Here is a 278,660-nt window from a genome sequence, read left to right as displayed (position 1 = left end):
ATTTTATTTTATTTTATTTTATTTTATTTTATTTTATTTTATTTTATTTTATTTTATTTCGAGACAGAGTTTTGCTCTTGTTACCCAGGCTGGAGTGCAATGGCACGATCTTGGTTCACTGCAACCTCTGCCTCCCAGGTTCAAGTGATTCTCCTGCTGGGATTACAGACATGCACCTGGGATTACAGGCATGCAGCTGGGATTACAGCTCCTGAGTAACTGGGATTACAGGCATGCACCACCAGGCCCAGCTCATTTTGTATTTTTAGTAGAGATGGGGTTTCTCCACATTGGTCAGACCGATCTCGAACTCCCGACCTCAGGTCATCCGTCCGCCTTGGCCTCCCAAAGTGCTGGGATTACAGGCGTGAGCTGCCGCGCCCAGCCTGGTAATTTTAAAAAGTCATCTGTTAACACTGAAGTATTTATGAATGAAATAAAATGACATCTGGGATTTGCTTTACAATACTGCAGACAAAAAAGGAAAAACATCAGGAAGATTTATGAAATAAGATTGGCAAGTATTAATATTAATAACTCGTGAAACTGGGAGATGATCTATCACCCAGTTCATTTTACCATTTTCTCAACTTTTTGTATGTTTAAAATTTTTCATACTACAAAGTTAAAAATAATGAAATGAAAAAAGACAGAGGACTGTGGGGGAAGGGGAGGCACAGTGAGCGAATGAGGGAGAGAATCCTGCTTCCTGGCACGGCGGCCACATTCTTTTCTCTGACAGTGAAGGAAGAAGGCGGGAAGCAGGCTGCAGCCCACATATATGAACCTTTACTAGCAACCAGATCCATGAAAATGGAGTGACAGCATTTGGGCTGGAAGTAAAGGACTAATGAAACCTTCTCCAGCTGACAGTATGGCTATTTTGATATGGACTGTTCCAACCCTCCCTTCTGTAAGGAAGCATTCCTGGAATAATGAAAGGGTTCTTGAGACAGACAGCTGATCTCCAAGGTAGCTCTTTTCCATATGATTTTTAAAGTTAGGAGATAGCTCAGGCAACAAAAAAAGGTATATGTGACCAGCCCGGCCAACATGGTGAAACCACATCTCTACTAAAAATTCAATGATTAGCTGGGCATGGTGCACATGCCTGTAATCCCAGCTACTCGGGAGGCTGAGGCAGGAGAATCACTGGAACCCAGGAGGTGGAGCTTGCAGTGAGCTGAGATAGCACCACTGCACTCCAGCTTGGGTGACAGAGCGAGACCCCATCTCAAAAACAAAAAAAGTTTATGTATGTACCTATCACTCACCTTGTCAAATCTTAGCATTTTGCCACCTTTGCTTCCAACCTTTAAAACCAATTTTTTTAATTTTAATTTTTGTGAGTACATAGTAGGTGTGTATATTTATGGGGTGCATGAAATGTTTTGATATAGGCATGCAATGTGTATTAATTGCATCATGTAGAATGGGATATCTATTATCTCAAGCATTTATCCTTTGTGTCACAATCCAATTATACTCTTTCAGTTATTTTTAAGTGTACAATTAAATTGTTATTCACTACAGTTACTCTATTGTGCTATCAAATACTAGGTCTTACTCATTTTTTCTACCTTTTGGTACCCATTAACCAACTCCACTTTCCCCCAACCCTCCCTATCCTTCCCAGCCTCTGGCCACCATTCTTCTACTCTCTATCTCCATGAGTTCAATTGTTTTGAATTTTAGATCCCACAAATAAGTGAGAATATGTCATGTGTCTTTCTGTGCCTGGCTTATTTCACTTAACATAATGACCTCCAGTTCCATCCATCTTGTTGCAAATAACAGAATCTTATTCTTTTTTATGGCTGAATAGTACTCTATTGTGTGAAGTACCACATTTTCTTTATCCACGCAGCTTCTGACCCTTTTATTTATAAATTGAAATAAAATATTACAGATACAGTTGAAGCCCTTATAAACCAGTCTGCAATTCTCTTCTCTTTGCCCTCAGAGATAACCACTAGCTTGAATTTAGTGTTCATCATTCCTACCCAAACTACATGTGTAGGTATCTATCAATAATATATAGCATTGTGTTGCATATTTTTAAACTTTATATAAATTGTATCATACTTAAGTGCCCCATAATTTTATCTTTTCACTCACATTTTTTGAATATTTTTCTGTGTTGATCCTAATTATATCACAATTTATTTATTCATTCATTCTCTTATTGATGGACATTTAGGTTGATTCCAATATTTTTCTATTGTAAACTATACTGACATGAAAATTTTGTACATGTTTTCTCATGTATAAGTATGACAGTTCCTATTTAGCTGGTAGTAATTAATTGTTGATTTCTAGTGTATATAATCTTATATTTAGTAGCTCCTCTCCAAATTGGTTGTATGAGAGTCCATGTGGCACCACAGTTATTAATTTTTGCCAGTCTGTTGAGTGTGAAATGGTATATCATATTCTCTTAATTTTGCGTATCTGACTGCTTATGCAGCTGTGCAGTTTTTCTCTCTTACTGGCCACTTAGATTTTCCTTTTCTGTGAATTCCTTGTTTGACCATATTTTCTCCTTTGCATTGTTAGTTTTTTCCTCAATGCTTCATAGTTCTTTATATATTCTACATACTGACCCTTTGTAGGTTTAATGCAGTGCATAGATCATCTCCCAATCAATAACTTGACTTCTCAATTGTGATTTTTTTGTACAAACTTTTTTTTTTTGAGACAAAGTCTCACTCTGTTGCCCAGGCTGGCATGTAGAGGTGCGATCTCAGCTCACTACAACCTCTACCTCCTGGGTTCAAGTGATTCTCCTGCGTCAGCCTCCCGAGTGGCTGGGATAACAGGCACGCACCACCCCATCCGGCTAATTTTTGTATTTTTGAAGAGACAGGCTTTCGCCATGTTGGCAGGGCTGGTCTTGAACTCCTGACCTCAGGTGATCCACCCACCTTGTCCTCCCAAAGTGCTGGGGTTACAGGCGTGAGCCACCGTGCCCAGCCCATACAAACTTTTTATTTTTAATGTAGTTGAATTTATTTTCCATTGTTGTTGATGTTTTTTTCCTTAATTTAAGACATCCTTTCCTACTCCAAGGTCATATAAATATGCTCTTATATTTTCCTCTAAAAGGTTTTAAGTTTTGCTTTTTCATAATTAGTTCTTCAATCCTTCCAGAATTTATTTCGTGTGTGGCATGAGCTACAGATCTAATTTTTTATGTGTGAATAACCAACGTTTTCAGCATTTCTTACTTCTGACTCAAAATTCTACCTCTATCATGTGTCAGACATCCATATAGACTTACACACGTTTGTGGCCTCTCTACCCATTAGGTTTTTCTATTTGTCAATGTTTATTCGAATAACACACTCCCTTAGCTACAATAACTTTATATGAAATTTTGATATCTGGCTGGAGAGTCTCTCCTCCTATCATCTTCAAAATTGTCTTGGCAGTTTTTAATTCTTCACTATTCCATATGAACGTTAGGATCAAATTGTTCATTTCCACAAAAACCCTATTGCCCAAAACTATACTGATTTCATATGTTAATCTGGAGATAACTGCCATAGTTACAATTTTGGGTTTCATCACATATGAATCTAAGAGATATATAAAATCCACACTTACTTAGATCTGTTTTAAAATCTTTCAATAGTGTCGTGTAATTTTCTCCATTAAATTTTCTCCTGGGATATGTTGGTTGGGTTTATTCTTAGTGAACTTAAGCTTTATTTTGTTTTGCTATTTTGACAGTATTTTAAATTATATTTTACAAGTATTTATTGTTGCTGTATATGAATGCAATTAATGTTTTCACCTTCTCCTACTCTTTGTTTTAATAATTTTACTATAGATTATTTTGGATTTTTCTATGCATTGTTGTACAAATAATGATAGTTTACTTTATTTCCAATACATTTTTTGACATCTGTGTACTAATTGATTTATGCTTTAATAGAGATATGTATGCTTTTTTTTGTTTGTTTGTTTGAGATGGAGTTTTGCTCTTGTCGCCCAGGTTGGAGTGCAATGGCACAATCTCGGCTCACTGCAACCTCTGCCTCCCAGGTTCAAGCCATTCTCTTGCCTCAGCCTCCTGAGTAGCTGGGATTACAGGCGCCCCCTCACCACGCCAGGCTGATTTTTGTATTTTTAGTAGAGACAGGGTTTCACCGTGATGGCCAGGCCGGTCTCGATCTCTTGACCTCAGATGATCCACCCGCCTCAGCCTCCCAAAGTGCTGGGATTACAGGTGTGAGCCACTGCACCCAGCCTGTTTTTGTTTGTTTGCTTGTTTGTTTACCAGTATCTTTTTTTCCCTAGCATGGCTAGGCTCTCCCTTAGCTTATTGAAAAGAAGCGCCATTGTCTTATTCTGGACTTTAAAGAGAATAGGAGGATGCTAATAGTATTTTATTTTTATTTTTTATTATGAACGGATATTGAATTAACTGCATTTTCTGCATCTCTGAAGGTCTCCTTTAGTGTGTTGATGTTTCTGAGTTTTGGCATCAACTCGTAGGGCAGGCTGGATTTATCTAGAGAGGCTGTCACAGAGTGGCCACCACTACTGGTAGAACCGGGTGCATTTGCTCTGTGTCCAGCTGAGTCAGAATCCCTGGTGATGGCAATCAGGCCCCAGTAAGGCAGTGTCCTTAGGCTTTGCAGCTGCTTCTCCAATGAGCCATTTTCCCTCTCACTCAGAAAAATGGAAGAATTTCTCTGAGGAACATTCACACAAGCAGAAAACTCTCATCCGAGAGTCTTCCTGCAAGTGGAGGATGCTACTATGTCATGGCAGCATCTACCTCTGAGACATTAGGGAAAATTGAATTGGAGAAAAGCTAGAATGGCACAAGAGTGGTGTCGAAAGATAGGATCACTGTGATGGGTAAATCAGTAGCCCACCAAGAACAGCAGTGCAGGAGAGGTAGGGAGGACTGGCAATGGACAGCAAAAGATGCAAGAACAATATTAACCACATAGGGCTAAGGACCAGGCCGCAGGGATCTAAGTATGACTCAGTAGTGGGGGAAAAGGAACAAAGTACTGGCGTGGAAGGTCAGGGCTGCTTTATATGTTAAAGGGTCAGGGTTCTCAGAGCTGATCTATTTTGGCCTACAAAGATAATGTGAAATTCCTACAACTGAGGGATTATGGCTGTCATTCATACCTCTCTCTATACGGGCACAAATGTTCGTGTCCTTTCTTCACCTAGAAACCAGCCTGATACTCAAAAAGTATTGTACCTTTCCAATATTTGTTAAATGAGTATTTGTTGACTGTTGAACCCACACACAAAACAATTAGCACAGGGCCTGCCACACAGTGATGTGGAAAACACAATGCTGGCTCTGAATGTTGGTCGGAGAGATGCTGGGTGAATAGAGGCCTTCATGGACTTACAACCCAAGTCTCAGACAGACAGTGTCTCCCTGACCAAGCCTGGAATGAGAGAGCAGAATGAAAGGGTACCTCTAGCCTCCCTCGTCTTCCCTGGACCCCTCTCTAAAGTGCAGTGGAGCCAGACAAAAGAAAAATGACCCAAGCATGTCAACTCGCAGAGGCTGCTCCCCTTGGTATGTCTTCCTCAGCTCATCGTTGTCTGCCTACTTCACTAAGAGAATGAGACACATATGAGCATGTGGTCTGCTTTACTCCTTCCCCAGGAGCTGTCAGCATGCCTGTCAGAATTTATATTTGCAAAACCATCAGTGATCAGAAAATACTATGGTTGATTTTCTATCCTTGCTGCCTCCAACAGGACCACAGGAAAGGTACAGGTTCCATCTTTTCCTCCCTCCCCTTCTATTATCCATCTCCTCTCCTCTCCATGTCCCTACTGCAAAAATTGGCCTCTCAACCTCCATTCTACCTTCTCCTAGTTAGAGGCATTGAAAAGCTAAACACTAGGTTTCTCATATTCCTTTGCAGCTAGGCTTCTGGATTCAAAGCAGCTTTTACCAAATAAACGCTCAAGTGGCATTTGGAAGTAAGAAGTGAGAAGAAGGCCATCTTCCTGCTATTGCTGGTAAACAAAGTAAAGAGTATGAAGGCTGTGGCAGCATCTGGACTCCGAGTTCCAATGTCTAGTGTCTTGCTTTGTGGGTTGAGAGTCAGCTGTGGTGTTCTCAGAGGTAGTAGCAGCAGTGGGTTCCTGACAGTTTTAGTGGTATAATTATATATTTGATAGCCTGGTTGCAGAACCTTGACTTCCACACCACAAATTTCTTCCAAAAATTTTTTGTATTACATCCCTTTCTGCATAAAATAATTAGAGTGATTTCTGCTTACTTCAGTAAACTGATTGATGCATCTATCCTCTGCTGGGTCACCTAAATAGATAACAGTTTGCCCAGGAGGGAATCCATTTCGGTTCAGGTAAACCCAGTTGGTACTGACCTCCACTATATGCATAGTTCATTTTCTAGGGTTTTGCCTTCAAGAAGTTCCTAGTCTGTCTGGGTAAATGGACTCACACAAAGGGGTCTGTAATCATAGATACTATTTATTGAACAACCACCAAGCACCAAGGTAATATTGAGACTTTACATTTGCTGTCTTTCTCATCATAACCCTGTACGTATGTGTATCAAGAATGCTTTTGGTCATAAGCATTAGAAAATCCTATCACATACTTAAACAAGTAAGGGGCTTATTTTTCTCACATAAACAGGTGTTCAGGCTAGGAAATTCAGAACTGTATGGCTTGCCAAAGCCATTATGAAGAACTGGGCTTCTTTTATCTACCTGCCTTGCCATCGTTAGTGTGTTTTTACTTCTACAATAGAATAGAATAGAACAGACTAGAATAGAATAGATGCTGTACCTCCAGACATGTCATCCAAGTTCAAGGCAGAAAGAAAGAAGACTGAGGAAGGCAAAAAGCAAATAGCAGGCTGGGCATGGTGGCTCATACCTGTAATCCCAGCACTTTGGGAGGCTGAGGCAGGCAGATCGCTTGAGGCCAAAAGTTCGAGACCAGCCTGGCCAACATGGTGAGACCCCATCTCTACTAAAAATACAAAAATTAACCGGGCATGGTGGCACATGTCTGTAGTTCCAGCTACTTGAGAGTGGGAGGCTGAGTGAGGCACAAAAATTACTTGAACCCAGGAGGCAGAGGTTGCCATGAGACAAGATCGCACCACTGCACTCCAGCCTGGGTGACAGAGTGAGACCCTGCCTCAAAAAAAAAAAAAAAAAAAAAGCAAATAGCAACATTCAGTAGCCTCTTCCTTGTCAGACATTGACTTTTTATTCTGGAATGGAAGGCCTCCCTGGGGTCTTCTGTCTGCATCTGATTCATTAGATGTGTGGTTTCATGGCCACCTTTTTCTACAAGAGAGAGTGGAGATGTGAGCATGTCACTTGCCAGCCTTTTTTAAAGTAAGGCAGTAGACAATATGGTTGAAATAGAGGCTAAATCATCTAATCTACAGAATCTGCCAAGGCAAGTGTTATCTCAGTTTTACAGATGAGGAATCTAAGGTTGAGAGAAGTCACACGATGTGCCTGAGTTAACTAAGGGAATGTGGACCACAGATAATTTGGCAGTCCATCCTGTGGAGCATCTATGCATTGCACTGAGGTGAAGGGGTGCTTTTCCTCAGTGTCCATCACAGTCTCCTTGGCCTCAATGCCTGTTACAGATGTCCCCTGATCTTGGACAAGGAGTGTAGACTTGGGGAAGTATAGAGTTTTTGACACCATTAAACCTAGAGATTGAGAAACCTACCTTAACATGTTAGGAGCATTTCTAGAGCTGAAGCATTACCATGGGGATGTACAGGCTATTGTGAGAAGAGAGGACTCAAGGGAAGGTTCCACAGCAAGAACCACCAACTCATGAAGGCCACTTGCCAGCAATTTGTGTGGCACCAACGGGGAGCATCAGGGCTAACAGGGAGCTGTGTTCACTGTCAGGTTGATATAGAGGTGAGTAGTAACATTTGAGATAGCTTAAAAAAGAAATGGTGAACAGGCTTAGGGAGGTAAAGGTGGAGGTCTCTGTCCCCTTGAATTGGTGTAGGCTTGAAGAGAAAGTGGAATTGTGGACAGGGAGATCTGGGTGAATGGTGGCACCAGAGAGAAGCACTGAGAAGGTCCTGAGGGCAGTGGCTGCTGTGAATGGTCTAATTTCAAGATCTCAATAAGGGTGACTATAAAATTGGAGAGATTTAACGAAGGCCAAAAAAAAAAATGATATACCATGTTCATGGATCAGAAGCCAATATTGTAAATATGTAAAATTTCTCTAAATTGATCCATAGACTCAATACAGTCTCAATTAAAATCACAAGATTCTTTTAGGAAACAAATGAGCTGATTTTAAAATTTATATGGAAATGTAAAAGATAAAGCTTATCCAAGGTAAAAGAAGAGGTAAGAGGACTTGTTCTAGCAGATATCACTATTTACTATGAAGTAGAGTAACTAAGTCAGTGTGATATTGGTATAAAGATAAAAAATTAAACCATTGAACTGATGGAATAGAATAGAGAATCTAGAAATAAATTGTGCATAGATAGACACTCGATATATGACAAAAAACAATGCTGTACACTGGGAAAAGATTGTCTTTCTAATAAGAGGTTATCAATGTGGAAAAAAATGACTCTTATTCTCATACCATCAACAAAAATCAAATTTTAGATGGATTCGAAAATTCTCAATAGATTGGAGTCCTAAAAATTAAAGACAGAATAGTAAGAAATGTATAAGAGAAGATAGGGGAATAGTTTCATGACCTTAAGATAGGTAAAGATTTCATAAGATGCACAACAGTACCAACCATAAAAAAGACGATTGTTCTACATTAAGACTTTTGTTTTTAATTAAGACCTTTGTTCAAAAGATACTATTAAGAGAGTAAAAAGATAAGCCACAGAATGAGGCAAGATGTGTTCCACACATATAACCGAAAAGAAAGAGCACCTAGAAATCAATAAGAAAAAGACAACATAATTTAAATAATGGTTAAGTACTTGAACAGACACATCACAAAAAGGGAAGTCCAAATGGTGAATACATTTAAGGAAAGTCGTTCCGTTTTATTAATTAAGGAGAAGTACAATAAGATTCTATTACATACCCATCAGATGGGTAAAATTTTCCTTAAACATCTGGCAGCACTAGGCATTGGCTAGGGTGTGGTGCAAGGGGAACTCTCTTATACTGTTGATGGGAGTGTAAATTGACATAACCATCTTGGAAAAATGGCATTTGTTAGTAAAGTTTAAGATATGCATACTCATATCATAACCCAGAAATTCCTGTACAAGAACGTACATGGGCAAGAATGTTCATAGCAGTATTGTCCACAATAGCCTCAAACTAGAAACAATCCACATATCCATCAACCATAGTTTATTTATTCATATAATAGATTATATGGCAACAAAAATGAACCCAGCTACGTGCAGCAACATAAACAAATCTCACAAATACAATTTTGAGCAAAGAAGTCATATACAAAAGAATAAACACTACATGATTCCATCTATATGATATTTAAGAAATGAGCAGCCAAACTACCTAGCCTAGACTTGCATACTTAGGTAGGATGTGACTACTATCATTTTCAGCATAGTGTATTCCTCTTGGGGAGGAAGAGGGCTGTGACTAGGAAGAGGCACCTGGGGGTGCTTCAGTGGTGCTAGAAATAATCTCTTTCTGGCCAGGCACGGTGGCTCACACCTGTAAACCCAGCACTTTGGGAGGCCAGGAGGCTGAGAGGCCGAGGCAGGTGGATCAAGAGGTCATTAGTTCAAGACCATCCTGGCTAACACAGTGAAACCCCATCTCTACTAAAAATACAAAAAAAAAAAAAAAATTAACCAGGCGTGGTGGCACACGCCTGTAGTCCCAGCTACTCGGGAGGCTGAGGCAGGAGAATAGCTTGAATCCCGGAGGCGGAGGTTGCAGTGAGCCAAGATCGCGCCACTGCTCTCCAGCCTGGGCAACAGAGTGAGAGTCCGCCATCTCAAAATAAAATAATAATAATAATAATAATAATAATAATAATAATCTCTTTCTTGAGCTATGCTGATTACCCAGGTGGTCAGTAAGAAGGATTAAACTCTACATTCATCTGGAACCATCAGTTTTATGTACTTTCCTGGATATAATATTGCAGAATAAAAAGATGAAATATAATATATATTAGATCTGGAAATAAATTCAAGAGGCCCTCTGGTTTAGGTCCACTCCATCAAGCAGATCAGATGTCCTTTATCCCCATTTTCAGGTGAGCCAATTGAATCTGAGAGCTTTAAATGACTTGTCCGAAGCCATTCAATGGTAATGAATCAAAACCAGAAATAGAACCCAGGCCTCCTGCCTCCCAGGTTAAGACTCTCTCCGGTCTACTTTACATTTCTCTCAACCTAAACAGCAGTAGTTAAGTTCACAAAGAGTTAAGCAACATCATTAAGGGAAGAATTTCCCAGGTGGCCTGGATCATCCTGAATCCTGGCCTCCTTTTCCCCAGGGTCCTAGCCCTACCTTGATGACCCAGGCAGTGTGAGGAGCTGGGACTGGAGGGTTAACCCTGAAGCCTCCAACAGCTGCTTGGGTGCATCTGAGGCTTTGCATTGCTCTTATTTCCCTGTTCTGCTCCACATTTCCTGGCTGGCCCTTCTGGACCTACAAGCCCTGGCTGATGTGACCAGCTCTTTGGGATTTGTATGTTTTATTGCCTCTCAGTCAAGAAGAGAACTACCTAAAAGATATACAGTTTGAGCTCTGTGAGGGCAAGAACCATATGGGCACAGGCACTATACTCCCAGAGAGGTGGAGCTGAATAAAGGTCTGGTTCCTTATCCAAGGAAGTCGGTGACCAATCCATGGACTTTGTAAGTCATTGATGGTTGGTGAAGGGAGAGATCAATGTGGGCTAACTGGTCCAAGAGGTGACATTTGTACTGAGTCTTGAGTGATAAATGGAAATTGATACATTTAAAAAGAATGGAGGATGTTCCAGCATGGGCAGTGATGGGAAACTTCAGGCCAGTTTTGAGGAGGGTGATCAAGTTGACCACAGCAAATCGTTCATGTGGGAGTGTAGGGTTTGATCAGTTTGTTTCACTGCCCTTTCGGTTATAGCATTCTGCAGGGCTTTGTCATCAAACTTGTGAAGCTATTTTGTGGCCCATGGCTCTTCTTCATCACAGTGGAGGCTCCTGCAGGGCAGGCCTATGCCTCCCCTATGGGGCTCAGCCAGAGTGCCACGCTCTGCAGCTTTGCCAAATCCCCTTCTGACCATCAGGCTAGCAGCAGTGTTCCTCCCGTGACCATCTGGGTTCCAGGTGATGGTTCTCCCAGACGTTCTGGTTTGCATTTTTTACAGGTTGAAGTAAGTGCATTATTTCATTCTGGCTGTCCCACAGCCCCAACCCTTATGCAGTTGTCCCCCCGGTCCCCCATATTTTTAGCAACCAATGTAATTAATATGCTGTGTAATGTGTTTTCCTGGAACTATGATTATGCTCAAGGTATCTCAAACCTTTTTACAGTAATTACTGAGAAAAGGCTTGGAGAGTATTAACCATGCATGTGGAGTGAGCTATAATCTGACCCTTGGACACTTAGATATTAAAAATCTCTCTGACTGTGTCTGCCTTCATTTGCATTTCCAAATTTTCAGGTTAGAGGGCCTTTCAGTTGATTGAATAATGGGTTAATGGAATCCTCTTTCTAATTAAATCCAGATTGTCTCTTTGTGAAAGTGCACACTTGACAGTCTATCTGGATCATTCTAATTGCATTCTAAAGTTGCCATGGGGGCTGCCTTGAAGAAGCTACTGTCCTGTCTGAGGGTAGAAACTGCACACAGGAGAGTAGCAGGTCCAGGAACACTCAGAGGCTATCCAGTTCCACACAGTGCTGTAATATAAGATTTGGGAGAATAGGGACCCACTTTGCCTTGTTGACCATCATGTGTGCTGTGCCTAGAGCAATTATGGCCACTGTTCTCAATGCTAGGCTCTTGATGCTGGATAACTATTGCTTGAACACATGAATGAATGAATGATTTGCAGCTGTGTCGTCATACTGACAACCCAGTGGGGCGGGCTGACTGGCCCCTTGGATATAGTTTTAATCCCATGTTTTAAATTATGGGACTAGGCTATATTGAACCCAGAGCATGAGAAGATTCTGAATACAAGAGAAGCTAGGCTTGAGCAATTCCCATATCTCCCCAATATATGCCCCCATAATGAGCCTTCTGCAGGGACTGGGTGGCCCATCTCTTTAACAAACTCTATGACTTGCTAATAGCCATCTAATTTCTATGTCAGTTATGCCATATGATAAAAACTTTAATATGACATGTTCTTCTAATACCAATCCTAGCTAATCTAAAACATACTGCTTCCTCTAGCCATGGATTTCTATGCTTAATTCTAATCTTATTTTTATTTTATTTTTTATTTTTTTGAGACAGAGTCTTGCTCTGTCACCCAGACTGGGGTGCAGTGGCACAATCTCAGCTCACTGCAACCTCCATCTCCCAAGTTCAAGCGATTTTCATGTCTCAGCCTCCTGAGTAGCTGGGATTACAGGCATGCACCACCAGGCCCAGCTAATTTTTGTGTTTTTAGTACAGACGGGGTTTCGCCATGTTGGCCAGGCTGGTCTCGAACTCCTGACCTCAAGTGATCTGCCCACCTTGGCCTCCCAAAGTGCTGGGATTACAGATGTGAGCCGCCTGGCCAATTCTAATCTTTTAAAAACTCAATATTAATCCTTGATTGCAGAGAAAGTAGTGGGGAAAGTAGTCTGGGTCTGCCTACTACAAACAGTAATATAACCAGCCTTTTTTTTTTTTTTTTTAAATGCATGGTTGGCTGGGTGTGGTGGCTCACACCTGTAATCCCAGCACTTTGAGAGGCTGGGCAGGCAGATCACTTGAGCCCAGGAGTTCAAGACCAGCCTGGGCAACATGGTGAAACCCCATCTGTACAAAAAATATTAAAGAAAAGTAGCCAGGCGTGGTGTCTCAGACCTGTAGTTCCAGCTACTCAAGAGGCTGAGGTGAAAGGATTGCTTGAGCTCAGGAGGTAGAGGCTGCAGTAAGCCCTGTTTGCACCACTGTACTCCAGCCTGAGCAAAAGATTGAGACCCTGTCTCAAATAAACAAATAAATAAAAATTTAAAAATAAAGTGCATGGTTAAGCTTACAAGAAATAAAAGTGAATCTTTCATTGGCCACCAGGAAAATTAAAATCTAAACCACTATGAGATACCATGTTACACCCATTAGGACAGGTGTAATAATTAAAAACTAAAAAAAAAAACATAAAATAACCAATGTTGGTGAGGGTGTGAAGAAATTGAAACCTTTCTACATGACTGGTAATAATTTAAAATTGTTTAAAAAAAGAAACAAACTCCAGGCCGGGTATGGAGGGTCATGCCTGTAATCCTAGCACTTTGGGAGGCCGAGGCGGACAGGTCACTTGAGGTCAAGAGTTTTGAGACCAGCCTGGCCAACATGGTGAAACCCTGTCTCTACTAAATATACAAAAATTAGCCAAGTGTGGTGGCAGGCACCTGTAATCCCAGTTATTCCAGAGGCTGAGGCAGGATAATCGCTTGAATCTGGAATGCAGAAGTTGCAGTAAGCTGAGATCTTGCCATTGAACTTCAGCCTGGGCGACAGAGAGAGACTCTCTCAAAAAAAAATTTTTTTAACTCCAAAAAGTTTTTTTTTTTCTTTTTTTTCTTTTTTTTTTTTTTGAGATAGGGTCTTGCACTATTGCCCAGGCTGGAACACAGTGGTGTGGTCATGGGTCACTACAGCCTCGACCTTACCAGGTTCAAGTGATCCTCCCACGTCAGTCTCCCAAGTAATGGGGGCTACACGCGTGAGCCACCATTCCTTGCTAAGTTTTGTATTTTTGGTAGAGACGGGGTTTCACCATGTTGCCCAGGCTGGTTTTGAACTCTTGGGCTCAAGAAATCCACCCACCTTGGTCTCCCAAAGTGCTGGGATTATAGACGTGAGCCACCATGCCTCGCCCAAAAAGTTAAACATAGTATTATCATATGATCCAGCAATTCCACACAAGAGAATTAAAAACTTGTACATAAACATTTATAACAGCATTATTTATACAGTTGGTTCTCCATATCCACAGGTCCCACATCCTTGGATTCAGCCAACTGTGGCTGAATAAAAAAGTATTTTTTGGGCTGGGCATGGTGACTCACGCCTGTAATCCCAGCACTTTGGGAGGCCGAGGCGGGTGGATCACAAGGTCCAGAGATCGAGACCATCCTGGCCAACGTGGTGAAACCCCGTCTCTACTAAAAACACAAAAATTAGTTGGGCAAGGTGGCGCATGCCTGTAATCCCACCTACTCAGGAGGCTGAGGCAGGAGAATCCCTTGAACCAGGGAGTCGGAGTTTGCAGTGAGCCGAGATCGTGCCACCGCACTCCAGCCTGGTGACAGAGTGAGACTCCATCTCAAAAAATATATATGTATATATATTTTTAAGAAATATATATTTTAAAAAACAATAATACAACAATTAAAATAATACAAATAAAAAACAACACAGAACTACCGTTTACATAGCATTTACATTGCATTAGGTATTATAAGTAATCTACAGATGATTTAAAGTATGCAGGAGGATGTATATGCAAATACTGTGTCATTTTATATCAGAGACTTGAGCATGTGGATTTTGGTATGGGTGGGTATCTTGGAACAAATCCCCCTTGGATACTGAAGGACAAGTGTAATAGTGCATATCTTGGTATAAACAACCCAAGTGTCTATCAACTGATGAATGGATAAATAAAAGGTAGTATAGCCATACAATGGAACATTAATACACTTATCCCAGGCCACTTTTCCCTCCACAAGAGTTGATGGCCAGATATCCTACATAGAGCTCTGCCTTCCAGGAGGATCACAGCCGTGGGTGGAGTTGTAGTGGGGCGGCAGACCATTTTTGACACACAGCAACAAATCAAGGCATTCCATTCATGGACCAGACCCAGTTTTTTCCTGCTCGCAGTAGCTGGTTGTATGGAACTTTCCACGAGGCCTTAGGTTTGAGCTGAGACAAAGGTATTGGTACGACAGAGGTAGGCGGCATGGGGATTTGGGATACCTGACAGTGTAAATTATTTGAGCTCTCCAGTTGTATTTGGGCCTAATCTCAAATATACCAGTTCCACCATATGATGGATTGCTACTGTGTTCTCAAATTTGTGACTTGGTGGATGTGACAGGACCCAACTTATAAGGTTAGCTCCACTCAAACAGTCACCTAGTACCGCATGGCCATGCACTCACTTTCAACCAGGGTTCTGGTCTACCAGGGACTGATGTTTAAATAATGACTATCTCTGTGCTGCAGGACCTTAGGGATTTGTGCTATGACTCTCCTAAAATAATTTGTCAGAGATGCCACGTAGCACTCTTATCTATCACAGATACCTATAACCCCATTGTGCTGGATTATATGACCTCCCCCCACCCTCTGCCCCACGGCAGGGCTGCTTTTGCTGAAGCCTGGACCTGCTGAAGAACTCACTTTTACCCTAGGCCCAATTCAAAATCAGCTGCCTTCCAATGCATCTGATAAATGGGACTGAATAATATTCCCAGCCATGGTATGTGCTATCTCCAAAATTCAAAGAGAGCTTCCAAGTACTCTGCCACTTTTTCAGTGCTAGGAGGTACAAGGTACAATCCTTTGTCTTTTACTTGAAGATATTCCAGCATACCCCAGACCACTGGGCCCCTGAAAACTTCACTGGTATGGTATTCTCCCTAAATTTTTATGAGATTTATCTGTTACCCTCTGGCCCTCAAGTGTCTTGCCGGGGCTTCCAGAATACTTATCGCTTCCTCCTTACCAAGTCTGACTAGTGTGATTTGATCAATATCGTAAATCAGCATGAAGTTCTTCAGAATATCAAGATAATCAAGGTCCCTTTGGACTATATTGTAACGGGGAGCAGGAGAGTTAATCAAGCTCTGAGCAAGACCAGTGAATGTGTACAGCTCTGTGTCTTAGGTAAATGCAAACTACTACTAACCTCTTTTCTTAATGGAGGTTAAAAATAACACATTCACCAGCTTAATAGATGCAGACCCAGTATCACACACTGTGTTGATCTAATCAGTAAAGATAGCAAATTTCATATAGTAGCTGGGATTGGGACTACCACTTGCTTAAATTTATGGGAATCCACCATCATTTGTCTTGGTCAATCTGATTTGTAGGTCCTTAAGAAAGAATGGTGGTAATTTCTGCTATTCCACCCAGGATGCAGTACAGCTACTTCTAATTTACTATCTTGGTTGGCCGAAGGAATAGTTTAAGGGGCTTCCGTCTGGCCTTTTGTATTACAGTGACTCTTACCCCACAGGCCAGGGAACCAGCTACTAAGTATATCTATCTCAATAATGCAATCAGGACTGAGAAAATTGACATACCAGGACTCCATGTAATACCCAGCCTGCATATACCCCTACTGTAAGTATAGGGACCATGATGACATTTTCGTTCTTCATGGTATCAAATGTCAGCTCATTTAAAGGCTCTATATCCAATAGCCTTTAAAAGATCTGGACAGCCCTGTGCACGATTACTGTGATAAATGACTCTAGCTCCCTTTGGGATAAGGATCGAGGGAACACCTACCTGCATACACTTGATGTGACATTATAGGGTCCTTCTTCAAGGGAGTACAGCCCCCTTCAAGCAAGTGCTCTAAAAATTGGCTCATGTCTGGAAAACAGTGAGAGATCATGATATTTTCCCATTGCAGTCAACCTTGTGCTCACCCTCTCTTGATCTATTTTGATCTTGTAAGTTGAGCCACATCCTCATTGGCCCTCCATTTATCTTGTGCCTAGAAACATCATTGTTTATTAGCCATTGCTCTGAAGCCATGTGGGTTAGGACTCTTGATTTTCTTCTGGCATTGCTGTTCATTATGGTAATTACACCCACATTTTCTCTGACAGTTAAGTGCTGCCCCATGGCCTGTGCTATTCCAGAATGCTATCATCTCATTCATATTAGGGACTCCAGTTCCATAGCACATCTTTTACCTTTAACCCTGGCCCACACAGGACAGCCACCAGGGAACCCCTCACTAGCTTATTCCTTATTATTTTAATGAAGAAAGTGTCTTCTTGGCCTTTCTAGGGAATATAGTCAGCTGGAGTGTTCTCTAAAATTGCATAATAAATGCGTTCTAACACACTCATTTTTCTGAGGCTTTTTTTTTTTTTTTTTGACAAGAGTGCAGTGGCACAATTATAACTCACTGCAACCTCGAACTCCCGGGCTCAAGCTATCCTCTTGCCTCAACCTCTAGAGTAGCTGGGACTATAGGTGCATGCCACCTCACCCAGCTATTTTTTTTTAAGAGTCGGGGTCTTGCTATGTTGCCCAGGCTGGTCTTGAATCTCTGGCCTCAAGTGATCTTCCTACCTCAGCCTCCCAAAGTGCTGGGATTACAGGCATGAGCCACTGTGTTTGGCTTTTCTGAGGCGTTTGACCTCCTCCTCAGTACTCTGCTAAGCCATCTCCCCTTTCTTTCCTACAGACTATCACTGATTCCAAGATTCAAAGAGCCATTCCATATTGGGATCAGCTCCAGGCATCCTCATTGGGATGTTAAATCCAAAGCCACAAGTGTGTCTCCATATCATTAAATCTTCCATATCCAGCCTTATCTTTCAACCTCATTAGTCCAGCAATCTTGGAATCTATTCCCACATGTGTTTTCCCACAGCTCTTTTGGTGAATAATCCCTTTTATTTCATGGCAAGAGGCATACTTTTTAACTGAAAGCACGCTGAGACCTGACCGTACTTATCAATCTAGAAGTGGCCTGGTGCGGTGACTCATGCCTGTAATCACAGCACTTTGGGAGGCTGAGGTGGGTGATCACTTGAGGTCAGGAGTTTGAGACCAGCCTGGCCAACACAGTGAAACCCTGTCTCTACCAAAAATACAAAAATTAACTGGGTGTGGTGGCATGGCCTTGTAATCCCAGCTACTCAGGAGGCTGAGGCAGGAGAATCACTTGAACCCGGGAGGTGGAGGTTACGGTTAGCCAAGATCATGCCACTGCACTGAGCCTAGGCAACAGAGCGAGACTCTGCCAAAAAAAAAAAAGAAAAAAAGAAAGAAACGAAGGAAGGAAGAAGGAAGGAAGGAAGGAAGGAAGGAAGGAAGGAAGGAAGGAAGGAAGGAAGGAAAGAAAGAAAGAAGGAAGGAAGGAAGGAAAGAAAGAAAGAAGAAAAAGAAAGAAAGAAAGAAAGAAAGAAAGAAAGAAAGAAAGAAAGAAAGAAAAAGAAAATAGAGAAGCAAGGAGAGTGGCAATGGGAGGTTGCCCTCCTAACAAGTGGTGGTGGAGGTGAGAAGGGCACACCTACTGGATCAGAAGGGTCTAGATTCTTAAAGGCATCTACCCAAATATCCCATGTATCGGGGTCCTGACCTCACCTTATCAGTGCTGTGATTTTGGCATAGGAGACTTGTTAGGGCTATTAATTCATCTTCCTCTGTAACTCCACCACCCTTGCAATCAAATCTTGTCCTGATTTTTAGTACAATTGTCTTTCAGCTGCAGGAGATGCAGGTCACTAACATTGCCACCATGCCGTGTGCTCTTCACATTGTATCCAGATTTAACAGGAGGCTGACATGAACTTGGTATTTTCTTCCCCTGCTGAGCTTTTATTTTATTTCGAGACAGGGTCTCGCTCTGTTGCCCAGGCTGGAGTGCAAGTGTTGCAATCTCTGCTCACTGCAACCTCCGCCTCCCGGGCTCAGGTGATTCTCCCACCTCAGCCTCCCGAGTAGCTGGGACTACAGGTGCACGCCACCATGACTGGGTAATTTTTTTATTTTTTGTAGACACAGGCTGTCATTATGTTCCCCAGGCTGGTCTCAAACTCCTGAGCTCAAGTGACGCACCTGCCTTAGTCTCCCAAAGTGCTGGGATTACAGGCATGAGCCACCGCACTGGGCCCTCTCTGGGTTTTTATGGCAGTTAACAATAGCCAACCAATTCTGCCATTTCTGTAATTACCATTGCCCTCTTATCTTTCAAGTGCCAGAGCTATTGAATAAGCATTGCATTCCATTCCACCTGTATTCCGTCCCAATCTATAGGCAAGTTTTATTCATTGTGGCTAGCATGAGAGCTAGTATTACCACCTCAGTTGCTTCTTTTTTTTTTTTTTTTTTTTTTTTGAGATACAGTCTTGCTCTGTCACCCAGGCTGGAGTGCAGTGGCGCGATCTCGGCTCACTGAAAGCTCCGCCTCCCTGGTTTGAGCAATTCTTCTGCCTCAGCCTCCGGAGTAGCTGGGACTACAGGCGCCTGCCACCATGCCTGGCTAATTTTTTTGTATTTTTTAGTTGAGAGAGAGTTTCACCGTGTTAGCCGGGTTGGTCTAGTTCTCCTGACCTCAAGATCCACCCACCTCGACCTCCCACAGTCCTGGGATTACAGGCATAAGCCACCGTGCCTGGGCCACCCCAGTCACTTCTTACTGATATCTGGTTGGCAAGTGATACAATTTCAGAACCCCATAGTAAGGTTCTGCTTCCTAGGATCACTTTTGGCACCACCCTTCTTAGGATGAGAAAAGGATTTGAATGCAAGGAGCTTATTTGGAAGGTATTCCCAGACAGCACTGGTATGAAGCTAGAGAAGAGAGACAAGTAGAAGAAGGAAGTCAAGAAAGCTGTATTAATGAGCAGATTTTCACCATGGACACCTTCTCCTCCCATTCATCACTGACTAAGAATCATTCTCCAGGATTTGCACTTCCCGACACTTCTGGTTCACCCCATGGCACGGACCATGTAAAAGCTCTCAGGTAGAGAATTACAGGTTTACAATGGGATACTATTAGTGTGTATGGTAATGATGAATGCTGGTGGGGTATGTGTGTGTCCTTAACTGTATATACTACAGTAGGCTAGAAAAAAAATTGTCCACCTTAACCACCTCACACAAAGGGAGATATCAAGAAAGCTTATCTTTTTTTTTTTTTTGCTTGGGCAAATGTGTGTGTTTGTGTGTGTGTGTGTATGTGTGTGTCCCCTTTGAGAATTTGTAACCATAGATCTTTACCTGACATAGGCTTGCTGGTTGAATTTATACTCCTTGATGGCCCAGAAACCCAAAGTAAGAAATTAATGTAAAATTTATCCCTGGCTAACTGATACCCATGGAATGCTCAGCAAATGTGCGTGAAAAATAAAAAAAATTATATGACTTAAAACACCCAATAAAAGGAGAAATGATTTTTTATAAAGCCAAATGATGTTACATAATGCAACCATTAAAATGATGCTTAGAACCAGGAGCTTGGGGGAGAGAGATAAAGAGAAGTTGTATAATAGTTGCAGAGTTTCCGTTCTGCAAGATGCAAAAGTTCTGGAGATCTGTTCCACAGGAATGTGAATATACTTAACACTACTGAAGTGGACACTTAATAATGGCTAAGATGGTGAATTTAATGTTATGTGTTTTTATTTTACCGCACAGGAAAAAAGAGAAACAAAGAATTCTTAATGGTGAGGAGAAATGCTTATGGTAGAATGCTAGAGAGAAGGGGGACACAAAATTGTATAGACCATCTTATCCATCTTATCTCATCTGTGAACAATTACATATATATATGTATATATCTACAGTGGAGGGAAAAGGTTTAAGAAAATATTTTAAAATACTAATAAAACTGCCTGGCAGAATTATGGGTGATTAATTTCATTTTCTCTTCCTTTCTAAAAAAAATCTATTTCAGTAATGTATCACTTGGGATGCTTTCAGTTGCAAGAAATGGAAAATCCAATTTGAAATGACTTAAAAAATGAAGGGGATTTATTGGCTTATGTAACTGAAAAGGCCAGAGGTGGGATGAACTTCAGGGCTGATTTGGTTCAGAGGTTCTAGTGATGTCATCAGCAACCCATTTCCTTCCCTCTTTCTGCCCTGCCATCTCTGGCTCCAGCTTTACCCCAAGGCTGACTCCCTTCATGGTACCAGAATAGCTGTAGCTGTCACAGGCTGTGCACCCACACACCATGCTGTCCCAGGGAAAGGACCCCTCTCCTGGAGGCTTTCAAAAGAAGAGGAAATTTCTTTCTCATAAGCCACAGATAACTGATGCTTAAGTCTCTTTGGCCATATTGCATCACATTTCCAACTCCGATCATATTATCCTGATTGATCTTAGCTTAAGCAGATAGGCTACAAGGTGGAGAATATACCTGAAAAAATGTCTGGGCATTGTTAGGAAGGGAAGAGAAGAGAATGAATGCTGGCTGGACAGCTAACAAATACATGTATTTAAGCCTATTCCAAAATTTTAGAATAAATTTGTATTCCTCTGGGAAGTTCGAAAACCACAAGTGTAAAAATGCTCTTTTATAGAATATTATATATAGTATACTATAGTATGTATTACATAAGTTTATATAATATAAACATATATAAGTAAGTTATAAGTTTGTATTAAATATATATTTATTATAAAATATGATATATATTGTATTTTGTACATATGTATCATGTAAGTTTCTATAATACATACTATAGTATACTATACATAATATATTTATATATATACTATAATAGACTATTATATTACAAATATAATATAAATACCATAATAATAATGTTCTTTATGCAGAAAAAGTAACAAACCACCTTTACTGGCCTTTTATATAGACTCTATAGAACAAGGCCAGCATTCTGAAATCAGCTTTAACCTGACATTACAATTAAGGGTGATATTAAAAATATTTAATGAGCAGTATGGCACAGTTATCTATCAATCTGAGTGGGCACCCAAACAATGGGGGAGAGGGTGTCACTGGCCATTCCTCTGCGTTAGTGACCTCAGCCACAATCACAGTCATTATTACTTAGCAGTCACCATCAGCTCAGAGTGTGACATAAAACTGCCCAGTTTACCTTCAGCCACCAGTGCTGGACACCCACTAGCCAAGGGATTCTCACTCACACCCAGTCCAACACTGTGCCAGGACAGAGGGATCCCCATCACCAGACACACAGTTTCAAGGGAGATTAGGATTATCATTGTCAAAGACCAACGGAAGCATCGGCTAAAGACAACAAAAATAAAATCCAGCAAAAGCCTCCCTAGTCTTCTGTTGCATTTAATGAAGAGATACGGCATTGAAGTCAAGACAAACCAATGTCAAAATGAGCTCGATCATTTATAGCTGTGTCTACTCCACCTGGCCAAGCTTCAATGTTCACATCTACAAAAATGAGTAATACAAGAATTACCTCCAAAATTGGTTATGAACACGTAGAGGTAGTGTAAATAAAGTCATTAATGCAGGGCGTGGCACATAGTAGGGAGTTAATCAATGATACCATCTCAAGAGGCTGGTTGAAAAACCTCAGACAACTGAGTGGCTTACAAATGCCGTTGTAGGGATATTAGCTCTCTGATTTCTGAAGTAAGGAAACAGCCACTGGCCTCCCCATAATTTCACCCTCATTTTGGGCTTGAACCATCCATTCATCCACACTGCCCCTGTCTCTATAAACATAATGGGCTGACAGCCTCTAGTGCTGGAAACAGCTCTTCCTGAGCTGGGATTTCTGACAGCTCAACTTCCACAAGCTGTTCATGAGTTATTTCAAGGGACATTTTACTGTCAATCATTTAGCCCTGAAGTGGACTGCACAGTCCTGCCATGTGACCAGGATTCTGAAAGGGGTGAGAACAACATTTGCTTCCTGGAAATCAGCATACTGGTTCACGACCCATAAAAGGAAGCTGAGAAAAGGAATGTGATGCTAAACAAGGAAAGGAAGCTATTCTTACCAAGACCTCCATATATGTCAGCCACTGTGCTATCTTGCTGAATCCCCACAAGAACCCCAGGAGGCAGGTGTTAGATGCCCACCTTACAGGTGAACAAACTAAGGCTTAAAGATGCCAACTAACTTGCCCAGGCTGGTATGGGGAGGAGCTGAGTTTCACATCTAGGGCTCTTTGACCGCAAATTTCTTTCAGAATTTCTCAGAGGTGACGCTGTTGACATTTTGGGCAGAGCAGTTTTTTTTTATTATATGATGTTTAGCAACTCTGGTTCGTGAGCATTAAAGGTCAACAGCATGCCCAGGTCATTGTAACAGCTAAACTGCCTCCACACAGTTTCAAACCTTCTATATCTATAATAAATAGATCTTTTAGATCTATAATAAATCTATTTGTAATAGATAGATAGAAAAACATCTTATTTCAGAACAGGATTCTGGCACAGAGTAAGAAGAGAAAAGGAGGCTGGGCATGGTGGCTCATGCTTGTAGTCCCAGCACTTTGGGAGGCCGAGGTGGGTGGATCCCTTGAGCCCAGGAGTTTGAGACCAGCCTGGGCAACGTGACAAAACCCTGTCTCTACAAAAATACAAAAATTAGCCAGCCATAGTGGCACACACCTGTGGTCCCAGCTACTCAGGAGGCTGAGGTGGGAGGATTGCTTGAGCTGGGAGGGTTGAGCTGCAGTGAGCTGCGATTGCACTACTGCACTTCAGCCTGGGCGACAGAGTGAGACCATGTCTCAGAAAAATAAAAATAATTTAAAAATAAAAATAAATAAAAATAAAAAAATTTAAAAATAAATAAAAAAGAAGAGAAAAGGAGCTTTACAGATGTGGCCATGGGTGATATTGGAAATGCATTTGTGAATCCGAGTATGTGTATTCCTGTCTAGAGTTAATAATGCATCTCTGTGCATAGAATGTGTATGCCACACTATGACTGCACACGTGTATGAGATGTGTTCTTGTGTATGCACAGGCATGCAAGGCCCTAAGTCATCTGGGACCCTTTCTTCTCAATCAGCTCCCACATTCAATCAGTCTCTTCAGTCCTGTTGATTCCCCCTCCTAGATATATCTCACACCCATTTCTGCTCTCCATCACTGCTACATTGGTCTATATCAAACTTCTTCATCTCTCGTCTGGACCACTGCACTGACCCTATATCTGATCACAGGTACTACCAATTCATTCTCCACACCACTGACCACCAGCATGATCTGTCTATAAGGCAAATCAGACCACATCTCCCTCTAGCTCAAAATTCCTCAGTCATTGTCATTGCCTATAGCAATTTTAGAAGCAGAACCTTGTATCTAAATGAAGTCTTCAAACACAAGTGCAATATGTAAAGCAGATAAATGTAGAACTGCTCTTTTGGATTATGTAGACTCCTTAGCAAGGCATACAAGGTCTTTTATGGTCTGTCCTCCAGCCAACTACTACAGCAACATCTCTGGCTTGGTGGTCATGTTTGAGGGCTCTAGAATTGCCTACCTGCATTCAAATTCTTTGCCACTTACTAACTGTGCAACTTGGGCACATTGCTTTACTTCTCTGTGCCTGGGTTTCTTGTAGATAAAGTGGGACTAACTGCACTTAATGGAGTTCTTTTGAAGATTAGATTCATTCATATTTGTGAATCACTTGGAACAGTTCCTGTGGTTCCCAAAGGAATCTGTGGCGGGATTGACCCCCACTAGAGTTGCCTACAATGTGACCAGCTAAATACACATCCTTGGATTAGCTTTCCTCTTTCTCTCTTTCATTTATTTTTTTATTATTATTTTTTTTTTCAGATCGACTCTGGCTCTGTCGCCCAGGCTGGAAGCAGTGGTGTGATCTCAGCTCACTGCAATCCCTGCCTCCCGGGTTCAAGCAATTCTCCTGCCTCAGCCTCCCAAGTAGCTGGGACTCCAGGCGTAGGCCACAATACCCAGTTTTGTATATTTAGTAGAGACAGGGTTTCACTATGTTGACCAGGCTGGTCTCGAACTCTTGACCTCAAGTAATCCACCCACCTCAGCCTCCCAAATTTCAGGGATTACAGGCATGAGCCACCGTGCCAGGCCCTCTCTTTCACTCTTTAGTCCCCCCACCTCTATTTCCTCAGGCCACTTCCCCAAATAAACTATTTGCACACAAGATCCTGTCTTGACCTCTGCTTTTGTAGGGAATCTAAGCTAAGACAAAAAAGGTTCCCAAATTTTTCACTATTACAAAAAAATCCTGCTTTATGTTTTTATGTTTCCTTGTGACCATGTGTGAGTTATTCTCTAAGGTGTAAATCTAAAAGTAGAACTGCTGAGTTACATGATGTGTGCATTTTCAATTTTATTAGAAATTGCCAAGTTACTTTCCCATATGGTGGAACTAATTTACATTGTTGTCCACACTGTTGAAAATTCCCATTTTCCCACATTCTCTTCAATATTAATGTTGTCTGGTTTTAATTTTTGCCAGTAACATAGAGCCTCATTATTGTTTTTAATATGTTTCTCCTTGACCACTAACGAAGTTGAGCATCTCTTCATAAGTTCATTGCTCGTTTTGTTTTCCTTTTATGTATTTTGCTAATTCACATCTTTTGCCCATTTTCTATTGGGTTTCTTTGTCTTTTTGTTATTGACTTACAGAACTTCTTCATATATTCTAGATGCAAATCCTTTATCTGTTTACTAGGTTGTGAATATTTTCTCTGAATGTTTTACTTGTCTTCAAATTTTGCCTATGATACTTAGTTTTTACTTTTAACGTAATCAAATATATTTTGCCCTTTATTGTTTGTAATTTTTTGTGCCTTATTTTAAAAAATCTTCTTTCTATGTTACTTTATGATAATATTTACTTCTTTCATAATTTTACATTTTGGTTTATGTTTAGGGCTTTAATACATCTGGAATTTATTTTTATACATGGTATAAAGAATAACTCTTTTTGAGCTAACAGGCATTGAGAAGTTTTACTTTGCATTAAAAAATGTTTCTTGCAGAGACATCTTGGCATTTTGCATAATGTATATCTGACAGGCCTAGAAATGGCAGAAAGGTAGAAAAGGAGGGGAAAGCACTGAGAAACTAGGGATGGTAAAGAAATTTCAATTTCACATTTTATCCAAGGTGAGTACTGTGACCTTGTTTGGGCAAAGCAACCACATAAAAACCACTTTGAAAAGGTTTACATTGGTTCTTAATTATCTACAGGTGTCACATTAGTGAACATTTTTTGATTCCCTCACTTCCATTAGTCAGCTGGAATATGCTCAGAGAAATTGCAAAAGCTATGAAGTGGGAAAATAAGTAGCTTCAGTCTGAACCAAACACAACGAGAAAAGGAGGTCTGCAGGAAGAAAATTACAGTTCAAAGCCTAAGCTAAAAAGTTTGGGGATTTTCTGCTATTTTGGAATAGTTACTTACTTTATATTCATTCATTCGGCAAGCATGTATTAAGCATCTACTCCACTCCAAGGACTATCCTGCGTGTAGGGAGCTATAGAGACAAATAAGTCCCTCCCCTTGCTCTCAACAATTTCTCTTTTGGGCAAAAAGACAATTATGTAAGAAAATAAATTTTCATTATGTATGACAAACATATGAAATGGCTACCATACACCATTTAAACATAACACCGAGCAGGAGGAATTAGTTATCTGGATTGAGGAGGAGGAGGTGGTCAAGGAGATGTTCCTGGAGCTAACATGTGAGGAACTATTCAGGGGTGAACAATGGTTGACCAGGTAGACAAGGAGGTAGGTATGAGATGGCTTCAAAGGACATTCCAATCAGAGGGAGTAGAGAAAGCAGACATGTGAGAGGCAGTTGTGCCTGTAGGTGGTGGGAAGGGTCTAAAAATGTCACACAAACAGGATCTATTTTCCCAATTTTCTATTTCTCCTTTTCAGTTTGAGCTTGTCTTAGTTCTGAAGAAAAGCCCCATTTCATCAAAGTAAACAAATACAGGCTGAAATTCTTTTGCATATATACCTAGATTTATTTATCTAATAATTTTTGTCCAGCACCTACTACAGGTGCTAGCAATACTTAAGGAATTATTGTGAAAAGACACACAGAAATACAGACATTAATAAGACAGATCTGCTAATGGAAGGTTGTACCCAGGTCCTGGATATGAAAACAGGGCACCTAATTCTGCCTGGGAGAGTCAGGGAAGAGAGACAGAGGAAGCGGTCCTTGAGTTGAAATCTGACGGTAAATAAAGTTTGCCAGGCAGAGAAGTAGGAAGGAGACAATTCTAGGTGGAGGCTGCAGGATGTTATGGTACCAGCGTGGTCACCACACCCCTTTCAGCTGCAACTGTTTCGCCCACAATGCCCTGCTCAAGGAAGAGAAGCAAAGCCATCCTTTGAAGGATGGTGGCTGCTGATTGGACCTCCTCACAGGCAGACAGTGTCCTATGAAGTATCGAGATGCAAGGGCTTTACCCAATTAGGAGGCATTGGTAACTGGTCAATCAGGCTGCATCCCCTAAGAATTTAGAGAATACAAATTGGACTGTCTGGTGACAGCAGAAGGATGATGAAGCCAGCTCTCAGAGAAAAGAAGAAACCTGGCTAGAGCACCAATTGTCTGTGATTATTTCCCCCAAGGACAGAAGATTAATTCATTTATCCATAGGCTCCCAGCTTCCAGTCATCAAAGATTGCCCCATGGGATGTTAACTCCCTCACGTTTCCAGGTTGCCTGTAGGTCAGAATGGCTGAGTAGGACCCTACTGGAGTTCCCAGATTGTTATGTTTTCTTTCATGGGCTCTGTCTCTTTGGCCTTTTGTTCCCCTTCCTCCCTCCCTACCTCCCTCCCTCCCTCCTTTCCTCCCTCCCTCCTTTCCTCCTTTCCTCCTTCCTTCCTTCCTTCCTTTTCTTTCTCTTTCTTTCTCTCTCTCTGTCTCTCTCTCTCTCTCTTTCTTTTTTAGACGGAGTTTTGCTCTCGTCACCCAGTCTGGAGTGCAATGGCGCAATCTCGGCTCACTGCAACCTCTGCCTCCCAGGTTCACAAGCGATTCTCCTGCCTCAGCCTCCCGAGTAGCTGGGATTACAGGTGCCCACTACCATGCCCAGCCAATTTTCGTATTTTTAGTAGAGACAGGGTTTCGCCATGTTAGCCAGGCTGGTCTCGAACTCCTGACCTCAGGTGATCGGCCTGCCTTGGCCTGCCAAGGTGCTGGGATTACAGGCGTTAACCACTGCACCTGGCCGACCTTGTGTTCTACTTTCTAGGAGAGCTCCTCAACTTTATTTTTCAACTCCTGTGCTTTCTTTTGTATTTGTCCAGCATATTTTAAAATTTTTAGCGCACTTTTTTCTCCAATTATTTGTCTTTTGTGTAGCAACCTGTTCTTATTTTATAGATATAATAGCTTCTCAAGTCTCTCTGGGGATTTTAATTATCTTCTTCTTCTCTCTATGTCATCTCTGTTCTCTCTGGTTATTTATCCTTTCTTCTACTCTCTTTTATATGTTGGAGATTTTTCTCAGAAGTCTGGTAATTGCTGGTTTTTATTTAAGAGTGAGGTAACTAAAAAGCTGATTGGAACTATAATATTCTGATTGGGCTTTAGAATTGGGGAAATTTGCTTTAGGTAAGTTAGGAAATAAGAAATTTCCTTCTATTCTGAGTGGCCCCCAAATGCCAGATAAATGGAAGTTACTCCATTTCTCTATGGAAGAACCCTCTGCCTGGGGGGAGATGTCCTGTGGGTAGGTGTTTTACACTCAAGTTTTGAGAGTGTGTTCCACTAATAGACTTTCTTTCTTTCTTTTTTTTTTTTTTGAGACAGAGTCTTGCTCTGTCGCCCATGCTGGAGTGCAGTGGCGCGATCTCGGCTCACTGCAGCCTCGGCCTCCTGGGTTCAGGCGATTCTCCTGCCTCAGCCTCCTGAGTAGCTAGGATTATAGGTGCCTGCCGCCACACCCAGCTAATTTTTGTATTTTTAGTAGAGACAGGATTTTACCATGTTGGCCAGGCTGGTCTTGAAATCCTGATCTAGTGATCTGCCCGCCTTGGCCTCCCAAAGTGATGGGATTACAGGTGTGAGCCACTGCACCTGGCTGTGCAGACTTTCAATTAGTCCATCTATTTGCAGCCTCACGTCTCAGTCACGTGTACCCTCTGGGGACACATGCCATCACTGCCAGACATGATGGCTTTCTTCTATTTTACATCCTCCTAGCATGCTCCAGGCTGCAACTTCCCCTGCCCTACTAACAGTTACCCTTCCTTCCGCAGTTTTTTCCTCCTTAGAAACTTGTTGAAATCTCTCCTTCACCTTGCTTTTTGATCATAGTCTTTTTTTCTAGTCATCTACATTTATTAATATGACAGTACATTTGGTCTTCTTAGTTATTCCTTGGTTTTTAATACTTTTTTGATGTTCTGTTATATTAATGTTTCACTTTATAATCTGTGATTACTTTTCTGGGATGTGCACGCTGTTTTTGTCTGATAATAAGGATTTTTTTTATAGTCTGATATTTTTCTAGTTGATCACTTTTTAGCTATTATTTTGAATAACATAATTGATTCTAGCATACAGCTAGATTTAAAAGTCCAATCTGATAATTTATCTTTTTAATTTGTGAGTACAGTTTATTTACATTTTTGTAAGTATATATATATTTGAAGTTTTAGGACCACCTTATGCATGATTTCTGCTCATTATTCTTTCTTTATTCCTTCTCTTTGTTGATGGACTTTTCTTTATCCCAACACTCTTTTTTAGTGTACTCATTTGGAAGCTATAGATTGTTCTATATTTTTAGTGGTTTCTTTCATTTTTTGACATATGCACACTTAACTCCTCATTTTCTAACAAAACTACTGTTATTAAATATTTCAATCCTAACTTTGGACATTGTCACAATTTAACTACTTGTTGAATACCTCTCTCCCTCCATCTTTTTACTCTTTAGAGTTTTAAAAATAGTCAATAGTTTTTTTGATAGTCAATAATTAAGTTTCTCTACATTTAAAACCAATTTCTGTGCTATCATTAAATACATCCTCTAATAGTTATTTTAGTGAGTGTCTAGAAGTATCAATTCTCAGTTATTACACTGAAAATTCATTGTTTAAATTTTTAAATGGGCAACTTTTTAATTGAAGTGTAATATACATAAAGAAACCTACAAAAATTATATATAATTGATTCTCATTATTTGTGAAAATTATCTTCCATAAAATCACCATGAACACTGAATTAATGAATACTGAACCATTGCTCCCAGGGGAAATACAGAGTTAGGCTCCCATGAGCCTCTGGTCACAACATTTTCGTCAGCCGATCAATGTATAATCTTGTTTTATGTGTGTTTCTATTGAAAGACACCTTATTTAATATGTATGGTTGATTCATTAACATTGAACTTAACTGCCAACAGCACTGCAACTCATACCTGAATGAAGCTTACTAACACATGTATTTTCTCTATAAGGCATACCACAGGCTTATGATAACACTAGGTAACACTTCAGCTGTATGCTTCCAGGCCATTTTAAACAGCAAAATCACCATCAGAAAGCACGAAAATGCAGAAAAATGTGCACTAAGTAGCCTGTGAAAAGGACACTTGAGGCCAGGCGCAGTGGCTCACGCCTGTAATCCCAGCACTTTGGGAGGCCGAGGCGGGAGGATCACAACGTCAGGAGATCGAGATCATCCTGGCTAACACGGTGAAACCCCGTCTCTACTAAAAATGCAAAAAAAAAAAAAAAAAAAAAAAAAAAAAAAGCCCGGGCGTGGTGGCGGGCGCCTGTAGTCCCAGCTACTCAGGAGGCTGAGGTAGGAGAACGGCGTGAACCTGGGAGGCGGAGCTTGCAGTGAGCCGAGATCGCGCCACTGCACTCCAGCCTGGGTGACAGAGGGAGACTCCGTCTGAAAAAAAAAGAAAAGAAAAGAAAAGAAAAGAACAGAAGAGGACACTTGCTTCTAACATGAGAGCTGAAACAAGTAAGCAGAGAGTTGCTTTGTCCGACTTCAGCTTGGAACATGTGCATCCAGTGACTCAAATTTTTCCCCTCAATGCGTATATCTGCAAAAGACCACAAAGCTCAGCAAGTATTGATTTTGGGGTTGCAAATAAATTTGAGTCAGTGGGTAAATTAACAAATACAGAATCAGTGAATAAATGAGGATGGATTGTATGGACACACAATGACTTTTCATAAAGTGAAAGCACCCGTGTAACAAGCATCTGAGTCAAGAAATAAAACATTTCCAGCATCCTCTTTGGCCTTTTTCCAAGGGTAACCATTTTTCTGGCTTCTGACACCATAGATTGGTTTGCCTGCTTTTTCACATTCCATCATGTAAGCACGTGTTATGTACTTTTTTGTGTCTAGCTTCTTTTGTTCAATATTATGTTATTCATCCATGTCACAGGTTGTAATAAATAGTATTGATTATTCTAAAGCATTTTTATCAGTCTATTCTATACAATTAGTTTTGTCAGAAGTGAGTTTGTATCCCTAGTGTTGATTTTGTTGATCGTCTTTCCTAGAATTGTATTCCCTGATGTGTTTTAGACTTTTGATTTTCAGGGTCATTTTAAGCAAGAAGCTTCTTGCTTTTCTTCATGCTTCTCTTGCTTTCTAGTAATTGAGTGGTGTGCTACTGCCTTCCCTTGGTCCCCCAGGCTCCAGTCCAAAACTAAGTCTTACAGTGATGTTGATGTGCTGCAACATTGGAGATATCCATTTCCAGAGTGTGCACGAGCCTTGGCTCAGGTCTTGCTCATGAGGCTGTGTCTGCCCACCTGCCTTCTTTGGGCCCCATGTTGCTGGAAACAGTTACACCGGGCAGCAGAATGGCAGTCTTTTTGAGCCCCTTTCAAAGGAGTAGCATCCCACTCCAGATCCTGGCTTCATGCAGGGAGCCTGACTCTATTCTGTGCCTTGTGTGGAGGTGTTTGGTCCTGATTCCCTGTACCACTGTCTGGGGCCAGACCTGGAGCCCAGCATGCCCTGGCTTTATCCTTGCTCACTGCTGGAGATTTATGGTCCCAGAGATGCTTGTCTTCTCATTGATCCCAGCTATCCATTTTCAGTCATCTCTCCTTATATTTGACCTGTCATTACTGTGTCTGGAGATGGGTGAAGTTGTCGAGGAGTGAATTTAACTGTACTATGCTGCCTGGGAGTCTGTATTGTTTGTTTTATCAGAGAATTAACAAGCCATTTTTATCTTGAAATACATAAAGTATTCAAGAGTTTCTTCTCAGGTGGAAACAACTCAAATATCTGTCAACTGATGAGTGGATAAACAACATAGGTATATCTATACAATGGAATATTAGTCATCCATTAAAAAGAATGAAGTATTCATACATGCTATAACATGGATGAATCTTGAAAACATTATGCCAAGTAAAAGAAGCCAAAATAAAAGGCCATATATTGTATAATTTCATTTATATCAAATATAAAGAATAGACAAATTCATAGAGACAAAGAGTGGATTGGTGCTTTCCAGCAGCTCGGGGGAGGGGAGCGTGGAGATAACTAATGAGTATGGGGTTTCCTTTTGGGGTGATGAGAATGTTCTGGAACTAAAGAGTGGTGATGGTTGCACAACACATGCCTTCTAACTGCTCTCATTTGAAGGTATCACTCCTTTGCACCAACACAAGGCCAGGTCCTGTCTTTATTGAACATCTTTCAGAATATATTGTGAATTACTTGTCTTTGGGTCTGTCCCTCTACCAGACTATAAACATTTTCAAGAGAAGCGTTTTTTCCTATTCAGATTTTTACCTCTGTTACTTTGCTTAGTGCCTGGCACAGAGTAAATCCAAGAAACACTGCTGAATAAATGAATGAACAAATTAGTTGAACTGACATGACCACTTCAAAAAAAGTCATTCTTTTTCTGGGTCCCTCAATTTATTGTTAGAATCATCTCCCAGGGAAAGATTTTCATTCAGAGATACTGTGATACCCTCAGAGTTAAAGCGTTTGATGTGAGGAAGCAGTGCAAGCAGCCCTTACCATTCCCAGGGTCCCCCTAAAACTTTGACCTCCCAGCCTCATCCAGTCCTAACCTAACATCTGCTGGAGGTGCAGTTGCAATGGCTGAATTATTCAAAATATTCCCAACAACTAAGCACAAAAATGCTGTTGCTGAGTCACTCCCAGCACAAAGCATTTTCTTTATGATGTCTGCCCTCTGAGGTGTGAATTGCAAGTCTCACAGCCTCACTCTATAGAGGTGAGCTAAATGACTTCTCCAAGGTCAGAACAAATGATGGAATAAGTGATGCATCAAATTGGAAGAGATTTCTAGGGATCTATGTTTCTGTATTTGAGTATGTATATGTAGGTGTCAGGGTTAGAAAGTCCCCAAATACATCACCTATTAGATTAAGATCTTGAGATACAAAAATTTATTCTTTAATGTTAGCGCCAATTCTTCATGATGTGGTTGAAGGTGATTTCTTCTTGTTCCAACAGTGTGGAGGTAAGGAAGGGAAAGGGTTATTAACCATTTCCCCCCATGTTAACCCTTTATACACTCAAAGTGATTTTTAAATTGTCCCTTTCTTCCATATTAAAATTTGCAGTCCATTCATTAAAAAAAATTAAGAACCTACTATGTGCCAGCAATTCTGGATTCCAACATAAATTATAGTCCCTCTCTTTAAGGTCTGAGTTCATAGTCTTCCTTTAGGGTTTGCTTTAAATTCTTATTTCTGACGCTAATCCAGCTTTGTAAAATACGCTCCCAAATCTACCACCTGGCAAACATTTTGTAGTAATTTATTATTCTCTGTGCTTTTAACACATGGGAAAATCAGTGTTAATCTCTCTCCATGTTATGCCAATGACCAGCAGCCTGTAGACAAGTTGGGATTGTCCGCGCCTGGTCACATAGAAATACTTTCAATTACCTGCAATGGAGGAGTTGATTTTTGCTTGTGAAAGATACAGAGTAGCAACTTGAAAATAATTGCTTTTTAGCAGTGAGGGTAAAGTACCATGGGAACATCCCCTTCTTACACAGTATACACAGATCTGTCATAATGTAGACAGTTCATCTGGCTTGACTGATTCAGATAGGGCTTTTCTAGGAAACCCCACAGCCATCAACATTATTCTGCAGTTCTCAATCACTTTGTGTGGTCCCCAGAGCTGTTGCTGAGGGACACAGCAGGCAGAGTAGAGGTGCAGCTTTTCCTGTCATCTTGTCATCTAGGGGACCCAAGGAGACTGAAGCCATCATTTCCTTTGCTGACTCAATATCCTGGGCAAAAGGGATGTATGGGGTCCCTGGTCTGCTCTGAAAGAGACATGCTAGGGTTCCAAAACCAGTCCTTCAGCCTGCCTCCAACAATGATGCTGACTTACTCACACAGCACCTCCCTGTGCTATTTATGCCACCTGCAAAATAGAGTTACACAGTAAAATAATTTGGAATGAAAACACTGTTCAGTGAAATAAATGACTTTTTCTCTTTTTTTTTTAAACTTCAGGGGCTAGGTTTTTCTGACTGGTAATAGTCTTCTAAGAGGGGGATGTAGGGATCCAGTGGCTCATGCGTGTATCCCCAGAGGCTGAGACAGAAGAATTGCTTGAAGCCAGGAGTTTGAGACCAGCTTGGGCAACAAAGCGGGACCCCATCTCTACAGAAAAAAAAAAGAAGGGGATGTTTTAACTCATAGTAACCTGTCATTTATTAGTTCTGCCTTCAAATGCTGTCATTCTGCTGCTTCTAGTCAGCGAGACATTGGAGGGTCTACTTTGCATCTGAGAATGACTTCTCCCTCCTCTGAATGCCGGTTGTACCATCTTCCTGTATGCAACTATATTAAAGCTAAATACATGAGGGTAGGGATCGTCTATCTTGTTTGTTACTGTCTTGGTTTGAGTTTCCACAGAAGCAGACCCTGGGATAAGCAGACCCTCAAGTGCAAGCAATTAATTTGAGAGGCGATCCCAGGAAACACTGATAGCGGAGGGAGACAGGGTAGGGAAGTTAGCCCAAAATGAATCATTGCTAAACAAGTTAGCATCATGGGTAAGTGGAACTTAATTCCACTGGAAAACTTAGGGAACAGGGTATTACACACATCTCAGAGCTGTCCCAACTGAGGAGTAAGGGAACTTGGGTATTTATATGACAGTTTCCATTAGTCATTGGTTTAGGGCTGCCCCCATTTAACATAATGGTACATCCACACGGAAGAGAATGATCCTTAATCCCTACTTCGCTTCACACAAACAATATAATGCAAGAAGGATCATATACCTAGTTGTAGAAGTTAGAACCATAAAGTTTCTGGAAGAAAACGTGGGAGGATATGTGTGCAACCTTAGGATGAGCAAAGTTTTCTTAGGCAGGACATAGAAAACACTATTAAAAACACCTGAAAAATTAATTAAAACGTACTTAATCAAAATTAAATACATCTGCTCTTTACAAAAACATTGGTAAGAAAATGAAAAGGCAAGTAATGGAATGGGAAAATATTTTCATTACGTATATCTGACAAAGGACTGGTGCCCAGAATATATAAAGAACTCCTACGAATCAACAACGTTCAATGATTTGAACAGACACTTCACACATAATGTATACAAATGGCCAATAAGCCAATATCATTCATCATCAGGGAAATGCAAATTAAAATCCCAATGAGAAACCACTAGACATCCACCAGAATGGCTCAAACTAAACACTTGGTAAGGTGAATGTCAGCAAGGATGTGGTCGTGTCAGCAACTGGAACTCTTATATTTTGCTGATGGGAGTGCAAAGTGGCACAATCACTACGGATAACTCTTTGGCAGTTTTTTACAAAGTTAAACATACATCTCTCTAAGACCCAGAAATTATATTTCTAGGTATTTATTTATTTATTACTATTTTTTGAGATGGAGTCTCGCTCTGTCACCCAGGCTGGAGTGCAGTGGTGTGATCTTGGCTCACTGCAACCTCCGCCTCCCAGTTTCAAGTGATTCTCCTGCCTCAGCCTCCCGAGTAACTGGGATTACAGGTGCCCACCACCACGCCCAGCTAATTTTTGTATTTTTAGTAGAGAGAGGGTTTCACTATGTTGGCCAGGCTGGTCTCGAACTCCTGACCTCAGGTGATCCACACGCCTCGGCCTTCCAAAGCACTGGGATTACAGATGTGAGCTACTGCGCCTGGCCCTCTGGGTATTTATTATTGAAGATAAATGGCAACGCACATCTACAAAAAAAAAAAAAGCTTGTACAAAAATGTTCATAACAGCAAAAACAAACAAAAAACTAGAAAGTATCCCAAATGTCCACCAACAGGTGAAAAAAAGCAAGCTGTGAAGTAGTCATATAATAGAATGCTATTAGCACTAAAAAGGAATGAATTATTGGTACGTGCAACAACATGGATGGAGCTAAAAAAACAAAATTACACTGAATGAAATAAGCATATATAAAAGAATATATTCTGTGTGATTTCATGTATATAAAGTCCGGGAACAGGAGAGCGAAGGTGATAAATCGACCAGTGGTTGCCCTTGCAGGGTGGTCTGATTTGAGTAATGGAAAGGAGGCACTCACAAGGGAACCTGGTGGTTTTGAAAGTGTTCTATATTTTGTTTTGGATGGTGGTTACATGAGTGTATATAGGTGTCAAAACTCACCTAATTGGATATGTGAGATCTGTGCTTTTTATTATCTAAAATTATACCTTAATAAAGATTACAGCCTTATCTTTTAAAAAGAAAACACATTAGCCATTAACAATAGTGGGTGATTTGCTCAGTGTTCTGCCCTCTACTAGATTGTGAGCTTCAAGAGAGCAGAAGCCCCATTTGTTTTGCTGTCTACTATATGCTCAGCACCTAGCATAACACCTGGGACCACTTGAGTGCTCAAGTCATATTTGTTAATATTATAAGTTTGTAAGAGCCTCTGTGCATTGAGCTGTGGCTTTAGCATATCTCCCTTTGCAGACATGATCTGTTCTTGGCAGACGCTGGTGGCCCCAGAAGCTCGAGCACAGGTGCATTGTCTAGGAAGGGAGCTTGCAGGTGGGAACCCAGCAGGGCCCTGGGTGTCCTTGGGCACTGACAGGGTCCCAACTGTGAGCACCATCTGCTCCTGTGAAGGGTGTCTGACGGTAATAGCCGCAGCCCTGGACCTGGAAGGTGAGTACCTCTGAGACCCAAAGTCAGGCTCCCATTCCCATCCTCCCTGCCTGTAGGGAGTCCACGGAAAGTCACTTTAACCCTGGAAATAGAAAGCACCAACATATGTACCACTTTGTAATTTACCAAGTGTTTTCCCACATATGTTCTTATTTTATCTTCTCGATGACCCTGTAAAGTAGTTGTCTAATAACCTCATTTTACAGAGAGGTTAACTGACTTCAACAAGCTCACGCAGCTGGCAACTGACAAACCTGGGATTCAAACCAAGTTTTTAACCATTTATTGCTGTATTAAATGCAGTACTGCTGTGTCATTTATGGACCTTCAGAAGCAATTTCTGAAACCTGACCCCTTCAGTAAGCTTTACCAGACTGCTGGAAAGATAAGTAGCAGGCCCCTCTTGCCTTTTATCCAATTTATCCCATGTGCTTCCGAGATATTAACCTGCCTGGACGTCTACTACGATAGTGTCATTCTCCTATGCAAATTTTTCATATTCCTCATCACCTACCAAGTAAAATTCACATTCCTTAGCTGCTGTTCAATGCTCTTTTGCCCCAACTCACCTCTGTAGCCTCATTTTCCTTAAAAAAACAACTTTGCATTCTAGCTGGTCATGTCATTGTCCTCATTTCCACAACTTTACTCCTCAACTTCTCCTTCATATGGAACAACAGTTCCTTCCATCTTCCCTTGGGAAATTTTTCTCACCCTTCAAGTCCTCACTCGAATACCACTGCCACTCCCTATTGAGAAGATTTTTACTTCATTTGAACCCTGAGAGCACATGGTTTGTACCTCTCCTGTGGCATTAACTGTCAGGTGTCATGGGTATATTTGCACCTTGCTTGTCTTCCTTATTAGATCCTGTGATCCCAGAAGGTTAGATACAGGCCTTATCCGTTTCTGTAGCCCCTATAGGGACTAGCATAGCTGTTTGCACACTGTAGATATTTAAATGATACTTTGTAGAGTGAATACATTACCACCTCTCCAACCATTGTCTATGAATTGAATATCCTTTGGTATGCATAGCTTTAAACATTGTTTGCGTTTTAATTCTATTTTATGTATTTGGTTAGCATAGTCTCTACCCTCTGTATACTTTGCTTCTAACTTGACATAGATTGTGTGAATATCTAAATTCTTTGCAAATGAGGTGGACACGTGGAGATTGTGGAGTCCACAGCTCTACTCTGGCTCTGCCGTTCACTGCCTGTGTAACCTTGGACAAACCACATCTACTCTCTGGATTATTTTTATTTATTTTATTTTATTTTATGAGACGGAGTCTTACTCTGTAGCCGCAGCTGGAGTGCAGTGCGACAGTCTCGGCTCACTGCAACCTCCGCCTCCGGGGCTCAAGCAATTCTTGTGCCTCAGCCTCCCGAGTAGCTGGGGTTACAGGCGCCTGCCACCATGCCTGGCTAATTTTTTGTATTTTAGTAGAGATGGGGTTCACCATGTTGCCCACGGTGGTCTTGAACTCCTGAGCTCAGGCGACCAACCCACATAGGCGTCCCAAAGTGCTGGAATTACAGGCATGAGACACTGCGCCCAGTCACTGGACCTTATTTTGCCTCCGTCTATTAGATGGGGGTAATAATCCCTGCTTTGCTTCTTTAATTCACTACAAGGTTGTTGGGAGGACAAAGGAAATAACAGATGTGTAAGTGCTTTGCCGACTGTAAATCACCCAGAAATGTCGTTTCACTGCATCTGCTTTTGAATGCAGGCACATCTTTTGCTGCTGGCAGCCCCCACCCATCTGCTCCTCTTTCGGTGAAAAATTGACTGTCGGGTGGCAGGGAACGTCGAGAGGGCCGCAGGATGGATGATGAGGAAGTAACCATGTCTCCTGAATGGCGTGTGGCACTCGGGCTTTGTTGTGGTGGGTGTTAGGTGAAGCGGGGACACTGTCTTCTGAAAGGCCGCTATGAGGAAGGGAAACGCCTGTGTCCAGGCAGCCTCGACTACCAGCCTAGTCCCAGGGTGTAGGTTACAGGCAGTCAGGCAGTTTGGGAAACTTCTCAGACTCAGAGCTGCAGAAGTTGACATGGGCTGCCTGAGGGAAGGAAGGTGTGGGCCCGAATGCTGTGCAAGCGCGACATCAACTTCCACTAATAAGGGTCACAACCGCCCTTCAATGTCGAAGCGACCATCTCAGCGGCCCCAGGTCAAGAGAGACCCCGAAGCCCGGAAATGCCCTAGGCAGGAATCTTCAGAGCCTGCCCATTGGCTTCCGCTGAACAGGAGGTGGGCCCTGCAGCGCTCCGCTTACTGATTGGTTCGATGCCGGATTGGCAGGTCCCCGCCCGCAGTGCGTGTGGTGAGGCAGGACATGGCGGAGGCAGGAAAAGTGCCCTTGAGCCTCGGGCTTACCGGTGGAGAAGCGACAGAGTGGCCTCTGCAGCGGTACGCCCGCTGCATACCCTCAAACACCAGAGACCCACCTGGGCCGTGCCTGGAAGCTGGGACAGCCCCCTGCCCGACATGGAAGGTGAGGCCCGAAGGCAGAAATATCCCTGAGGTGCCCACAGCCCTCAGGAGGGGAGGCTCCGCATATACACGGGGCCAGTGCCCCGAAGGCGATGCCAAGGGGACACCGAGTGACGACTGCCAGGCATGTTGGGGAATGGACAGGCCGACAACTAAGATAGGAAATACATACATAGCAGTAGGAGACATGGTTGGAACCCTTTACGGTCTCAAAATAATTATGCGGGGGAGTAGTAAACATTCATATATTCAATGTGTATTTATTGAGCGTCAAGTATGTGCTAGACTCTATTCAGGGTGCTAGGGATGGAGCAGTGAGCAAGATATAAACTCTCCCCACCCTTATTGATGTTTTTAGTGGAGGATACACTATTTAACCAAATAACTAATTACAGAAGGGACAACTGAGTCATCCCATAACCAAGCATTCACACAGGACTAAATTTGAATCCTCGTGTTGCCAGTGAATTTCTGTGACCTTGCTTCAGTTTCTTAACCTCTCTGTACCTTATTTACTTTGTCTTAAAATAGAGATAATAATATAATGGTACAGGCCCTCAGAAATATTGGGATTCGGTTCCAGACCATCACAATAAAGCAAGTTACGAACTTTTTGGCTTCTCAGTGCATATAAAACCTATGTTTGCACTATATTGTAGTCTATTAACTTGTCTAAAAGAATTATGTCTAAAAGAACAATATACACACCTTGATTCGAGGATACTTTATTGCTAAAAAATGCCAACACTCACCTGAGCCTTCAGCAGGTCAGTCTTTTTGCTGCTGGAGGGTCTTGCTTCATGCTGGTGGCTGCTGTCTGATCAGAGTGGTGGTTTCCCAAGGTTGGGATTGCTGTGGCAATTTCTTAAAATAAGACAACAATGCAGTTTGTCACATGGATTGCCTCTAACTTTCAGGAAAGATTGCTCTGTAGCATGCAATGCTGTTTAATGGCATTTTTACCCACAGTAGAACTTCTTTCAAAATTGAAGTTAATCCTCTCAAATTTTGCTGCTGCTTTATCAACTAAGTTTATGTGATATTCTAAATACTTTGCTGTCGTTTCAGCAATGTTCACAGCATCTTCACCAGGAGTAGATGCCATCTTAGGAAACCACTTTCTTTGCTCGTCCATAAAAAGCAACTCCTCATCTCTTCAAGTTTTATCGTAAGATTTTAGCAATTCAGTCCCATCTTCAGGCTTCACTTCCAATTCTAGTTCTCTTGCCCTTTCTACACATCTGCAGTTCCGTCCTCCATTGAAATCTTGAACACCTCAAAAGTCATCCGTGAGGGTTGGAATCAACTTCTTCCAAATTCCTGTTAATGTTGATATGTTGACCTCCTCCCATGAATCACAAATGTTCTTAATGGTATCTAGAATGGTGAATCCTTTTCAGATGTTTTTAATTAACTGCCCAGCTCCGTCAGAGGAATCACTATCTACAGAAGCTATAGCCTTATAAAATGTATTTCTTAAATAATAAGACTTGAAAGCTGACAATTACTCCTTGATCATAGGCTGCAGAATGAATGTTGTGTTAGCAGGCATGAAAACAACATTCATCTCTTTGTACATCTCTATCCAAGCTCTTGGGTGACCAGGTGCCTTGTCAATGAACAGTAATATTTTGACAGGAATCTTTTTTTCTGAGGAGTTGGTCTCAACAGTGAGCTTAAAATATTCAGTAAACCATGCCATAAACAAGTGTGCTATCATCCAGGCTTTGTTATTCTATTTATAGAGCACAGGCAGAGTAGATTTAGTACAGTTCCTAAGGGCCCTAGGACTTTCAGAATGGTAAATGAGCATTGGCTTCAATTTAGAGTCACCAGTGGGATTAGCCCCTAATGCAAGAGTCAGCCTGCCCTTTGAAGCTTTGAAGGCAGGCATTGACTTCTCCTCTTTAGCTATGAACGTCCTAGATGGCCTCTTCTTCTAAAAAAAGGCTGTTTTGAATAGTTAAAAAATCGGATCAGGCTTTGGCTTAAGGGAATGTTGTAACTGGTTTGATCTTCTATGCAGACCATTACAAATTTTTCCATTTCAGCAATAAGGCTGTTCCACTTACCATTCCTGTGTTCACTGGAATAGCATTTTTAATTTCCTTTAAGAACTTTTCCTTTGCCTTTACAACCTTGCTAACTGGCGTAAGAGGTCTAGCTTTTGACATTTTGGCTTTCAACATGCCTTCCTCACTAAGCTTAATCATTTCTAGCTTTTGATTTAAAACGAGAGATATGTGATTTTTCCTTTCACCTTAACACTTTGAGGCCATTGTAGGGTTATTAATTGGCTGGATTTCAATATTGTTGTGTCTCAGAATAGTGAGGACCAAGGAGAGGGAGAGAGACAGAGCGAAGGCTAGTGGATGGAGCAGTTGGACTATACATATCATTTATTGATTAAGTTCACTGTCTTCTATGGGCATGGTTTGTGGCACTCCAGAACAATTACAATAGTAACATCAGAGATCACTGATCACAAATCACCATCAGATATAATAATAATAATAATAATAATGAAAAAGCTTGAAATATTGTGAAAATTACCAAAATGTGATACAGAGACATGAAGTGAACACATGCTGTTAGAAAAATGGCACTGAGAGACTTGATTGATGTGGGGTTGCCACAAACCTTCAATGTGTAAAAAATGTAATATCTGTGAAGTGCAATAAAGCAAAGTGCAGTAAAGGGAAGTGTGCCTGTACTTACTTCATAGGATTATTTTGACCATTGCATAAGCTAATACATATCAATCACCTAAAATAGTGCCTAGTATATGTTAAGTTAAGGGTTTGCTCTTATTATCATTTTGTTCTAGTGGTATGCTTTAACACCATGGGTTGCCAGTCATTCAGTTCCCTTTTGTCTGGTTTGACTATTGGATGAGGAACCTGGGATTTTGGATTATACACATACATGTACATCACATGTGTGCACACATGCATACATGTTTGTGTATTTTGGGCAGCAGTAGATAGAAGAAGAATTAAAGAGAATAAGGGTCCCAGGTAGCTGGGTGTGGTGGCTCATGCCTGTAATCCCAGCACTTTGGGAGGCTGAGGCGGGCGGATCACCTGAGGTCAGAAGTTTGAGGCCAGCCTGGCCAACATGGCAAAACCCTGTCTCTACTAAAAATGCAAAAATTAGCCAGGTGTAGTGGTGCCGCCTGTAGTCCCAGCTACTCAGGAGGCTGAGGTGGGAGAATTGCTTAAACCTGGGAGGCTGAGGTTGCAGTGGGTTGAGATCATGGCACTGCACTCCAACCTGAGTGACAGAGCAAGACTCTGTCTCAAAAAAAAAAAAAAAAAATTCCCACAACATGTACAGAGGCCACAACATATCTGAAAAAACCTCAGCATGTAATGTATAGTGAGAAGGCTAGCAAATCTGATGCTTAGAGAATAAGGGAAATGGTAGCTTGAGATAAGCCTGTCTGAAGAGGTAGGCAGGTGCCTTGTGAACATTATTATAAATCCAGTGGGAAGCCACTGAACAGTTTTAAGCAGAGGCATTTTCATCTTTGAAAGATCACTCTGGCTGTGGTGTGAAGATGGAATTGGAGGGGAATATGAGTGGATTCAGAAAGATCATTTAGAATGCTATTGCAGTGTTATAGGCAAGAGATGATGATGGCTTAGACTCAGGGCATGGCAGTAGAGATAGGGATATTGGGAATATATTTTGGAGACCAAAATGAAAAGACTTGGTGATTGATTGTATATGAGTGGCGAGAGTAAAGGACTTCTGGGTTTCTAGCAGAAGCAACTGAGTAGATGGTTGAAGAATGGGAAACACTGGAGGAGGAACAGTGAGGGAAAAATCCAAGATTTCAGTTTTGGATGTATTGAATTTCATAAGATTGTGAAGCATCCAGGTGGAGATATTGAATAGGTGGTTGGGTATATTGGTCTAGACTCAGAAGGAAGATCTGGCTGGAGATATAAAGGTGTGAGTCATCAGCATAAAGGTCATATTTATAGTCATGGGATTAGGTGAGATTCGGGACCAAGCTTAAAGGCAATCCAACATTTGTAAGTTGGGTAGAGGGGACAGAGCCCCAAAGAAGATTGACAAGAGGCCTGGCACAGTGGCTCATCCCTGTAATCCCAGCACTTTGGGAGGCCAAGATGGGTGGATCACTTGAGGTCAGGAGTTCAGACCAGACTGGCCAACATGGTGAAACCCGAGGCTACTTGGGAGGCTGAGGCAGGAGAATCCCTTGAACCTAGGAGACAGAGGTTGCAGTGAGCCAAGATTGTGCCACTGCACTCCAGCCTGGGCAACAGAGTGAGACTCCGTCTCAAAATAAATAAATAAATAGGAAAACACAACAAGATAGCCAAATAGGAACAGCTCCTATCTGCAGCTCCCAGCAAGATCAACACAGAAGGCGGATGATTTCTGCATTTCCAACTGAGGTACCTGGTTCGTCTCATTGGGACTGGTTGGACAGTGGGTGCAGCCCGTGGAGGGTGAGCTGAAGCAGGGTGGGGCATCACCTCACCTGGGAAGCACAGGGGGTCAGGGGATCTCCCTCCCCCAGCCAAGGGAAGCCGCGAGAGTCTGTACTGGGAGGAACGGTGCACAGATACTGCGCTTTTCCCATGGTCTTCACAATCAGCAGACCAGGAGATTCCTTCTCATGCCTACGCCACCGAGGGCCCTGGGTTTCAAGCACAAAACTGGGTGGCCATTTGGGCAGACACCGAGCTAGCTGCAGGAGTTTTTTTTTTTTCGTACCCCAGTGGCTACTGGAATGCCAGTGAGACAGAACTGTTCACTCCCCTGGAAAGGGCACTGAAGCCAGGGAGCCAAGTGGTCTGGCTCAGCGGGTCCCACCCCCACAGAGCCCAGCAAGTTAAGATCCACTGGCTTGAAATTCTCACTGCTAGCACAGCAGTCTGAGGTTGACCTGGGATGCTCTATCTTGGTGGGGGGAAGGGCATCCACCATTGCTGAGGCTTGAGTAGGCGGTTTTACCCTCACAGTGTAAACAAAGTCACCAGGAAGTTTGAACTGGGTGGAGCCCACGACAGCTCAGCAAGGCTGCTGCAGCCAGACTGCCTCTCTACATTCCTCCTCTTTGGGCAGGGCATCTCTGAAAAAAAGGCAGCAGCCCAGTCAGGGACTTATAGATAAAACCCACATCTCCCTGGGACAGAGCACCTGGGGGAAGGGGTGGCTGTGGGCACAGCTTCAGCAGACTTAAATGTCCCTGCCTGACAGCTCTGAAGAGAGCAGTGGATCTCCCAGCACAGTGTTCGAGCTCTGATAAGGGACAGACTGCCTCCTAAAGTGGGTCCCTGACCCTTGTGTCTCCTGAGTGGGAGACACCTCCCAGTAGGGGCCGACAGACACCTCATATAGGAGAGCTGTGGCTGGCATCTGGTGGGTGCCCCTCTGGGACAAACCCTCCAGAGTAAGGAACAGGCAGCAGCCTGTTCTGCAGCCTCTGCTGGTGATACCCAGGCAAACAGGGTCTGGAGTGGACCTCCAGCAAACTCCAGCAGACCTGCAGAAGAGGGGCCTGACTGTTAGAAGGAAAACAAACAAACAGAAAGGAATAGTATCAACATCAACAAAAAGGGTGTCCACTCAGACCCCATCTGAAGGTCACCAACATCAAAGACCAAAGATAGATAAATCCACGAAGATGAGGAGAAACAGGCACAAAAAGGCTGAAAAATTCCAAAAACCAGAACACCTCTTCACCTCCAAAAGATCACAACTCCTTGCAAGCAAGGGAACGAAACTGGACGGACAATGAGTTTGATGAACTGACAGAAGCAGGCTTCAGAAGGTGGGTAATAACAAACTCCTCCGAGCTAAAGGAGCATGTTCTAACCCAATGCAAGGAAGCTAAGAACCTTGAAAAAAGGTTAGATGAATTGCTAACTAGAATAACCTGTTTAGAGAAGAACACAAGTGACCTGATGGAGCTGAAAAACACAGCACCAGAACTTCATGAAGCATACACAAGTATCAATAGCTGCATCGATCAAGCAGAAGAAAGGATATCAGAGATTGAAGATCAATTCAAAGAAATAAAGCGAGAAGACAAGGTTAGAGAAAAAAGAGTGAAAAGAAATGAACAAAGCCTCCAAGAAACATGGGACTATGTGAAAAGACCAAATCTATGTTTGATTGGTGTACCTGAAAGTGATGGGAAGAATGGAACCAAGTTGGAAAACACTCTTCAGGATATTATCCAGGAGAACTTCCCCAACCTAGCAAGGTAGGCCAGCATTCAAATTCAGGAAATACAGAGAACACAAATTCAGGAAATACAGAGAACACCAGAAAGATACTCCTCGAGAAGAGCAACCCTAAGACATATAATCGTCAGATACACCAAGGTTGAAATGAAGGAAAAAATGTTAAGGGCAGCCAGAGAGAAAGGTTGGGTTACCCACAAAGCGAAGCACATCAGACTAACAGTGGATCTCTTGGCAGAAACCCTGCGAGCCAGAAGAAAGTGAGGGACAGTATTCAATATTCTTAAAGAGAAGAATTTTCAATCCACAATTTCATATCCAGCCAAACTAAGCTTCATAAGCAAAGGAGAAATAAAATCCTTTACAGACAAGCAAATGCTGAGAGATCTTCTCACCACCAGGCCTGCCTTACAAGAGCTCCTGAAGGAAGCACTAAACATGAACCAGTACCAGCCACTGCAAAAACATACCAAATTGTGAAGACCATCTATGCTATGAAGAAACTGCATCAACTAACAGGCAAAATAACCAGCTAACATCATAAAGACAGGATCAAATTCATGCATAACAATATTAACCTTAAATGTAAATGGGCTAAATGCCCCAATTAAAAGACACAGACTGGCAAATTGGATAAAGAATCAAGACCCATCAGTGTGCTGTATTCAGGAGACCCATCTCATGTGCAAGGACACACATAGGCTCAAAATAAAGGGATGGAGGAATATTTACCAAGCAAATGGAAAGCAAAAAAAAAAAAAAAAAAAAGCAGGAGTTGCAATCCTAGTTTCTGATAAAACAGACTTTAAGCCAGGCGCGGTGGCTCACGCTTGTAATCCCAGCACTTTGGGAGGCCGAGGCGGGCGGATCACGAGGTCAGGAGATCGAGACCACGGTGAAACCCCGTCTCTACTAAAAAAAAAAACAGACTTTAAACCAGCAAAGATAAAAAGAGACAAGGGCATTACATAATGGTAAAGGGATCAAAGCAATAAGAAGAGCTAACTATCCTAAATATATATGCACCCAATACAGGAGCATCCAGATTCATAAAGCAAGTTCTTAGAGACCTACAAAGAGACTTAGACTCCCACACAATAATAGTGGGAGACTTTAACACCCCACTGTCAATATTAGACAGATCGATGAGACAGAAAATTAACAAGGATATCCAGGACTTGAACTCAGCTCTGGACCAAGCGAACCTAATAGACATCTACAGAACTCTCCATCCCAAATCGACAGAATATACATTCTTCTCAGTACCACATCACACTTATTCTAAAATTGACCACATAATTGGAAGTAAAACACTCCTTAGCAAATGCAAAAGAACGGAAATCATAACAAACAGTCTCTCAGACCACAGTGCAATAAAACTAGAACTCAGGATTAAGAAACTCAAAACCGCGCAACTACATGGAAACTGAACAACCTGCTCTTGAGTGACTATTGGGTAAAGAAAGAAATGAAGGCAGAAATAAAGATGTTCTTTGAAAGCAATGAAAACAAAGACACAACGTACCAGAATCTCTGGGACACATTTAAAGCAGTGTGTAGAGGGAAATTTATAGCACTAAATGCCCACAAGAGAAAGCAGGAAAGATCTAAGGTTGGCACCCTAACATCACAATTAAAAGAACTAGAGAAGCAAGAGCAAACAAATTCAAAAGCTAGCAGAAGACAAGAAGTAACTAAGATCAGAGCAGAACTAAAGGAGACAGAGTCTCGAAAAACCCTTCAAAAATCAGTGAATCTGGGAGCTGGTTTTTTGAAAAGATCAACAAAATAGATAGACTGCTAGCCAGACTAATAAAAAAGAAAAAAGAGAAGAATTAAATAGATGCAATAAAAAATGATAAAGGGGCTATCATCACTGATCCCTCAGAAATGCAAACTGCCATCAGAGAATACTATAAACACCTCTATGCAAATAAACTAGAAAATCTAGAAGAAATGAATAAATTCCTGGACACATACACCCTCCCAAGACTAAACCAGGAAGAAGTTGAATCCCTGAATAGACCAATAATAAGTTCTGAAATTGAGGCAGTAATTAATAGCCTACCAACCAAAAAAAGTCCAGGACCAGACGGATTCACAGCTGAATTATACCAGAGGTACAAAGAGGATCTGGTACCATTCCTTGTGAAACTATTCCAAACAGTATAAAAAGAGGGAATCCTCCCTAACTCATTTTAGAAGGCCAGCATCATCCTGATATCAAAACCTGCAGAGACACAACAAAAAAAAGAAAATTTCAGGCCAATATCCCTGATGAACACTAATGTGAAAATCCTCAATAAAATGCTGGCAAACCAAATTCAGCAGTACATCAAAAAGCTTATCCACCACGATCAAGTCAGCTTCATCCCTGGCATGCAAGTCTGGTTCAATGTACACAAATCAATAAACGTAGTCCATCACATAAACAGAACCAATGACAAAAACCACGATTATCTCAATAGATGCAGAAAGGGCCTTCGACAAAATTCAACAGCCCTTCATGCTAAAAACTCTCAATAAACTAGGTATTGATAGAATGCATCTCAAAATAATAAGAGCTATTTATGATAAACCCACAGCCAATATCATACTGAATGGGCAAAAACTGGAAGCGTTCCCTTCGATAACCGGCACAAGACAAGGATGCCCTGTCTCACCACCCCTATTCAACATAGTATTGGAAGTTCTGGCCAGGGCAATCAGGCAAGAGAAAGAAAAAAAGAGTATTCGGATAGGAAAAAAGGAAGTCAAATTGTCTCTGTTTGCAGATGACATGATTGTGTATTTAGAAAACCCCATTGTCTCAGCCCAAAATCTCCTTAAGCTGATAGGCAACTTCAGCAAAGTCTCAGGATACAAAATCAGTGTGTAAAAATCACAAGCATTCCTATGCACCAATAACAGACAAACAGAGGGCCAAATCATGAGTGAACTCCCATTCAGAATTGCTACAAAGAGAATAAAATACCTAGGAATCCAACTTATAAGAGATGTGAAGGACCTCTTCAAGGAGAACTACAAACCACTGCTCAAGGAAATAAGAGAGGACAAAAACAAATGGGAAAACATTCCATGCTCATGGATAGGCAGAATCAATATCATGAAAATGGCCATTCTGCCCAAAGTAATTTACAGATTCAATGCTATCCCCATCAAGCTACCATGACTTTCTTCACGGAATTGGAAAAAACTACTTTAAAGTTCATATGGAACCAAAAAAGAGCCTGCATAGCCAAGACAATCCTAAACAAAAAGAACAAAGCTGGAGGCATCATGCTACCTGACTTCAAACTATACTACAAGGCTACAGTAACCAAAACAGCATGGTACTGGTACCAAAACAGATATATAGACCAATGGAACAGAACAGAGGCCTCAGAAATAACACCACACATCTACAACCATCTGATCTTTGACAAGCCTGACAAAAACAAGCAATGGGAAAAGGATTCCCTATTTAATAGATGGTGTTGGGAAAACTGGCTTAGCCATATGCAGAAAGCTGAATCTGGATCGCTTCCTTACATCTTATACAAAAATCAGCTCAAGATGGATTAAAGACTTAAATGTAAGACCTAAAACTGTGAAAACCCTAGAAGAAGACCTAGGCAATACCATTCAGGACATAGGCATGGGCAAAGATTTCATGACTAAAACACCAAAAGCAATGGCAACAAAAGCCAAAATTGACAAATGGGATCTAATTAAACTAAAGAGCTTCTGCACAGCAAAAGAAACTATCATCAGAGTGAACAGGCAACCTACAGTATGGGAGAAAATTTTTGCAATCTGTCCATCTGACGGAGGGCTAATATCCAGAATCTACAAAGAATTTAAACAAATTTATAAGAAAAAGTTAACCCCATCAAAAAGTGGGTGAAGGATATGTACAAAAGAAGACATTTATGCCGCCAACAAATATGTGAAAAAAAGCTCGTCATCACTGGTCATTAGAGAAATGCAAATCAAAACCACAATGAGATACCATCTCATGCCTGTTAGAATGGTGATCATTAAAAAGTCAGGAAACAACAGGTGCTGGAGAGGATGTGGAGAAATAGGAACGCTTTTACACTGTTGGTAGGAGTGTAAATTAGTTCAACCATTGTGGAAGACAGTGTGGCAATTCCTCAAGGATCTAGAACTAGAAATGCCATTTGACCCAGCAATCCCATTGCTGGGTATATACCCAAAGGATTATAAATCATTGTACTATAAAGACAAATGCACATGTATGTTTATTGCAGCACTGTTCACAATAGCAAAGACTTGGAACCAACCCAAATGCCCATCAATGATAGACTGGATAAAGAAAATGTGGCACATATATATCATGGAATACTATGCAGCCATAAAAAAGGATGAATTCATGTCCTTTGCAGGGACATGGATGAAGCTGGAAACCATCATTCTCAGCAAACTAACACAAGAACAGAAAACCAAACACCGCATGTTCTCACTTATAAGTGGGAGTTGAACAATGAGAACACATGGACATGGGCGTGGGGCATCACACACCGGGGCCTGTAGGGGAGTGGGGGGCTGGGGGAGGGATAGCATTAGGAGAAATACCTGATGTAGACGACAGGTTGATGGGTGCAGCAAACCACCATGGCAAGTGTATACCTATGTAACAAACCTGCATATTCTGCACATGTACCCCAGAACTTAAAGTATGGTGAAGAAAATAAAACACAAACAAAAATAAATAAATGAATAAATAAATAAAAGATTGACAAGGGACAGAGAGTTGAGAAGCACCCAAGGGAATGAAGGTTTATCAGTGCTAAAGAGAGTTATTTCCAGGGGAAAGAGTGATTAACTTTGTTGAATGATGCTGCAAAATGAAGAAACATGATGACTAAGGGATATCTATTCCGTTCAGCAGCATGAACGTCCTTAATGGTCTTTACCAAGAGAAATTTAAGTGGAGTGAAGGGAGTGGAAGCCAGATAGGAGTAGGGTAAAGAATGGCTGATAGGTGAGGAAGTGGAGCCAATGTGCACAGACAGTTCTTCCGAGAGGCTTGGCTGTGAATGTGATTAGAGAAAGGGCACAATGAATTATTCACCACATTCTAGAATATTAGAGCCAGGGGCACTCCTTTAAGATTGAAATCAGTATATCTACCACCATAAAAAAGGCATTAAATTCCTAGTTGTACTGTTTTGAAACCCTGTATCCTGAGAAATGATATAGGCTGAAATACAAAATGAGGCGAAGAAAGAGTTAAATATAAGGATGACTGACCTATAATTGGATCTTATAAAAAGCTAGGAATGTTTGATGACATATTTAATTTTTGAGACTGCTCCACAGGTTCCTTGATACCTTCTCATAACACACTTTAAACCTTTTCTCCTAAAGCATCTGTGTTGGGTGCAGCTGAATAATTCTTAAATTCTTATCCTGCAACCCAGAGGCCGGGACATTTGACCATTCTAAGGAGTTGGTTGTTATTACAATTTTTTTACTTCTCTTTGCAAAGCTCTTCATAATTGCTTATAAGGAACAGTGCTTTTAACAGTTTTCAAATGTTTGGCATAAAGCCACAGCTACAGTGACAAGAGATGAGGTTGGCTTTTGCAGTGCTTTTGAAAACTGAACATTTGTACCTTCCTTTGAATCTGTGCCGAACCATCCTACCCGCTGTGATCAGTTTCAGCCTAGGTCTGTCATTTTTTTTTTGGAAAAAACGAAAGAGAAAACAAGATTTGTTCTATTTTATGGGCACTAGGACTATTGTGCAATAATAATAATAAAAGATGAGCCATCTAAAGAACTGTACTCTCTAAGTCTCATGTGAATTTTTTATTTTAAAAATATGTGGTACCTGCAGTAAAAAAAAGAGGTTAGGTAAAGCATAAAAATACATTACTGTGGAGGATAGAGTCATTCTAGTTGTTTTTTCTTTAGGGAACTTTCGAATTCAATCTTGGTTGAACCTATTTTGAGTTCTTTGATTTTTTCTGATTATGGGAGAATCTGTTCTCCTGGTACTGTTCTCTATAGCTGTTTAATTACAGAGAAAACGTTCATCACAATGGTTCTGTATGCTGAGACAAAAATGTCAACTCAAGAGAAAAAATGAATAGTACAACAAGACTCCTAAGACTCGACGTCCTAGTTGAGAGGGAAGATCAATTCTGAGACAGAAAGAATGTTATATATAAAATATCTAACATTTTATAGAATAATATACTTCATTATGTATACTGATTTGATTTACTTCTTTGAATTGATCTTGTTAAAAGACACTATCTAGAGATAAACACAATTTGGAAGCAAATAAACTTTGTAAAACACACGCATGCACACTGAAAACCCAATGGTTTAGAGCTATGCTACCCAGACCTTAATGTGCATAGAAATCATCTGGGGGTTTTGTTAAAAATGCAAATTCTGATTCAGTCAGAATAGGTCTGGTATGGGGAATGAGATTCTAGTTCTAACAAGCTCCCAGGTGACACAGATGCTGTTGGTTCAAGGACCACACTTCGAGAGGCAGGGGTTTAGAATATCTTGAATGAAATGATAGCCATATAGTACAATTGATAAAATGAATTTATAGAATTATGAGGTAAGGCAATCAGATTCATAATAACTATGCAAATGTTTTATTAATAGGGTTAATATTTAAGCCATCTGTCATCATTTAAGTGGAATGAGCAAACGTTAGTTCCTTACATCTGTTGGCTCAGTCTTTCTGAAAAGATATAATAACAGATTGGTCCATTTTATGTATTTTATGTCTGAATATAATTTAGTCTGCTAATAAGTAGACTAATTTGAAAGGTGATGTTAATTGCAGGTTGCTTTTAAAGTTTTACCATGTTTTTCAGATTTCAAGGATTTCTCAGACATGCCCTAATTGGTTGAACCTGACAACTTCTTAGTTTTTTTTTTTTTCCTTTCAAAGGGAAAACAAATCCTTTTTTATAGGAGGAACTTAAAATAATTGCCCTACTTAGAAATTAAGAAATAGAATGTGAAGTTTGTACTTGAAATGAACTTTTAAATGTGGATTCAACATAAGATATATTTTGGATCTTCTCAACAGTGTTCTTTTTTTTTTTGTATTCCTAGTGCCTACATAATACCAAGTATATGATAGGTGCTCAGTAAATGTTTGAATGTATGATGTGGTAATTTTCCTTATAATAATGTGATAATTATTAAATGATAGCTATTATTTATCATTTGCTTTGGTATATTTTTTACAGGAGCCCTATGAAGCAAATATTATTATACCCATTTTATAGATAAGTGAACTGAAACAGGTTCAGTGGCTTTCCCAGGAACACAAAGTTGAAAAGAAAGAATTTAGACCCTCCTTTTCTTGTCTCTAAAATCTGTGCTTCTAAGCTCTATGCTGTTTGCCTTAAAAGTATTAATGTCTTATGTGGAGTGTAGCAATTCAATTATGTGGATGAAGAATTTTGAGATTAACACACAGGATAAAAATGACAAAAATAACAGGTTTTTTGTTTGTTTTTAAGGAAAATTTAAAATAGTAAAATAGTTCTTTGTATGCTTGATAATTTTTTATTGCAGGCCTAATGTTGTGAATTTTACTTTGTTGGGTACAGGGTATTTTTGTATTTCTGTATTTCTGAGCTTTTTTTTTTTTTTCCTTTCAGATAAGTTATTTGGAAACAGTTTGATCCTTTCAAGTCTTGCTTTTAAGCTTTGTCAGCTGGGACCAGAGTGGCTGGGACTAGGGCTAATTTTTCCCACTTGTGAGGCAAAGCTCTTGAGTATTCTACTCAATGTAAATTGTTTTCTCTACTAAGAACAGGCACTATTCCCTGTCCTGTGTGAGCTCTGGGGATTACTCCCTTAAATTCTTTCAGGTGGTCCTTTCCCCGCCCTCTGGCAGTTTCCTTACGCATATATATATATATGTTGATCAGTACTCAGCTGAAGCAGAGGAGGAAGTTCTGCAAGTGTCTGGCGTTCTCCCTTTGTACAGGTCTCTCTTCTCTGGTGTTTTGTCTTGCAAACTGTAGCTGCGCTGACCTCCTAGGACTCCAAGCTTCATCTCCTCAACTCAATGAGACCTCACCAGGCTCTGCCTGGGTTTATCATCCTCGCACTCTGACCTGGAAACTCACGCCAAGAAGTAATCTGGGGCAGTGGTAAGGGCTCACTTCCTTCATTTTCTGTCATTTCTCAGGAATTACATCCTTTGTTACGTGATACCTATTGACTTGAGAGCTGTTGCTTCCTTTGATTTGTTCAGTTTTTTATTTCAGTTAGGAGGTATGAAATAACCTGTTAAGGAGGTACTTGTTAATTCCTGTTGGCCAGAAGAGGAAGTCCATAGTGAGTCTTTTGATTCAGTTCCACTTTGTTTTTCTACTGCAGGTCATCAAACAAAGCGTTATTAAATTATCTGCTAAGTACTTGACATTCAACTAGGCATTAGAGATGCTATGGAACTGTGTGCTTCACATAGTCGTAAAATATTATGTTACTTGAGTACAGGATTACAAGGATAGGTGGGGCTTGATCACTGGAGCCAAGATTCCTTCTGGTGAGCAGACAACTTTCGTCAGTCCTTTGGGGTGCTTCTTGAAAATGCAGCTTCATTGTTCCTGTGCTAGGCCTACTGAATCAACTTCTGGGGTGGCTCTCTAATTGATTCTATGAGTTGTAATCAGTCTTCATGGCCCAATTCTGAAGAAAGGGTGGTAGGGAAGAGGGGACAATTGACAAAGTGGTACTGATACTACATGGAACTTTCAATTTACAAAGTATTTTCATAAACCTCTTTCCATTTAATTCTCACATTAAGACTTCCTGGGTCTCATTACCATCTTATAGACAAAAAGCTGAGGCCTAATTAGGGTAAATAGTTTGCCAAAGGGTAACATAGGAAGTGTAGGAAGTGGAAGAATGAATTCTAAAACTCAGGTTTTCCTCAAGCCATTGCTTCTTCTGCCATACACTAACACTTACTACATTAGTTATCTTCTCATATGCAGATATAGGAGTATCATCAAGAGTTATTATTCTTTCATGTAGCATGCTTTTTTTGAAGAGTTAACAGGTAATATTTTGCATTAGGATTAAGATAGGCTCTGAGTGACATGTAACAGTGGATTAAATAAGATGAAAGTTTATGATTTTCCACATAGAAGTCCACCGCTGGTGTGGCACTGTAGTGATAGGTACTGAGGCTCCTTCTTTGTTCTCTGCATGGCCATGGTCTCACAGTCTGAGATAGAATCAGTATCCTAGACAGCTTGTGGAGGAGGGGATAAAGAAATGGACAAAGCTATATGATTGCTATCTCTTAAGGAAGATTCCTGTAAGCCACCACGACACTTTCCTAGAACACAGTGGCCAGAACTTAAGACCTGTGGCCATCCTAGCTGCACGGGCAGCTGGTATATATGGTCTGTATTCCACAAGTTCATATGTCTAGCTAAAAAACTAAGGGTTCTATTACGCCATAAGAAGGAAAAATGGATATTGGAGGGTAACTGGCAGTCTGCCACACAGTTCTCTTCTGAATCTAGAGACTGCTAAGAAATGAAGACTTATTCTTTGAGTCCCTGGTTGGAATAACAAAAACAACTATTTAATGAGTAATTATTGTATGTTAATACCTAGAACACTGCTTGGCAGATGCCCCCAAAATATTAATTGAAGGAATGAAGGCCAGACATTCTGCTAAGCATCTGATCTCACATACCATTTAATCTTTCAGATGATCCTATAAGGTAGCATTACAATTTTTATTTTACATTTTACAGATGCGGTAATTATACTTTTTCTTTCTTTTTTTTTTTTTTTTTTTTTGGAGACAGTCTCACTCTGGCACTCAGACTGGAGTGCAGTGGTGCAATCTTGGCTCACCACAATCTCCACCTCGCAGGGTCAAGCAGTTCTCCTGCCCCAGCCTCCTGAGTAGCTGAGATTACAGTTGCCTGCCACTACCGCCTGGCTAATATTTGTGTTTTTTCAGTAGAGACGGTTTCACCATGTTGGCCAGGCTGTTTTTGAGCTCCTGACCTCAAACGATCCATCCGCCTCTGCCTCCCAAAGTGTTGGGATTACAGGCATGAGCCACCGTGCCCAGCCCTAATTAAATATGCTTCTAAATGGCAAAACTGGAATTTGATCCTAGCTGTAATTCCAGATATTTTATAAAGTAGTAGTCGTTAGTGCTGTTCACCAAATATGCTCAGATTGTATATTCCTGGCCTCTTGAAGTTAAGTTTTATATATGACTGGTTTTGGCCAATGAAATGTGAGTAGAACCAACTGTCATGGGCAGAAGCTTTAAGAGCCAGTGCATGATTCATCTTATTCTTTTTCTTTGCCAGTGTTGCAGATATTGGCTTCTCTCTTAGCCTAGGTCCTACAGTGAAAACATAGGTGGTGTGAGGTAGAGTATGAAGACAGATAGAATAAGGGTGGATAGGTAATGTAAGTGAGAAATAAACCTTCGCTTTTGGGGGTTGTTAATTTCTGCAGCATACTGTAAGCTACACCTGACTGATATGGAAATTTTTTTTACTTTCGATTATGTTTAATTGAATTATGTCATGTACATTGTAGAGTGCATGGGCTTTTGAGGAAGAATCTTATAACTGATGTTCTAACATTTTTTTTTCTATGACAAAATTATTGGTTGTTCCAAAGCATTAGTTTATAAATGTTTCCAACTTGGGACCAGTCTTTGTTCTCTTTCTTCAGTAAACAAAATCTTAATTTTATTGTGTAACAGACATAGTTTTCATAGAGGCTATGGCTTGTTTATGAAACATGATTTAAAGTAGAATTTATCTGGACAAATAACTGAAGTTTTTTTCAGCTTAGTGGTTTAAGGAGTCTAAGAAGTTAGTTTAGAATGAGGCCCAAGAGTATTAAAATTCATTCATTTTTAGGATTTATTCTCTACCCAGTATGTGCCAGACACTATGCAAGGCTCTGTTTAGAGATGGTTAAAGCATCTCTACTCAAAGAGCTAGCCAATTAAGCTCAAGTACCTGCTTATTTCAATATAGGGTGTTTTTGACTTCACAAATGACAGCACTGTATCTGAGAAATAAAGTAAGGTGTTTCGTTAACTCAAATTTGAAATATAATTTGAATATTGGAACTGTTATGAGCTTAAGTGGGCTTTGTGAGTGAATAGAAGAGCATGCCTATGAAGATACCAAAGGTGAGTGTGAGAGTTGCAGAGACCTAGGATAGGTTTGGTAATGGGAAGTACCACTTTCTGGTATAGTTAGTGATTTTTATCAGATTTAGTAGTCTGGGAAATGTTTAAAGGATATTTTAAACATGTTGGAGAAATGTTGTGGGAGTATTTGTTATAGAAATAACCAGAGTGGCCTTGACTGGTAATTTCAAAGACATAAGGAACTTATTCTTCTGTTACATGGAAAGTGTTTTGAGTAAATGTAGTCTATTTATAGCTACTGATAGAGGTGATCAAGTTAATTCTAGTAATTGTGTTTAAAAAGACTGGATAATTTCATGACCAGTAATCTTAGGGATATGTGGTAAAAGTAGGGGAATTACATCTCATGCTTTGATACGTGAGATAATTTTTGTACATTGTAAAAGAAAAAATTCATATATATATGATTACATTTTGGTGGTGGGAAGGTCTGCGTGTTATTGCTATTGTTTTTTTATTGTTACAGTTAAAACTTTGTATTTCTGTGAAACACCAAAAAATGCTGAATTTTATTGTTTGGTAATTGGTATTTGGCAGGACCATTCTTATTAGCATAATACACTCTGCAAGTTTGTTGAAATAATTTATGAGACTCTTGCTACCAAGAGTCAGTGGGAAGGCAGTTGATAGCCTACTTAGCAATTTTGCACATTTTTCATATTTTATAGTGCATAAAATAGCAACTTGAGCCAATAAAGCTGTGACACTTTTTGAGGGGTCTTAAAAGCCGAAACCAAAACCCTTAATCTAGTACATAATTTAATTCATCACAATCTGAATAATACTATTTTCACCTTTCATGTAGATATAATTTAGGGTAAGTACATTTGGAATACTTTTCTGTATTTTCATACTCTTTTGACTTTTTTCTACCTAATTTTAGATTTTTCTTATTTACACATGCATGTAAATTTTGAGAAGATTCTCTGTTTAACCAATATGTAGGTTGTGCTATTGTTGTTTAACTGATGTATCAGCTTGTGATAGGGAGGTTCCAAATAAAGCTGTGTGTGCTGCTGTGTTGATGGCAACATACTGCCATAGGCAGAGGTCATGTTGATGTCAATGTTAAGCTACGTTTAGATTGGCAACTGGAACAAAGAGAAGATATAAACTTTATGTATGTTCTCTGTGACCCCTTAACATTAATCTCTTCTGTTATGATTTGGTCATTAGAGATAACATTTTTCTTTTTCTTTCTTTTTTTTTTTTTTTTTAAAGACAGAGTCTTGCTCTGTCACCCAGGCTGGAGTGCAGTGGTGCGATCTCGGCTCACCGCAACCTCTGCCGCCTGAGTTCAAGCGATTCTCCTGCCTCAGCCTCCTTAGTAGCTGGGATTACAGGCACCTGCCACTGTGCCCGACTAATTTTTGTATTTTTTGTAGAGATGGGGTTTCACCATCTTGGCCAGGATGGTCTTGAACTCCTGACCTTGTGATCCACCCACCTCAGCCTCCCAAAATTCTGGGATTACAGGTATGAGCCATCGCGCCTGGCCAACATTTTTCTTTAAGCTTTCCATATTGTGTTAATGTGAACATGCCAGTAGCATAAAGTTATCAGTCATTAAAGGTATTTCCCAAGGGCCAGAAATAAGCAATTTTTTTTCTCAGATACCTGGATTATGTTAGGTGTTATGATATTGGAATGTCTCGGTAGAATTAGGACATTATATTCAAATCCTAAATACAGTATCATTGTCCTTTGTGGTAAGCTGAATGCTTTTCTTAACCTTGATTCTAACTAGTCGACAAAGAACATGGGAGCCTCTAACAATTTGTATTCTAAAGCATTTCAAGCGTAATCAAAGGTAGACAGAATAATATAGCGATACAAGTATGCATCATCTAGCTTTAAGAATTACCAATTCGGGCCAGGTGCGGTGGCTCACGCCTGAAATCCCAGCACTTTGGGAGGCTGAGGCGGGCGGATCATGAGGTCAGGAGATCGAGACCATCCTGGCTAACACGATGAAACCCCATCTCCACTAAAAATACAAAAAATTAGCCGGGCGTGGTAGCAGGCGCCTGTAGTCCCAGCTACTCAAGCGGCTGAGGCAGGAGAATGGCGTGGACCTGGGAGGCGGAGCTTGCCCTAAGCCGAGATCATTCCTCTGCACTCCAGCCTGGGAGGCAGAGTGAGACTCAGTCTCAAAAAAAAAAAAAAAAAAATTACCACTTACAGCTAGTCTAATTTCATCTATACCCTATCTACTTCTTCTCATCATGTTATTTTGAAGCAAATCCCAGACATGATATCATTTTCATCAGTAATTATTTCAGTTCATATCTCTAAAAGAAAAAGGACTTTAAAAAAGCATAACCATAATACCCCAAAATTAACAATTCCGTAATATTATCAGTGTTCTTCAAATTTCAAGTAGTCTTATAAGTGTCATAATTCTTTTAAACATGGCCAAAAATTGTGATTGATTGGTGTATCTTTTAATTTTTAGGTTTCCCTGCAGTATTTCCCTGACCTCACCTCTCTCTCTTCCTTGCAGTTTAAGAAATCAGGTTGTTCTACAGAGTTTCTCAGTCTGGATTTTGCTGACCGCCATCTCTGTGGTACAGTTTAATGTGATCCTTTGTGCTCTGTGTTTCTTGTGAACTGGTCATTGAATCTAGAGGCTTTGTCAAATTCAGGTTGGATTTTCTTGTATTTTCTTTATATATCATCTGGAATATTTCTGTAAAGAAAAACATCCCCTTATCTATTAGAGGTTACCTGGTGGTTGGTTTTTATAGCAGAGCTAGGATAAATTCTTGATTCTTTCTCTTCATTTACCACTTAAAAAATGAGTTAAGCTGGGCGCTGTGGTTCACACCTGTAATTCTAGCACTTTGGGAGGCCCAGGTGGGTGAATCACTTGAGGTCAAGAGTTTGAGACCAGCTTGGCCGACATAGTGAAACCCCATCTCTACTAAAAATACAAAAATTAGCTGGGTATGGTGGCGCATGCCTGTACTTGGGAGGCTGAGGCAGGAGAATCACTTCAACCCACGAGACAGAGGTTTCAGTGAGCCAAGATCGTGCCACTGCACTCCAGCCTCGGTGACAGGAAAAGAAAAAAAAAAAAAAGGAGTTGGTTCCCTAGATTCCTTCGGTGTTGAAGGAGGATGTTTTTGTTTTTAACTAGAAGCTTTTAAGATCTTCTTCTATCCATGGAATTCAGGAATTTAATCCGGATATGTCTAGTTATTGATTTTTTAAAAACCCCCATCCCCATTAACGCCTGGAACTTAAACCCTTTCTGTCTTCAGTCTCACTTCTTTCTGCAGTTGTAGAATATTTCATTCTATTATTTTTTCAATCGGTTCCTTTCCTCAGTCTTTTCTTCTCCCTCTACTTTAGCCCCTCTCACTAACGTTTTTTCTCCTGGATCTGAATCTTTGCTCCATGTATCTTATATTGTTACACATGATTTCTTTCTCCTAGTTTTGCTCTATTTTTCTCCCACTTGCTCTTTTAAACTATTAATTTGGCCTCAATAGTGTCCATCCAATTCTTCAATTAGCTATTGAATTTTTGTATTCATAAAATAGTTTTAGCTTCGAGATTCTCCTTGTGTGAATAATAATTATATTTATTATTTAATAAGAAATATAGAAATATATATTTATTATTATTATTATTATAGTTATTATTTGGTTCAAGCTATTGTCAGTCTCCTCTAGCAGTTTGTTCCCCCAGGAGCCTCGTGTGTTGGGTTTTCTGTTGTTCTTCATTGCTTTAGCCCATTGGGTATGTAGCTATTTTCCTTTGTCTAACTTATGGCTCTTTTCACTCCTGGGTCTCACCTCCAAGAGTGGACACTTTCAGTGGTGAGTGTTGGGAGATGCAGAAGTCACAGTGCTGTGGGCCTCCTGTAGAGAAGTAGGAAGGACTCAGTTAACTTGGCCAACTCCTTTGTGACTCCTTGGAGGTTGAGAGACCACTAGGAACTTCAGAGCACACAGTCTGGTCTGCCCATCTCCATGAGGTCCACAAATTTCTAGGGACTAGGCTCTCTCACAAGAACTGCAGCATTGTCTTTGCTTCAGGGCTCCTTGCTTAGTACCTCCTTTCTCCTGTAGGGGGAAAACATCCTACTAGCTCTTTTTTTTGTGGACCCTGAGACCTCAGTCCACCCTTCTGGCTCTCTTGGATGATGTTTTTTTTTTTTTTTTTTTGAGATGGAGTCTCGCTGTGTTGCCCAGTCTGGATTGCAATGGTGCAATCTCAGCTCACTGCAACCTCTGCCTCCCGGGTTCAAGAGATTAACCTGCCTCAGCCTCCTGAGTAGCTGGGATTACAGGCACCTACCACCATGCCCAGCTAATTTTTGTATTTTTAGTAGAGACAGGGTTTCGCCATCTTGGCCAGACTGGTTTCGAACTCCTGACCTCATGTGATCTGCCTGCTTCGGCCTCCCAAAGTGCTGGGCTTACAGGTGTGAGTCACTGTCCCCTGCCAGATGCTGGTCTTAATTGCTTAAGGAAAGGTAATTGGCATTTGGATTAGATTTGGAAAGAGAAGACTTCAGGGATGCAATGAAGCTACCATTTTTTCTTGAACCCCTTGGAAGTTCTTAAAATGGATATTTTCTAACTATATGAGCACATTACGTAGACCTTTTGGATGAGGGATTGCAACAGACGTCTGAAAAATCATAAGCCTGGAATTCTCCTCCCCCAGATAGCTGGTTAACTCTCATACCTTTGGTCTTTGCTCAAGCCTCACCTTCTCAGATGCCTACCTTAACCTCTCTATTTATATTGTAATATCTGTGTCCTGTCTTTGCACTTTGATTCCACTTGCCCTGCTCTATTTCTTCCCTAGCTCTTAGCATTATCTCATATACTAGATAATTTATTTACTATGTTCAGTGATGTGTCTAGAACGTCTGACACCTAGAATGAATATTTTTTTAACATCTTCTTCCCCTGAATGATGAAATTATTTTCAGAAATAATCATTAAGTTAAATGAAAAATATTATGCAGCGGACATTTTCTCTTACTGAATTTTGTTATAATAATTATGCCAAATAAATAAGAAAAATACAGTATAAGGCAGGAAAAAAATCCACAACTAGCCCATTGTTTTTATTTTATGTTATGTTATTTTATTTTATTTTGAGATGGAGTCTTGCTCTGTCACCCAGGCTGGAGTGCAGTGGTGCGATCTCAGCTCATTGCAACCTCCGCCTCCCGGGTTCAAGCGATTCTTCTGCCTCAGCCTCCTGAGTAGCTGGGACTACAGGCACGCACCACCATGCCTGGCTAATTTTTTCATTTTTTTAGTAGAGACGGGGTTTCACCAGTTGGTCAGGCTGGTCTCAATCTCTTGACCTCATGATCCGCCCACCTCGGCCTCCTGAAGTTCTGGGATTACAGGCATGAGCCACTGCACCCGGCCACCAATTGTTTTTATATCTAGTTAATTGTTTGAACTTGGATTCTGCAGTTACAGACTGATATTTTATGTAATTGTTCATTAACTAATAAGTGAAGTTTTTTTAAGTAAAACTAAGCATTTCCAGCTGGGTTCGGTGGCTCATGCCTGTAATCCCAGCACTTTGGGAGTCCGAGGCAGATGGATCACGAGGTCAGGAGTTTGAGACCAGCCTGGCCAACATAGTGAAACCCCATCTCTACCGAAAATACAAAAAATTAGCCGAGTGTGGTGGTATGTGCCTGTAATCCCAGCTACTCAGGAGGCTGAGGCAGGACAATCGCTTGAACCTGGGAGGCAGAGGTTGCAGTGAGCCAAGATGGTGCCATTGCATTCTAGCCTGGGCGACAGAGCAAGACTCCCTCTGGGGGAAGGAAAACAACAACAACAACAACAAAAACCTAAGCATTTCCAAAAGGTACAATTTACGCAACTATTAATAAAATTGCTGATATGTTTTATCCCCTCTTAATGTTCTTCAGTTTCAAAACACTTAATTTGAAGAGAATAAATTTCAATGTTAAAGATATCGTTCAAATTTAGTAAAATATTTTGTGAACTAAAATTTGCACTTATTAAATAAGTTACATCTTGCTATTCACACTTGTAACAGTGTTTTAAATTTTAGACACAAATACCAAAAGGTCCCATAAAAATGACAGAATTGGAGTGCCTCAAGTTGTTTCTTGGTCTTTACAATCACTGTGCTATCTTTGTTTTATTTTGAATCTATCATTTAAATGCACAAGAATGTAGTACCACAGGGATGGAAAAGCCAACTGCATCCTAAGAAAGGGTTGGAATTAAGAACTTCATGTTAAGCAGTCTTCAGGTTTAACAAAGCATGGTGCACCAATTTTGAAACAAATGTATGTGCCTAAGTTTGCATGGATGGGGGTTAGCTGTAACTGGGAGTTTCCCCAGTGAACTTATATGTAGACAACAATTTAAGAATAAATAATAAATCTGATAATTTGAAGCTTACATATATATTATTTAAACTCAGCAGTAACTGCAGTAATTATTTGGAACTTAGACCAACAAAATTTTTTTCAGGAAGGAGTATTTTTATCACTAACATTGATTAGAATTACTGGCACATGGTGGTAATAAACTGATTTTAGTCAGCTTTTTAATTGTTTATAAATTCTCTACAGACCAAGCATTCCTTTATTGCCAGCACCTGCAGTGTACTGCTCCCAACATCCCACCTTTGATATGTCACTAATTATATTTGTTGTTTATTGTCTGTATCCTTGCTCTGCATCACCATTTCATGCTTGCTCCATTAGGATGAGGATTTGTGTTTTGTTCAGTGATACTGCAATCATATTTGTTGAATGGAAGAAATGAATTAATGAAGTTAAAGTTCAGAGACTTTCTATGTCTTTTTTCTTCTCCAAATTATAAGAGGGATCAGTACATAGTGGATACTTTGCTATTGTTAACTCACTGACTTAAATGCTTGGCATATAGTCTCTTTGGACTCTTGCATTTCTTGAAAAATTTGGAATTTTGATTGGGATTGGATAGATCAACTTGGAGAATTGGCGTCTGTACTAATTTCTTACTGCTGCTGTAACAAGCTATAAACTTAGTGGCTTAAAACAACGCAAACATTAGCTTATAGTTCTAGAGGTCAGAAATTTTAAATGGGTTTATTGAGCTAAAATCAAGGTGTCAGGAGGACTGCATTCCTTCTGGAGGCTCAAGAATCCTTTTTTTTTTTTTTCCTGGCCTTCTCTAACACATAGAGGTTGCCTGCATTCCTTAGTTTGTTACCCACCTTCCATCCTCAATGCCAGCAATCACATTCCTTCTCTTTCTGCCTCCTTCTTTCCCTTATAAGGATGCTTCTGATTACAATAGGTTCACCTGGATAATTCAGGGCTATGTCTCCAGCTCAAGATATTTTAACTTAATCACATATGCAACATCCCTTTGCTATGTAAGATAACATATTACAGGTTCCAGGTATTGGGACGTAGACATCATTAGGGGGACCATTGTTCTGCCTATTACAGCATTTTAATAATATTAAATCTTCCTATCTGTGAACAAAATATTTCTCTCCATATATTTAAGTGTTCTTAAATTTCTCTCAATTTTCAATGTGCTGGTCTTCTTTTGTCATATTTATCCCTTAGTATTTTGTATTTTTGATGTTGTAAATTTTGATGCTTTTAAAATTTCAGGTTCTAGTTCTTCATTAGTGTATGTAAATACAATTGGTTTTTATTTATTGATCTTATGTAACCTTTCTAAAATTCACTTATTAGTTCTAGTAAAATCAACTGGATTTTCTCCAATCTGGATGCTTTTTCATTCTTTTTCCTGTCTGATTACAGTGGTAAGAACTTCTGTTAACAATGTTGAATAGAAGTGGTGAAAGTGGACATCTTGTCTTGTTTCGTAGGGAGAAAGCTTTCAGTATGAAGTTAACTGTAGGGTTTTTTTTTTTTTTATATATACATGCCCTCTATCAGCTTGAGGAAGTTACTTCTATTCCTGGTTTGCTGAGTTTTAAAATCAGGAATAGATGTTGGATTTTGTCAAATGTTTTTTCTACATTCTCTTGTATTGAGGTGATCATATGTTTTTTTTTTTTTTTTTAAATATGTTAACATGGTGAATTACTTTGAGTTCACAATATTTCTGATTTCCCTTTTAATTTCTTATTTACCCATGAGTAAATAAGAATATTTGGGGTTTTTTTTTTCAGACCTTTCTGTTATTGATTTCTAATTTAATTCATCTGCGCTCAGGTAACATTCTCTTAAATCAACCCGGCCGGGCGCGGTGGCTCACGCTTGTAATCCCAGCACTTTGGGAGGCCGAGGCGGGCGGATCATGAGGTCAGGAGATCGAGACCACGGTGAAACCCCATCTCTACTAAAAATACAAAAAAAAAAAATTAGCCGGGCGTGGTGGCGGGCGCCTGTAGTCCCAGCTACTCGGAGAGGCTGAGGCAGGAGAATGGCGTGAACCCCGGGAGGCGGAGCTTGCAGTGAGCCGAGATTGCGCCACTGCACTCCAGCCTGGGCGACAGAGCAAGACTCTGTCTCAAAAAAAAAAAAAAAAAAAATCAACCCAAACTTGTTCTGTGGCTCAGAATATAGTCTTTGTGAATGCTCTGTGTATACTTGAGAAGAATGTGTTTTGTGTTGGTGTTAGATGGAGTGTTGAATAAATGTCGATCAATCATGTTGGTTGACAGTTGCTCAAGTCTACTATATACTTGGTGATTTGCTATGTGCTTTTTCTATCAGTTATTGAGAGAGGGGTATTAAAATCTGACTGTAATTGTGAACTTGTCTATTTCCCCTTACAGTTCTATCACTTACTGCTTCGTGTATTTTTAAGCTCTTTATTGGAGGAATACATGTTTGGGATGATTATCTTTCTTGATTAATTGACCCTTTTATTATTTGAAATGACCTTCTTTGTAACCTTTTGATATTCTTGTCTAATATTAATAAAACCACTCCAGTTTTTATTTTTTATTTTTATCTTTTTAGTGAAAGAGTCTCACTGTGTTACCCAGGCCTCTGGGTGCAGTGTGCAGAGTGCAGTGGTGCAATCATAGCTTACAGCAGCCTCAAACTCCTGAGCTCAAGTGATCCTTCTCCTTCAGCCTCCCAAGCAGCTGGGACTACAGGCGTGTATCACCATGCCTGGCTAATTTTTAAAATTTCTGTAGAAATTGAGTCTTGCCATGTTGCCCAGGCTGATCTCAAATTCCTGGCCTTAGGCAAGCCTTAGACTCTTTTTTTTTTTTTTTTAAAGACTGTCTCCCTCTGTTGTCCAGGCTGGAGTGCAGTGGCGCGATCTTGGCTCACTGCAAGCTCCACCTCCCGGGTTCACGCCATTCTCCTGCCGCAGCCTCCCGAGTAGCTGGGACTACAGGTGCCCGCCACCATGCCTGGCTAATTTTTTGTATTTTTAGTAGAGATGGGGTTTCACCGTGTTAGCCAGGGCAAGCCTGTGCTGAGATTGTAGGAGTGAGCCGCTGTGCCTGGCCTTACTCCAGCTTTCTTTTGACTAGCATTAGCTTGGTATATATTTTTTCTATCCTTTTGTTTTTAACCTGTTTGTTTTTATATTTAAAGTGCATTTCTTGTAGGCATCATATGGTTTGTTTTGTCTTTTTATCCAATCTGACAACCTCTGCCTTTAATTGAGGTATTTACATTTAAATGTACTATTACATTTAATATGATTATTGATAGGGTTGGGTTTAAGTCTGTTATCTTGCTATTTGTTTTATAATTTTCCCATCTGTTCTTTGTTCCCTTTTAATTTTGATCCTGCCTTTTGTTTGGATTAATTGAATATTGTTTATCAATATAATCCCATTTATCAGTTATCTTTTAAAGATAGATAAAATTTTTATGTATTTGCCCATGTAATTACTATTTCCAGCACTCTTTATTCTTTTGTGGAGATCTTAGTTTTTATCTGGTATAATTTTCTTTCTTCCTGAAGGACTTCCTTTCACATTTCTTTCAGTGCAGATCTGCTGGTGATGAATTCTTTCTGAAGACATCTTTATTTCGTTTGAAAATTTTGCATTTTAATATGGTACCTTCATTTAGAAGTTAATATTTACTTAACCATCCAACAAAATATTGGGTGTCTCTTGTGTGCCAGGTACTATCCTAGGCATTTGAATATAACAGTGTCCAAAACGGGGAAAAAAATTCTGTATCTTCGTGGAGCTTGATTTCTGCTCAGGGAAAACTGGTAACAAGTAAATATAACAAAGTGGTAAGAGCTATGGATAAAAATAAAGCTGGAGAAGGCAATAGGAGTGGTGTGGTTTAGGTAACATGGGGGAGTTTTCAGTTGGATGGTTAGGAAAAGTTTTACCTGAAAACATGATATTTAAGCCAAGGTTTGAAGATGGAGTGAGTCATATGGTATCTAGGAGAAGAGAATTTCAGATAGAACAGCAATTGTGAAAGCCCTGAGGTTTATAATAATCAGTGTGCCTTAGTGGGTTCAGGGAGCAGGAAGGAGGCTAGTGTGGCTGATCAGAGTGCACAGTGGGTGGGTGCTAGAGGACAAGAGCAGACAGGCAGTGGAGGGCCTAGACCATGGAGTACATTGCAGGAGCTTCTGAATGAGATAGGGAGCTATTGCAGGGCTGTAAGCTGGAAATGACATGATCTGACTTATATTTTTAAAGGATCACTGTGGCTACTGTATAGAGAATAAACTCTGTGTTGGAGAAGGGAAGCAAGAACAGAAATGGAAAAGTCAGTTAGGAGATTATTATAATAATCCAACTAGAGAGAATGATAATTTAGACAAGGCCTGTAAGAAGTGATTGAATTATGGGTATTTTGAAGATAGACATGAAGGATTTGCTGATGGATTGGATATGGGTGTGAGAAAAGGAGTCAAGAATGATTCCATGGTTTAGCTGAAGAAATGGAAGGAAAGAATTAATGTCTTCAGTGTTGCATATAGAAACCTGAAAAAGAAGAAAATTATTTTCTGAGGTGAAAATATTGTGGGGTCAAATGTCTACAACAGCCTAGCACAGGGTAGGTACTTTGTAAATAATGAATGAGAAGGTTAGGAGTTCAAGTTAGGGACTGTTAATTTTGAGATAACTATTAAACCTTTACATGGAGATGTTGATTGGTTGATTAAATGTAGCAATTTGGAGGGCAAGAGAGTAGTCTAAACTGGGGCTCTCCTGGAAGTTGTTGGCCATGATTTGAAAAAAATAAAATAATTTGGGAAAAATAGAAATCTTTATAATGAGTGTTTCTATCCAACAAGAGACATATGTAAGAATGTTCGTAACAGCATTATTTGTAGTGAACCTAAACTGGAAAAAATACCCATCAGCAAAAAAAAAAAAAAAAAAAAAGGTGGTATCGTCATAGAATGTATTCAAGAATAATGAAAATGAATACACATGCAACAACATTGATGAAGCCAAATGTCAAATAATTCTTTATGATTCCACTCATATAATTAAAACTAAAGTATAGTGTTAGAAGTCAGGATGGGAGATTATTTTAAGGGAAAAAGAAGCAGATAGTGATTTTAAGACGGCAAACACTAGAGGACCTTCTGGAAATCTGGTAATGTTCTATTTCTTCATCTGGGTGATGTGTTTGCTTTGTCATCGTTCATTGAGCTGTACACTTATATTTTGATGCTTTTTGGTATATATGTTACATTTCTTAAAACATTAAACTATCGTGTAACACATTGCCTTCCAAAGAATTCGTTGACCAGACTGTAGTTGCGAAAGCTATACTTGACTCCTAGCTATGCTTCTGGTTCTAACTAGTCATAAAACACACAGGATAATTCATTTAAACTGTGACAGGAAGAGTGTTGTGCCACTGACCAAGTTCCAAATACTGGGAAAGAGGGAGAATTACAACCACTGAAGGAATTAGTGCAGGTCTTATTGTATCCCCTTTGATATCTAAAATGTTATTCACTTTTTAAGTTTGGAATTTAAAATGAATTAGAGAAAACACAGTAGAAATCTTGGATTTAAAAATAGCATTAAAACTCCAAACCCCACATATGAAACTATAAGAGCATTATTAGTAGAATGCAGTAACCTCATAAAAACATATCTAAGTTGAATTAGGTATGTGTTAATTATTTTGAACTTTGGGCATTAAGATGAGTCTATAACTTATTGTTTATATAAGGATGTTTACCTTACAGTGTTAATTAAGGATATGAAAGCCACCTACATAGTATAGTCACTTAAGACCCAGATCCCACTCTAATGTATCTATCAGTCATGTCCTTCCTGACATTTTGATTTAATTTCTTCGGTTCCTCACTACATCTCAATAGGTTGGAACTATAGATCAAATCTAACAAGATAAAATATAATGGGGCTAATCCAAGGTTTTATGTTGAGGTTCAAGATGAATAAAGGGAAGTATCATTTACCAACATAGGTAATGAAGTGTCAGGAGGTTATATTGATTTAAGATCAAACTCTTCAGTGTACTACCCTCTCAAAAAGTTAATGTGATTATAGGCAACACTATTGCAAGTAATGGGAGATAATTAGACTACACCAAGCAGATTACGGTAAGTTTATGGCACCATAATTTAAGAGTGACACTGACAAACTAGAGCTCATCCAAAGGAAAGCACCAGATGTTAAGGGGTTAATGAAAAATGGATGGCCGGGTGCGATGGCTCATGCCTGTAATCCCAGCACTTTGGGAGGCTGTGGGCAGATACTTGAGGTCAGGAGTTCGAGACCAGCCTGACGAACATGGTGAAACCCCATCTGCACTAAAAATACAAAAATTAACTGGGCATGGTGGCGCATGCCTGTAATCCCAGCTGCTCAGGAGGCTGAGGCAGGAGAATCGCTTGAACACATAAGGCAGAGGTTGCTGTGAGCCGAGATCACACCATTGCACTCCAGCCTGGGCAACAAGAGCAAAACTCTGTCTCAAAAAAAGAAAAAAGAAAAGAAAAATGGATTACATGGCGGAAGAAATTGGGACTGTGAAGTCTTACAGCAACTCTTTAAGGTGCTATCTCCATTTTACAGAAAGAATACTGAGGCTCAGAGAGAATAAATTATTTATTAAAATGTAACTAAAAAGTGGTTGGCTCAGGACCCACAACTCATGATTCTTAATCTGATGTTCTTTCTGTTTCAAAATATTGGCTTTTAATTTTATTTTTTAAAAGTCTGGCTGTTAGCCTCTATATATGGGGAAACTTAAAGCTGTAAGGGAGGGGTTACAGATTAAATGAATGCAAAAGTGAAGAGAATGCTTGGAGTAGAAAGATCAATATGAGAAAACAGCTTGGTCATCAGTATTATAAGTTTATCAGTTATAGAAATGTACTCTCTTTTACATATTTTTCTCTTTCTCTCTTTCAAGGTTTTTGATTCCAATGAAGAATCTGGGTATCTTGTTCTCACCATAGTTATATCAGGTCATTTCTTCATTTTCCAAGGACAGACACTACTGGTAGGTTTTATGCATAATAGTTTAATATGGAAATATATCTTTGTCTTCTTAGCTTTGCGTGAATTTTTGTATCCTCAAGCTTCTTCAGTCTCACTGAAATTCATCAAGGTCAACACATTAAGCATTTATCAAATGTGCCATGACAGTGGGAAATACAGAAACGTACTGAATATTGCCTGACCTAAAGGGGTTTAGGATTTTGTTGGGAGTCAGAGTGGATCAAAATGATTGAAATTAACCAGTATGATAAAGGATTCTGCAGTAAGGGAGATTGAGTTAAGATAGGCTTGTTAACAGAGACAAGTGTGGAAGGTTTTCCAGATAGGGAAAACAGCATATGCAGGGGGATAGATTTTCAGAAATAAAGAAAACAAAAAGGTGTTATTGTTAATTGATAGAGTCCTCTATAAAACTCTAATTCTATGGTGATGCATGTGTTCTTTATTCTGAATATATGTACACTTTAGGAAATTTTGAAATGAAGAAATATGTAAAGAAAATAAGAATCAACTTGGTTGAAAGTTTAGGTTTTATTTGGTACATAGAAACCAAATGAAAGAACAAAAACAATTGGTAACTTCCAATCAAAGGAATTGTACAAGAAAGGAACGTATAATGGAAAGTTGTTATATCATTTAGCTGTGAATGGGGTCTACATTGACATAAATTCATACAACAAATATTTACTATCTACATGGGCAAATTTAACAAATATTTATTGAGTAATTATATATGCTAGGCATTTTAAGGGATTCTAGGGATATAGCAGTGAACAGTGAAGACAGAAATCCCTTTCATCATGGGATATCATCATTCTAGTGGGGGAAAAACAGCAATAAGCAAATAGGTCAAATACATTTAAAAGACATTAATTTTTTTTGGATCGCTTACATGTTCTATCATAATATGGTAGGATCTCACATGTGTATATTGTGATGATTCATCTTTCTGCTTAAATATAGCCTTCTCATTGAATGTGAAATGACCTGCAAAGTCATCTTTGTATTCCTTGTGACTTTTAAAACTGCAGCATGAGTTGTACTATTTTACTTTATCTGCTACTGTCAGGGTCTGCATCAGTTGCAAGAGATAAGGTTTCTTCAGCTGCTAATGAGTACTGGAAATGGTAGACTTCAAGGATACCTAGTGCACAGCTAGTTCTCCCTGCCAATATCATGGGTCTTTGCTGAATGGTGGCATTAATGCAGTTTGGCTTCCTCAGGCATAGGAGACCACCCCATACTGTGTCTTTGCTCCATCTTTTTGCCCCAATGGTAACTATTATGAACAAATGGATAGAAATTTCTTTGTATCACACATAGAATGATTTTTGCACTGTAGTCACAAAACCAAGTTTATCAAATTCCAAGATACCCACTACTGAGAAATGTAAGGATAACTCTGCAATTTGGTGCACGTTGCATATACAGTCATGTGTCTCATCACAACATATTAGTCAAGAGAGGACCACAGATATGATAGTGATCCCATTAGATTATAAGGGGGCTGAAAAATTCCTATCACCTGTGACGTCTTGATGATACTGGCCCTTGTAGGCATAGGCTAATGTGCATGTTTGTGTCTTAGTTTTTAACAAAAGGTTTTTAAAATACAACAATTTTAAAAATGTAAAAATAGAAAAAAATATTGTATATGTTTTAAGTGATTGTAAAACAGTCCAAATGTTTTTTAAATTTTTTTTGAAGTTTATAATGTAAAAATGTTACAGTAAGCTAAGGTTAATTTATGATTGAAGAAAGATACTTTTTAAAATTTGTTTATAAAAAATAGTCATTAAGGGAATGCAAATTAAAACCACCATGAGATAACACTACACACTTATTAGGATAGTTAACTGAGTGTACAGTGTTTATAAAGTCTACAGTAGTGTACAGTAATGTCCTAGGCCACCACATTCATTCACCACTCACTGACTCACCCAGAGCGATTTTCACCTTGCAAACTACATTCATGGTAAGTGCCCTATACAGGTGTAATGTTTACTGTACCTTCTCTATGCTTAGATATACACATATTTAGCATTGTGTTACTGTTACAGTTGCCTACAGTGTTCAGTACAGTAACATGCTGTACAGGTTTGTAGCCTAGGAGCAATAGGCTATTCCACATGGCCTAGGTATGTAGTAGGCTGTACCATCGAGGTTTGCATAAGCGTACTCTATGATAGTCACACAATGACAAGATCACCTAATGACACATTTCTTAGAACATATCCCCATTTTTAAGTGACATATGACTATACATATATGACTTAAATATTGTAATTTGTTTAATCTTTTTTAAAATTATTTTTAAAAATCACTTTTTTGAGGTATAATTTACATAAAATTCACTGACTTTAAATGTTCAATTTGATATGTTTTAATAAATCTATATAGTCATGTAACCATCACCACAATCATGATACAGAACATTTCAATTAACCCAATTTCCTTGTGCCTCTTTGCAGTGAGCTTCTCTGCCCACCCTCAGCACCTAGAAACCATTGATCTGCTGTCACTCTAGTTTTGCCTTTTTTAAAATAATTTTTATTTATATATATCTTTAATTGACATAAAATTGTACATGTTTACTGTGTACATTATTTTGAATTACATATACATTGTAAAATGACTAAATCTAGCTAATTAACATATGCATTACCTCACTGTAGTTTTGCCTTTTCTAGGATTCATGTAATGGAATCATATGATATGTAGTCTTTTCAGTTGGGCTTCTTCCATTCATTATAATTTGAGATTCATCTCTGTTGTTCCATGTTATCAGTAGTTGATTCCTTTTCATTAATGAAAAATATTCCATTGCATAGGTAAACCTATTTTGCTTATCCATTCAACTTTTGAGGGACATTGGGGTAGTTTTTATTTTTTCAGCTGTTATGAATAACACTACTGAATATCTGTATATGAGCCTTTGGGCATGTTTTCATTTTTCATCGTTAAATGTCCAAGAGAAGAACCGCTGAGTCATATGGTGTGTCTGTGTTTAACTGTATAGGAAACTGTAAAACTGTTTTCTAAAGTTGCATTCTCATAAGCAACGTAGGAGGGTTCCACATGTTCCACATCCTCACCAACACTTGGTATTGTCAGTCTTTTTAATTTTAACTATCCTAATAAGTGTGTAGTATTATCTCATGGTGGCTTTAATTTGCATTTCTTTAGTGACTAATACTGTTGAGCATCTTTTCATGTATTTGCCATTTGTATATCTCATTGGTGAAGTGTCTGTTCGTGTCTTTTAACCATTTTTGAGTTGTTTGCCTTCTTATATTCGAATTAAGAATTCTTACTCTGGTTACAGCTCTTTTATCAGAAACGTGTTCTTCGAATATTTCTACCAGTTTATAGCTTACCTTTTCATTTCTTTGTGTCTTTTGAAGAGCAGAAGTTAAAAATTTTGAAGTTCGATATTTTTTTCTCTTATGGTTTATCCTTTTTGTATACTACTTAGGAAATTTTTACCTATGCCAAGATTGCAAAGTCGTTTTTTTTGAGTCAGGATCTTGCTCTGTTACCTAGGCTGGAGTACAGTGGTGTGATCACAGCTCACTGCAGCTTTGACCTCCCAGGCCCAAGTAGTTCTCCCATCTCAGCCTCCTGAGTAGCTGGGACTGTAGGCACACACCATCATGCCTGGCTAATTTGTTATAGTTTTTGTAGAGACAGGATCTCACTATGTTGCCTAGGCTGCTCTCAAACTCCTGGACTCAGGCGATCCTCTCACCTCAGCTTCCCAAAGTGTTGGGATAGGCATGAGCACTGTACCTGGCTGCAAAGATTTTTAAAAATGTGTTCTTCTAGAAGTTTTATGCTTTCAGCTCTTCTATTTAGGCCTCTAGTTCATTATGAATTTTTTTAGTATTTAATATTAATATTTTTTATTTTTATTTCATGTAGTGGTCCTTCTTTCCCACAATTAAAGCAATGCGGTATTGATAAAAATTACTATATTATGGAATGTAATCATGGATCTTAGGCAATTTACTTCTGGAACCATTGAATTAATTTTAATATATGGTGACAGTTAAGAATTTGGGTTTATTGGCTGGGCGTGGTGGCTCACGCCTGTAATCCCAGCACTTTGTGAGGCCAAGGTGGGTGGATCACCTGAGGTCAGGAGTTCGAGACCAGCCTGGCCAACATGGTGAAACCCCATCTCTACTAAAAATATAAAAACTAGCCTGGCGTGGTGGTGGGCGCCTGTAATCCCAGCTACTCGGGAGGCGGAGGTGGGAGAATTGCTTGAAACCAGGAGACAGTTGCAGTGAGCCGACACGGTGCCACTGCACTCCAGCCTCGGTGACAGAGTGAGACTCTGTCTCAAAAAAATAAAAAATAAAAAAATAAAGAATTTGGGTTTATTTTTTGCACATGGATATCAATTATTTTAGTACCATTAATTGAAAAGACTAGCTTTCCCTCATAGAATTACCTGGGTATCATTGTTGAAAATTAATTTGCTAAGTATGTGTTAGTCTATTTCTGGACTCTTGTTCTGTTGATCTATATGTCTATCCTTACTCCAGTAACACACTGTCTTCTGCTTTGTTGTAATTTTTGAAATCAGGTAGTTTAATTCTTCCAACTGTGTTCTTTTTCAAAGTTGTTTTGACTATTATAGGTCATTTGCATTTCCATATAAATTTTAGAATGACGTTTCCTACAAAAAAGCTTGCTGGGATTTTGATGGGACTGATTTGAATCTATAAATCAATTTAAGAAGAATTGACTTCTTTTACCATCTTCTAACTAGTGAATATATTTAAAACTCTCCATTTATTGATTTCTCTCATCAGTGTTTTATAGTTTTCACAATACAGGTCTTGCACATACTTTGCTAAATTTATCCACAAGTATTTCATATTTTTTATGTTCTTGTAGGTAGAATTTTAAAATTTCAATATCTAATAGTTTGTTGCTGATGTGTAGAAACATAATTGATTTTTAAATATTGACCTTGTATCCTGTGATCTTGCTAAACTCATTAGTTCTGCAGCTTTTTTGTAAATTCTTTAGGGTTTTCTACATACATGGTCTGTGTTCCGTAAATAAAGATGTTTTACATTCTTCCTTTCAATCTGTATACTCTCCCTGCCCGCCTCACCTGCTTCCCACAGATTATGCTGGCTAGGATGTCCTTTTCAATGTTGAATAGCAATGGTGAGAGTTGATGTCCTTGCCTTGTTTCCCCATCTTAGGGGAAAAGCATTTAGTCTTTTCACCATTAAATATAATGTTAGCTGTAGGTTTTTTTTGTAGATCCAATTCATAAAACCAAGGAAGTTCCCTTCTATTCCTAGTTTGCTAAGGGACTTGTTTTTTCCCTTTGAGCTTCTGGTATTTATCTATTTTTAAATAAAAATTATATATATTTATATATATAATTAAGGTATACAATGTAATGTTTTGATATACATTGTAAAACGATGACTAGTCAAACTAATTAACATATCGTTACCTCACAATTACCATTTCATATATGTATGGTGAGAATACTTAAGATCTATTCTAGCAGATTTCAAATATACAGTATAGTGCTATTATCTATACTTATGCTGTACATTAGATCTCTAGAATTTATTCATCCTATATAACTGAAGCTTCATACCCTTTGACCAACATCTCCTCATTTCCTCCACCTTCCGTGGCCCACCCCTAGTAACCACTATTCTACTCTCTGCTTCTATGAATGTTACTATTTTAGATCTCATATATAAGTGAGATCATGTAGTTTTTGTGTGTCTGGCTTATTTCACTTAGCATAATGTATTCCAGGTTCATCCATGTTGCTGAAAATGGTAGGATGCCTTCTTTTTTGAGGTTGAATAATATTCATGTGTGTATATGTATCTATATACATAACAATTTTTTGTCCACTTATCCACTGATGGACACTTAGGTTATTTCTGTATCTTGACTATTGTTAATAATGCTGCAGTGAATGTGGAGTACAGATACCTCTTCAAAATACTAATTTCATTTCCTTTGGATATATACCTGGAAGTGGGATTGCTGGATCATATGGTAATTCTATTTATAATTTTTTGAGGAAACTCCATACTATTTCCCAAAATGGCTATACCAATTTACATTACCACCAACATTGTACAAGGATTCCTTTTTCTCCATATCCTCACCAATACTTCTTGTCTTCTGTCTCTTTAATAGTAGCCATCCTAAGAAGTATCCCCTAAGAGGGGATAATGTCATTGTGGTATTAATTTGCATTTCCCTGATGATTAGTAATGTTGAACACTTTTTCTTATACCTGTTGGCCATTTCTATGTCATTTGTGGAAAATGCTTATTCAGGTCCTTTGCTAATTTTTTTTATTTTTATTTTTTTAAAATGGAGTTTCGTTCTTGTCACCCAGGCTGAATAATAAATAAATTAAACAAATTTATTATTTAAAATAAATTTTAAATTTTATAATAAAAATTTTCAATTATTACTGAATCAACCTTTATTGTAGAAGTATTTGATTTTTAAAATTATGTACATGTGTAAGTGTGATTAAAAATAATACATATTTAAAATATATTTTGTCCCCTAAATTACAGAATATTTTCATCAGTTCATGCCATTTATTCATAATCTTTCTTGGCCTCCACAAAAAGCAACACATAGAAGAGCAAACACATTTGGATTATAATGCATTTATAACACATGTAATTTTACGTTGGTATTACATTTACACACCCTCTCCTCTCATACTAATCTGGGTCATGATACATTTTTAGAACTTTTTTTTTGAGACGGAGTCTCACTCTTTCGCCCAGGCTGGGATGCAGTGGTATGATCTCAGCTCACTGCAACCTCTGCCTCCTAGGTTCAAGCGATTCTTCTGCCTCAGTCTTCTGAGTAGCTGGGATTACAGGTGCCCACCACCACGCCCAGCTAACTTTTGTATTTTTAGTGGAGATGGGGTTTCACCGTGTTGGCCAGGCTGGTCTCGAACTCCTGACCTCAGGTGATCCACCCACCTCAGCCTCCCGAAGTGCTGGGATTACAGGCCACCGCACCTGGCCTTAGAACTTTTTTCATAAAAGGTAGAGACAGGACAGCCATGGAAAGTTTTAGCCATTTCTGTCTTAGTACAATAATTCAATCACTGGCATGGATCTAAATATCATATATTTATATTTTCAAAGTTGTGTGGAAGCTGCATCCACAAAACCCCTCCAAAAAGTAGTAACAGCCTAGTAACAGCTTCATGTGTATGATATGTTTATGTAAAACTCAAAACAGGTCAACAAGGTTTTGGGCTTTCTGCTTGGTCCTGGGAAGTTATTTAAATTTAATTTCCCTTAACCATCATAGGTCTTTGATTGTCACTCCCTGTGAGATCCATGGGAACTTAATGCTTCAGATTAAACTGCATGCATGGGATCTAGTAATACTACAGATTTCCATCTTGCTTGTTCATATGGTACCTGCATTCAACTGGGGACGTCACTGCCAGAGGGCTCCATGGAAACCTACCACTAGACTATTCTATTGTCATTTATGTCAAAGGGTTAGTACAGCAAGAAGGCTGAGATATCTTGACCCCATCCTCAGTTTACCTTGGACTTGGGCTCAACTGACTTCCCCTTGCTAGTCTTGAGAGTTTGAATAGATTCTCCCTTGGCCGTTTAGGGCTTTACATTTTTTTTTTTCTAATTGTGGTAAATACAGGTAACATAAAATTTACCATCTTAGCTCCCCTCTTTTTTTTTTTTTTTTTTTGAGATGGAGTCTCACTCTGTCGCTGAGCCTGGAGTACAGTGGAACGGTCTCGGCTCACTGCAACCTCTGTCTCCCGGGTTCAAGCGATTCTCCTACCTCGGCCTCCTGAGTAGCTGGACTTACAGCTGCGTATCACCACGCCAGACTAATTTTTGTATTTTTAGTAGAGATGGGGTTTCACCATGTTGGTCAGGCTGGTCTCGAACTCCTGACCTTGTGATCCGCCCACCTCGGCCTCCCAAAGTGCTGGGATTACAGGCATGAGCCACCACGCCTGGCCTATCTTAACCATTTTTAAGTGTACATGTCAGTGGCGTTAAGTACATTCATATCATTGTGCTACCATCAGCACTATCCGTCTTCAGAACTCTTCATCTTGCAAAATGAAAACTCTGTACCCATTAAACAACTGCCCATTATTTTTCCCCCAAGCCCTTGGTAACCACCATTCTACTTTCAGTTTCTATGAATTTTTGACTATTGTAGGTACCTCATATAATGGTGATATAGTTTGGATGTTTGTCCCCTCCAAATCTCGTGTTGAAATGTAATCCCCAGTGTTGAAGGTGGGGCCTGTAGGAGGTGTATCCCTCATGAATGGCTTGGTGCTGTCCTGACGATAATAAGTGAGTTCTTGCTCTGAGTTCATGCAAGATCTGGTTGTTTAAAATAGTGTGGCACTTCCCCCTTCTCTTGTTCCTGTTCTTGCCTTGCGACATGCCTCTTCCCCCTTTGCCTTCTGCCATGATTGGAACCTTCCTGAGGCCTCATCAGAAGCTGAGTAGATGGTGGTGCCATGCTTTCTATATGGCCTGCAGAATTGTGAAACAAATAAACCTCTTTTGTTCATAAATTACCCAGCCTCAGGTATTCCTTTATAGCAATGCAAAAACAGCCTCTAATACAAGAGGAATCATACAGTATTTGTCTTTTTGGACTGTTTCACTTAGCATAATGTTATCAAGATTGCACCATGCTATAGCATATAGATTCCTTCCTTTTTAAACAGAATAGTATTCTACTTTAGATATATACCACATTTTGTTTACTGATTTATCTACCAATGGACATTGGGTTGTTAATACCTTTTGCCTATTGTGAATAATGCTGTTATGAACATGAGTGTACAAATATCCCTTTGAAACCCTGCTTTCAATTAATTTGGATATGTACTCATAAGTAGAATTGCTGGATTATATGGTAATTCTATTTTTAATTTTTTTTTGAGGAACTGCCATACTCATTTCCACAGGGGCTGTACCATTTTACGTTCCTAGCAATAGTGCATGACAGTTCCAGTTTCTCCACATCCTTGTCAATGCTTATTATTTTCTGTTTTTTAAAATAGTATTGATCTTAGCGGGTGTAAGGTGGTATCTCCGTATGGTTTTGATTTGTGTTTCTCTAATGATTAGTGAGGTTGAGCATCTTTTATGTATTTGTTGCCCGTTTTTGTATCTTGTTTAGAGAATATCTATTCAGTTTTCTTTTTCAAAAAAAATATTTAACAATTTATTTTCTTTGAGTACTTCTGGTCAGGCTTTGGCAGGGCTCTCTGGATTCCTCTGGTCTTGTTTTGAGCTACTGCTGCTGCTGCAACTTTTAAAGCCTGTTTTTGCTTCTTCAGCTTTTGAGTCTCTTGGAACATCCAGAATGCACAGTCTTCTCAGTCAGGACTTGGCAATGGGCTGCTCCATCAAAAAGGTGTGCCCAATCCCCAGTGTGTCTTCTCAGAGACATCATATTGGTCTAACGAAGGTTTTTGAGCATCATTTTCCTCTGGACAGTGCCCATCAACAAATAGTATTTGTGAGTTTTGTTCTTTCAGTGTTTCTGCGTGTGTTCTTCATAATTGTGGGCTTTGGTCAAGGGAATGATTCGAGCCTCCAGGAAGCTGGTGTCCTTAGGGTTTGCCACGACTTTGTTCATCAGATGTTCTTGCTTGATATTTAGCTTCTCCTCTTGGTTGGTCATTTCCAAAGACAAGGATCTTTTCACTGTATCATTGCCCTGCTCAATTCCAGGGATGGTCTGGTGGTCTTTGAGCAACATGGAAAGGGGGAAGGTCATGGTCCTGTCTAGGCCAGACTGGTTTCTGGATGGCGTATCTGCTGCAACCTGGAGGAGGAGACTGCAGGCCCCTTGATTTGGGAGGAGACTGCAGGCCCCTTCAGCTGGAAGGAAGCCTGGCATTCCCTCAGCTCAGCAGCCCAAGGACTGGGGTCTGGGTCACTGCCTGGGTCCAGTAGAACTCGGCACTCTCTATGTGGCCCTCAGCATGGTGACTTCTGAGCCCCACCAACTCCCCCGGGGCCTGCTCCACAGCCTCCAGCCCCTTCACTGTAGGGAATGGGTTACACAGACCTCTTCAGTTTTCTGATTGGGGTTTTGTTGTTGTTGTGTTGTGGAATTGGTGTTGTTTTTTTAAAATGATAATTCCCCTTTACACAGACACATGCACACATATCCTCCACCTAGTGAACATAGCTTTTAAAACATTTTTGGCCAGATCTCATGTGATCTTCTCCACTTCAGTTTCTTCTTTCAGCTTGGATGAGGTGTAGGATAAGCACTGTGAGCCCTTTTTAGGGTGGGGACTAGAAAGTGTGGCTTTTCTTAGACCACAGAGCTCTGTGCCATGTTGTGCCCTCTCCCCAGTCACCCTTAAATATCAAGTTGCTTCTGCCACCTGCTTCTTTGCTGCCTGCTCAGTCCTCCTCGGCTTCTTCTGTCCTGGGGCTGGAGCTTCTGATTATTAGCAGGAGGTACACTTACCCTTCAGTGGGCTGCCACCTTTTCCTGGATATCAAATTCATTCTTTAAAAAAGTGGAATTCATAACTCCTTTGGGGATATTTCTCGAAATTTAAAAACACATTCTCTTACATATCATTGTAAACCTCTAAACATCTACCTTTTGTCAGCATCTTCCTTCTCAATCCAGAAGTTGCAGAAGCCAAAGTTTCAAGCCAGGTTCTAAATATATCCAAATGGGAGAAGTTATTTCCCAAGGCTTTAGCCTCCATTTCCAGCCATTCCTTTTTATCTCAGTTGGCTTTGGTCCAGAATGAGTGTCTTTACCTAAATATAATTATGCCTGAAACACAGAATGGTTTTGGGACAATTTTAATTCTATTTGTCTGGGAAACATGGGTCATTCTAGAAATGATAGAGTTCATCAAATTTTGTTTTGTTTTAGTTTCCTTTTTATTTTTCACACCTGGCCCAAATGTTCTTCCAACAGGAATTGTCTTTCTGTTTACCAGTGAAAATGCTATATTCCTATTTAAGTGAACTCTGAAACCTTTAAACACTAATTTTAACCCAATTTGTTTTAAAAAATGTCCAAATCAGTCTTAACTACAGAATCTTCTAAAAGGAAAGATTTAGCATAAACTTCTGAAGTCAAGTTATTCACCCCATTAGACTCTTCATTTATTTAATATTTATTTTGAGATAGAGTCTCGCTGTGTCTCCAGTGCAGTGGCACGATCCCTGCTCACTGCAACCTCTGCCTCCCAGGTTCAAGCGATTCTCCTGTCTCAGCCTCCCCAGTAGCTGGACTACAGGCGTGCGCCACTATGCCCAGCTAATTTTTGCATTTTTAGTAGAGATGGGGTTTCGCCATATTGGCCAGGATGGTCTCGATCTCATGACCTCGTGATCTGCCTGCTTTGGCTTCCCAAAGTTCTGGGATTACAGGTGTGAGCCACCGTGCCCGGCCAACTCTTTAAATCAGAACCTGTCTATTCTTTGGCCACTGATATGGTTTGGATCTGAGTCCTACCCAAACCTCATGTTAAATTGTAATCCCCAATGTTGTAGGTGGGGCCTGGTGGAAGATGATTGGATCATGGGGGCGGTATCTCATAAATGGCTTAGTACTAACCTCTTGGTACTGTCCTTGAGATATTGAGTGAGTTCTTGTGAGATCTGATTATGTAAAGTGTGTGGCACTTCCTCACCACCTTGCTCCTGCTCTTGCCATGAGATAAGCTCCTGCTTCACCTTCTATTGTGATTTTAAGCTCCCAGAGGCCTCCCCAGAAGCAGATGCTGGTGCTGTGCTTCCTGTACAGCCTGCAGAACTGTGATCCAGTTAAACCTCTCTTCTTTATAAATTACCCAGTCTCAGATATTCTTTATAGTAATGTAGGAATAGCCTACTACAGCCACTTTTTCAGGAAATAATGAGGGAAAACAAAGCTCGTCATAACTTTATCACCCCCTCCCACATTTAAAACCACTGTGATCAATTTAATTCCACTTTTGTGTGTTTTGTTATTTCTCATATAAAGACAGTTGGGTTAGCAAGAGTTAAAGCATTTTACTGTTCTACGTTTATACTGTCCTACATCTAAATAAACTTCAGTCTTATGCAATACTTGCTTGCAAATTTGCTGATTACTCAACTGGGAGAAATGTGAGGCGATCTTCTACCATACCTTTTTTCCTTTCTTTTTTTATTTTTTTTGAAACGGAATCTTGCTCTGTCGCCAGGCTGGAGTGCAATGGTGCAATCTCGGCTCACTGCAACCTCCATCTCCTGGGTTCAAGCGATTCTCCTGCCTCAGCCTCTTGAGTAGCTGGGATTGCAAGCACGCACCACCATGCCCAGCTAATTTTTGTATTTTTGGTAGAGACAGGGTTTCACCATGTCGGTCAGGCTGGTCTCGAGCTCCTGACCTCATGATCTGCCAGTCTTGGCCTCCCAAAGTGCTGGGATTACAGGCATGAGCCACTGCGCTTGGCCACCATACCTTTCTTATCTTCCTGGCTTTTCAGCTCCCTTTGGGAATGTGTGATGTGAAAAACCGGGGAATAATGCCTTAAGCTACCTTACCTTTCCCTCTTTTACCCATTGGCCTCAATTTGTCAGCAGGGGGTTCTTAGTCCATTTGTACTGCTATAACAAAATACCACAGACTGAGCATTTTATATGCAATGGAAATTTATATCTTACAGTTTTAGAAGCTGGGAAATCCGAGGTGCCAGCAGGATTCGTGTCTGAGGTATCTCTACTTCCAAATGGTGCCTTGTTGCTGCATCCTCCATAGGGGAGGACTGCAGTATCCTTACATACAGAAGAACATAAGAGAGGTACTCTATTCTGGCCCGGCGCAGTGGCTCATGCCTGTAATCCCAGCACTTTGGGAGGCTGAGGTGAGCGGATCACCTGAGGTTGGGAGTTCACAACCAGCCTGACCAACATGGAGAAACTCCATCTCTACTAAGAATACAAAATTAGCCAGGTGTGGTGGCACGTGCCTGTAATCCCAGCTACTCGGGAGGCTGAGGCAGGAGAATCGCTTGAACCCAAGAGGCGGAGGTTGCGGTGAGCCGAGATCGCACCATTGCACTCCAGCCTGGAAAACGAGTGAAACTCTGTCTCAAAAAAAAAAAAAAAAAAAAGTACTGTATTCCCTGAAGCCCTTTTCTAAGGACCCTAATCCCATTTATGAGGGCCCTGCCCTCATGACTTAATCACCTCTTAAAGGTTCTACTTCTGTATACTATCATATTGGCAATTAAGTTTCAACATATTAATTTTGAGGAATACATTCAGACCATCAATTCCACCCGTTCCCAAAATTCATGTTCTCACATGCAGAATATATTCATTGCATCCCAGTACCCCCAAAAGTCTTAACTTGTTCCAGCACCATTTCTAAAGTCTTTAAAGTCCAGAGTCTCATCTTTAAATCAGATGTGGGTGAGACTCAAGGTAAGAGTCATCCTGAGGTAAATTTCTCTTCAGCTGTGAGCCTGTGCTATCAAACAGGTTATATCCTTCCAAAGTACAATGGTGAGATGGGCATAGGTTAGACATTCCCATTTCAAAAGAGAAGAAATGGTCAGGAAGAAAGGGATAACAGGTTCCAAGTAAATCTAAAACCTAATAAAGCAAACATTAAGTCTTGAGAGTAATCTTCTTTGACTTCATGTCCTACTTTTGTACACACTGGGGTGGAGTTGGGCTCCAAGGGCCTGGAAGGCCCTGCCCATTAGAACTTTGTGAGCATGGCCCACACAGAAGTTCTCGTGAGTTGGAGTTGGGTGCCTGCACCTCTTCCAGGCTAAGATCACACTCTGGTGGCTCTACAGTTATGAGATCTCAGGAGTGGCCCTGCTCCCATGGGCTCACTAGATATTGCCCTTGTAGGGAGTCCTTGCAGTAGCCCTGTGTCCATGGTTCCACTAGGCATTGCCCTGGTAGGGGCTATCTACAGTGGCCCCACCATGTGGTATTTTTTTTTTGCCTGGGCCCTAAGGCTCTCTGAGCCATCCTTTGAGATCTAAGTGAAGGTAGCCATGCCTCCACAGCTTGTGCACCCTACACACCTGCAGAATTAGCACCATGTGGATGCTGTCAAGATTTATGTCTTGTGCCCTCTGGAGTGGTGGCCAGAGCTGAACTTGGGCCCACCTTAGTCACAGCTGGGGTGGCCAAGGAACACTGCACCAGAATTCTGGGAGCAGAGACTTGAGGCAGCCTGGAGCAGTGAGCCCCAAGGTCAATGGGCACCCTGGGTCCCTCCCTTAAAACTGTTCTGCCCTCAAGGCTCTGGCATTGTAGACCTATGATGGGTGTGGTAGCCTCAAAGGTCTTTGAAATACTTTTGGGGTTATTTTCCCATTGTCTTAATGAATTGTATGTGGCTTTCTTCTATCCATACTATTCTTTTTATCAAATAGTTGCTTGGTCATACCTATAGGGTTTTCTTCCAAACACTCTTTTATATTCTTTACAAGGCCAGGCTGAGAATTTTCCAAATCTTTATGTTCTACTTCCATTTGACTATAAATTCCATCTTTAATTTATATCTCTCTTCTTGCAGTTTATTATAAGCAGTTAAGAAAGTCCATACAGCACCTAGAGTATTTTGCTCAGAGATTTCTCTACTAAATATTCTATTTCATTGCCTTTAAATTCTGCCTTCCTCAAAGCGGTGGGACACAAACACAATTCAACCAAGTTCTTTGCCATTGTATAACAAGAATGGCCTTTCCTCTAGTTTCTAATAAGATATTATTTATTTTTGTATAAGACCTTATCCAAATGGTCTTTACTGTCCATATTTCTACCAACATTCTATTAACTACCACTTAGATTATCTCTAAGACTGAGGCTTTCTTTATAGCCATCCTCTTCTAAGCCCTCACCTGAATCATCTTTAATGCTGTGTTCACAGCAATATGGGACTTTTCCAGCATTCACTTCAAAACTATTCCAGCCTGTACTCATTACCCAGTTTCAAAGCTACTTCCCCATTTTCAGGTATTTGTCATAGCAACACACCTTTCTTGGTACCAATTTCTTAGTCCATTTGTGCAGCTATAACAAAATGTTACAGACTGGGTAATTTATAAACAATAGAAATATATTTCTTATAGTTCTGCAGGCTGGAAAATCCAGATCAAGGCACCAGCAGGATTGGTGTCTGGTGAGGGCTGCTCTCTGCTTTTGAGATGGCATCTTGTTGCTACATCCTCCACAGGGGAGGAAGACTATGTCTTCACATGGTGGAAGAGTAGAAGAGAGTGAACCCATTTTCTGAATGCCCCCACCCCCACTTTTCTTTTTTGAGACAGTCTTACTCAGGCTGGAGTGCAGTGGTGCGATCTCAGCTCACTGCAACCTCCGCCTCCCGGGTTCAAGCAATTCTCCTGCCTGGGCCTCCTGAGTAGCTGGGATTACAGGCAGGTGCAACCACGCCCAGATAATTTTTATATTTTTTTAGTAGAGATGGGGTTTTATCAACATGGTCAGGCTGGTCTTGAACTCCTGACCTCAAGTGATCCGCCCACCTCAGCTTCCCAAACTGTTGGGATTACAGGCGTGAGCCACCATGCCTGGCACCTGGAGCCCTTTCCTAAGGGCCCTACTGTCGTTCATGAGGGTTCTGCCCTCATGACTTACTACTTCTTTAAGGCCCACCTCTTAATTATATTATTATTAACTTATTATGTAAAGGCCTACCTCATAATTCTATTATATTATTATTAACTTATGTAAGTTTCAACATTTGAATTTAGGGGAACACGTTCAGTCCATAGTGAGGGGAGAGTCTGTACTCTTATATGGCTACTCCAGAAAAAAAAAAAACAAAAAAACTCAACTCTCTAATCACCTAGCCTTCCTCAGGCAGCAGTTCCCTTATTTGCCTTCCTAGCACTCCTTCCAAACTCTTAAAAACAGTGGTGGTTTATCTGTGCCAATCTCATGTCTGATGCCAACTGTAGCATTTCAGGTAGTGGAAGGAGTGAGTACACTCAAACACAGTGGAGTTCCTTGCTTAATTGTAAATGTGGAATCTTTTGAGAGTGAGGTGACCATCTATGACTGGAGTAGGTACAGTGAATCTCAGGATAGCTTTTGCTAACCCCATTTTCTGATGACACTTTTTGCTAGGCTGTAGCCCTTATGTACTTGGGAGCTAGGTCACCATTCCAGAAGAATTTCACTAATAGCATCTGATTAAGAGAATGTTTACAAGCACTGGATTTACATCTGCCTTGTTTTCAAAGATAGAAAGTTGTCAGTGCTCAGATGTCCATGAAATTATTCTTTTGCCAAGCTTTTCAGCATTCTGGAAATTTACAGTGCTCTTCACATTTTCTGTTGGGATACTGAGGTTTTGTTATGTATTATTGGCATTATCTCTATAGAATAAGAATATTACATCTTTGAATATATGTTGAAATAGTTTTGCTTGGTTTGTCATTGACTATTCTTAAAATGAGTTTTATTAGAGTACAATTTATATATAATAATAAAGTGGCTGGGCGCAGTGGCCCATGCCTGTAATACCAGTGCTTTGGGAGGGTGAGACAGGAGGGTCTCTTGAGCCTAGGAGTTCAAGACCAGACCTGGCAACATAGCGAGACCCTATCTCTACAAAAAATTAGCCAGGCATGGTGGCATACACCTGTAGTCCCAGCTATTCAGGAGGCTAAGTTCAGAGAATTTCTTGGGAGATGGAGGCTGCAGCGAGCCCTGGTCGCACCACTGTATTCCAGTCTGAGCAACAGAGTAAGATCTTGTCTCAAAAAATAAAGAATTTATATATATAATATACTCACTGAGTTCATTGAATTTTGATAAATGTATTCAACTATATAAACCATCACAATCATGATATGAACATTTCTTTCATTCCTTCGCCCCCACCAAAAAAAAATTCCCTCATACTCGCCCATCTTCATCCCCAGACAACTACTTTCTGTCTGCTTTCTGGCACTACAGATTAGTTTTGCTTTTGCTGGAAATTGATTAAATGCAATTATTGTAATGTGCTCTTTTTGTGTCTAGCTTCTTTAATTCAGCATGATGTTTTTGAGCCTTGTCCACATCATGCTGAATTAAAGAAGAACATTGTACATGTTCTTTTTTTGTTGATTTGTATTTCATTTTATGGATGTACCACAATTTGCTCATCTATTAACCTGTTGGATATTTGGGCTATTTCCAGTTTGGGGAAATTATGAGTAGAGCTGTTATGAACATTTATATATAAGTCTTTGTGTATTATCTTAATTTCTTTTGGGTAATACCTTAGTGTAGAATTATTGGGTTGCCCAATAAGTGTCTTTATAAGAAAGAAGTAACTTCATAAGAAACTTCTGGGGCCAGCCGCGGTGGCTCACGCTTGTAATCCCAGCACTTTGGGAGGCCAAGGCGGGCAGATCACGAGGTCAGGAGATCGAGACCACAGTGAAAACCCGTCTCTACTAAAAATACAAAAAATTAGCCGGGTGTGGTGGCGGGCGCCTGTAGTCCCAGCTACTCGGAGAGGCTGAGGCAGGAGAATGGCGTGAACCCGGGAGGTGGAGCTTGCAGTGAGCCGAGATAGTGCCACTGCACTCCAGCCTGGGTGACAGAGCGAGACTCCGTCTCCAAAAAAAAAAAAAAAAGAAACTTCTGTATACTTTTTCGAAGTGATTTTATCAGCCAGATGTGATGGCTCATGCCTGTAATCCCAGCACTTTGGGAGGTTGAGGCAGGTGGATCACATGAAGTCAGGAGTTTGAGACCAGCCTGACCAACATGGTGAAACCTTGTCTCTACAAAAAAATATAAAAATTAGCCAGGTATGGTGGCATATGCCTGTAAGACCAGCTACTTGGCAGGCAGGAGAATCTCTTGAACCTAGGAGGCGGAGATTGCAGTGAGCTGAGATCATGCCACTACACTCCAGCCTAGGTGACAGAGTGAAACTCTGTCTCAAAAAAAAAAAAAAAATGATTGTACCATTTTGCTTTTCCACCAGCTTTGTTTGACAGTTCAAGTTGCTCTATAATCTTGCTAACAGTGGTACTGTCAGTCTTTATAATTTAAGTTATTCTTGTGTTTGTGTAGTGGCATGTCATTGTCATTTAGTTCTCATTTTCTGAATGACTAGTGAAGCACATTTTTTATATGCTTATTGGCCACATTAAGAAACAGAACATTTTTAGTATCCCAGAAACCTTTCTCATATTCCCTTCCAGTGACTATCACACACCCCTCTCCCCAAAGACTAACCACTATCTGACTTCTAATAGCATAGTTTCCCTGTTTATGTACTTTATATAAAATGAATAATACAGGACTCTTCTGTCTGCCTTCTTTTGCTCATCATTATATTTATGGGACTTGTCCAAAATGAGATTGTTCATTCTCATTTTGTGAATATATAACAATCTATCCATTGATGGGTGTTTGAGCAATCTCAAATTTTTAGCTACCACAAATAGTGCTTCTGTGAACACTCTTGTATATCTTTTGGTGGACACTTGTATGTGGTTTTGTTGGGCATATAACTAGGAGTGGAATTAATGAGTTATACGGCAGCGCTTCTCAAACATTAGCATGCATATGAATTATCTGGGCTCTTATTAAAATGTTGATTGTGAATCACCATGTCTGGGGTGTAGTCTGAAATTTTGCATTTCTAGTAAACTCTTGATGATGCCGATTATACTGATCCATGAACACACTTTGAGGGACAAAGTCATAGAGTATGCTTTGGTAGATATTGCTGGAGTTTTCCAGAGTTATTCTGCTCAATTTATACTCTTACAAATAATGCATGAGAGTTCTCCACATTCTTGGCTATACATTCCTGATATTTTCTTTTTAGCCATTTTCGTAGGTTTTCATTTATATTTTCATAATTAATAGTGAGTTTGAACACTTTTCCTTATGTTTATTGGCCAGCTGGATATCCTCTTTTGTGAAGTATCTGTTGCAATCTTCTGCACAATTTTCTCTTGGGTTATCTTTATTTAGTTTTTATTTCTGCCTTTTTTTTTTACTCTTTATTTTATTTTATTTTTTTTGAGGCAGGGTCTCACTCTGACACTCTGGCTGGAGTGCAGTGGTGTGATCACTGCTGACTGCAGCCTTGAATTCCTGGGCTCAAGAAATCTTCCAGCTTCAGCCTCCCAAGTAGCTGGGACTATAGGCACATATGCCACCACACCTAGCTAATATTTCTTATTTTTAGTAGAGATGAGATCTCACCATATTGCCCAGGCTGCTGCTTATTATTTGTTCGAGCTCCTTGTTTATTTCTTCTTTACTCTTAGCGAAATCTCTGACTGTTGCTTATTATCTGATCTTTACTCTCTTTTTTCAAAGAATCTGCATTTTTCTGAATTTATTTAGTTTTTTTTGTGGTGCAATTTTAATTAAAATTTACTTCTATTTCTAGTTTTGTTTGTTTTCAAAACTATGCCCTTTTCTGTATCTTGAGGGTTATGTTTTCCCCTTCCATTTTGTTGCAGAATGTTTTCATAGATCTATTACTATTTTTTCTTTTTTTCTTCTTTTCCTTCTTTTTATGTTATTCATCCTCATGCATGGAGATGTCTCATATGTAGAGGCCTGAGGGTGGATTCATCTGCAATAACCTCACTGTCCTTAGAAACTAATAGTTTCCTTTCAAATATTACATAAGAGACCTGGCTAATGTAAGTTTACATTTCTGTTCATTGATCTAGAAGCCTGAGAAGAGTGAACTTAGAGCCTGTCCTAGCAAAGGAGTTATCTCTAATTTCTTTTGTAAGGAATCAGTTTTTTGCGAGCCACAATGCCAGTTGAATACTGTAGTTATTCATCCACCCTTCTGGTATATCTGCCTATTATTTCTCACACAAATTTTTTATTTCTCCGATTATTTTCTGGTATGCTGCAGTACACATTCTGGGGCACAGTTATTTCAGATGACCTTGATTAGTAGTGGTGAAACAGATTCCAGATGAGGGCTTTCTTATTTTTTCTATGGCTCCCCTATTCAGTAGCTGTTGCCCCTCTTGGTAATGGCGTTTCTGCCAGTGTCTTCTCTTTCTCTCTGAGTCACAGAACTCCTTTCTCAGGAAGGTGCATCACTAGTTGGCTCTTGGCATCTTTCTTCCATCACAATACCATGTCTTGCATAAATTATTCAACAATTTTGTCATATAAATGGCATCTATTCCTAGTTTCTAGTATTGATATAGTTCTCTACTATTTTATATTTGTTTTGGCATTTTCATTTTGATAAGATGAAGGTATGAGTTAAAAGTTCAAGATACACCCAGGAGGCAGAGATTACAGTGAGCCGAGATCTCGCTACTGCACTCCAGCCTGGTGACCTGTCTCTACTAATAATAAAAAAATTAGCCAGATGTGGTAGCACGTGCCTGTAGTCCCAGCTACTTGGGAGGCTGAGGCAGGAGAATCATTTGAAGCCGAGAGGTGGAGGTTGCAGTGAGCCCAGATCATGCCACTTCCCTCCAGCCTGGGTAACAGAACAAGACCCTGTGTCGAAAAAAAAAAAAAAAAGTTGAAGATATTTTCTTACCTCGAAGTCTAAAACCCTTTAAATTATTTTTCTTTTTTTCTAAAATGCTTTAAGTATTAAAAAGAAATGTACCTTTTCTCACCATAGGATAACAGTTATGCAACTTTCTGTGAGGTTTTGTTGTTCGTGGTATCTCAGATGACGTTATATTTTTGCAATTGGTTGATATGCTATAAGTGGGCCAGAATATCCAAATATACATCAAGAACATTTATGTAGATGTAAATAATTCACTTTCTATAGTGGATCAGACAGATGCACTCTAATTGGGTAGCTAAAATGGAGATCTTTGACCTAAGCCTTGTTATACTAAGTGTTTCATGGAAAGTTAGCGTATATATCTAGCTTCACTGATATGGTAATAGCTCTGATAGGGACCCGAAGGGCTTATCTAGCCTGGTTTGCTTTTAAAACTGCAATTACACTTTTGTTTTGTTGCACTTACATTGTGACTTTTATATGAATTTCTTGTCTGTCTTTCATTAGTGACTAATTCCTGACAATTTTTAAAAGAGCTTCTGCTTTGTATTTAGTATGAAAATCTTAAGCATGTGAAGCCAGTATACCATTTTATTTCTTCTCCTCATCTTTTCTCTTCTCTCTAAAGTGAGTCATGACTTTGGAATAATCTTTTGAAAGGGTACTAACTACTCACAAAGAGTAATTTTGACACTTTAAACCTAACTGCCTTTCCCACCCTTCTTTTTTCATTTCCTAGCATATAGGAGTCAAAGACATTTGCCAGATTGTGTAGACTGTCTTTATTTTTAGAGCTCTTGTTTACTTTACTGGATTTGTAGTTTCGAAAAAAAGTACCTCTTCAGGACTAAGTTCTGGTTGGTTCATTTTGGGTATGTTGAAAGTTTGCATCAATATGTAGCTTACTAGTTATCTCTGATATATTCTATCCTCAGTGTCATAACCCAAAACAAAACATAAATACCACAGTCTTAAAATATTTTGCACTGCCAGTTTAAAAAAAAAAAAAAAAAAGCAAGGGAACTTTTTTTTTTGCTGTGACAAAATAAGTCTTGATTTAATTTATATCCTTATTTATCATCTTATCAAATTACAGGCATAAGAAGCTTAGTTATAGTACTTAGCCAGACCTCTAGATTCCTTCTTTTATTAAGAGGCTATAGAATTTAGGGTCTTTTCAAAAACACATCTTTAATATAAGATTTTTTTCTCACAGTATTCAATTAAGTCTGTACTAGGTTCAATTGGATTAGCTTTACTTGGATTCCTTTAAAATAGTAAATCTTTTTATTGTTGGAGAAAAATTGTTATTTTTTGTATCACTAATCATTAATGAAAGGGAAATGAGCACATTTTACTTTGACTATTACTAATTAAACTCTTCTTAAATCTTTAAATTAATTTAATATTTGGGAATATTTAATCCTTCAGTGGACCTTATTGAGCAGATAAAATTTTCACACTTGAAACAAAGAAAATGCAGTTCCAAAAGATGGGAAAGATGCTCTAACAGCATAACATTTTTTTATTTAAACTTTTTATTTAGAAATAGTTTCAGACTTATAAAAAAGTTGGCTGGGTGCAGTGGCTCACGCCTGTAAGCCCAGCACTTTGGGAGGCCGAGGCGGACAGATCACGAGGTCAAGAGATCGAGACCATCCTGGCCAACATGGTGAAACCCCATCTCTACTAAAAATACAAAAATTAGTTGGGTGTGGTGGTGAACATCTGTGGTCCCAGCTACTCGGGAGGCGAAGCAGGAAAAACGCTTGAATCCTGGAGGAGGAGGTTGCAGTGAGCTGAGATCGTGCCACTGCACTTCAGCCTGGTGACAGAGCAAGACTCCTCAAAAAAAAAAAAAAAAAAAAAGTTGCAAAAGTAGGCCGAGCACGTAATCCCAGCACTTTGGGAGGCCAAGGCGGGCATATCACTTGAGATCTGGAGACCACCCTGGCCAACATGGCAAAACTTCGTTTCTACAAAAAATACAAAAATTGGCCAGAGGTGGTGGTGGGCACCTGTAATCCCAGCTACTTAGGAGGCTGAGGCAGGAGAATTGTTTGAATCCGGGAGGTGGAGGTTGCAGTGAGCTGAGATCACGCAACTGCACTCCAGGCTGGATGACACGGTGAGACTCCATCCAAAAAAAAAAAAAAAATTGCAAACGTAATATAAGGAATGTGTTTATACCATTCACCCAGCTTCCCCAAATGGTAATATTTAGCATAGAATGGTAATCCAAACCAGGAAGTTAACACTAACACAATACTACTAACTGATCTACAGACCTTATTCAAAATTTGAAGTTGTCATACTGTGTTTTTTGCTGGTTCGGGATCTAACCTAGGATTCCACGTTGTATTTAGTTTTTTTTTTTTTTTTTTTTTTTGAGAAGGAGTCTTGCTCTTTCACCCAGGCTGGAGTGCAGTGGTGGGATCTCGGCTCACTGCAGGCTCCGCCCCCCAGGGTTCACGCCATTATCCTGCCTCAGCCTCCCGAGTAGCTGGGACTACAGGTGCCTGCCACCTCGCCTGGCTAATTTTTTGTATTTTTAGTAGAAACGGGGTTTCACCGTGTTAGCCAGGATGGTCTGGATCTCCTGACCTCGTGATCTGCCCGCCTCGGCCTCCCAAAGTGCTGGGATTACAGGCGTGAGCCAACGTGCCCGGCCTGTATTTAGTTTTTATGTCTTCTTGGGTTCCTTCAATCTGGGATAGCTCCTCAGTCTTTGTTTTTTTTTATAACTTTGACACTTTTGAAGAGTACTAGCCAGTTATCTTGTGAAGTGTCTCTGAAAGACAGAAGAGATGTTCAGTTCATTATCACAGGAGGTACATGATATTGATATATCTTGTTACTAGTAATGTTAACCTTGATCACTTGGTTAAGGTGATATCTGCCAGTTTTCTCCATTGTAATTACTCCTTTTCCCTTTGTAATTAACAACTATGTTGCCGGGAGATATTTTGAAGTATGAAAACACCTTCATTCTCACAATACTCTTGTCCACTAGTTTTGGCATCAATTGGTGATTCTTGCCTGCAACAGTTACTGCTCTGGTGTTTGCCAGATGGCAATTTCCTATTTCTGTGATTCCTTCTGAATGTACTAATTGGAATTCTACTGTAATAAAGGGTTGTCTCTTTTCCCTTATTTATTTATATATTTATTTGATTCTATCAGTATGGACTCATAGATACGCACTTCATTCTGTAGGTTATCCATCACTATCATTATCTATCACTATCACTAATCTCCCACTGATCACTTTTCTTTAGTCTTTTAGTCTCTAGCACCATGCTATCAGTTAGAATATCAGGGTTCTTACTCTAACTTCCTATGTGCCATGAAATTCACCTTTAGGCAAAATATTCAACTATTGTTACCCTGAGTGCCCTCTCTCATAAAATGGGAATAATATCTGCTTGCAGTATATAAATAGATTTGTAAACTATAGAATGTGAAACATATAGTAATATTGTCATTATTTTGTTGCTAAATGCCACAATGGTATTCAGAGAACAGGGGCTCTTTTCAGGGGCTGACTTAAGAATTAATTCTTTTAGGGTGTCCACTTATTTCTATAGGGAGGCCCAAGAATGAAAGTGGAGAGGAACAGTTGTATGGAGATGAAAGGCAGAAGGAAGCCAAAAGTAAGTCACAGAAACACAGAGCAGCATTTATTTTCACATTCTGCTGTGTACAGTAAATAATTACTGAATTCCCTAGAATATCATGCAATAGTAATCTATTTCTTTGACTATTAGTTTTCAAAATTCCCTTGTTTCATGTAACAAAATATTTTTAAATTAAATGTGGCATATAAAAACAACATTAACTTAATTTTTCCTGTACCTCAAGCTATTGTTTGATTTGGAAATGTTATCTCTGGTGTACTTTAAGGATGTGTGAAGCACACAAAACCATAAGGTGTTATGAATGTTATTACTCTTGTTTTTTTTCCCAGTTTTCTTTGTGAGTCTTTTTAGATACCTATGACAATACTGTGTACAGAAGTCCTTGATGTGACTTTTTCTCATTAAATTTCTGAATCAATACATACATCCACTGCCCGAGATCATTTGTTTCTCCATCCTCTTTGCTGTAGGTATTTGGAGAATCTGTTGAATGCTAAGTTTGTGATTTAAGGTAGGGGTGTGTGTGTGTGTGTGTGTTTCCTTTTTTATGTTTTATTTTGTCTTTGGGGATGAGAGTTTTATTTCTTCCTGTCACAATAATTGGGCAAAAAATAGTAGATTAAACTGCTAAATAGGTCGACCTGCCTGAGCACCATGAGGTGGCAAATTCTAATAAGATTTCCTGACTTCAGCAGTTATCAGTGATGGGAACAGGGAGTAGAAATAGCAGTATTTGAACTTCAAATATCCAGGGAAGAATAAATGAGTTTCTGCTTTGTTCAACATTTGTAACTAAAGAAAGATTTTACACCACAAGGTCTTTTTCTATTTCATTTTAATGACTATTACCAAATAAAGGCATGAAACCAGAATTAGAGAATAAGATCACAGTAAATTATTATATTAATGGATTTAGGCTGTGTAGTAGACACCTTCTGTGTTCTCTAATACAGTAAAAGATTAGAAATAGCCTTGCCTCCTTGTTGCGTATGTGTATAAAAGTGAACATTAGGTGTTGAAGCTATTAAGGGATGCTATTTCGTGTCAGTTATTTTGGAGATGGATGTTTTGTAAAATCCTCTTAGACATTAAAATCAACAAATGCTATGAATGAACTTCAGACCTTTGGCTTTAGCTTAGCTTTTGGTCATAGGTTGAAATTTCATTTTTTGTTGTTGTTGTTGGTCTTTGGCTTGGTCTGACTTGTTTGCAGAATGGTGCTCAGCTAAACTCTTCCCCATGTCATTGGTCTACCAGGTATCTTAAAACTCTCCAGATAACAATGGCAAGCGCAATAGGCACTGTAAAGAAACACCTCTTAAGGCATTAACACTTCTGAATGAATTACTCTGATTCCTTTAGGTTGATGCAAAAGTAATTGCGATTTTGCCAGCAGAAAGTGCAATTACTTTTGCACCAATCTCATAATTGACCTGAAACCAGTTATGAGGAGGCAAGTATTAGGGAAAAATATTTTTCATTCCTGCAAGGTCATGTGGAGAGTGTTCTAAATAGCAAAATTAAGTACTTATTCACCAGAATCCAGTTTGATCACTTGCTGTCTAATTAGCCTTTTGTGTTAAATCTTTCAGTTTGGTTGAGGGACAACAGGGTAGTTTTTGACAAATCATATTAAAACCAAGTAGTTTTAACATTTGAGTTCCCTACATCTTTATTACCATTACCTCAGTTTAGTCCTCGTTATCTCTTGTCAGGGTTACTACTGTAATCTCCCACTGATCACTTTCTTTAGTCTCTTATTAAGTCTGTACTAATATCTGAATAATCATTTAAAAATACAAGTCTGGTCAGATAATTTTCTTGCTTCCAGTTTCTTCAAAGCTCCCAATTGCCTTAGAATAAAACCAGGCTTTCTTAGCATGGAATGCAAGGACCTTAGTGATCTAGTCCTGGCCTAACTTTTCAGTCCTGTTTCCTTACAACTTCCCTCAAATGACTTGTGGGTCCCTGAAAACTGCAGTTTTGCTTCTCACCCTTGCTTTTAATGTTTCTCTGCTTGGCATGTTATTGTCTTACTGACTAGCTGCTATCCATGCTTTAAGACACAATTTAAATTTTAGAAACTTTTAATTATGGATATTGTCCAAACATACACAGAAGTAGAGAGAATAATATAATAAACCCTATGCATCCATCACCCAACTTTAGAGTATCAACATTTAGCAAATTTTTCAACCATGATTTTTTTTTCCAACTCAGTCTTTGTTGGAGTCCTCCATGACCTCTCTAAGCAAAGTGAGCCACTCTTTTCCTGTGTTCTCTTTAGCACCTTGACCATCCTGCTGTTAGAATGCCTGCAAATATAATTCCTCATTTACCTGTCTCTCCCTCTACAATGTGAATCCTTAAGGATAGGTACCAAGCTCTTTTCACCTGTTCTCTATGCCTAAAATAGATGCCAACACATCATAGGTGTTAAATATATATGAATGAAAGTAATAAACCAACCTCTTATCTTCTTCATCCCCACTTGCTATCACCCTTTCCTTCCTTCACAGAAATAGCAAAAAAAAAAAAAAAAAAAAAACTTGTTTCCCCAAAGAAACCAGATACGACGAAAGGGTGTGTATGTGTGCACATGTGCATTTATTTTTACTTTTTCAAGAAAGGCAAAACTAGTCTATGGTGATAGAAGTCAGGATAGTGGTACCTTTGGCAGCAGGTGAGGTGGAGGCATTGTTCACTGGGGAGAGCTCATGCATGGAGGAGCCTTCCAGGTTCTAGAAATGTTCTATCTTGACCTGGATGGTGGATAAATATGTGTGTGTATAAAAATGTATCAAGTGGTAAAGTTAAGATATGTGTATAATACTTTGCTATATATAAGTTACAGCTAATTTTTTAAACATCTGTTTGTTTTTTAAAGCCTGTTCTCTTCAATTACTGTTTTTTTTTTTTTTTTTTTTTTTTTTTCACTGCTGGTAACATCATTTTCTTGATTACCCAAATTGCAAAACTGGGAGTTTCTCCGGACTTCTCCCACTCCCTCCTCTGAACTCTGATGAATCCATTTTATAAATAGCATTTGATCTTTCCCTTCTTATTCATCCTTAGAACCTCTGTCCCCAGGATATGGACCAGCCTGTGATGGGCCCACTTTGTGTCAGGTGTCCCCATGATCTTATGTATTGAGGGAGGAGTCATCTGGCTTACTACCCACTTAACAGGAGTTGTGAGTGGGACATGGCTCAAAGGCCTTGTTTGGGAAGGCAGTGATTCACATCACTTATATACAGTATGTGAGAATTTAAGGCATATCCATTAAGCCATTTTTAGTACCTAGGTAAGTGTATCCATGTAAATGAGGTTATGATAATTTGAAGTAAAATAACACAATTTTTACTAACTGTATATTTTATTGCAACACATCTGTGAAGGTGTGCCATTCAATCTCATTGGATAAATGTTAACTAAAGTTTAAAAGAAACAAGTTTTTATTACATGTAGTGTGGAAACGTGTAGCACAATTTAAGGCAAGGTGCATTTTACCTAAGTATCCCTTGTCATTCTTCTTCTATTGAAGGAAAGGTGGTAAAAATAAAAAGCCATAGGAGGGTTCCAAATGGTGATGAGTTTATCCTGTGAGCCTTTTCCAGTTTTATCATCATCAGCAGCATTATTATTATTTTAGACAGAGTCTTGCTCTGTCTCCCAGGCTGGAGTGCAGTGGCGCCATCTCAGCTCACTGCAGCCTCCGCCTCCCAGGTTCAAGAGATTCTCATGTCTCAGCCTCCAAAGTAGCTGGAATAACAGGTATGTGCCACCACACCCAGCTAATTTTTGTATTTTTAGTAGAGCTGGGGTTTCGCCATGTTGGCCAGGCTGGTGTCTGTCTCCTGACCTCAATTGATCCACTCACCTCAGTCTCCCAAAGTGCTAGGATTACAGGTGTGAGCCACCATGCCTGGCCACCAGTTTTATTATTAAAGAAGGACAGAACTGACTCACTTTTAAGCAAGCTGATTTTATGTTTGATTCTTGAGAATAAATGTTTCATCAAATAAGAACAGATACAAAGATGCAACCATCAGAACAGTGAATACTTAAATGTGTGCAGTTCCTGAGTAGAGTTTATTTTCTTATGTAATGATATTAAGATCATATTCTTCTGAAAATAAACTGAGTATTTAAGAGAGTTCCATTGTGGAAAATGCAACTCAAAGAGTTACGAGCTGGGCACAGTGGCTCTCGCCTGTAATCCCAGCACTTTAGGAGGCCGAGGCTGGAGATAGCTTGAGCCCAGGAGTTGGAGGCTGCAGTGAGCTATGACCATGCCACTGCACTCCAGCCTGGGCAACAGAGCAAGACCTTGTCTCTTAAAAAAAAAAAAAAAAAAATGACAGAATGCCAGGAATTTTAGATACAGAATGTAACATTTGTATACTTTGTATTCTTCATATCATTGTTAAATAACACATCTTATAGAAAAAAACAAAAATATAAAAGCTGAGGATTAAATTTCCATGGTAACATCACCTTATTACACTACAGTTGATCCTTCAGCAGTGCAGGGGTTAGGGGCACCAACCCCTTGCGCAGCTGAAAATTCAGGTATAACTTTTGACTCACTGAAACGTAACTAATAGCCTACCGTTGACTGCCTTACCAGTAAAATAATTTTTAACACATATTTTCTATGTTACATGTATTACATACTGTATTGTTATGATAAATTAAGATAGAGAAAATAATCATAAGGAAGAAAAAATATTTATTAAGTGGAAGTGGATCATCATAAAGGTCTTCATTGTCATCATCTTCATATTGAATAGGCTGAGGAGGAGGAGTAAGAGGAGAGATTGGTTTTGCTGTCTCATGGGTGGCAGAGGCAGAAGAAAATCTGCCTATACATGGACATGCACAGTTCAAACCTGTGTTGTTGAAGGGTCACATGTAATTAGTTTTAGATTCCATTTAAGTAAGTTTTAGTGCTAAAATTGTTCAGATCATAAATATTTGAAAATTTTATGTTGATTTTATGGAACCTGGCACATTCTTTAGAATCCTGTTACCTCCAAAACTTATTTGTAGACTATTATTTGCATAAAGGACAATATTTTTCTATGCATGCTTCAATTCTTACTGAATTGATTGCATTTATTAGTGAAATACAGATTAAAACCCCAATGAGATACCACTACATATCTATTAGAATGGCCAAGATTAAATGAACTATAATACAACTGTTTGCAAGGATGCAGAATAAATGGAGCTGTCATGCTTTGCTGTTGGAAATGCAAAAGGATACAGCCACTTGGCAAAAAATTTAGCAATTTTTTGTAAAGTTAAATAGTCACTTACCATATGACCCAGTAATAAAGGCTCTTAGGTATTTATTCAAGAGAAATAAGTTACTTTCACACAAAAATTAGCTCACAAATGGTTACAGCAGTTTTATTCATTATCACCCCAAACTGGAAACAATCCAGTTCATACATTCCCCAGTGTTTCAACTGAGTTGTGGCACACAACTCATAGAACTGTATACTAAAAAGGGTGAGTTTTACTGTATGTTTATACCTCAATTTTTATTGAGGTATAACTTATACTTCAATAAATCTGACTTAAATTTTTTCCCTATCTTTTAAGGATGTAACTGAAATATTTACAGAAAAAAAAGTGATACAATACCTGGGATTTGCTTCAAAATTATCTGGCAGTAGAGATAGGGATAAAATAAGATTGATCATGAATAAATTATAGTTACATTATGGGGTGGGTACATGGATGTTCATTTTTTTTTCTCTCTACTTTCATACATGCTTGAAATAAGCAACATTAAAACAAATTACAGGTTATCTGGGGGATGTGAAATGGGATCTCATGTTTTAAAATTTTATTTTCCTGTTTATAATAAGTTTTAGCATCTTTTCATATTGGCAATTTGGGTTTCCTCATTTATGAATTTTTGTTTTTGTTCTGTGCCTATTTTCCTACTAGCTTGTTTGGCTTTTACTTATTGATTTTAGACCTTTATATATTCTGGATACCAGTCCTTTGCCAGTTACACAGGTTGTAAATCTTTTTTCCCAGTCTGTTATTGGCTTTTCAATTAGTTTATGTTAGCTTTTGTTGTATATAAGTTTTAAACTTTTATGTAGATGGATTATCAACCTATTTATTTGTGCTTTTATATCTTAGAAATTCTCCCATAGGAATTTTTTTTTTTTTTTTTTTTTTTTTTTTTTGAGATGGGAGTCTCACTCTGTCACCCAGGCTGGAGCGCAGCGGTACAATCTTGGCTCACTGCAACCTCTGTCTCCCAGGTTCAAGTGATTCTCCTGCCTCAGCCTCCCGAGTAGCTGGGACTATAGGCACTCACCACCATGCCCAGCTAATTTTTGTATTTTTAGTAGAGACGGAGTTTCACCATGCCCAGATGGTCTCGATCTCTTAACCTCATGATCGCCCTCCTCAGCCTCCCAAAGTGCTGGGATTACAGGCGTGAGCCACTGCGCCCGGCCTGAAATATTTTTATATTTCTTTGTTTTTCACATTTCTCTAACCCTTCCGGAATTTATCTTTTTGTATAGGAATTCAGTATTTTTTTCGTATTGATTATCAGTTGTCCTTATACTAACCTTTCCTACTGATTTGGAATGCAACCTACAGTTCTTTACCACTGGGCTCCCTACTGATGTTGGATCCCTTCCTGGACCGTGTTCTTGTTTGGCAAGAGGAATCCTAGCCCCTCCTTCCTGCCCATATGACCAGCAGTTGCTTCTTCTCCTCTGGGTTTCTTTAGGAGTAGTTATAGATTTATGCTGCTTTGGCTCTGCTTCTCTTCCAGGTTTGGAAATGGGTCATTTTAAACTTTTTCTCAGGAATATACTTGGTGGAGGTTGGGGTAGAGAGGAGCAGGCAGGCGCAGGCTACAGATTTTATATGTTGAACTAGTTTGGAATGAGTCTTTTAAATTATTTTTGTTACTTATTAAAAAAATGACTTCATGAATTATAAGTTGTATAAAAAATTTTGTGGGTTTTGCTTTAATGGGTTTTGTTTAAAAATATAGACGTTTTATTGGATTCTATCTTAATTTGGGTTAAAAAACCCTGAACCTTGGGCTGCTTAAATTTCTGCAATAATAAACTTGCATCCTCTTCTCTAGCCAAACTAAATTACATTCTGTTCCTTGTTCATGCCATGTTCCTCTATTCCTCTGTACTTTTTCATTTGCTGTCCTTACAAGTGACATTTTTTTTCCTTATCTGCTTGGGAAACATGTACATGTTCCTGTTTATCTTCTTCACTAGTCTGTGAGCTCTTACTATGTCTTATTTATCTTTTAATAACTGTGCACAGCACCTAAAATTAACTGTGCACAGCACCTAAAATTTAGTCAGTGCCCTGTAAATGTTTATGTGCAACCTTAGATTCACTATGTTTGTGATATTCATGTATAAAAGTTTTAAACCTTTTCTATAATTTAGTTTGATATTTGGTCAGTGTAAATTTACCAGTTTCACACATGTGGATTGTTATTGGTCACGCTGTACCATGTGTACTCAACCTGTTGGCCCCTGATTTGCTAAATCCACCAAGATTCTTATGAAAACAGTTTTTTGTCCAGTTGGCCCACATGTAGATTTTTCTACCCATCCCTTTGGCACAAGCTAGTTAGGATGCTTTTCTGTTCTACCAGTGCCCTTTCCCCTGTGTAGGGCCTTTTCTTATCCAACATTCAACTGTACTTCTCCTTCCTTTTTTTTTGTTTTTGAGATGGAGTCTCGCTCTGTCGCCCAGGCTGGAGGGCAGTGGCGCGATCTCTGCTCACTGAAAGCTCTGCCTTCTGGGTTCACGCCATTCTCCTGCCTCAGCCTCCTGAGTAGCTGGGACTACAGGTGCCCGCCACCACGCCTGGCTAATTTTTTGTATTTTTTAGTAGAGACGGGGTTTCACCGTGTTAGCCAGGATGGTCTCGATCTCCTGACCTCATGATCTGCCTGCCTCGGCCTCCCAAAGTGCTGGGATTACAGGTGTGAGCCACCGTGCCCGGCCTGCACTTCTCCTTCTTACCCTGGTTATAGTTGGTAGAACATTTCCTGATTACACCCTGATTATTGTAGCTATTGTGATGTCATGCTCTTAGTTTGAAAAGGCTCTCTTATTTTTATTCCTACTAATGGAGCAGTTGAAGAGGGCATGCCTGAGAAGTGTGGTCTGCAGAGCACATCCTTTCTGAACTGACAAGAATGGAGATACCCCCTGCTTTTTTTCCTTTTTGTAAACAAATGTTTTCATATTGATTTAGCCATTTTATACAGAAAGCTTCTATAAAATGTTATTATTACTTATTTATGGAATAGGGTCCATAAATGAAAAGTTTAAAAAAGCTTTGCTATTTCTTAGAAGATAAAAGCTTTACTTTTTTTGTATCTGATATTCTATCACATATATTTTCTAATAATGGAAGATAGAACTGAGAAATAGGTTCTGAGTTGTGACCTTTCTATTTTTTAAAAGCTCTGTTGTCATGTTATCTTGATTCTGCTTTTAACGTCACTTAGTATTGTCTAAACTGTACTGAAATAGCAAGAGGTGGCATTATACCTAACTCAGCTGGTTCACTGTGCTGTTATAATTACTATTGCTTGTGAAATCTAAAAATTGAAAGTTTAAAAAGATGCCTGCGGTGCTGATAAAACATGGCTGAAGTGCCACTAGAAATGAATGCAAGTAGAAGTGCTATATATAATAATTCAGGAATTAGATCAGAAATTGTTAACTATAAACAATATAAATATGCTTGGTTTGCTAAGGATTATAGTTTAATACAGCCATATATATGTTCATCAACACTAAATGCAATCATTTGTAGAACCATTATTACAACTGTAAATCTTTTGTGGAGATAAATGTAAATGAATGAGTTTTATAAGTCTCATCTCTATACTCAAGAGGCAAATAACTCCATCAAACTTACAGGCCCCTTAGAAGATTAAGAGCAATACAAGTCTGAGAGAAGGTACTTGTATACATCTGTGTACTGACATTCTGGCCTTAGAAAGGATTTTTAAATCACCAAGGAAAAGATCAACAGATATTAACTACATAAAAGTAGAAAACTTTGGTATATCAAATAAAATCCGTAGCCAACTAAAAAATATTAAAGTCTTGGAGTGACAAGGCCTTGTTAAATAAGATAGAAATGCTCAGAATCTATAAAAGATTGATAAAGCTTGCTACATAAAAAAATTCAAAACTTTCTGCATGGAAAAAATACCATAAAGTTTTAAAAAAAGACAAATCAACTCAAGACTAAGTGTTCATTTCCTGTGTATATAAAGGATATCTACAATTAATAAGATAAATTATAACCCAATTAAAAATGGGCAAAGGATATAAACAGACTGTCCACAGAAGTGGAAACTATGTATGTATAACTTAAATAAAAATATATCACATATATATTTTTGCTTGCACATGCATAGAATACATCTAGAACAAGATTGTCCAACATGTGGGCCAGGATGGCTTTGAAAGCAGCCTAACACAAATTTGCAAACTTTCTCAAATTATGAGGTTTTTTTTTTTTTTAAAGCTCATCAGCTATCGTTAATGTTAGTGTATTTTATGTGCGGCCCAAGACAATTCTTCTTCCAAGGTGGCCCAGGGAAGCCAAAAGATTGGATACCCCTGTTCTGGAGGCTTTATAAGAATTTGGTAAAATTTCAATAGTTATCCCTAGGGAGGGGACCTGGATGGCTGGAGGACAGAAATGAGAAGAGGATTTACTCTCTAAGATATTTTTTACCTTTTGATTCTGTACATATGTATTAAATATTAAATAGATACTATATATGGGTACATACATGTATGTGTACATGTATGTACCCATATACAGTGTTTTGTGTATATATGTATTTTTAATGTTAAAAACCTAGAAACAATCTTTAGAGCACAGAATGACAAATTTTTAACGAAGAGCTCACACAAATTAAAAGCAGCAACTTATAAATAAGTAAGCACATGAACAAACAGTTCACAAAAAGAATGAATAAACAGACATACAGAAATATGTTCAATCTCAGTAGTAATCAGAATGAAGCTTGGACATAACCTTCTCAGAAAGCCATTTCCAAGTACCTAAGGTAATGAATGAGTGGGTTTTATGAATCCGGTCTGTATAAACGAGGTGGATGCTAAGGTCAAGGTAAGTGCCATTTTTGGTGCATCCCTACAGCATCTTGTATTTGCTGGGTTGTGGCACTTAATCAGTGGCTTTTGTTGGTTGGTTGCTCTTCTTGTTTTCTGTCTTCAGCTCTAAACTATAAGCTCTCTGAGGTCAGAGATTATGTCTTCTGTTATTTTTTCCAAGTCTGCCATCATGTCTGGCATCTGTTTGTTGAATGAATAAATGAATAGAGTAAATAGATGGTAATCAAAGACATAGAAATTAAAGTAAAATATTTTGGTTTATTTAATAAGAGGAAATTAAATTTTAATATATTGTGTGTTGATAAAAATGTAATGAAGTTAGTATGTTCATTTACTGCTGGTGACGTAGCACACTGTTTTTCTAAAATGTTTTCTTCATCTGCCAGTATATATATCAAGACTACCCTCTACCACAGCACACAGTTTTTAACCTTTGACCCAATTCTATTTCTCCAGATCTGTCTTAAGATAATTTAAGATACAAAAAAAGTATACATCTAAAAATGTCTGTCACAATGTTATTCCTAATAGGGATAAAATGGAAGTATTCATAATGGACAACATTAAAGTAATGGTTTTTATAAATTGTTGGTTCTATATGATAAGCATTAAAAATTATAATCCTAACAAAAAGGTAGCAGTTTGAAAAAAATGCTTATGCTAAAATAATGTTAAGTGAAGACAGCAAAATTCAGAATATAAGTATGCTTTAATAACAATGATAAGATATAAAGAAAGACTAGAAGAAAATACTTTAAAAGGAGAAAACAGGAAGGTATATTTATTTGCTGTAATTGGAATAATTTTAAGTACAGTGGCTAAGACTCCATTCTCAAAAGTGCTCTAATGGGCACTACTGCCTTTAACACTCCGATTTTTTTTTTTTTTTTTTTTTTTTTTGAGACAAGGTCTCACTTTGTTGCCCTGTTGCCCAGGCTGGAGTGCAGTGACGCCATCCTGGCTCAAGTGATCCTATGCTCAAGTGATCCAACCTCCTGTGCTCAAGTGATCCTCCTGCCTCAGCTTACAGAGTAGCTGAGACTATAGGCATGCACCACAATGCCTGGCTAATTTTGCGTAGAGATTGGGTGTCTCTCTGTTGCCCAGGTTAGTCTCAAACTCCTGCATCAAGCAACCCTCCCACCTTGGCCTCCCAAAGTGCTGGGATTACAGGCATGAGCCACCATGCCTAGCCAGATTTCTTTTTCTTTAGATATATTTAATACATCCAAATAACTTATTGTATTATCTTTTATCTTTTGGTAGGAGTCTGGGAGATTTCTCCAACAGATCATATGATTATTTTTTAAAATAAAAATGTTTACATATTCCAGCAAACATCCATATTCTCACAGGTTACTGCAGTTATTGTACTGGTGATGTTGCTTACAAATTTTCAAGGTATTTTGGCAGACGACTCTTATGGGCTTTTAGGGCCTGAATTGTGTCTCTGCCCACATTCATATGTTGAAGCCCTAGCCCACAAAGTGATGGTGTTTGGAAGTGGGAGCCTTTGGGAGGTAATTAGGTTTAGATGAAGTCATGAGAATGGAGCCTGTGATGAGATTAGTGCTTTTATAAGAAAAGGAAGAGAGAGAAATCTCTCTCCCTTCTCTTGGTGCATGCACTGAAGAAAGGCCATGTATGAGCACACAGCAAGAAGGCAGCTGTCTACAAGCCAGGAAGCAAGCCGTCACCAGACACTGAACCTGCCAGTATCCTGATCTCAGAACTCCCAGCTTCCAGAAATGTGAGAAATGAAATATCTGTTGTTTAAGCCACCTTGTCTCTGGTATTTTGTTATGGCAGCTTCAACTGACTAAGACATGGGCTAACTTTTATGAATATGGGATGTGTTGAAGGCACACGATAGCTACTTTTATATTTTGCCCATAATCCATTTTACTAACAAGGAACTGAACATGAAGGCCAGTCTCTAGCATTTTTTTTTTTTTTTTTTTGAGACAGAGTTTTGCTCTTGTCACCCAGGCTGGAGTGCAATGGCACGATCTCGACTCACTGCAACCTCCGCCTCCCAGGTTCAAGTGATTCTCCTGCCACAGCCCCCCAATAGCTAGGATTACAAGCACCTGCCACCACGCCCAGCTAATTTTTGTATTTTTAGTAAAGACAGGGTTTCACCATGTTGGCCAGGCTAGTCTCGAACTCCTGACCTCAGGTGATCTGCCCGCCTTGGCCTCCCAAAGTGCTGGGATTACAGGTGTGAGCCACCTTGCCTGGCCTCTAGCTTTTAACTATTAATAAAATTAAGGTTCTGATTGTTAGTGTTCTAAGCATCTGGGGGTTTTAGAAAGATACTCACCACTAGCCTGAAAATAACCCACCGAGAACTTTTATGATCTTCAAAAGTCTAGAACAAGAGAAACAGATTTCACACAGAGAGTTAAATGGTAAAAATCAAAGCCGAGGTATGGAAAGATCTCCCAAGGAGATAAGATTGCTCCCAGGCTGAGTCCTGAGAAGTAAATTGAGTTAGGTTTGCAGAACCTTGGAGGCTGTATTGATGAATGCAGTACTCCATGCTATGAAGTAGACAGCATTCTGGGCCAAGTCTCAAAGAGAGGGGCTATAAAGCTATAAACGATTTTTTTTTTTTTTTTTTTTTTTTTTGAGATGGAGTCTTACTCTTGTCACCCAGGCTGAAGTTCAATGAAGCAGTCTCGGCTCCCTGCAACCTCTGCCTCCTGGATTCAAGCAATTCTCCCACCTCAGCCTCCCGAGTAGCTGGGATTACAGGCTCCTGCCACCATGCCAGGCCTATTTTTTATTTTTAGTAGAGATGGAGTTTTACCATGTTGGCCAGGCTGGTCTTGAACTCCTGATCAGAGGTGATCCACTGGCCTCGGCCTCCCAAAGTGCTGGGATTACAGGCATGAGCCACTGTGTCCAGCCATGTAAAGGATTTTTATATGCTCTCCATAGTTGGAGTATTTTGTAAAACACTCCGTCGATTTCATTCTTCCCAAAATGCATATTGGGGAAGGTGAGGAGGGAGTTGACAGAACCTCACTAGGACACAGGCTTGTTCTGTGTCCGTAGACCTCTGTCTTAAGAGGTTTCAGGTCCTAGAATGTCTTTATGATTTATTGGCAGTTTATGATCTTCAAGTCTTTTATTTAGCAATTAGGTATGCAAGTGTTTATATACTTCACCCTTCCCACTTCTTTGTAGGTCATATAAAAGATTTAGTTTTTAGCTTGAGAGAAATAGGAAGCTGTTAAAGAATTCTAAGCAAGGGAGTGACAGAGTCAGTTACCTTTTTACATAAAAAAGGTATCTCTCAAACAAAGAAAAAAAATTTTTTTAAAGGTATCTCTCACAGTATTGTGGAGAAGAGGAAGAGTGGACAAGAAGATATCTGAAGCCTACTTAGAAGGCTGTTTTAGTAAATAAAGAAGATGACAGCTTGGACTACAATGGAATAGATTTATTTAAAAGATATTTAAGAGCAAAAACCAATTGGACTTAGTGGTGTTTTAGAAGTGAGAGGGGGAAAGAAGTGAAGGAAAACTTTGAAGTTTCTGGCTTATGCAACTCAACTGAAGGTAGCCTCATTTACTGAAGTTAGGGACTTCAGAGATGAGCCAGGCCTGGCAGGCATGTGTGATGACCACCGCCCTGGTGTCAGACAGTTTGAATTGGAGGTGTTTTTGAGACACTCAAGCAGGGATGTCAGTTCTACTTGTCCTCATTTACTATTTAACAATTAGCCCTTCTGGTTCTTTGAAGGTCAAAGAAGGCTGTGCTAGAGATATGATTTGGGACTCACAGATATTTAAATAACAATTGAAACTGTGGATCTGGTGACTATAGCCTGGGGGAGGGTAAAAGACTGAACAAGGGAAAGAGGAGGTTGAAGAGAATAAGATCAGAGTAGGCGAAGAAGGAACTGCCACATGTAGGAGGAAAACTAGGAAAGGGTGTGATCATAAAAGCCAAGACAAAAGTGTTTCACAAAGGAAGCAGTGGTTAACTATGTTGAATATTGCTGATGTTGATAAAACATTCAGATAAAAAACTGATTTGTTAATTGCTATGTTAAATGAGGAGATGTGGAGTTTTTAAAATGGCATGGCAATTAGATAGGGAAATTTGGATAATTGAGCAGTTAAAGAAATGAATTATGTTTGCTATTATACTTCTTAAGCTGGGTATTAAACTCTTTGTGTTGCAAATAACAGAAACCCAACTCAGGTTCTTTTAAACAAAATAAATAACTTATTCCTTCATGGAATTGAAATATCCAGGATAGGAGTGGCCTCCAGCACAATTGAGTCAGGGGCTTAACCAATATTGTTAGCTGTGTCTCTCCCTGTCTCTGCCTCTGTCTCTCAGCCTGTTTTCCTCTGGAAGGATCTCTGGTGGTTCCTGGCCACATCAGGCTTTTCTGATCCTTACAATAAATAACCCTAATGGGAAGAGAGCTCCTCCTTCCTAGTTCTAGCAGAAGTCCCAGGATTTACTTAAATTTTACTAATTTAAATCACATCCTTATTCATAACCTAGTTACTTTGGTCAGAAGTAATTAGATATGCTGACAGGCCAGGCCTGAATCATCTGCTCACCCCTGGAGGTGGGCCAGGTGAAAAGTAGCCTTGTCTGAATCACATGGGCTCTGAATAGGGGGAGGGGTGATCTCCCAAAGGAAAATGAAGAATGCATGCTGGGGATACAAAAACAACAGACAGCTATTTTAGCCGTAAAAAGAAGCCTTTGGCCCAATACATTTGGATAACTGCTTCTGCAATATACTTTATAGGTAATCTTTTGGCCTAAAGGATGAATGGATGTATTTGTTGTTGTAACTTTAAAAGAGCTACAGGGTCTGATTTTTAAGACTAAAGAAAGGTTGTAATTATTTTTTGCTGCATGTGCTGCTACTGTGGGGCTGAATACTAACTAATCTTAAAGACACATTGAGGCCAAAACAAGCCCATGAAAAATGTTCAGCATCAGTAATCATTAGAGAAATGCAGATCAAAACCACAATGAATTATCACCTCACATCCATTAGGATGGTTGCTATAAAACAACAAACAAGTGAAACAGAAAGTAACAAGTGTTGCTGCTGTGGTCTGAATTTGTGTCCCCCTAAAATTCATATGTTGAAACCAGTCCTCAATGGAATAGTATTATAAGCATTACATAGTATTAAGCACCCTTAAGAGGTGATTAGGTCTTGAGGACTCTGTCTTCATGAATGGGATTAATGGCCTTAGAGACCCCAGAGAGCTAGCTAGCCCCCTCCACCATGTAAGGACACGATGAGAAAATGTCATCTTTCAACCAGAGAGCAAGCCCTCATCAGACACTGAATCTGCCAGCACCTTGATCTTGGACTTGCCAGCCTTCAGAACTGCGAGCAATAAATTTCCACTGTTCATAAACCACCAGTGTATGACATTTTTGTTATAGCAGCTAGAATGGACTAAGACAGTTGGCAAGGATATAAAGAAACTGGAACCCTTATACATTGTTGATGGGATTGTGAAATGGTGCAACCTCTCTGAAAAACACTATGGCAGTTCCTCAAATAATTAAAAATAGAACTACTATCTGATCCAGCAATCCCACTTCTGCATCTATATCCAAAAGAAGGAAAGCAGGGTCTCAAAGAGATATTTGTACACTCATATTCACAGCAGATTATTCACAGTAGGCAAAAGGTAGAAGCAACCCAAGTGTCCATCAGTGGGTGAATGAGTAAACAAAATGTGGTATTTACGTATAATGGAATATTATTTATCCTTACAAAGCAAGGCTGTCCTGTCATGCTGCATAGATGAACCTTGAGGACATTATGCTAAGTGAAATAAGCCAGTCTCAAAACGACATACTGTATGATTCCTCTTATATGAGATATCTAAAGTAGTGAAACTCATAGAAACAGAGTAGAACAGTCATTACTAGGGGCTGGGGGAAAGGAGAAATGGACAGTTGTTATTTAATGGGTATAGAATATTAGTTTTTTTTTCAAGATGAAAAAGTTCTGGAGATCTGTTGTACAACTGTGAATGTATATATAATATCACTCAATTGTACAGTTAAATATGGTTAAGATAGTTTTACATGTGTATCTTACCACAATTTAAAAAAATTCATGACACATTGATTCAACAAATTACATAAATAGATGGTCCTTATGGACTAATTGTATCTTTTTTTTTTCGTTTTGGGTTTTTTGTTTGTTTGTTTTGAGATGATCCCTGTCGCCCAGGCTGGAGTGCAGTGGCACGATCTTGGCTCACTGCAACCTCTGCCTCCCAGGTTTAAGCAATTCTCTGCCTCAGCCTCCTAAGTAGCTGGGATTACAGGCGTGTGCCACCATGCCCGGCTAATTTTTGTATTTTTCGTAGAGACAGGGTTTCACCATGTTGGCCAGGCTGGTCTTGAACTCCTGACCTCGTGATCCACCTACCTCGGCCTCCCAAAGTGTTGGGATTACAGGCGTGAGCCACTGCGCCTGGCCTGTTGTATTTCTTAATAAGGATTGGTGCACATATCCAAAGGCAAGGGATTTTCGGGGGTTGAATTTGTTAGAAGATGTACCTAGCACCTCATCACGAACCTCCCTGCCCCATTTCGCCCTGGATGTGCCTCTGAACTATGTGGTTGTTGTACTTTGCAGTGGTATTAATAGATTTGTATGATTAACCTTATTTTTCCTGGTTCTCTCTTAAATAGTCCATTTATGTTATCAGTAACTATCTTTTAAAAGAGTATTTCTAAATCTTTCTAGGAGTTTGCAACTCATTATATTTGTTTATTAGAAATTAACCCACACTTTCTTTTGCCATAGATGGGATTGCTGTTCTTCATTTTTTCATTAATTCATCAAACAGACATGCCTATTGAATGTCATTCTTGAGATACGGAGGTTTGTGACATAGACTTTGCTCTCAAGAATCTCACAGACTAGGCAGATATGATTCACAAGACAGGGTAGGAAGTGCTGTGACAAAGGTGTGCACAAGATGTTACAGGGACATAGAGGATGAGTATCTCTTTCAGGATGGGCTGGAGTATAAAGAAAGTCTTAGCAGAGGTAATGACTGAGTTAAACTTTATTTTAGCATTAAAAATACTTAAGAAACGGACAAATCCACAATCCTGGTGAGAGACTTCAACACACCCCTCTCAATAGCAAATAGAAGTGCAGAGAAAAATCAGTAAAGATGTAGAAGATGAAACAAAACAACAACTGACATACTGAACACTGTACCTAGAATGACACAATTCACATTATTTTCAAGTACACATGGTATACATACCAAAATTGAATAATTGTTGGCCTAAGCTGTGCTTGAGGAAATTCTGTAGTTGTACAAGCATATTAGAAAAGATGTAAGAGTGAAAATCAAGGATTTAAACTTCTATCTCAGATTGAAAAAGAACAGTAAATCAAACCTAAGGAAAATAGAAGAGAAGAAATAAAGAAGAGAAATAAGTGAATTAGAAAGCAAATGTATAACAAAAAAAATGAAGAAAGCCCAAAATTGGTACTATGGAAAGATTAGTAAATTGATGAACCCTTACAAAGACTAATTTCTTGAAACAGAGAAGATATAATATTAGGAATGAAAAGGGGGATGTCACTGTAGAGCCTACAAACATTAAAAGAAGTTATTTTTATCATCTCTATATCATGTATTTGATTGGATGAAATGCACAAATTTCTTGAAAAATACAACTTACCAAAGCTAACGGAAGAAAGAATAGAAAATCTAAGTAGTAAAATGTATATTAAGGAAACTGTTTCTGTTATTTAAAACCTTTCCACAAAGAAAACTGTAGGCCCACGTAACTTGTCTGGTGAATTCTTTCAGATGTTTAAGGAAGAACTCAGATTCTTCTAGATAATAGAAAAAGGGAATAGTTCCTAACTCAAATTGAACACATAAAATGGACAGTACATTACAATGAAGCAGGTTTATTTAAAGTATGCTAGGGTAGCTTAATGTTTAAAAATCAATGTGTTTCACCACATTGACAGGAAGTAGAAAAAGCAGACGATCATTTTGATATGAATTTTTAGCTTAGCGGAAAAGGCCCTTTTCAAAGAGTCTGCCTGTCCTCCAGCCTCCTCTCCTTCCACTGTCATGTATACACACACACTTCAGCCATATATGGAATGGTTTGCACTTCTGAGGCATGGCATGTTATTTCTTGCCTTTCTGCTTTCAAATGTATCGTACTACCTGCTTCTTTACTCAGTAACTTACACTTGTCCTTCAAGTCAGTTTAGGATTCTTGGAAGATGTTGCCAGCATAGTCTTTCCTCCCCCTTTTTCCATCTTTATTGAGATATAATTTACATGCAACGAAAGGCATCTGGGTAACTACCACCACCACAATCAATATGTAGAATATTTGTATTACCCTTAAAAGGGTGCTCCTTCTCTGTAAATATTCCCCACATTGATCTATCTGCTTTCTGTTAGTGTAGATTAAATTTATATTTTGTGAGGTTTCATATAATCTGTATTAACTCTTTTGTGTCTGGCTTTTTTCACTCAGTATGTTTTTGAGATTCACCCATATTGTTGCTTGTATCTGTAATTCATTTTCTCTAACTGCTGAGTTGTATGCCACTATATGGATATACCACAAATTGTTTATCCAATACATATTCACGGACATTAGAGTTTCTTCTAGTTTTTATTAAGAGTAAAACTGTTATAAACATTAGTATTCAAGTTTTGTGTGGACGTATTTTCATTTTCCCTAAGTAAGTACATAAGAGTTAAATTGCTCAGTAATATTGTTGGTATATTTTTAACTATGTAAGAAACCACCAGAGTGTTTTCCAAAGTGGTTGTACCATTGTACACACCAGTCAGCAATGCATGAGTGTTCTGTTTGCTTCATATCCTCAGCAACACTTGCTATTGTCAGTCTCTTTAATTTTAGCCATTCTGCTGGGTGTTGGTGGTATCTCATGATTTTAATTGATGTTCCTCTGATGAATTATATTGAGTATCTTTTAATGTGTTTATTGGCCATTAGTATTATCTTCCTTTGTGAAGTGTCTGTTGAAATATTTTGCCTATTGAGTTGTCTATAAGAGGTTATATATATATTTATATATATATATATATATGTTCTGAATTCAAGTCCTTCATCAGATATGTGATAAAAGAAAAACTTCAGCCGAATTAAATTTAAAGGAGTTTAATTGAACAATGAATGATTCATGAATCAGGCAGCCCCTAGAATCACAGCAGATTCAGAGACTCCAGCACAGCCACATGATGGAAGAAGATTTATAGACAAAAAAAAAGGGGGGGGAGATGAGGTACAGAAACTGGAAGTGAGGTACAGAACAGCTGGATGGGTTACAGCTCAGCCTGTGCCTTATTCGAACACAGTTTGAACACACAGCAGTGAATGAATGGTTGAAGTCTGGCCGCTGGAATGGGCCAAAACTTAGCTATTGTTACCGGTGCATACTACTAAGTTAGGTTTTCAGTTTTGTCTGCCTATGAAGCTAGGTTACAATTCATCCACAAGGACACAAATATAGAAGTATGGAGTCCTTCTCAGGCCATATTTAGTTTGCTTTAACATATATATGTTGTGAATATTTTTTCTTAATCTGTGGCTTGCTTTTTCATTTTCCTAACATTGCCTTTGGAAGAGCTAATACTTTAAATTTTATGAAGTCTGATTTATGAAATGTTTCTTTTATGGTTCATACTTTTTGTGTCCTCTGTTTCTACCCCAGGGTGGCAAAGATTCTCTCCTATGTTTTATTTTAGAAATTTTATAGTTTCAGCTAGTACATTTAGGTCTATGATTTATTTTTAGTTAATCTTTGTGTATGGTGTGAGGTAAGGGTCAAGGTCCCCTCCTCCCCAACTATGGATAATTTGATTGTCCCAGCACCATTTTTTGAAGAGATTGTACTTCCTTCATTGAGTTATTGTGCCACCTTTATTGAAATCAATTGACCTTGTACAAGGGGTCTTCAAAAAGTTCATAGAAAGTGTATATTTTGAAAAATCTATACAAGGATTTCATTTATTTTGCACCAAAATAAACATCTACTAACTTGTTATAACATGTCTGAACAGGATCTAGTTTGAGGCACTAAGAAAGAGGAGACATCAGTTTGAAAATGACCCCTATTAGAGCAACATGGATTTTGCTAAAATTGAAGAAAGAACAAACATCACATTTATGGTGAAGCTTGGATGGAAGAAGAGTGAAATCAATGATGCTTTATGAAAAGTTTATGAGGACAATGTTCCCAAAGAAATTGGCAGCTTATAAATGGATAACTCATTTTAAGAAAGGATGAGAAAATGTTGAAGATAAAGCCCCTAGTGGCAGACAATCCACATCAGTTTGCAAGGAGAAAATGAATCTTGTTCATGCCCTAATTGAAGGGGATCAATGATTAACAGTACAAACAATAGCCAGCATCATAGATATCTCAATTGGTTCAGCTTACACAATTCTGACTGAAAAATTAAAGTTGAACAAACTTTATGTTGATGAATACCAAAACTCTTGTGCCCAGATGAACTGCAGACAAGAACAGAGGTTTCTTTTTCTTTTCTTTTCTTTTCTTTTTTTTTTTTTTTTTTTTTTTTTGAGACAGAGTCTCACTCTGTTGCCCAGGCTGGAGTGCAGTAGTGTGATCTTGGCTCACTGCAACTTTCGCCTCCTGGTTTGAAGTAATTCTTGTGCCTCAGCCACCTGAGTAGCTGGGACTAGAGGCACCCACCACCTTGCTAGGCTAATTTTTGTATTTTTTGAATAGAAATGGGGTTTTGCCATGTTGGCCAGACTGGTCTTGAACTCCTGGCTTCAATTGATCTGCCTGCTTCAGCCTCCCAAAGTTCTGGGATTACAGGCATGAGCCACTGTGCCTGGCCCAAAAGCAGAGCTTTCAATGGAAATTTTTAACAAGTGGGATCTAGATCCCAAAGCATTTCTTCGAAGAACTGCAACAGGAGATGAAACATGGCTTTACCAGTATGATCCTAAAGACAAAGCGCAATCAAAGCAGTGGCTAGAAAGAGGTGGAAGTGGTCCAGTCAGAGCAGATGCGGATCAGTCAAGTGCAAAGATCATGGCAATAGTGTTTTGGGATTCTCAAGGCATTTTGCTTGTTGACTTTCTGGAGGGCCAAAGTGCAGGGATTACAGACATGAGCCACTGCGCCCAGCCAAGTTGTACTATTCTTACTATCTTTTTAGTGCATGTGGGATCTGTTGTGCCATCTTCTCTTTTATTCTTGTTGTGAATTTGTGTCTTCTCACTTTTTATTCTTGATCAATCTAGACAGAGATTATTTTTTCAAAGATCTATATTTTTGTTTCATTAAATTTTCTGTTTTCTATTTCATTTACCTAAGCTCTATATTTATTTCCTTCTACTTATTTCTGGTTTAGTTTGTTATTTTCTAGCTTCATACAGTAGAAGCTTATATTATTATTGATTTTTTTCTAAGTATTTAAAATCATAAGCGTTCATTTGAGTACTATTTTCACTATATATCCCAATTTTTTTCTATGTTGTATTTTCATTTTCATTCAGTTTAAAATGTTTTATTCTGTGATTTTTTTTACCCATGGGTAATTTCACATTGTGTTATTTAATTTGTAAATATTTGGAGATTTTCCAGTTATCTTTATGTAATTTTTTTCTAATTTAATTCTGTTATGACCAGAAAGCCTACTCTGTAGTATTTCATTCTTCTTTTAAAAACCTACTCTATATTATTTCAGTCTTTATGGAAGGCATGCATATGGTATATCTTTTTGAATGTTTTGTGTGCATTTGAAAAGAATGTATATTCTGCTGCTGATGATAGGTATTCTATGAATGTCAGATCAAGTTGGTTGATTGTATTAAGTGTTCCATATTCCTAATGTTATTCAGCCTACAAGTTCTGTCCATTACTGAAAAAGGAGTTTTGAGGTTTCCAATTTTAATTGTAGATTTATTTCTCCTTTCAATTGTGTCAGTTTTTGCTTCATGTATTTTGAATAGCTGTTATTGGGTACAAGCACATTCAGGATTACTATGTTTTCTTGATGAATTTAACCCTTTATCATAATGAGATCTTCCTTTTCTTTTCCTTATCTCTGGTAATGATCCTTGACCTGACATGTTTGTCTGAGATTGACATAGCCATTCCAGTTTTCTTATTAATAGAGTTTAAATGCCATATCTTTTTATCTTTTTTGTTTTATTTGTTTCTTTACATTCAAAATGAATTTATTCTAGATAGAATATCATCTGATCTTGCTTTTAAAATCTATCCTGACAACCTCTTTTCAGGGTTTAGACCCTTTGCATTTAATGTGATTTTCTGTGTAAGTTTAAATCTGCCATCTCGTTGTTTTCTGTTTATCACATCTATTTTTGTTTCTTTTTCCCTCTTTTCCTTACTTTTGGGTTAATTCAGTGTTTTTTAGGATTCCATTTCATTTTCACAATTGGTTTATTAGCTACTTCTCCTTTGTCGCCACCCACCATGGCTGTTGCAGGGTTTACAATATACATCTCTAACTTATCACAGTCTGTCTTCAAATATATGCTGCTTCCTGTGTAATGTATGAAACTTAACAATAGTGTACTTCCATTTGTCCCCTGGACAAATGTGCTGCTGTTGTCATATAGAGCATATTCATGAAATAGCTTCTTCAACATGCTTTTCTGCTAATTTTATCATCTCTTGAATTTGAGTTTGTTTCTGTTGACTCATTTTTCTCAAGGCTACTAGTCATTGTTGCTGGTTTTTCATATATATAGTACTTTTTGATCAGATGTCCGATATTGTGACTTTTACATTGCTGCATGCTCACTTTTGTTGTATTCCTTTAAAGAGTACAGAATTTCAAGCAAGTAGTTAAGTTACTAATAATCAGTTTGACCCTTTTGAAGGTTATTTTACTCTAAGGCTGATTTAGCAATACTCCTGATGTATTTTTTTTTTAAATAGAGATAGGGTCTCATTATGTTGCCCAGGCTAGTCATGAACCCTTGGCCTCAAGCAATCCTCCCATCTTGGGCTTCCAAAGTACTGGGATGACAGGTGTAAGCCACCGCATCTGGCCCTCATGTGTGTTTTCTACTGAATGTCCTGTGTATTCAATGAAGTCTCTCTACTCTAGCTAGTTGTAACTTAAACATTCCCAGACCTGTGGAATTCTAGGACTGTTTGACTTACACTTCCTGGTGATTCTTATTTTTCCAGAAGTTGTTCTTGCTCAGTCTTATGGTATTTCATTCTGCATATGTACAGATAGCTATTCAGCCAGAGAGTCAAGGAACGCATATACAGGTTTCTAAAGCTCTTCCTCTGTATTGTCTTCGTCTCTTAAGTGCCCTGCCCTGAAAACTGCAGCATCTTGGCCTACCTGACCTCCCATCTCTTTCTTCTCAACTCACTGGGATTGCAGGCTCTGTTTGGATTTCCATTCTCTGTGCCAAAGTCTGGAAATTAATTTTAGGAAGAAAGCCTGGGTGATGGTAGGGCTCGCTTTGTCTCCCTTTTATCAGATATCACAGTCCTGTACTGTCTATTTTCTACTGTCTGAAAATAGTTGCTTCCAATAGTTTTGTCTAGTTTTCTAGTTGTTTATAATAGGAGTATAAATTTTGACCCTCTTATTCCCTGTTGGTCAGAAATGACATCATAGCTTTTGTATTTTCTCACATCTCCCCATAAAAATAGACAGTTCAAACAGGGCTGCAAAACCAAAGACCCGTGGATAACATCTACAACTAAAACTAGATGACTAGGCATTCCTGTGACCTTCCAAATATGAGTGGATGGAGCTAAATCACTGACAGCTTGAAGACCTGTGTGATGTCGTTATCTATACAGGAAAAAAAAAAAAGGCAGTTCAGCTTCTGATACCTTGAGATTACTAAGGCTATATCAAAAGGACAGGGCCAACTTGAAAAGGTCCTCATAGCTAAAGACAGGCAATGTAAAGATCAGTAACTGCAAAGGATCGAAATAGCAAATATATTTAAATTTGTAAGTTCCAAATGACACTTTTTTAAAAAAAACTCTCATTGTAATCTTTGGAGGATACTAGAGAACCACCTCATTATTTTGAAAGCTGACAAATACAAGAAATGAGGTGAGCATTTATCCCACCTTTCCTATTTTTACCTGGTATAACAAAATAGTTGATGAGGCAAAATTCCTCTTTCGAGATGTATTCCGTCTCATAAAGAATGAAAAAATTTAAAAATCACCATTTTGCAACCCCAGATGAATTAATGAGTATAGGCAGTGATTATCAATGGCTGCTAATATCACAAAAAGAATAAAAAACCATTATGTACCTACTATGGAATCAAATACCTGTCACTTAGGAAGTAATCTTATAAAATCTGAGAAAAAAAAATCCAACCTGAATCTGCAAGCTTCTTGATCTACCACTTTTTGAGAATTATAAGACAGAGTTACATATTAAAACACACCATGGAGATACAAAAACAAAATTTAGTGAGGGGACTTTAGGGCAGGGGTTAGCACACAATGCGTGGGACATATCTGGCCCATTGCCTGTTTTTGTATGGCTTTTGAGCCAAGAATAGTTTTTACATTATTAAATGGTTGAAAAAATTCAGAAGAATATTTTGTGAATCATAAAAATTGCAGCGTTCATAAAAAGGTTTTGTTGGAACACAGCCATGCTCATTTGTTTATGTATTGTCTGTGGCGGCTTTCATGCTACAAGGGCAGAGTTGAGTAGGTGCAGGAGTCTGTACAATCAAAATGCCAAAATATTTACTCACTGGCCCTTAACAAAAAAATTGTCAATCCCTAATCTAGAGGACTAATGACCCAGTTTCTTTAACAAAAAAATTCCAAGAAAAAGGATGAAAGGAAAAATCAGTAAGACTTAAGAGACATAACAATCAAGTATCACAATATGTGGACCTTATTTGGATCCCTATTCAAAACACAATGTTTAAAAACCAAGATCATCAGGAAAATGTGAACAGCAACAAAGATATTTGATGATATTAAGGAATTGTTAATTTTTAAAGGTGTGATAATTTTGTGATTATATTTTAAGAGGTCCTTAGCTTTTTATTTTTATTATTTATTTATTTTATTTTTTGGAGACAGAGTCTCGCTCTGTCACTCAGGCTAGAGGGCAGTGGCGTGTTCTCAGCTCACTGAAAGCTCGGCCTGCTGAGTTCATGCCATTCTCCTGCCTCAGCCTCCTGAGTAGCTGGGACTACAGGCGCCCGCCACCACGCCCAGCTAATTTTTTGTATTTTTTTAGTAGAGACAGGGTTTCACCATGATAGCCAGGATGGTCTCGATTTCCTGACCTCGTGATCCGCCCGCCTTGGCCCCCCAAAGTGCTGGGATTACAGGCGTGAGCCACTGTGCCCGGCCGGTCCTTAGCTTTTTAGAGATAGATTCTGAAATATATACAGATACTTGGATTTGCTTCAGAATAATCCAGGGAGATGGGAGTTATTGAGTGTGGATGTAAGTAAAATAAGATTGGCCATGTTATGAAAATTGTGACTGGAAGATGGGTATGTAGTGTGATGGCTCATCACACTGTTTTACTATTTTCTCTAGCTTTGAATGTTTGAAAACTTAGAGTTTAAAATAAATCAGTTATTTCAAAATAAGTTTAAAAATCTGTTCAAAGGCCATTTCCTCTGGACCTGGTAATCGAATGCCTCTTTTCTGTGCTTCTGTAGAATCATGGAACTTACCACATTGATTATTGTTGGGTGGTTATTTGTTTAATTTCCCCTAGACTCCCAGCTCCTTGAGGGCAGGGACCATTTGACTTTGATCTGTAGTGTCAGTTATAGGACATAGCACGTAATCTGGTACATACTTCTGGAACCAATATAATGACTTTTCATGGCATACCATGATTTCTAGATGATAAAAATTGTAAAACACAGTCATCCTTTTTTGTTGACGTTATTTATTTTTATTTACTTTACTCCTTCCAAATAGCCTATAGTTCAGCCTGAAACCAAACTGGTTATATAGCTTTTATAAATCAGGAAAAATATAACTCCAAAATGAAGTAAGTTATAGAATGGGCATCTTAGTTTGAGCTGTCTCAGTCTGAGACATGATATTGTTTAAGTGTGGAATAGGCACTTTGAAGTAAGGCAGGTATTTCTTCTCCTAGCACAATATTGTATGTTTCTGAATATTGCAGAAGTATCCATATTCAAATCTAAGACCAAAATCTAATCAAACCAGCTACAAATTATTTCTATCTTATTATTCCCTTTTGTTAGCTTAATACCTTAATTATTAGCTTAACCTAACAACTGGTTATGATTGTTGAAAATTTAATTTTTGCCTGGGTGTGGTAGCTTATGCCTATAATCCCATCACTTTGGGAGGCCCAGGCTGGAAGATTGCTTGAGACCAGCCTGTACAACATAGCGAGACCCCATCTCTACAAAAAAAATTTAAAATTAGCTGGGCATGGTGGTGCATGCCTATGGTCCCAGCTATTCAGGAGGCTGAGGTGGGCGGATTGCTTGAGTCCAGGAGATCAAGGCTGCAGTGAGTTATCATCGTACCACTGCACTCCATCCTTGGCAACAGAGCAAAACCCTGTCTCCAGAAAAAAAATGTAATTTTAGAAATCCCAGTCTTTTGCTTTGTTTTCCCTCTTCACATTGTTGTCTTCATATTTGTAGCAATTCTCTTATCATGGATTTTTTTTTTCTGTTTTCAGTGAAATTTGATCCTCACAAACTGAGCTCCAAGATAATGAGTCAGAAACACAACCCTGAAGCTTAGGCCAGGGTCTAAGTTTTAAATAAATCACCTGGCACCAAAACACCTTCTCACATTCATCAAGAAGACCTTTTGGTGTTCTGGGCTTGGGGACAAGGTGCATTGTCAAATGATTAGTCATCAAGTTATTTTTGTAGCCTTATTCTCCTATGCTGTTTTCCTCTGAATCAGGGTTTTTATAGCAGGTGTGAACATTTATAATTGTCATTTTCATAAAAATAAAATGCTGTTTTCTTCAAAGCATTTACAAAATCATAACGGGAAGATTTTAAAGCTAATTTACCTAGCTAAATGCCAGTGACACCCCATGATATTCTCCTGGCTTCCTTGCCCAAACTGGTAGGTGAAGTCAGAACTGAGGGGTGTCTAAGGTACTAACGGAACTAGCTCAATGGCAGAGTCAACAGCAAGGGAAACAGACTCAGTAGGGTTAAGGGCCCAGGTAGTTTTTCCCATCATCTTTGGACTTCGGATTGTGTACATCTTATCTCTGCATCCATTTTCTTAGGTACTTTTCTCCCTTCCCTTGATGGCTTCCTTTTTATCTCTTTGGCAAGTCTTCATTATGTATGATAACAGGGGCCACGGAGTGCATGGATGACCACAATTTAGAAACGCACTTCATAATTTATAATGCATGAAAACCAAAGCTTGAGATTATATGAAGTGTAGTGTGGCGCCCCATCTTGGTGGCATATTGGCCACTGCCCTTCAGGGAGGCTGTGCCAGAACTGGGCAAATTAAGGGATGGGTCACAGTGTGTTAGGAGGAAATGGGGATGTCAACCGTGTGCCAGAAATTGGCCCTCTTTCATTCAACAGACATGGTGGGCACAAAGATGAATGTACCCCAGTTCTTGATCTCATGAAGTTTGCAGTGAGGTGTAGGGGCTACAAAAAAAAGACAGGGTAGAAGCAACAGCCAGCCATTGCAGGGCACAGCATCTCCTGCTGCTAGACTCCATGCAGATTTGACAGCCCTTATTTCTACTCCATCCCTGTGCATCACCTGACACCATTGACAAGTTTCTCTGCTGGAAACTCTCACCCCTCTTAGCTTCCACATTACTCTGTCCTGGACATTCATTCTTGGTATTGGCTCTTGTTCTTTTGTCTGATGGTAAATTAGCATTTCCTAGAGTTCTCCACTCTTTCCCATCCCACCCAGTGCCATCAATTCTGAACCTCAATTTTTCTGCCTCAGCACTTTCCTGGGTTATGACAGACTCTCATCAGTTAACAGTAACTTCCTTTGGCAGTGATTCTTGACCTGGTGGGGGAACAGTATCCAAAGCTCCAGTAGCAGAAGCTCCCTGGGTGATTTTGACACATTTCCCCCTACTCTTGGACAGATTCTGTGTCTTATATTTTAACCCCTAGCACGGTGGCCAGCTGTGGTAGGAGCTCAGTGATGTTAACCACGTGTTTAATGGCAGTAAGCACAGCATGCTATGAGAACACAGAGCAGGTCACTTAATTGTGAGAAAGTCAGGAAAAGCTACAGAGAAGCTATCAGTTGAGCCAAACTGAATTCTCTAGATGGATAAGCCTTAAAGAGATTCAAACAGGTGGATTTTCACAGCAAGGCAGATCAGTTATTGAACTTTATGTATGGCAAGTGGTTAGACACACAGGCTTCTTTCCTAAATCTCAGCATTAAGAGGAAAGAACTCTTTCTGAATTTTGAACATTAGCATAAGTCAAATAAAAGTAAGATGTTCTATATCACTGGATAGGTAATAGATTTGTGGCCATCACTGCTCCCAAGAAATGATACTGGTCCTGGCATGAAATAGTCTAATTAATTTTAAAAAATAATTTCAATTTTCATTTTAGATTCAGGGGTACATGTGCAGGTTTGTTACCTGAATATATTGTGTGATGCTGAGGTTTGGGGATACAAATGATCCCATCACCCAGGTAGTGAGCATAGTACCCAACAGATAGTCTTTTAATTAATTGTAATAAAGAGTTTCATTTATTCACTCAATAAACTTATTGAAGCACCTTCTAGTGTTAAGCACTATAATAGGTGCTATATATTCATTAGCGAGCAAAACGAACTTAGCCCCTTCCCTCATGGGGCTTATAGTCTAGTGAAAAAATAGACATTAAGGAAATCAAACACACAGACACAATGATAAATGCTATGAGAGAAAGTGGAATGTTAAGGGAAAGTACAACAGAGTCACCTACTTGAGAGACTAGGCAAGAAGTGAACAATGATCAGAGGTTAATTAGGCAAAAAAATTAGGGGGAAGAGGCAGAAGAGATACAGGAAACTCCATGGCAAAATGGTTTGAACAAATTGATGAAGAGCCATAAAGCAAGCAGCTCAACTAAGAGTTGCTGTTGAGGAAAAAGGGCACACCCCTTCTCAGGTCCTGCTTCTGCCTCTTCCTTGAGTTCATGCCATATTGTAGTGGGTATTCCCCCATCAACTCCAGCGACAGTGGTCTCCTTGCAGGTTCTCAGACAGGCTATGCTGTTTCATGCCTTTTAAAAATTGTGGTAAAAAACACGCGACATGAAATGTACCCTCATTTTAAGTGTTCAGTACAGTATTGTTAACTATAAGCACAGTGTTGTCCAGCACAGATTTAAGCATTATGCATAACACAAGCATTAAGCATAACATTACGCAACAATGTTGTCCAGCACAAATGTTTGCACAAATTTTCTCATACATGCATAAGAAGCTTACACAGCTCAAAAATCAGAGCAATGTAAAAAGGCATAGAGAAAGCTTTTATTCCCACCCCTGCCCCATCCGCACTGTTCGCCTTCACTCCCTGCAGGTAACATTTTTATTAGCCTCTTGTGTATTAGTCCTCCAGTTCTTTATGTAAAGAATATACATTGTTATGTTCTCTCTTATTAAAAAAGTAGCATATGATGGACATCGTTATGTAGCTTGCTTTTTTGCCTAACAATACATGTTAGAGTTCAGTTTATATAGAGCTGCACTGTCCAAGAAAGTCAGTAGGAGTCATATGTGGCTGTGGAGCACTTGAAATGTGGCAGGTGCAACTAAAAATGGAATTTTAAATTTAATTTAAATTTAGATTTAAAAAATGAAAGCAGTGAACAATATTTTCCTATTAATCTCAACTTCATTGTTTTAGTAGGACTACGTTTCACTTTAACCATTGAAAATCCAACATCCAAATTGAGATGTGGTATAAGTGTAAAACACACACTGGATTTCAAAGACTGTATAAAAAAAATGCAAACTGTAGGCCGGGTGCGATGGCTCACGCTTGTAATCCTAGCACTTTGGGAGGCCGAGGCGGGCGGATCACGAGGTCAGGAGATTGAGACCACGATGAAACCCCGTCTCTACTAAAAAATACAAAAAATTAGCCGGGCGTGGTGGCGGGCGCCTGTAGTCCCAGCTACTCGGAGAGGCTGAGGCAGGAGAATGGCGTGAACCCGGGAGGCGGCCTGGCCATGATCCAGCCTGGGGACAGAGGAGATCCATCTCAAAAAAAAAAAAAAGCAAACTGTCTCATTAATGTTTTACATTGTTTACAATCTAGTCATCAATTTGTTCAATGTTTTTTGATATAGTTGGTTAAACAAAATACTAAAACCAATTCTGCCAATTTATCTCTTTTTAAAAGTGATACTAGAGAACTTTAAATTACATATGTGGTCAAATTCTTTTTTTTTTTTTTAGACGGAGGCTCGCTCTTTCACCCAGGCCAGACTGCAGTGGTGCTTATCTCAGCTCACTGCAAGCTCTGCCTCCCGGGTTCACGCCATTCTCCTGCCTCAGCCTCCCAAGTAGCTGGGACTACAGGCGCCCGCCACCGTGCCTGGCTAATTTTTTGTATTTTTACTAGAGATGGGGTTTCACCATGTTAGCCAAGATGGTCTCGATCTCCTGACTTCATGATCCACCCGCCTCGGCCTCCCAAAGTGCTGGGATTACAGGAGTGAGCCACTGCGCCCAGCTCAAATTCTATTTCTACTGGACAGTGCTGATATATAACAGTTACTACTTTTTACACCTGTATAGTATTCCATTGTATAGAGTACCACAATTTACTTAACCAATCCACCTTTGGTGCATACTTGTTTCCAATCTTCTGTTAAAAAAAAAACAAAACAAAACAGAAATGCTTACCCTTCTCCATGCATCACTTCATACATGTGCAGGTTGATCTGTAAAATGAATTCCTGGCATTGGGATTGCTGGGTCCAAATGTAAATACATTTGTAATTTTGATATTGCCAAATTGCTCTCCATTAGCATTGTACCAATTTGCACTCCCACCAGCAATGTGTGTGAGTGCCAGTTTCCTCATATATTGCCACTTGAAACTACAATTAACTGTATTTTTGGATGTAATAATCAACATTTCTTTTTGCTAATTCTGAGAGGGTTTTAAGAAGAAATCATAAATGGTTTGTCTAACTTCTTTTTCCATTTGGGAAAAAAACCTGCCATTGATAAAATGCTTAGAGGTAGCATTTCAGAACTGACTTTTTTTTTGAGACGGAATCTCGCTCTGTCCCCCAGGCTGGAGTGCAGTGGTGCAATCTCGGCGCACTGCAACCTCCGCCTCCTGGGTTCACGTCATTCTCCTGCATCAGCCTCCCGAGTAGCTGGGACTACAGGCGCCTGCTACCACGCCTGGCCTTTTTTTTTTTTTTTTTTTTTTTTTTTAATGAAAGCATCAAAGAATTAACCCGCACTGTTTCCCAGGTTGTAAATTTCTATGAAAGTTGCAACTTTCACCATACTGAGATTTAGGTAGAGGGATTTTGTGAGGGTTCAGATGGATAAGGGACTACATTTTCTTATTTTTTTTAAGAGTTGGGGATTTCTCAGATTACTCCAGCAGCCTTCCCTGGCTGTGGTGGACTAATATTTAAGGGTAGACCGGCAGTTTGCATGCAGTTTTTGCATATTGTCAGTAATCTCTTGGATTGGTTTTACTGTATGCTAAACATATTCTAACTCAATGGGTTGCTTAACTGAGGAAACCACTGACAACATAATTGGCGCTTAAGAGCTGCCATAATCATCAGATAGTTCATTCCACTGACTTTATTAGTAAATGGCAGAGAAAGTTTATCTTTTCACTGTATGGATCCAACTGTTGTCCCTCATTTGAGACTTGTGTGCCCTCTACTGCCCCCTTTGCCTTTTTTTGTTTTTTCAGATGGGAAATGAAGAAGTAAACATACAGTATCCAAAAGCAAACTGCTTTAAATTTTCCATTCATAGGAATATGAAAATAAGATTCTTGTGAAGAGAAATCTTACTATGGAGTTAGAGACGTGCCAGATAAGTTAATAAATCAGTATAATGGAACCCTTGATTTGGGGGAATATAAAATATTTTGGCAAATCCTAGAGGCATAGAAAGGCATTTTATATCAAATATGACTATGGACACTTAACTATCTTTAGTATTGTATTGATTTTCAACATAAAAAGATTAAGAAAAAAAGTTGTCGTATGTTCCTCATGCAGGAGAAGCACCAGGACATTGAGGACTTAGTATAAGGGTCATCCCTGGCAACTGGTTTTATTGAGTCATTGCTACTATGTTTGAGTTACACAATAAATAAATATACAACTTTCTAACAGGAAGTAGCTGCAGCCGTAGCTATTCATATTTTTGCTTCTGTTGCTGATTTTTGCTTAATTTTATTTCAGGAAGGGTTTTCACTCATTGGTAGCAAGGACTGGTTGAAGATTGTAAGACGCGTGGATTGTCTGTTGTTTGGAACAACGATAAAGGCAAGATTTAAGCTAATGATCATACTCTTATCATCTTCTATGTGTGTATGTTGGGGAGGTGTTTGGGGGCATCTCTTGGTAGGTGACAGATACTGGGAAGAATACAAATGTTTAAGAAAGGTTTGTACTATGAGCAAAACATGAAACAAGGACCATAGAGAGGCAGAAGCCTCATTAGCAGGAGGACATTGCTAAGGAGTCAGGCTCTGATGGATTTATCAATATGCATCTGATGGAGCTGTGCAGCCATTCTCTATCCCCCAAGCACAAATCGGAAGTGGAGTACATCATTTGTCTTGCTATTTGGATGTTTAAAAAGGTGTATATCTTCAAATGATTCAGTGAATATGTATTTTCATTTTTTCTCTTTTTAATATTAAAAAATTTCCATTTTACTTGCTTTCTAGCTGTATTAAGTGTAAAGAATGATCCTCATCAAAGAAACATTCATATTAATCACCTGGATCATTTTCCTTCAAAAATAACTATGAAAACCAATCTGTTAACGTTCACGGAGTAGATAATATTGAAATTTAAGTGAACGATAGTAATTTTTGAGGGACTCAGACTCTGAGAGTTAGACGATTATCTAGTGGAGGGGTATTAACCTGGGGTACACAGACCCCAGAGTCTCCATAGAATTCAGGGGGTCCAGGAACTTCCATGGATTTCCACTGACCTCTAATTGAAATTTATCATTTCCCTCCACTATGAATGTAAGGCCAGCAGACCACAGTAGTTTTAGACCTTCTCACTAATGGAAATCACAGATACTTTCATATCACATTTCAGTTGTTTCTGACATCTCAAATGTTTATGCTCATCACTACCTCAAAATTAAGGTGTTTATTAGTCCTCCTACTAGATCTTTATTATCCAATACATTAATAAAGAAGCATATATATTAGTTCACAAATTGGTGCCTTAATATTGTAATAAACTAATTCAGTATAATTGGTTTCTTTGTAAACTTGTGCATTTTGTGTGATTAAAAACATTGTTCGGAGAAGGGGTCCACTGGCTTACCAGATTGCCGCAGGGATCTGGAGCACACACTCCAAAATGTTCAGAACCCCTGTTTTGTTTCCCATATAAGGAAAGTGACTTAAGCCAATAGCCCAGGTTATGACTAGCTATCAGAGAACCAGGCTGCCCTTTGATCTTTGGACTTAGCTCCAGACCATATCATACTGAATGAATGTATAGATCTCTGAAAAAGTTATACCATGCTGTATGTTTGATATTTGAGTTTTAAATTTTTCTAAATATAAATTATTACTAAAATTTTAAACTAACTACAAAGAGCAAAATAAAAATCAACCATAATTTGACCACTGAAAAATAATTATTAATATTCTGAAGGTTTTGCTAAGCATATATACTGTATCAGGATTGTGTTCAGATGCATGCAAGAGAAAAATCAGCTATAATGGCCTAAAAACCAGATTTCTTTTTTTCACTTAAAAGGAAATCTAGGCTGGGCATGGTAGCTCATGCCTGTAATCCCAGCATTTTGGGAGGCCAAGACGGGTGGATCACCTGAAGTCAGGAGTTCAAGACCAGCCTGGACAACATGGTGAAACCCCATCTTTACTAAAAATACAAAAATTAGCCAGGGGTGGTGGTAGGTGCCTGTAATCCCAGCAACTTGGGAAGCTGAGGCGAGAGAATTGCTTGAACCTAGGAGGCAGAGGTTGCAGTAAGCCAAGATCGCACCACCACACTCCAGCACGGGCGACAGAGCAAAACTCCATCTCAAAAAAAAAAAAAAAGAAAAAAAAGAAATCTAGAAATAGGCCCTTGCTAGCATCCTCCAGCAACTCAACAGTGTCCAAGTTGGCATCTCGGTAATTCTGGCCTCTCCCTCTTGGGTGCAGAATGGTTGCTGCAGCTCTACTGTATTTCCACTGAAGGAAGGTCAGCATCACCTGGCCCTTTTATAAGGAAAGCATCCACTTTCCTATGTAGCTCTCCACCACCCACAACCCCCAGAAGATGCCTGCTTATGTCATGGACCAGTGTAATAATGGCTGTCCCAAACTGCAAAGATTAGGAAAATGGGCATTTGACGTTTCCAGTCCCTCTCGTGGATTGGCTTGTGCTAATTGAGTGTCCACCATATAGATAATTTATAAAATGGGGATTGTAGTACTTTGTATCCTGTTCTTTTTATCAGGAACATTATACCAAGTCATTAGATAGTCTCTGAAAGAAAACACTCATAATGGCTTGGTAGCATGTTATTGTTTGGATGCACTAGGGTTTAACTCATTGCTAATTTTTCACTATTATAGAAATGTTCAGATTTTCATAAGGATTTATTTACAGGGTTCTTGAGATAGAAGTCCTAGAAGTATACACTTTTTTTAAAATTTTATTTTATAAATTTGCCTCCCGATAGGTTGTCCCTGCTTCTACTGTACTGGCAATGTGTAAGAATGTTCATTTATCCAAATCCTCTCCAACATGGTGATACAATTTAAATTCAAAAACTAGTTTCTGGCTGGGCGCGGTGGCTCCCGCCTGTAATCCCAGCACTTTGGGAGGCCGAGGCAGGTGGATCACGAGGTCAGGAGATCCAGACCATCCTGGCTAACACGGTGAAACCCCGTCTCTACTAAAAATACAAAAAATTAGCCGGGTGAGGTGGCGGGCGCCTGTAGTCCCAGCTACTCCAGAGGCTGAGGCAGGAGAATGGCGTGAACCCCGGGGGGCGGAGCCTGCAGTGAGCCGAAATCGCGCCACTGCACTCCAGCCTGGGCGACAGCGAGACTCCGTCTCAAAAAAAAAAAAAAAAAAAAAAAAAACCAACAACAAAAAAAAACAAACTACTTTCTAATTGGACAGGCAGAAATGAGCATATTCCTTTAATTTGCATTTCTTGTTAAAACCGATGAGAATGGTAATGTAACATTTGTATTTCTTCTGTGAATCACCTACTTCTTTTGCCTAGTTTTTCTCTTCTTCAAACTATGTATAATTTGTGTAGCTATATAATTTTATATATTTGTGTATATACTGTATGCACAGACTTTAAACATTTAAAACTGGGAAGCATTTGCCTGTTACTGTGAATGGTTTTTTTTTTTTTTTTTTTGAGACGGAGTTTCGCTCTTGTTGCCCAGGCTGGAGTGCAATGGCGCGATCTCAGCTCACTGCAACCTCCTCCCAGGTTCAAGTGATTCTCCTGCCTCAGCCTCCTGAGTAGCTGGGATTACAGGCATGTGCCACCACGCCCAGCTAATTTTGTATTTTTAGGAGAGATGGGGTTTCTCCGTGTTGGTCAGGCTGGTCTCAAACTCCCGACCTCAGGTGATCTGCCCGCCTCTGCCTCCCAAAGTGCTGAGATTACAGGTGTGAGCCACCATGCCTAGCTGTAAATGGTATTCTTTATCCCAAATATATTTTCAGCTAGTTATTATTGGATTTTTTTCTGAATTAGTTTAAATTTAACCTCCTTACTAAACTTTTATTAACTGTTTGTTTTTTTAATTTCTAGGAAAGTGTCTTTATAATTTACAGACAATTGTATTTCTTTCCAATGATTTATATTTTTTATTACTTTCCCCACCTTACCGAATTGTCTAGATCTCCCAGAATGCTGTAATCATAGGGTTATAGTATCTTTGATGTCTTCCTGACTTGCATGGGAAGTAGTGTTTAGACATTTTTTTTGAGAAGAGTCTAACTCTGTCACCCAGGCTGGAGCACAGTGTTGTGATCTCTGCTCACTGCAGCCTCAACCTTCAGGGCTCAAGCAATCCTCCTGCCCCATCCTCCTGAGTAGTTAGGACCACAGGAGTATGCCACCATGCCTAGCTAATGGTTGGATATTCTTTATCATGTAAGGGAGATTCTCTTTCAATTATAGTTTATTTAATACCTTTGTCAGGATTACATATCATTTTATCAAATGCTTTTTGACAAGTATTAAGATCATTGGTTGTTTTCCTCCTTTGATCTATTGACTTGATGTAATATTTTGACATTGAACCAACAGATTCTTCTTTTGCCCTACCTGGCAAAGAGTATCTCTGGTGCTTCTTGGCTTGGATAACTTTTAGTTTTCAAGTATTATGCCAAAACACTATTATTTAATTGACAAATGGAAGAAGTAAAATTTTCACTCCTTTTATAGCAATTTAATATAAATTCTGTGAGTAGTAAACATTATATTTCTTTTCTCTCTGAACTGAAATAAGCAGGTTGAATAAATCCTGCCTACTTATAAGGTAGGCTTCCCTTTTTCTAGCAATTCTGAACAAATAGGTTCTGGCTAATGGGCTAACAGTAGACATATAATTACTTATCTTAAGGGCACTTTGGCTTAAAGAAGGAAACCCAAACAACCACTGTCCTCTTTACTTCTCACTCCCAGTAACTCACTGAGGAGTTTTTTAAATGATTTCGTCTAGCCAAGGCTTTGAGTATTGCCTTTTAGTTTCAAAGCAAAGAATCAAATAAAATGCTGAAGTACCTTCTCTGGTTAAGACCTTTTTCTGTACTTCCACATTTTCTATAGTAGAGGAATTCACAATTAGTGGTGGGGAAAACTGCTTCAGTTGGGGTCTTAGTGGTAATGGAAAATTTCGTACTGATCTGGGTGACGAATCTAAAACCGGCGGGAAAACCCACTGGGTTTTTATGAGGCCTCTAGTGTCTCCTTGGCTGTCTACGTCGTGTTAACTGGGCTCCACATTTTCCAGGGCGTGATGATGCCTTGGAACACCTGCTGTGGAGCCTGTGGCCTAAGCATCTCTGTATGGAAATGCTATTCATACCTGTGAGCCAGCACTTAGTAGGCCTAATCCCTTTGTGAGTACACGTAGATAAGTGAAAAGAGATGAGCACTTATCCTTAAATTTGCTTCCTTGAGTCTGTATTAGTTGTTATAACTTGTAATTAAGTGTTCTGAAGGAGGGTAGGTGCAACTTTACATGTAAGCCACCACTTCAGATACATTAATTATGAGCCCATCTTCTTAGGTGATAGAAACTAGAGACTGTATATTTGGCAAAGTTCGTGATTGTTGGTATACTTGAGAACTTTTCACTTCACAGCAAGAAGCTCTTTCTGACTTTTAATTATGGCATAAAAATAAATCTCATCAAGATTTTCAATCTTTAGCAGTCCCTCTGGTTAACCCAGTGGAAAGTTTTCCATTATGTTAACCTATGGCATTGAGGTTATAGGATGGAGATACAACTAATTTTCAGATTTTTCCTGATGTACCCGGGTTTTATCTTTGATCCACATGCATTGAAGTGGTATTTCTGGCTTTAGATGATAAGCTCAAATTCTAAAATTTTTACAGAAGCAAACATGGAACAAGACTTCAGTTAGGCAATTAGACATGTAACCTACTCTGTTGCATTTTTGGAATTATACTCCAAAAACCCCTAGCTATCCAAACTGATTATTATATACATTCACATATAGATACCTGTAGACTTATATAACTGGTTTCAGGTTTTTGCCCTGCTTGTATGCTTAGTGTCTGCTTGTGCATACAGCTTTTTAAAGCTAGCTATGAAGTACAGTTGCTGATGTCACTGTCAGAAGGTGAATCGCAGAATCCTAATAGCTAATCATATAGATGTCTTCATATAGAGTCTGTTGGAAACAGCTAAGTAACTGTAAACAAGAAATCAGTTTAATTTCACAAAAGAAGATTCATAGTAGTATTATAGACTGAATGTATAGGTCTCCTATCAGTTCTTTTCCCTTCCTCAGGGAAGTTTAGCTTTCAATGACTCTTGATAATTTGGGGATTATCCATCCAAGAGGAAAATGGCTAAGGGCATGAATAGGTAATACACTAAAAGAAAAAATACAAATGACTAATAAGCATAAGAAAGATAGTCAACCTCACTTGTAATCAAAGAAATGGAATTTTTAAAAAACTATGTTAACTTAGTATGTTGACAAAAATTTAAAAACATAATCTTCAGTGTTGGAGGGAAATGGGCACACAGATTCTTGGTGGGAGTAAATCAGCCCTGTCCTGCCACAGGGGAGTTAGGCATTATGTACCAAAATACGAATTACACACATCCTTTGACCCAGCAAGTCTGCTTTTAGGCATGTATACACAAAGATGTATGTATAAGACTGCTTGTTAAAGCTTTGTGGTTTATATAGGAACAAAGGCTGGAAATAACCTAAATGTTCATCCATAGGGGGCCAGTTAAATAAAGGAATACTCTTCAGCCATTGAAAGTAATGAGGTATACTTCTATTTTTATATATTTGATGTTAAATTAAAAATTATGTTATAGAACAGCAATGTATTTTATATATACACACACAATATATATATATAACCTATAAAAATATATTTATCAGTAAACTCATTTTCGATAAAGGTGCCAAGAACATAACCTGAGGGAAAAGACAGTCTCTTCAATAAAGAGTTCTGGGAAATTGCTGAGGCAGGAGAATCGCTTGAACCCGGGAAGTGGAGGTTGCGGTGAGCTGAGATTGTGTCATTGCACTCCAGCCTGGGCAACGAGAGCAAAACTCTGTCTCAGGAAAAAAAAAAAAAAAAAAAGAGTTCTGGGAAACTGATATCTATGTGCAGAAGGATGAAACAAGACTCCTATCTTTCACCATATACAAAAATCAAATAAAAATGGATTAAATACTTACATCGAAGGCCTCAAACTATGAAAACTACTACAAGAAAACATTGAGGAAACTCTCCAGGACGTTGATCCGGGCAAAAATTTCTTGAGTAATACCCCACAAGCGTAGACAACCAAAGCAAAAATGGACAAAGGGGATCACTTTAAGTTAAAAAGCTTCTGCACAGCAAAGTGAAGAGACAACCCACAGAAGAGGAGAAAATATTTGCAAAGTACCCATATAACAAGGGATTAATAACCAGAATGTATAAGGAGCTCAGACAATAGGGAAAAAAAAATCTAATAATCTGATTTAAAAATGGGCAAAAGATTTGAATAGACATTTCTCAAAAAGCAAATGGCAAACAGGTATATGAAAAGGTGATCAACATCACTGATCATCAGAGAAATGCAAATTACAACTACAATGAGATATCATCTCACTCCAGTTAAAATGGCTTTTATCCAAAAGACAGGCAATAACAAATGCGGGAGAGGTATGTGGTGAAAAGGGGACCCTCTTAAATGGTTGGTGGGAATGTAAATTAGTACAACCATTATGAAGAACAGTTTGGACGTTCCTCAAAAAACTAAAAATAGAGCTACCATATGATCCAGCAATACTACTGCTGGATATATGCCCAAAAGAAAGGAAATCAATATATCAGGATATCTGCACCCCCATGTTTGTTGCAGCACTGTTCACTATAGCCAAGATATGGAAGCAACCTAAGTGTTCATCAGATAAATGGACAAAGAAAATGTGGTACTTATGCACAATGGAGTACTATTCAGACATAAAATAGACATACGCAGAATGGGTATAACTGGCTAGCCATACGCAGAAATACAAAAATTAATTCAAGATGGATTAAAGACTTAAATGTAAAACCAAACGCTGTAAAAATGCTGGAAGACAACCTAGGCAATACCATCCAGGACACAGGCACAGGCAAAGATTTCGTGACAAAGATGCCAAAAGCAACTGCAACAAAAGCAAAATAGGATCTAATTAAACCAAAGAGCTATGCACAGCAAAAGAAACTATCAACAAAGTAAACACAAAAGCTATAGAATAGAACATTTTTTCAAACTATGCATATGACAAAGGTCTAATATCCAGCACCTACAAAGAACTTAAAATTTACAAGAAAAAAACAACTCCATAAGAAAGTGGGAAAAGGACATGAATAGACACTTTTTTTTTTTTTTTTTTTTTTTTGAGATGGAATCTTGCTGTTGCCAGGCTGGAGTGCAGTGGCGTGCTGTAGGCTCACTGCAACCTCCACCTCCTGGGTTCAAGTGATTCTTCTGCCTCAGCCTCCCAAATAGCTGGGACTACAGGTGGGCGCCACCATGCCCAGCTAATTTTTGTATTTTTACTAGAGACAGGGTTTCACCATGTTGGCCAGGATGGCCTTGATCTCTTGACCCTTGTGATCCTCCCGCCTCGGACTCCCAAAGAGCTGGGATTATAGGCATGAGTCACTGTGCCTGGCCTGAACAGACACTTTTTAAAAGTAAGACATACATGCAGCCAACAACTATATGAAAAAAGCTCAATATTACTGATCATTAGAGACATGCAAATCAAAACCAGTGAGATACCACCTCATACCAGTCAGAATGACTATTACTAAAAAGTAAAAAAAAACAGATGCTGGCGGGTTGTGCTTATATACTGTTGGTGGGAGCGTAAATTAGGTCAGCCATTGTGGAAGACAGTGTGGCAATTCCTCAAAGACCTAAAACACCATCTGACCCAGCAAGCCCGTTATTTGGTATATAATCAAAGCAATATAGATCATTCTGTAATATTGACACATGCACATACATGTTCTTTGTGGCACTATTCACAATAGCAAAGACATGGAATCAACCTAAGTGCCCATCAGTGATAGACTAGAAAATGTGGTACCTACACACCATGGAGTACTATGCAGCCATAAAAACATGAAATATTCTTTGCAGGGACATGGATGGAGCTGGAGGCCATTATCCCTAGCAAACTAAGACAGGAACAGAAAACCAAATACCGCAAGTTCTCACTTATAAGTGGGAGCTAAATGATGAGAACACATGAATACAGAGAGGGGAACAACACACACTGGGGCCTTTTGGAGGGTAGAGGAAGGAGAGGATCAGGAAAAATAATGAATGGGTACTAGGCTTAATACCTGGGTGATGCAATAATCTGTACAACGAACTCCCATGACACAAGTTTACCTATGTAAAAAACCTGCACTTGGACCCTTGAACTTAGAATAAAAGTTAAAAAAAAAAAATTATGAGATCTTGTTACTTGCAACAACATGGATGGAACCTGGGGGTCATGTTAAGTGAAATAAACCAGGCACAGAAAGACAAACATCACATTCTCACTTATTTGTGGGATCTAAAAATCAAAACAATTGAACTCGTGGAGATAAAGAGTAGAAGGATGGTTGCCAGAGGCTGGGAAGGGTAGTGGGGATGGTTAATGGGTCCAAAAAAAAGAATGAATGAACAGGACCTAGTACTTGATAGCACAACAGGATGACGATAATGGAAATTTTTTAATACGAGTATAGTTGGATTGTTTGTAACACAAAGGATAAGTGCTTGAGGGGATGGATACCCCATTTTCCATGATGTGATTATTACTCATTGAATGCCTGTATCAAAACATCTCATGTACCTCATAAATATATATACCTATGTACCTAAAATTTTAGAAATTAAATATACATGAGTGTTTGTATATATTCTTTTATACACCCACAGATATATATGACTTCATATTTTTTCCAATGTTGGATAAGATAATGAATAATGGATTACTTTTATATTCAAGGGAAAAAATTAAATGAATTAAAATATAAAGGGTACCAAATACTGGCAGTGAAAAGGGGTAGTGGTGCCTATTCTTCTAAACATGATAGTTTACCATTATCTTAGCCATGCCAAGAGTTTTCTGTAATCTAAATATATGGCTTTACTTGATGGGTTTATTTAAATAGTGTAAATTGTGAACAGGAAAATCAAGGACTATTTGCTTGTAGGAACTTACAGAATTTTGTTAACTGTAGTTAGGAGTGTTTTCAAGGTAGCAACATGGTATATATATTTCATGAGGAAAAGGACTGTCACTGCTAAGCTTAGCATCTACATTTCTTTACAGAAGAAACTGATGAAAGGTATACAATATATACAGTCCTGTTTCGGGAGGCTCTTATGTAGGTTGACTCCTCTAAACTAGGCATAGTAGATGACCAGAAAAAAGGGAAACTATTCTAAAATGATTTTATGTTATTGTTACAATCTACATGTTTTTACACTTAGATGTTTTTATACTTGTAATCAAGTAAGTTTGATGTAGTTGACAGATTTTTAAAATTTTTTAATTGCATCTGTCCCACATTTGCTAATTTGCCAAGGGATGTGACTCATACAGCAAATTAAAGACAGCCTTTCACTATGCAACTTGTATGGTAGTCTGGCCTCTTTAAGGATAAAGGGTACTACAGATCATTAGCATGAGATCTATTAGCTTTGAGCATCTGCCTGTCACTCTTCCCCAGTATTGTTTAAGCTCACTGCCTTGTTTAACATAGTATCTACCTGGTTTGGTATTACTCAGTTTAGAAACGTTTTGTTGAGCAGGACTATGCTGTATTATTATCCTCACAGATTTTTCACTTAAGGAATCAGAAGCTATGAAATCTTTATTCCAAAGCATGATAAAACACTGATCTGCAATCAGTATAGTGATCTTCCTTGTCTTTATGATATGAGCTTTTCCATTATTGCTGATGTCACTTCCCAGAGGGAAGTGAATTTTAGTATGATAAACAACTCTCAAAAGGGGGAAGAAAATGAATTATTGGCTTTTTCTATGCCTGCATCAATAAGTGAAGATGACTGTTCCCTTATCTATACCTCTTCCTCCGCCAAGCAAACACTCAGTGGAAGACCCCAAAGTAAATAGTTATATGACGAGGGTCTCTCACGATAACTTTTGATTTGTCAAACAGGACAAGAGTCGCCTGTTTCGAGTACAGTTCAGTGGAGAGTCAAAGGAGCAGGCGCTGGAACACTGCTGCAGTTGTGTTCAAAAGCTGGCGCAATACATAACCGTTCAGGTGCCTGATGGAAACATCCAGGAGCTTCAGCTGATTCCTGGCCCACCCAGGGCAAGTGAAAGTCAAGGGAAGGATTCTGCAAAGAGTGTCCCACGGCAGCCTGGAGTAAGTAGGCTGATGTGTTGGTTATACAGGAAACATGACAATGCAGTGCACGATGAGTGGCCAAAATTGACAGTGGAGTTTGTCAAGTCTGTTAGGTTTATAGTTTAAAAAACATCTATGTTGGGTGACTTTTTAAAATTGAGGTCGACACTCATTGTAGCTCCCTATTCAGAAATTAGGGAGGGAGGAGTTCCAGCTGCATTCTGGGTGTCACTACAGAACAGTGCTTCTCAGAGTGTGGTCCATGAACCCCTCCCTAAGACCCTTCCAGGGGGCCCACAAGGTCAAAATTATTTTTCTTAATATTTAAAGAAATAGTATCACTTGCCTTTTTCACTGTGTCAACATTTGAATTGACACAAAGGCATCGTGAGGCTGCTGTCATCTCATACAGATCAGGCAGTGGCACCAAACTGTACTAATAGTCATCATGTTCCAATCATTCGCAGTAAGAACAAACTAACTAAATAACCCTGCAGTCTGCAGTACCATGGCTGTCTCAAGGGAATGCACCTGTGTGACATTTGTATTTTGAACTAGCCTCTTTTTTCATAAAATACCATCATTATGTGAGAGAACAATAGACTATGGTCATTCAGATTTGGGTATTTGGCAGACATTTTCTCAAAAATCAGTGAAATGAACTATCACTTCAGGAAAACTGATAGTATTTATTGAAAATGATAAAATTTAAGCTTCCAAGAGAAAATTAGAATCTTGAAAAACTTGTATCTGCCACATGAGCTTCACAACTTCCCAACCCGGAAGACTTTTCTAAAGGTGCTATTAATAAATGTGATTTACTTTTTTATAAGTAATTACCTGATGAAATGTGTCAATATTTGAAAGACAGTATATTCAGTGAACCAGTATTGTCCAAATGACCGATGCCTGAATGCCACAAAATTATACATGGATAAAGAGCTATTCAAAAGTGTAAGATAGGCTAAAAGATTGTAATATAACATTATAACAAGTTTATTGCTATGGTTTCTGATTCTATATTGCAACTTTAAGCAACTCACTCGTTGAGTTTTGGTGTTATATCAAGGAATATCCACAGTTATCTGAACAGGCTATTCTAAAATACCCCTCCCTTCTCCATCTACAATTTGTGTGAAGCCAGATTTTCTTCATGTCTTCAACCAAAGCAGCACATTAGAGCAGACTGAATGCAGCAGCATATGTAAGAATCCAGTCACTTTCTACTAAACTAGGTAGTAAAGAGATTGGCAAAAATCATTACATTTTGTTTTAGAAAAGTTATTTTCCATAAAAATGTTTTCAACATTAACATAAAGTGGGTTTATTATTTTTAATGAATATTTTTAAATTCCATGTTAATTTCTAATATGATAAATACCAGATAAATGTAACTCAGACGAAAGTTCTCTGAAGGCCTCATAAGGGGTCTTGCGACAAAAAAGTTTGAGACTCATGACTATAAATTTCTCCCAGAAATGTGTTCTGCATTTCTTTGGCACAGTTTCAAATATTGTTGGAATAAGCACCTACCTCTGCTCTTGAGATGAGAGTCTACTTTCAAGCTGGGTTTTGCATTTGCTTTGAGAAGTGATTTTTCCAAACCTGGTTTTCCATTACTTCATCGTGTTAGTTTTCCTTAGCCAAAACACCTCATTTTTGCTGTTTTGTCACTTTTTTTTTTTTTGATACAGAGTTTCGCTCTTGTTGCCCAGGCTGAAGTGTGCAATGGCACGATCTCGGCTCACTGCAACCTCGCCTCCCAGGTTCAAGCCATTCTCCTGCCTCAGCCTCCCAAGTAGCTGGGATTACAGGCATCCGCCACCATGCCCAGCTAATTTTTGTATTTTTAATAGAGATGGGGTTTCATTATGTTGGCCAAGCTGGTCTCGAACTCCTGACCTCAGGAGATCCACCCGCCTCGGCCTCCCAAGGTGCTGGGATTACAAGCATGAGCCACCGCACCCAAGTATCACTAAGTTTCTTGTTACTCATAATTTGTCTAAGGTGAACATAAATTGTCATTATTTATTATAAAATCTTTTTCTTTAAGCAGGTGCTGCATGATTTCCTCTTGAATGTATTTAGTTTGCCAAACAGATTTTTGGTGTTTTGAGTTCTTTCCCTTCGTTTGATTTTTGTGAAGATGTCTTAATGCTGAAGCTGCTTGCCTCACAAACCCTGGATCTAGTTTCAAACAATAATGCTTATTCAGCTCCTGCTATATTCCTTAAGAATCCCCTCCCTACAAATGGGTTGGTTGTTATAAGGTATTTTATTGCTTACGATTCTTTGCCCTTTAGATTTTCATGTTTCACTGCCCATTAGATTCAGATGATAGTATAGTATACCCAGTGTATGGAGTGTAACAAAAAAAACCCAAAAGGGTTCCAGAATTTGGGAACTCAGTCTGGAATTCCTTATAAAGGTAATGAAGTCACATCACGCTAGAACCTCATCAGGCTACACAATTATCTGAGTATTACAAATGCAAATAAATTGAAGTTGTAACGTGCAGTAACAAATGCAGGCTGAGTTGTGAGCTACAGCCCCAGATGAAGGCTCCAGCTCTCTGATGTTAAAGACTGGTCCCAAATGTCTAGGTAGAAATACCTAAGAAGTGGTTAGGAAACTTTCATGCCTTTCTTGATTCTATTTTCAGGGACTCTTCTGAACTGTAATTGGGTGATTTGACTAAGATAGCATGATGTTGTGCAAAGACTACAGGCTTTGGTATCAAAATGGATCTAGGTTAGAATCCTGGCCCTATTTCTTAGTAGCTGTGTGATCTCACGGAAGCCAATTAGCCCCATCTGTAAAATGGTGAGATTAAAATGCTGTGTAGGAAGCACCCAATACAATGCCTGGCAAATATAATCACAAAATCCATCATTACTATTATTGCCACCAGTGTTACCCTTTCAGATGTGCCTTCCCTTGCAAATGAACAAATCAGCATCCTGGTCAATTAGCAAGGATCAGAACCTCCAGAGCCAAGAGAGGGCATGATAAGACAGTGTCTGAAGCTGCAGAGCAGATGACAAGTTAAAGCCATTGGATTAAATTCCACCAGCATACAGACCTTGTGAGGCACCACCTAGAACATTCTGGTTTTCCTAATGGCAAAACATAAGGTTTGCCCTTAACTACTGTTGTACAAATTTTGGTAGCATGTGCTATTTCTCAGAATCCGTCTTAAGAGGTACAAGCCATGGCCAAGTTCTGGTCATTTTGCTGCTCTTACATTCAGGTGTGTCATTTTTGTAATACCTATATATTTTTTAGTATAAAATAGTTGTTTCCTTCTTTGCAAATAGAGATAATTCTATTTCAAGTTCTTGAGTCATTTACGGGCTCATATTTTAGTTTTTGCTTTTCCTCAGCCTTGTAATTTTGTTAACTGTGGCTTAACCAGGCATTTCTAAACCTTAGCACTTCAAAGGCAACCAGCCCACCCCAGGGAGGGGGATGGGAAAGACAGTCAAGAGGATCGCAGTTCCTATGTGGACTCTTTCCTGTTAGCACAAGTAGTCCAGAAGAAAGTAGCTAGGGGACTCCAGCTACTGTGTGCACAGACTCTTCCGTCTCTATGCAGTTGCAGGGGTGGACCATCTAATCCTAGAGCCTGCTAGCCTCAGGTGCTTCAGCTCCACTTAGCTATTTTCTACACTGTTTATGGCAGACAATTTTGGCTGACATCTTAGTTCTTTGTGTGAGCTGAAATGATAGGTATTCTAGGAAAGCATCAAATGTCATTGCTGAAGAAACACTAGGCACTAGAGTCTGCCTTGTTTTTACAGAGGAGAAAACTGAAGAAACTGAACAGAGAAATGGGGCTTGTCTAAGGGCTCTTGATTATAGAGTCCTTTGGCCATTTTGCTCATTTTTTGTTTTCTTGTCTTTGTTCTTTCCTTCCTCACTGTACCTCCACACCTCCTTTTTGTTGTTGTTGTTTGATGCTTCCAGGTCTGGTTTTCTGCTACCTACTGACTAGCAACCATTAGCTTCTCTGTAGGACAGAAGACAGAATTTGGCATCTCCTGCCTTCTGGTAGTCAGACTTGTTGCTGAAGGACGGAAGTGCCCTCCAAAGAGTGCCCTGTTTCCTCCCTGTATTGCACCATCAGCTCATACCTAGTGCAGGATCACCACTGCTCATCTGGAGATTAGCACTGCAGCAGCCTCAGGTACCCAAGGCATATTGGGGCCTGCAGACATGTGGCTAGGAAGGAACGGAGGTAGGGCCCTTCATGCCTCCAGACCCCCTGCACCTTGTTCATTCCATTTGCCTGGAAAGCATCCCATGTCCTACCCAAGAACAACTTATTACCATAGGTTCTCTCCAGATAGCATGGACCTTAGAGCATCCCTGTACTTCCTGCTTAGCATACAGCCCTCCAGTTTACCCACTTCTCTGTGAACCTCCAGCACTTCCTGAGTTGCAAGATAATTCATGGTTTTACTTGTTAGGTTCTCACTAGGTTGTGGGCTTCCAGAGGGCAGGACTATCTTGTTCTTTGTAGCTCCTATCCCTGTACCACCCCAGTGTCTAGTACGTAGGAGGCATAAACAGTCGTTGAAAGAAGGTATCTGTAAGTTTTACTTACAGAAGAACTCGTTCCTTCAGAATATCTAAAATGAGATTAAAAAAATCATTTTATTGAAAACATCAGTTGTCTTAAAATTATAGGAGTTTTCCCCCATTTTGCATTTCTGCAATGAACATGTATTACTTGAGCAGTAGAGTGTGACAAATCATGATCAGAAGCTGGGGTCCATCCACTGCATGCAGGCTGCCATGGTAACAGCACCTGGCCCACCCTCCAGCACCTGGTCCTGAATCCTAGGCTGGGCCTCTGACAACAGAGGAATGCCCCAGTGTCTGACAGGAAGAAGCACTAACAGCCTGCCAACTGCTGAGGAACGTCAAATAGAGGTCAGGAGCCGCAAATTTAAACTCAGTACTTCTGCTGTGGTAACTCAAGTAACCCTCCGTTTAAACCAGGACAGACCTATGCTGACAACCATTTTTACCACTCTTAGTGGTATTTTCTTTCTTTGAACATGAATGCATATTTCTGTTTCTTTAATGGCCTGTGGTATTTAAGGTTACATTCAGCTAGTCTCCTTATTGCATGTTGTTTTATTCTAGTCCCACCAGCACTCAGAACAGCAAGTGTGTGTAACAGCGGGCACAGGCGCTTCAGACGGAAGGACCTCACTGACGCAGTTAGCTCAGGTAGAGCTTATTTCTGTGTTCAATTTTCTTGTTATGAGAAGCAGTGACCCCTAAGAATTTGTATCCCTTTGTTCACTTCTTTGTTTTAGGAGAGAAACTTCTAAAGCATTACTCTAAAAGGTGACAAAGACAGAGACAGGCCATTTTCATCTACCCCTTGCAGAGTAAGTTTTATTACAGTAAGTTGTGAGGTGAGACATGATGGCTGCAGGCACATAAAGATCTACCCTCCTAAGGAAATAAAAAGAGGAAAAGTGGTTGAATGTCCAAGATAGAAAATTTAATCACCACTTTCCCAAAAAAATAATAAATGGAGGACTCCATTGTAATTATGGAAATGAAATTTGGGAACTATTTTAAGACAAGTATCAAAATGAATGTGGATTCAGATCTACAACAGTTTTTATATGGGCAGATTGTTAGTACTCAGCTAAGGATGTGTAGAAACCCAGGAGGATTCAACTGTTACCTCAGACTTGCTTTCAGACAGCCCCTTGCCCCCTGCTGCAAAACCTCGTCATTTAAAACTATGGTTATGTGATGTCCACTCTCCTGGGAGCTCTGCAAGGACTTTGTCTCCCCCTCACTGCATTCCTCATTGCAGGTGTTCAAGCCAGCAGCTTCTGCTTTCCACAGAATTCTGCGTGGAGTTCATCAATCTTCAAGTATGATTTCTTTTTTTTTTTTTTTTTTTTTTGAGGCAGGGTCTCACTCTGTCACCCAGGCTGGAGTGCAGTGGTGTGATCTTGGCTCACTGCAACCTCTGTCTCCTGGGTTCAAGTGATTCTCCTGCCTTAGCCTCCTGAGTAGCTGGGATTACAGGCGTGTGCCACCATGCCCAGCTAATTTTTGTATTTTTAGTAGAGACAGGGTTTCACTATGTTGGCCAGGCTGGTCTTGAACTCCAGACCTCAAGTGATTCCCCCACCTTGGACTCCCAAATTGCTAGGATTACAGGTGTGAGCCACTATGCCCGGCCAAATTCTCTTTTAATCCCTCTACTAAACTGTGCTATCAGTAGTTTAAAAAAAAAACAAAAAGCGTTTTCTCCATCTGGCTTGCCACTAACTCAAAATAAATGGACAATCATATAGAATAAAAAACTCAAGAGGTAGGAAGACTAAGAATTCATGTTTATTTTCTTTTAATAACCCAGTAACTATGAAAAAAATCTGTCCAGCAGCAGGACTGACTAATAATGCCCATATTTGCATTGGGGTTAGGAGCTAACTGAATCAGAGAAGCTGAGGAAAACAGAGCTGCAATAAAACAAGCAAGGCAGGGTGTGATGTCCTTATTTAGGAAATATCAATTGCTAAAAAAAGGCATACCTTTGCCCAGTTTATTTACATAGTATGGAAGAACCATATACAAATGAGAAAAAGCATGAAGCTTGGAGCTCAGATACATTACTTATTTGCTCTTATCTTTTGGACATGTCATTCTATGTAAGTTGGTAAAACCTTTTGGAAGGCAATTTAGCAGTACATATCAAATTTAATTATTATGTTAGCTATAATTTCAACTACACAAACATACATATGTTTATCACAATGCTTAAGAAATTGGAAATAACATAAATGTTCATTTAATAGGATATTAAGTGAGGTATAACCACAGATGGGATGGAAATGCAATTATTACAAGGGATGTAGGCTGCACGTGGTGGCTCACACCTGTAGTCCCAAGCACTTTGGGGGACTGAGGCAGGAGGATCATTTAAGGCCAAGAGTTCAAGACCAGCCTGGCCTAACATCATATTGAGACTCCCATCTCTACAAATAAACAAAACAAGTGCTGTATATCCCAAGTAAATTTCTGTTACAGAGAGTTCCTAGAGAAATATCAGTTATGTACTTACACACTAAAACATGCTATCCACAGAAAGAATAAAGCCACCTACCTCACAGAATTAACGTGAGGAGTCGATAAGATGACCGAGTCAGTGCACCAAAGTAAGTGGACCACACAGAACTGGAGCCCATCATCGTCATGTGGGACTGTGGATCCAGTGTTGCCAGATCTTCCAAATTGTCAAGATTTTTATTTGAACTCTCCTAATATTTAAATGTTGACAACTTATTCAACTGGTTTTAAAACACTGCAGGTTACCAAAGAAAACATACAGATGACAAATAAGCATGTGAAAAGATGCTCAACATTATTAGTCATTAGGCAAATGCAAATTAAGACCACAATGAGACATCCTGCAAACTTATTAGAATGCCTAAATTAAAAACAAAAACTGACAATACCAAACCCTGGATGGGTAAGCAACTAGAACTCTCATCTACACTGCTAGTGGAATGTAAATGGGACAGCCACTATAGATGACAGTTTGGCAGTTTCTTACAAAGTTAAATATACATTCACCACATGACTCAATCCCAGGTATTTACTGAAGTGAAATGAAAACCTGTGTTCACACAAAAACCTGTAAGTGAATGTTTATAGCATCTTTATTCATAATCGCAAAAAATAAAACCCAAATGTCCTTCAACTGGAGAACAGATAACCAAACTGGCACATCCATGCAATGTAATACTTATTCAGCAATAAAAATGAACTACTGCTATACTCAACATCACAGATTAATCCCAAATGTATTCATTATGCTAAGTGTAAGAAGCCAGATTCAACAGCGTATTATGATTTCATTTATATGACATTCTGGAAAAGGCAAAACTATATGGAGAAGAGATCAGTAGTTACTAAGGGTTAAGGGTTTGACGGTAATGGTTAGCACAAGGGTCACATAAGGGAATTTTTTTGGGAAGTGAAAGAAATGTTCTGTGTTTTGATTGTGGTGCTAGTTACACGACTATTTGTCAAAACTCATAGATGGCCAGAAAAACACGCGTGTGAACTAATGTCCTTTGGGCAGTCTGTGGCCTCTTTCTTACATTCAGCATGCAGCTAGCACATAGTAGGCTGCTCACATCCACTCTGCCACCTATGCTGTGGGGAAGATGAACTAAGCTAGTGGAGCTCATTCATTGATAGGTTTGTTTTCAATCCACAGGTTATCAGCACAGTATTCTTCATTAAAGTAGAATCTCAACTTTGCAAACATTTCATCAGTACATTTGAAATTCTTTCCTTAGGGCAACAAGATTATCTCACATGCTATGGGTATTCAGAAAACATATTAATATACAAAATTGTAAATGTAACAGTAAAACTATGTAAAGGAAGCCTGTAAAGCTAATTAACACTAATTTTTTTGATGTGTATTTCTCTAATCTTTCCTTAATCTTTCCTTAAAGCACTATTTGCCTGTGTTCTATTAGCCAGGTATTGCTTTTACCTGTAATCTGTAACGACTTTTCTGGTATCCCTGCAGACTCTTCTGGCCTCGGAGGAGCTGCCCCGTGTCTATGAACAATCTGCATGGGGTGCAGAAGAGTTAGGCCCCTTCCTACGTTTGTGCCTTATGGATCAGAATTTCCCAGCATTTGTGGAAGAGGTAGAAAAGGAACTTAAAAAGCTGGCAGGTTTGAGATATTAATGCTCTATATACATATATAACTAAGGAACTTCAAAGTATTGAAAATGCTTCCTCCTAAAATTAAAGAAGATATTAGAATAAAGAGTATTATCCAAACACCTTTTATCAATGTTTTATTTTTAAAAACGGGTGAATCCACTTTTTTATACATCATTGCACTTCAATAATTACACAAAACACACAAGTACATGCATCTACGCACCGCATGAGAACCCTGTTAGGTTATAAAATCTATCAACCAGTAAATCAATGTGAAAAAATACAGTGTCAAACCAAAAAGTGTAACTATATAGTTGCATAGAATATCACCATGCTATAACATTTCAAGGTCATTGGAAACAAAAGAAAAATTATAAAAGTTTGCCTTGATTGAATGTACAAGAATAAGGTTCAACACATCAGTGCAAAAGGATTTATGAATTTACATGACTTAACAAAAGAAAAGATAATCACTTAAAAAGCAATCATACGTATATACTGCAATTCATTATACCCATTCAGTGGACTGTTCCAGCTTATTAAAGTCACAGGTTAAGCCCTTAAAATTATAGATTTCAGTTTATATTACTCATCTTTATGTACCAGAACTGCACAATTTCCTCATCTGACAACATACAATAAGGAATGAATATCAGCAGCTTAAAAATGAAACAAGCATTTATTTTGGATTTCTCCCACCCCCAAAAATATAAATATATATATATATATTTATATACTGTATATATCTGTAGGTTTTGCTGTACTTTACAAAAATGTATCACTAGATGGCAGCAGTGCATTTTAGAGCTTTGCCAATTTAACAGCTGCATTAAGTAAAAAATGGCGCATGCATGATCTGATCCTCAGAGGACCTTTTCACTTCTATTTAAATATTTTAACAAAGGAAAAAAAAAAAAAAGCAACATTCACAGCACATCAAGCCCAAAATAGTTTACACCTTCTACACTGAAGCATTGTTTAAAATGTACCTGGCTAGATCACCCTTACAGGAGAGGCTAAATAAGGCATGCTTTAGACAGTCATTGTGGTGTTGCTCACTTGAAAGGGGAGAGAACCAAATAGGTCCAAGCAGAAAATTTAGCAGGTCATGTTGCCACCAGTTTCAGGAACCTAAAGATCTGTAAAGAAATATGTATTTGGAAATTATAAAGGGATTATGCACTGTCACTCACAACTACACCATGTGCCACACAAAACTTTGGTTCAAACAGCATGCTCAGGGATGTGGTGTGAAATTCTGATTTCCATGTGCCTAACAAGATGATGACATTCTGGCCCTATTGCTACCTGGCCATTCTTGTCTTGCCCTCAGATGTGAGGTAAGACTAGTAGGCCTCTGGGAATAATCCACCTAAGAAGGTGACAATTTTCACCTCTTTGTAAAGATATAATAGTAGTGGAAAGTATTTATTTTAAAACATGTCTTCTGAAATGGCATTTACATAAATATGTGACACAGTGCACCTGATGGTGGGGCACACTGGCTCATGCCTGTAATCCCAGCACTTCTGGGAGGCTGAGGCACGCGGATCACTTGAGGTCAGGAGTTCAAGACCACCCTGGCCAACATGATGAAACCCCGTTTCTACTAAAAATACAAAATTTAGCTGGGCGTGGTGGTGGGCACCTGTAATCCCAGCTACTTAGGAGGCTGGGGCAGGAGAATTGCTTGAACCCGGGAGGCGGAGGTTGCAGTGAGCCAAGATCACGCCACTGCACTCCAGCCTGGGCAATAGAGTGAGACTCCATCTTAAAAAATCCAAACAACAACAAAAAACAACACAGCTGAAAAATGTTCCTTTCCAGTACCTAAACTGGGCAGACAGAACTGGCTTCATCAGTATCAGCTGCTCTGAAATGAACTAAAATATCTTACAACATAACACCAATTACTGAAGAATTTGTAACAAGGTCAATAGAGGAACATTCATTTGAATATAATTTTTAAGACTGCTACAGAAGGCCATACTTACATTGTAAGCAGTACTTAATTTGTGTTTCTCTGGCGCAAGTTTTTATCTTTGTGATTGTTGGTAGAGTTGGTTTTCCTTTGGAGGAAAAGTTGCATTACATGAGTTAAACTCAGTCAATAACTTTTGAAAGTATAACACATGGACATACAGGGACTCTTTCACTTACTGCCATCCCTGGTGTAGTGAGAAATTTTGTGGCACAATATGAGTGCATAAAAAAACATTCCTTAAGTAGCTACAGGTTAAGTATCCCTCATCTGAAATGCTTGGGATCAGAAATGTTTCAGATTTTGAATTTTTTAAGATTTTGGAATATCTGCATTATACTTACCAGTTCAGCATCCCTAATCCGAAAATCCAAAATTCAAAATGCTCCAATGAGCATTTTCTTTGAGCCTCGCGAGCACACACAAAAAACTTCAGATTTTGGAGCATTTCAGATTATGGATTTTGGTAGTAGGTAGACTCAACCTGTATATACCTCATTTTATCCTCCGTTTGACCACCAAGGCAGACAAGTACTTTCCCTTTGATTCCTGAACTATAATTACAATACAAGTGAGAATATGTAAAACTTTTCTCCACTGAACACACCACCACTGTCCCTTCTTGATAAAAGATAATCGTAAGCTGGCAGTGCTGGGCCCTCTGGTACTTAACAAATTTGGGTGCTGTTTGTCTGCTTCTCACTCTTTAGTCCAACTCTAGGAGATTCTGCCGACCTTAGATTGAGTCCATACCTGCAGTACCCTCTCTTGGATAGGAGCAATTGTTAATGGGGCTAGAGAGTTTATCCAGGCTACAGTTCAGCCTCAGATTGCATGACATGAGTTAAACTCGGTCAGTAACAACTTTTGAAAGTATAACACATGGAAATACAGGGACCCTTTTACTATCATCCCTGGTGTAGTGAGAAATTTTGTGGCACAATATGAGTGCATAAAAAAACATTCCTCAAGTAGCTACAGGTTGAGTATTCCTCATCTGAAATGCCTGGGATCAGAAATGTTTTAACATTGACAAAACCAGAAGCCTCAGATATACTGGCCATTTCCCCCACATTTTAAGTATATTGAATACGCAAAATTTGAAAAAAAAGTTTTTTGCATGGTATTCCACTTTGTATGGCCACTGAAAATAAGACTGTATAACCTAGCCTGAGAATCAAGTGGTTTTTAGTCAGATCTGTGTCAAGCTAAGAAATCTACACTGCAACCTTCATTTCTACTCACTGTCTTCCCCTCCAATCTTAGCTACTCCATTTGATTAAACTGCAAACACAACATAATTCAATCAGATACTGTTGAATCAATGTCCAATAAAGTACTTACATTGGTCCAGCTGGTTCATCATCTACATGGTGTTCAGTTTTTTAAAAATCCATGAGAGATAAGAGAAGAAAGGAGAAAACTGTTAGATTCTGCATAAGGATTAATAGAACAGCAAACTGCAAGTGGCAATCATGGCTACTCACAGCATTTATTAAAGGCCATTCCATCTGGAGGTGCAAAACACTCATGGAGTTATTATTTCTAGATTCAAGTTTAAATGGCAGGTATGTTGTTTCAATGGTTTTAGTTAACACTTTGAATGCTTGTCATGAAAAACTGCAACTGTAGCGGACAGATAGGCTGCAACATTGTTATACTCATCTTGTCCCCAAGTTCCAGTGGTTCACTCTTAAATAGATGAGAAGACAAACCAACATTTCAGTTGTAAAATCCTGCTGTTTGTTTTCTTGTGGTGAATGCATGCAGTTTTGGCTCAATCCTGTAATGTGAATGGATGTGTACAATCTGTACATTTAGCCACACATCCTCACTTCCCCAAAGGGCACTCTGTTTTTCTTGCTGTTTTGTAATCTTTAGAAGAGTCTTTAGTCTGGAGAATGAGATTGAGAAGAGGCAACCACAATAGTTCAACCTAAATTGGGTCAGCCATGCTGGGCTATGCCAGCAACAAGTGTATGTATACCAGAGGATGTTCTGTGACACACCAAGGAAAGCTGAACAGTGGTGACATCCCTCTAGAAAAGACTTCAGAAAGACAGGCTCACTCCTGTGCCCTGGCCAAAACCAGAAGCCAAACCCAGGGGAGCCATGAGATAACTTTTTTAAAATCAAAAAGCTGACATTATGAGTTTAAGCCTTCTTAAATTGATACTTTATGATTCCGATTTATAAGTCTTTCGTGTTTCAACTAAGTGCAACTTGATCCCCTTTAAGCTGAGATACACATTCACAGAAAGAGAATGTTTTAAAAAGACCCACAAGGGAAGGGAACAAGTAAGTGCTCTTAGTTTTTATTATACAAAAGTCAGGTAGACTAAACGATTCAGAACAGTTTGATTTCACTGAAGGCTTCTAGAAAAACTCTCAGCAGGATTCCACAAGGGGGCTTGGTGCACATGAAGCAGTTATGGAGATTACAGTCTCAGTGTAGGCATCTGCAGGAGCACACGTCGGGAGTAATGTCTGTCAGAGGGAGACATTGCTCCACCTGTTCCTTCGAGGCAACGGAGAGGCAAAGCCACCGCCAGCACACACAGTGACTGGAGCAAAAAAGGATTTCAAAAAAAAAGAACTAACCACAAACCAATGACTCATCAGCCAAAACAATAGGCTAGCGACACACTAGTGTCCACAGGAGTCCACTACTAACAACAGTATACACTATCAAACGGGTACAGAGAACAAACTAAGACTTAAGGACACCCAAGACATCTGTGTGCTGTGTATGCAGTGGAGAGATACAAAGACATACCAGGTACTAAGACACACAAGCCCAGCCTAAATTCTCCCCTCACAACATCCTAATGCTCAGCATCCCAGCCAAGCCAGCTCAGCTACATGCTAGGAACTAAGCACTTTGGGGATTTAAATGAAAAGACACAGGAGCAAACTTGGAATATTTTTAGTGCTCTGGCTGTGCACTCGAAAATACAAAATTCTAATGCAAGATAGCCGAATCAAGAATACACCAATCTACTCCCAAATTTAAAATAAAAAGCAGGGGAGGGAGAATCGCAATAGCCAGGCTAATCTTTTCAAAGCATGACACTGTAGGCACCAACCCAAGCACCTCACACCACAGGCTGTTTTTCCTTTTGGAGTGTGGGTATTCCCTGGTGTCTGATTAGTAATGTCACTTTCCAGCCCAACAAGCTGGTAACATGCAAAGGGTTGCATGGAGGTGTTTTAGCGACAGTGCCTCCGGCGTAGCTGCCATGCCTGCAAGTGGGAACAGCTGAGATTCACAAGGGGGCAAAATCCCAGGAGCCCTCTTCATCTGTCTCCCCAAATCCACTTTCACACTGACAAAACAGCCTCATGTCTCCCCACTCTCCTGGACTGAATCACTATCTGCAGCACCAATCTCCCCTACAGGTCAGACAAAAAAATGACTTGACCCCTAACAGGGAAGTCAGGGGAGAGGGAAAGAACAGAATTACAGAAAAAAGATACAGAAACCAAAGTAAATGAGGATTAAACAGCAAACTGAAATCCAAATTAGTTGTGAAAGTGAATGAAGTAAACTTGAAGAAAAGTGTTAACATTATGAACTGTGCATCGTATAGACTGAAGCGGAGATTAAACAAACTCCAAAAGCATGCATATCGCTCACTTACCACCATGTTTTAAGGGTTTGATGCAATTGAGGGGGGAAAAAAAAGAAGTCATAGTAACCGACAAATATCAACATACCCCAAACCCTCAGGCCAAAAGATAGCCAGCTTAAACAATGACTGTTCTCTCCACCTCAGTATTACAGCCACTGGCTAGATGAGAGGAAGAGGACTGGGGGGAGAATAGAAACAAGATGCTTCTGGAATCCACCTTATGAGAGTGAAGTTACCGGTGGAGCTGTAGCACACACTGATTTATCTGCGTGTTCCATCTTCCCAACCGAATGGACCACAGCCCTCACTCCCCCTATATCCGCCTCATCATCTAGAAGGGGTGCTCTGCAATGTCTAGTAAATAACGGATTGCCTAATACAATATCACCTCCAAAAAGATGGCTTTAAAGTCCGAATAATGAAGAGTTGACTCTCTGGTCAAAGGTCCTTTGTCACTGCATTCATCTCACTAGAAGGTTTTATGGTTTCTAAATCCACTTAAATTTTGCCTGACCTTAGCAGGTTAGCATTAAACCCAAGAGAGACTGAGTTACTTCCTATTTCCTTCCTTGTTTGGTCCTATTGCATTTTCTCCATGAGGTAACTTGTTACTGACCCAGATGGCCCCTAGTTAACAGACCAGACATTGAATGCATGTTTTAGGTATCGTTTTAAAAGTCACATTTCTTTTCCAATATCCCTAGCCTGTATAAAGCTTCATATGCTACCACATGTTTTGGCCAACTAATAGATTTTGGAACATTAGAACAGCTCTTCATTCTAAAGCGTCTAAAAGAGCTTGGATATAACAGAGCCACTAAAAATGGCCCCCCAAAAAACCTCAAATATCTTCTCCATCAGTAACTTAAAGAGAGTCCCTTTGACTTGCTTATAAAAATTATCCCAATGTAAAAACAGAAAGTTCTTTTTTGGTGCCAGCACTTCTTTTCTTAAATCAGCTCCTGTTTTAATTTGCTGTCTGTGAGGTCACTAAAATATCCAGAAGAACTGAAGTCCTCAGCAACTAAGTGGGTTCACTCCCCAGTCCTCCAGGGCCTGGGGAGGGGAGACTTAAGAGCACACACTGACTGCTCCTGGATTGCAGTCGGCAGGACACCAGCACAGAAGGTGCACCCAAGCAGGTGCCCAGCTGTGACATGGATGTAGGCTAGAGGCTGCTAGCTTGACCTGGTCTTTTTAGAGAATTATCATTTAACATTTTCAGGGAATACAGTCAAGTGGTGAGTAAAGTGAACAAAACAAAGCTCTTATTTGACTCCATCATTCACTTGTTCCTGAAAATACTGAAGGTAAAGGTGATCTGTAGATTAGTCCACCTACAAGACAACCTAGTGGGCACTGATCCTCAAAGAGACCATACAGTGGACTAAAGGAATGCAGGTGGGAGCTTTCATGTAGGAAATGGTCTGAGAATACTCCAGTAGGTGAAGAAAAAAGACATGGGGCTTTTTTTTTTTTTAAAGGAAGCAGCTAAACCTCAATCCTAAGCATTTTCAATGTGAGAAATCTAAATTAATATTTGATTTTCTAGTGAAACATACTTAAACTAAACTATGTAAGTTTAAATTTGTGCTTTTATACTTTTGTATTGTTCACTTAGTGCTTTTGTAGTAAGGGGATGAGACTGCCCAAAATATGAAGACTGCATTCATATAAAAAAAGTTCAGTGAGTCTGAAATGAGCCATGGGTGTATCTTGATAATAAAGTGTTATTTGGCAAAGTAGAAGTATGCCAGGCCTATAAAAAAATTCCCATTTTCCTAATGGTATAAAAAAAATCCAACACAGAGACACAGATGGTTATCTGATAGGTAAACACTTATCACCTCTAACACTCCCAAGTTTGTGTCAAATATAATGTACCTCTTCGTTTATTCCAAAAAGGAGTGTATGTATATATCTATATGAAAATTTGGGGAGGAGCACACGGGAAGAAAGCAGACAGGTAAGTTTGTCCTTCCTATGGAGTGCACAGGGGTTGAGGGGAACCGGCTAAAGAAGGAAAAGGCAGAGAAGAAGGAAAACTCACCAAAGAACATTTCAACTTTTTCTTTTGTTTAATGATTACTTCCAGGAAAGAAGAAAAGCGGGCAGGGGTGGAAGCAGGGAGGAGTTTGAGAGAAAGAGAGAAAGAGACGGAGGAGAAAAACAGAATGGAAATACTGGAGCAAGGGCAAGGTGTGAAGATGGAGAGTGGAGCCTGGCCCACACTGGCTGTCAGAAAGGGAAGGAGAGAAGGCAAACATTGCGATCATTCCAGCATCTCAGATTTTTCACCCCAATGCAACAACAACGAAGTAAACGCTGCTTTCATTACAATACTCTCCCAAGAGACTAGAGCAAGGAGGTTTTACTTTGCACTTACCCTGCCGTCATCTCTTTTAAGGGTAGGATTCGTTACTGTCTATAATAACTTAGTTTAAAAGAGGTACTTTCCCTCCAGGAAGCTGTTCAGATTTGCTGGCCACAGATGTCTCCTATAACAAACTGGTCCCCCATTTGAATTCAGTAACCAAGAAACTCTTATAAAAAGAGAGCTGCTTCCCTGGGCAGGTGTCTGCACTTGTCCAACAGAACAATCCTAACCATTTCTCAAATCTAACCTGCCACATGCACTGCGATAGCAACCTCATAAGCGTGGTGACTTCTTAGGGCAAAGACTAGACCTCTGCTGGGAACACGCTAGGCTGCTGCATCACTCTCATCAGTGGCAGCCAGCCTTGCCTTAAAATTTAAAAATCAGGTTCTGAAGCCCATCTCTGCCTTCTCTTACCTGACTTTTTAGCTTCTCAACCTTTCCAAAAGGCAGGCTGAGGAAGGTGGTATTGGCAAAGCAAAAGCATTCTGGGGGGATAAAAAGGCCCTTTTCAGGAATGAGGCATAACTGATCCCACAGAGCCAAAGCTGGAAATACACGAAAGGCAACTCTTTCCCTTTACTCCCAGGTCTAAATAAAGGTGCACTGTTGCCTTGGGAGTCCTGATATGTAGCAGGAAAGAGAAATACCTGGAGAGAAAAAGCATTAGGAGTACATGAAATCCCAAAGAAAGCAGGTTCACTTCATAAAGTAGGAAAGTAAAACTCCTGGGGACACTCCCACGTTGCAGGAAACTAGAGATTCATTTGCAGAGGCTGTCTGCTCCCAGCCAATGTCACTCCCACGCCTCTGCCCAGCTCACTGCTGAGTGCACATCTGGAGGGCGTCACCAGATATTGTCAGTGTCATCAACAAACCTCCTCACCAGCCACTCAACTTACTGCAGGCAGAGAGATTTAGAACTGCTGAGAAGAAAGGAAAAGATGGGGAAGGGGCTGTTGCTCTCAAACATGTCCTCCCAGAGAGTCTAAAGCCACTGGCATGCCTCTGGAGCCACACTCTTTCTGAGGGAGCACCAGACGTCACTTTGTATTCTCCACTGGACAGCCAGCTGTGTGGGGCAGGATACAGCACCACAGGTGCACAAACACAGGCCCCAGAACAGCTGGACTATGGCTGGCAACCCCACCATCACCCCGGGTCGGCTACCACTGAGCCCAGGGGCACATCCGTCTAGTCTAGCCAGGGACAGACTAGTGGTGGTAACAGTCGGCCAATTAATTTCTGTACGCTGGTCATGTTATAGGGTGGGGATGGGGAGCCAGCTGGGAACCTGAAGTACTGCAGATACAAGTCTCCATCAGCAGCTTCCCTCTTCACAGGAAAAATCGATCACCAAAAATTTCCCAAGGCTTTTCTGACTCTAGGCATATCCAATAACCTAAGACTTCAGCTCTTGCTCTTTCGGGTGCTCAGTGGTGTGCTGTGGTTCTGCTGCTACCATCTCCTCCCTTCTCTGACCCTAGGCCAGCTTGACGGCACAGCCTCGGGGCGTGGACTCCATTTGTTCCGCCTTCGCTATCTCTGTCTTACACTAGATGGGTGGATACATCAGACTCTCCTTTGTCTGTGAGACACAGATGGAAAGCCACCCAGCAGAGAGCCTTGGAAACCTATCAAAGGGACCAACCAAGGAACCAAAGGCTGGCTCGTTCCAATGGCTTTTCTGAGAACAGTCTGACTGGGCTGGGGCAGTTACCTACAGGGGCTACACCAGGCAACCATGTGACAACCAGTTAGATACCTTAAATCTGCCTGAAAGGCCAGGTGGCCTGCCATCTTGGGGTGGCTTCTAGGCTTGACTTGGATTCTCCTCAAGCTCAATCTGCCTGATGATCTGTATTGAAGGAGGACAGAGCTGAACAAAGAGACTGACAGCTGCCCATTCACCACATGGGGCCTGAAAGGCAGATGGGACTAGGGTTTGGAAAACACCCAAACAGAGGGAGAGAGCTAAGGACAGCTCTAGATGGCTAATGCAAAAAATAAAATAAAATAAAAATAAAAAATAAAAATAAAAAACTCTTACGGGTAGGGGGTTAGGAACTGGTATAAGAATTTTCCTTCTTTCCTTTAGGGATTGAATCCCAACATCCCTATAGTCCTCTTTGGGTACTTGGAAACCACCCGAAGGAACCAACCCCAGCAGTACAGCTATTTTGTAGGGATGCTCTTACCGTCAGGAACCTCATCTGGCCTCTTCCTCTTCTCATACACAACAATGATCACCACAAGGATGATAATTTCAGCCAGAATTCCCAAGAAAGGCCAGAGTGGGGCCAGGTGGCTCCGCACCCTGAGGACAGTGACAACAGAGGCGGAGCCAATGGCGTTGGTGGCATTACATTCATACTCGCCAGGGTCTTCTGTGATCTGCAGGTTCACAATGTTCAACTCGGTGTAATTTTCCTTGTTGATGATGAAGAAGCGGCCAGAGGTATTAACAATGTCCTGCAAAAAAGTGAGAATACACAAAGGTGAGAGTGAGTAATTGAGCTAATGTTCAAGAGAGGGTGACACTGCTCTCCGTTCTTTTCAGGCACCAGCCAGAACAAGGAAGCAGTGTCTAAGAGGATTTCATTAATGATTTCCCTTCAGTATCAACAACAACAAATCAACACACTTCTGACAAAGCCAGGCAAGCCTCCCTTACCATCGGTCCTCCAGAATTCCCCGACTTCCACGAGATGAGTGCAGGTCCTACTGCCTGGAGACTCAGAAAAGTCCAACAACCTACTAAATGCTGCCTCAAACACCAGGTAAGAAACCACAGCAGAAAGAGGACGGCGGCAGGAGGGGTGCAACCCCTACAGTCAGGCATGCCTCCGGGACCTCAGGCCTCTCTGATGACCTCAGAGTCAGCATACTGACTTCACGCTTGGTGAGTTCTGAGGAAGTCTCCTTAAACTTCCTCCACAAACAATGCTAAGCACTCACTCCTAGTCAGACTGGGGGAAATTCATAACTTTCCTTTCACTTAAGGACTACAGGGTTAGAGGAAAGGTTATTCAATCAATCAATCAAATATTTATGGCTGGGCACAGAGGCTCATGCCTGTAATCTCAGCACTTTAGGAAGCTAAGGTGGGAGGATCGCTTGAGCCCAGGAGTTCAAGACTGGCCTTGGCAACAAACTGAGACCCCATCTCTACAAAAATCAAAAACAACATTAGCTGAGCATAGTGGTGTACACCTGTGGTCCCAGCTACACGAAAGGCTGAGGCAGGAGGATCACATGAGCCCAGGAGGTTGCTGCACTCCAGCCTGGTAGACAAATCAAGACCCTGTCTTAACACAAAACAAAACAAACAAATAAAATAGAACAAATATTTACTAAAATATGCTGCATGCTTTATATCCTACTAAGAGTAGGTGGGAGGGAGAAGGTGAGATAGGGAGAAGACAGATCTAAAAATGAATAAGGAGCTTGGCCTCAAAAGGGAACCAGACATCCAAAAAGGGATGACTGATTACAGGAATGTGTTAAGAAGCTCCAACAGAGCATGTGTATAGAGTGCTGTAGGGCACAGTGAGTGGCCACAGCTGGAAAGAGTTAGGGAAAGCTTCACAGATGAGCTAACATTTGCACTAGACTGTGGAGGAGGACAGCTGATCAAACAGGGAGGAGCAGTGCAGGCAGGGATTCGCATGGGTGCGAAGGCAGAGGTGCAAGAGTGCACAGGCAGAGGTCGGGACTCAGCAGGATGGCTCACTGCACTCAGCTCATGAGATCCCGGCAGGGAAAAAAACAGACTCATGTGTCTTTACCCTGCAACAACTAAGGCACAATCAGAAATAGGAGAGGAAAAGGGGAATATTATCCTGGAAATGATTCTAGATATGGCATACAATCTTGTCAGCATGTGAGTGCAGGTACATCTGAAACGGGGAACTCATAGCTTTTAAAACAGCTAGTCTGTGATGCCTCAAGCTTCATCTTTCAGATTAAAACACATACTGAGTTAATTCCAACCTGCTTTGGCAAAAGCTCAAGGGCACTCCTTCCCAGTGACCAGCAGAGAGAAATGGACATTTCCTCTCCAGTGCCTTAGGAAGTTCAGTGTCTTGTAAAAAAGACTCAACTCAGCATCTTCACCTCTCCAATCCTCATCCTGCTCCTCATTAACGGGTCTCTGAAATCATCGCTGATGTTGGAGTCATTATCACAACTCAACATTTTATTATCAAGATGTCATGAAGTAGGAAGAATAATGGACTTGAAATTTACAAAAAACTAGATACAACTCTTGGTTTTGCCACTAATTTATCTTGGCTACTATGGAACCCTTCCAAAGAAGCTGGATTAATGATCTTTAAGGTCCTTTTGGATTCTGAAGACTGATAATCAAAGAGGATCCATGGGATCAGAGGAATGCTTGACACCCTCTCTGACAGAAAAGGTAATGGGTCAACAATCATAATGAGAGAGAAAGTGAGGGTCTAAAGCTCTGACTCCCCAAACACCATCATGAATCATCCCACTGATCGGAAAAGATGTTCTCTTTGACCTTTTCTGGGGCAAATACCATCAGGTTCCCAATGTCTAAGGCTGCCAAGGCTGCCCTTGGGCCTCCTCAGGTTGCCCCCATTCCTTATCAGTATGTTCTGTGTTGCAGGAATGTACTGGTAATTGCCCTCAGTACCTTGGGCCTCCTCAGGTTGCCCCCATTCCTTATCAGTATGTTCTGTGTTGCAGGAATATACTGGTAATTGCCCTCAGTACCTTGTTTCCGACCAAAAAAACAAGGCAGGTTCTCTACGACCACTTCAAGAACAGTATTTTCTTCAGGATAAATGGACGAGAATTAGGCTCAGTTCTTTCAGTGTCCTATCCTGAAGGCAAGTGATATGGTTTGGATTTTGTCTCCACCCAAATTTCATGTTGAATTATAATCCCCAGTATTGGAGAAGGGGCCTCGTGGGAGGTGACAGCATCATGGGGGCGGATATCCCCCTTGCTGTTCTCCTGACAGTGAATTCTCATGAGAGCCGGTTGTTTAAAAGTGTGTAGCACCTCCCTCCTTCACTCTCTTCCCCCTCTCCAGCCACCTAGGACCTGCCTGCTTCCCCTTCACCTTCCACCATGATTCTAAGTTTCTCTACTTACAGGGATCACTTAGGAAGAAATAAACAGCAACTGCAGTCTAAAAAATAGGTAAGTTTCAAGGATCAAAGAAGCCTGAGGGAGAGGCTAATTCTTTGGATTTAGCTTTATCTTAACTATATTACCTGTCAATGCCTCACCTTCAGTTACAGTAATCTGAAAGCAATAAAACTCAAAGCAGGCCAGATGTCACTATGTTGTCTAAAACAGGAAAGATCATCTTTCCTGTGTTTCCTGAGGCCTCCCCGACAATGCTTCCTGTAAAGCCTGTGGAATCATGAGCCAATTAAACCTTTTTTCTTTATGAATTACCCACTCTCTGGAAGTTCTTTACAGCAATGTGAGAACGGACTAATACAGCGAGCAATCTAATCTCTTACCAGATGGACAGCTTTAGCAAATAATGTATAGGGATTTTTGTGCTGGAAGAAACTGTCAATGACCTCTTGATTCATGCTGTAAACCGTTCATGACTCTAGAAAGGGTGACCCTCGCCATGCACACATCCGAGGATACAGCTACTACAGTAACTGACCCACATGTCTGGACCTCTGCAGGGAAAACTCCAGCAACCACAGACCCGGGCCTGCCTCCTACTCACCATGGGCATCCCGTTCTCCTTCTTGCGCCATATCCAGTCTGGGTGGGGGTAGCCAACTGACTTGCAATACATCGTGGCATCCTGCCCTTCATTCTTGTTCTCACTCCGTTTATGGCCAGTGATGTCAGGAGCGGCTGTGAGAAAGCGTTAGATGCAGTTACCATGGAAGCCTACTCCAAACAGGATACAAAGGCCCCACCTTCTGGCTCAGAGCCCTGCTTGTAATGCAGTCAGTCTTTATGCTTACTTTCATACTCAGCTTTGATGAAGAGCATTTCAGGTCAGAATAGGGTAAAGGGACCAACCCCATCCTCTATCTCCCACCCGCTAAAGATGCCCAGGCAGATACCAGGCTCTACTAATGTAGGTGATTCTCCAACCTACTGGAAAAGGATGCAGGTCCAACTGCCCTCAATTAAGCCCACCTTTAAAGAAAATGCAAACAAACGCTATTATCTCTTCTATCAGCCCAAGTTTTTTCTTAAAATACCTGCATGAACAACAATTATGCATCCTGTCAAATATCACACATTCCCTTAAGGAAATGAGATTCTGAGATAAAACAACTATAATCAAGTCCTATTACAAGGTATGTAAAAACAATGAATGCTTGGAGAAGCTACTCAATGAATAACAATGACCAAGGCTCTCCCAGGAAAGAGAGAATCCAGAAACTGGTCTTCACAAGGAGGAAGAAAGGAATGAAGAGGAAATTCAACCAGTGTCCCAAGAGATTTTTTTTTTTAATTGAATGACTGATTGAGATGGGGTCTTATTCTATCATCCAGGCTGCAGCATAGTGGCATGATCACTGCTCACTGTAGCCTCAAGCTCCTGGGCTTAAGTGATCCTCAGCTCCCAAGTAGCTAGAACTACAGGCACATGCCACCACACCTGGTTAATTTTTAAATTTCTTGTATAGACGGGGTTTTACTATATTGCCCAGGCTGGTCCTGAACTCCTGACCTCAAGTGATCCTCTCACCTTGGCCTCCCAAAGTGCTGGGATTACAGGTGTTTGCATCTGCACCTGGCCCTAAGACCTTTTATTAACAACTTAAGAATCTGCCTTGGACACCTGATTTGCAACAATTTCCTAGACTGAACCCAATATAGAAGGAATTTCAAGACATGCTAGAGGCCGTTGGTCTTCTCTATTTATAGGGATCACTTAGGAAGAAATAAACAGCAACTGTAGCCTAAAAATTAAGTTTCAAGGATCAAAGAAGCCTGAGATAAAGGCTAATTCTTTGGATTTAGCTTTATCTTAACTATATTACCCGCCAATGCTTCACCAGTTACAGTAATTTTTTTGGAGACAGAGTTTCGCTCTTGTCGCCCAGGCTGGAGTGCAATGGTGTGATCTTGGCTCACTGCAACCTCCACCTCCCGGTTTCAAGCAATTCTCCTGCCTCAGCCTCCTGAGTCACTGGGATTATAGGCATGCGCCACCATGCCCAGCTAATTTTGTGTTTTTAGGAGAGATGGGGTTTCATCATGTTGGTCAGGTTGGTTTTGAACTCTTGACCTCAGGTGATCTGCCCGCCTTGGCCTCCCAAAGTGCTGGGATTACAGGCATGAGTCATCACGCCCGGCTAATTTTGTATTTTTAGGAGAGATGGGGTTTCACCATGTTGGTCAGGCTGGTCTCGAACTCCTAACCTCAGATGATCTGCCCGCGTTGACCTCCCAAAGTGTTGGGATTACAGGCATGAGCCACTACACCTGGCTGGGTTACAGTAATCTGAGAACAATAAAACTCAAAGCAGGCTGGATGTCACTCTGTTATCCAAGATAGGAAAGATAATCGATATGCCTTGGTCCCAATTCCAGTTTTGTTGGTTCTTTCGTTATTCTGGGCTTTGCTGCTATAGCCATTATCAAATGGAGACACCTCGTGTCCTTGTCTACCTCCCAGTGTTCCTGCATAGATGAACAGGATGTCGAAACATTCATCTTGAGACTGTAGAAGCCTGTACAATTGCACTGGGGCTAATCTCATGTTCCACCTTTGACTGGCTCGGCTTTTCTTGGCTTAAAAACAATGCAAAGCCCTACTAGTCACAGAATGTGCTTCCCAGGCACAAACTGGTTTTAGACTCATCCTCCAGAGACACCTGGATGGGTATGCACTGGGCAAGGCCCCAAGCTGTCTCTGTAACCAGTCCCTGCCAAACTGAGGCCTGCTGAGTAACACTCAGTGTGAAGTGTTTTCTAGATAGTACGTTTCAAAGGAAGTATCTTTTTTTATTTCCAGGCCAAGTTTCTTACTACAGAAGGAAGTGGTCAACCTGGCTCTATCTCATTCCCACAAAACCAGACTTTTCCCATAGCTACTCAGTCACTTCTTAGGCTGACTGTTCAACCCAGTCACCCTTTCTCAGAGCTTACTTCAGTCAATAAATTCCAAGCACTCCAAGGAGCAGGCTCCATAGCCACACAGGACCCAGCATGTCCGAAGCATTACCATGTGCTGCTCCAGTCAGCCATGCTTCACTCATCTGGCAAACACCTGCTGAGCACCCACTACACACCAGATATGTCAGACTGGTTGGGTAAGGCTTTTGTGATGAGATGAACTTTAGCATGGTCGTGAAGAAAGTAAGGGAGTATATACAAGTTTCCTGACCTGTGGTAAGTAAAGAATGTCACTTTTTTTTTTTTTTTTTTTTTTAAACGGAGTCTCTCTCTGTTGCCCAGGCTGGAATGCAGTGGTGTGATCTTGGTTCACTGCAACCTCTGCCTTCCGGGTTCAAGTGATTCTTCTGCCTTGGCCTCCCAAGTAGCTGGGATTATAGGCATCTGCCACCACACCTGGCTAATTTTTGTATTTTTAGTAGAGATGGGGTTTTACCATGTTGGCCAGGCTGGTCTCAAACTACTGACCTGAAGTGATCCACCTGCCTCGGCCTCCCAAAGTGCTGGGTTTACAGGCGTGAGCCACTGCGCCTGGCGAAGAATGTCACTTTCTAACAGGCCAGGAACCCCAAGTTATCTTGGGACCTCAAGAGGAGAGGAATTTGCCCAACTCATAAGTATTTGAGGGTACAAACCCATGGCTGGGCTCGACTTTTTGAAAGTCTTATCTGAGATTCTTCATGGAACAGAGTTGTCAAAGCCAATTTAAAAAGCCTAAGTGAAAAATAACTATTCTTGCTGCACTTTATGCAAATAATCAGGCCAAGTACAGTAAGAATAAGTTTATTTTATAAATAAATCAGTTCTATCATGATTTGTTTTTAATAAAAATGGGGACTGGAGAGAGAAAAATTATGCTTCAAAAGAAAAACTATAGTATACTGTTGTTAGCTGTTCTTGAGGTTTTTTCCTGCAGTTTAGATGAAATTCTAAATTCTTTGTGGGTTGGAAGGCCCCAAACTAATGCTTTCAAATCTTTGCTTTTAAAATTGGGAATTGTACTCCTCATCCTAGGACTCGTTATTTACCTTATAGTAGGCTGTTCACTTAAACACTGTAGTAAAACTTTCGATGAGAGTAGTAATGTTTTTCCCACACAAGCCTTGGAATCCTAGCCAGGCCTGCATGAGTACACTCAGACAGTAATAAAGCAGTTCCACTCTTCTCACCTTGGGGTTCACTCCCATTCCCACTACGTCCCCTATCAGCAGGAAGAAGCCAGAGTGATCGATGGCCTTTCCCCATCTTCAGAGCCTACACCTTAAGATTAAGGTGTTATAAAACCCAAAGGGAGGGACTGAAACCGTCTTTGCAAAATTATGACTGAGACAGTGAAAGAGATCAAACTTAGCTGCTCCATCTTACTTCTAACCTCCAAGCTGTCCTTGTTCACTCCTGGGCGCAGGCTGAACTAACTTTGGGAGAAACTTAGTTTATAGTTTAAACAAAGATGGTAACAACCCTTTCCCAAAACAGACCCCCTTCTTGTCTGGGGACTAGATTGCCTTTGTAGGACTAACATTAGCCACAAGATTAGAAATTATGGTTTAGGAGTCATGCAGCTGGAGGCTACAAGATTCTGACCCTCCCTAAACTGCTCCTAAGATCAGTGCTTGAGATATTTTGCAGACCTTGCATTTGATGGATCAGCTGGCCCCACCCAGATCAATAAACAGGCTCATCTGATCTTGTGACCCCCACCCAGGAACTGACTGAGCACAAGAAGACAGCTCCAACTCCCTATGATTTCATCTCTAACCAATCAGCACTCCTGGCTCACTGGCTTCCCCCGACCCACCAAGTTATCCTTAGAAACTCCGCTCCCTGAATGCTAGGGGAGACTGATTTGAATAGTAATAAAACTCTGGTCTCCCAGCAAAAAAGAAAAGAAGGGAGTACGTCACACGTATCTGTAGGAAGAACACTCTAGGTCGAGGGAAATGCAAAGGTCTTGAGGTAGGATTGTGCTTGTTATGTACAAGGAACAGCAAAGAGGATTTGATTGGAACATAGTAAGCAAGGAGAAGAGAGCAGGAGATAAAAGAAATTAGAGAGACTGGGGACCCAGATTAGACAGGACTTTGTAGGCCACCATAATGACTTTGGCAGTTATAGTGAGTCAGCCGGGAAGCCACTGGTGAATACTATGTGCAGGTATAAAATGATGGGTGTGTTTTAACAGGCTCCCCGTGGCTACTATGTGAACAAGAACTGCAGAGACAGCAGTGGAAGCAAGACCAAGCAGGAGGCTATTAGAGTAACCCAGGCAAGGGAGAGGCTGGTTTCCATGGGGGCAGTAACAGTGGAAATAACGAGAAATGGTGAGATTCCAGGTATATTTTGGAGGTTGAGTTAACATATTTGCTAATGGATTGAATGTGGACTGTGAGAAGAAAAGGAGTCAAGGATCACACCAAGGTTTCGGCCTGAGTAACTGTGAGAACGGAGTTGACAGTTACTAAGATGAGGAAGATTGCAAAAGAATAAGAGTGTTTTTTGTTTGCTTAATCTTAGTTTGTTCTGTTAAAAGACAGAGAAACAGTGGTGGTAAAAACCAGAAGGTCAAGGTCTAGAACATGGTAAGTTTAAGATACTTATTGCCGGGCGCGGTGGCTCACGCTTGTAATCCCAGCACTTTGGGAGGCCGAGGCGGGTGAATCACGAGGTCAGGAGATCGAGACCACGGTGAAACCCCGTCTCTACTAAAAATACAAAAAATTAGCCAGGCGTGGTGGCGGGCGCCTGTAGTCCCAGCTACTCGGAGAGGCTGAGGCAGGAGAATGGCGTGAACCCGGGAGGCGGAGCTTGCAGTGAGCCGAGATTGCGCCACTGCACTCCAGCCTGGGGGACAGAGCCAGACTCTGTCTCAAAAAAAAAAAAAGATACTTATTTAACATATGGCTAGGTGCGGTGGCTCATGCCTGTAATCCCAGCACTTTGGGAGGCCGAGGTAGGCAGATCACCTAAGGTCAGGAGTTTGAGACCAGCCTGGCCAACATGGTGAAACCTTGTCTCTACAAAAATACAAAAATTAGCCAGGCATAATGGTAGGGTGCCTGTAATCCCAGATACTTGGGAGGCTGAGGCGAGAGAATTGCTTGAACCCGGGAGGTAGAGGTTGCAGTAAGCCGAGATCATGCCATTGCACTCCAGCCTGGGCGACAGAGTAAGATTCTATCCCCCCCCCCAAAAAAAAAAGATACTTACTTAACATCCAAGTATTGGGAGGCCAAGGCAGGCGGATCACGAGGTCAGGAGATCAAGACCATCCTGGCTAACACGGTGAAACCCCGTCTCTACTAAAAATACAAAAAATTAGCCGTGCATGGTGGCGGGCACCTGTTGTCCCAGCTATTCAGGAGGCTGAGGCAGGAGAATGGCACGAACCCGGGAGGCAGAGCTTGCAGTAAGCTGAGATCGCGCCACTGCACTCCAGCCTGGGCGACCGAGCGAGACTCCGTCTCAAAAATAATAATAATAATAATAATAATAATAATAATAATAATAATCCAAGTAAAAATATCAAGTAGGCAGTAAAACAGCCAAGTCTGGAGCTCAGGGAAATGTTCTATGTTAGAGATATAAATTTCAGATTATCAGCTTATATGTGGTACATTTTCCCATTTTCATTCTCCTTTGACCCAAAGAGGACACCCACTTTGGGCCAGTTATTGGCAATAGTACTATGAATTCAGTACTATCAGCTTTTGCTTTGGGGACTCATTTCCAAGACTGTACATTAGAACCATCTAGAATGCTAAAAGTTGAGTCGACAGCTGCACTGCCTCTGAAGTCACTATTCTGAAAGGACCCAAACTTAAAGGTCAAGATTGGGAAGGGGGCTAGGAACAATCTTCACTCCTGCCTTGGTGTGTGGGAGGAGAAGACCACCACTTCCCCTCTTTATTCGACACTCTGGGAAAGGGTGGCCACCATACTGGGGGACACTCAACCAACCAATGGAGAGGCCGGCACACTGAGGAACTGAGGGCCACTGCCAAGAGCCGTGTAAGTGAGCTGTACACATGGAGTGGATCCTCCAGCTCTGGTCAACCTTTCAGATGACTGCAGCTCCAGCCAACAGCTTGACCAAAATCTCAGGAAAGGCCCCAAGCCAGAACACCCCACTAAGCTGCTCCCTAATTACTGACTCACGAAAACTGTGAGGTGGTAAGTGCTTATCATTTTATGCCACTAAGTTTTGGGATAATTTATTATGCATATTTGTATGTATAGATACAAATATACCAATTGATGAAGCAGACATTACCCCACATTTTAAAATTGGAAAACTCAAGTTTGGAAAAGTAACTTAATGTTTAAATGGTAAAGCTAGAATCCAAGTTCAGGGTTGTCTGAATCCAGAGACCATGGTTTTTGTACTTTAACATACTGAGGGGAAAATAAACTAGAACAGAGTCCACAAAAATAAAAATATACAACATGCGAGGAGGGAGACCATCAGGACAAATACCTAATGCATGTGGGGCTTAAAACCTAGATGATAGGTTGATAGGTGCAGCAAACCACCATGGCACAAGTATACCTATGTAACAAACCTGCACGTTCTGTACATGTATCTCAGAACTTAAAGTAAAATTTTAAAAATATATATATATTTATATATGTATATATTTATATGTGCATTATACATCATGCATTACTGGTAACTGCAGAGCAAAGAGCCCAAAAGTTATCTTTACTTATAGATGTGCTAAAACACCTTAGACCCAAAGCAGAACTGATTTACCGGTCAGACTTTACTCTGTATTAGTGTAGCATAAAGACAGAGCTTCAGACCTGAAAACATGGAAATCTGGACTTGATCTCAACTCTATTACTCACCAACTGAGTAACCCAGGGCAGATCACGTCAAATACTCTGAGTTTTAGTATTGTAAAATGACAGTAACACTCACATGTTTCAGAGGTCTTGTGAGGATTAAATTACATCTCCGTACTAATCTAGAACATGGTTGGAACTCAGGGTCAAGCATTTAAACATCAGTCAGGGAAAGGAAAGGCTAAGGCTTGGACTCTGTCATTAGTTCTAAGAAATCAAAGATACTGATTACTATGTGCTCTCCCCATTTGCTGATACAAACAGGACTTTTGTTTGTAGCTCTAAAAATAAGGTTTAATCAGGTCAGATACTGATAAATTATCTGATTAATGGCCTATTTTAGTGCCTCACCTTCTATGGGCTTGCCATTTAATAAGGGACTGCTTAACCAGATTTTGTTGGTCTAAAAGCAGGTCTGAGCATCTAACTAAGCCTTCATATCCTGAAGGAGACAGAGACAATACTCTGTGCTTCCCTTTACCCTCTTAGTGGGGCACAGACTAAGTGGCAAGAGCAAGGGGTAGGAGCAACAAAGTAACAAAAAGACCCTTAGAAGAGATCTCTGATCCACTCAGGAATTCATTCATTCTCTGGCCTTGTTAGTCACATATTCTAGTCACACTGGTTAATTGATATTCCTCCAGTATCCTAATAAACAGCAACACAGGGGTCCCAAAAGAGTCTCAGTTACCCAACAGCACCTGACCCAATTTCATTATCTGGGCAGTCTGGGACTCTGGCTGAGGACAAATACATGTTCCTTAGTACCCTCTGCTACCCCAGCCTGGTGCACTTAGAGCAAAAGGTCAGCTTCTAGGCCAGGCTGGATGCTGTAGAAACTGTCAACTCAGGCCATGGAGGCGCATTTCAGATGATATTAAATAAAGTTAACAGAACAGACTTAAGAAAGTGATCAAGATATAAGGCCTCTTTACAGACACTGCTTATATGGTGCTCACTTTTTTTTTATTTTTGAGACGGAGTTTTGCTCTGTTGCCCAGGCTGGAGTGCAGCGGTGTGATCTCAGCTCACTGCAACCTCCGCCTCCCGGGTTCAAGCGATTCTTCTGCCTCGGCCTCCCGAGTAGCTGGGACTACAGGCAGGCACCGCCACGCTTGGCTAATTTTTGTATTTTTTAGTAGAGACGGGGTTTCACCATCTTGGTCAAGCTGGTCTGGTCTTGAACTCCTGACCTCGTGATCTGCCTGTCTCAGCCTCCCAAAGTGCTGGGATTACAGGCGTGAGACACCACGCCTGGCCTTGGTGCTCACTTCTTAAAGCATGTTCATAACCTAGCAACTTATTTTCAAAGAAAATCTACCCTTAAAGGTGTTGTCAATGAGTAGGCTGTTTCCAAGTAAACACAGAGATTCTGCACTTACAGTCTATTTGCTTCCTTCATGCAACCTATCAAATCCCAAAAACACCTATCTTTGTGGTGGACAAAATGAACACTTGGCTGAAGGCAGTGGGAGAGTGAAGATTTACTGTTTGCCAAGAGCTATGCCCAAGAAGGAATATGAGACCGGTCAAGACAGAAGCAAGAAGGATGCAGGCTTTTGGCTCAAACAAGCATTCTCCACCCACAGCAGATTCATCATTGGTTGTGAACACTAAAGCAGTCTAGGACAGGCGCCTCCTTCTGCAGGTGAAACCACTGAGTAAGAGGTGCAGAAGTTTCCTCGAAGACAGTGATCCTCAATCCTGGCTGTATACCATAATCACCTGATGTGCCTTAATCTGATGCCCAAGCCACAGTTCATATGAATTAAATCAAAATGGAGAACCATTGTTCTATCACCTTTCCTGGCACCAGTACTGGAGGTCAGATACCCCCCACAAGACAGGGAGATGAGTGGATAGAGGTGTGGGAGTCATTCAGGTGACTTTTCCAAGCTGAGAAACTGACAAATTGAAATTTTCCAATAACACTAGGAAAATGGACTTGGAAATCACTTCCTTCAATAACCAACCTCTCCCAGCCTACATCTTTCTCCCGTGCTGGATGCTTCCTGCCCTCAAACATCGGACTCCAAGTTCTTCAGCTTTGAGACTCGGACTGGCTCTCCTTGCTCCTCAAGCTTGCAGGCAGCCTATTGTGGGACCTTGTGACCATGTAAGTTAATACTTAACAAACCCCCACATATGTATCTCCTATAAGTTCTGTCCCTCTAGGAAACCCTAATACACAACCTCTCATCTCTGTCCACATAAGGGAATCTAGACCGTCAGAGCCACACAGAACAAAGGAACCTTAAAGATGAGCTATCTCATTCTACTTCATCAGGCACTTGAGGAAGCTGAGACCCAGAGAAGGGAAGTGACTAGTCAGAGTCACTGTGTTTAATGGCAGGACCACAATTAGAACACATTTCTCCTAACTCTTAGTCAAGGCCTTTTAAATGTTACATGCTCAACAGAGCACCATGGCTTGGTGCTTAGGAGCACAGGATCTAGTGCTAGGGTGCCTGAGTTAGAACCCTGGCTCCACCAGTTAACTCTGTGACACTGGGCCAGTTATTCCCTCAAGCCTCAATTTTCTCACCTGGGAAGTAGAGATAATAATCGCACTTATCCCATAGAGTTGTGGACACTAAAGGAGAGAAAAGGAACAAATAATGCACCTAGCACAGTGCCTGACTCACATATTAAGGAAGGTCAGGGTGGCACCTTGAAGAGAGGAAAAGAAAGTGCAGGTATGGTTTTTGGGTTGAAGTTAATGTTCAAAATGCCCTAGCAGCTTCATATTATTATGCCTTCAAAGACTTCTCAAGTCACAGCAATTCTGAGTCAGAAGCAGGTTGCTTTGACATCAGTTCTGACCTAAAGGATGTCACAACCTCTATGCATCCTCACCTATCACACTAGCTGCCTTTCCTGACTGTCAGTGAAGAAAGGACGCTGGAGATGCTGTGCATGCTGAAAGTGCTGTGTGAATGTGGTCTGTGTATCACTGCTCTTCACAATGATCTTCATCCCGACCACACTGCCTTAGCCAGTCTGGATTAATATGTCACTTGTAATGCACCATGACAGAGTAGGAAATAGGAAGGCAGGGCAAGGCCACTTATAGATATCCTAACCTTTATTCTTAATAGTCAAATATAGAGAGAGCTAAGGAGTAGGGAGGAGAAAAACAAGATCAATCCTGGCTCTCACAGCAAACCAAAAGACTGAAACTCATTTGAAATGTCCAATAAGGAGGGTGAGATGAACCTAGTAAGACAACAGCCTCAACCCCCTTCTGGGCTGGGATGTGCCTCTCACAAGAGGCAGTGACATATTTGTTGCAAAGGATTGGATGACCAACAAAATCCTTTTCCAAAAACAGCAATAAAATTCAAACTCTTTCTTTCTTGTACTAACCAAAATGGTTAAGGGATAAGGATACTGCTTGGGAGTCATGAGAGCAATTTTTTTCTTTTTACTTTGTAAATGATATCGGGATTTTTAATTTGCTTTTTTGTGAGCACTTTTTTTTTTTTAATTTTAGAAAAGGAAGGAAGGAGAAGAGGGAAGGAGTAAGGGGCAAAAGGTTGAAAAATTATAGGGATAGAAAATTTCAACATCTATTCATTCACGAATTCTCTGTAAGGTGTGCACTCTGGTACCACAGCCTCTGAAGAGTCACAAGCTGAGGACAGAGATGCCCTCCTCAGTATTAGCTGAGTGGATCCCAGAGGGGTGGGCTTTGGGCTCCACAAGGCCTCATCACTGCTGTCTTCCCTCTCCTGACCAGCCCTGCTCCATCTTCATTCTCCGCATCTGTGCAGATCACCTGCTGAATACCTGAGAAACATAACCCTCAACTGTATCTTCCTGTTTATACTATGCCACATTGTGTCCTTTAAAAAAAAAAAAGGAAGAGAATTTAAAAACCTGCTTCAGATACAAGGCCTCCCCCACTACATGTAGATACTCCTATCCTCCAAATTCCTTTCTTGACGGTGATCTACAGGCTTTGGTTAAAAAACATGATCATTTTGGCTCTGTTCCCAGGCCACTGTCCCTCTGTCTGGTTCCTTCAGCCTTCTTTTCTTTTGTAGACTACAGATAACTCAAGATTTGGTAATCTGACAGATAACGCCCAGTCCCTGGCTAGGTTAAATCCTTCACTTCCCACAGTGCCGAGCCCAAACACCACCCCAGAAATGTTCTGAAAGACAAGAAAAGGCAGATGGGAAAGAAATGGCTGAGAGCAGAATAGACGTTGAAGAAATATATATGCATGGTCTGAATTATATGCCCTGTTGTGCTGATTCAGTTAAAGCCACACAGGAAGATTCTGAGAGACTCCTTTCAGCCAAGAGGCCACTGATGTTCTCGGAACCTCTCTGTTCTCAAGTACAACTACCTCTTAACTCTCTATTACTCAGCAGATTTTTCAAATCACTACAGCTATAAAAAGATAACTGTCTCTTATCCCCACCCTGGAGACACTAAGGGAATAAAATGAGGGTTTCTATTAAAATGTTTTCGGAACTAACATACAGACATGTACTACTCCAAATGCAAGGCAGTTTTTCTACCCCAACCACAATTGGAGGTTAGCCTAGAATATGATCCTGGGCCTATGGCAAACCTTTTAAAACTTATACAGAAAAAGCGAAGTGTTCATAGTCTTTACCAGACTCAACTATCCATAACTTGGAAGACAAGACATTAAACATTGAGCTCTTTTCTATCCAGGTATTGGGGGGAGAAGGAAAGACAGGCTAGAATTCTTTACAAATTTTCTTGAGAGATAAACACACAGTCTATCTATCCAAGGTGGTCCAGAATATGGTTTAGGATATTTATGAAACAGAATTCCCTCAAGGTCTACTTCTGTAAAACCAAGATACCACCACCTGCCTCACCTTCTACACAGGGCTATTTGTACAGTGAGAATGCAACAGTGCATAGTAAGCACCTTGAATATAACACGTAAGTTGTAACTTGCTCTGAAAATACTCCTGGCCTACAGCATCCTATTCTCTGACCCTGGCAACTGCTGCTTCCTACCTGCTGAAGAGACTATGAAGAAAGATGCCCCTAGGGCCACTAAACCCCCACCTTCGTAAGCAGCCAAACAAATGGAAAAACCATTTTGATTTCCACTCTTGAAAGTGCTATTTAGAAATCATTAACTCAGTCACTGACGATTACAGTTAGTTAGGACTAATTATCTCTTAGGCTTGGTGAGCACAATGAACTAGACACCCCACTGTTTCCTTCCCTCACCCACCCTGCCTCTCTGCACTTGGACTTTGTGCCGAAGGCTCAGCCAGGAATGCTGCAGGGCCTCAAGTCTCACAGAGAGGTCTCCCCACACAATTCAGCTCACCTAGGCTGGGGAAAGCCCTCACTGGCTTAGAGAAAATGTTTTCCCACATCCTTCATCCTCATGTTGAATACATGTGGCATTCTTCTAAAATGGGTAGAAACCAAGGTTTCTCCAAGAAAAGCCACTAAAAAAATCAAATGCCAAGTTCTCTGGCCCACTGTGACCTGTAACTGTAACTCCTTTAGGCATTCAGAATTAAACTGGCAGCTGGAGGAGGCAGTGGCCATCCCTACATCAACCAAGTTTAGGACTGTGTCACCAAGATACTACTTTCTTTTAATAACACCATATAATGGAAACTTTGAATGTGTCTAAGCCTTTCTTGAATCTGCATTTTTAACCTTCCAAATATTTTAGGAAGACCTGAATACCTATTATACGGGCCCTTCCTTCTCCTAAATTTGTCCTTCTAGCTTCCAGGGATAACTTTATGGATTTAAAGAACAAGTCTGTGTCCTTACTAAGCAAAATGAGAAAGACTGAAAATAAAAAACCTGACCTCAAACAGTAGCCCTGCCTTCTCATGATAATTTTGTGAGAGTAGAAAAAACATTGGATTGGGGGTCAAGACCTGTGTTCTAGACTAGCTCTGCCACAAACTCACTGTGTGACAGACAGCTAGAGGTTTCACTATTCTGGGTCTCAGATGCTTCTTTGAAATAACTTAGGAAAGCTGAAATTTATGATGTTGGCTGACTCCAACTTTTATAGTTCTGTTTGCCCTTCTTGGAACTTTCTGCTACTGCCTCATCTTTCAAAGGTTCCTATTAAAATTCTAATGAATTATCCACAAACAGCTGATGTCCACTCTGCACAGTGTACTTTCCCCTCAATCCTGCTGGCCCACAGAAGACCTATGTAATCATACTTGTAAGGCACTGATCTAAGAGCTTTACAAAGCCTTGGGCCATAGGAGCTGCCAACATTCAAACATTTTTGACATATAAAAACAGCAATTTTATGCAGTTCAATCCATTAACTTATTTAATCCTCCTAAAAGACCCATGATGTAAGTACTGCTGATACCCTCATTTTAAAAATGAGGAAAAGGAAGCAAAGAGAAGTTAGTAAACCACCAAGGCCACACAGCTAGTAGATGATGGGGTTTGAATTTAAACCTAGGCAGCCACGCTCCTGAGCCTGTGGCCTAACCATAACATTATATTGTGTCTCGACATGGAAAGAAGAGGAGCTTGAAGACTGGGACTCCAGACCAAAGTACTGTCTTGGAAGGAGAGTGAGAGGCTCACACCACAGCCTCTGCTGGGTTGTACCTTTCACTTCAATGGTGGCGTTTGCTTTAGGAGCGCTGACAAAGTGATATACGCAGTGGTATTCGCCTGAATCCTCAGCTCTCGGCTTATTGATCCTGCAGAGATGAGAAGAAAAACCAAGTGAGGAAACTGGGAACGGTCAAAATATACAACAGAAGGAGAATCAAACGGGTAATCAGGGATCCTGCTCTCCAAACCCTTAAAGCAACTCACCTCCTTCTAACTAAAAGCAAAAATCCCTCTCTGTGCATCCTAAAACATTAACGTCTTGCTCTTTTCCAGGTGCCAAGAATACAAAGATGGAACAGCAACATGGTCCCTAACCTTAGGATGCTCTGGTCTATTGGGAAAAACAAAATGCAAAAGAAGTAATCAAAATAGAAGGATGTCCAAAGTACTATAGTTTATATTCAGATATACAGTATAAAACCATCACGGCTGGGCATGGTGACTCACCCCTGTAATCCCAGCACTTTAGGAGGCTGAGACGGGTGGATCACGAGGTCAGGAGTTCAAGACCAGCCTGGCCAAGATGCTGAAACCCCGTCTCTACTAAAACTACAAAAATTAGCTGGGTGTGGTGGCACACGCCTGTAATCCCAGCTACTCGGGAGGCTGAGGCAGGAGAATCACTTGAACCCGGGCAGCAGAGGTTGCAGTGAGCCAAGATCACGCCAATGCACTCCAGCCTGGGTGACAGAGCAAGACTCTGTCTCAGAAAAACAAAAACAAAAACAAAAACAAAAATCACTAAAAACCTCTTGTTCACCTGGTGGTTCCAGTCAAACAAGAGAAACAAACAAACAAAAACAAACAAAAAGCACACGCTTTCTGAGCTTCTCCAAAGACCTTGTTTTGGTAGTTCTGTTCTTCCTACCTTGTCTTTTAGTAGCATGCTTTTCCACAAGTCTACTCGCTAACAGGACCCAGGCATAGTTTAAAGAAAGAGAAAAAAATCTGCCATCAGAGCATCAGCCACAGACATGCAGCAAAAAGTCTTGTGATAAACCCCAGGGACCTACATGATCTGGCCCCTATCTATATCCCTAGCTCCATCCCATGCCACTGTCCAGCTCTTCTGGTCTCTCTTCAGTTTTTCAATGCACCAAGCTTGTTCCCACCTCAAAACCTCCACACAAGATGTTCCTTTACAGAGAATGCTCTTCTCATCACTCTTAAGTCTACCTAACTCCTTTTCCATCAGGTCTTGGCTTACATGTCAGTTTATTCCAGCCCCAATCTAAATGTCATCCCCTTCCACAACATTCTCTCTCACACTACTCTGTGCTTCTTCACAATACTTATCATGTGTCTGATTATATATTTATGTGATTACTTGATTAATGTCCGACTTCCCAACAGACCAAGTTCTATGTGGATAGGCACTGTTTATTCAACATACTATCCCATACCGAGCACCTAGCCTGGTGCCTGGAATATGGCAGGGGAATGAATAAATGAATGAATTACTGAGTGAACACAAACCAGAGTGAGTATCTGTGCACAGATTCAGATCAAGTTAAGCAGAGTGACAGGAAGGGCTGTAAGAAGAGTGTATGGGTCAGGCATGGTGGCTCACACCTGTAATCCCAGCACTTTGGGAGGCTGAGGTGGGTGGACTGCTTGAGCCCAGGAGTTTGAGATCAGCCTGGGAAACATGGCGAAATGCTGTCTCTACAAGAAATAAAAAAATTAGCTGGGCAAGGTGGTGCGTGTATAGTCCTAGCTACTCAGGAGGCTAAGAGGTGGGAGGATCACTTGAACCTGGGAGGTCAAGGCTGCAGTGAGCCATGATCATGCCACTGCACTCCAGCCTGGGTGACAGAGTAAGACCCTGTTGCGAAAAAAAAGAAAAAAAGAAATAGTAGTATATATGGCCAGAACAGCACTTCATCTCAATCACACACGGTGATCCCAAACAAGCCTCCTTGCCCCCGAGGGTCAACTACACATCAACTCAGTACACTCTGGCCTACAGGCACATACACCAAACACATGCCGAAAGGTCAGTGAGTAATTACAGAAAGAAGAAAAACATCAGCCTCCAGATCAGAGGATAAATATTTATATAGGGCTGAGCTCTAGCTTTTTTGCTTAGCGGTTAAAATATGATACTTGTGATGGTCAAATCTCTACTGCACTATTTAATGTCTAAGAAAGACTCCTAAACTCGACCACTCTGGCCTAATGCATTTATCCATCTTATATTGCTCATTCCAAAAAGGAAACACAGGTTAAGAGACTATGGACGAGGAGAGACATAGCCTATCCCCAGGGCTGTCTCAAGATATCCACATGGCAGCACAATATTCTGTGAGAAGCAGTCAAGGTGTCTTCTCAATGTGACACCATGCCTCTTCTTAAATCAGTATGTTCCCAATTGGAAAACAGACAAGTCAGCTGCTCTTATCAACAAGTGTTCCAGAGTTTCAGGAAGGAGCAGCAGCTCTTTCTTCAGGGCTTAAATTGAAGTTCTTTGAGTCTAAGCCCTGAAGAAAGAGCTGCTGTTCCTTCCTCAAACTCAGCCCTGAACTTAAGACTGAAGTTCTTAGATTTCTAAGTTCTTTGGGAAATACTTGGGAAGATAACTCCCACATGAGTCCATGTCTATAGGCTCAAAATCTCCCCACACCATTCCCTTGGACTAGTTATTAGGAAGAAATTAAAGCAAAGGGATAATGTCCCCTACAGGCTGGGCAGAAGCAGGGTTCTGAAATCGGCTCTTCAGGCTGACTTATTAGGTAGCCCAAGGAACTCATCAGTTGTTATTTCATGAAATGTAGAATCCCTGAAAAACTCTAGAGATACACAACACCCTTGGAGAGCTTCAAATAAGCTGAGGGGAAAAAAAAAGAGAAGAAGCATTTTATAAAGTCAGGCTGAAGCTTCATGAAGTTAAAGCTCAACGATTTGCAGGCAATAGTACAAGACCCAAGAGAAACATGATTGGATGTCTGCTATCTTAAAGGAGGTATTATAAAAAACAAGTCTAAGGCTGGACGCAGTGGCTCACGCCTGTAATTCCAGCACTTTGGGAGGCCAAGGTGGGGAGATTGCTTGCACTCGGGAGTTCAAGACCAGCCTGGGCAACATGGCGAAACCCAGTCTCTACAAAAAATACAAAAAAAAAATTACCCGGGTGTGGTGGTGTGCACCTGTGGTCCCAGCTACTGGGGAGGATGGCTTGAGCCCGGGAGGCAGAGGTTGCAGTGAGCTGAGACCGCACTACTGCACTCCAGCCTGGGAGGCGGAGCCAGACCCTGTCTCAATAAAATAAAATAACAACAAAAAATCAAGTCTGTAAAACTAATGGACAGAACAAGAAAAAAATGCTTTTCATTCCACCTAACAACTTTATTTGATTAATCCTTTCCAAACTATGAGGAAAATCGCTGAGGCTAAATTTCTAATTTTTTTTTTATCAGAAGAAACTACAGTGGAGATAAGTTAACTACCTTGCCACTAAGTGGATGGCATAGCAGGGAAAATAAAAACAATTCTAGAAAAATTTCTAGAAAATCAGAAGACCTGGAACCTAGCCTTGGTTCTAGAACTTACTAAAATACAGTATTTGGCCTTAAAGCAGCCAAGAGTCACTCTTCAAGTCCTAGTTTCCCTGCTTGGGAAAAAAGGAGGATCCACAAACTCATTTGGATCAACTAAATAAGGGATGTGAAAAGATCTCAATGCTGCAATATCCTGCAGAATGCCCTTGCTATCACTGGATACACAGGCTTTCCTGGTCTCACTTCAGTGCTCCCTTTCTTTGCACTGCATTAACCTTCTAAGCAGGATTAGCTGATTCTTTTCCAGACAGTCTTCAACCAGGAACAAACCATTCCGCAAGGTGGGGTGCCATGTGTTCTAGATATTCCAAAAAGCACCAAATATTTGGGTGCTGGGTAACTCTAGCCAGCAAATATCCTTCTTTTTTCAAAGGATATTTCCAGGCTACCATCCTCAATCCAGATCATTCAAGAGCCCTGCATCTGCTGGTCCTTATCAGGTTACAATGATGTTACACACTCCTAAAAGGGAATTCACTAGGAAATCTACCCAGTGGAAAGATGGCTTAGGGAGATGTCTTGCTCTACAGTCACAAAGCAGACTTCAATCTGTTTCTTCAAACCTAACTTCAATCTGACTGGATTAGGTCAAGAGACTACATTCTAAGTGTGACTCTCCCATTGACTAGCATTGTTACCCTGAAAAAATCACTACTTCATGGCCTCAGTTTCTCTATGATTATAGTGAGGGGATCATCTATGGTTCTCTAATCTGGCTGCTCATTAGACTCCTTTGAGAATCTTTTCTAGACTACTGGGCCTTACCTGAGATATACTGGATTGGACTCTCAAAGGGAGAACCAAGTATATCTCATGTCCCTCCTGCATGGCACAACTATGGATTATGAATGTCAAGTAAGCTCAGCCACACTCCCTCCCACCTTCCCAGGAGCTGCCCACCCCTCTCACCTGTACTCCATGTTGCTGGCATTCTTACGAGTGGCACTCAGTTCCACCCCATTCTTTGTCCAGTAGCTGTATGTAAGGGTGTGAGAGCTGGAGGTGAGGTTACACTGCAGGGTGACAGGCAGAACAGGGCTGTCTCGAATAATGACCTCTTCACTGGTGACAATCCTTGGCTCTGTAATAAGAATGCACAATGATAGGGGGCAATAGCCTTCCATCCTCTGTAGCCCTGGCCTGAGAGTTGGATGGGGTAGGAGGGGGGGAAACTAGAAAAAGAGGGAGGGCAGACAGGACCACATGAGGAATTTCACTTTACCACTTTGGAGGAAGTCAAGAAAGGAAAAACAATGATTATAAGCAAATGACCACTAGCGCAGACAACAGCCTGAAGACCAGTTGGCCTAGACGTGAAAGAATGGGAGTATTACAGGTGCTTGTACTGGTAACAATCCACTTACGCTTTTGAATACCACCTTTTTATAAGAACCACCAAACAATTCAGCTTCAATTAGAAAACCAGGCTCCACCTTGCCATTCTGAAGACAAAGGCCATATCATTTATATACCTATTATAATAAACTCCCTATTGTACCACTGGGCCTTGGAACAGTAATAATTACATAATACATGTATAGCTTTCCCCACATTTAAATGTTAAACCTATGGCAAACCATAGGCCATTATTTATGCAGAAAAAGACATTGTGGATTCTAAAAGCAAACTTCCTATTGGAAGTCACTTGCATTTTCCAAATTTTGTGGAGGCAAAATTCTTGAGAAAGCATCATCAGTTCCTCCTCTCCAGCCATATCTATTCCCAAAACAAGTTGTTGTTTTCAGAATTGCACTTTAAAACACATTCCATTCTGAGAAAATATAACTAGAGTGCAATATTGTGTTGGTATTATGGGCTCCTAGAATTTTAGAAAGGCCCTTAGAGTTCATTGAATCCCACTTTTTTTTTTTGGAGCTGGAAAAGTGAAATGATTTGTGCAAGGCCGTAAGTATTACTAATGGCAAAGCTGGGCCTAGAAGACATATCTGACTGAATTCTCTATCCTTGCCACCCAGCCCCAAGACCACCCCCACCACCTTGTGTCCTGGGCAAGGTATATATACTTCACCTTCTGGTTCTATTCTGCGCTTAGATAACCTGGGATCACTAGCTTATCTACAAAAATAACCTACTTGAGTCAAATATTATAATACATTGAACAGAAATGTTTAAAGTCACTCTATATTATTCCTGGAAGCTTCATCTTTAAAGCACTTTGAAATCTATCACTGTATTCAAGTCAAGACATTTCTATGTTTGTTGTCTTTTGTTAATGTGCTTTGTCTTTATTGTTTCCCCAGGCTTAGTTTTCTCTACTTTTGATCAAACATTTCCAAGTGAAGTCTACACTAACCATCTTTTCCCAACCACAATAAGAGGTATTTGCTGTTTGTTTTCCAATTCCCTCTCAGAAACCCTTGACTGACTTCCCATTTCCCTGTGTCTAGCCACTTCCTATCTACAGCTTTGCAGCAGCTCCCCTCACCATTTTATACAGTATTGTGCTGAGCCTTAACTTGAGGAAAGAACTCTCTCCCTCCATGGGAACTAAGTTGCTTGCTGTTCAGGGAGGGGGAAAGCATGGGGAAGTCGTGGGATACTTGGGAAATGTAATGTCTTAAGGACCTCCTAACCGATGTAACATTTCTGACTTGTAGAGTTAATGTCTTTGAAGAAACTTGTAATAATGCAAAACCTTAAGTTTGCTCAATTAACAAATTAGTTCTATTTTCCAACTCTGGCAAAAGGATAACGGTTATCTTCCATTCAGCACTGGTCCTTATCAGTAACATCAAAAACAGGGTCTCTATGTACAGATAATGGAGGCATAGCAGCCACTAAGACAGAAGCAGATGCATGTAAACACGTTAGCGCAGTGGTGTCCCATGGTTTCCAAGACACACTGGACAGAAGCCAAATCCCTGGGCCTTAAGAAGTCGAGCAGAATGGCTGCAAACCCTGCAATGGAAGGCGCACACACACCATCAGCAGAAAGCATCACGATTCCAAGAAAAATCAAAACCAAGCAAAAACAAAAGAGAAAAAGATAGAACCAGTACTCCACAGAAGAGAAATTAAAAAAATATAAAGGCAACATTAAAACCCAAAAACACTTTTAGATTTTTACTGAATTTTTATTATCGAATTTCATTTTCTGTCCCACTTGGGACTCTCCTTCTGGCTATTCCTCTCAGACTGCACTGAGAAAGGGTAAACTCTGAGAATGAGGCCAAGAGCTTCCAGATGTTTAAATACAAGGAGGCCAAAGTAAACGCTACTCTTACCTGTGGCGATGCAAATGACCACTGCAGCTCAGGGAGATTAAGAAGTTGATGAAAGCAACCTGGTAGATTTTCTGCCAAGAATTCTTGGAAGGCAAAGGAAAGCACTTTTTCCCTTAAGTGTTAAAGATCCAGGAGAGAGTCAGCTGGGAGCAAGTGGATAATTTAAATAGGTTTAAATATGATTCTGCACCATAGGAGGGTTGTGGGGTAGGGTAACCTGCCTCCTGTGATTGCTGTATATGAAAAACAGTGCTACACCAAGTTCCTTGGCCATGGTGCGTCATCTGCATTCTGCACCAGGATGAAGGTGGGGCTTTTATTTTTGTGGCCAAGCGCTGCCCAAAGTCCAAGAGAGATGAACATTTAGGAGAAGCTCAAATGTGTTTACCTGCCACTGATGTCTATTTAAAAGCAGTGGATAGGAGACCCTTACCCCAGCCATCATGCGTATATAAAGAACATGCTATGGCCAGAGAGATACCTAAAAACTGGGCACACTTCTCTTCCTGCCTTACATACTAAATGAGCTTTGGGGAAAGTACTACCAGGAGGTCATTCTTAGAACACCTGACGTCCCCACAGAGCAATGTCTTTTGGGACGCTGAGACCATAAAACAGTCCAATTAGAGTTGGATCCAGGGTGTTTAAAAAAAAAAAAAAAAAAAAAAAAAGCAGCAGCAGCAACAGCAACAACAACCTCCTGGCTCTCCAAAACAGCTAACTCGGGTTAACTGACTGATGGGGAAGTCTGAAGAGAGTCTAGCCAGGATTTGGATTTGGTTCAACCACATGCAGACAATTCTAAGTAAACTGGGGGAATGCTATGTATTCTCGGGATTGGTAGGTAGGTACCCCAAAGCCTCATCTTTTTCTAGCCCCTTGGCATGGCCATTCTAGCTATGAGTCAGGCTCTTGGAAGTATAAGTGCAAATGCCCAGCCCAGCCCATACCTGTAAACTTCCACAGACCTTTGTGGCCATGTAGGTAATTCTGCTTTTATAAGGAAAGGAGCAAGGGGGCAGGAGAAGGAGGCGTGCAGGGGAAAAATATTGTTAAAAAAAAATCACTGGGTTAATGTTCCCCATTTTCACATAGACAAGGTTTTCTTTTCCTCTTTCCAGAAGCAGGTTCTCTGATTCAACAGTGCCAACTGCAGCAGCCTCTCCTACCACTGCCCTACAAAGGAGTCTTTTCTTACCCATAGGATCTTCAAGTGGCTACAAAGAACACACACTAATTTGCTATTTTCCATGTAAGTATATAGATTCAAGGCCCATGTCTTACTACTTTATGTATTACCAAATTCCTCATCAAAGTAAGATTTTACTATTCTTACTTTCTCTAGATCAATCAGCTCTTTAAGCTAGAACTGGCTATAGATCTCTCATTGTGTCCTCAAAGAGAAGGTGAAAAACCCAGAGGATCTTTCCAAAAGTGAATGTCCCCTCAATTGTAACCAGGTTTGATGTGGGGCCAGAACTCTTCTTGGCCAGGAACGTTGGTTCTGTGGTGGCTTCTCCCTCCCTCTGCTTCCCAACATAAGGTAGCAAGTCACTTTCAAGAAAAAAAGAGAAGTGGCCACAAAAGTCTCGGTGGCACATGTCTCACACATACCTGCTACAAGGAGAGGATTCTGAGCCAGCTGGTCAGCTCACCCCATCACTATGAGAAACCAAGTTGGAAGTTAGTTTCCTCTTTTTTCAAGACACAAAGAAAAGGCCAGTGTGAGTGGTCCCCACACTATGTCTGGAGTTCCCATCCTCTGGGATAAGGCACACTGTGCCAACAGCTACTCATCAGAGTCAAACCATGAACAGGAATCAACTGCAACTCTGACTTCCAGACAGTGTGATGGGCTAAAAAAAATAGTAATTTGCAGCTTAGTGTCACCTGGCTCCTAACAGCAAAACATAAGAAGGAAGTCCCAGGCTGCTGCTTTTAAAGAGGAGACTAATTAGCAGGCCCAGTGAGGAGTACACTGCTGCAGTAGAGGGCTGTTATCAGAGAAGCACATGCCACGGTTTTAGAAAAGAAAAAGAGCTGAACTATGAAAATATCCAAGCTTACATGCCACCCAACAACCAAAACACACCACCACACTGCACCCATGGCAACATTCCCATCACAACAAGATGACACCAAGTCACAGTTAAGGGAAGAGGCTGGGCAGACACAAACTTAAAACCATAGAGGTGAAGGCAGCTACTTAGCTTCAAACAGAAGAACAGAAGAAATAAAAAGTAGTTAGACTGGGGAGAGAAACAAAAATGGAAAGGCACCAGAGAAGAAATCAGCAAAAGTATAGCAGGAAACCTACTACAGAATCAAAGGGGAGGGAAAACCATTTCAACACTACCCTCCTTGGACTGCCTGGTTTTATGAGTTTTAATTTAAGCTTCCCAGTTCTCCCTCCCCAACTCTTCCCAACACAGATGATTTTGGACAGTCACAGATTTCCTCAAGTTCTTTGTTCCTGAGAAGAAACACAGAGAAGGGTTGGGGGATAAGGGAGGCAGAGAGAACGGCAAAGAAAAGAAGAAAAAAAGTTGCCACAGATGTTTTCATACACTACAACCAGAAGGGTCATGGGATTGAAAAAAAAACGAAGACAAGGGGTGGGGTGAGTAATCATACTGGGGAAGAGGGAAAGGATGCAGAAGGGAAGGGTCATTGGGCCACCTCTAATGACTACAGTACTACTACTGTAGGGTGCTGGACTCACTCTGAAGGACGCTTATGGTGGCCTGGGCTCGAATCCATGTTATGGAGGGGTTTTGCCTCAAGTCATTCCTCTTGGGGTCGTTGCTGGCCCTGCACTCGTAAGTCCCAGAGTCCTCCAAGGTGAGCCGGGTTATTCTCAGCACACTCACGCCGTTTGACCCGTAGGCGGTGTTTACGGTGACACGGCGCTTCCGAGCACCGTCCCACAGCTGTCTGAAAGACTCTGCCCGGTTGACTTCTGCGTACCACCACTGGATCTCTGGCGTGGGGCTCCCGACCACGTCACAGTACAGCTCAAAGGCGTCCCCCGTGAGCTTAGTTTCTGACATGGGCGACTTGACAAACCCAGCTAGAGGGAGGGGGAGCAGGAATGCAGTGACAGGCCAATCAGAAAAAAAAAGAATCAACAGGTGTTAATAGTAATTTAAAGAAAAGAAAAGAAAAAAGCAAATGAGTTGCAAAGAACAAAAAAGGATTCATTTTTAAACTATAAAGAGACAGTACAGCAATTCATACAAGCTTTTAGAAGAAGAACCACACCCTGGGAAGCTTATGAAGCAAAGGCAGGCTAATTACAAGCTGGGGCAGCCCAGGTGCTGGCCAGGCAGAAGCAAGCCCACTGGAAAGCATTTTAGCAATGGGCCCAGCTGGTAGGAATGAGAAAGCCTCAGGTCTTGGGAAGAGCCTCTTTCCTTAGAACACAAACCACGTATTACCTTTTTAAACTCAGGCAAGTGATGAAAGATAACCAGAAGAGGCAGTAGTTTTATATGCCAAATCAGGATCTCTCTTTTGGATGGGTAAACGCTTTGTTAGAAATGCACTGTCTTTTGCAAGCCTCAACAAGAAGTATTAAATGACCTACTGGTGCCTTCTCTTGGGATTCAGAGTCCAAATTTCAACTGAAAGAGTAGCAAATTTCTCTCTCACACAGGATTCTATCCTGGGTTTGATTAGACTTTCTCCACCTCCTATTCTTCCCTGGGCCTATGGCAAACAAACAACCCAGTTGTTTAGGGTTAGGCAGCCTCTTCCTGAATGCAGACCCTCAGTCTCAGGAGAACAAGACAGTCTGTACTTCACACCACAGTGAGATATTAATACTTTGTGGGTCAGCTCAGAAGCGAGACCAACAATACCAGCAACCCAACTCATTGCCAGCAAATGGAGGGACTGTGCCCTCCATAACCCCATAGATCCATTACCTAGAAAAATCTGAAAAGCTATGGTATTTGACAGGCTCTATACAGTTGAATTGCCTGGCTTCTAGAAGCCAGCTCAGAAGAATGAGAAATGTACCCTGATGAATTAAACTAAACACTAGGGTGAAAGCCAGGCCTCAACCAACACTCTCAGGAACTGCCCAGGAACTAAAGTTGATGCCTACCTCCAATTGCCCATAATTTGCTTGAGGTTACACTTCCATAAGACAAGGTGGAAATGGTAGAAAGAGTTAAAAAAAAATCCAGGCTTAATTCAAAAACTTGGAGTTAGGTCCATAGGAAACAAAATCAGAGTGCAAGCATACTCTCTCTTACCCTTCCACCCCACCTAAGGTTCATTCAGCAGTTCTACTGATTCAGACAGTATCTGAAAGTATAAGGCAAGACACTAAAAGAGGGCATTCTGACTGGCTTCGAAACTTCCCCTGGGAGGCCTGCTGCATAAAGCCAAGCCAGCCCCTCTGCAGTGAGCAGGGTGAGGTCAGGATCTGCCAACATCAGATTAAGAACATTCTAGAGGAAAGGATGAAATAAATGGAACTGTTTTCCTACAGTCCAGAAGCCAAGGATGTAACAGGGCTAGCTGAAAATCGAGGTTACTAAGTGGAAAAATTCCTGTTTACATCCATAGCAGTATTTGCCTTTGGTGATAACCCCATACCATGGACTAAGAACATTAATGGAGGTACTATACTTACTCAAGTAGAGGCCAAGACCTCCAAATTCATACTAGTCTTTCAATTCCTGACATTTTCAGACTCTGGGGAGCACAGGAATGCAGTGATTAACAGGCTTAGACTAAACGTTCTGCCTTTAATATGCCATTTTAAACTACCTCTTCAGATCCAGCATGCATTCCTTGTAAGGAAATATCTACCAGAGGCCTCAAGAAGCCCAACAGATGTCATTCTCAGATGCAGGAGAAGCTTTAGAATTACAGAAAGGAGCCCCCAAGCCCCTGCATGAAGAGCTGAGCTCACTGCCAAATAAAGTGGTATCCAAGGAGCCATGTCTCAGTCTCACAAACTACCACCTGCCCACCTGTCAAAGTCAATGCCAGCTAATATAAACAAAGAAGTAAAGAAGGGCTGGGCGCGATGGCTCACACCTGTAATCCCAGCACTTTGGGAGGCTGAGGCGGAAGGATCACGAGGTCAGGAGTTCAAGACCAGCCTGGCCAGTATGGTGAAACCCCGTCTCTACTATAAATACAAAAATTAGCCGGGCGTGGTGGTGCTCACCCGTAGTCCCAGGTACTCGGCAGGCTAAGACAGAAGAATCACTTGAACCCAGGAGGCAGAGGTTGCAGTGAGCCAAGATTGTGCCACTGTACTCTGCCCTGGGCGACAGAGCGAGACTCCGTCAAAAAAAAAAAAAAAAAAAAGGAAGGAAGGAAGGAGGGGAGGGAGGGAGGGAAGGAGGAAGGGGAAGTAAAGGAAGCTGGTTTTATTTATTTTACTACTGGCTCAATCACCAGAGAAAACTGGGTATCAGTACATCCCTGAAATGCAGTAAATGTATTATTCTGTTTTAATCATATTCTTGACCATAAGTGGTAATCACAAATGGTCTTATCACATTATCTGTGAACTTGGGGAGTTACAGCCTCTCAAATGCTGTAATTATGTACTTGATTATGCCCTAGAACTGTTGGTGGATTTCTTTTTTACTTTTTCCCTTCTTCTGTATTGTACTTCAAAGCAGCCCTAGACTTAAGCCTGTTTATCAATCTGTTGACAATGCTAATGTAAATAAGATGCCTGAAAGTATCCTTTCAGCAAGAGTCCATCCAATTCCACCGTAACCCCAAGTCCTAATACCACACAATTCACAGGTAGCTGAGAAACAGTCTGACTATGATTCCCACTGCACACAGCTGGGCGAGTCACTCGGCCTGATCATGCCACCCTGGGCAAGACTTTCTGCTAAGAGGAAGGAATGCTGATCTGAGTCAGTTCAATTTTCTAACTGTATCAAGGAAAATGGGACCAAGACAAAAATGTTCTTTACATTAGTAAATTATACGATGTATATTTAAATGAACTTTTAAAACACAAGATAAAAAATCCTTTAAAATGCCAACAATGGACATTTTTCTGTGCTCTCTTTGAAGGCCATTATTGTTATTACCATTATTAGACATATAGGGTAACAGGTGACATTTTCTAAGTATGCATTATATGTTTAGGCAATGTGCTAAGCACTTTATTCATTATCATATTCAAAATTCATTTATTCATTATAAGTGCCATTATAATTTTCTTAAAGATGTGGAAACTAACATCCAAAAAAGTTAAATATTTTGCCCACAGTCACAAGCTAATAACAAGAGTCTGGCCTGGAATCCAAAGTGAAAGCATGGTCTCTTAACACTTACCACAACTGCGGTCAATGTGTCTCACTGGCCTGAAAAGGTTTTTGTAGTTACTTAAGTTAAAGATATGCTTTGTCACCACTTAGTTTAATAAATAAATTAATTAATAGTAATTCCTGGCCACAAAAAGCCAGGAATCTTTGACCGATTGTGCAACATACTATGATCACTAACTCCATAAAATTATAATCTTACTAGAGAATGGAGATAGAGAAGCACTGGGTCAAAAAGTTCTTAAAGCAACTGGGGGAGGGTGAACAGTGTGAAAAGATAAGATGATTCTGAGGCAAGACTGCCTCTAGTTCTGATGATTCCAATGCCCTGCTCTGGAGAAGGCTGGCTTCAGAGAAGGAAAGAATTTACAAGACACTGGAAAAACTTCTCTGATGCTGTAGTCAGGAGCCAAATTAATAAAGGGCAGCACCTGAAAGTTTTATGAAACTTCGCAGTTTGAAAGGTGCTTCCACATACATCACATCTCATTTCATTCACACGGTTCCACAAGGTTCATACATAGGGCAGGTGCGGAGACAGGTTCATGACTTGCCCAAGATCACTTAGGCAGTTAATCCTGAGTGGGGCTGGGACTAGAATGCAGGTCTTAGCTTAGTCTAGGGTTCTTTCCAATAAACTGTGCTGCCTCTAAACAAACTAAGGAATTCCTTGATAGCTGAACACTCATCAAAAACCATGAAAAGAGATCTATTCTGCCTCCAAACAGCATGGAAAAGAAAGAAAAGAAAAAGAGAAAAGAACCCTCTTTACAAAGTACTGTGAAATCACAATTAGCAAGGGAAAGTTATTAGCAACCATCCACCTCATTATCCATCCAAAATTAGCTTCAATTCAGGAAAAGAACTGGCTCTCAGCAGCAGCAGCAGGAGGTTCAGAGCCTGACTCACTGCCCTGCCTTTCGTTACTAAGGGCTTTCGAACAAATACGTACCTTCAACAAGAAAGCACACACTGCCTAAAGTTGGGAGGCCAACAGAAGCATCTGTTTGCTCTCTAGGTCAAGGGTCATCCAATATTTTGGAAAAACACTAAATTTTATAAGACAACCTCCCACCCCACCCTCTTCCCCACCATCATCTCCACCCACTATCTTAAGTGACTGGGCTCAGATCTGCAAGAGTTTTGGGAAAGTATTAATATCAGTGCATTCAGAGCAACAGTGATAAAGAGGGAAACTGAACAGTGGTTACTGGCTTTGAGGGCGGAAGAGACTAGAAGCTGGGTGGAGGGGGTAGCAGGCAGAGCATTAAAAATGGAGGCAGCAAACCCAAGAGAAGCATAATGTAAAATTGCATAACTGGGGATGGGGGATGGGAGGCAAAGATGACAGCTGGGACTAGCAGCCGGAGAAAAGGAGGAGCTCGCTGGCAGGAAAAACTAGATGTGTAGATATGTAGCAGAGGGTGAGAAGAAAAAGGGAACACAGAAGAGCAAGTTGAGCCCAATCCCAGGAAAACTGCTTTCATATATGCCCTAAGGAAGTAAAAAAAGCTAGCCTAGCCCTATATAGGAGAGACTATCATGATTTTTCACATTTACCTCCAGGGCAACCACAGAACAAGAAATCAGACTAACTTTCTCTCTCCCTCAGGACTACTGCCAAGGCCAGGCCTTTAAGTCTCGCCTGCTTTTGCCACCTTTTTAAAAAACAGCTGTTCCCTTCAAACCCCCTCTACCTCTAATTCCCTGTGGCTGGCTTATGCTGTTCTCTCCTTCATTCCTCGCAATAAAGAGAAAATGACAGCCAAGATCATAAGAGCGTTTCTCTCCTCTGTCTCTCTCTCTCTCACACACACACAAATTCAAATCATCTACCTCAAAATAAAGACTGGGCAAGACCCACTGACATCTAAACGTGAATACAGGAACTATGAGTATTTCAAATATCTAAAGGACCCTTAACTGCTGTGAGGCTGTCACAGACTTGAGCCTACACAAACTACTGCAGAGCCTGCCTATCCTTCCTGTTAATCAGGAAACAGATCATTCATCACTATTCCTTAACACCAAAGGCAAGTCAGAAATCTATATGCACTCATTCTGTGTGTACTGACCAAGGGTAAGGCAGGCTTGAAGCCCCGGGAGCAGTGGAAATGGGGTAACCTCATTCTCTGCAGCAGGAAGAGGTACCATGGATTAGTCTCATCTCTAGGTAGAGATGGCAGCAATTACAAAACATTTTCCAAATTCAAACCGGCTCCTTCCACAGCTACCTTGATCAGGTAGATATGACAAAAGTTTGGAAATTAAGATCATCCCCATCACTAGCTTCTAAACCAGGGTCCACCCTTTATTCTGAAATTATACCATTCAAAATGACCAAAGGCATCTATACCAGCCAGCCTTCTGCTTTGGAGAAATAGGGGAATCTAGTTTATGCCAAGAGAAACTACATAGTTTAGTGTTCAAATGCAGCAAACTCTAAAATCAGTTGTCTGGATTCACATAAGGCTCTGTCACTAACTGTATGACTGTAAGCAAGTGACCTAACCTCTCTGAGCTTCATCTCCCTAATCTGTAAAACGGGACTAATAATAGCAGCTACAACACAGGGTTATTGTGAGGATTATATGAGATAATATAGCTTAAAACAGTACCTGACACATAGTAAGCACTCAATAATGTTAGCTATTATTATATGTCTCCATAGAAATAAGTGCTAAACAGGCCATGGGCAGCAGCCTGCAGCACTGTTCCACAACAGGCTGGGAAGCAGAACTTCACATCCAAAATGAGCTTAACTTAAAATCCAAGTTCTTCAAGAAACAACAAAAAACTAACCTTAACCTTCCAAATAAAATGAGAACCAGAACAGAAATGTTAACTGCAGAAGAGAATGAAAAAGAAGAGAATTCTTCATTCCTTCCTATCTTTAGAGCAAACTAGAATGAACAGAGTGATAATAGCAGACACATGTATGTGGACTCAAGGAATTAGCAAGTGTTTTCAGAGTTATAAACCATTAAATCTAAGATATTATGAATAATCTGGAAAGTCCAAGAATAATAAGAATAAAGAGAGGCAGTACAAATTCTCCTTTTCAAAAAAAAATTCTTTTAAAGTAGAAAATAATCCTATCAATTATAAATCAGGCTGCTTAACAATATTTGGGAAGATACTGGATATTGAGCAGGCCAAACTGTTAATTTACAAAATATAAGATGTAGTTATGGAATTTGAGATCATGTCACATTTGCTTAATTTCAGCCTAAGAAAAGGTGTCAGGTTTTGAGTCAGCACCTCCACAACATAAATTCTCTTAACTTTAAGCAGTTTCTTCAAATGGGAATGATGCCACTTACTTTATAGGGTAGTTGTGAAAATCATGTTACATTATGTGTAAGAGTTCTGTAAACTATAAAGCTCTATGCAAATATTAAGTTACTTCAGGACAGACAAGAAATAAGCATTTGGTATGATGGATCTCCCTCAACAAAAACTTTCATTCAGTCCTGTTGCCAATTCCTATTGACAAGCTAAACAAGCATGATCTACCTAGATCTACAGGTTTAAAAAAAAGTCAATGACAAAAAAGAAAAAAAGTTAAAAGTGTGATTTAAAAAAAAAAACACGGGCCACTCACACCTGTAATCTCAGCACTTTGGGAGGCCAAGGTGGGCTGATCGCTTGAGTCCAAGAGCTCGAGACTGGCCTGGGTAACACGGCAAAAGCCTGTCTCTTCAAAAAAATTAGCCAGGTGTGGTGGTGCATGTCTATGATTCCAGCTACTCAGGAGGCTGAGGCAGGAGAATCACCTGAGTCCAGGAAGCTGAGGCTGCAGCATGCTGGGGTCACAACATTGCACTCCAGCCTGAATGACAGAGGAGACCCTGTCTCAACAACTAAAGAAAACAAAAATTATGTGAATCTCTCATCTCAGAAAAATATAACCAAAGTTTTACATATTTCAGGGGTCTTCCAGACCCTGAGTCTAGATTGTACTACTGTTAGACGAGTGAACAGTTAAGGGTCTATTAAGATGAGAGCTCACCTTATAGGGAAATGAGCCACGGTTTAAAAAACCTGGGATGGATTTTTCTATTTCTTCAACCTCAGTTTCCTCATCTGAAAAATGGGGACAATGATTCCTATCTTCTTCATAAGGTCATGGCAAGATTCACATGAACAATGTATGTAAAATTACTTTGTAACCTATAAAGCTATAAATGTAGTAACATGTCAGTTTTATGCAAGCATTCTACTCTATTAAGTAAAGAACGATCTAAGGCCAGGCACAGTGGCTCATGCCTGTAATCCCAACACTTTGGGAGGCTGAAGTGGGAGGACTGCACCAGTCTGGGGGCAACATGGTGAAATCCTGTCTCTACCAAAAATAGATGAGCGTGGTGGTGTGCACCTCTAGTCCCAGCTACTTGGAAGGCTGAGGTAGGAGGATCAATTGAGCCTGAGAGGTTGAGGCTGCAGTGAGCTATGATATGCCACTGCACTCCAGCCTGGTGACAGAGTACAGACCCTGTCTCAAGGGGGGAAAAAAAGAATGATCTAAACTAGTCCTGCGTGTTCTGTTAACATCCCTCAAAAGGAGTGTGGAAGAAACTGCGGGGCAGGGCTCACACACATCCATGAAGGAGGGGGATGTCTACTGGACTGACTTTTTCCAAATCTTTCCATTTTCCAAAAGAAAAAAGCACTGCAAACCACTGATCCAGAAAATTAACATGTTTCAAATAGAAAGTGACATTAAATGAGGTAAGGTTGCCAGAAATTAATAAAAATGATTTAGAATAAATTCTGGTTAAAAAAAAATCTTACAAAAATAGAACCTGACATCAGACCTGAGAAACAGAAAGAATTGGAAAATGTCGGCTGGGTGCAGTGGCTCACGTCTGTAATCCCAGCACTTTGGGAGGCCGAGGTGGGCAGATCACCTGAGGTCAGGAGTTTGAGACCAACCTGAACAACATGAAGAAAACTCGTCTCTACTAAAAATACAAAACTAGCTGGGCGTGGTGGTGCATGCCTATAATCCCAGCTACTCGGGAAGCTGAGGCAGAAGAATCAGGTGAACCCAGGAGGCGGAGGTTGCAGTGAGCTGAGATCGCACAATTGCACTCCAGCCTGGGCAACAAGAGCGAAACTCACCGCAAAAAAAAATTGGAAAATGTTAAAAGCAAAGAGAAGAATCAGCTCAGAACTGAACCCCTCTTGCATTTCTTCTGTACGTCTGTCTTCCATGGGTCATTCCTATGATCCTGAATATCTTCACATGGATTCTTAACAGATTGAAAGCTCTGCCTGTATGTTATTTACCAGAAAATACTATGGCCATCATGCGGTGGCTCACGCCTGTAATACCACCTACTTGGGAGGCTGATGCACGAGAATCGCTTGAACCCAGGAGGTGGAGGTTGCAGTGAGCCGAGATCACACCACTGCACTCCAGCCTGGGCAACAGAGCAAGACTGCTTCTCAAAAAAAATAAAAAGAAAATGCTAGCCACTTGTAGGCTTTTACAGTACTCGGGTAAACAGCTTCATTATCAAAGACACTGCTGGAGACTAACATTTCTTCTTCACCCCAGGAAGGAAAAAGGTATTTAATTTACTCTTGAGCAGTCAGATCCAAGAAAGTGAGGCCAAACACAGTAAATCAGGGCCCATTTTGACTTTGACATCAAGATGACCATGACTTTTTTAAAACTAAGGATGTGTCTGTCCAAGGAGAAAAATGCAGTAGCCACAAACTATTGTCAAGCTAGTCTTTTCAGCGGAATTTTAGGTAATTCACTTCCTAACTTCACAAATAGTACTTAAGCTGCTGGTCCACAAGAGAAAAAGCTGGTTTTGCTAGCCATTAAAAACCAGGAATGTGCCGGGCGCGGTGGCTCACGCTTGTAATCCCAGCACTTTGGGAGGCCGAGGCAGGCGGATCACGAGGTCAGGAGATCGAGACCACAGTGAAACCCCGTCTCTACTAAAAATACAAAAAAATTAGCCGGGCGTGGTGGCGGGCGCCTGTAGTCCCAGCTACTCGGAGACGCTGAGGCAGGAGAATGGCGTGAACCTGGGAGGCGGAGCTTGCAGTGAGCAAGAGATTGCACCACTGCACTCCAGCCTGGGTGACAGAGCGAGACTCCGTCTCAAAAAAAACAAACAAACAAACAAACAAAAAACCAGGAATGTCTCATGCAGGGGAAACAGAAAAATGCACACAAATAAGCTATATCTTAAAGAGACTTATTAATGAAAGGTCTGGTTCAAATATGTAAGTGAAACCCTTACATATTTAAGCAAATGCTCATAAAAGCTCTCATCACAAGAGATTGTCAAAAGTAGCTATGGGCAGGTCTAGAACTATACCCAAAATGGAGCTTTGAGGCCAAAAACAATTTTAATTAATTAAAAGAAAAATAATACCACGTAAAGAGTGTACTTCAACAGACTCTCCAGTTAGCATTAAAGCCAAAATGAAAACAATATACTAGAAAGCTTTAATACTTCAATTCGACAAAGATTCTTTGCTTGACCAATATTTAGGCTTCTGAACCTTCTCCTAGGCCCATCTGTGAACTTCCTTATAAAATTCAGTTTTAGCAAAGAACCTTGCTAAGTCAGTTTAGCAAGAACCCCCATCCTTGATCATCCTCAATATCAGATTAGGTTCTTCAGCCTCCACCATTCCCTAGCTGAGGTCTGATCAACCTGGCTTATCCTCAGTGAGAATGTTTAGGTTGGCTTAGCCAAATCCTCCTTACCCCTAACGTTTCCTCTTAGTAACTTTCCATCCACTGACCCCCACTTGCCTATGCTGTATTCAGAGTTGAGCCCATCTCGCTCCCCAATGCAGAATCTCACTGCAGTGGTCTGGTCCCTACATCTATCACCATGTTCTAAATAAAGCCTTTCTTACCGTGCTTTAACACGTATCTTTTTTTTCCTTTAGCAAGTTGAATAAACCATTCTCAAAAGCCATAGGTAATTACTGCTCAAAAGCTAATCTTTGCCAATACTTTTTCTGTGAAATGCACCTGTCTATAAATTCAGCATAACTTCTGAAAACAAGCTTACTTTCTGTCTCTGACAATACAGTAACAATCAGGACTTAAATGTTAAGATAACAAAATTCATCTCATTCTTCCATCATCATATATCTCATGAATATGACAATGAACACAAGCAGCCCAAGCTGATAGTCTAAGTATAATCCAGAAGACATTTTAACTGAAAGAGGTAGTAAGCTACTTCTCCCCACCTTTTTTTAAACAGCCATTCTCAGAAACCACAGTCAAAAACTCTGCCCAGAGGGAAATTCAAGTTTTGAATCACATCTCAGGATGTTAGGTAACGGTAGTCCTAGTCTTCCCAGCTGATGAACTATTAATATTTCCAAAGCATAAATAGCTTATAGCAGAAATCACACTGAGAACTTTGTCATTATATACAAAAGGCAAAGCTTTCCTTAGATGACAAAATTCTAAAGCAGCAATTCTTAAATTTTACCATGCAACAGAATCATTTGGAGGGCCTGTTAGAACACAGACTGAGGCCTGAGACTGCACTTACAAGTTCTCAGGTGATGCTCGTGCTGCTGCTCCAGGAACCATACTCTGACAATGTCTTGGAGAATCTGAAACTGTGCAAATTTTGTGCAAATTTTCAGCTTGTTTAAATGGAAGGAAAATAAAGGCGTAAGAGCCACACAGATGTTTCTGAAATCATATAAAAACTCTCCCATCAGCTGGGTCTGTGATCCATGGCCAAAAGGAGTACAGTAGCAAAAATAGTTGCTAAAAAAACTGTGTCACTATGATTTCAAAACAATGATTTTTATCTTGGACTTGTTCAGTTTTCCAGTGTATACATTGACAGGATGCCTTCAATTTACCATTTATTGAGGTCCTGTTTACCAAGGACTGTGCACAGGGATAAACTTTGTTCCTAAATAGATTTCAACCTTACAAGACACAAGACAGAATAATCAAAATACAATACCACTGACAACAGCACTTCTATGACACGTATGCACAACAGGAACATATATAAAAAATAATTTTGTTGGACTAACGTATACCTAGAAAGCTCATGCACTGAAATCTAAATCTAGCCTTGTCAGTTGCGGGGAGAGATGGTCTTGTTCTAGACAAGAGGAAACACCATGAGCACAGTATTACAATTAGTAGGAATGAGTTCTAGATAAAGGTGAAAAAAATTCAACATTTTTTGAGTGCTATTATATGTCAAGCACCTATTAAGTGCTCATGCTATTCAGAAAAATATCCTCAAGACCTCACAATATAGGGAGAATGACAGGTATCCTGTAAGCTATGAAGAGCATATTCTAAAATAAGCAGCTTGGGCTTCTTTCCATAGAACAAGGGGTATGACTGCTCTGACCGGTGGCAGTACAAAGGCTGTCAGAAATAAGGAAGTCAACAAGGAGTTAAGAAGCTCCTTCAATAATTCAAATGAAAAATAGTCTGAACTAATTAAGAGTGGCTGTGGGAATGGTGAGAAGGTAACAGACATGAGAAATGTTTATGAGATAGAATCAAATGAACTTATTGACGTAGAGTAGGCAGTGATACTGTAACTGTAATAAGGGAAAGCAGGCTGAGCTGGCTTTAGAGACATCTGGAGATATCCAAATGTAGTTAAAAATAAGGATCTGATATGCAGGAGAGAGGTGGAGGCTGGAAATATGCACTCAGGAATCATCAGCTTATGGACGTTGAAGCCATGGGAGGAGATAAGCTGACTCAGGGAGGATGAAAAAGAAACAGAATGGAACTTTCTACATAATTATATTTCTTTCCAAATGATTCACCACTGAATGCAATGCACTTTCACTAGGATAAAATACCCCAAGTTAGGAACTAATTCCCTTCCCATATCTAGACAACACTTTTAATAATGTCAAGTAAATATTTTATTATTTTGCTTCAGAAGACTTAAAACTCCATGTCAATGACTCAGTTATAAGGCACAGTATCCATACCAGAAGGTCTCAATGCAGCATTAGACTTCACTTGAGTAGAGTTTGTAACGCTATTAGCCTTTACAAAGAATCCTGGCCGGGCGCAGTGGCTCATGCCTGTAATCCCAGCACTTTGGGAGGCCAAGGCGGGCGGATCACCTGAGGTGGAGTTCAAGAGCAGCCTGGCCCACATGGTGAAACCCCGTCTCTACTAAAAAATACAAAAACTTAGTTGGGGGTGGTGATGGGGGCCTGTAATCCCAGCTACTCGGGAGGCTGAGGCAGGAGAATCGCTTGAACCCAGGAGATGGAGGTTGCAGTGAGCCGAGACGGCGCCATTGTACTCCAGCCTGGGCGACACAGCAAAACTCCATCCCTGAAAACAAACAAACAAAAAAAAACACACACAAAGAATCCTTAACTTCTGAGAAAAACAGTATCCATATGGTTCCAAAGATTACCTTTGGAAATGCTTTTTTCCCCTTATTTATATGACACATAATAATTATATGACACATATTATATGTATTTATGGGATACATAGTGATGTTTCAATATATATACAACGTGTAATGATCAAATTGAGGCAACTGGCATATCCATCATCTCAGACACTTATCATCTGTGTCATGGAACACTCAATATTTTCTATTTTAGCAACATGAAAATATGTATTACTATTATAGTAATCCTGCATCTAGTATTTTCTAGCTATGAAACACTAGAACTTATTCCTCCTGTCTAGCTTTAATTTTGTGCCCTTAAACAAATCCCTCTCTATTCCTTTCTTCTCTCACCTTCCTGTTGTACTTTTTACCTTTTTTTTTTTTTTTTTTTTTTAGAGACAGGGTCTCGCTCTTGTCACCCAGGCTGGAGTGCAGTGGCATGATCATAGCTCACTGTAACCTCGAACTCTTTGGTTCAAGCAATCCTCCCACCTCAGCCTCTAGAGTAGCTAGGACTACGGTGTGTGCCACCCCACCTAGCTAAGTTTTTGAGTTTGTTGTAGAGATGAGGGTCTTGCTATGTTTTTTGTACAGTATGCTGGTCTCAAACTACTGGCCTCAAGTGGTCTTCCTGCCTCGACCTCTCAAAGTACTGGGATTACAGGCATGAGCCACTGTACTAGCCTACTTTTTACTTCTGTGAGATCAACTTTTTTTTAGCTTCTGCATACGAGTGAGAACATGCAGTGTTTAAATTACCGTTTCTGAGTTACTTCACTTAACATGGAATGCTTTCTGTGGAGAAAAAGCTAACACATAATCCCAACCAAATTTTCTCAACTTTTAAAAAGGAAAACATGCGGAATCTCAGCCTAAAGCCCAAAGCTAAACCAACTCCCACTCTGCAGTAAAGAGCACTGAAAAGAAACAAAGCCAATATGCCACAGACCAGTGATTCCAGAGAAAATATTAACAGAAATAGTAACCCCTATTTTAGACTGTGATAAAAGTTCATGAAATATTACAATGTTTATGCCCCTTTTCCTACCCTTCTGGTCCTCTCCAGGATTTCTGTAAAGATTAAACAAATATGATTTTGGAAAATAAGGATATGATGGTGATACACAGGCAAGTGAACAAGAGACTCTTCACTTCCACAATGGCATGAAATGGGAACATTTTCCCCCCTCTAGGCCCCAGTGGTTCCTCAATTTAAAAAAAAATTGAGGATGCTCAGCAGAACTTTACAGAGTCTTATTTTGAATCTTGAAAAATGAGACAAATTTGACTCCGTTACATATGGACCATATGGACAATGTGCTGAAACTGCAAACATTCCCACTACTTAAGTTGTGATAGTAGCAAAAATTATTTATACAGTTACACTGAGCCAGAGTCCAAAGAATATTTGATATTTGGTATGACACAGTTTATGAAGATCCTGTATTTGTCCCTGAATTCTCAACAACTCATATAATTACTGTTCATTCAGGAACACAGGGAAAATCATTCTTAAAGTAATACGCAACTTCACTCCCATTAAATGGGAATTTATCACTGTTACATAATTAAAAGTTCCCACTTGTGGAATTCAGTATGCCAATCTCGAAACAGACTATCAAGAACACTTTCTTAAAATTAAATATGCTCCCAAACAGTAAAATACTATTCAATGCAAAAAAAAAAAAAAAAACTCTCAAGCCATGAAAAGCCAAGGAGAGACCTTAAATGCATATCACTAAGTGAAATAAGCCAATCTGAAAAGGGTACACAGTATGATTCCAACTACATATATGACATTCCAAAAAAGGCAAAACTACGGAGACAATAAAAAGATCAGTGATCCCAGGAGATAAGAAGGAAGGAGGGATGAAGAGGTGGTACACAGGGGATTTTTAGGACAGTGAAACTATCTGTATAATACTATAATGATTAGCATATGTAATTATATATTTGTCAAAACTCATAGTATGCACAACATCAAGAATGAACCCTAAACTCAAAGTCCTAAACTATGAATTTTGAGTGATGATGTGTCAATGTAGGTTCATCAATTCCCACTCTGGTGGGAATGTGATAGTGGGGGCTGTATCTGTGTGGGGACAGGGGGTACATGGGAACTCTCTGTACTTCCTGCTCTAGTTTGCTGTGAACCTAAAATTGCTCTAAAACTGCAGTCGATTTTTTTAAATTAAAAGTATCATCTGAAAAATACTTATAATCATGTACTGAGGTTTATTTGCACTTGACACTGAGCATATCTGATTGCAATTTTTTAAATGGTACATAAATGCAAAGCTACTTTTGAGCAATCAGAAATCACTTCTGCTCAGACAAGCTAGTAATGTTCACCTATCTTGTGCTTCTGATGCAAGCACAGAAAACATGGGACAGGTTGGGCATAGTGGCTCACGCTTGTAATCCCAACATGGGAAGGCCAGGGCAGGAGGATCGCTTGAGCCCAGGAGTTCAAGACCAGCCTGGGTAACATAGGCAGACCCTGTGTCTTACAAAAATGTAAAGAATTAGCCAGGCATGGTGGTGTGCACCTGTAGTCCCAGCTACTCAAGAGGCTGAGGTGGAGGAACACTTGGACCCAGGAGGTCGAAGCTGCAATAAACTGTGATCACACCACTGCACTCTAACCTAGGCCCACAGAGTGAGATCCTGTCTCCAAAAAAAAAAAAAAAAAAAAAAAAGGAAGAAAAGAAACCACGGGACTCATGGGACTCTTAAACCTTAAGATCTATCAGACTGGCCGGGCGCGGTGGCTCATGCCTGTAATCCCAGCACTTTGGGAGGCCAAGGCGGGCGGATCATGAGGTCAGGAGATTGAGACCATCCTGGCTAACACGGTGAAACCCCGTCTCTACTAAAAAAATACAAAAAATTAGCCGGGCGTGGTGGCGAGCGCCTGTAGTCCCATCTACACGGGAGGCTGAGGGAGGAAAATGGCGTGAACCTGGGAGGCGGAGCTTGCAGAGAGCAGAGATGCGCCACTGCACTCCAGCCTGGGCGACAGAGCCAGACTCTATCTCAAAAATAAATAAAATAAATAAATAAATAAATAAATAAATAAATCTAACAGACTTCCACTACACTATCTTAATTAATGCCCTCCTAACTCCATTAAACAGAAATCTCCCATCATAGGGAAAAGAATGTCATAGGAGGAAATCTCCTAAGCCTTTATCACGTTAAATGCCCAGGAGAATAAATTACACTTATGGGTAAGGTAACCATATAATTTGTCATCTAAACCTGAATCCTTCTGAGAGTGAAAGGGGTGCTGTTAATAATTCTGACAGGGCAACAGGCACAAACTGAGAATTATGGTTACTCGACTTACAGGGAACCTGGAGGATGTATTATGTAAAATTAAGCAATTAGAGTGGAGATATCCCAGAATAAAATTCTAGGTCAATAAACTTCCAATTCTAAATACAGTATATTTGTGATTTACAAACTTTCCCCAAAACCTGGAGCAATAATTTTCCAAGAATCCCTTTGATTGTTAAATATCTGAGCCTCAGATTCAAATATATCAAGTCCTCCAAAGCACCTCCAACATTTCTATTTTATTTTTATCTATTAAAATTATAAATCTTCCACCTTATTCTTCTACATTCAATATTAATTGGTAACTATACCACCCTTAGCTAATTTTTCCATTAACTAGAACCTATTGTCTTAGTATAAAGTACACAATTCAAGGCCCTACTGCTCCAAAAGAAAATGCCTCTCTTGATTTTAAATGGTAGTATACACAGATCAATGAACACTAATATTTACAAAAGGTAGTTCTCCACTTGGTAATTTCAGATGATCATATTTAGTAAAATCACAAACTCTGGTTAAAAAAAAAAACAGGCCAAGATTGTGTCAGCTAGCAACGACTCTCTAGAATTTATTATCGTATACTCTCTAATAGTGTCTCAGAAATGAATACGAAGCTACATGGTAACAAAATGCTGGACATATCTTTTTTTTTTTTTTTTTTTTTTTTTGGGAGACAGAGTCTTGCTCTATCGCCCAGGATGGAGTGCAGTGGCACAATCTCAGCTCACTGCAACCTCTGCCTCCTGGGTTCAAGCGATTCTCCTGCCTCAGCCTCCCAAGTAACTGGGATTACAGGCACCTGCCACCATGCCTGGCTAACTTTTGTGTTTTTAGTAGAGACAGGGTTTCAATATATCGGCCAGGCTGGTCTCGAACTCTTGACCTTGAGTGATCCGCCTGCCTCAGACTCCCAAAGTGCGGGGATTACAGGTGTGAGCCACCATGACTGGCCTGGACATACCAATTTAAATTGTAACTTTTTGGGCCGGGCGCGGTGGCTCACGCTTGTAATCCCAGCACTTTGGGAGGCCGAGGCGGGCAGATCACGAGGTCAGGAGATCGAGACCACAGTGAAACCCCGTCTCTACTAAAAATACAAAAAAAATTAGCCGGGCGTGGTGGCGGGCGCCTGTAGTCCCAGCTACTCGGAGAGGCTGAGGCAGGAGAATGGCGTGAACCCGGGAGGCGGAGCTTGCAGTGAGCCGAGATTGCGCCACTGCACTCCAGCCTGGGCGACAGAGTGAGACTCCGTCTCAAAAAAAAAAAAAATAAATAAATAAATTGTAACTTTTTGAAAAGTATATTTAAGCCAGGTGTGATGGCTCATGCCTATAATCCCAGAACTTTGGGAAGCTGGGGCAGGTAGATCACTTGAGCTTAGGAACTCAAGATCAGCCAAGGTAACAAGACAAAACCTTATCTCTACAAAAAATACAAAAAATAAATAAATAAATAAATAGCTGGGCATGGTGGTCTACACCTGTAGTACCAGCTACTTGGGAGGCTAAGGTGGGAGGATCATTTGAGCCTCGGAGGTGGAGGCTGCAGTGAGCTGAGACTGTGCCACTGCACTTCAGCCTAGGCAACAGAAGTAGACCCTGTCTAAAAAAAAAAAATAAATAAATGCATATTTATAGAAATCATTCCATTTAATAAATACATACACATATATTAAAACCTGAAACCTCAGTTCCCTGGTGTATATAACCAGAAGACTGGAATGGACAATTTCTAAGGTCCTTTCAGCTTTAATATTCTGCAAATCTATGTATTTGTAGATGTAACTGATGAATTAATTCAAATGCCATGTTCTATGAATCCATGAAGATGCATAAGGTAAGAAGAAAGAATATATGTTAACAGATTATAAATTATTTGGAAACCAGGATATGTCTCTAATGTTTTTCCCCTCCAGTGTCTTGCTGCACACATTATACTCAATATTTGTTAAAAGAAAGGTGAGGAATAAGATTCTTATTAATGAAGGATTAAGAAAAAAATTCTTTCATTAAATTCAACCTATTAAAAACTTAAAATGTACTAGTCATGTTAATAAATGTATAATAAATGAAACCATCTTTCTTTGATTAGTGGAGTTTTTCATAGAAAGGTGGCCATCAGAGCCACCTTTCTTAATATCAACAGAATCATATTAATACAGTCTAAAAGACTAGACTTTGATATATTTGAATTTACCACAGATACCTTAAGAAGTTATCTTTTGTTTAAAAAAATCAAATCCCTAATGTCAGTTTGTTTTCTAACAAGCAAGGGAATAAATTTGAGTTTAAAATAGATTTCTTATTTGAGTTTTTACTTTACAGTTCAGCTTCAACTTAACCACTGTTTTCCAAGTTAGGTAGTGATGCTGCCCATCACTAAGTCTAAAAGAGATGGATGTTCATAGTCTCTGTGAAAATCCTAGCATCAAAAACAAACGGCCTAACAATCTTTTTTTTTTTTTTTTTTTTTTTTAAGATAACCTTGAAGAAAACCATGGTGGACCAGGGATGGACAGGGAGTAGGACATTTTTTAACTATTCTTAAAAAATAAAAAAGAACATTTCAAAAAGATTACTGAGCACATAACTAATGTCTCTGAAAGGAAATTCATTATTACAGCAGCTAGCCTTTATTGATCATTTGTGTTAGACATAATGCAAAGTATATCATAATTTAATTTGCTACATAAAGATACAGTCTACCTCTTAAGATTGCTTTTGCCATTCTACACAGTACAGAGGAAGGATGCACACCTTGGCAGTATACTTCCAGAGCTTGCAACCACTACACTATACTGCCTCACTGACAGCAAAACTTTTACTATAAACAATCAGAACTAAATAATATCCTATATACATTATTTAATCCAAACACATTTTATCTTAGAATGACTGTACACAGTGAGTTCCACTTCTCTGTCATCAAGGTTAACAGTTCAGGCCTTTATCACTACACTTTCATCCCCAATCTGAATTACCTATACAAAAAGTCTATGTGGGCCTATGAGTTTAAAAAGTATTTGGCATTACTAACCAAGACCGATTTTTAAAAGCTGATGTTCCTAACTAGTAAACTGGAATTTGGTAGTAGGTTTCCAGTTCTTACTGACAGATCTCCAAGCTGGTTACTAAAATGACACACCCCTAAGATTTTCTTCCCACCAAGAAAGGATGAAAATAGCAGGTTCATCCTCTCTCCAACCAGAGACTTAATAGCACATTTCTGCACTCTATCATGTACATATGCCTGGATTTCAAAACTCAGGTAAATGACAGGTAGCTCTTTCTTCCCCAGAGGTTGGCAAGCCTTGTAACAAAAATTATTTTACTGAATCCATTTTGCATAGGTTAATTATATTTGTGCTATTTTATACATTCTATCTTAAATGGGTCATCTTTTCTGTTGGTCTTATTTCAACAATGGACATATATATTAGTATAAGTATCTTAATTCTCAGCTTTACAAAGTATGCACAGGACCTCTTCCATGCAGGTATCAAGACTGACCAAGTAGATTATGAACCAAAGGTACAAAAACACTCTTATGCAAAAACTTTTAAAAAGTAGGTCTTCAAAGGGGTCATCCATTTTTCAATTTAAAAACCCTGCTCCACAGACCCTAAGGATTCTTTGGAACACTTATGGGACTCCCTCTACCCCTCAAACAGCTCTACTTGTATCTAATTAACAACAAACTTTCTGCAGCTGAAGGTTGAAAACTCCTAAATCTAATTCTTGCCCCAAATTAATACTCAGATATATCACGGGCCAAAGAGGCTATACTTTAGTTGCAGAACCCTTAACTAGAATTCAAATATTCTGACTCCTGTTCACTAATGCTCTATCCACTAAAACCTGCTGTCTCCTCAGTCCCTCAGGAAATCCCAAAATTCAGCCAACTGTCCAAATCTATTCTATTCTCCCTTCACAATTACTTCTTATTTCTGCTCTCCTCAACTTGTTTCAGGTCTGTATTACCTCGTAACTACATGATTAAGTAGAATTTTCACCTCTGCAGTGAGGTAGAGTCAGGTTATACTACTTACCTAGTGTCCCAAACACCAGCAAAATGTTGCTGCTTGTCTTGAAAAGGGACAGCAAAATTGTTTCCAGAATGCTTTCACTAAAAATTAGCAGAGCTGTCCCAGGAGTTACCCACATGGCTAAGATATTAAATGTGTGAACACTGAAGACTTCAGCCAAAAATTGGATAAAATTGAAGTAGTATATTTTTCTATTCCATTTAATGAACCTTTTCCCTGCTTCCCTCAGTAGACCAATTTCAGTATCAAGAATGTAGTCGTTATCAACATAATTCCCTCTGGTGACAATTAGTAACAACAGATGTATTCCAGCAGTTCCATACATTTACATAAATGAAAATATCTGTCACTCTAATTACTATATTCAAAAAAAGACTATAAATACCAAGATGAATTATACTACTAAATGCAATGCATCACAGTATGTAAATGATATGCCTACATAAACCAAGCTTTGAAAGGATACACAACAAACTACTAACACTGCTAACTAAAAAGTAGGAATATCAGGAGTAAAAGGAAGAACTTCAACATTTTAAACACCTAAGTATTATTTGAAGTTATCATGTAAGCAAATCCTTTCATAATTTTAAAAAATCCAGTAACTTTTTCCTTCTTTCAAAAAACTGAATGAAATAATTCGGTGTCAAAATGTTGGCTAACCACTATCCAATGCAGGAGGATTCATCCTTCCTAACTAACCACTGGTATTCCCTCCTGTGGTTAGTTACAGCTATTCTTTGGAAATTTGACCCAATGAAAACTTCACTAAATTCTAGGCACAGATGGCTGACAAGCTTATGTATCTGGTTACCTCAGGCTCACCTACTACTGGGCCTGTCAAGTTTTTCCAGTGGTGTATTTTGAGAGTTCAAGACTTGACACAATTCTTTACTTCTTTCCATGACAAACAGTGTTGCAGAATGGTAAGATGACACTCTACTAAGACACTACTAAAAACACATTCCACTCAAACTCCCATTCTGGCTTTACAAAGCTGCTGAAATATACACACCTGTTACTAAAATACAAATGCCAGGAAAGCTCATTCTTCTGATAACTTCTGAGCAATTTTCACTGTAACCTAATGTTCCTACAGCAAGAACTACTACTTTGTATACTCTACTGGTGTTTTTTTCTCCCTTTAATGCATATCAAAATTTGCCCTTTCATCCTCCAGCTGTAAAGTCTGACTACCCCTAGCACCACCCCCACCCCATAATTGAATTTTAATGTCTACTTGCCACTGAGTAGCAAATTACATGCTCCATGGGCAGACGTTTCAGAACATTTCACGTACACTACTCCACAGTAAGTGGTAGCTCTGCAGGGAACCAAGTACCACATAGCTCACAATCAATATTCATTACTAGCCGCCTGCCTGGAATTCTTTCTGCCTCGATGTCCTCACTTCCATCAGGAATTAATTTCCTTTGTGACTAGGCCTTGAAGACCAGCAGAGCTGTTTCTCAGAAACATGGGCATTATGACCCTTTGGGGATTAAAAGATTAAAAAAATGTATATGCTAGAAAGATCTCTACCATACAAAGAAAGTCATTAAACAGCTACTAGGAAATGCAAAAATACCCACTCACAATATGGAAACACTCCTGCTCAAAAACACCAGTCATCTAAACTTTTATATTACACTTAGAATATGGAACCACTACCTCTCTGCCTAAAAAGGATTAAAACAGAATTTAAAAATTTTAAGTGGCAAATGTTTATCCAGAAACAACTGAAGATACCAGAAGAAACAGGATCAAGAAGGTATGTGTAAGAAGAGAATAAAATTAAGATAGGAAAAATAAAATGACTTTATAAGAAATTACAGGCCGGGTGCAGTGGCTCAAGCCTGTAATCCCAACACTTTGGAGACCAGCCTGAGCAACAGTGAGACTCTGTCTCTATGAAATATTTTTAAAAATTAGCTGGGCATGGTGGCATGCACCTGTGGTCCCACTACTCGGGAGGCTGGGGTAGAAGGATCACTTGAGCCCAGACAATGGAGGCTGCAGTGGGCTGTGGTCTCACCACTGACTCCAGCCTGGATGAAAGAGCAAGATCCTGTCTCAAACAAAACAAAACAAAAACACCTCCCTGGGCAACAGAGTGAGACACCATCTCTACAAAAAAGTTTTTTAAAAAATTAGCCAGGTGTGGTCGTGCACGCCTGTAGTCCCAGCTACTCAGGACACTGAGACAGGAGGATTGCTTGAGCCTGGGAAGTTGAGGCTGCAGTGAGCTATGATCATACCACTGCACTCCAGCCTGGGCGACATAGCAAGACCCTGTCTCAAAAAAAAAAATGGTAACAATAAATTAACTTAAATTAAAAAATTTAAACTAAGGCATAGAGGTCTTTAAAAGGATTCCAAATCATATTGTAGAGGAAAACAAAGATGGACAACAGAATTATGGTGATGGGAATAAAGCTTCTATTGCTTTAACTATTTAGATCATTGTCTTAATTACTGATGTTTAGAAAGAAAACTTTCTGCTGCTAAAATCTGAAAACAAGATGTACAGCAAGCTATGTACGTCTCTACAAAATTTTACAAGAACCAAGAAAACATAAAACTTTCAAAATATTCACTGGAAAACTGAAAGAAAATAATATACCATAGTTTCCTAGTAAAACTCATGCTGCTAAATTTCTAAGTCAAGCAACAACTACCAAAACATGTCACTTCTATGGAACAACTTAATTTTGATGGTGCAATACATTACTGTAGTATTAGCAAAATTACCTGCTCCAAGACGGCTTCAAAAATAAACACCACTGCTACCTGGATACATTAATGTTAAAAGCTAACCTGAAAGACCAAGGAGGGTGATCTACTGAAATAGTTTGGAATAAGCGTATTTAGTGTTATAAGCATCAGGTTCCACATACCCTAAATGGTAAATAAGTTGTGTGTTAACCAAAAAAGTTCATTTTAATTACTTTCTGGCTTAAGAGGGACTAATATCCTCTGTATTAAAGATTTCAAATTTTATAATCATTTTACTATAGAACACATAGCTAGCTTTAAAACAACAGATTAAAAAGTAACCAAGATAACTGAATGGGTATTAGGGCAGAGAGAAAAGTTCGCTAAACACATGTATCTTGTGTCATGTACTGTACTGGGTATTGTATATATGCAATCTCATTCTAACCACCATCCTGTGAGGTGTGCGTTATGTCTAATAAGCAGCTGAGGAAACAGAGGCTAAGAGAGATTAAGAGATTTGCCAAAAATCAGGGTTTCAACCTAATCTCTCAGGCTCCAAAATTCATAATATAATCCTTTGGTAAAAGGGACACAACTTAGAGGCCCACTGATAATTTTATTTCATCAGCACAGTGTTTTTAAATCCAACTTTCAGTGTTTTCAAAGCATGTATTCTCTAGTTTAGCAAATGGTACTTGTTTAGCTCTTGTGGTACATGAGTTTGCAAACTCTGCTTTAATGCATGTTAACAAAAAGAATAAAGGCAAGTCAACAGCTGTTCTCCTTGCCTTTCCATTCCTAGAAGGGATGTGGCTTTGACTACTGATAGTCCTAGGGACTAAGTACTATAATCCTACATCAGAGGACACTTACAAGTATAGGAACAAAATGAAGATATTCTCAATGGGGGCTGCCCTGCCTTTTATAGGGCATTTTGGAAATTTCTCTATTTTTGGTTGACACAATGACTGAGGTGAAACTACTCGTCTTTAGTGGGCAGGCACCAAGGATTCTCAATATTGCACAAAGTAAGGAAAAGTCTTGCACAGTAAAGAAGCGTCCTGTTTCCTATACCACTTTCAAATGACATTCAAGATGAAAAACTTGTTCTGAGCCCAGAACCCAACTCTGTTTTAAATATAACACAAAGTATTCTTGCATGATTTTAATCATCACTTAATTTTCCAGGAATGTAATTACTGTGTAAAGTGAAAATAGACTGTTCTTTGGTTCATTTGGAACTCTACCAAGAGCTGTTCACCTTTTCAGAAAATCACATTATCAACAGCAACACTGCCTATAGTATTTGATTCACCATTACAGCACAACTGTATCGGTCTGAATTTGTAGCTTGGTTTCTAATATAAACAATGGGCTACTTCAATGTCTTTCTGTGTAGCCATCCCTTAGCACTTACAGACTGATCTAAACATTATATTATTATAGTTACTTTCCCTTATTTTCTCCTTTATATTACATTTAGGACATCAGATTGTTTTTTCTTCAATAACATGTAGGTAGGTCAAAACATCTATGAATTTTATTTCACGATAGTAAAAAGGAGTTACAAAAATTTGCTATAAAAAGGAAACAGACATCTGATTTCACTTTCAGTCACCTATCTCGGGGAGGAAAGGAGAGAATGGGGATGAAAAATAACAAGGGTCCCTGTGATTAAATTTAACTTGAAGTGAGAGCAGTGAGCACACTACAAAGATTATAGAAATTCAATATTAACCTTCCCTAGTAGAGAGGAATAATTAATTCAATGAAAAGACTGGCCTATTAACCATCTAAAATGCACATTTTAATGATATGGTCATCATCTGTCAAAAGAGCCAACCTTGAAATAATCTGGCCTTTCTCATTAGTACTTTATTTTTCCTCTTAACTTTCTTATGAACTACTAGAGTTGCAGTTAGCCTATTAAGGGTAAACACTATAAATACCATGTCCTATAACTCAAAGCTAAACAAGCATGCCATTTAAAAATATAGCAGTTTATTAAGCACTTTAGCATACATTATAATTTAATCCCATAAAACTCTATGGGTTAAGTATTACACTAATTTTTAAAATAGAAACCAGAGTACTAAAATGCAAACAGACAGTATTTCAGGGCTACTGCCAAATCGTGTTCTTTCTAATTAACTTCACTGCCCGACAAGATGACCTTTTCAGTATAGTTCTTATTCACATTTTATATTTACAATGGCAATTTCCTACTTTCATAAAAACTACAAGTTACTTTTAATACTTTTTAAAATTACCTTAAATATATTTCAAATAAATATGGGTAAGTATAACTAGGGTTATGTTTCATGCTCCTTAATATCATTCTCCCTGGAACCTATTACACTGTTCAATTCCTCTTATAGGCATCACTCCTTGCCTCAGCCCATAACAAAAGGACAAAAGGGAGAGCTCTTACAATGAATTACTGATAAACAGGGACAAACCACTACTAAAAACTCATCAAACCATGATTTTCTTGGTACTGAAATTTAGGTATAAAGTAATCACATCCCATGGGAGACTGAGGCAGGAGAATCACTTGAACCGGGTGGTGGAGGCTGCAGTGAGCTGAGATAACGCCACTGCACTCCAGCCTGGGTGACAGAGTGAGACTCCATCTCTGAAAACAAACAAGAAAAGTAATCACATCCCTAGTCTGTCTGCATTGTTAACATCCACTTTCTGACTCTCTAAATCAGGTGGTTAGAACTCAGCAAGTGAAAATTATTTTTAACCTATTAGAAAGAAAAGGTTGTGGTCAATCACATCTTCGTTTATACCTTTTTCTTCTTCCAAACCAAGAATACAAATATATTCCAAGCCCCCACGCACAAATATGGAAAAGGGCAATCCTTAAACAAGAAGCCCCAGAAACATCCTTATCATATACCCTTTAGGCAGTAATGCCCTAAATTTTTAAATATTTTAGGTAAGAAGAGGGAGAATTGTTAAAAATAAAAAGCCTGACGCCCTCAGCCCACCTTCTTCTAGAAAACAGCTTTAATTTCAGAGAATAAATGAAAAAAATTACTGTCAGATATAAGGTAGCTGAACTGAAGAAAACACATATAGAACTGTGAGGTTATCAAAATAAAACAATGCAACTCTAACCCCTATTTTCTCATACGAAATTTGCAATGCAACATGATTTTGTCCACATTAAATCTACTTTAGGAAGATTTCTTTTAATACACAAAAACCTCACCAAATTACAAGGCTGTCTTTTAAGTTCTAACTGGAAGGCCAAAATAGCAAAGATACATTCTTCCAGGGTTGCCATATTAAGTAAATAAAAATTCTTCATTTTTGATCTGAAATTCAAATATAACTGGGCATCCTATATTTTATCTGACAACCCTACACTCTTCAAACTAAAGTGAGCTCCCACCTCCACCAAGGTATTACGGCACCAGCTCCCACTTCTAAAGACAGGCTGTGGCTTCTATCACAGCAGAATTTTAACTAATGAAGTCTTAGGAGTTAGGATGAAAGTGTCCTTTTCCAGGTTTTTAGTAGCATACATTTACCATATAAAAGAAAAAGCTTAATTTCTAATGGCCAAAAGTTATACTTTTACTAGGGTTCATATAAAGTCTAATGGGCTCTTTATTATCTAGGCTTCTTTGTATCAAACACATATTGGAAGGATTTCATAGTTTAGCTTTTTGATAACAAAAAGAAGTTGCTTCTGAAGGTTACAGTAAATGAAATTCTGTTCTAATATCACAGGCAAGTCCTAAAAGCTACCTTAATGGATTCCAAAGTTAATCTACCATTTTACTTGGATTCATAATCATAGAAGTTTAGAGCTAGAAACACTAATTTCTGATCTTTAAAAACTTCTGGCTGGCAGGAGGGGCTGTGGCTCATGCCTGTAATCCCAGCACTTTGGGAGGCAGAGGCAGAAGGATCACTTTAGTCCAGGAGTTTGAGACCAGCCTGGGCAACACAGGGAGAGCTAATCTCCACAAAAAATTTAAAAATTAGCCAGGCATGGAGGTACATGCCTGTGGTCCCAGCTACTTGGAAAGCTGAGGCAGGAGGATCACCTGAGCCTGGAAGGTTGAGGCTGCGGTGAGCAATGATCACACCACTGCATTCCAGCCTAGGCAACAGAGCAAGACCCTGTTTCAAAACAAAACAAACAACAAAAAAACACGCTAACTTTTGAAAAGCCCATTTCATTTCATATTCATTTCCATAAAGATTTTTCTCTCATTGAGCTCCTAAACAAGCACAGTACTATATAAGAAAGAGATCATTTCTGGTTTTGAGTGCCCTCTCAACCGGCTCTGTCCTACTTATAATGGTTCTGACAATGAGTGCAAATAACTCTATTCTTCCGCTAGTTTCATTAAAATCATCTTAATACTAAACCTATGCTTTCTTCCCTGTGCTCTAGGCCATTGCTCTTTGATACAGCCCATCCATCTTTGGAGACTGCCTAATTCCCTTACTTCATTTACACTGCTACCTTGAAAGTATTAATAGATAATCACATCCCCCTAGTGCTCCCTTTTCCTAAGTTTAGCTCCTTCAGGCTTTTTTCCTAAATCTTAAGCTACCATCAACATAGATTCTGTCTCTTCCAAAATGTGGTTAGAAAGTATTCTTATTTGGAGTTCAATCCTAGTAAGAAAACAGTAACGCTGTTAGGTTAGCACCATACTTTTGATACGTGATCACTATGTTATTTGTGTAAGGGTAATTCAATGACAGTTCACTGCAAGCTATTTGAAACCTCTTTATACTTGCTTTTTTCCAGGTAGCAGTTTCCTGGTTTGCATTAAGGCCATTTATTTCATCTCCCTTGATGCATGATTTGAGATTCAGCATTAATGAATATAATTTCAATGCTGGAGCTCCTTGTGCTATTTTTTTCCAGTTGTTCCACAATGATTCCCAAACTGCTAAACTCGTATAATCAAAAAATCCCAAGTTAAATTTAACACATTCCTTCAATCTATGAATTTACAAGTATTTCACAGATAGTTGCCAACAGAGGAGGACATCTTGTTGCTTTTTTTTCCTCCAGGAAGCAGTGTCTAAAAACTAGGAAATAATCCCATTACTCTAGGATCTTAAACGTGAACGGCAGATGATTCTTTAGTGATGGTTCTGCTGACCCTCCCTCTCTCTTCCCTTGGCCAGTATTCAAGTCAATCTGTACTCAACAGAAATGTGCCTCAGACTACAGAAACCAAGCAAAGCATTCGGCTTAGAATAAACATTAGTACTCCCAGCCCTGCACTAAACTCAAAGGCTCAGGAATAAGGAACACAAGGTCTAATTTAAAAGGAAGGTCAACTGAATACACTGGAAAAGTTACGTCTTGATTACGATATTCAAATTACTGTGGCTTCCCCTTTTTCTAAAGTTCTAAAAGGAAAAAAAAATCACTATATATAATGGCTAATGTACAAATCCAAAATGTTATATTTTCCTTACTCGTAGTGACTAACAGTACATGCTGATATTACTGATAAATGTCTAGTGAAAATCCTTGTGTTAACAAAAATCATAATTATTCCAGACTGATATGGCATGTAAAAAATAAAAACCCCAAACTACTCCATACCTGAAAATGCTGTTTTTCAAACTGAGTTTCATGGCCCACGAATGAACTGTGAATTCAATTTAGAAGGTCACTATGGTTCTCTTAACTACCTCACACAGATTAAGAATAGGTAATGTTTCACAAAATGTTACATATTTGTGTAATTTTGTTACAAATTTCTATTAGTCAAAAACTACTTCTCTATCGGGGTCACAGACAAAAAAGTTTGAAGCCTTTTTCTAAAGAGCTTTTTTTTTTTTCCGAGACGGAGTCTGGCCCTGTCGCCCAGGCTGGAGTGCAGTGGCGTGTTCTTGGCTCACTGCAAGCTCCGCCTCCCGGGTTCACGCCATTCTCCTGCCTCAGCCTCCTGAGTAGCTGGGAATACAGGCACCGGCCACCACGCCTGGCTGATTTTTTGTATTTTTAGTAGAGATGGGGTTTTGCCATGTTAGCCAGGATGGTCTCGATCTCCTGACCTCATGATCCGGCCACCTCAGCCTCCCAAAGTGCTGGGATTACAGGCGTGAGCCACCGCGTCCGGCCAAGAGCTTTGAGCTTTATTTTTCAAGTAATTTCAAGATGATTACATGTGAACCAAATATTATCTTTTACTCATATAAACTAACCCCTACTGACTACATTTCAGGTCCTAGAAAATTCTACTTTGCAACGTAATTTTTAGGTTATTTTTAAATTAATAAGTAGCAAGGATGTAGCTGAAACTAGATGATGAATACACAGGAGTTTATTACATTACTTAATCTATTTTTGTACATGTTTGAAATTCTAAAGATCTAAAAGAAAAAAGGAAAAGAAATGGACACAATAGATAACAAAGTAGTACAATGAATGTTTACAACCTGAGACCTTTAAACACAGTGTTTCTAAGGAATAACAATCAAGGAACTTGCCTGGATTTAATTCAGTTAACACTTGGGGTTGCCTTCTTCCACTATAATGGACGGATTTCCAGGTCTTAAAAAATGCATAAGGGACTGCAGAAACTAACTCATATACAGAAAACAAGCTTTCTCAAAAGATAACATAAAAACACAAATAGTTAAGTGTGTTTCATTGTCTCTTTATTAGTCAACCACTTTCAGCCAACAGAAAGATCATAAAATACCTACCTACCTACCTGGCAGGAATATTCACTTCTTTATTCACACTGGCAATTTTCCCAGCAAGTTTAATATCAGATCTCTGTATAACAGACACGGTTCTGCCTCCCTTGAAGCAAGAACTGCAAAGGTTGTCTGAAGTAGATTTAGAGGCAGTTAGATTTCAAAACAGTGCATGCCTCAAAGTTAATTTTCATTATATCCAAAAGTAAGTTTCTAAAAACTTTTAAACAGAAAGTGTTATCATCTCTGAGCCTTTAACCTATTGGAGACAGTATCTAAGCTATAAGGGCAAGATAATTAGTAATTTTTAGAACTGAAAGGAAATTTAGACATCAGCTAGTCCAATGGTTTCCAAATACTACCATCAGGAAGAAAAGAATCTCAAAGGCGTAACAATTTATATATGCAAAACTCTTACTTAGTTTGTTTTCCTGTATCTTCCCGCACATGAAATACTATGCCTTACTAGTATCCTATCAGGAAAGGATGTGACATTTCGTTATGTATTTTATATTTAATCACATTTAGTATGTGAGTATCCATTTAGGTATGATTAAAACTATTGGTACGACTTGGGACTTAAATGTTTTCTAATTATAGAAACTTACATAATATATCCAACCCTAATACTTTCAGAGTGATTTCTTTTTTTTTTTTTGAGACAGAGTCTTGCTCTGTTGCCCAGGCTGGAGTGCAGTGGCGCGACCTCACTCACTGCAAGCTCCGCCTCCCGGGTTCATGCCATTCTCCTGCCTCAGCCTCCTGAGTAGCTGGGACTACAGGCGCCCACCACCACGCCCGGCTAATTTTTTGTATCTTTTTTAGTAGAGATGGGGTTTTGCCGTGTTAGCCAGGATGGTCTCGATCTCCTGACCTCATGATCCGGCCACCTCAGCCTCCCAAAGTGCTGGGATTAGTGTTAGCCAGGATGGTCTCAATCTCCTGACCTTGTGATCCACCCGCCTCAGCCTCCCAAAGTGCTAGGATTACAGGCGTGAGGCACCATGCCCGGCCTCAGAGTGATTTCATACCATCTCATTTATATTTCATTGTCTAGAAAATTTGAAGTAATACCTGGGTGACCAATGATTTTTAATAAGGCAAGAGAAGGATATCCAAATTGGCATATTTCAGCCAGGCACGGTGGCTCACACCTGTAATCACAGCACTTTGGGAGGCCGAGGTGGGCAGATCACCCAAGGTCAGGAGTTCGAGACCAGCCTGGCCAACATGGTGAAACCCCATCTCTACTAAAAATCCAAAAATTAGCTGAGTATGGTGGCGGGCACCTGTAATCCCAGCTACTCAGGAAGCTGAGGCAGACAGAATTGCTTGAACCCAGAAGGGGGAGGTTGCAGTGAGCTGAGATCATGCCACTGCACTCCAGCCTGGGCAACAGAGCAAGACTCCATCTCAAAAAAAAAAAAAAAAAAATTGACACATTTCTGGAAAATACCATAAAGTATATCATAAAGCTCCAGTAGTTAAGATTATTTGGTAGGAGGGCTAGTCTTAAAACATTCCATAATTATTTCAGAAATGCAAGAGAATATCATTTAGTACTTTTTAGTACAAGAAACTCAATACAAAATGTTTCCATCAAGCTGACCACATTCTATTTTAATGAACGGACAACACTCAGTTTATTTATTTGAAAAACAAGAAACACAACAAAAAAAACAGCAGATATCTGAGGAATATTAAATGTCTCCCCTAACTTACTGTGTGCAAGTAAATTTACATCCTTAGGAAATTCTTTAAATATTTAGAAAACCCCATTTCTATACAGAGAGACAAAAGTTCTGAGCAATCAGGTCAAAATAATCTCAAATTAATAAGACTTGATTGATAAATGTTTGCCTTTGTATATACACAAAAGAAAACAAAAGTTAGGCCTACTTTCAGTTTCAGACAATATAATAAATTGAAATTAAATACAAATTTTGACTCTCCTTCCTAAACTGAATAGATCCTTAAAAAGCAGATACATTTTACTTGTGTATTCACTGTTTTAAATTTAGACATCAATATCACTAGAATAATGTTTTTATACAAGATCACTTTTAAATTCAGTAAGAAGTTTCGTTATGTAACCATTTATAACCAATTAATTTTACTGGAGGGGGTTTCCTGTCTTCCCGAAGCTAATCCTTACCAACTAAAATTAGGAATTTTGAAAAAAAAAAAAAAATCCATAAAAATTTCACAAACAAGCTTACAAATGCATTATCTAAGGTGCTTAAAATTAAACTCCACATTATGAACAACATTTTAAAAATTTGTATAAAATGATAATGTTTTGTTTAAAGAGGCCTACTGAAAGCTAAGCCAATTGTTCACAGGAGGTGATTCTCCACCATTATTTTAACTTTGATGTGTGAATTTACTTTAGAGGTCCCTGATCTATTTACTATTTCTGACAGCTTATATTTTTCCAGATGCTCCTCAAACGAAGATTCATTCCTCATTCTTGCATCCTGCTTTTCTCCTTGTACTACTGCAGCCTTTCTTCTGTCTTTCCCTTTCTCTTACAACTTCATTCTCTACTTCTGACCCTGTCCAGATTGTACTCACTGCAAACAATAAGTTGAAGAGAATATATCAGAACGGTTTTCATAAAATTCACTTTTCCAAAACTACTTTGCATAATTTTATTGAAACTTTTGTTGAACATCTCTTGTATAGTATCCAACATGGTCACTCACTGTTTTTCTACATACTTCATTTTAACAGATATTAGCACTTTATCTCCTTCCCGAAACGTTGTAAAAAACCTTTACACAGACCCAGCAAGTTTCAGAGTTTACATACAAAACATCTTACTTTTAAAAAGTACCTCAGACTAATGAAAAACAATGTTCAAACTGATAGAGCACTTTTCTAATTACATCTTTTAAGGCCCAATTAAATATTTTTTAAATAATTATTTTTATTTAAACTTTCTTTTAAAGTTTAAAGATAATACAATGTTGCTTTTTATTAATGTCTAAAGGTAGATTCCACAAAAGAAACTGTTTCACATCAAATCTGTATTGATGAGAAAAAACAAAGGGATTCCCTCGAAACAGTCTAATTTCTCATAAAGATCTGTATTAATCAAGCAAAGTCAGACCTGTAATGAATTCCAATCTCACATCTAAGGGTTTTTATTTCCTTCTGTGGTTTTAAATCTTGGTATATTCACAAGTTAAGGTCTACTGAGTCTGGCAACACAAAAACCCATCTGTATCTCTTTCTAATTTGGATCTAGTAACCTTGTAAAACAAACCCAGGGAATGGGTCCTGATGTAGTAACATGGCCTATCCTCCCAGACGGAACCAATTTCTCATGCCTGGGTGCTCCATTATATCATTAGTGACATTTTAGCCAGTAGCCTGAGAGACTGAAAGCCTGTGATCTCCTTAGGAAGGGCTTTATTTCAAGGCAAACTATTTCTTCTGGTCAAATCTTACTCGGATTATCTCAAAATTTTTTGCTTGACATTTGGCATGTCATTTGTGCCACAGCTGCCATAGATGTGTCTTCTGTTGCTCATTTCAGTTCAAAGAGGAAACACAATCAATTAGCAAATACACCTCTAAAAATGTACTCAGGGAGAGAAAATTGCCAAACCACTGAAGCAAACAGCCCCTGACAGAAAAGAAAAAGATCCATGAATCATCTAATGCAAATACTGGCATTATTACAAAGCACAATGTTCACAACTATCTAGTATCACCCAAGCAAAATGGTTTCTAAAATTTAGGTCGTTAAAAATAAGATTCATTAGATTCCTTATTTTCCTCTATTGAACAGTGTTAATTATGTGATGTCATATTTTCCATATGAATATATTACGTTTTTACACACCACTGCACATTCATTAATTCAGCTAACATCTATAACACTCTCACTGTGTGCCGGGTACCACATTCTATTTCTCTTATTCACAACAATAATACTCTATGAGAAAGTGATACCTGGCCCATTTGAAAGATTTGGTTCACTGAAAAAAAAGAAAAAAAAAAGCCATAAAGTCTCTCCCAGAAACTCAAATAAAAATATTAACTTCCTCACCAGAATTGGCAATTGCAGACACAGTGCAGCTGGTCACTTTTCTGAGAAAGTTACATAAGCAAAAGCACAAATCTCTATGTGGGGCCTTCAAATGGCCTATTTACCATGACAGCAACATTAACAATCAAGTTTTCAATATACACATGAAGAAAAATAAATAAAAAATAATGCTCCTCTTTAAAGGATAGTAGTAATAGCTAACATGTACTGAGACTCAGGCTGAAATCTAAGCGGCCATTATCTCATTTAATCCTCACATCATCCCTAGAGAATGGACATTATTGTAATCCCCATTTTACAGATGATGAACTGATGAAACTGAAGTTTGCATTACTCAAGGTCACTCAGCTACTGACAGCTGGAACTCAAACCTGAGTCTGTCACCGTCCAAAGCCTGCACTCTTGATCATCACATTATACTGCTTTGTTTACACCCACTCAATTGTAGTCTAATGCTTTTGAATGTTTTATAAGGTTACTTTTTAGAACAAGTTCCTTCTTTAAACTACCATTTTGATGATACATATAAAAGTCAACAAATAAGGATTTTACTTGGAATTGGTCTTACAAGTTTAAATACTTGGATGAGAAACAAAATCCATCTGAATGAAAGCCCTGAATGCCCACAGCAATGGGTCAGAAACTCACTGGAGCTCCAAGAGACCTTGAGAGTCATACAGGCCAAATTCTTCACTTTAGGAATAATGAAACAAACGCCTTTTGAAAAACATCTATATTCAATCTAAACTACTACATTCCCAATTCAGAGATACCTGTGAGTTTTTTTTCTCCAATCATTTAAATAGAAAATCTAACATTTCTAACATTTCAACATTATGTACAAGCAAAGTATCCCTTTTTGAAAGCACTGTAAGAAAATACAAACTCCATGACAAGAAGTCAGATCACTGCAGGGCTATTTATTACCAGCTAAAAGCTTGAATATTATAAAAAGACATGTTATAGAAAGCTATAAAATGGCATCCTTAACTATACGAACTCAAACTCAAAAATAGCCATTTCTTCCTTGAATTAAATTTACATTCATTTGGGTCAACCAGCAGCTCAGCTTCATTTCATCGGTCATGTCATGTGACTGAATTCAAGCTCATTTCAAGGGAAAGGCCGTTCTGTGCTGTATTTAGAACACATATCACTGAGCAGACAGATGAGTCTTTATAGGCCTACCCAGAAACCTTGCTTTAGTTGCTAAGAAACTACAATTTTACCGTATTATAAATCATTGGAAAAAAGCTATGCCAGCAGAGATTAAACATGTTAAGATCAAGAATCTCTCACCTATTGTGCAAAATGAAACTATGCTATTACCATAAACTGAATAGCTAAAATTAGCATTAGGCTTCTTTAAGTCATGTTGACACAGTCGAAAAACTGATAAGACAAATAAGACTAACTCCACCCTGCCTTCCACAGTGGACTCATGCTTAGAGGAAAACAGGAAAAATACCCAATACACTTAGCATATTCAATGCTAGAGACAGAAAAAATGTTTCCTTCCTGACCCCTGCAGTGATATCCAAGGCCATGCAGTACACATAAAATTTGGTACTACAAACACATACTTAACTGATGGATACTGTCAATCCTTTATTCATTTTAGGAATAATGAAACAAACTCTAACATTCAGCATTTTAAACCCAGTTTCTCAAAAAACTCCACTGGCTCTATCACTGATTTTTTAAAATTTAAATTGCAGCCTCTCTAATAAGAGTAATAGTAAACTGTTCTAGCATAACAGTAAACACTGAAAGATTAGCAAAAATAATTTATAGTTCACTCTCCAGTACTGACTTCTCATAAATTCCTTCATGGAAAAAATATTCTTTAACCTCGTAATGGCTGTTTCCACAAGCGCAGAAACAGGTTCACAATCCTAGACTCACTTCTCAAAGATCAACTCAGCAGCTGAATGGTAACACATGCCTTCAATCGTAATCTGTTCTGTTTAGGTCCCTAAGCCCATGATTCCCCACCACTTCTCCATCTTCTCAAAGGAGCTTCAATTCAAAACCCAGTAATTCTCTGCTTTCTACTGTACCACCTCCCAGGGGCCACTTTCATGTTCCTCGGAAATAAAGTCTCTTCTGTCTTGAAACTTTTAAATCTCAAAAATCCACTTCCCCATCTCCCTGTCGCCAGTCACTGCCCTCAATCCCACCACCGCAATTAGTTGCAGCTATGTGTCCCTGTTCTCCCAAAGGCCCGACCAATATCATACAGCATTTGCCACATCCCAACTCCTCCCTTCCCTAATTTATCCTCCACACTGCAAACCAACATTACACCCCCGACTTCCTGCATTTTACTCCCTTCCCTTATTTTTTGTCTTCCCCCACCCCCATCTCTATACCCAGGCCTCCTTACTTCTCTAATAAATATTCCCCCACCTCAGTTCCAACCCTTTCCCTCCATCCTCTGCTCGTTTTCCTCTCCTTATTTAGAAACTCATTTTTGCTCTCCCAACCACTACCCTAGAATGCCCAGCACTCCACCCTCTTTAGCAAACCCAGCCCTCTTCCCCCAGCTCATTTGGAGACACTGCTGCTTCTCTCTCCAGGTCCCCTACTGCAGTCAACCCACTCCCTTATCTTCCCACCCACCTTCCCTCTATCCCCAGATCCAAGGTTCCCTGATTCTTTACCCCCTCCTTTGGTCTCTAGTACTCAGCTCACCATTAGTGTTCCTCAGGACTCTCTTCCCCCCAATCTCTCCCTTATTTTTAAGGATGTCATCAGTCCTACGGGGCCTCAGTAGAATCCTGGACGACCCCAGCTCCCGGGACCTGGACCGACACCACCATCCCCGTCGCCTGGAACACAAACGCCGGTCTTGTGCCACCCTCCCTAAGAGCTGCGCCCCCTCCTCATCCGCCCCCGCTACTCCAGCTCCCCACGTCGGCTTCCTCCGTGTCCCCTCGCCGACCCGGCACGACGAGACCCACGACGTGGAGCCTCCTAGTCGGCAACACCTCGGGCTCACCCCGGACGCCCCCACCGCTCGGACGGGCGCCTCCGGTCCTCACACCCGCGCCTCCTCAAACCCGCGGCCGGTACCTCTTCCTCTCGGACCCGCAGCCCCTCAGACGCCCACTCGGCCCCCTTCCCCGAGCTCCAGCGTCTCCTCAGGCCAGAGCCGGGCCCCCTCTGGCCCCGGCGCCCCTCAACCCCCGCCCGGCCCGCCCCCGGCGCCCCGCTTACCGTTCTGAGCGGCGCCTGGCCCTGGGAGGAGGGAGCCAGAGACCAGCAACAACGAGAGGGCCAGGGCGCTGGGCAGCGACGAGCCCGACATCCTCCCTAGCAGAAGACCCAACAGCAAATGGGCCGGGGCCAGAGCCGGGGCCGGGGAAGGGAGGGGAGGGAGGGAGGGGGCGGGCGAGTGCGCGAGGGAGTGAGCGAGGGAGGCAGCCGCGGCTCGGCTCCGTCCTTCCCCGTCCTCCTCCTGCCGCCGCAGCGCCCAAGCCTCGCGAGACCTTCGCTCCGGGTCGTGGGCGGCTGAGGAGCGACCGCCGCAAGGCTCGCGAGAAGAGGCGGCCCCGACAGAGACTCCCGCCCCGCGGACTCGGCGGCCCCGCCCCTGCAGAGGCTGATTGGCCTAGCGCGAGGTGGGTCACGTGCCGAGGGCGCCTCTGGCCATGTGACGGGGCGAGGCGGGACTCCGCCAGCTCTCTGGGCAGCGGGCATCTGGCAAGTCCTCGTTCGGTTTACTCCTCTGTGGCCCGGGAGCACCCATAAATAAGAGGAAGCTTTGGAACACAGTACATTTCCTCCACCCATCCTGCCTTTCATTTGTTAGCGCTCTTGGCTACAGAGTTTCATACACCGTGCCTCCTTTCCTCCTTCCTCTCATTGTCCCTTGTCCTGCTGTTTCTTCCTTCTGGACTTTGAACATAGACTTCTACTGCTAACTGGCTCCAACCTCCTTCTGTCATCTGCTGTTTTTTCCTTCCAGGAAAAGTGGTGCGCCCCCTGTGCCCCCGTTACCTTGTGCTTTCCTGCCTGGACATCTGCTCCCTTTGCCTAAAATGTCCTCCTTTTCCGCCTCTGCCTACTCCCCCTCCCACCCCACATCTGGGCCTTATTTTAGCTTCATGGACTCTCAGGGCCTGAAGTTCAGCTAGCCTAATTGCATGTTCATAGACACAATTCTACAAGGAAGTCATGTATGAACTTACATGAAGACTCCTGAGAAGCGTCTTAATGCGGAAAACATTTATTGAGAATGTGCTGTGCACCAGGCACATAGTGAAACCCACATGAAAAGATAGTCCCCGCCCTCATGGAGTGCACTGCCTAGGCTAGCAGAGGAGTGAGGAAGGGTCAAATGGCCCATAGGAAAGGATCTAGCAAAGCACTCAGGAGGGTGATTGGCAGTGTGGTTACTACTGTTTGCATAGAACTTTGGGAAATGCTCTTTTTAGGGGTATTTTTTGTACTACCCTCAGCGCTTGTGGTTGGCAAAGGAATTTCTATGGCTTAGCTCATCCCTGACTCACAGCAGACGTCCTGGGAGTGTCTGTGGAAACTCCGAGGAGCCAAGTAAACAGTCCTGGTGGCCTGACTTGATTTAATGAGAGGGTTTGGAGGACCTGGAAGAAGGAGACCCTCGCAATCTCTATCAAGCTAAAGTGGTCTGGAGCTTTCAACAGGAGCTGAACAGCTGGTGGTTCCAGACCGAAATTTCTAGCAAGGGCCAGGACCATTATGGCATGTTGTTGATTGAAGTGAAATCTATATCCTTCAAAAGCTCAGGTGTGTGAGTGACAAAAAGATTGGCATATACCTTCATCTGGACAAAGGCCATTCTCTAAACAGCCCTGTAAGGAGGGCTACAGGGCTGCCTGTGGTGGGATCGAGATTTTCAGCTGATGGAAGCTTCGGTTGGATGCAACCATTCTGCCTCATTATAGCTGTAACAAATATGGCTCTTTGATCCTTACAACAAGAGATTATTACAAAATGATCATGCTCTTTTTGTGGATAGGGAAACTGAAGCCAAGGGACGACACAAACGGCTCCAGCTCTCAGAATATTTGTATTAATCATTAATGCCAAACAGTCTGGTTTGCTTGTTAATAGGCTCATGGTAGAAGTGCATTTTCTTGTCCCCTTGAAGTCGAGAGTGGCATTGGATGTGCTTGGGCCAGCGAAATGTGTAAAGTGACGTGCATTGCTTTCAAGCAGAAGCATTTCATTTCCAGTTTAGACTCTTTCCCATACTCTTTCATCTTGGTAGTGATTACTGATCATGACGACGAAAGCATATATCAAAACAAACCTTGTGTCAGATTAGTCCCTGAGTTAGCATAATAAGCTTAACCCCCCTGCTAACCCATACAGAACAGGTACCCTCTGTTGAATTAAACTGTGAGATTCAAGGGGTATTTGTTCCTGTGACATAACATGGACTGTTCCGGCTAAGGGAAAGATGAAATTCAAGTCCACAACACCAACATTACCATCCAGGAGCTCTGTCACCTTAGGCAAATGACTTAATCTCTCTGGACCTTATTTTCTGTCAAATGGTGCTAATGATAGCACCTACCTTACAAGATTATAGAAGGAATAAATGAGTAAATTTATGTGCAATGTTTAGAACAGTTTCTGGTGCATAGTAAACACTCATGTTGACGTTGATGATGCTACTACAATTCTGACTCCAGCTTTGTATTCTTCTTATTATCTCATGCTTGCAAAAAGTGATCTGGGAAGAATATTTTTAAGTATAGATATTACCAGTCAACTCTCAAAACCTGCAGTTATGAAAAAACCCTTTTACCCAGGGAGAAATGTCACCAAATTCCACATGATAGTAGCTGTACTTTGTCACTTTTCGTCGAGAAAATACATAATAACTAAGACCTTTTAATAATTCTGTAACTTTTTTTTTTTTTGAGTTGGAGTCTTGCTCTGTCGCCCAGGCTGGAGTGAAGTGGCGGGATCTCGGCTTACTGCAACCTCTGTCGCCCAGGGTCAAGAGATTCTTGTGCCTCAGCTTCCCAAGTAGCTGGGATTACAGGCATCCGCCACCGCGCCCAGCTAATTTTTGTATTTTTAGTAGAAACAGAGTTTCGCCATGTTGGCAGGCTGGTCTCAACTCCTGACCTCAGGTGATCTGCCTGCCTCAGCCTCCCAAAGTGCTGGGATTACAGGCGTGAGCCACCGCGCCCGGCCTAAGTCAGTAAATTTTCAAAAGAATTTAGGAATTTGTATTTTTTTGTTGTTCAAGATTTACATACACTGTAAAAAAAAAAAGAATCTCTACAAGTGTGTGTGGCTGTGCCAGAGGATGGCTGAACTCTTTGCAATACCTTAGAAGAGCCCTAGGGGTCCTCAGAGCTCAAGCTGAGACACACTTTCCTGGCCTCCAGGGACTGCTTGGAGTTAGGCTCTCCGTTACTGATCGCGCTCCCTGGTGGGAAGGTCTGTAATACAGCATTCCCAACTGAAAGGCTTCGCGTGGTTTGGTTTGAACATGGTTCACTCAAGGATGTTAGTCAAAAGGCTTGTACTGTTCCTAGAGTTGACCTTAAACTTCCTAATGGTTTCCTCCCTCTTGTAAAGATCTCTGCCTCTTTAAAGCTCTTGCTATTCAGATTACCACCCCACTCATCTTGATTGTTGTCATCTTCCGACCTCCCAGTCAATGTAATCTTTTCCCTGCCCCTTCCGATGCCTGGCACCATCCTTGAACTCCATCCATGGGTGAGTTCAACATCCATGTTCGTGACCTATTCAGTATCTTGATCTCTTAATCCTTTTACCTTCTCACGTCCAACAACTTTCTCCTCAACTAAACCAACACTTCCGAGCTCACACTGTCAACAATTTAATCACCCAAAAAGTACTTCATCTTTGAAATATGAAAATGTGATACCCCACTGTCCATTCACTAACACCTAGCCTTTCAGTTCCTTGTGCTAGTACCCTATTTGCTGTAATTATTCAACCTCACTGAGACCACTAATCTGCTAATCCCACCAATTTGTCTTTATCCATTCTTCATTTCTTTCTTGGTCCAATTTAGAACCCATGATTCATCATTATAATCATTCCCTCGCCCACCTCAACTTTCAACATACTTTCCTGGAAAAACCACGACCTGACTGAGCACTATAGTCCGAAGTAAGTTACCATGCCTCTACCTGAGCAGCTGAGTGTTGCCAGAGAAAAACCATACAAAACTTCTAAATGACTTCATTTTAAATTCATGATCTCAAACTTCAAAAGGATATTCAACACTACTCAGCAATCTTACTCTTTCATATGTGATAAGCATGAATTTGCAACTACAACGGTCACTTGCCAGAAATGCCTCATTTTTTTCTTTCTGTAAATCAGATTTAATCTATTCTGAGTACCTTTCTGCTGAGATGACAAGAAATTCAATGTTGGCCTTTATGAGCCTCCGTGACTACTTCCCAGGATAATATGAAATTCCTGGTGTTTTACACAGCCTAGGACATTCCTTTTTATTTGCTTTTTAGTTCACCATGGTGACTGCTGGTAGGAACATTAACCAGATCCACGTGATTCCTTGAAGGTGAATGGCTCAGTGCTTCCCACCACTTCCCCCAGCAGCTTCACCCCACACCACACTCCCTTTCAGTTCTTTGTGATGGCTCTGCTTCATCTCACCTTGGGGGCCTTTGCATATTTTGTTCTCTTTGCCCCAAATACCGAACAACCCATCTTTTTTACCTGGTCTACTTCTCATCCTTTAGATCTCAGCTTCAACTCATCTCTCCTAATATGAAATTTTAACCACAGTGAGGTGCCATTTCGCATGCACATATTTAGTTCAATAATTTTTTAATGCTGGGCACAGTGGCTCATGGCTGTAATCTCAGCACTTTGGGAGACCAAGGTGGGTGGATCAATTGAGGTCAGGAGTTCAAGACCAGCCTGGCCAACATGGCAAAAGCCCATCTCTACTTAAAATACAAAAATTAGCAGGGCATGGTGGCGCACATCTGTAATCCCAGCTACTCAGAAGGCTGAGACAGGAGACTTACTTGAACCCAGGAGGCGGAGGTTGCAGTGAGCCAAGATCACGCCACTGCACTCTAGCTTGGGTGACAGCACGACATTCTGTCTCGCAATAATAATTTTTTTAAACCTGAAAATACCAAATATTGATAGGCATGTGGAGCAACAGGAATTCTCATACATTGCTAGTATGCAGATAAAAATGGCAAAATTACTTTGAAGAACTGCTGACAGTTTTCCATCAAGTTAAATACATATCTAATCTATGACCACCAATTCTACTCCTGAATCTCAGTGCCCAAGGTAAGTGAAACATGTGTCTACAAAATGAATTGTACAAGAATGTTCATAGCAGCTCTAGTCATAATAGCCAAAACAGGAAACAACCCAAATACTCATCAACAGATGAATGGATAAACAAACTGTGGACTAGTTATATGATAGAATACTACTCAGGAAAAATAAACAAATAAATAAATTATTGACACACAACAACATGGATGAATCTCAGAAGAATGATACTGAGTGAAAGTGAGACAAAAAATGCATTTTATATATATATATATATAGCAGAGTTCTACAAATTTATAGAATAGGCAAAACTAATTTACATTGACACAAATCAGATCAGTTTCAGTGGTTTCCTGGGACAGGGAGGGTATTGACTGGAAGGGACACAGGGCATGTTCTGGGTGATAAAAATTTTCTGTATCTTGATCTAGGTGATGGTTACGTTACTGTATACATTTGTCAAAACTTATTGAAGCTACGCCTCAATTTAAAAATGAAAACAAAAACATCTCCTTATCAAAGCCTTTCCTGGGCTCCACAACTCAGTTAAACCTCATTCTTTCTTTCTTTCTTTTTTTTTCCAGACAGAGTCTTGCTCTGTCTCCCAGGCTGGAGTCCAGTGGCATGATCTCAGCTCACTGCAACCTCTGCCTCTAGGTTCAAGTGATTCTCTCGCCTCAGCCTTCCCAATAGCTGGGATTACAGGCGTGCACCACCACACCTGGTTAATTTTTGTATTTTTAGTAGAGACGGGGCTTCACCATGTTGGCCAGGCTGGTCTTGAACTTCTGACCTCAGGTGATCCACCCACCTCAGTCTCCCGAAGTGCTGGAATTACAGGCATGAGCCACCATGCCCAGCCTAAATTCTTAAATACACTGATTGTTCCATGCATATCTTCACGGCTCTTATCACAGCTGGGATTTTACATTTATTTGTATGGTTATTCAACTTGCATCTGAATCCTTTGCTAGACCTCCAGGAGGAGGGAACGATGACCAATGGTATCAGTATTATTTACCACTGTATCTCTGTTGCAGGCTGAAAGAGTGAGGGTCATGATCAACTCAGTATACCATTAGAGGCTCTATGAGTAAACAGAAAACTGTTCTCATGAAAGCAGGATGTGGGCAAACTGACAAACTGCATCTGCCGCCCAGAAAGAATGCTGAGGGCAGTCACGCTCCAAGCAGTGTTTCTTGTGCTTAGGCACATCTGAAGCCTGTTAGCAATAATGTGAACCTGTGATCAATTAAGCAGCTGACCAATGTTATCTCCTCCTCCCTGCTCTTTCTACCCAATAAATACGAAGGGCTGTAGAAGCTCAGGGCTGCCTTTGCTCACTAGAAGTAAGGAGCCTTCTTCTTCCCCAGACCCCTTCTTTAAAACAGTTTCTTTTGTTTTAAGTTTTCATTTCTGCGTTCGTCCTCCTTCATTCAGTCCCACGGTAACCGTAGTAACCATGGCAAACTGCAGCATATCTCCAGTACCTACTACAGTGCCTGGCGTGCAGTGGCCATTTAGTGAATATCTCCTGAATGAATAGACAAAGCATACAGCTAGACTCAGAATCTCAGACTCTTGTCTCTCAATTCAGTGCTCCTTTCACTCTATCACTATGATGTTAGAGTCCAGTTCTGCCTCAAGGCCCAACTCTAATTCCTTTTCTTCTGGAAAACCATCTCTGTTCACCATTCATTCAGTCCTCATTCATTTCACAAATGTTGGGTGCACAGTCTGTGCAAGGGTATGGTATACAATGATGACAGGGAACATAGATACTGAACAACAATTATACCATTGCTTACTTAATGATAATTTTGGTCCATGATAAGAGTAGACATATTGGATGCTAAGAGAATATGTTACAGGGAAACCTAACTGTGTCTGAGGTGGGAGGAGTGGTCAAGAAAGGCTCCTGGAGGAAGGGACAGCAAAGCTGGGCTCTGAAGGATGCTTAAGAGTTAGCCAGGCTGTCAGGCGCAGTAGCTCACACCTGTAATCCTAGCACTTTGGGAGGCTGAGATGGGCAGATCACCTGAGGTCAGGAGTTTGAGACCAGTCTAGCCAACACCCAGTCTCACAGGGTGTGCAGAGAAGCGTTTCCTTCATCAGCTTCTTTACTAAAAATACAAAAATTAGCTGCACATGGTGGCACACACCTGTAATCCCAGCTACTTGGGAGGTCGAGGCATGAGAATCACTTGAACCCAGGAGGTGGAGGTTGCAGTGAGCTGAGATCACACTACTGCACTCCAGCTTAAGTGACAGAGCATGACTCCATCTCAAAAAAAAAAAAGAGCCAGGCTAAAAAATAATAAACAACAAAAAATTATATCTAGAGGCAAAAATAAACTAAAAAATAAAAAACAAATGAACAAAAAAGAATTAGCCCGGCACCGATAAGACAGGCCTAGGCAGGGGAGGTCTGTTGCAGGCAGGTTTAAAGGGTTGGAAGCAGGAAGGAGATTGTCAAGGTCTGCAGAGGAGCCCAGTGTGCCTAGAGCTCAAACAGCAAGAAGGGGGGCAAAAGGAGCTGAGGCTGAAGGAGGGGCATTGGGGCCATATCAGGCAATGCCTTGAGGACCATGTTAAGGGTTTAAGATGTTGATCACCTATGAGGTAACCTGTAGCTTCCTTTAACAAAATGTAGTCCAGAACCTCTTTATTTGTCAATAAATCTATCTGTAAATACTGTAATATATTAAAGCAGAATGAGTCTAAGCTGTGCTACCTATAAGCCTGATCACATGTTACTCTCCATCATCATTTCATTCTATTAGTAGCATTTTACTTAGCTGTTCCTCCAGGCTCAGCTGTGCTGCAGAGAATTAAGGGAAGGGCCATTTGTCCTTTGGGTCAGAACATAAATGGCCAGGAACCCTCCCCTAAGGTCATGGTGTGATGGCTGTTGTCTCCAAATAGAAAGTGAATGTAGCACAGAGAACAATGCAATGAGTCGTGAGGGAAGACCAGTTCTCCCTCCACACAAGGAGACTCTCTAGCAATTGCCAAGGCTGCATGTCCAGCCCTCAATGCTTCCTTCTGCCTCCCGATACCTATAAGGCTCCTCCCTATACCATTGAAAAATGTTACCAAGCCTTACATGACGGGCTAATTTGGCACCTCTCCACATCCAGTCTCCCCATCTAGAACACGGGTTCGTTATAACAACGTCTTACATGCTACAGCTTTTCACAGTTTACAAAGCATTTCCCATGATAGGAAAAATAAAGGATTCATTATCCCATTATTTCACTTGGTTATCACAACAACCAATCTTGTTCATTTCATAAACAAGATAACTAGGCTTCAGAATGGAGAATGCCTTGTTCAAGGTCCTCAGCTGGCAGGTAATAGAGCCAGAATTTGAACCCAAGTCCTTTGGACCTCAAAGGAAATATGCTGAGGGTGGCTGATGATCTTTCTTGGGGAAGATGATCTCTTGCAATGACCCTCCTCAGACACCATGAGTCTTGTCTGAAGATAAAGCACTGTCTTTGGGCAAGTTCTCCATTCCAGATCTGCTAAGGCTGGTATAATGTTGTTTCACCTCCTGGCCCCAGGAGTTTGAGGTGCTCGTAATTTCTTCAGGGAGCATCTTGGGTACCAGCTCCACTATGATGGCCAATGCTCAAATGGGGCAGGGCAACTAAACAGCTGAGGTAGGCTCTCCCCACTGTTGGGGTTGGGGTTTTAGTGGCTAATACACGGCATTCTTTTAATCCCTTCTCAAACTTGGAAACAACTGAGAGACAGACACGGGAGTCAGGCATATGGAGGTCAAAATGGTGGAGAACATGGCTTAGTCTGCTGGCCAAGTGAGCTTGCTAACACTTCGCCCCTGAATTTGGCAGACTTATTCAGAGACGCTGGCAGTGCAGGAAAACCACAAGTCTCCCATGGCCACTGGAAAACTTAGGGCAGCATGGAGAAGCAGAACCACTCATCTGCTCTCTGTAGGACACCAGTCTCAGGCTTGCTCAAGTCCTTCTGCCTCAGCTGTCCACCAGAAAACTCATTCCTGAGCCCAGGAGGAGAAGCAAGTAAAAGGAGGCCACACATGTTACAGTAATGAAGTGATTCTCTGCCCCGGCTACACATTAGAATCAACTAGGGAGCTTGAAAAACACACCAGTGCCAAAATAGATATACACAACAACGTCCAGATTCCAGCCCCAGAGATTTAAATGCAATTGATCTGGGGATGAGGTCCAGCTTGCATAGCAGAGTAATGCACTTTAATGTGCTGTAATGCACTGCTTCTCGAATGTTGATGCACATTGGATTACCTGGGAAACCTTAAAAAATCCCAACCCTAGACCACACCAATTAAATCAGAATCCCTGGAGGGGAGACCCAGGCATCAGTATATTTTTAAGACTCCCCAGGTGACTCCAATATGCAGCCAAAATTGAGAACAGGTGCTCAAATGTGGTTGTGTTGTTGTTGTTGTTATCATTTCAAATTTGAGTGTTCAGCAGAATCACAAGAAAGGTTTGTTAAAAGATGGACTTCTGGGCCTCACCCCCAGAGTTTCTGACTCAGTAGGTTTGGGTTGGGGGCCTGAGAATCTCCATTTCTAACAAGCTCCCAGGTGGTGCGGATGCTACTGGTTTGGAGACCACACTTTGAGACCTGCTCCTACACAGGGTGTGCAGAGAAGCGTTTCCTTCATCAGCTGAGAAAGCCACGGTAAGACCTGATGTGATAACTTTCATCCCTGAAGGTCCACAGAAAAATATGCCAAAGTCAGTAGCATTGGCCTACATGATGTTTTAAAGAGGGTTCACAGATTCTGACTTTAAAAAAGAGCTGCCTCATCGTGGCTAATGTCAGAATGCCCAAGATGCTCTTTATTTTGGTGCTGTCCTTCTCACAGTTGGGAAACTCATTTCTGTTTTTTTCCAGGTTAATGGTTGGTTATAGTTGAAACAGAGATGCCTTCTGAGTATTGACTTTTTCTCTTGAGAAGTGCTCCCATCTACATAGCTCTAATTGGACCACTCCATTCTTACAAGTCCCTGTTTCCCTGTTTAGCTCAGGGGTGGTCACCAGACTCAAGTCAGGCCATCCAGAAGCCCTGGAAAATTTTGGGGTTAAAACTGAGGAAAGAGAGTCAGTTTCTGTCTTCTCCATGTTATAAGCTATGAGATGTGAGATTTGGGGTGAAACTATGTTTCCTCTCTACTGTGAGCTCCTGAAGGACAGAGTGTTATTTACTGCCATATTTCTCAGTGTTTAGCATAGTTAGTGGCACAAAGCAGGGCATCAAATAAATATTATAAACAGTTTTGATTAGGTATAAGTGACATACAATCAATGGTGCATATTTAAAGTATTCAATTTGATATGTTTGACATATTTATACACTCTAATAAACAGATTTTCAGATTGAATTAAAAAATAAGACCTGACTATATGCTGTCTCTGAGATAGCCATTGCAAATATGAAGCCACAAATAGATTTAAAGTAGGAGAATTGAAAAAGTATCCCATGCAGACATTAATTAAAGAGAAGCCAAAATGACTGTATTCATATCAAAGTGGATTTCAGAAGAAGAAATATATCAGGGAATAATGGTGATATTACATAATGATAATGGGGTCAATTCACCAGGAGCACGTAACAATCCGAAATGGTGTGTACAACAGTGCTTCATTATGCATGAAGCAGAAACTGAAAGGCAAAATAGACAAGTCCTCAATTATAGCTGGCTATTTTAACACCTTTCTTTCAGTAACTGATAGAAAAAGTAGACAGAAAATCTGTAAGGATATGGGAGACTTATACAACACAATCCATCAACTGGATCTAATAGCACCGTCTACCTAATAATAGCAGAATATGCATTCTTTCCAGGTGCACACAGAGCATTCACTAAGATAGCCTATGTTCCAGACTATAAAATAAGTCTCAACAAATCTAAATGTTTTGCCAGGCACGGTGGGGCATGCCTGTAGTCCCAGCTATGCAGGAGGATCCCTTGAGCTCAGGAGTTTTGAAACCAGCTTAGGCAACAGAGTGAGACCCCATTAAAAAAAAAAAAATTAAAAGTAGTGAAATCATGCAAACTATGTTGTCTGACCACAAAGGAATATACTACTAAAATCTTTTCAAAGAGAAAAAGGTATCTTGAAAATCCTCAAATAATCGGAAATTGAACAACACACTTCTAAAAAAAACCCAAAGAATAAATAATAATGGAAATTTAAAAATATTTTTAATAGTCCATTACATTAAAGAGATTTGAAAATAAGAAAATATATTTAGGGCCAGGCACAGTGGCTTATGCCTATAATCCTAGCACTTTGGGAGGCCAAGGCAGGTAGATCACTTGCTCTCAGGAGTTTGAGACCAGCCTGAGCAACATGGTGAAACCCCGTTTCTACAAAAAATACAAAAATTAGCTGGGCGTGATGGCTTGTGCCTGTACTCCCAGCTACTTTAGGGAGCTGAGGCAGAAGATTCCCTTGAGCCCAGGAGGCAGAGGTTCCAGTGAATGGAGATGGCGTCACTGTACTCCAGCCTGGGTCACAAAGTGAAAGCCTGCCTCAAAAAAAAAAAAAAAAAGAAGAAGAAGAAGAAGAAGGAGGAGGAGGAGGAAACATATTTAGTACCCTTATATTCACATTTATTATTTCTCTTTTCTTTTTCTTTTTTTTTTTTTTTTTTTTTTTTTTTTTTTGAGACGGAGTCTCGCTCTGTCCCCCAGGCTGGAGTGCAGTGGCGCGATCTCGGCTCACTGCAAGCTCCGCCTCCTGGGTTCACACCATTCTCCTGCCTCAGCCTCTCCGAGTAGCTGGGACTACAGGCGCCCGCCACCACGCCCGGCTAATTTTTTGTATTTTTAGTAGAGACGGGGTTTCACCGTGGTCTCGATCTCCTGACCTCGTGATCCGCCCGCCTCGGCCTCCCAAAGTGCTGGGATTACAAGCGTGAGCCACCGCGCCTGGCCTTTTTTTTTTTTTTTGAGATGGAGTCTCAGTCTGTGGCCCAGGCTGGAGTGCAGTGGCCCAATCTCGGCTCACTACAACCTCCACCTCCCGGGTTCAAGCAATTCTCCTGCTTCAGCCTCCCAAGTAGCTGGGATTACAGGCACATGCCACCATGCCCAGCTATTTTTTGTATTTTTAGTAGAAATGGGGTTTTGCCATGTTGGCCAGGCTGGTCTCGAACTCCTGACCTCAGGTGATCCACCTGCCTCAGCCTCCCAAAGTACTGGGATTACAGGCATGAGCCACTGCGCCCGGCCACATTTATCATTTCTATACTTTTCATTCTTATGTGTGGATGCAAATTTCCATCTGGTATCATTTTCCTTCTGCCTGATGAATTCTCTAAACTTTTGCCTGAGAAAGTTTTTATTTCACCTTCTCTTTTGAAACATATTTTGGCTAGGCACAGCGGCTCACTCCTGTAAACCCAGCATTTTGGGAGGCCAAGACGGGAGGCCCAGGAGCTTAAGAACAGCCTGGGCAACATGATGACATCTCATCTCTAAAAAAAAAAAAAGGAAGAAAGAAAAAGAAAGAAAGAAAGGTATTTTTTTTTGTCAGGTATAGAATTCCAAGTTAATAGATTCTTTTTTCAATTCTTTAAAGATGTCATTCCATTATTTTTTGCTTGGCATAATTACTGGTGAAAATTCTACTATAGGCCGGGCGCGGTGGCTCACGCTTGTAATCCCAGCACTTTGGGAGGCCGAGGTGGGCGGATCATGAGGTCAGGAGATCGAGACCACGGTGAAACCCCGTCTCTACTAAAAAAAATACAAAAAATTAGCCGGGCGTGGTGGCGGGCGCCTGTAGTCCCAGCTACTCGGAGAGGCTGAGGCAGAAGAATGGCGTGAACCCGGGAGGCGGAGCTTGCAGTGAGCCAAGATTGCGCCACTGCACTCCAGCCTGGGCGACAGAGTGAGACTCCAGCTCAAAAAAAAAAAAGAAAATTCTACTATAATCCTTGCCTTTGTTCCGTTGAACATAATACATCGTTTTTTTCTGGCTGCTATTCAATTATTTTTTTTAATCACTGGTTTTTCAGCAATTTGATTATAATGTGCCTTGATGTTTGTTGTTTTCTTTATATTTGTTCCATTTGGAGTTCATTGAGCTTCTTGGAGCTATAGGTTTATAGCTTTCCTCAAATTTGGAAAATCTTGTGCCATTATTTCTTCTCATAAGTTTCTATTCTTCTACCCTTCTGCAACTCTAGTTACACTTATTTTATTTTATTTTATTTTATTTTTATTTTTGAGATGGAATCTCACTCTGTCGCCCAGGCTGGAGTGCAATGGTGTGATCTTGGCTTACCACAACCTCCACTTCCCTGGTTCAAGTGATTCTCCTGTCTCAGCCTCCCTAGTAGCTGGGATTACAGGCGCCCGCCACCATGCCCAGAAAATTTTTGTATTTTTAGTAGAGACAGGGTTTCACCATGTTAGCCAGGCTGGTCTCAAACTCCTGACCTCAGGTGATCCACCTGCCTTGGCCTCCCAAAGTGCTGTGATTACAGGTGTGAGCCACCGCACCCAGCCTGTCACATGTATTTTAGATCACTTGTTATCATCCCATCAAATTACTAGGCTTGTTTTTTGTTTTTGTTTTGTTTTTGAGACAGAGTCTCACTCTTGCCCAGGCTGGAGTGCAGTGGATCACAGTTCACTGCAGGCTTAACTTTCTGGGCTCAAGCCGTCCTTCCATCTCAGCCTCCCAAGTAGCTGGGACCATACGCATGTGCCACCACACCCAGCTAATTTTTGTATTTTTTATAGAGATGGAGTTTTGCCATGTTGCCAGGCTGGTCTCAAACTCCTGAGCTCAGGTGATCCACCTGCTTCGGCCTCCCGAAGTGCTGGGATTCCAGGCGTGAGCCACTGCATCCGGCCACATTTATCATGGAGGAGGGGGAGGGGAGGGGGAGAGGGAGGAGGAGGATCTGCCCACCTCAGCCTCCCAAAGTGCTGGGATTACAGGCGTTCACTTTTTGTCATTCTCATTTTTCTCTGTTTTCTTCATTTTGGGTAAATATTGCTATGTCTTCACATTCACTGACCTTTTTTTTCTAGTGTTTAACCTTCTCTCAATCCAAACTTGTATAGATTTCATTTCAGATAATTGTGTTTTTCATTCTAGAAATTCCATTTGGGTCTTTTAATATATTTTCTTTGTCTCCTCATTATTTTTATGTTTTCCTTTTCATCTTAAGCATATTTGTAAGATTTAAAAATAGCTTTAAAATCCTTGTCTGCTAATTCTATCATCTTTGTCATTTGTAGGTTTTTGGCTTTTTTTTTTTTTTTTTAAGAGACAAAATCTCTCTCTCACTCTGTCACCCAGGCTGGCGTACAGTGTGGCACAATCATAGCTCACCGCAGTATCCAATTTATGGGCTCAAGAGATCCTACCGCTTCTGCTTCCTAAGTAGCTGGGACTATAAGCATGCTCTACCACACCCTGCTAAATAAAAAATAATTTTTTTTGGAGAGGTGGGGTTTCATGATGTTGCCCAAACTGGTTTTGAAATCCTGGCCTCAAGCAATAATCCCGCCTCAGCCTCCCAAAGCGCTGAGATTACAGGCATGAGTCACCGTGCCCAGCCCATTTCTAGTATTTTCTAATGATGCATTTTTCTCTTCGCTATGGGTCATCTTCCTGCTGATTTGTATGCCTGGTAGTTTTTCACTGGATGCTCTACATGGTAAATTTTACCTTGCTGATTGCTACACTTTGTTGCTTTTCTTTAAGGAGTATTGGGCTTTGTTTGGCATGCACTTAAACTATTGCATATCAGTTTGATCTTTTTGAGGCTTGTTTTTCTGCATTGTTATGGAATCAGAACAGCCATTTTTCTAGGTGTATTTATGTCTTCTGTCAAGGCCGTCTGCTTCTGAGAATGCCCCCTATATTACAAAGTCTCTTTACTCTGGCCGTTGGGAACAAAAACTAGTTCTAGCTGTCTGTGAGCTCCAGGAATTATTTGAACAACTGTTTTCCAATGATTTTTACCCCACCCTCCTGGAGTTTCACTCCAGGCATGTACAGATCATCACTCAACCAAAGACTAGTTTAGAGGATCCTTTTGCAGATCTCTAGAGCTTTCTGGTGTGCAGCTTCCTCCTTCCCTGTACACTGCCCCACAGGTTCCAGCCACCTCAGCCTCCCCAAATTCCAGTCTCTGTCTTCTAAACTCAACAAGGCTGGTGGTTCTGGATGGGTCCCTCTCCCTGCACTACAGCCAGAAAACTGCCTGAAGGCAACAACTGCAGAACTCCCAATACCTGTGCCCCTTTGCTCAGGGATTGCAGGCCTGTGCTGCCCATGTTGTTTTATATATTTTGCCTGGTTTACTAGTTGTTTATAATGAGATTGCAATTTTTGTAGCACTTAATCCTTCATAGGAAGAAGTAGAAGTAGAGTTAACTACTTTTAACTGTTTCTCTTTTAGTTCTTCTACTAGTTGCTTTCATAAGTTTAAATAATATTCTGAAGCCAACTTTTTTTAATCTTTCAACTTCCTTCTATAAATGATGATTTAGCCTACCCTTCACTTTCTCCATCCCTTTCCCCAGTTTGAATAGTTATGTGATGTTTTTGTTGTTGTTGTTCTTCATTTATTGTGTAACTTTCAGTAGTATACTTGATAACATATTTCTCATACCATCATCTTTTTTTTTTTTTTTTTGAGACGGAGTCTTGCTCTGTCGCCCAGGCTGGAGTACAGTGGCACAATCTCAGCTCACTGCAAGCTCCGCCTCCCGGGTTCACGCCATTCTCCTACCTTAGCCTCCCGAGTAGCTGAGACTACAGGCGCATGCTGCCACGCCCGGCTAAGTTTTTGCATTTTTAGTAGAGACGGGTTTTCACCGTGTTAGCCAGGATGGTCTCGATATCCTGACCTCGTGATCCACCCGCCTGGGCCTCCCAAAGTGCTGGGATTACAGGCGTGAGCCAACGTGCCCGGCCTGCCCATTTTTTTTAAATTGAGTTGTTTGTTTTTTTGTTATTGAGTTATAAGAGCTTCTCTATTTTTTTTTTTTTCCTGTGGAGACAGAGTCTCGCTCTGTCACCCATATTGCAGCGATTCTCCTGCCTCAGCCTCCCCAGTAGTTGGGACTGCAGGCACGTGCCCCATGCCCGGCTAATTTTTGTATTTTTAGTAGATTCGGGGTTTCATCATGTTGGCCAGGCTGGTCGCAAACTCCCAAGCTCCAGTGATCCGCCTGCCTTGGCCTCCCAAAGTGCTGGGATTACAGGTGTGAGCCATCACGCCTGGCCGAGTTTCTCTATTTTTAATTAATTAATTTATTTATTTATTTTGAGATGTAGTCTCCCTGTTGTCGCCCAGGCTGCAGTGCAATGGTGCAGTCTCGGCTCACTGCAACCTCTGCCTCCGGGTTCAAGCGATTCTCCTGCCTCAGCCTCCTGAATAGCTGGGATTACAGGCTTGTGCCACCACACCTGGCTAATCTTTGTATTTTTGTAGAGATGGGTTTCACCATGTTGGCCAGGCTGGTCTTAAACTCCTGACCTCAGGTGATCTGCTCACTTCGGCCTCCAAAGTGCTAGGATTACAGGCATGAGCCACCATGCCCGGACTATTTTTGAATGATCTGTTTATTATTCTGTGTCTCCTGGATTTATATGAAGCATCCATTGGCTCTTCTAGACTTGTGCTGTTCAGTACAGTAGCCACTAGCCACAGGTGACTATTAAGATTTAAACTTTAGTTAATTAAAATTAAGTAAATTAAAATTTTAGTTCCTTGGTGACATTAGCCACATTTCAAATCATCAGTAGACACATGTGGCAAGTGGCTGCCATACTGGACAGCACAGAATGAACAGTCATGTCATCACAGAAAGTTCTATTGGACAGCACTGTTCTAGCTCTACCTTCTACAGCTCTTATTTTTTCTCCAATATTCTGCATCTCTATTTTTATGGTCTTCATTCTGAGAGATGTCCTTGATTTTATTCAGATCTTTAATTGGCATTCAATCATGGCCATTGCATTATTGGCTTCTAATATTTAATTTTGAATTTTATTTGGCAATTAGCTTTATAAATGCCAATGTTTCTTTTGTTTTTCTATTGCTACCTTTTCACAGCAGCATATTCTTATTTTATTTTTTATTTTTATTTTTCATTTATTTTATTTTATTTTTGAGACAGAGTCTTGCTCTGTTGCCCAGGCTGAAGTGCGGTGACGTGATCTCAGCTCACTGCAACCTCTGCCTCCTGGGTTCAAGCGATTCTCTTGTCTCAGCCTCCTAAGTAGCTGGGATTACAGGCGCACGCCACCACACCCGGTTAATTTTTGCATTTTTAGTAGATACCGGGTTTTGACATGTTGGCCAAGCTGTTCTCAAACTCCTGACCTCAGGTGATCCGCCTACCTTGGCCTCCCAATGTGGTGGGATTACAGGCATGAGCCAGCACTCCTGGCCAGCATATTCTTATTTTGTAGGTGAAGTTTGCTCTTGTTTATCCCCAAGGACACTAATTCACTTTAAGAAACTATTTTTAAGGTCTTCTGTTTTCTGAATTAACTCTGTTTCCTCCATAATTAAATGTCCTATTTGTTCATCTTGGATTTTCTCTTCCATACTGTTGGTTTCCTAAAATGTCTATTGATTCTTAATTGTCCATTTATATTTTATAAATACAAATCTAGGCTGATTCACAACTTACATTCATTCTCTTAACAATTGAAACTCCATTTCCACAGCTGACATTTCTCCTTAATTATAAGATTGATGGGAGGCTCTCAGTGTGCCAAGGTCAGTAACAGTCAGATCAGCTCCCACAGTTGCTAAAAAAGGAAGGTTTTACTCTAGAGGTGAGTGCTTTATTTCTTTTTTTTTTTTTTTTTTTTTTTTTTTTTGAGACGGAGTCTCGCTCTGTCACGCAGGCTGGAGTGCAGTGGTGCGATCTCGGCTCACTGCAAGCTCCGCCTCCCGGGTTCACGCCATTCTCCTGCCTCAGCCTCTCCGAGTAGCTGGGACTACAGGCGCCCGCCACCACGCCTGGCTAATTTTTTTTTTTTTTTTTTGTATTTTTAGTAGAGACGGGGTTTCATCGTGGTCTCGATCTCCTGACCTCGTGATCCGCCCGCCTCGGCCTCCCAAAGTGCTGGGATTACAAGCGTGAGCCACCGCGCCCGGCCCTGAGTGCTTTATTTCAATCATGGGTGAAGCTGCCTTTCTATTTTTCCCTTTCTTCCACTTACGTTTTGAATTTACAAAATTATCTGGGTCCTGATGTGATTCTCTCGTCCCAAGACCTGACTAAGAGTCCCCCAGGCAGATTCTCCAAGTAATCAGGGAGTGGTAATCATGGCTTTATCCTGCAGTGAAACACTGCAGCCAGCTGCTTTATATAGAATGATGACTGGCTCAGTTGCTCCAGGGCAGACCTTTAATTTGTGACTCCAGGTTCCACCCTCTGCTCCTTGCTTTTGCTGACTCCTAGAAGCTCTTTGAGGAAAAAACATCTCTAACTTATATTTCAAATCTCTGCTACATCTATTTAGGATGTGAATTTCTCTGCTGTGATTTCTCTGTCAATTAAATACCACTTTCATTAATTAATCTTTGCTTTTGTGGACCTCTAGTGCATTAGATTGAATTAATCTTCATAGCAATCAATTATCATCAATCTATAATGTTCCTCTCTGATTATTATGTTATTACTAATACTATTACTTTATTTGTTTTGGTCTTCATGCATGACAAAGGCAGTCTCTTCACCAAAATGTTTGTCAGACTCCTCTGAGTCTTCTGCTTAACTGGCCCGTCCTTGGGCTTTTCTCTCTGTCCTTGAAGAAACCAGTTTGAGCTAGAATCCTCAAGTCAGTTTAATGAAAATTCACCATGCCTGATATCTGACCACCCTGGCCTATCTTCAGCAAGAATTCTGTTGAGTAGCCCTGATGTTTCTGCTTAGTCATTTTCCATTCCCTGATCTCCACCCTGCTCCTTGGTTATAAATTCCCGCGTGTCCTTGTTAGAGTTGGGGTTGGGTCCAGTCTCTCTCCCCTACTGCAAGACCTCATTGCAGTGGTCCCTATACCTATCACCATGGCATCCTTGACAAGTGCCACGGATCATCTCTTCTTTAACGTGCACCATCGCAACTCCTTTTCCTCTTCTTAGGATGAATGTATTTTTGCCTCATGTATGCTTGTATTTTTAACTAGTGTAAATGGTACTAAAAGCCTTGTTTTCTTTTTTCAGTCAACATTGTGTTTTAAATATACATCCATGACATCTTATAAATTTCTAATTAATGCTTTAAAATGTACAATCCTGGGCCGGGCGCGGTGGCTCACGCTTGTAATCCCAGCACTTTGGGAGGCCGAGGCGGGCGGATCATGAGGTCAGGAGATCGAGACCACAGTGAAACCCCGTCTCTACTAAAAATACAAAAAATTAGCCGGGCGTGGTGGCGGGCGCCTGTAGTCCCAGCTACTCGGAGAGGCTGAGGCAGGAGAATGGCGTGAACCCGGGAGGCAGAGCTTGCAGTGAGCCGAGATTGCGCCACTGCACTCCAGCCTGGGCGACAGAGCGAGACTCCGTCTCAAAAAAAAAAAAAAAAAAAAAAAAAAAAATGTACAATCCTACTGTGTGTACAGAAGGAAAAAGGCCTGGAGAGATTTGGGGAACAGCACTAATGACAACCATTGTTTATCCTTCTGGTCAACAAATATTCAGTTTGCTTTATTTCCCCTCAGAAAAAATACACTCCTTCTGTATCTAAGGGAGTTGTCTAAAACATCCCACGGAGTCCTCCCCACCTCCTCTCCTGGGGATGCACATGGTTCTTGCTTTGGCTCTGATTTCCTGCCCTGGGAGTAGCTACTTTGTCCTTTGTTCTCCTTGTTGTTCCTCTGGCTCTACCTTCTGGAAGATTGTTTCTTCTCCATTATCTGAAGTAACCATCAGCCCATTTCCTGCCCACTGGTGGTTGGGTGCCCTAGGCCATTTAAGACTCAAATTTAAACTTTTTTTCACTCATAATTTCTTTGGCAACACTCTTAAAATTTAGTAGCCTTCTTATTTATTTGATTCCAGTCAGTTCCATATGGCAGAGCTGATCTATAGTTATTTTCTAGATATATTTCCTGAATTTGCTACATTTCTTGTTTCTTCCTTTCCCCAACCCTTCCCCTTCACTTAATTGCAGGTAAGTTGTTAAGCTTATCAGGCTTTGGGGGAAAAGCCACACATTTAGTCTCTTTTCCCAGAACCATTTTGTCAAATTAAAAGGAATTATTGAATATCTCACCCTTAGTTGACATTCACTTTGAGACATCTTCATCCATTCAAAGGTTTTTATCACTGGATGAAACAGCCATAAATTTGATCCTTGTTGAAAGCCTGAAATTTTAACTGGTCTTTGTCCTTCAAAGTCCTTTTCATTTTTCCTTTTACTTGTTAGGGTTGAGAAGCAGTTATTCACAACTTCCAACTTTGCAAGACTCCAGTTTTCTAGTCCTTCTCAATTTCCTTTCATTCCTACTTGGAAATTTGCCAATTATTTTCTAAGCTTATCTCAAATACAGTCAATAAAAACGTATGCTCCCTCCTGTCTTCCTTTTCAGAGCTACCTTCCAAGTTTTTGCAGATCTACCTTCCAATATTTTGCCACTGCATAACATGAATCACTGGCCAGGCACAGTGGCTCATGCCTGTAATCCCAGCAATTTGGGAGGCTGAGGCAGGTGGATCACCTGAGGTCAGGAGTTCGAGACCAGCCTGGCCAACATGGTGAAATCCTGTCTCTACTTAAAAATATATATACACAAAAATTAGCTAGGTGTGGTGGCACACGCCTGTAATCCCAGCTACTCGGGAGGCTGAGGCAGGAGAATTGCGCTTGAACCTGGGAGGCGGAGGTTGCGGTGAGCTGAGATGGTGCCACTGCACTCCTGCCTGGGAGACAGAGCGAGACGCCATCAAAAAAAAAGAAAGAAAGAAAAAGGGAAGGGGAGGGGAGGGGAGGGGAAAGGAGGGGGGGGAGGGGAGGGGAGGGGAGGGAAGGGAAGGGAAGGGAGAAAGAAAGACAAAAACATGAATTGCCATCCTTCCAACATTTGCTAACAGTTTCCTTGCAACCTGATGGCCAGCTCCTAAGCCTTCAAAGCCATATTTTTTATTATATTATGGTAGGTAGGACTCCACTTCTGTATCAACCGAGATAGATGGATTATGCTGTGGTGACAAACAACCTTAAACAACCATAAAATCATAATGGCCTGACAGCCCAAAGAGTATTTCTTGGTCATTGCAAGTCAGCAGTGGTCTCCTCTCATAGCCACTCAGGGACCCAGACCAATGGAGTGGCCACCATCTCTAACATTGCTTGTCATCACGCCAAAGGGAAAGAAGATGTGGTAAACAGCACATTGGCTTTTAAAGCTTCTACTTATAAGTGATACTTGTCACTTAAATTTTATGGACAAAGCAAGTCCTATGGCCACACCTAACTTCAAGGAGGCAGGCAAGTGGGCATATGTCCATTAATCATAGCCATGTATCCAGGAGGAGAACCAGAAATATTTGTGGAATGGTACTATCTCACATAAGTTGCCTATTTTTTATTGTTGTTTCTGTCTTTTTTTGTTGATTGTTAGAGTTCCTTGTAGGATCTAGAAAATGTTATGTACTCCCTCATCAGTTTTGTTTTGTTTTGTTTTGTTTTGTTTTGTTTTGTTTTGTTTTGTTTTGAAACAGTTTTACTCCTGTCGCCCAGGCTGGAGTGCAATGGTGCGATCTTGGCTTACTGCAACCTCCGCCTCCAAGGTTCAAGTGATTCTCCTGCCTCAGCCTCCCGAGTAACTGGGATTACAGGCATCTGCCACCATGCCCAGCTACATTTTTTGTATTTTTAGTAGAGACGGGGTTTCACTATGTTGGCCAGGCTGGTCTTGAACTCTTGACCTTGTGATCCGCCCACCTTGGCCTCCCAAAGTGTTGCGATTACAGGCATGAGCCACTGTGCCCAGCCCCTCATCAGTTTTAAACATTGAAAATATCTTCTGTCCATCCTTCATCTGTTAATTTTGTCAATAGTATCCTTCCTTCACGGTGTAGAAATCCTTTATGTTGGTGTAGATCCATTCACCAATTTTTCCAGATGAAAGTTTTTGCTTTTGGGGTCTTACTTTAAAAATCCTTTCCCCATCCCAAGGCCACAATATGTAATTATATACTTTCTCCTATTAACTATGTATTCTACTTTCCATATCTAAATTTTAATACAGCTAGAGTTCACCTTTTTCTTAAGGTGTGAAGTAGGGATCTTTTCTTTTAATCCATAAAAGGAGCGAATATTCTCAATACCATCAACTATAAAATTAATAATTTCTCCATGATTTATGGTTCCATCTTTATAATATTTCAAATTTATGAAATCTGTTTTTGTCCCAGTAGTCTATGTGTTTGTTCCAATTCTTTCTAGTACAGTACTATGGTTTTGTAGAATATTGAAGCAGCATATTTTCCTGACCCCTTCACAGGCCTTGTGAAAGGAGTGTTTCACTTACTCAGCCCACAGTGCTCCACCCCTCATGGGAGGGGGAGCACATGTGAGTGGGTGCAGGAGCCAGGGTGAGTGCTTTTGGGTGCTGATAGGAGCAAAACTCCATGTGGGACCCGTAGCAGTGACTGGGGGAGTCATCCCTGCAACCCCTGAAGCCCCAGAAGGAGAATTACCGTGCCCTTTTAGCTTTGCCATCTGTGGACTGCTTAAGTGTTAACAGCTCAGTGGAGGGTCAGTGTGGCAGCCTTTGGCACCCACACTTGAGGCACCTGAGTTTTCATCTGGCATCCAGGAGGAATGATGTCGCACAAATGAATTGCAGGTGGTAAATGTGGGGAATTTTATTGCCAATGAAAGTGGCACTCAGTGGGTAGGGGAGCTGAAAAGGAGACAAAGTGGGAAGGTAATCTTCCCTTGAAGTCCAGCTGTCCTTGGCTGGACTCCTCTCTGAAGCTACACTGTCAAGCTGTCCCTCTGAAGTCAAGCCGCTTCTCTCTGACTTCCAACTGTAGTCTCTGACATCCAACTGCTTCTCCTGTCTCTACTGGCTGAGCCTGGAGTTTTTATGTGCACAGGATGGGGGACAGTGGGGGCCATGGGTGGTTTTTGAAAAGGCAACATTCAAGCAGGAAAACAGGGATGTAAGTTTTCATTTTGGGCTGCAGGTTCAGGCAGAATTTCTCTGCCTCCTGTCCCTATCAATATCTTTGCTTTGTAGAGAATCTCTGCTCTTCTTCACAGTTGTCTTAATTATCCGTGAATTTCTATTCTTCCCTATGTATTTCAGAATATTTTAAGTTGCTAAAACCTTTTGACATAAATTGTACTAAATGTATAGATGATTTTGAAAGACAATTAACTTCTTTTTGATGTTAAAATTTTTCATTAATTTTTTTTTTTTTTTTTTTTTTGAGATAGAGTCTTGCTCTGTCACCCAGGCTGGAGTGCAGTGGCATGATCTCAGCTCACGGCAACCTCCACCTCCCAGGTTCAAGTGATTCTCCTGCCTCAGCCTCCCAAGTAGCTGGGACTACAGGTGTGTGCCACCACACCTGGCTAATTTTTGTATTTTTAGTAGAGACAGTGTTTCACCATGTTGGCCAGGATGGTCTTGATCTCCTGACCTTGTGATCCACCCACCTTGGCCTCCCAAAGAGCTGGGATTACAGGCATGAGCCACCATGCCTGGCCCATTCTTAGTTTTGTTTTTGAGATGGAGTCTTGCTTTGTCACCCAGGCTGGAGTGCAATGGTGCAATCTCGGCTCACTGCAACCTCCGCCTCCTGGGTTCAAGCATTCTCATGCTTTGGCCTCCTAAGTAGCTAGAACTACAGGTGCCTGCCACCACGCCCAGTTAATTTTTGTATTTTTAGTACAGATGGGGTTTCACCATATTGGCCAGGCTGGTCACTCCTGACCTCAAGTGATACACCCACCTCAGCTTCCCAAAGTGCTGGGATTACAGGCGTGAGCCACTGTGCCCACCCCAAATGTTCCATTCTTTAACATGACATGTCTTTCCATTTTTTCTAGTCTTTATGTATTTTATTAGAGTTTTAAAGCTTTTCTTGTATATTCTTTGATAGGTTTATTTATATTGTTAAAATAGATAATTGGGACATCATTAGGATGAGACACTCCAATGCCTGAGGTTCCTACCAGAGAATCCAAACCCCAACTCAATGTAAACTGTAAAATGAAACAGGCTAAACCAATCAGAAACTGTTAGCTAAACTTCTAACGGACTTTCCACTTTAACCAATTAAATATTTTATTTGTCTTGCTTTCATGAGCACCTTATAAAGGTTTCTCCCTTGTATCTTCTCAGTAGAGCACTGACCTACTTATAATCTGGTGCTGACTGATGAATTGCAGAATGCTCAAATAAGCTCAAGATTTTAAGGTGTCTAAGTTTATCTTTTCTTTTCTTTTATTTATTTATTTATTTATTTTTTAATTTTTTTGAGACAGAGTCTTGCTCTGCTACTCTGGCTGGAGTGCAATGGCATGATCTTGGCTCACTGCAAACTCCGCCTCCCAGGCTCAAGTGATTCTCATGCCTCAGCCTCCTGAGTAGCTGGGACCTGCAGGCTTGTGCCACCACACCCGGCTAATTTTTGTATTTTTAGTAGAGATGGGGGTTTTACCATGTTGGCCAGGCTGGTCTTGAACTCCTGACCTCAAGTGATCCCCCTGCCTCAGCCTCCCAAAGTGCTGGGATTACAGGCGTGAGCCACTGCACCTGGTGGTGGTGCCTATGTTTATCTTTCAATACTATATAATATAGATGGGATTTTTTTTTTTTTTTTTTTTTGCAGCTGTGAATGGTATCTCCGTTTATATTATATTTTCTACTTGGTTATATCTGATGTAGAGGAATGCTACTTTTTTCAAATATTTTAAAAGATTGCAACTGTGCTTATTTTTTTTTAAATGATGTTCTGTTGAGTTTTCTATGCATATGATCACATCTATCACCTGAACATAACGACAGCTTTGTCTCTTCTTTTCAAATCTTTAATCTTCTTCATTTCTTATTGTCTTACTTCAGTGTCCACATTGACTAGGGGTGGGGCTATTGTCCATCCTTGCCTCATCTGTAACTTTCAAGGCTTTTTGCCTTCATCAAGCATGGCATTTTTTATTGAGGTATAAGTTCCATGCAGTGAAATTCATAGATCTTCAGTAAACTATGTACTCAGTTTTGGTGGACACAGAGCATCTCCTTTACCTCAGAAAGTCCCCAGTCCTCCTTTACAGTTAATCTTTCTGCCTTCCAGAAGCAACCACCACCCTCATTTCTATCATTATTACGTTAGTTTTGCCTTTCTAGAGTTTCATGCAAATGGAATTACAGCAGAATGTACTTTGATGTGTCTGGTTGTTTTCCATCAGCGTAGTATTTTTGAGACCCATCCCTGTTGTTACTTGCATCAACAGTTTGTTCCTTTTCATTGCTTAGTAGTATTTCATTGTATGAATACACCACTGTTTGTTCCTTCTCCTTTGGATGAGCATCTGGATTGTTTCTACTTCAGGACTGTTATGAATAAAACTGCTATGAATGTTATTCTGCAAAGCTTTTTTGTGGGCATATGCTCTTATCTCTCTAGGAATGGAAATGTTGGGTCATAGTGTAGATGTATATTTAACATTTTTTCTTTCTTTCTTTCTTTCTTTTGTTTTTTGAGATGGACTCTTCTATGTCACCAGGCTGGAGAGCAGTGGTGCAGTCTTGGCTTGCTGCAACCTCTGCCTCCAGCGTTCAAACAGTTCTCCTGCCTCAGGTTCCCAAGTAGCTGGAATTACAGGCACATGCCACCACACCCAGCTAATTTTCATGTTTTTAGTACAGAAGGGGTTTCACCATATTGGCCAGGTTGGTCTCGGACTCCTGACCCCAGGTGATCCGCCTGCCTCGGCCTCCCAAAGTGCTGGGATTACAGGCATGAGCCACCACGGCCTGGCCAACTTTTTAAGAAACCATTAGTTTTGATGTAGTGTGGGCAAGGCCTCAGATTGGGGCTTAGCCCAGGAGGGTTTGAGGCTTTGCCCAGGAAAGAATTCAAGGGCAAGCTGGTGGTATTCGCAACTTTTATTGAAGCAGCAGTGCACAGCAGCAGCAGAGGTACTGCTTCTTGCAGATCAGGGCTACCCCACAGGCAGTGTGCCCAGAGCAGCAGCTCAGAGGCAGTTCTGCGGTCATATTTATACCTGATATACATATTATCCAGCACTTTTAATTACATGCAAATTAAGGGGCAGACTATGCAGAAATTTCTAGAAAAAGGGTGGTAACTTCTGGGTCATTGGGTAGTTGTCATGGCACACTGGTGGGCATGTCTTAGGGAAAGCTGCTTCCATTCTCTTTTAGCTACTCCTCAATTTGGTCTGGTGTCTGAGCCCTGCCTTCGTAGTTGAGTCCCGCCTCCTACCTCAGTTTTCCAAAGCAATTATTTCATCTCACACTCCTACCAGCAATGTATGAGAGTTCTAATTGCTCTACATCTTCTCCAGCATTTAGTGTTATAAATCTTTTTCATTTTAACCATTCTATCAAGTATGTAGTGGTGCCTAATTGTTGTTTTATTTGCATTTCCTTGATGAATAATGATTTTAAGCACTTTTTTCATCTACCTATTGGCCATTTGTATATCTTCTTTTATAAAATGTCTGAGTTTTTTGCCCATTTAAAAATTGTAGTTTTTTTTTAAATTACTGAGTTGCAAGAATTCTTTATATTTTATGGATGCAAGAATCTTCATTAGATATATGTGTTGTGAATATTTTCTCTTGGCAGCTTTCCTGTTTATTTTCTTGATGGTGGTTTCTAATGAAGAGAAGTTTTTAATTTTGACGAAGTCTAACTTAGTAATCTTTTCTTTTATGACTTATGCTTTCTGGATCCTCCTTAAGAAAACTTTGCTTACTCTGAGATCACAAAGATATTCTTCTGGCAGTTCTAGTAGCTTCATTATTATTTTAGCTGTTATGTTTAGGTCTGTGACCCATCAAGTTGGGTTTTGTGTATAGTGTGAGACAACGGTTGATGTCCTTTATTTCCTATATGGACACTCAATTCTTTAAGCACCATTGGTTGAGGATTTTTTCCTTTCCCCATTGAATTGTTTTGATACTTTTATTAAAAATCATTTGATTTTATGTGTATAAGTCTGTTTCTAGGACTCTCTATTTGATTCCAGTAGTTTATTTGACTATCCTTTCACTAATAGCCCATTATCTTTGTTGCAGTTTTGTTTGTCTGAAAATATCTTCATTTTGCCCTCATATTTTGAAGGGTATTTTTGCTAGATATAGAATATTTGCAAGTTTTTTCTTTGAGCATCTTAAAGATGTCATTCAGTATCCTTCCAGCTGCTAAAGTTTTTGATGCAAAATTATCAAATCTTACTGTTTCTCCTTTGAAAGTCATGTGTCTTTATTCTCTAGTAGCTTTTAAGTTTGCCTTTTAGCTTTGGTGTTTGGCTTTTTGACAAGGAAGTGCTTAGGTGTGGTTTTCTTTGTAATTATCTTGCTTGGGTTTGACCCAGCATCTTGAATCTGTACATTGATGTCTTCAATCAGTTTGGGAGGGTTCTTGATCATTAGCTCTTCCACTTTTGCTGCTGTCTTATTCTTTCTCTCCTCTGTTTGGGACTCCATTTACACATACATTCAAACTTTTGATTGTTTCTTGTATGTCTGATGTGCTCTGTTATTTCCATCCTTTTTTTCTCTGTGGGCTTCAGTTTGCATAATTTATATTCAAGCGTGAACTTTTGAGTTCACTAATCCTGTCTGATTAAATCCATCCAAAGAATTTTTATTTTCAGATACTGTATTTTGCAGTTCCAGAAAGTCCATTTGCTATATTTATGGATTACAATTCTCTGTCAAAGTTTTCTTTTTAACTATTTTGTTGCATTTTCCATTATCATCTTTAAACATATTTGTAATAGTTATTTAAAATGTTTTGTCTGCCCTACAATATCTGAGTCATCTGTGGGTCTTCATCTATTCATCTCCTGAGAAAGTGAGGTTATATTTTTCTGCCTTTTCACACAACTTTTAATTTTTTTTTGAGATGGAGTCTTGCTCTGTCCCCCAGGCTGGAGTGCAGTGACACAATCTCAGCTCACTGTAACCTCCGCCTCCTGGGTTCAAGCGATTCTCCTGCCTCAGCCTCCCAAGTAGCTGGGGTTACAGGCACATGCCACCACGCCTGGCTAATTTTTTGTATTTTTGGTAGAGACGGGGTTTCACTGTGTTAGCCAGGATGGTCTCGATCTCCTGACCTGGTGATCTACCCACCTCAGCCTCCCAAAGTGCTGGGATTACAGGCATAAGCCACTGCGCCTGGCGAGTTTTACCCTTTTCTTATTAGGCAGGTAAGGTAAGAGACCAATCACAACAATATGATCAGAAAATAGACTAGATTGAGGTTGAATTGTAGTTCTGCTAGACTCAGTCTCTGGTTTGATGGAGAGCTTGTCAAGTCTCTACCTCCTCAGACATATCACATGATGGGAAATTCATTTATGCCTCTTAGAGGTTTGAGCTCGGCTCTTTAGCTTCCCACTTAACACGGCTTCAATTTTGGCAAATAGGAGAGCGGGACCAGCTGTGCGTTTGACACAAGTCCCCCTTCCTCTGCAGATTGTTGTCTCCTAATTACTGTGAGGGTGGAAATTTTCACTTTGTTATTCTGTGTCCCTCCCATAGCCTCCCATGCCCTCAGGCACTCGGCAAATGTTCCATGGGAAAAGCTGGCCATGCTTCAAGGGCTCTGTTCAATCTGATACCCTACATCTTTAATTATGAGAAATAATTGGACATTGTGTCTTAAAATATTTTTCTAGTTATTTCTTTTTCTGAGACTCCTGTTAAATGGATGTAGGCCCTTATACTTTTGTCATCCATATAACTTTTTTTTTTTTTTTTGAGACAGAGTCTTGCTCTGTCACCCAGGCTGGACTGCAGTGGCGCAGTCTCAGTTCACTGCAGCCTCTGCCTCCCGGGTTCAAATTCCCCTGAGTAGCTGGGACTACAGGTGCATGCCACCATGCCCAGCTAATTTTTATATTTTTAGTACAGATGAGGTTTTATCATGTTGGCCAGGCTGGTCTTGAACTCCTGACCTCAGGTGATCCACCTGCCTCAGCCTCCCAAAATGCTGGGATTACAGGTGTGAGCCACCACAACGCCTGGCCCACTTTTCTTTATATTTTCTATTTTTAGACCTTTTCTGTTTTTTGTTTTGTTTTATTTTGTTTTGTTTTGTTTTTGAGATGGAGTCTTGCTCTGTTGCCAGGCTGGAGTGTAGTGGCACAATCTCGGCTCACTTCAAACTCCGTTTCCCGGGTTCAAGTGATTCCCCTGCCTCCGCAGGCTCCCAAGTAGCTGGGACTACAGGTGCGTGCCACCATGCCTGGCTAATTTTTGTATTTTTAGTAGATGGGGTTTCACCATGTTGGCCAGGATGGTCTCGATCTCCTGATCTCGTGATCCGCCCGCCTCGGCCTCCCAAAGTGCTGGGATTACAGGCATGAGTCACTGCACCTGGCCCCGATATTTTTGATTTTGGTGATTGTCCTCTGCCTGATCTTCCAATTCTCTAATTTATTTTTTGGCTGAATACATTCTGCTATTTACTCCATCTACTGAGTTATTTGTTGCAACGGTTATTAAATGTTGTCATTGACAACATTTCTAGTTATTTTTAAATCATTGCTTATCTTGCTTGATATTTACAGTGTCCTCCCTTATGTCTTGGAGGATGTATATTGTCCTTATTGTAAATCCCTCTTCTGCCTAGTCTGTTCATATGACTTTTTAAAATTTTTTTATTTTTTTGAGACAGAGTCTTGCTTTGTTACCCAGGCTGGAGTGCAGTGGTGCTATCTTGGCTCACTGCAAGCTCCGCCTCCCAGGTTCATGCCATTCTCCTGCCTCAGCCTCCCAAGTAGCTGGGACTACAGGCACCCGCCACCACGCCAGACTAATTTTTTGTATTTTTTTAGTAGAGACGGGGTTTCACCCTGTTAACCAGGATGGTCTCAATCTCCTGACCTCGTGATCCGCCTGCCTCGGCCTCCCAAAGTGCTGGAATTACAGGCATGAACCACCACGCCCGGCCCATACTACCCCTTTTGCTAGTCATTCATTTGGTGGTTGTTTTGGCTCTGAGTTCATCTTCCCTTAAAAGTGTCAGCTATCTTGATGAATAATGTATACTCTGTGGGAAGGAGTGAGGTTAAAGACAGGGCTCCAGCTTTGGCTCCTCTAGGCAAAGGTATGAGGGGAGTGCCTCAGGGTGCAGAGCCTCTAGCAGCTATTCCTCATTTGCCACCTGTCCACAGACAAGCCAGAGTGAAGTGCCTCACCTTCCAGAGAACCTCTGCCCTAGTCACTGCTCTTTTCCAAGAGCTGCCTCACTCTGCTTTGTCTTTTATCCCAACCAAGGGTACAAGAGGAAGAAGAGGCTGCTCCATGGCTCCTGGCCAGCCTTCATCTATTGAATCTGTTTTCCACCAGCCAGTTCAGCTGGCCCCAGAATTGCCTTGAGGTTACCTTGCTATTTTCGGCTGGTGCTGTGTTGATATTTTCTGCCCACAGAGGTGAAAGGGCAGGCTACGCTCCACCCAGAGAAGTATGGGGGACAGAAAAGCAACAAGAAAGCCCTGTCCCAGATTTATATCGACCCATGACCTCTGGCTGTCACCACTCTAGGCTGCGGTGCTCAGCCAACTGGGACCCATCTACCTTTTGTTTCTCAGGGTCAGATTCTGGATACATCATCCCTCTATCCCTTATACAGTGTCTCTAGGGCCAAGTCTCGGGGAGGGAATCTGCAGTCCACTCCATCCAGCACCAAGATAAAAATCTGAAGCCCCATCTACTTTCCGTCTTCTAAAAATTCTCCAGTATTTCTGGTTTGTTAATGGTTCTTCATTTTGTTTTCTAGCCCTGTTATATTTTGATTGTTTTTAAAACTATTTGTTTCTTTTCTGCCATTTTCAAATGTGAGAGCATGCTCTGAGACCCTCCCTTTTCTTCCTTTTTTTTTTTTTGAGACGGAGTCTCGCTCTTTCACCCAGGCTGGAGTGCGGTGGCGCGATCTCTGCTCCCTGCAAGCTCCGCCTCCCGGGTTCATGCCATTCGCCTGCCTCAGCCTCTCCGAGTAGCTGGGACTACAGGCGCCCGCCACTACGCCCGGCTAATTTTTTGTATTTTTAGTAGAGACGGGGTTTCACCATGGTCTCGATCTCCTGACCTCGTGATCCGCCCGCCTCGGCCTCCCAAAGTGCTGGGATTACAAGCGTGAGCCACCGCGCCCGGCCAAGACCCTCCCTTTTCTTCTTAAGAAGAATCTCCCTGGCCGGTTGCTTACACCTGTAATCCCAGCACTTTGGGAGGCCAAGATGGGTGGATCACCTGAGGTCAGGAGTTTGAGACCAGCCTGGCCAACATGGTGAAACCCTGTCTCTACTAAAAATACAAAAAATTAGCCGGGCGTGGTGGCAGGCAATTGTAATCCCAGCTACTCGGGAGGCTGAGGCAGGAGAATCTCTTGAACCTGGGAGGCGGAGGTGCAGTGAGCCGAGATCGCGCCATTGCACTCCAGCCTAGGCAACAAGAGAAAAACTCTGTCTCAGAAAGAAAAAAAAAAAAAAGAAAAAAAAAGAAGATGAAGAAGAATCTCCTACTTAGTAGAGGCAGCGATTTTTGTGCAACTTTGTAACTTTCATTCATCCCATTCACTCTTTCCTGTTTTCTTGTCTGTAAAATGGGAATAGAGGAGTAGGTGATGTTTGAGGGCCTTTCGCCCTCCCCGTGCTGTGGCTCCAAGGATCAGGCCCAACTGTTGTTTGCTCATTTTCTGCTGTACATTCTGCGTTAGTTCAGGAACGTGAGTGGTGGCACCACTTTCTTTCTAATTTCATTCTGGTCATTGGTATTGAGAGCAAAATGTAGAGCTGAAAAATGAAGATTGTTTCTTCTTAGAAAAACAAAAAGCACAAACCACCTACAGAAACCTGTTCCTATAATGAGCAGCTGAGGCAGGTGAACAGAGGATTGTCCTGAGAAATGTGAATGAGCCTGCCTCCACGGAATGGGTTATCTAGAGTGGGGGGTGGTGCGAGGGTTTTTTATTCCTTCCCAAAGCAAAAGCAGACTTTTAATCATTTTTATCTTGCACTCTGGCCTCTTTCAAATCCCCTGAAGCCCCCCAAAGTTGCCAATGACTAACGTGAGACTATAACTCTCTAGGAAATAGGGATATCTCTGCCTCTGATGCCAGAAAACAAGGTAATAGACAGAATGACCTCGAAGAAACTTGCCTATCAAATACAGCATCCAGTCATGTCTCTTTGTAGAGGCAGAAACCATTCATGCTTCTGGGAAGAGCTAAAAACCATTTTGAGAAAGGTTGGAGGAGTTGAACACTGGGATGCTGGCTTCCTCTTCACCTTCCACCATGATTGTAAGTTTCTTGAGGCCTCCTCAGAAGCGGAGCAGATGCCAGCTTCATGCTTCCTGTACAGCCGGCTGAACTGTGGACCAATTAAACCTCTTTTCTTGATAAATTACCCAGTCTCAGGTGTTTCTTTATAGCAATTTGAAAACAGCCCAATACCCCATCCATGATTTTAGGTACTATAAAGCCATAGACTATTGGGCAAGGACTTCAGCTCAACCCTCATATACAGATAGGGAAATAGGCTGAAAGAGCTCAGAGACTTCCCTGATATCACCATAGTGAGTCAGTAGCTGAACTAGGAGTAGAACCCAAGGCCTCTTACTGCTGTGTAGGAGTCTGATACCTGTACCTGGATGCCTCAAGTAAGTTCCTGAAGCTTCTAAGCCCCCCACTGCTTTTGAAGGAAACGCTAGGTCAGGCATAGAATAAGGGCTAATTAAATGTGCAGTACTGTGGCAGATGCTGTCGATCCCCATTGCAGTTGAAGGACCTAGCCCTCCAGGTGCTAGGAGGACTGCAGGAAGACGGCTTTTTGCTGTAAATCCTCTTTGGGAATTGCCTCTGCTGAAGAAAGCAACCTGGATCAAAATAACTTCCCCCTTTCCAGAAAATCCACATCCAATGACTGATTTGTGCTTGAGTATTAAAGGCCAGCTCTGTCCCTGACACAGGACAACTCGAAAGAGGTTGTTCCAGCTTCAGAGTGCCCCATGCGGTTGGCCAAGGTCTTTGCTGAGTACTGTGGCCTAACTTCTCCCCTGCCCAATTCTATTTTTCTCCCTTTTCTTCCCCAGGTGTTGAGCCGCAGAGCACTCCCTATTCTAATCTCAGAGTCTGCTTCCTGAAGAACCCATCCTGCCACACTTGGATTGAATTACAGTCATGAGGAAGCCTGAACTTGGGAAGGAGGCAGGGTCTGGTGGCTTCAGTCGTGGTGGGGGAGCAGCTGAAGAGAGATGGGTCATGAGGTGGGGCACAGACGCTGGACCTGGAGGCCTGGATTCCTGCCTCTCCATAGCAGCTCACCTGCCCAATTATGATTTTGCCTGCAACCCTCCAAGCAGAGCCGGGAGAGGCTGTGTGATTATTACTGTTCCAATCACTGCTTAAAATCAATGCCATGTGTCCTAGGAGACCAATCTCCCCCATTTCTTAGAGCCACTCCCCTAAATCTTCACCCGTCTTCTCGGGCTCTGCTCACTCTCACCTCCCTCACTCTCAGCAGATGATCTTGCCTCGTACTGTCCTTTACAGGAAAAACGAAAATGAAGCCATTGGGAAGCTTTCATCAGTTTCACATCTCATATCCTTGTTACCCTATCCTCCCCTCCTCCCATCCATCCCAAGGAAGGGTGGTCCTCCCCAGGCTCTGGGCCCTGCCCCTTTCTGCTTCCTTAGAGATCTCTGCATGTCAATTATCATACCCCTTCTCCCTCATGGGACTTACCTGTTTCCTCTCTCCTGGTACCTTCCCGTGGGTACATAAATATGTTTAGGTCTCTCATATCTGGAAAAAAGCACCAACCACAGATAGAAGAAAATATTTGTAAATTATATGTTTGATAAAGGACTTGTATCCAAAAATATACAAAGAACTCTTAAAACCCAACAAGAAAACAAACAACCTTATTAAAAAATAGGCCAAAGACCTTAACAAACACCTCACCAAAGAAGACATTTAGGTGGCAAGTAAGCATATGAAAATATGTTCTACGTCAAATGTCACTGGAGAATACAAATTAAAACAATAAGACATGACTGCCGGGCGCGGTGGCTCACGCTTGTAATCCCAGCACTTTGGGAGGCCGAGGCGGGCGGATCACGAGGTCAGGAGATCGAGACCACGGTGAAACCCCGTCTCTACTAAAAATACAAAAAATTAGCCGGGCGTGGTGGCGGGCGCCTGTAGTCCCAGCTACTCGGAGAGGCTGAGGCAGGAGAATGGCGTGAACCCGGGAGGCGGAGCTTGCAGTGAGCCGAGATTGCGCCACTGCACTCCAGCCTGGGCGATAGAGCGAGACTCCGTCTCAAAAAAAAAAAAAAAAAAACAATAAGACATGACTACACACCTATTGAAATGGCCAAAATCCAGAACACTAACAACACTAAAAGCTGGTGGAGATGCAGAGGCACAGGAACTCTCATTCATTGATGGTGGGAATGAAAAATGGTACAGCCTCTTTAAAAGACTGTTTTTGGCAGTTTCTTACAAAACTAAACATACCTTTACCATAGACTCCAACTTCCTTTGTTAAATACCGAGGAGCAATCACGCTTCTCGGTATTTAACAAAGGAAGTTGAAAAGTTATACCCAAATAAAAAAACTCTGCACATGAATGTTTATAGCAACTTCATTCACAATTGCCAAGGACATCCTCTTGTCCTTCAGCAGGTGAACAGATAAATAAACTGTGGTATATCCAGACCACAGAATATTATTCAGTGCTAAAAAGGAATGAGCTAGCAAACCATGGAAGGACTTGAGGAGACTTTAAATGCCTATCACTAAGTGAAAGAAGTTAATCGGAAAAGCCTAGATACTGTATGATTCTAGCTATGTGACATTCTGGAAAAGGCAAAACTATGAAAACGGTAAAAAGGTCAGTGGTTTTCAGGAGTTGAGGGGAAGAGAGGAATGAATAAGTAGAATACGGGATGTTTAGGGCAGTGAAACTACCCTATATGATACTATAATGGTGGAAACATGTCATTATATATTTGTCAAAACCCACAATTTGTATAACACCGAGAATGAACCTTCATGTAAACTACAGACTTTGGGTGATGATGATGTGTCAAGGTAGGTTCATTGATGGTAACAAATGTACCCCATAAATTGATTATGGGGGAGGCTGTACCTGTGTGGGACCAGGGGGTATATGGGAAATCTCTGTATCTTCTGCTCAATTTTGCTGTGAACTAAAACTGCTCTAACAAATGAAACCTATTTTTAAAAACGACACCACACTACTGGTCTTTTCATTTGGCCACACTCATGCCACAAGCAGTTATTAAGCAATATTCTAGGTGCAGGAATACAGCAGTGGATAACAAAGTCATGACTCAGATTCTATGGAGGGAGATAGACAATAAATGCATAACCAAGTAATATATAATATTGTCAGAGGGTAAATAAGTGCTAAGGAAAAAAAATCAAGCAGAGTAAAGAAGTTGGGAATGACCAAGGCTGGGGATAGAGGGCACCACTTTATATAGGGTGGTCAGGGAAGGCCTTCCTGGAAAGGTAACACTTGAACAGAGACCTGGAGAAAGTAGGGAAAGAACTCTATAGACATCTGGGGAAAGAGTGTCCCAGTGAGAGGGAAGGGTAAGAGCAAAGGCCCAAAGGCAAGCGTGACTGGTGTATTTAAGGAGCAGTAAAGGAAGCGAACACAGAGTAAAGGAAGCAAGTGGGGGAGAGATGAGATCAGAAGGAAAGCACAGAGCCAGATCATGTAGGATCATATAGAACGATTGAAGGACTTAACTTTAACCCAGAGAATTCTGAGCAGAGGAATGACTTGATTTGCTTGCATTTAAAGAGGTCACTGTAGCTGCTGTGTAGAAAGTAAACTATAGAGAGAAGTGGAAGGAAAGAGACTAATCAGAAAGCCACTGCAATACAGGTAAATGAGGATGGCTTGGATTAGGGTGGTGGCAGTGGAGACCAGAAAGGTGGTTCTGGTTCTGGATATATTTCGAAGGTAGGAGCCAGTAGGATTGTTGGTGTGGGTTTTGCAAGAAACAGAAAAATCAGCTGGGTGTGGTGGTTCATGCCTGTAATGCCAGCACTTTGGGAGGCCAAGGCAGGTGGATCACCTGAGGTCAGGAGTTCGAGACCAGCCTGGCCAACCTGGTGAAACCCCATCTCTACTAAAATACAAAAAATTAGCTGGGCCTGGCGGCAAGTGCCTGTAGCCCCAGGTACTCAGGAGGCTGAGGCATGAGAATCCCTTGAGCCCTGGAGGCAGAGGTTGCAGTGAGCTGAGATTGCTCCACTGCACTCCAGTTTGGGCTACAGAGTGAGACCCCATCTCAAAAAAAAAAAAAAAAAAGAAAAAGAAAAAAAGAAACAGAAAAATCAAGGATGACCGCAAGGTTTTTGACCTGAGCCAATAGAAGAATGAAGTTGCCATCTCCTGAGATGGGGAAGACTGCAGGATAAATGGTTTGTTGTTTGTTTTAGTGGCAGTGGGTAGGCAGGAGGATGAAAATCATGAGTTTGATTCAAGACAAGTTAGTGAAGATGTTGAGTAGGCAGTCGGGTATACAGAATTAAAAGATACAGTCCAAGCTGGAAATTTGAATTAGAGCGTTCTCAGCACACAGATAGTACTAAAGCCGTCAGACTGGATGAGATGACCGAGGGAATGGGTCTAGACCCAGAAGAAAAGAGTGTGAGTACTAAGTCCTGGAGTTCCTGTACATTAAGGGGTTGGGGAGAGGAGAAGGATCCAGCATAGGAGACTAGAAGGAACAACCAGCAAGGTGAGAGGAAAAGCAAGAACTTTCTGTTCTAGAGGCAGAAAGTGTTTCAAGAAAGGTAGTGAATGATTTGGAGACAGTGAAAAGATAGATGATGCAGGAGAGGAGAATCGCTGGTGTGATGTCCTTGAGTAGGCAAGTTGCGCAAAAGGAGGGCTGACCTGAACGGTAGCACAAGGAGGGAAGGCAGAGGGTGTGGCCCAGGTGCTCTTTTCTCTGCTCCCAGATCTGCTCTTCTCGAGGTGGCCTTCCCCTTCTGCCCCCTGCACTTGACCCATTTCCTGGTGCCAGACTCTGCAAGCAGCACTACCAGGGTAATTAGATCGATGTCTTCCCAAGTGTGTGTTGTCTTACAGAAGGTCAGACCTGGGCAGGTCCCTGATGCCTTTCACTTATTGAGTTCTTCCCATCCATCAAGGTCAGCTATAAGCCCAGCTCCTCTGCAAACCCTTCCCTGACCTCCATAGCCTCAGTCCACACAGCTTTCCCCTCTTCTTCCCTCCCATTTCCTCCTTCAAGCTGGGCATTGAGGAGCATCCTTGGAGACCTAGGACAGGTGAGGACAGGAGCCCATTTCAGCCGCATTTCCACTTATCACCAGGAGGGGGCTCAGAGTGGCAAGTGCCTATGTCAACCATGATGGAAAGAACTTGAAAAGGAGTAGGGAAGTTGGAGACTGTTAGTTCCTTTCTGGCTTTGCAGGCTGCTTGTCCATGGCGCTAGCCTGCTTCATTAGTCCTGTCTGCTGCGGGGCCGAGGAGGAAATTCTGATGCTCTCAGTGAGAAATGGTGGCTCAGGGCTGCAGAGGAGCTTTAGGAGGACTCTGAGAGGAAAAGGCCCAGAACAGTTAAGCTACCTCCTCCAGCCACATGGTTAGTTCGTGGCAGGGATGAGAGGTGAGTCCTGGTGTCCTGGTTTTCAGCCTGCTGTACTGTCAATGCCCCTTCCCGCCAGCCAGGGTCAAGGCATTCACTCCAGAGTTCAAGCCCTCATTCAGCTATAGCATCCCAGGTGGGAGTGGGGAAGCATGAGTGAGGAGCCTGGAGGAGAATAAGCCAGAGTTCCTGCCCTAAGGGAGCCCTCAAAGTGCCTGGGGAGATATGACACATGGCTCGGGCCAAGTGGAGAACACTGTGGGCAGCACACATCAGAACAGACCAAGGTTGAAGCTGACACCTGCTCCTTGGAGGAGGCTTAGGGAAGTACGTGGATTGGTCCAGTTTGAGAGAACAACCTCTGATAGACTCCCTCCTCCTAAGCTGGGAGGAACCGGACTGCGTGAATATTTATGGAGTGGTGGAGGGTGATGGAGATGGGCCACATTTTGACAGCAATGCTGACCCCAAAGAATAATGAAGGCCCAGTCAAGGAACTACTAGGGTGAGGGGAGAAACTCCAGCTGGAGTCATTCCTCAGAAGCCACACATCTGGCTGCACATCTCCCTGAGTGGACGATGTCAGTGCTGCCGCTCAAATTCCTGTTTGGAAACCCAGAGCCCATCTCTGTTTGCCTGTGAAGGTGCTAGGTTCTTGCAGAAAGTCTGCTTATAAAGGATTTCTTTTGAAGTTATGTTCGTGATGATCTCATCATGAGAACTGAGGAAGGAAGAGGAGCCACATATGTCATTTTGCTGAAAGTCCTGTTTTAAGAAAACAAATGCAAGGTTGTATTCATGAGCAACTGCTAACCACAATAATGGAAGAAGCAGTTAAGCTAATAAGATATAATACCCCATACTTCATGTAGTAACCTTGGGTGAGGTAGGCCAGTGGGCAGGAAGCCCCATGTCTGGTGGCAGAAGCAGGATGGGAAGGAAACTGCAAGAGAACTGAGCCTTGGTCACTGACTGAGGATGCTGCAACTTACACATCCTGCTTCGTGGCCTGGCTTGTCTCGAACTGGGTTCTTCCCTAGCACCAGTAACCCAAGTGGAAACCTAGCAGCAGCCAAGACATGGTCCCAAGTAGGGTCACTTTCACTGTCTAATACCTGTCTCCAGGAGAGAGGGGGAGTGGACTGAGAGAAGCCAGGGAGAGAAAAAGGGCAGGGATTTGCAGTCAGTTGTCCTGCCTCAGGGATTAGGGTTGACATGAAGAACTGCCAGTTAAGAGTGCTCCATTAAGGAAGATTGGATAAACTGTTCTCACCACTGGGGCAGTTAAACCTTCCCTTGAGTCCATTTGGTAAGGTGCCCTGAAGATGCCTAGACATAATGTCACAAGCCCAGCTGAAAACAAATACCACAAAGAGACCCTGTGACTCTGAAAACAGCAATATTTGCACTTAAGATTCAGCACCTGGCTTACTCCTGTAGTCCTAGCTACTAGGGAGGCTGAAGAAGGAGGATTTCTTGTGCCCAGGGGTGAATTCAAGGCTGCAGTGAGCTACAGTTGCACTAGGGCACTCTAGCCTGAGTGACAGAACAAGACCCCGTCTCTTAAAAAATAAAATAAAATAAAAAAGGACTAAACTCCTAGATTGAAATTCGTATTTCTGGATTCCATGTGGTTTATCCATTATCTTCCTTAAGAGGGCCATCACCACTGGCTTGCGAGGCTGGGCCCCTTGTTCTGCAAGCCAGGGGCACTCGATCTTATTCATCTAGCAGGAACCCTTAGTTGTTTTGGTCAGTGCCTGCTTCTCTGAGCCTGTCTTGGGGCAAGCCTAGGAGCAGGGCCAGGACAAGCATGAGGTACCTGCACCTATGATGCAAAACTGAAGGAGGTGCTCATTTTCAGGTCAGTGCAAGGGTGGAGCCTGTTCAGTTATTTGCATGTGAGAGCTATTAGAAAAAAACAACTCCCAATGAGATAGAAGAGTTCCCCTGGTAGCATGGTGCTGTTTTTAGTTTGTTCTGTTGCTTTGTTGTTTTGTTTCTTAAACTCTGTCCAACCGTCCTATGTGGAGGACCTCCCGTCTTCCTTCCGACTCACCAGCAGCAGGACACAAACTCTGAAATGGCTTCCTGGTATTGGGAGTGTTGTCAGCCAAGGTTACAGTAAAGCAATTGGAAAGGGAAAGGGGATTGAATGGTTCAGTTTCACAGGGGATGGGGAGGAAGACAGATAATGGAAAGGGTGAACAGGGAAGAACAGAGGCTGGTGAGTCAGATAGAAGCAGCTAGTTAGAAAAGACTGCTTAGAAGCTCTTTCGTTATGTTGTTGTGTGTGTATTAGAGTCTTAGGGTTGCAGAGTGTTCCCAGGTGATCCTCCCTGGAGGACCCGTTCCTCTCTCATTAGGCTGCTCCTGTTATTTTGCTTGCCAGATGCTTCCAGCTGGCAGTAGTTGGTTCTAGACATTTGAAGCCTATTCCAAGACTCAATTCCCAGGACTAAGAAACTAGGAAGCCGGAACCTGCAGTGGTTGCTATGCACCATATTCAGTTTTACACCGGATTCAGTCATTTGAGAGAAATGTGGTTGCCTTAAGTCTAGGCTGGATGGAATGGTTCCTGATGGCACCCTATGAGTCCTAAGTGAGTGGGCAGAGTGGAGTGCGGGTGGGTGGCTTTTGCCAAGACATCAAAGATTTGAGGCCTAAAAATGCAAACAACTTGGGAAGTAATATGCACCAACCAGCCTGAGGGAAGGGAGGCCAGTGCCAAGATGTTGGCTTAGTGTCACAGGGATCCTCGATAAAATCCCCAATCCCCACTTGGGCCTTAAATCCCTGACACTGCCAAGAATTGATTTTTGTTTCTTATGGAAGCAGTCAAAATGAATACATTTTCAGTATCATTCTTAGGAGAGGCATCTCAATGTTTCTGAGCCGCTTTCTATGAGATGGACTGCTTAGCTGCTCTCAAAAGACAGAAATATCTCCATAGCTTACACTGTACAGTTTGCTTTATCTAAATGTATTTAAATAGATGAGACAGACACTTTCCCTTTTGCATGTCAAAGGAGGCAAAAGGAAGTTGTCTCCTAATTTCAGTCATAATTTCTGCCCTGAAGAAAGTTATAATGTTCTATTGTATGGATACACCACATTTTGCCTATCCATTCATCTGGAGATGTAAACACTTGGGTTGCTTCCACATTTTGCCTATTGTGAGTAATGCCACTAAGAATATGAGCGTACAAATATCTCTTTGAGACCCTGCTTTCAATTCTTTGGGGGTATGCCCATACGTGGAATTGCTGAATCATATAGTAGTTCTATTTTTATTTTTATTTTTTGAAACAGAGTCTCACTCTGTCACCCATGCTGAAGTGCAGTGGCATGATCTCAGTTCACTGCGACCTCTGCCTCCTGGGTTCAAGTGATTCTTCTACCTCAGCCTCCCGAGTAGCTGGGACTACAGGCGAGCGCCACCATGCCTGGCTAATTGTTGTATTTTTTTTTTTTTTTTTTTTAGTAGAGATGGGGTTTCACCATATTGGCCAGGCTGGTCTTGAACTCCTGACCTCAGGTGATCCGCCCGCCTTGGCCTCCCAGAGTGTTGGGATTACAGGTGTGAGCCACCTCGCCTGGCCTATTTTTAATTTTTTGAGGAACTACCAGACTGGTTTCCATAGCTCAAGGCTGCTCCTTTAACAAGCTTTCCTCAAAGCCTCAATCAGTGAGTTTCATTTCCATCTCATTTGCCACACGGGGTCACGTGACTGCCTCTAGCTGCAAGGGGGTCTGAGAACCCATGTATTTTCAACCAGGCATAGAACTTCTTAGAACAAATGCTACACTCTGTTGGTAAGGAAGAAGAGAATTAATTTTAGTGGACAATAAGCAGCCTAAGGGCAAATGAGAACACTGGAGGGCTTCAGGTAGGCAAGAGACATTGTGGGAGGATTTGCGCTTTAGAAGGCTCTGTCTGGCAGCTATGGACTGAGGAGTCATAGTCAGCAGAATTAGTTAAGAGGCTTCAACAACAATCCAGTGTGGCGTGATGGGGGCTCAGATGAAGATGGTGTGGCAGTAGGGTATTCAGGAAAGGGATGGATTCCTAACATATTCTGGGGCACCCCTTCATGCCTGCCTGGATATTGGCAGTGGGAAGTGGGGAGAAGTGGGAGGCAAGGAGGGATGAGTCCAGGTTTTGAGCATAGTCCCTCCTGTATATCTAGAAGGGGAAACAGGTTTTGGGGACAGGTGATAATTCAATTTTGCACATGTTGAATTTGAGGAACCTGCAGGATGGTAGGTAGATAAAAAGTGGGATAAGGCTTGTCCCAATCTGGGTCTTTTGGGATTGGTTTGTGACCTCCTTGGGGAACTCGAAGCAAAACTGGAGACAGCACATTCTGAGTCATCTACTACTGTGCTGGCCCAGGAGGCAGGTTGTGGGGAGGTGGGGGGTGGGAGGGATAGAGGTGAGAGGGGTAAGGCTGCTGTCCAGAAAGAATGCATGAAGACAACCTTCCATCCTGAGTTTTCTGGTTCTCACGGGAATCTCCGTGTAGCACCTCCATTCCTGAGTTCTCAGGAACAATCAGGCAAACATTCTCTGAACCAAGGAGACCCCTGCATGATGAAATGGTCATTCTAGCTATCTGTGTCCAGATCCAAGTGTCTGAGTCTCAGATGAGCTGGTCCTACACACGTGCTATCTGTGCCCTGCCCAAGCTGTTTCCCCTTCCTAGGGGATCAGAGCCCTCTCAATCTGCTGCTTCCAGGGATGAGAGCCAAAACACATTTCCTTCCCTCCTGACCTCTGCTCTTGAATGATTATTTTAAAATCTCCCCCTATAGACACACTATAAACTGCTCTGTGATGTTCCTTTGCTATCCACCATGGCTGAGTCATGCCAGATTATAAATCCCCTAGGACAGGACCAGCGTCACCATTGCAGGGCACAAGGCACAGGACTGACTCTTTGTGAAGGGAAGGAAAGTAAGTTTCTCTAGATCTGTTCAATGCCACCTCCAGGGTCCTGCAGCAGGGCTCCTAGCTCCCTCAGCCCAAGGACACCTCTCCATGTGATGCTTCTTCCCCAGGTTGCTGGGCCAAGTGGAGGCTACTTATCCTGAGACCTGTAAGGCCAGACCCAGGCTGGACGAGGCTGGACAGGGCCTGGCAGGGCAGTGGGGAGCAGCGTGGATTGGTCCAGAGTTCCTGGAGGTCGTCAGGGACAAGACAGCTGGGCCTCTCTGCTGTCATCCCTAGGAGCAGTCGGCAATTACACAGACAAAGCTGCTGTGTGATTCAAAAACACATATGCACGTAGACTCAAATACAGAGTTGCTTGAATGTGTTCACAAACATACACACCTGGCCGGGCGCGGTGGCGCATGCTTGTAATCCCAGCCCTTTGGGAGACCAAGGTGGGTGGATCACAAGGTCAAGAGATGGAGACCATCCTGGCCAAAATGGTGGTGCGCACCTGTAATCCCAGCTACTCGGGAGGCTGAGGCAGGAGAATCACTTGAACTCAGGAGGCGGAGGTTGCAGTGAGCCGAGATCGAGCCACTGCGCTCCAGAGTCAGACTCTGTCTCAAAAAAAAAAAAAAAGACAAAAACCCCCCACAAATATACACACCCATGCACCACCACCCCTACCCATACACCACATGCACACTTAAAATCAGAGGGCAAATCCTGGTTCCTCCCTTCATAGCTATGTGTCCCCAAGTTACTTAATCTGTTTGTATCTTAATTTCCCTATTTCTGATCTGTAAAAATGAGAATAATGGTATTCACCTCAATGAGTTGTTGTGAAGATTAAATGAGATAAAATGGTAAAGAGCTTACAACAGTGGCAACACATGCAGAGAGACGCACATGTTTTCACACTCATTTCCCAAGCCCTGCCCAGTACTGCCACTGGCACTGGTGGTGAGCCTGGCAGCAGTACAAGGTTGGAGTCCCTTCATCCCTTTGAGCCTTGGTTTTCTCATCTGTGAAATGGGAATAATAATATCTACCCGGCGGGGCTGTTCGGAGGAACTAAAGAGGCCCAGCATGGAAAGCTCCTAACCTAACTCTGGCCCACAAAAGTCTCCCTACGTTTTAGCTGTCACTGTCCCTATGAGGAAGAACAGATCCAAGAACAGGTGCAGGGATGGGCTGCACCACAGCAAAATCTGGACAGGCCCGACCCCCATCTCCTCCCAGGCTGGAGCAGGGCCCTGTAAGGACAGAGCCCAAAGCCACTAGGTGTCAGGTCTGTTGGAGCCAAGTCTGGCCAGCAGTCTGGGGTGGGGTTGGGGGCAGGGCTGGTCGGATGGCCGTGGGTGGAAAGAAAAGAGGAAAACCAGCTCAGTGGAAATTGGCCTGCGGTTGGCTCAGGCGCCCACGACACTGTATTTATAGAGAGCTCCTTGCAGCTCTTAATTCCTCGCAGTCGAGTTAACCCTTTCTGGGCTGTGGTGACAGCATGGTGTGGAGGAAGAACCCAGGACTGGGGTCGGACAGCAGGATTCCTGCCCTGTTCCGCCGCCAGTCGATGACCAGTCAGTCACCTGTCCCCTCTCGCAGAAAGGAAGATTCGGCTCTTGGAAGTGTGGGAACGGGGTGGGGGATGGGCAGCGCCCTGCTCCCGGAGCCAAGGGTTTTCCCCGCCAGGGTCAGGCCTGGGGGCGGGGCGGGGGCCAGGCCGTGTGCTCTGCCCAGCGGGCTGGCTCAGGCCTCCGTCTGCAGCCGCCGCTGCGGGGCCAATCCGGCCTCGGGGACGCACCGGAGCCGCCTTTCCGGGCCCCAGGCAGATTCTCCGGCCCGGCCCGCCCCGCCCCTCGGACTCCCCGGGCCGTCCCCGGCCCCCATTCGGGCCGGGCCTCGCTGCGGCGGCGACTGAGCCAGGCTGGGCCGCGTCCCCGAGTCCCAGAGTCGGCGCGGCGCGGTGAGTGCTGGCGTGGCGCGGGCGGCGCGGGGTGGGGCGGCCTTTGTCTGCTGCGGGCAGGGCCCGGATCCCGCGGAGGTCCGCATGTTCCCGCGCAGGGCTGCAGGATCTGAGCAGGGGCGCCTTCCCTGCGGGCTCCTGTTCCCCTGCCCTCCCCCGGGTCCGGGCGGCCCCTCGCGCACAGGAGTCCCGGGAACCGCGGGCGCCCCTCCTGCCCTGGGCTGTGGGGCCCGCGGAGAGCTGGGGGCGCCCGGATCCTACCCCGCCCGCCTTTCCTTGGGTTGAGAGGGGCCCGGGCGCCGTCGGACCTGCAGACCCTGGAAGCTGCGGATCGGGCCGGGTGGGTGAATGCGCTTTTGCAGGCCCCGGGTCTGGAGCGGGCATGGGGGCAGATCTGTCCAGTGTTGAAGCTTAACGAAGCCGCCGGCCGGCGCTGGGAGGTTAGCGGGGTCTCGGGTCCTGCAGAGGAAAACGCCCAGCTCCGGGAGGGGAGGGGCGGGGAGGGAGGGCGAGTGGTTAGGCGTGTCCACTCTGCGGGGCCCAGCAGGGCGAAGGTGTGGGCGACTGGTGCACTTCCACAGGCAGCCGTGGGCAGCATGAGGGGTCAGATTCCGGGAAGGACAGGTAGAGAGGGCTGGGAGGGGCCACGGGGTGAATAGGTGTTGGGGGTGGGGAGGGAATTGGGATGGGCAGTTTGGGCTTGGGAAGCCTCAGGGAGGTGGGGGGTGAGGTGGGATGGAGAGGAGATGCTGGCGACGGTGGAGGGAGGTGGGGACCCCGAGTAGGGGCACACTAGAGTGGAGGGGATTGAATTCCAGCGCCCAGGGCACTTCCTGCGACCGTTTAGCTAGCGAGTTGGCAGGTTTGGCAGCCTAAGGCAGGGGATTTATTTCTAAGCCAAACCTGCTCTAATGAGAAAAGCGTGATAGATGACTCAGATATGGGATCTATCACTGAGGAAAAACATCAAGCAAATAGTAAAGCAAAAAAGATGTGTGTGTGTGTGTGTGTGTGTGTGTGTGTGTGTGTGTGTGTGTGGCGGGTGGGGGGGTGTTATTTGTCTTAATTTAGAAAAACGATTTACCTTCAAATTGGATGTGGATAATTGTAAATGAGTCTGATCTCTTCATTAAAGCCCAGGGTCCTTTTCTTATAAGCATGTCTTCAGTAGTTAGTTTCTATATTAGAAAGTAATGAAGCTGCTTTGTCTTTAAGAGAGTTATTTATTTAGTGCGGCCTCCTCTAGTTCCCTCTGGCCTCCCAGAAATCCCTAGGAAATCTGATGCTGTACAGCCTTCCTTGTAGTGTGGGGACCTGCAAATAGGTGGGACAGTTTGAGGCTGAGGGGAATTAAAGTCTAAACTTGAAGTCTAAACCTGTCCGATGGGTTGAGCTGATCTGAGTGCAGGGCGGGGTGGAGGGTTATGGGGCTGTAGGGTATGAAGTGGCTCATTTCAAGGGAGTATTTTGGGTGAGTACATTTTCCCGATATCTGGAGTTCGTGAGCTTAAGCACTAACACTTAGGGTAACTGTTGACCGTGGAAATTTACATACTTCACCGTCAGCTTACTGGAGTATCCTGATGTGAATGAAATTTTCCTTCATGACTTTGGGTCAGCCCTGTGGACCTCAGTTTTTGTACTGAGGAATTGTATGGCAAGGGGACTCTGGTGGGAGAGACTTCGTTCCTGCATTAAGTGGCCTCAGTGATGCAGTCTGGGTCCCATGACTGACCTTTGGAGTTCTTCCATGTCCTCGTGGCATTACTGGTGGTTTCTCCTGCCTGCAGTAAGCTTTCCAGCTTCTCTAGACTCCTGTGCTGTGAGACATGAGCTTGCCAGAGGTGAGGAGCCTGTGTTAATGCAAGTCTCAGGTGAGAAGGGGTGTTGGAATCTGAGGACCCTGTTTTCCTTCCTGTCCCCTCTTCAGCTCTGTCCAGGCACCACCCAATGGTGGGTCGGCTGAATGTCTCATGTTCAGATACCTGACAGCTGGGTTGGGTGCTTTAATATTTATGGAAAGGACAGTTATAGAAGTGTAGTCCCTTCAAAGGAGTCCTCTGGGGTGTCTATGTCCTTATTAGGTTGACTTCTGAACCTTCCTGTGGGAATTCCTCCATCCTTAAACTTTGGCCTTCTCTGGAGGGGTAAATCTTTGTTCTTTGGAGTAGGATTTGAGTTTGACAAGGAGCTGGACAATGCTGTTTGGCGTCAGAGATGCAGCGTGATAAGAGAGCTGTGAGTTGGAATTCCACAGCACCCAAAGAGACTCCTAGAAAGTGCTGTAGAACAAGTGGCTGGATGGTACTTGGTTGCACATATGGGGTTTGGGGTCTGTGCAGAAAAATGACCAAATCCAAGCAGCCTCTGAGATTATGACCACATGGGGGCTGTTAAGCTGTGGATCTGAGTCATAGGGTCAGGGAAAGAGGAAAAATGGCAAGGAGGATGACGTTACTGCCCATGAGCTTATCCTCTGAGTGGGTGGCGACTTCTCATTGTCCTTTTCCCACATCCCCAGGGCAGGAGTGGTAGGGAAGTCCACCAGCAAAAGGGGGAGGGCACGCCCAGGGCCTAGGAGAGGGGGAAAGGGATGAGGACTGGTCCACATGATTTTTGAGAAATTGCCTTTGGTCTTGTTGGCTCAGAATGGACCCCACACCTGGAACGGGGCCACATGTACAGTTATGCAACCTTTGCCTGCCACCCCCAATTCTACCACCCTTGCAGTGTGCCAGATAGGAGCATTGGGCTTTCAGGTTTGGGAGTGGGTAGGGTTGTGCTGGAGGCTAAATAGACATTATCTCATGTAATCCTCATAGTAGTCCTATGAGGTAGGGTATCATTAACACCATTGTACAGTTGGGGAAACTGAGGCCCAGAAAGGGTAAGTCACATGCCCAAAGACACACAGCCGGCAAATGGTGGAGCTGGGCTGTTGTCTGCTTCCAGAACTGGCTTTTTCTGCTGCTCTGGAGGTAGGCACAGGTTTTACCCCTCTTTCTGGAGCCCGGCAAGATGTGCCAAGGGTCTCTGTAGTAAATCAGGGAAGACTCATCTGGGGAACCAGAGAAGGGGCAGGCCTGACCTGGGTGACCCAGCGACTAGTGGCCTTCACAGCATAGTCAGGGCCTTTGCTGAGAGTTCTTCTCTTCCAGAGCCCTGGCCTTTATCATGCTGGGGCTTCCAGGAGTCCCCGCTCCACCCTCCAGTTCTGACCAGTGCTCCCAGCCAGCTGCCCCCTTTCTCCCTTTCTTTCTCTTTGTGGTCCAGAGAATGAATGCCTGCCCCACACACCTTATGCCATTGGGAATTTGACCTTCACTAGGTATAGGGAGCTTAATCTGTGGGAAGTGGAGTGAGAAGCATTTCTTGCTGGGAGCCTTGGAGCAGGGAGAGATACTGTCTCTGGGAGGCGGGGTCCCAGGTTACCCTAGAGGAAATACAGGCTCCTAGGAACTGGGGCTCTCTTGTGGGAGACATTGGAATGTGTCCTTGTGGGAATGCTCTGTGCTAGAGGCTATGGCAGCAGGAGGGTAGGAGCCCATGGTACTTGGAACTGTGACCGAGCATCTGCGAAGAGGAAGGGGCCCAGGACCACTAGAATGAGTCAGAGCCAGAGATGGAGTCGAGTTGTGCATTTGCTACTTTGGAGCTGGGGCAGTGATAGGGCTCTAGGTGAAAAGTGGGGACACAGAAGGAGTAATGGTCCCAGAGGCCCAGATGTGTGGCCTGACAGAGGAGGTCTTGGCTAGGGAGAGTGGGGTAGGGGCAAAGTGTTCGCTCAGTGCAGAGGCCCCATCTGGGAGGCCTTGTCCCCATGCTTGTGGCAATAATAACAGCAATAATAATAATTATTACTGCAGTTTTGGTACTGGGCACTTTCCTAAGTCCTCTCTCTCTATTGTCTTATTTTATTCTCACAGCAGCCCTGTGGGGTAGGGATTGTTACCCCCATTTTAGAGATTTGGAATTGGGTCTCAAATAGGTTAAGTCATTTAAACTTGGTCATGTGTTCAGCAAGGCATCGGTGTCAGGATTTAAACCCAAGGCTGCTGGCTTCTGAGCTCATGCTGTACCCTGGGCAGGCAAGGCGGCCTGATGATTCCATTCAACAAGTGAGGAAGAGAGATAGGAGCATCAGCTGGCTCTTAGTCACCTCTGCTGGTGGCTGATAATTGAGTGTGGGCCCTTGGGCAGCCGGCCGCCACTCTCTGGGTCCAGATTTCCATCTGTACAATGGGCCTGGAGCTAGGCACTGGACCAGGTGTACCATAAGAGGCCTTTTAGCTCTCAGGACTGGTGGAGACTGCTACACTCCCAGAGGGGTCTGGTGCTTAGATGGAGAGGGGTTGGCAGAGTCGTTCTGCTAAGCTGAGCCTCTTTCAGGGTAGAAACCAAAGGAATTTGGAGGCAAGGAGGCAATTAGGCAGATCACCTCTGGAGAAAATGCACCCTTCCTTGAGTGCAGTCTGGAAAGGCTTCTGGAAAGGATAGGATTTCCAGATATGTTTAGGTGGGCACCTAGCAGGACTCAGCAGATATTGATTGAATGCAGATGTGTGTGCCCTGGGCCTGCCAGTGTCTGACCCAAGATCTGCCCTCTGATGTGGTCTCGTGTGCTCTCAGCCCTTTCCTTCCTCTCCCTATTCTGCTTGTTGCCATCCCTTCTTTTGGCTGGACCTCCTCTGGGCCCAATGTAGCTTTCACTTTTTTCAGGGCTCTGTGCCTCCAGTGTGTGTGTGTGTGTGTGTGTGTGTGTGTGTGTGTGTGTGTGTGTGGTGTGTGTGTGTGTGTGTGTGTGTGTGTGTGTGTGTGTGTGTGTGTGCACATTTCCACATGCATGTATAGGTCAGTTTTGCAGCCCCTGCACATGCCTCTAGTTCCAGGGAGACCTTAGCCCTGCTTTGCTGGCCAGCCCTGATGACATACTACTGTCCTGACTCACACAGAAATCACTTGGAGAGGAAGAACTGATTCCTGCTCTTGGGTGGGATCACGGGACTGGGGAGTGGTGCCCAGTGGACAGCCTTGAACACAAAAGGCCCAAACTGACTCAGATTATCAGGAAAAAGGAAGGCGAACAGGGAGGCTGTTCCCAGGGAACTCTAGGGACCCTCCCATCTCTTTTCTGAGACTGCTGCTCATTTATAGAGCACCTAGTATTAACTAGGTCAGTTTTGATCATTTTACTCATTGAGTCCTATAATCATCCTATGAGGGTAAGGTTTATAATCCCCATTTTACAAATGAGTAAACTGAGGCTCAGAGAGGATATTTTCATAAAGTTTCATTACTAAGAAGTGACAGAGTCTGGATTTGAACCTGTCTCTCCAACTCTAAAGTCATCTTAAACACTAGTGCTAACTTCTTCCATGAAGCTTCTTGCGATTACACCAGCCCAACATGTGATATGGTCACAGCATGGGATGGTGGTGAGGACTCTTTGATGGTTGAGGAGATGAAGACCCAGAAAGGCAAGGGGTTTGCCCTAGGGAGCCTGGCAAGGGAGTGATAGAGCCTGGTCTAAAGTCCAGGATATCTCTGTTGTTGCTGTTTTCCTTTTTTCGTTAATTGCAAAAGAATTTACATGTTCATAGTTAAAAACAGAGAAGTGTATCAAGTAGAAAACAGTAGCAAACTCTCACCCTTATTCCCACACTTCAGAGTTGCATTCACTCTCAGGCATCCAGATCCTTTCCCCATATACAAACATCCATCCATCCATATATCTATCCATCTCTCTATCTAAACACACATGCATTCATTCATTCACTCATTGAATCGTGCATTGAGAACCCATTATGTGCCAAGCCATTGCTAGAATTAAGGATGCAATAGTTAAATAAAGCAGATGTGGTTCCTTCTCAGGGAGGTTCCCATATATCATGAAGAAAACAGACTGGGTGCAATGAATAACAGGGTCCTTCTTAGAGTGGCAGATCTCTTACCTGGCTTTTCTGTCAAGGTGACCCTCAGACTATGGAGGTGTTACCTTTTATCTTAGTCCATGTTTTACTGCTATAACAGAATGCCACAGCCTGGGTAATATATAAAGAAAAAAAGTTTATTTGGCTTGTAGATCTGGAGACTGGGAAGTCCAAGGGCATGGTGCTGGCATCTGGCGAGGGCCTTCTTGCTGCATTATCCTATTGTAGAAGGGCATGTGAGCGTGCAGGACAGACAGTATGGGGGCAGCACTTACTCTTTTATCAGGAACCCACTTTTCCTGTGATGACAGCATTAACCTCTTCACTTCTTACAGGCCTCACCTCTTAATACTGTTACAGTGGCAATTAAATTTCACATGAGTCTTAAAGCACCCATGTCATCTAGGAAGAAGAAACTGTATTTGCAGCAACGCTGTGAGGTAGGAAAGGGAGTCCTATGTTGTAGGAACTGGAAGCAGCCCACTGTGGTGAGGGGCAAGTAGGAAGAGGTGAGGCTGGGCAGGTCGGCAGGGCCAGGGCAGATGGGGCTCTGTAGGCTATGGAGGAGCTGCGATCTTATCACAAGGAAAGTGAACAGCCCTATGATTAACTATTGAAGGCAGTGATATCATATAATTTATGCTTTTATATTAATAGCAATTATTCTGGCTGTTGTATAGAGTATAGATTGGAGAACAGAATTGGGTGGGGGAACTAGAGAAGGTGAACAGACTGGTGAAGAGGCTTTTATAGTTATCCAGGCAAGAGATGATGGTGACTTAGAAGACCAGGAAGAGAAGCAGGGGTAGAGAGAAATGGAGATAGTGAAGATATAGCAGACATATTTGAGGAGTCCCTCAGTTACAGATAATAGAAAACTAGCTCAAGCATATTTAAGAAAAAAAAAAAAAAAAAAGACTGGTTCAAGTACCTAGGCAGTCTATGTGTGCAGCTTGCTTCAGGGATAGGGGCTTAAATGATGGTTTTAGGGCTCTGTATCCTTCTAGCTTCCATCTCTGCCTCTGTTCATTTGTTTGGATCAATTCTTTAGATTGTTGGTAGCAGATAGATTTATTGTTAACAGTCCCAGACCATATCCTTCTTAGTAATCTCAGCAAGAAAGAGTCTTTTTTGATGGCTGCAGCAGCAAGGCTCTGGGGAAGTCTCTGATTGGGTGTGGCTTGGCTTACAGCTCATTCTCGAACTAATCACTGAGTGGGGGCAGGGCAGAGTTTCTCCATGAGCTAGGTCTTGTAACATGCCCAGGCCCTAGGCTGGGCAGACAGCTCCACCAGTACAGCGTGGACTGGGCTCCCTGCAGGAGTGTGGAGCCTTGCTACCGGAAGGGGCCAGCGTAGACCAAGAGAAGGGCACTGTAGAATAAAGGACATGGAGCAAAATAACTGTGTTAAGACTAGCTAGCTACCAAAGACAGAGACGATCTGCTCGGCATTGGATTTGCCTCTTTGTCAAGGAAAGAAGGAGCAGATGTTAAGAAGGAATTGAAGTTTAGTTTAGGCCAAATAGGGAGGTACTCATCTGTTTTAAATGGATTTGTCCTCTGGCCCCTGGGATTGCCTGTCCTGATGTGGGGTGAACTTGGAGACAGAATCTCTGAGAAGCTCTCAGGGATATTTCAGGCCAGTCTAGCGTAAAGAGGGTTGGAGATGTGGGTCACGATATTCCACAGTTTCCTGCTGTGCACAGATTCAATCCGAGTCCTCATCTACCTCCGTCACTACCTCCCTTGCCTCCTCTCCTGAGTCTCGGCCTCTCCTGGAGTCCCATCTTCCCAGAATATGCTGTGAACATCTCTTCTGTGACTGCTCATGCTGTCCCCTCTGCCAGATAGCTGAGATGTCTCCTCCTCTGTGCAGCCCTTACTGAGCCTCCCCAGCCCCCAATGAATGGCTTGACCCTTTCATCCAGGTTTAAGCCTACTCCCTCATCCATTCCCACAATACCTTGTATAAATATGTACCAAAAAACTGGTCATATTCTATTTTAATGATATATTTGTTTCCCAAACCTTTTTTCTATTTTTAATATGAAAATGTGAGATTTTAAATATGCCATTTAGCAGCTCTGTAATCTTGAGCAAGTTATTAAATCTCTCCATCCATGAATTTACTCCTCGGTGAAATAGGATAATAATAGTACCTACTTCACAGAATTGTTGGGAAGCTTAAATGAGTTAATATGTGTAAAAGCACTTAGAACAGAGCCTGATGCATAGCTTTCAACAAAACTGGCCTACGTTATTATTATTTGATAAAAGCAAAATAATATATATAACATGGGTAACTTTTGAAGCACAATAATAAACATACCTCCCAACTTGAGAATGAGAACCCCTGGAGTTGAATATTTATATGTATGATTCTTCATCTCCATTCGTATTGCATGCATGGCCAATGCCTGACATGTGGATCGTGAATAAGCATTTGTTGAATGAATAAATGAACAAATGCCGGAAGACTTGAGACAGGGAAATAACCAGTTTTATGGGGAAGATGGTAGATTATGGGAACAACAGATGAATAATCTTGTTCTTAATCCCTGACAAAGTCCTGGAACCAATGAGCACTTGAAGAAGAGCCTACTAATAGGCACTTTCATGGCTTCACTGGGGTTTTGCAAATGCACTTCTTTTCTTTTTCTTCTCCATTTGATTGGTCCCCAGCCAGAAGCAGTGAAACTTCTCATGACAGCCCTGGGGATGAGATGGGTAGATGGGAGCCGGGTAGCAGCACAGGTAGAAACACTCCTAACCCCAGTGTACTGAATGGTGGATGGACATTGATCCAGGGACAGATGGTGCTATGGGCTTTCCTATTCCTGTCCTCTCCCTGAGGACCTTGATGACACCCAAACACAAGCAGAGAGAGGAGAGTAACCTTTTCAGATGATATTCATTCATTCTTTTTTTAATCCACCAACAAATTATCGAGCATTGTCTATGCACCAGGAACAGTCAAAAGAGTACTTCAAAAGATCACGACAGCGTTACACAGCATTGTAAACATAGTTAATGCTGCCGACTTATACACTTAAACCTGGATAAAATGGCCAACTTCATGTTATATATATTTTACAGCAATGAAAAAAATGTTGTGGCAGTTGGAGGAATGGACTCAGTTTAACTGGGTGAAATGGAATAGTAACAAATGAAATGTCCTATAAAACTCCTCCCCATTCTCAACTCCATCAGAAGAGGATGGCAGAGGTGTGGATTAGCAGCAATGAGTGTGAGTGACTTCTAATGGTTGGCTACAGATTTGATAGTCTGTTATTTTGGGTTATTTTGGTGAATAGTGTGATATGGCTGTTCAATGGTGACTTCGTCAAGGAAGATCAAATACTTTCAGGGCTTTGATAAGGAAGGGGGCAGACTCATTCTGTGTGGTCCAAGGGGTCAGATGAGGACTGTTGTGGGCTGTATTGGGAGACAAATTTGGGCTAAGCGTAAAGTAGAGCTTCTCACTGATGAATGCTGTCCAAAAGCAAGTGGATAGCCCATTGGAGGCCATGGGTGCCCATCACAGGGGAGGGCAAACAGAGATTGTGTGTATGCGGGGGGTGGGGGGGCAGAGAAAGGTTCCCTGTTCTGATACTTGATCATTAATTTCTGCAGTTTCCTCAGAATTTGTTCTCACGGCATCATCTCCCTCAGTGACCCCACCTTTGGCTCTGTCACCCCCATTGCATGAATGACTGCCCTGTCCCTCTGTTCTGAGCTGCAGCTCAGTGTGTCTGGGAGTCCGTAGGACATTTTGGGGTGGATGATCCATAGCTCGAGCTCAGCAGGAACTGATCTTCCCCCTCCACATGCTTCATCTCCAGGTCTCCCCATCTTGTTATGTGTGTCCCTGTTTGCCCATTGCTCAAGACGTCAGTGCCCTCTTGACACCTTCAGCCCCTCCTTCATTACAAACAGTCCCCAAGCCTGGTCACTTCTACCCTTGACATTTGTCCAAAGCTGGGCTCAGGCATCACTCGGTGACTCTGATGAGATAGTCTTCTGTTCGTATTTTGAGATACCTATTTTAGATGTGGTTTCCTTTTGTGGCTCTGAGCAGTGGCAATGCTCATGGGCTAGGGAGAGGGGGAAGAGAAGGAGGGAAAGTAAGGGTGGGATGGCTCCTTAGTTAGTTCAGATGCTGTAAGAAAGGCCCAAAATAGCAATGACTTATGCTGGAAGATATGTTTATTTCTCACCCATGTGACCATCTGGGTATATCCAGGGCTGATACTACAGTCCCTCAGGGTTCTTCTGCCTGCTGCTCTGCCATCCTCAGGGTGTTGCCTTTGGCAGTATGGTCGCCACATACACCGCATCTATGTTCCAGCCAGTGGGAAGGGGGAGGGGAAAGGGAGGGGAGAGCGTGCTTCTCTCTTTAAGGGCATGACCCAGAAGCTGTACACATCAGTGTACACATTGCATAGCCACACTCAGCTGCAAGTAAAGATCTGCAGTCGTTAGCTGAGTGGCCGTGTGCCTAACTAAAAATGCTATGGAAGAAGGAGAGAGCCGGGTGTGGTGGCAGCACCTGTAGTCCCTGCTACTCGGGAGGCTGAGGCAGGAGGATCACTTGAGCCCAGGGGTTACAAGGGTGCAGTGAGTTCTGATTGCACCAGTGAACTATGATGGTACCACTCCAGCCTGGGTGACAGAGCGGGACCCTGTCTCTTAAAAAGAAAAGGGAGAAAATGGGTGTAAGTGGACAACAACTAGCAGTTTCCGCCACAATCACTTTGTGCATTTCAGTGTGAACTGCGTGGCTGTGAATTGGCTGAACCTTAAGGATACAGTCCCTGAAAGCTTCAAGTACTGATAAAGTTCCACTAGCATCCACAAAGCTTTTCTTTTATAGGTAGGAACACTGAGCTCAGAGAAGGGAAGTTGCCTAGTTAAGATTGTATAACACAGTGTCAGAGCTGGGACCAGAACCCCACACTTTGGGCTCATTTTCTAGAATTCCAGGGAGATCTGGCTGAGAGGCAGACAGGCAGTGTCAGGAGGATGGGTCTCTGGAGTTCAGGAAAGGGTTACCTTTCCCAGCGCGGCTACCTGGGGAGCTGCTCATGACTTTTCAGGGATCACCTTTGGGGTTATCATGCCTCTGAGGTGCCTCCAAGTCACCCTGACTATATCATAAATCGTATACTATACCAAACTGCAGTGATCTACCTGCATGTCCCCCTTCCCTATTAGAATCTGCTCCTTGAGGACAGACGCGTAACTTAGTTATCTCTCTGCCCCTAGTATGTCCCTACCAGGAACTCCGTAAGTAGTGAAATCAATTACTAAAGACATGAATGCATGTGGATTCAAGGACTCCTTCAGTTGCCGACAATAGAAACTTAGCTTAAACTGGTTTAAGGGAAAAAAATGATGGGCTCAAATATCTGGGCAGTCTAGGTCTGCAGCTTGCTTCAGGCATAGCTGGATCCAGGGACTTGTCTGACATTTTCAGAACTCTATGTCTGTCTGACCCTTTTTGTCCCTTTGTGGGAAGTGTTGCTCAAGGAGCCCCTGCGGGGATTGGGAGGAAGTAGGGGGTTAGGAGGAAGTGGAGTGATGTGGGTGATTATGGTGGGGGGCAAGGAGACGCTCTTGGGCATCCCCAGGCCCAGGGCATTTTGGCCCTGAGCCCAGATGCAGTCTGGATTTGTTGTTGTAGCTTTCTGAGGGCACATCTTGGGTCATCTCTTGGGAGCCTCCCTTTGGCCCTGCTTCTGCAGGGTTGGATGCGCTTGCTGTACCTTAGGCTGAGGACAGCCTGACCCCTTTCTCCTGCTGCTGTGTGAAAGCCCAAGGTGCTCTGTGGTTTTGGGATACAGCAGGAAGGAGAAGGAGGAGGAGTGGGCACTGGCAGGTGACTCACTGGGAGGGGTGGCACATGCTGACTCCAGGGCAGGTCCCGGCTGGGGACGAGATTCCCCTTTGTGGAAAACATGGGTGGAGGGGGTGGTACGCAGGCAGCATGAGGCCTGCGTGGCTCCACGTGGCTCTGGGTCCCGGGCTGACCAGCTCTGTGTTCACAGGCCACTCTCCCATTCTCCAGAGAGCACTTCCTTTCTGAGCTCTGTCTCTTTCTCCTGTCCTCAGCTCCTCCAGGCCCAGCTGTCAGTGTAGGGGTCTCTGGGTGCCCTGGACTCTTCTGGTCTCTTTGCTTCTGGGCTGTCAAACTTCTCTCCAGGGCAGGCTTCCAGGATCCAGAGTCTAGGAAAGGAACGAAAGGGAGCAAGTCCAGGGCACAGCCCTGGAAGTCCCTCATCTTCCCTCTGGAGGGAAGGGCAGCTCGGCCCTGGGAGAACCTGGGTAGGTCTGATCAGGGGAGGTGCCCTCTGCTTCCCGCACCTGCCCAGAGTGGCAGGAATTAGCCTGATATATGAAGGAGACAATTATATGAAGAGTCTTGAGTGCCAGGCAGAGGAATGGAGTCTGACTTCTATAGTGAATGGGGAGCCATGGGAAGTTCTTGAGCAGGGGAGGGACATGAGCAGATTCCTGTCTTAAGTCCTAAGAGAAGGCACCTTAGAGAACGGGGCTGGCAGGGGAAGAGAGGAGCAAGCAGGGCCAGTGAGGAGGGTGATGGGTCAGGGTGGGAGATGGAAGCTTGAGAAGCAGTGTGGAGAGTGAGGGAGGCAGCCCAGGAAGAATCCACAGGCCTTGGTTCTGTCTGGGGGTAAAGAGAGGAAGGGAGACGTGGAATCTGGGCGTTCGTTCATCCTTAGCCCTGGTGCTTCCCGCGGGTGGTGGGCAGGTCCTGCAGGCAGCTGCCTGCTGGATCTTCCTGTGGGCCTCAGGGTGGCCCTTGTGGGGCAGGATGTGGTGCCTGCCAAAGGTGCTTTATGAATGGAGCTGGGGAAGGCTGCT

At 41.2% G+C, this 278,660-nt stretch overlaps 3 protein-coding genes and 1 long non-coding RNA gene across 10 annotated transcripts in view; 2 read left to right on the top strand and 2 right to left on the bottom strand.

Moving 5' to 3' along the window:
* The first annotated feature begins 39,305 nt into the window (after positions 1-39,305).
* REC114 (REC114 meiotic recombination protein) lies at positions 39,306-146,829 on the top strand. Of its 2 annotated transcripts, none has more exons than XM_032176159.2 (6): positions 39,306-39,486; positions 70,243-70,332; positions 127,169-127,252; positions 137,889-138,101; positions 143,235-143,321; positions 146,665-146,829. In XM_032176159.2, the coding sequence occupies exons 1-6, from the start codon at positions 39,328-39,330 to the stop codon at positions 146,827-146,829; spliced, it is 798 nt and encodes a 265-aa protein (XP_032032050.1). In that variant the 5' UTR covers positions 39,306-39,327. The 2 variants fall into 2 exon arrangements, with proteins under 2 accessions (XP_032032050.1, XP_058283165.1); XM_058427182.1 differs by lacking the exon at positions 146,665-146,829 and adding an exon at positions 143,411-144,039 and having other exon boundaries at positions 39,328-39,486.
* Positions 133,424-146,745, bottom strand: LOC116482576 (uncharacterized). Its single transcript, XR_004251904.2, has 3 exons — positions 146,629-146,745; positions 145,225-145,422; positions 133,424-133,773 (listed from the first exon to the last, which is right to left on the bottom strand). It is a non-coding gene; the product is annotated as an uncharacterized LOC116482576 (long non-coding RNA).
* Positions 146,830-146,914: 85 nt separating the features above from the next.
* On the bottom strand, positions 146,915-221,273 carry NPTN (neuroplastin). Of its 5 annotated transcripts, XR_009209566.1 has the most exons (10): positions 220,980-221,273; positions 183,916-184,263; positions 178,858-179,029; positions 174,383-174,477; positions 160,524-160,657; positions 156,997-157,270; positions 156,564-156,656; positions 150,134-150,155; positions 148,803-148,877; positions 146,915-147,947 (listed from the first exon to the last, which is right to left on the bottom strand). XR_009209566.1 is itself a non-coding variant. In XM_032176155.3 (9 exons), exons 1-8 carry the CDS (start codon positions 221,068-221,070, stop codon positions 148,817-148,819), a joined length of 1,185 nt encoding a protein of 394 aa, XP_032032046.1. In that variant the 5' UTR covers positions 221,071-221,272; the 3' UTR covers positions 146,915-147,947; positions 148,803-148,816. The 5 variants fall into 5 exon arrangements, 4 of the variants coding, with proteins under 4 accessions (XP_032032046.1, XP_032032045.1, XP_032032048.1 ...); XM_032176155.3 differs by lacking the exon at positions 156,564-156,656 and having other exon boundaries at positions 150,134-150,143; positions 220,980-221,272; XM_032176154.2 differs by lacking the exon at positions 156,564-156,656 and having other exon boundaries at positions 220,980-221,271.
* Positions 221,274-265,760: 44,487 nt separating this feature from the next.
* The window catches only part of CD276 (CD276 molecule), a 30,570-nt gene continuing 17,670 nt past the window's right edge, over positions 265,761-278,660 (top strand). For both annotated transcript variants that reach the window (XR_009209795.1, XM_032174804.2), the window contains exon 1: positions 265,761-265,847. The gene's annotated coding sequence lies outside the window, so the exon portion shown is untranslated. The remainder of the gene's footprint in view (positions 265,848-278,660) is intronic.

This window comes from Hylobates moloch, unplaced genomic scaffold (genome assembly GCF_009828535.3).
Source record: "Hylobates moloch isolate HMO894 unplaced genomic scaffold, HMol_V3 SCAFFOLD_14, whole genome shotgun sequence".
Classification (NCBI taxonomy): Eukaryota; Metazoa; Chordata; class Mammalia; order Primates; family Hylobatidae; genus Hylobates; species Hylobates moloch.
The sequence above is the reverse complement of the archived record's forward strand: the minus strand, read 5'-3'. Positions and strand labels throughout refer to the sequence as shown.

What these genes read in the sequence shown, in the direction of transcription:
- NPTN (XM_032176154.2), bottom strand. Translation starts at nt 221,070, where the DNA reads ATGTCGGGCTCGTCGCTGCCCAGCGCCCTGGCCCTCTCGTTGTTGCTG. An exon ending in GCCAGCAACATGGAGTACAG is followed by an intron (nt 174,478 to 178,857) that starts GTGAGAGGGGTG and finishes TCATCTCTGCAG; the next exon opens with GATCAATAAGCCGAGAGCTG. An exon ending in GCCAGATGAGGTTCCTGACG is followed by an intron (nt 150,156 to 156,996) that starts GTAAGAGCATCC and finishes AACACCATGTAG; the next exon opens with ATGATGAACCAGCTGGACCA.
- REC114 (XM_032176159.2), top strand. Translation starts at nt 39,328, where the DNA reads ATGGCGGAGGCAGGAAAAGTGCCCTTGAGCCTCGGGCTTACCGGTGGA. An exon ending in CCCCCTGCCCGACATGGAAG is followed by an intron (nt 39,487 to 70,242) that starts GTGAGGCCCGAA and finishes CTCTCTTTCAAG; the next exon opens with GTTTTTGATTCCAATGAAGA. An exon ending in GTGTCCCACGGCAGCCTGGA is followed by an intron (nt 138,102 to 143,234) that starts GTAAGTAGGCTG and finishes GTTTTATTCTAG; the next exon opens with TCCCACCAGCACTCAGAACA.